Source organism: Lutjanus erythropterus, chromosome 5 (assembly GCF_056507025.1).
Source record: "Lutjanus erythropterus isolate fLutEry1 chromosome 5, fLutEry1.hap2, whole genome shotgun sequence".
Classification (NCBI taxonomy): Eukaryota; Metazoa; Chordata; class Actinopteri; order Lutjaniformes; family Lutjanidae; genus Lutjanus; species Lutjanus erythropterus.
The window spans coordinates 20,304,634-20,542,971 of NC_139321.1; the positions used below are offsets into that span (position 1 = coordinate 20,304,634).

General features: G+C 39.3%; 15 protein-coding genes across 22 annotated transcripts; 5 read left to right on the top strand and 10 right to left on the bottom strand.

Moving 5' to 3' along the window:
• Positions 1-13,099: 13,099 nt before the first annotated feature.
• Positions 13,100-33,986, bottom strand: LOC146326732 (E3 ubiquitin-protein ligase RNF38-like). The gene is made up of 12 exons (XM_084719064.1): positions 32,549-33,986; positions 26,010-26,062; positions 25,657-25,838; positions 23,351-23,789; positions 21,403-21,543; positions 21,095-21,283; positions 19,212-19,373; positions 19,001-19,104; positions 16,922-17,003; positions 16,695-16,816; positions 16,102-16,201; positions 13,100-14,170 (listed from the first exon to the last, which is right to left on the bottom strand). Exons 1-12 carry the CDS (start codon positions 32,838-32,840, stop codon positions 14,108-14,110), a joined length of 1,929 nt encoding a protein of 642 aa, XP_084575190.1. The 5' UTR covers positions 32,841-33,986; the 3' UTR covers positions 13,100-14,107.
• A 761-nt stretch (positions 33,987-34,747) lies between these two features.
• On the bottom strand, positions 34,748-42,981 carry LOC146326733 (zinc finger CCHC domain-containing protein 7-like). 2 transcript variants are annotated; one of them, XM_084719065.1, is made up of 8 exons: positions 42,135-42,981; positions 40,066-40,115; positions 39,599-39,709; positions 38,769-38,942; positions 38,471-38,506; positions 38,070-38,174; positions 37,591-37,708; positions 34,748-35,903 (listed from the first exon to the last, which is right to left on the bottom strand). In XM_084719065.1, exons 1-8 carry the CDS (start codon positions 42,505-42,507, stop codon positions 35,419-35,421), a joined length of 1,452 nt encoding a protein of 483 aa, XP_084575191.1. In that variant the 5' UTR covers positions 42,508-42,981; the 3' UTR covers positions 34,748-35,418. The 2 variants fall into 2 exon arrangements, with proteins under 2 accessions (XP_084575191.1, XP_084575192.1); XM_084719066.1 differs by having other exon boundaries at positions 38,769-38,939; positions 42,135-42,979.
• A 1,899-nt stretch (positions 42,982-44,880) lies between these two features.
• Positions 44,881-48,694, top strand: LOC146326734 (paired box protein Pax-5-like; the record flags this gene model as incomplete). The annotated part of the gene is made up of 5 exons (XM_084719841.1): positions 44,881-45,140; positions 45,776-45,973; positions 46,054-46,094; positions 46,175-46,282; positions 48,298-48,694. Coding segments are annotated over 5 exons (786 nt in total), but the record flags the coding sequence as incomplete, so codon positions are not given.
• A 5,150-nt stretch (positions 48,695-53,844) lies between these two features.
• LOC146326735 (signal-transducing adaptor protein 1-like) lies at positions 53,845-60,060 on the top strand. The gene is made up of 10 exons (XM_084719068.1): positions 53,845-54,200; positions 54,319-54,390; positions 55,145-55,261; positions 55,356-55,412; positions 57,608-57,810; positions 58,033-58,164; positions 58,507-58,576; positions 59,083-59,185; positions 59,272-59,439; positions 59,527-60,060. Exons 1-10 carry the CDS (start codon positions 54,099-54,101, stop codon positions 59,676-59,678), a joined length of 1,176 nt encoding a protein of 391 aa, XP_084575194.1. The 5' UTR covers positions 53,845-54,098; the 3' UTR covers positions 59,679-60,060.
• Positions 60,061-61,244: 1,184 nt separating this feature from the next.
• On the bottom strand, positions 61,245-73,399 carry ankrd13d (ankyrin repeat domain 13 family, member D). Its single transcript, XM_084719069.1, has 16 exons — positions 72,506-73,399; positions 72,248-72,383; positions 70,856-70,980; positions 70,520-70,565; positions 69,276-69,419; positions 68,909-69,098; positions 68,726-68,792; positions 67,897-67,978; positions 67,499-67,560; positions 67,265-67,395; positions 66,994-67,151; positions 66,247-66,360; positions 65,832-66,004; positions 65,402-65,481; positions 64,723-64,956; positions 61,245-62,011 (listed from the first exon to the last, which is right to left on the bottom strand). Exons 1-16 carry the CDS (start codon positions 72,587-72,589, stop codon positions 61,948-61,950), a joined length of 1,890 nt encoding a protein of 629 aa, XP_084575195.1. The 5' UTR covers positions 72,590-73,399; the 3' UTR covers positions 61,245-61,947.
• Positions 73,400-74,329: 930 nt separating this feature from the next.
• On the bottom strand, positions 74,330-92,060 carry kdm2ab (lysine (K)-specific demethylase 2Ab). The gene is made up of 23 exons (XM_084719070.1): positions 91,841-92,060; positions 91,373-91,413; positions 89,076-89,214; positions 88,711-88,789; positions 87,742-87,788; positions 87,051-87,229; positions 86,678-86,784; positions 86,353-86,446; positions 86,012-86,165; positions 85,786-85,901; positions 84,903-85,029; positions 84,537-84,787; positions 84,324-84,401; positions 83,620-83,880; positions 82,268-82,396; positions 82,064-82,150; positions 81,650-81,874; positions 81,391-81,420; positions 79,998-81,031; positions 78,282-78,445; positions 77,428-77,574; positions 76,913-77,128; positions 74,330-75,946 (listed from the first exon to the last, which is right to left on the bottom strand). Exons 2-23 carry the CDS (start codon positions 91,406-91,408, stop codon positions 75,765-75,767), a joined length of 3,882 nt encoding a protein of 1,293 aa, XP_084575196.1. The 5' UTR covers positions 91,409-91,413; positions 91,841-92,060; the 3' UTR covers positions 74,330-75,764.
• A 1,626-nt stretch (positions 92,061-93,686) lies between these two features.
• On the bottom strand, positions 93,687-120,017 carry stx3b (syntaxin 3b). Of its 7 annotated transcripts, XM_084719071.1 has the most exons (12): positions 119,597-120,016; positions 107,319-107,393; positions 107,064-107,163; positions 106,341-106,415; positions 106,086-106,156; positions 105,374-105,482; positions 105,170-105,243; positions 103,183-103,317; positions 102,166-102,276; positions 101,794-101,904; positions 96,160-96,251; positions 93,687-94,351 (listed from the first exon to the last, which is right to left on the bottom strand). In XM_084719071.1, the coding sequence occupies exons 1-11, from the start codon at positions 119,624-119,626 to the stop codon at positions 96,174-96,176; spliced, it is 969 nt and encodes a 322-aa protein (XP_084575197.1). In that variant the 5' UTR covers positions 119,627-120,016; the 3' UTR covers positions 93,687-94,351; positions 96,160-96,173. The 7 variants fall into 7 exon arrangements, with proteins under 7 accessions (XP_084575197.1, XP_084575202.1, XP_084575203.1 ...); XM_084719076.1 differs by lacking the exon at positions 102,166-102,276 and having other exon boundaries at positions 119,597-120,013; XM_084719077.1 differs by lacking the exons at positions 93,687-94,351; positions 96,160-96,251 and adding an exon at positions 98,224-99,977 and having other exon boundaries at positions 119,597-120,017.
• A 2,778-nt stretch (positions 120,018-122,795) lies between these two features.
• ran (RAN, member RAS oncogene family) lies at positions 122,796-127,366 on the bottom strand. The gene is made up of 7 exons (XM_084719078.1): positions 127,273-127,366; positions 126,443-126,505; positions 126,162-126,246; positions 124,784-124,909; positions 123,579-123,766; positions 123,278-123,448; positions 122,796-123,166 (listed from the first exon to the last, which is right to left on the bottom strand). Exons 2-7 carry the CDS (start codon positions 126,485-126,487, stop codon positions 123,122-123,124), a joined length of 660 nt encoding a protein of 219 aa, XP_084575204.1. The 5' UTR covers positions 126,488-126,505; positions 127,273-127,366; the 3' UTR covers positions 122,796-123,121.
• Positions 127,367-128,986: 1,620 nt separating this feature from the next.
• Positions 128,987-133,616, bottom strand: ndufs8b (NADH:ubiquinone oxidoreductase core subunit S8b). The gene is made up of 7 exons (XM_084719081.1): positions 133,497-133,616; positions 132,628-132,676; positions 132,480-132,545; positions 132,302-132,391; positions 130,670-130,842; positions 130,439-130,567; positions 128,987-129,485 (listed from the first exon to the last, which is right to left on the bottom strand). Exons 2-7 carry the CDS (start codon positions 132,674-132,676, stop codon positions 129,354-129,356), a joined length of 639 nt encoding a protein of 212 aa, XP_084575207.1. The 5' UTR covers positions 133,497-133,616; the 3' UTR covers positions 128,987-129,353.
• Positions 133,617-134,177: 561 nt separating this feature from the next.
• tbc1d10c (TBC1 domain family, member 10C) lies at positions 134,178-146,373 on the top strand. Its single transcript, XM_084719082.1, has 11 exons — positions 134,178-134,328; positions 134,737-134,877; positions 138,185-138,284; positions 139,249-139,356; positions 140,080-140,186; positions 140,388-140,502; positions 140,646-140,711; positions 141,976-142,165; positions 142,428-142,588; positions 143,403-143,918; positions 144,411-146,373. The coding sequence occupies exons 2-11, from the start codon at positions 134,741-134,743 to the stop codon at positions 146,361-146,363; spliced, it is 3,453 nt and encodes a 1,150-aa protein (XP_084575208.1). The 5' UTR covers positions 134,178-134,328; positions 134,737-134,740; the 3' UTR covers positions 146,364-146,373.
• Positions 146,374-146,511: 138 nt separating this feature from the next.
• On the bottom strand, positions 146,512-155,679 carry rad9a (RAD9 checkpoint clamp component A). Its single transcript, XM_084719083.1, has 12 exons — positions 155,360-155,679; positions 155,161-155,231; positions 154,957-155,030; positions 154,733-154,781; positions 153,010-153,124; positions 152,772-152,871; positions 152,319-152,422; positions 151,551-151,657; positions 151,306-151,370; positions 151,125-151,220; positions 148,512-148,758; positions 146,512-147,035 (listed from the first exon to the last, which is right to left on the bottom strand). The coding sequence occupies exons 1-12, from the start codon at positions 155,391-155,393 to the stop codon at positions 146,928-146,930; spliced, it is 1,170 nt and encodes a 389-aa protein (XP_084575209.1). The 5' UTR covers positions 155,394-155,679; the 3' UTR covers positions 146,512-146,927.
• Positions 155,093-165,208, top strand: LOC146326743 (uncharacterized). Its single transcript, XM_084719079.1, has 7 exons — positions 155,093-155,238; positions 157,197-158,525; positions 160,035-160,186; positions 162,771-163,212; positions 163,385-163,520; positions 163,649-163,839; positions 164,292-165,208. Exons 2-7 carry the CDS (start codon positions 157,707-157,709, stop codon positions 164,529-164,531), a joined length of 1,980 nt encoding a protein of 659 aa, XP_084575205.1. The 5' UTR covers positions 155,093-155,238; positions 157,197-157,706; the 3' UTR covers positions 164,532-165,208.
• Positions 165,209-171,897: 6,689 nt separating this feature from the next.
• Positions 171,898-180,011, bottom strand: p2rx3a (purinergic receptor P2X, ligand-gated ion channel, 3a). Its single transcript, XM_084718396.1, has 12 exons — positions 179,582-180,011; positions 177,291-177,426; positions 176,921-176,992; positions 176,312-176,381; positions 175,193-175,289; positions 174,987-175,064; positions 174,687-174,828; positions 173,429-173,565; positions 173,232-173,325; positions 172,710-172,775; positions 172,538-172,615; positions 171,898-172,418 (listed from the first exon to the last, which is right to left on the bottom strand). Exons 1-12 carry the CDS (start codon positions 179,713-179,715, stop codon positions 172,290-172,292), a joined length of 1,233 nt encoding a protein of 410 aa, XP_084574522.1. The 5' UTR covers positions 179,716-180,011; the 3' UTR covers positions 171,898-172,289.
• A 4,690-nt stretch (positions 180,012-184,701) lies between these two features.
• Positions 184,702-201,136, bottom strand: ssrp1a (structure specific recognition protein 1a). The gene is made up of 18 exons (XM_084719084.1): positions 201,058-201,136; positions 200,147-200,226; positions 198,351-198,536; positions 194,779-194,884; positions 193,574-193,767; positions 193,384-193,484; positions 193,002-193,131; positions 192,784-192,887; positions 192,340-192,468; positions 192,031-192,252; positions 189,731-189,803; positions 187,842-187,974; positions 187,697-187,742; positions 187,469-187,601; positions 187,123-187,290; positions 185,954-186,051; positions 185,688-185,862; positions 184,702-185,217 (listed from the first exon to the last, which is right to left on the bottom strand). Exons 2-18 carry the CDS (start codon positions 200,198-200,200, stop codon positions 185,152-185,154), a joined length of 2,118 nt encoding a protein of 705 aa, XP_084575210.1. The 5' UTR covers positions 200,201-200,226; positions 201,058-201,136; the 3' UTR covers positions 184,702-185,151.
• A 2,761-nt stretch (positions 201,137-203,897) lies between these two features.
• Positions 203,898-223,382, top strand: clcf1 (cardiotrophin-like cytokine factor 1). Its single transcript, XM_084719085.1, has 3 exons — positions 203,898-204,366; positions 220,223-220,377; positions 221,891-223,382. The coding sequence occupies exons 1-3, from the start codon at positions 204,348-204,350 to the stop codon at positions 223,205-223,207; spliced, it is 1,491 nt and encodes a 496-aa protein (XP_084575211.1). The 5' UTR covers positions 203,898-204,347; the 3' UTR covers positions 223,208-223,382.
• The last annotated feature ends 14,956 nt before the right edge of the window (positions 223,383-238,338 follow it).

Consider the following 238,338-nt stretch of genomic DNA (forward strand, 5'->3'; position numbering starts at 1 on the left):
TGACGGTCCATAAAGAGGTTATCTCTTTGTATGATCTCGTGTTTACGGCGTCAGCTGGCTTTTGCCACTGTTGTGTTGTCATGACAGTGATCTTTGATGAAAATAGGCTGCTCACAGCAACGACCAACAGTTCAGCCCTTAGGATCAGGCAGGCCTGTATAAAGCATGTGTGGGGTTTTTGTATCAGAAAGGCCAAAGTCGACCTGTTCAAATTTTTTTGGTCGAGTTCACATTATTGTTCATCTGAACTTACTGTGCATTAGCGACTGCGCTACAAGCTTGCTAACTGATGGTTGGCAAGCAGTTAGCTTGTTAGCTTGTTGGCTCAGAGAGCTTTTTTCTTCATTAAATGATTCACAAGAAGATGAATCCCAAGAAAGAGACAGTAAAATATTCAATATAGAAAAAAATACAAAAAAGCTTGGTGCTATTGTGACAGATGTTAATATGTTCTCATGTTCCCTACATGTTATGCTAGTTGAGAATTTATATATATTAACCTCTTTATATCAAAGAACATAGTTGAACTGCCAGATAACTTTCACACAAAGAAACTACAGACAAACATGGTACAGTTTAGAAAAGGAAACAGCAGCATCAGACAGAGACGGAGCTCAAACCCTTGAAGAAAACACTAACTGAGGGCAAATTAGTTCTCTTTTAGCCAACAAATCAAGCACAAGTCAGTGAGCAGACAGCAGCGAGACAGCACACTCCCAAAAACTCTTGACTCTGTGCGTGTGTTAATGCTCTGACTGAGAGGTTTGCACCCTGTACAGTGTTATGTCACCATGACTCAGTTCGTGGCTGATCTCAGCACACCTGACTCAGGCTGAAGCGCGGCCTGCAGCCAACCCCACGTCCTGAGATGACACGTCGTCCACAAACACATACAGACACACACGCAGACAAAAACAAACACAAACACGTGCACAGACAGATGCATACAGAGGTGAGTACCAAAAGATAAATGTACTCTCACTCAATGTTCTGGGTGGGAAACACAATCTCACAAAGAAAAGATGCTTTTGACAAGTTGATTTTGTGCAAGAAAGTTGCAACTGCACTTTAGGACTGCAATTATTATTGTGTCTTCAAACAAATCAGCCAGTTATTTTCTTGGTTAATTGTGAAATTGTGATTTGTCTATAAAATGTCAGAAAGTAAAGAGCCCAAGGCAAAGTCACAGATCACAAAACTCTAATATTTACCTTCGTATAAGATCAGAATCAGAGTAAGCTTATTCTGCCAAGTGTGTGTGCACATATAAGGAATTTGAAGGAATACTTACAAGGCCACAACAAGTCAAGTGTTACTACAAAGAGATAAATTTTGAATAAATATAGAGTACATGTATGGAGTGGGTGATTATTTACATGACATGTTTATATACATTGTAAATGTACAGTGTGCAGAATTTATATTGACAGTGACAGAACATGATGTTATGTTCATGTTAAAAACAGTTCATTTTAAACTGTAAAAATATAATTTATAATGTACTTTTTTTTAAAGCTGCTGAATAATTTTGTGAACTGACTAGCTGATTAAATGCTTAAATGTTTAAACGATTAAATGTTTTCTAGAATTTCCATCTGTGAATCTTAAAGCAGGACTGTGTAGCACTATGTAACACTTTCTTCATCTACAAATGAAATGTTGAATTTCTAAACAATAAAATGCACCTTTTCTTAGTTCAACTCACCGGCATTAACATCATGTGGCAAGAATCTATTATTATGTTTACAGCACAAAAAAATAAAGTTAAGTATTAAGTAGTTTGAGCAATACTACATGACATTACTATAAAAATACTCATTCAAAGTTTTATTTGACCTCTGGTATTAAATAGAAAAGGTCAGTTATTCTGATTATTGACATGCATCAGTGATGTTTTCCTCCACAATTTTCTATTCCTGTGCACATTTCTCATAGCTTTCTTTTCTAACCATGTATGGATATGGAGTCAGCATGTTCTCTGCTTTCAGTCTGTTTGTGTGCGACATGACTCTGATCCTCCGGGTAAAGACAGTGTTTGTTTACATTGCAGATATATTCCACTCATGTTACAATAAACAAATAATATGCACTCGGCAATGATCTGCTTAGAACAAATATGACATATTTCTTCATTATCTATTGTATTATTATATTCATTTATTGTGGGGCGTCCTGGTAGCCTGGAGGGATAAGATGCAGATGCTGCAGTGTCCCTGGTTTGAATCCAGCTGGGGAACCATGTTCCATGTGTTCCACTCTCGTTCTAGATATCCTGTCATTTCCATGTGTGTAGCTTTCAGCAAAATGAAAAATGCCCGAAAAACAATAATCGTCGTCCTCTGTGTTACTGACATATTGAGATCTTTTTAAAGACATCAGTCACTCAAAGCCACATGTGGAAACACACCAAACAACTACACTGACAAGTAGCACACACACACTGGAGAGCATTCACATGGACTCAATAGACCATGCAAGAACCAATCGTTTGAAAACATTTGTTCTTAAGCAGTTATATGAGTGATTTAGGAGAACTTCCCACATTCACCAATTTTCACCCGTTTTTCTTACAGGTACAAACACAATTTACGAGTGGTCCAGTCCTGTCGAAGGAGTCACGTCCAGTTTTAGTCTGTTCCTGTTAGTTTTTCACTACTAACTGTACATTTCATCACTTTGACGCAACACTCCTTTCCTAATAATCCTAAATTACAATTCATCATTATGTTGATGTTTTCCTGTTTGACTCTGCATTTTCAATATCGTCATTAACTTAAATTGGTGATTAGCTACTGTCAGGTTCCATCTTCACATGCAGATTTATGAAGTCGCTGTACAGCAGAACATCCTCTGTTGCAACATCATCTGTAACTATTACAGCATGTGTTTTTCATCCATCTTTGTGAATTAGACTTTGCTTTCACCTCCTCCTCCTATGCAGTCATTGATCGGCTTGAACCATCTCTTTCCTCTTTATTTTCATTATTCATCTTTATTTTAGTTACACAGCATTAACAGTAATTGTTTATCTCCCGTTCCCTGGCTTTATCGAGTCCCTTAATCCCCCTGCTGATGCTGTTAAAATTATACAACACATAGTACATATATATTTCCTTTATGGATCTCTGGAAGCAGGATTTCAAACTCCAAATTCGTAAAACTCTTCTTTTTACGCTTTGATGCCATTTTCACAAATTAACACCTCCTTATGAGGCAGGAAGCTTAGCCTTATATGGTATTATTTGGGCCTTAATTATTATAATTTACAAGTCTCATGCATGTGCACTCACATACGGACTGGCAGATCATTGAATCTGAATTCAATCTGATGTAGCATGTTTGCACAAGCTTTTCATGCAAAAAAAAAACAAAGAGAAATTTAAGATAAGAATATGAAAATGTTCCATGAGGCCCAGTGAATATTGTGAAAGGTTTCACCTTCGACCCATCAGAAGTGCTGGTGTTGTTGGGTGTGGTCTGCAGTGTGCTTTGTGGAACCTGTAACTACACCTAACAGTGATGTCGTGGAGTCTTTAGTTCACCAAGGTGAGAACTTAAACCACTGGAGGTCTGCAAAAGATTTTCAGGGAGTGTTAAGTTATTCCTTAAGTATGTTTTTTTAATATTGTCGTAGTATTTGTCTAGCTGGTCAGGTAATTTAAAGGACTTTATGGTCGTGAAGGAGCCATATGGTTGAAATTTACTTTAGACTTTTGTCAGTTTTCTCAGATATCATTGAAACTATTCGCTTTGTTTGGTTATATTTTGTTTAGAGCTTAATTAACTCTCTGTTTAGTTCAAGCCTGATTTTTCACCTCATGGTTTTGCTAGAAATAAGTAAGAAGTATTTGTTGTTAATGGTTCCCAAATCTTTTTTTTAGAGCTTTTTGCTCAAAAATATGCTTATGAAGTTTTCTCAGCCACCTTCAACTCGTTATGTCAAATTTAATTTTAATCTTCCTTGCACTGAAAAGAGAAATTGTTTTTTATCTGCACATTATTTATTTTTTATCTGCTTTTTCTGTTACTTTTTGTGACCCAAGTCTCAGCCTGGAATTGAGGATGTGCATTTTGTATGTTTACTGCATTAGACAATAGAAGTATCAGTAAATCTTGCTCTCTGTTCCATCCAAACAACCAGGGCCTCACAGATCTCTGTTAAGTCATGGTACAAACTACAATACAACCACAGAGGACAATTTATGTGATTCATATTGGTCCATTTGTTACTTTGACCTGTTGGCCACCTCTCCTTGAGACGTAAAATAATACCTTTCTATTGTCATTGTTTCATAAAGTTGTCTTTGAGCTATCATTTAAATAGCAATAAATTGTATTTCTGTGTCCCAGTCTGCCATGATGCCATGGGTCAACATAAACCCCAGAATTAAAAAAAAATAAATAAATAAAAACAGCCAAACCAGCTGGCATCAGATGCACTTTTCAGACTTAAATAATATCAAGTCAGTGGAGAAAACTGATGTAACACCATAACTAAGAAGGCTTTAAAATGAAAACCAAAGGGACAGAGAAGGGAACAACACGATACAGAGATGGCACATATGGTTGATGTCGCTTAAATCAAAATATATAACAGCACTAAAAGTATACTTTATGAGTGTGTGTGTGTGTGTGTGTGTGTGTGTGTGTGTGTGTGTGTGTGTGTGTGTGTGTGTGTGTGTTTGCCTCTGTGTTTGTCTGTTTGTGTGTTCTGTGTGCACATGCATGCACTGATGAGTGCACATGTTCTTATACTTCTGTCAAAAACTATTTATTTTTAGACTTTCTGAGCAAATTGTTCAGAGTGAGGTGTTTTTTTGTTGGTCATCATGAAAAGGAAGTTTATTATGTGTTGGTTGAAAACCTTCAGAGGAAAGATTATTAATGATATAAAGTGGATAATGAGTCTGTAAGAATTAATGAAGCAAGAAGGAATTACGTTTTTATTATTGTGTTGTGCATGTAACTGCAAGATCCCACAAGGATAAGCCAGATCCACAATGCTGTGAATACTTTTCAAATAATACCACAAAGAGTTTTAAAAATAAAGAAAACCTTTAGATTTTAGGATTTTCATGCCTTCAACAAAAAGTCCTAATTCAGTAGAAAAACATGTACTACACAATAGTGATTATTCACTTTCCCACCAGCCCTCAGACAGAGTGAGTGACAGAACATCCTGCAACATGGCTGCCAAGTGTTTTCAGTTTGTTTGTCTGTAAAAAGATCATTCAGATTTCATGTTGAATCTATCTGTACAATCATTTGAACAACAACTCTTTTTCATTTGTTTTTGTTTTAGTGGGTGTCACCGCAGTGACCTCCGTATACTGTGACATCAAGTGCATGTCCTCTCCACTGAAGAAATCAGATTAAACAGATTAAAGCTGTAATATATGTAACATTTCCACACTACAATGTCTAAAAACACTAGATATATGTTATATATTTTGTTGAGTTGTGTATTTACATTATCCCAAATGTTTTCAACAATGTTCAAACCAAAAGAAATCCGTAATTTATACAGGGTAACAGCACGTTTCTGGCTAGCTGTTGTTAGCTAGTTGCTAACACAGAAAACACAGGAAACACAGGATACACTGGATACGTCAGAGTGAGGAAAGAAGTCGATGAACATAACTAAAACTTTGGAGACAAATCAAAACTGAACAACCAGTCTGGTCGTTGATCATCTGTGCCCCAGATTATCTGAGGTTTTGTAAAGTCAGTTCTTACTATATTACTATATAATGACCACAAAGATAGGTGATAAAATAGCAGCATGAGACCGTTGGCTTTGATAATCCATTTTCAAAATACAATGTATCTCAAATTCTATTATTCAGTACTTGAAAAAAACGTAAATACAGCCTTACGTAAAACAACCCACAATGTATCAAATTGGGTTTTATTTCTCTACATTCACTCTGTTTCAGACTGTTATTATACTGTATTTTGTCAAATATAAAAGCCATCTGGCAATAATGACATACTTTATACTTTGACAAGACAACTTCATGAATTTTCCTCTATGCTGGATCACACCAGCTCCCTGAGGAGGGAATTATCCAGCAGACCGGGAAGACGACTGGAGGGTCCTGCTGTCCATGTGCAATGTGTGTGTGTGTGTGTGTGTGTGAGTGTGTGTGTGTATAGTGTGTATATTACATCCGAGAGTGTATATAAACTGTATATCACAAACACATTTGATGCTCTCTGCTTCTAAACTCACCTCTCCTCACAACTAAATGTATCAGATGGAAAGCCTTCGTCTGACGCTGCCTCTTCCACTGACCCCCCCAATATATCACCCAGTCCCTTCCTTATTCTGTCTCTCTCTCACATACACACACACCTCGTGTCTCACGAGTGACACTGATCACCGCTGACAGCTCAGAACATGATGACATGGCCAGCAGCCACCCAGCATGCAGAGGGGAAATCCCTATGAAATAAATATCACACACACACACACACACACACACTTCACTCAGGGAGATGGACAGGGGACAACCTGCCCTGCTGACGGGTTCACATTTAACCCTCACGCCGCTGTCTGTGGAGGGTGAAAGAGAGGGGAGAAAAAAAAATAAACAGTGCATGCAAGTGTGTGTGTGTGTTTGTGTGTATGCACTCGTGTGGGAGAACGTGTGTGTAAGAGTCTGAATGTAAGTGAAGGAGTCAGAGCTCACTGTGCCCTCACTTTCTTTTTATATACAAGCAGGATGGAGAATCCATGTACCCTGTCAGCTCGGGACAGTCTACACAACACACACACACACACACACACACACGCTTGCATTTGCACATTAAAAGTGTGGGCAGCCTGGAGGACAGCAGTGGAGACAGCCGAGGTGTAAAAGCCTCTCCTCTCGGCGGAAAGACAGAATGAAAATGAAGAAAAAGAAAAATCTCTTTAATTAGATATTTTTAAATTGCAGAACAGAGAGTGGTGTCTCATTATGGTTTATCATTTTGTCAAACAATTTTAGAACTGTTTTTTTTTTCTTCAAGCTTTGTTTAATCCTAAAAGATGAAAACAAATGATTTGGGAAAAGCATAGATCAGTTGTACACTTACAATTAGAGTTACTTTTCATTGGGGGGGCACATGAGAAATTGATCAGGCTGTGGACTCAAATGTCATATTAGGTTATTATTAAGACAAAATCTGCAATAATGGAATAACCAGAAGTGTTCTTCATCAGACACATAGGCACATAGATATCTATGAGCTAATAGCTGGCTAACACAATAATGCACTTCTACTGTTTGTCACCTTTTCTGACCTGCCATATGGTGCAACTGTGGCTCATTATTTTTGTTGGCAGGGTCCAGTTTTATGGTATGACATGCATACCTGATCCAGGTTATAATGATAGTAGCAGCATCAGTACAGGAACAATGTAAACAACATGGATGTGTGGCATTAAAGTTCCAGTTTAATATAAAAGATAGTTAATTATCATTACCAGTGAACACAACACTAACCCCTTCTAGAATAAATGATACTGAGGTCTGCTCTGTATGTTTGCTGTTGCTGATGAAGTCCGCTTTGTAACTGTATGCATATACATTCACTCACACACACACACACACACACGTATTCAACTGACTGACTAAGATTACAGCATGAGACTAAATTACAATATAATAGATTTGTGTGTATTTCTCACTTTCTGCCTGATGATTCAAATAACTCACTAGGTTTGTTTCAGGTCACTTAATTCCTATGTTAAATATTTTGGCAGTAAAACCGTTTACTGTCTACAATTAGCACAGATGCTTTGTAACAATGCTGAATCTCATTAACCAATTGTGACCAGACACTGACAGACAACAGTAGTTATGTTTTTTGTTTGTTTTTTTTTTAATAAAAATTATTGCAAGGGACATTTCAGTAATATATATTGTTAAGGGCATGTCCTCACTGCCCCTACACAATATAAAGACAGTGTATTGACTTACATTCGTTTAGTTCAGGGTTGGCTGTGTTTTCACTCTTCCCCTGACCTTAACCTCAATCTAATTCTACTCTTGTATCTCAACCACTAACAGAAATCAGCTCAGTCACTGAGAGAACAGGCTAACATATCCTGTTAAGACGGCCAGGGAATTGCTGCATTGGTTTCCAATTTGCAACAGTGTTTAGCTGTAGTCCCCCTGTTAAATAATCTAACCAATAAATCAATAAATGGCATCGTCCTTTCAAGCTTAGATAAACCAAAAGGGAAAAGCCAAACACAAACATGGCGGAGTTGACAGTCATTCAGGCTTGCTCTGAGGCCACAAGTGATGTCATGGCTCTTATTTAACGCTGTGATCACACTGTGACCTCCAACACTCTGGCGGCCAAAGTTACATCTCCTTCACTTGAAATATAATTAAATGCTAAATGCACAATCACATGCAACCACACATGGATTATGTCTGTGAAAAGAGCAATAAACTAGCAAAGCACATTGTTTACACATTGTTGTGAAGTCACTGTTTTGCAAATCACAAGTTAACCTAAAGTCTTTGCATTCGAGTCTGACAAAAACTGACAAGTCATAAGTTAAGTCCCAATTCATGAACTGAGTTGTTCTTTGTGCAACTTCAGTATGTCAGACAAAGTAGGAAGCATTGTCAGATGTTTATGTGAAGCAGCTGTTGAGCTTTGTGACAAAACGATTATGTTTCTGTGATATTTTTAACTTATTTTATGTGATGCAACAGACTGGGGCACTGTGCTCAATGTCCCCTTGGGGACAATAAAGTTTACTCTAACTTTAACTAACTTTAACTTTGTTTTTGTGTCTCAGTCTGTAATTTGGTTGTCAGATTTGTTTAAATAAAATGGATCTGAGGAATTAAGTGTTGACTTGGAGAGAATGAATAGCGTTAACATTACTGATTCAGGAAATGAAATGAAATTAATTGATTCATGGCACACTTTCTAAATGACATACCTTTCGATCTTTGGTCTTTGGGGAAGATTTCATGTATTTTCAAGTAAAAGGTTAAGTCAAGTTAAAGTCCAAGTCAAGTTGCAAGTCTTGTAAAGTGTAAAGTCATCAAATTTGACTTCACACCTCTGGGAGCAGAGGACAATTTACATAATTCACAACTTCTTTTTACAACATTTCTTCTTCTTCTTTCTCTTTCTTTGACCTGCAAGTGACAGACTTGAATTAAGTTCCTTTTCCTCACAGCCTCTGTAGGACAAGCAGCCTGGAACATGTCACCACTGAGGGCACAGCCTGAGGACAGGACAGCCAGTCACACACATGAGTGACCGGAGTGCAGCTAACCAGCCAAAGAGGAGGACATTCAAGCTCGAATTTTTACAAGTGGGACCCCTCTTGAGCAGTGATACTGTAAGAAAATAATGTTTGTGCAAAGGTTAGTGGTTCCAGTCACACAGATTCTACTCTGCCATCTGGGTGTAAATATGAATATGGTGCTAAGATGAAATGAAAAGTAATGGCAGCTGAATTTCTGTATTTTCCTGTCCATTTTAATGTGTTTCAAATGTTCGAACATAAGCAGTTTAACAACATCCATCACCTGGCATCAAACACTGGGCAACTTCTGGCCTTATACAACACTGGTCATGAAATGGGAGATGGATGATGGGGGAGGAAAAAGTGCACAAAAGACAAATATTGTTTGTTCCCTGAGTTGAGTAACTAGGCAGACAGTTTTAGGCAGAAATCCCCCATCGCTTCCACCTCACTGCTCTGCAGCGGAAGCGGGTTAAAGGAGTGGGTGGTGATCACAGTGGAGGCAAACAGCGAGAAGGGGAGGGTTGGAAGAGAAGATGCATAAGTAAAAAGACAGGAAGAGAGGAGGAACAGAGTGGGGAGACAGTAGAGAGCGGACAGAAAGAGGGAGGATAAAGTAAACAGAGGAGAGTGCATGAGGAGGACAGGAGAAAGAAGAGGAGCGGAGTCACTGAAGGAAAGGACAGAAGTGGTGGTGGAAGACAACAGCAGAAAAGGGAGGTGACGGGGTGGAAGACGGGGGAGTAAGAGACAAATAAAAGAAAAGAGGGGTGAAGAATTAGTAGATGAACAAAAAAAAGGAGAGTAGAAGCAAATAGTTGGACAAGGTGAAGGACTGGAGGACAGTGACTCATCAGCCCAGAGGTTTCTTATTTAATTAAACATGAACTCAAAATAAAAATATCTCCAAAGGAGGCAATTATCTGATTTTGTCTAAGTTTTAGATGCCATGAACCTGCATCACTTCATGTGCTGTGACTATTTTTCATCTTAGAAATCAAAGTGACACCTACACATCAGGATTAAAGACGTGATCGAGCCACTCTTTAAATTGCTGTGAGTCTGCAGAATCTCTTTCAAACTGGTTATCTGTTCTAGACATATTGTCACAGATGTAGCTGTCTGTTCAACCCACACTCCACAGTTTCATCTTAATAGTAGATATGAGTTATGTAAGCACAGAAGAATGAAAGAGACAAAAAAAAAATACCGTACAAGCTGACAAAAGTAGCATGGAAAATGCAAAATTAAACTGGAGGAATTACAGGAGAAATATGTAACACCTTAGCATTCAAAAATTAGTCATAGGCATTATATTAAATAGGCTGAATCCCTATTTGTTATATGATCGATGGTTGAAGCAAAATGTTTACCCTCGCCCCGTCCTCCTCAGACTCAAAGTTCAGGTAGGTTGCCTGCAGGGACACTGAACCTACATGAGCATATCATTATAACTGGAAAATAACAATTGACGACAAGTCCTACAGGGGGACGCTGATCAGTTATATTATAACTATCAGTTGTCTGTCAATATAATGATATATCCTGAAATCAAAAGCCCACTACCCTGAAAATACACACTCTGGAGTCTGAGTTCAGTGACTTCCTGCCTTCCTGCCAGACTCCCTTAACATATTGCTCCATTTAACTGTTATAAACATCTACTCCTTCTCATAAACAGACACTAAGTCATTCAGCATGAATTTTAACTCCAATAAAGATGAGATAAGCAACCAAAATCAGACGTTCCAGACCGGAGTGGAAATTTCAAAGGAGAGCTTGCTGACTGCAGCACTGCTGTCAGAGAAGCCAGTATTTCAACTTAGCGAGATTCCCTTATCTCTGGTGACATATTATGGCCATTTTATGATTTAGTACAGTAAATGACATATTTTTCTTGAAAATCATTGATTCAGTATTTGTCATTTTGATTTGGCCCTTCAAACACAACAGCTGAATCCAAATTTGACACAAGATCTATCTACTAGAGCCATAAAACCATAACCTTTGACAGAAGTCTCCAGGAGCTCTTTCAGGAGTTGTAACAGGAGCCACTGCAAGTTGACCACAAACTCAGTAAGAATGGCTCGGTGTAACAAATATGAAAACTGTCCCTAGGTGCTTTTGCCCTCTCTTTGCCACATTCTTCATAAACAGGCTTTGTGAATAGTCTCCATAAAAAAAAAAAACAATGACATTTGTGTTCTCTGTGCCTCGAGCGGCTCCACGCAAGTTGCTCACAAAAACGTGGCCATTTGTGCTGCAAAGCCTAGAGGTGACGTCTGCCTTTTGGTACTCAACTGTAGATACTGTATTAGTACGTACAGTAACAGTGTCTTTTCTGTACATCAACAGAAGGCACAAGAAAAACAGGCATGTGCTGCCAGGGAAACAGCTGTGTGCAGTCAGGGAAACATGTACATCGACAGTGGGGGAACAGAAGGGGAGGTGGACGGCCTGGCTGCCTGTCTGTGCACCAACTGTACGTAGATATTCATTTAAATTATATTGCAGATTTCAAATAAAGAATAATTTAATTGATACTACATCCTCAGTTCACTGATGTATGCACTGTAATCTTAGCTCATTAGATGCTTTGCTCCAGAACATTAAGTTTGTTCTTTCAGTTTCAGATTCAGATACATTCATATCTGGAGATGTTCTGATAGTCACAGCTGTAAAACCACCAGCCTCATGGCCTAATATTGTGTAGGTCCCTCTCGTGCTGCCAAAACAGCTCTGACCCACTGACGCATGACTCCAGAAGACCTCTGAAGGTGCGCTGTGGTATCTGGGACCAAAACATTAGCAGCAGATCCTGTAATTTTTTTAAGATGTGGCCCAGACAAAGGAAAAAAAAACATGTAAAAGGTTTGACATCATACATTTGGATATATCTGAGGCCGTGGCAAAAATAGAAATGCAGTCATCTACTCACCCTCGTGCCAATTGAAGATTCAAAATTTTAGTCCACAAAAATTTCTGCAGTGGACATGATATATGCAGCATATATAATATTTTTTAACATCTGTGTACTACTAGCCCTGTATGACTGTGGATTGATATCATTGTGTGACATTGGATTGGTGTATAGACTTGCATACGCAGATACCCAATCCAGCATTTTTGGCATTTCCTATACTGGTATTGGTTTCAACCTAACTCTAACCTTGGTTACTGTCCTCATTATGTCCTGGTTTAGCTACTCATTTATGTTGTTTTTTGTGTGTTGTAATGGTTCTGCTATATTGTCTTGGACTGCTGCAGGATAAGGGTTTTTTAGTTGAAGTTCCTATGTGCCCTTGGTATAGAGGTGATAGTGGAGTTCAACAGTACAAAAAAAGGTTTAACAGCAGAGTCTGACAGGAACCCCAAGAGACTGATGTTGGATGTGTTTACAATCTTGCCATGCTGTCAAAAAGTGTGGCCCATTCATTAGCCCAGAGTGACTGAATTTACAGTCATATAAAAGGTTAGAATAACAACTGTCTCACTTGGAAGTCTTACACTACTGATGTGACGACGACCCTGTTACTACCCTGTAAGAAAATACTGGGGGGGGGGGGGGGGGGATCAAAGCACACAACACAAGGTCTCTAACTCAGGCAGATGTGGAGTGATGGGAGTTCAGAAGAGCAGTAACACCACCTGGTGGTATCTTGAAGTCATTACACCTTCTAATGAACAAAATCTAAAGCGATGGAGCCCCCAAAACAGCAGTCAGTGTCATTTCTGATAACCACCACTTCAATTCTAACACAGAGAAATCCAGCCTGATTTATTTCACCAGGTCTTAATTTGCTGTTTAAAATAAAATATATACAAAATGCAACGTTTAAAAAGTTCATATCAAGCCTTTTATTTGGTATACAGATATTCATAGATTTATACAGTATATATATAGATATATGTATATATGTAACACATGTGCCACTGCAAAGTCACAGACAAACTTATTTTTACTAAGAAAAGAAAGGAAAAGAAAAATATATCATGTGCTTAATTTCAAAAGTAGTGCCGTGAAGCGCTTGTAATGAATGATGACCAAAAACCGGAATGATGAGGTAACTGCCAGGCAGGAGAAAACAATCACTTATAATGGTTTTGATAATAACAATAATAATAATAATAATAATAATAATAATAATAATAATAACAATAATAATAATAATCTACTGAAACAGATGGATCACATAGGCAACCGAGAAGTATAGTGGCAACATGGACCCTTAGTGTCAAACTAGAAGAAAAGGATTTAAGTCTATAACATACATACACACAGAGTATGCATACAGACGGACAGTGCATAAACGTACAAACAGGAAGTAAAGTCAGTCACTCATGAGAGCAAAAAAACTCTCCAATGTCGTTAACTCTTGTCTGATACACAACAGAAACTCAGGCATGCTCCAGGACACCTAAAAATCTCCCTCACTCTCACTCACTCGCACACACACACTGAAAACACACAATCATGTACCACAGCCCGGTAACACAGGGCTGACCAAACAACGCTTGCACAGTTGTGGTGCATGTACGTGTACACACAAACACAAACACCACACCACAGCAGAAAAGTGGTCGGGCAGCATGTAATTCACTAAAAGATGAACCGATAGGAGGAAAATCAATAGTGAATCTGATGAAAATCAGGTCAAATGTAAAGGCGAAGGGATAAAGACTGAAAGGATTAGAACGTGCTGCACAAAAAGACAAGAAAGTGGCTGGTGTGAGTGTGTGTGTGTGTGTGTGTGCACGTACATGTGTATCACTATATCAGGAGCAGGTAGTGCTGAACGTGTTTGACAGACAATTCGAGGAGTGTCTGGCTCCCTCTGGTGGTCACTCGGAGTCTCTCTGGACCTCTGAGGCGTCGGCCCGACAAATGGGACACGTCCTGTTGGCCTGAGGACAGATAGAGGAAACAAGAACACTTAGGTTTTTAGAGGCAGTTCATATCTACAATCGCACAAAATTTCTGATCCTAAAACTCACCATGAACTCACCCCTATAAAAGACTGTTGCTATGGATTTCAGATTATGACATTTTCTTTTATTTGCTTTGTATCGATTTGTAATCTCTGTAACCCAATTCACACTGAGGCTCTGGGCGAAGCATCGTGCCTCTGGATCATAAGACTGGGTTATGATTAACACAAGAACTTGGTGTTCAAGGGCCTTTTATAGCCGTTTCGGTGGGAAATGTCATATTGAGGTATGTGTGGCACATCTGATGTTCCTTTCCTGGGGTTTAGTGCGGTTTACAGATTTTACTGACTCTTCTATGTCAAATTTAGGAACATTTAGACAAGTCTGATGCTTTTTTTTCTGTTATCCAACAGATCTCATGAAGAGTGAGATTCTCACTACACATCTATATTTAAGAGGCATCTGTGTTAATTAAAATTTGTATTTGTCTTTAAAACAAAAAAATGTCACTGATTAAGTCTGTAAAACAGCAGGTCATAATCTTTTACCAAAGTGGAAAAGTGCACTCAGTAGAGTGAAGATCTCTGCCAGGCCACAGATGGTGAAGCACTTACGGCAATGCCACCACAATGGCCAGATGCCACCAGTGGATATTTGCAAAGCTTTGGATAAGGTTTTGTTTTAGTTTCTTTAAGATGCATTGGATAGTGTAATGCTATTGTGACCGAGAATCCTGGGTTGGGTTCACTTAACTGTACAAACTAAATAAGGAAACAATAAATGGAACGATAAGTCCAAACATCTCAATTTCACACATTGTTATATTGTTTAGAATAGTGACGGCCCACTGATAGGCCGCGAATGTACTGCTGGTGGGCCGTGAGAGGTCAATAAAAATACCTTTAAATAAAACCTTTGTTAAGGTTCCATTTTATAAGTTTGAAATTGGCATATAATATGTACGAATCATTTTTAAAAAATAATCAGAACTAATAAAACAAAGCCACTGGATGTAAATTGTGTACTATTCTTCATGTATCTGATCCAGTTTAATGGGCGATACTCCGTATCTTATATCTCATAATTGGTACAATTAGTCTTGTGTGTTAATCAGAGTTGTGATTAAAGTCTGGGGTGGGCCACAGAAGATTTTCAGATTTCTAATTGGGCCATGGCATTCTTTAGATTGGGAATGGCTGGTTTAGAACATTTTGTTAGCAACTAAGCAGCTTCTCTACAGTATAATACATTTTGGGGGAAAAAGTCTTGGCGTTGCCTATTTGTAGATCGAGCCCGCATGTCCCAGTGGAATTCGTGGCCATTCAGAAGACTAATCTTTTGAGTAGATTGTTGCCAGAAACTGAATTTAATTCCACCAAGTAACAACTATCATGTTCATTTTTTCATATTTATAACAAACCACATTTCATGAAAATCAGCTCAAGTTACAGCAGGTTTTGTAGTAAAGTTTGCATCTCCCAATACACACTGTATTCATTAACTTGTGAACATAGCGACATTCAGCAGGGATTTTTTCACTTCATGCCTAACTGAAGTGGGTCATAATGTATCAGTTATTAAATTAATCTTCAGATGCTCCCATTTAAGATGAACGAAGTTGGGTTTGTTTATGAATTTTTTAGCTTATCAGTTGTTGATGACTTGCAGTCAGTATAAAACAGAGGAGTCAGTACAGTAAGATTTTCAAAAATTGCGAATCACCACAACCACAAGGGGTTCTCAAGCATACAGTCATAAATGTCCAGAAAACATGTTTGGCAGACGGGCCCTGTTGCTTAATTTTCCCTTGGCTTACACCTTGCAGAGATAACAATGTGTGATAAACCTTAGATGAACTCAAAGGTTGTGTACATGTATTACATGGACACAGCGGCGGTACTACTTACCCTCAGCCACTTGTCAACACACTTCCCATGGAACTCATGGCTGCAGGGCAGGACTCGCAGCAGCTGGCGAGACTCAAAATCACTCATACACACCACACACCTGCAAGACAAACAGGCATTAGTATGTAAAATACAGCAATACAAGAAGTGACACACTTTTTAGATGACACACTGGACATGGAGGCAGATGTAGGCTCACTGATTATCATTTTTGATGACAACATTTGGGGGAAAAAAGTAAGAAAAGTCTATAATTACTGAAACCGTCTTCTTGTATTCAGAGGAATAACATCTCCTCTTACACCATCTGTAGGAAAACCTCAAGTTGCTTCAAGGACCACGAGTTAGACAGTTTTCCCACATTGCCCAACCCCACATTTGATTTTTTTTTTTAACCATATGCTTTGATTTTGTTTTTCTGTCACTTGTAAAACCACAAATATGCTAAAAAAAAACTGCACACAATCTGTAATTAATGGACAATAGTGTCAGAAACATAGTAAATCCATAGTTTTGGTGATCTTGAGGGGCTCGTGAATAATTCACTATATCAACAAACGATGACCTGGCGGCTGCTAAAGGGCGGCACTCACAGTGTTTGTTCAGACTGATGGTTGTTTGGATTGAACCGATAGGAAGGAAGCTGTTCGATGTCTCCCTTCGTCAGTCCTCGCAGTTTGGCCTCTCCCAGACGCTCAGCGAGGTTCAGGAGGGCCTGTGGGGGAAAAAAAAAGAAAAAAAAGAAAAAACATCAGCAACAACAGACAAATCAGACCCTGCATCCAGTCAGAAGAATAGAAGAAAGCAGATAAAGACAAACCTCATAATTTTCCACTTCTCCATCGTCTACATCCAGCTCTAGACTGATCGCAGGACCTGTGGGCTGGACTGGCAGCATTGAACTGCAGAGGGAGAGATTTAACAGAGACAAGTTCAGTTGGTCAAAAAGCAAAATAAGCAACTTCCTCTCAGTACTTTACAAAAAGAAGCTCTGGTAGCATATTCAAGTTGAATAGCTAATGACCGCAAATCAATTCAATATTTTGACATCTGAAATTTTGAAACTAGAAACTACATTTTTTCTGTCTCCTATAATGACTCTGCCCTTTTCTAGTCAGAACTTTTATGCAACAAATCATTTGCTGAATCACTCAATTATCTTTGCTTTGCAGATTTCACTAAAGCCTAAATTATTAAGCCCTCTCAAAAAGCCCTCAACTCAGAGGAGACATTCAATATCTATGTAAAATCTTCATTATTGAGTTTCAATAAAATATAAAATAAAATGATCTGGCTGTACTTTACCCTCAGTTTAGAAATAACATAAAAAAAAAAGATGGCCTTTGTTGGCCTTCTCCAAGTATAACTAAATTAAAGTCCCTGTAAAGGAAAAAGGGAGTTGTATGGTAATATGGTGGCTCAAACATATCTGGACATGTCAAATAAAGCTGCTGGATGAAGTGTCCATGTTTGAGGTCTTTTCAGGTCGTACTGGTGTTTGACACTGAGACAACTGAGAAGGCACAGTCCCAGCGTTTCAGAGCAGAAGAAAATCTTCAATGATTTTGAGACCTAATTTTATATACTTTGAAAATTTGTTTTAATAATTCAAATTTGGCTGGGTGGTTAATAATATGTTTCTGTGGTTTACTGATGCTTTACAGTAGCTTTACATTAGATCTCTGAAAAGATTAAACACATTCATAAAGAGTTGTGGGTTTCTTTTTCTGTTCTGTCTGTTCCCTCCTCAGTAAAATAGACCATATCACTGTGACATTACTATTTTTGAGTAGACAACAGGCAGTTGATTTGAATCATGGAGAATCAGCAAATTTATTTACGTCTGTTGTCATTTTCAACCGTAACTGCCACATTAAAAGATATACACCTATAAATACAATGTCCTGGCCTATCAGACATTCCTGCTCTGTGTATTTTATGTACAGTGTTGCTTTGCAAGCATCTTTGATAAACCAAATCTACCCAACAGCAACATCTCACTGCGGTCAGACTTACTGCTAGTTTTGGGTAAAGAACACAATTTGTCATTTTCTTTAGTCTGTGGCCAAATATTTAATTATGTCTCCAGCCAAATGATAGTGAAACAAAAAAACATGCATCAAAGAGAAATACACCTTGTCTAAGGCAATAAAGAAAGTTAATTTAGCTTTAAAGCAGATGGTAAAATAATGTCTGACTATATTTATACGCTCACATTATTATCAAGCTATGGTCTACATAGCTTTTCCCTGTGGCAGTTTTTTATTTTTTCATCTTGTTTGCATTTCGTCTCTTTCGCTAATCCATGTGTGTAAACATGTTAATGTGTGTATATACATATATACGCAAGTTGGCTTATGTGTGTATGTTTTATACATTTAATTTATTTTTAAATTCCTCAGTGTCTGTCCTCTGGGTTATGTTGCCCATGTCCCATCGAGGTGGGGGTGCAACTTTAAAGACTGGAGGGGCAGACATGAGCCCTTCATTGGGTAGTTGATGAACTAATGTGTAGATATAACAGTACAATGCTTATTTGTGTTGTAGAGGCTCTAACCTCCAGTATTAAAAACTAAAATAGAAGTTGATCACAAGAGAAAAACAATGTAACATTCATTTTAAATGAATGAAATGTATACGTAATTAAAAAGGAGGACACTGAATGTGTTGCTGCCATTAAATTGTATGAATGTGATGCAGGGATTTTCTACCTGTAAATTAGTGTAAACAGACATAGTTATTGGTTCTATTAGTCACCCAACATAATCACTGACACCTTGCAATTGGTTGCATATTTCAAAAATAAATGTAAGGTCATCTACTCTATATTTGGTCAATGATATAGCCCTTCACTTTTTAATTGTCTTGTTATAGAGAGTCAGCGTACTAATCTACTTACAGGAAGTAAGGCAGGAGGCTGGGGTGGTAAGGCGAAGGTGGCAGTGGCTGTTGTGAGCGGTACCGTCGCCCCGGGAGACGCCGAGGAATAAAGTTTGGATAAGACTGGGGAGCAAGCGACAATACACACATGACAAATCATTCATATGGATTTTTATTTTTCAGTGCACTCGGTTAAAAAAAACTTTATTGAATTATTGTTTTTTGCTTACCACTCCGAAGAACTCCTGTGGTAGGGGATCATGGGAGAGGAAGTGGAGCTGTGTGGAGTGTGGTGTGAGGGCAGGGTGGGTGGCGGGTGGATAGTGGAGCCCAGCACCCAAAGACAGGTGTTCTCCGAGCAGCTCCACGTCGTTCTCAATCCTCTGTAATGGCTGGAGAATGAAGAGGAAATGTGTGAAAATCAAAGTCACAATCAAATACTATCATTTTAATAATACTAAATAACATTGTTTCTACTATAAACAGGGTAATTACTCCTGCTGCTCTGATTTTTTTCACTAAATAGGCTGTTTTTTAAATAAAAATTCTACACCTTTTATAGATGCAATTTTTGAACACTAATTAACGTGGTTGTGAAGAAGCGACAGCCTTTTTATAGGAATAGTTACAAGTAAATAAATTGTCTTCCAATTATTTAGAAACAAGACTGATTTAACAAAATTATGCTAGTCATGAATAAATAAGTAACATTAAATTAGGGACACCTAATTTACTCATCTACAGAGGGAGGAATCACAAGTGCCCCACTGTGACAGCGCTCGTATTCGTGGACAGTTGTTCATTCTCATCGCTTCTGGGTAGGAAGTGGTGTTACTCGTCATCAACTACAGCCGGCCAGCTGAATTATTAGAATTACTCCATCTGATGACAACGATAAGTTCTTGCTTCACAGCTTTTGATTTTGAGGGCAAAACATCCACCCAAAAATCTGTGAATGCTTTTATTTGATATTGCTGGCAAAGACCATGGTATAGGCGGGATAATAAAATTGTATGTGTGTGTTAAATGGTTTGAAATCACTTTGCGGAGGTAACCATCCTCCGTTTCCCATCATGCCTCCAAACTGTTTAACGCACACCTACTTGCTGATAATCCCTTATATGTGATCAGAGCAACAGCATTTAAAACAATTCAAATGCTAAATAACAGATAGATGCTTAGGACATATTATAAAGAACTACTGTACATAAAATTATTTATAATAAATGTAGTTATAATTGTATATGTATTTAATAACCATACGCAAGGATCTTTCCAACTTTTGTACTTCATTATTTTTTTCTACTAAGCTATGGCGTTAAAATTAAATTAAATTCTTCTAGCATTAATCTGTATTTAATTCTTACACAGCTGCTATAATTAAAAGTAAATATTAATCAAGATCAAAGCCACACAAAAGCCAAACGTGTGAAGTAATGTACTTCAGCCTAAAGCCTCTGGCAAAGAGCCGTCTTACCGCAGTATTTAATCTGGATCTGCTCTAGCCTTTGTACACTTTGGCACACACTTGAACATTTGGACATTACTGATGCACAAAATTAACATTTTTGCAGAGAGACAATGTTTTCTATCATCATTTAAGCCCAAAAAATAACACAGAGAATTCTTCTACACGTGCAAAACCATCGTTTACCTAGATTTCCTTGGTGGGGTTTATTCACTTTACTGTAACTCTGATGTTTGTTGCACAGGCAAACATCTTAAAAAATATATTTTAGTACATGTCCTGATTTATTACTAAACACTGCACTGTGGCCAAGTGCTTGCAAATACGAAAGGAGACCAGCACAAATCATTTTAACTCAAATGTATGAAATATGCATCATCTCTTTTGCTTTTACATTGTAAAACACCTTTGCTGCATTTTTATACAGCAGGTGGAACATTTAAAGCTCCTCTGAAAGATGCTGACTGTCACACTGGTTCCTCAAGTGAAAACTTGCTTTTAGGGAGTTTTTTAGAGATGCACAGAAAGTTAAACATCATCAATCAAATCCTGTCCATTCAGACTTAAACTTAAATGCTATATTTCATAATATTCACAAAAGCTGCATCAAGTTACAACAAGCATAGCGTATGAATTCATGCTCACCGATCGGGCCTGCTGTGTCGGGTAAGGTCCAAACTGTCCAGGCTGGGGCAGGTGAGGTGGGTGGTGGGAGAGGTGTGTTGGGGGGTGGGGGAGGTGAGGAGGTGGGAGCAGGAAGGCCGGGTCACTGGACAGCAGGGATGGGAACGGGTAGGGCATGGGTAAATGCTGCACAGAACAAGTCTGAAGGACCTAGCAGAGAGACAAAAACAAACGACAAAAATTAAAACTCATCAGTAAGCATAAATTTACAACTGTACCATGTGGAAAAATTTTAACCAAAATTAAATATCTGACTGAAACACACTCACAGGAGGAGGGACACTGCAGACAGGATAGTGCTGTCCACTGAAGACTACCGAGCATGCTGGGATCTGCTGAGGGGCGGAGCGAGGCGGCAGGCCTGGTGGCGCTCCCGGAGGAGATACAGGATACGATACTGGAGCTGAGCCCTAAATATGGAGATCAATATATGGTATTACAAGACTTAGTCCACATTGTCTAGTAAGGAAAAACAAAACACATCATAGCCCCATATATCAAGGCTGGAACCACAGATTTATCACTGGTGTAGAGCACAAGTCGAATTTTCATGATTACAAGACCTCTTTGTGATTTTGTGACGTAACATATGGGTAATGATGTTGAATTATTATTTAAATGGAATTAAAACACCTTAATTTGCTCTTTAACCTGCAAAGGAGGTGGATATTAGTCCTGTGATCGAATTTATAGTTTCTCTACTAATGTAAACTGTTCCCATTAAATCCATTTAGTAGTGTTTTGAATAGAAACAGACTAAAAAACGGGGATGGGAACAGAGAACCAGATGCAAATTCTCTGATCCATCTGAATTGTAAGCCACTGAGTGCATCAATTTCTTTTATTGATGACAACATGTTTTTCTGACAGTTGCACATTGTAAGACAATGATGTCAAACTCATGCTTTTACACTGGGTGGAGGGGGAAGAAACAGTCCAAAGCATCTTTTCATGAAGAAAGATGAGAACAGTGTTAATTGTAATGTCTGTAAAATGATCATTTCAAACAGTGTTGGAAACACCAGTGATATGCTGAAACATCTCTCTACACAACATCAGATTAGATTCCAGAATTGACATGTATTTGACAAAACTGCTTCCAAACTAAGCAACAGGTTTGTTACAGAGCGTAAGTATCTTCTGTTATGATGAAATTAGTGTTATGCAGACCAGCTTGGCAGATTTTTTCTATGAGGGAACTTTAATGAAAACAAAAGCTGTACCAATATTTTGTCATATCATTCATTTTAAGTGATGACAGACTGTTGCTACAGCTAAACAGTGGAGAATTTGCACACCTGAGTCACCTGCATGCCATTTATTTTTCCCTGCTTCCACACTGTGTTCAGACTTAACAGTTCCATTGATGCCGACAACCTTTGTAAGTCTGCTTTTTTCTACACAGATAGTTGATCAATCAATAAGAGAATCCGACTGATAAGCAGAATCAATTATGGCAGTAGTATCAATGCAATCTTACCAATTCCGATTCCTATTTATCTTGGTTTTTTACTGATATCACTTTCTGCTGTTTACTAGTTGATGTTGCTTTTATGCTGATACTGCCTTATTGTTTCCATGTTTTTTTTTTCTGTCATGTGAAGTGTCTGAGTACTGTTTAAAGCGTTACACAAATAAAATGTACTATTATTATTTCTAGGAAAATGTTAAACATACATACACCACCAATTAGCGATAGCCATAAAGAATGTGTTACAAATTGGATTTGATTTAAAAAAAAAAAAAAGAAAAAGAAAATATGAGGAAATGATTCACACAACAATTTCTCTGGGGTAGTTTAAATTTGCCAATAAACTTTTCTTCAGTCTGGTCAAATTAAAAACTCATTTTACAGTCACACAAGTCAGACATGCTAACAGACAGGCCCACATTAAAGCAAATGAATTTTTCTCTTACATGTTCACAATTAGTTTTCTTTGATAAATTACGGGAAATAAAGTTACTGCTTTCGAGATCAAACAGAGCACATTAAAATAAAGTCGCATTCATCATACTCTCTGTAGTTGACATCTCCAACTGCAAATTAATCTCATATACCCAGCTGGGTTTAATTTACACGTTGCATTGTTTTTAGGAGACGTGTCTAAAAGTGTTTTTCTTTTATGTGTCTCGTTCTTGTGCTGCGTGAGAAGGAAATAAGAATTAACAAGAAGAAGGCAACCTCTCCCCAACACACACACACACTAATGAAGTCACCTGTTCATGGAGGTCCAGCACCACACTGCTCTGCTGCTGCGATGGGTGGGGGTGTGGATGTGGGTGCGGGTGCTGTGGATGGGCCGCGGGGTGCAGTAGCCTTGGAGACAGGTTTGGAGACTGGTGGAGGGGCCTCGGGGAAGGGTTTGGGGGATGGTGACCTGGGCGCTCTTCAGGCCCGGGCCCCAGTCCCCGAGGAGGCTGCTGGCTGTAGGGTGCATAGCCCTGAGGGGGAGCCGGGTGACGGTAGTTCTCATCCTGGTGGCCCGGCGATGGGCCGTGGTGGGAGTGCAGGTGGTGGTGGTGGTGATGGTGGGCATTGGGGTGGTGATGGTGGTGGTGGTTGTTGTTGCTGTTGTAGTGGTGGTGGTTGTTGTGGGCGTGGTGGTGGTGGCGGGTCAGGCGGTCTCTCCGACCACGCTGGCGTCTCATTGGAGGGCTGAGGTGGAAAGAAAGGAAAAAATAAAGCATCATGAAAACAATACTAAGGCTGTCACCTACTGCAAGTGAAAGTTACTCCACCAATTTAGCACTGTTGGCACGACGGACAGTTTAAAACAAAAAATATCAAAATCTATGCAGCAGAACCAGCAATATAATTGAATCCACTCTTTTCTTCCTTGTCAAGATTAGGGATGGATTGATCTGATATTCAGCATCAGTCCAATACTAGATTAAGTTAGAGGAACAGTTATCACGGGGAAAACAAGTATTATCTGATACGATCCAGTAGCCTAAACTATCACCTAAATGCTCAACTAAACTCTAACTGACATGCCATAAAGGGGGGATGTGTCATAATAACACAAGTGAGCAGCATGTGTCATGAGAACAGTAACTCGAACATAAATGAAACCTGTCAGCCACGTTGCCATCGTGTCAGCTGTGTGGAGTTATTTTAAGCTCAAGGAAGAAAAAAGCAAAACAGTCAACTGCAATTTAGGCATTTATGCAATTTATTTCATCTTTAGATTTTCCTTTTTTCCCCAGATGAGTGTAAGAAAATGGATTTTACTGATGAAATGGTTCGGACGAATCAAAAATGTTTCTAAAAGTTCTGTTTGTGAAAGAGTTTGAATTATTCAATACTGGTACTTCTTTTTATCTAGTCATATTGAGGGTTTAAGCAAGGTATGTCCGAATGTATTATTAACAGCTCAGTTGTTGAAGACAGAATCAGATTTGCACTGGTATTGGCAGATACAAGTTGCAACAGCGGACATGAAAAAGTGGAACTGGACTATCACTAGTCAAAACCTGGCAACCATATTACCCCCCTCATGCAACAAGAACAACAACTGTTTGGGTGGAGATTCAGGTGTGTTACGATCCTAACAGCTAATGTAGCTTCAAGCCACAATATTGACAGAAGAAAGATGATAATGTATTTTCATTCATCAAAAAAATCAACTAAATTCAAGTAATGAAATTCATCAGCAGCCCTACAAAAGGCAGCCTCAACACAGACCTAGTCATTAGCAAACTCAATCATGCATTGATAATTTTATATATTTCACCATTTTGTTTTTGCGTTAGCTCATCTGGTTTAAAACCATGAATGATGGTGAACTTTTTTTCTTGATTAGTTGTGCAGGTATGCTAGGACTAAAACAATAAACAAACTATTAGCAAACTCACAACGTGGCAAAGTGCAATATCCAAATTGAGCTGCACTTTTTTAATAAACGTAAAATGTGCCACAACATGACGTGTGCAGCACTGTGGTGGTACAGAGATGCTCAGGCCAACAAAACATTTCCCAGGCATTTCACAGACCCCAGTGAAAATTAATCGCAAAAACTACCATTACAATAAAATCATCACACATTGCCATAATGGTGTCTGTCAAAATAATCATTAAAGAACCATAAAATGGCATAAAATAGTGGAAAAAAAATCTTTCTGTCTCACCAGTGGCCAAAACCCCAAAATATTGAATTTATGATAATATGAAAAAGGAGAAAAGCATCAAATCCTCATATCTCACAGACTGGTACCAGAGAGTTTAGCATTTTTGCCGGATAAATGACATAATAAACTGAATATCAAAATAGTGGCAGAATAATTTTGTAATCAGCAACTATTCTCCATCTAATCATTTCAGCTCTATTTCAATTATTTCACGAGGGTCTAATGTTGCAGTAACAATAAATAACAATAATTAATTCTATACATTGTAGTGTGTATACATTTAGGCTGTTGTAATTTGTGACGATAATTATCATTATAGCTAGACATTTTATAGGCTGAACCATTAAAAGATTAAAAATTAAGACAATGGCTTTGTTTATTTGTGTCACACTTACCTGCGTCGGTTACGAAGAGGCGTGTGGCATCTCTCTGGCATGTAGTGGGGGTGTGGTCTGCGACTGGGAGGCAGCTCCCAGGGGCGAATGGGAGAGGAAGGAGTAGAGGGAGGGGCGGAGTTTAGATCCAACATGGACTGCTGGGAAAGACGCTGCCTTTTTGGGCTCGGACTGTCTTCCATCTGCACACAGAGGTAAAAGGAGAAGGGGGAGCCAGGGGCAGTGGGGAGGTTGGTCAGGGGAACAGGGGACAGACAAAAGGGAGGAATGAATAAGAAAACAATGACATACAAATCCTATTCAAACCAGGAGCAGAGCAGAGGCAACAGGCAGTGGTCATGTTTCATACTTACTTTGTCCCGATCCTCGCTGCACACATTATCTGGATGAAAATGAAGCACTCCTCCTGCAGGCCACAGAGGAAAAAAAACATAATCAGATAAGATGGGGCTGAGAAAAACATCAACATCACAAGACACATGGACATACGCTAAGCCAACAGAAACGACACCAACACCACACAGGCAGCTGGTTGCCTTTGATTTTGTTTTCTATTCTAAGACCCCACTGGATGCCAAAAATTCGCCGTTATCTTGATGAAGCCCGGCTGATTTGCTTGAACAGACTTAAAACTACAAAATCCAACAGTGATAAGAAAAAAAAGTGCATTCAAAATCCTGCTTCACAAACAGAGTTACAGTCCTCTGTCCCCAGCGAGGGTTGGTCTTCAGAACAGGCTTTAGAATTTCCTGCTTTAAATAAGCAGACAAGACAAGAGAAGAAGACATCTCTGGAAGACATCACACTGGACTCATCGTCTGTCTGGCTCTCACAGAGAAATCATTCCCTCTGATCTGCCATGAAAAGCTCATGCAGACTCACAGAAACAGACACGCAGACATCCACTTATCAAACATGTACGACACGCCAGAGCATCTTGTTGGCTTTGCACATGTAACGCTGTTTGAATGTGGATAATGACTTTTCTCTCCAACCATCACTATCACCATCACTTTTCTCCAAAAAAACACTGTCTACTATGAAAAGGTGAAGCAATAATTAATCAACAATAGTTTTGAGAGTCAATTCCTTTTTTAATTCTAATTCCAGCTTCTTAAACGTGAACATTTTCTGGTTACTTTACTCCTCTATGACAGTAAACTGAAGATCTTTGGGTTGCGAGCAAAACTGGATAACTGAAGATGTCATGTTGATCAATATTTTTCACCATTTTCCTACGTTTTATAGACTAAACAACTAACTGATCAATCAAGAAAATAATCAACATGAAAATAATCATTAGTTGCCCTGAAAATTAATCATCAATTAACTGATCAATTGATTGAAAGAAAACTAATCTGTTACCGCTTAAGTTACGGCAGCAACTAACAAATATTTTCGTTATTGATTTAATCTATAAAATTGTGAAAAATGCTCATCACAATTTCCCAGAGCACAAAGCAACATCTTCCAGTCGCTTCTTTTGTCCAACCAACAGTGCAAAACCCAAAGACCCTTCATTTACTGTCATAATAAATGACAAAGAAAAGCACATTTAAGAAGCTGGAACCAGCAATGTTTGACATTTTTACTTGAAAACCATCTGAAGTGATTACACAATTAATATAGTTGGCAAATCATTTTCTTTCAATCAAAAAGTTGGCTAATTGTTGCAGCTCTAATTTAAGTCATTTATCAAGTAAATATGCCAACCATTAATTGGTTGAATATCTTTTAGTTTTGGACAAAACAAGTGATTTGAAGTCATCACACCTTGGGTTTTGGGAAATTGTAAAAAAACATTTTTACTGTTTTCAGAAATTGAACTTATCGGTTAATTGAGAAAATGATTGACAAATTCATCAATAATGAAAATAATCATTACTTACAGCCCTAGTAAGATCCCCTAAACTGGAGCAACACTGTGGAGTAGTCCCTATGGAAACTAAACATGACCAGAAAGCCTGGCTTCTAGTCTGTGTGATAGCAAGCATCTGCTCCGTTCCAAGTGTCCTGAGCAAGGCAGTGAACCATTATTAGCTCTGCAACAACAGCTCAGTGCCGTGTTTCCTCGCCATTTTTTAACAAACGATAAAAATCTCTTTCTAAAGATCAATAGACCATCACAAAAAAGAATCCATTATGATATGAATGAGATTTATATGTCCCAAAAAATGAAATGCTAAAAAAAAGAAAACTCACATCACTGAATAAAGCTGTAATACCATAAACATAATCTCAGAAGAACACAATGCTCTCCCAGCTGTTTATCTGACAGTCCACATGTGCAATCTGGATGCAGCATGTGCACACAGACATTTCAGCAGCTTAAGAAGGATGTCCTTGAACTCAGCTGACAAGAGTTTCCTCTAAGCAGTTCCCCCAAAAACCTTTAATCACCAAAAAGAAGGGGGGAAAAACTCTCCTCCCCTCATCTCTTTCTCTCTCTATGCATTCCTCATCCAAACAGCCCCTTCTGTCTCCTCAGAAACAACAGATCTGAAAGCACACCCCCCACCCCTTTCTTGTCTTTGCGACGCCACTCCATACCCATGTGAAGTCGGCCGATAGTGACAGCTCAAAGACACCCTGCTAGTGGCTGTGGTGAACAGAGGGATGGTTGGTTGACTGACTAGCCAACAGTAGGGGCCAACACACTGGCTTACATCTTTATTCATCTACCATTCCTTTTTCTCTAGACCTCATAGGGTCCTGGGCCTCAACCACCCATGCGTTTTAAGGCGGAGAACTAGGTCTGTTAACGCTGATTCACCCCCATCAGGGCCGTAGGAGAGGGGATGGTGAGCCAGACTGGACGGGTCCTGTTGGCGATCAGACAGGACCTTGTTTCCTCCAAGCATGGCTGCTGGGGAAGACTGACACCATTTCTTTCACAACAGACAATCAAGTCAGGCAAGTGGGATAGTAAATTTCAGAGCATCAGCTGTCAGCAAGTAGTAATTTGCTCCTTTTCTCTGACTCTGATACAAATACGTGAACATTATTTAGAAGGGACAAGCCAAAAATAGAGAATCTATTTTACCTGCACAATCTGTAGAGATTTAAATTAATTTATTCAAGGTAATGGTGCTAGCCATGTAGCCACTGCTACAGCTTCTGGGAAAACACAGGATACATTTTATACGCAAGTGAGTGAGGAAAGAAGTCGGTGATAAACAGGACTAAACATAACATGTATTAAAATTCTCGTCTACGAACTTTCTGCCTGAGTCTATGTCAGATTTTCATCAGCAATGGTGATCGTCTAACAAAGAAGACAACTTCTCCCATGATCCCATGCTACTTCATAAAGTCATCATACTATGTCTTTTGTTACTGTTTTAATGTGAGGGACCCAAAGCAGGAGAATTTACATACTGTGCTTTTAAATGTCTTTTTAAGACTTTAAGACAAATGTTATTTTTCCTTAATGATATTAATCACCACAACTGTCACTTAGACTCCTGTATTATTATTGTGGTTCTCTGTTTTATATTTTACACAAGGCTTTTAAATAAAAAGTTAAATGCCATCCTGTCTCTTTTGGCCTTTAAGTAAACATTAGCTTACTAGCTACCTCTTCCAGTTAGGGTTGATGCTACAGTGGTCACCAGGGAACAAAGTTTACAAACATCAACAGCAAAAACCTAACAGACCATAACAGGATAACAAAGTCACTCAAATTAAACTCTTGTTGATTTCACTAAAGATTAAATGTACAGCATTTGACACTTGAAGTGAATTTTACAACATGATCACAGCATTCAATAAATAAATGTTTAAGACCTTCCCAAACAGAATTTAAGGCTATTTAATACTTTTTAAGTCCTTTTATTAGTAAATGTGAATTTAAGACAAGTGTTACTACTATTAAATGAATCACCAACTATTTTCACAATCAATTCCTTGTTTTTGGGTCACTTTTTTTTGGAAAACATTTAAATTTATTTCTGGATATCTTTGGGTTGTGGCCAAAATGAGACGTTTAAGGACATCACTTTGGGTTTCAGGAAACAACAACCACCATTTTTTGACATTTTATTTACTCCTCCTTGATTTTTGGGAAACATCAACCAAACAACTAATGGATTCATAAAGAATATGACTGAAAGATTAATAAATAGTAAAAAAATAAGCCATAGTTACAGTCCTATTTAAGACATTTTAAGACTTTTACAGGACCTGCAGCCACCCCGTATTAATGAGGATCTGTAAAAAGTGTTGCGATTAAATTGCAGTGTTGGCAGGCTGTGGGATGCAACACAAACTATTAAAGCTACACTGGGTGAAAACATGCCTGACTCTGGGGGAGTGAAAACAGAGGAGAAAAAACAGAGGTAAGACAGGGGGACACATTTTAAACACCCCCAAATCCAGCCCTGACACATTTTGCATAAAGAGATGGCAAGAGGTATAATACAGTGACATGTACAAAAACAAACAAGCACAGACAAACAGGATATTTGCTATGCACTTAGATACACAAGCAGATCCCAGTCATCTAGTGAGAGGTATGTGCAGCTGCTATGAAGGAGGAGGCAGATCACACAGCTGGGAGACTCACTGTTTAAGTCATCCACACAAACCCCTCTGTAGTGTCTCAATTTGGGAAGCATGTGTTTTTGTGTGTCCCCTCTGTGAGGGTTATTTTGGGCATTTGGCAACAGTGCTGCTGTTACAACAGAGGAGTCCCATTAAAAAGCCTGCTTTCATTCATTCACTGCACTTTTTTGCCTTCGAGGGAACCCAATCTGGTATTACAGACGGTATTACAGTCACTTTCCAATGGTCAGCAATGGAAAACCTGCAGAACACTAAACAGACTGGTGTCAGTGTTGAAAACAATGAAAGGAGGCTGAGGTGCAGCCTCACTTTCCTCTCTGGCAGTTTCATTTCTTTCTCCCTCTTGTTTCTCACAGTTTTTTGGGGACTTTTTAATCATGTTCTTGGTGAGTTTGGGTTGGGTAAGAAACCATTGCTCTCCTGAGCATGAAAAGCCTAATTTGACATGACAAAGTGAAAAAAGCAACAACGTGCCAACACAACTTTATTCCTCTGTTGCAGAGAGTACCTTGTAACTACGACACCTTATCAATCTTCACTCTACTCTGAACCACTAGATGACAGATCTGTTTGATTATTTCAGGACAATATAGAGCTATGCAGAGGATAAAACGCAAGTTAAACTTTAAGGTTTATGAATGAAAGAGCTGAGGATGAACTACAAGGATGCCTGTAGCACAGCAGTGTGCGATCTGAAACAAAAAGATAAAATCGTTATCATTTCAATCCATTTCAAGACTTGTTTCAAGGCCCCAAGCTGCTCTTTTAATCAGTCTCCTCTCATACATAGTTCTTATAAACACTGAAGAGTATATAGGATGTTTAAACTACACTAGGCAAATGCATCTGTGGTTGATCTGATGATAAATGAAAACGCTCTCTCCTCTACCCATGTAGCCATACTACACTTTGAATCATTTAACAGTTTATCACTTTGAAAACTCATAAACTGCTAAATGAGCTGCAGTGATCAGTCAAGTAATCGATTAAGTTGTCAACTTGCAAATTAATCGCTGTTACTTTGACCATTAATTAATTGCTTTGAGTCATTTTTCATCTTTATTTTTGCTTCTTAAATGTGAATCTTTTCTAGTTTCTTTAGTCCTTCATAACAGTAAACTGAATATCTGTATGTTGTGGACAGAATGACATTTGAGGACACCACCTTGGATTTTGGGAAGCCGTAATCAACATTTTCTGGAATTTTATGGACCAACAACTTATCAATTAATAGAGGAAAATAAGCGACAGAGTAATCTGTATTGAAAATAAGCATTAGTAACAGGCCAACAATTTCCACTGACCAACAATCGATTTGCTTTAGCCAGCATTCACATTATAGTTTAATTGCACATATAAGTCTAATTCTAGGTAATTACTTGCCTAACCGATCACCTACAGTGCTACTTTCTCTCTTTCACTACATCCACAGGAGTACAATAACATGACCTGCAGCTCTTAAGCACCACCACATCTGGATTGTTCAAAGGAAAATTCTGCTGCCCTACGTAAGGCTGCAACTAACGATTATGTTCATTATTAATTAATTGTTGAGGGCATAAAATGTCAAAGAAACTGTATAAACTACTCATCACAATCTCCCAGAGCCCAAAATGACATCTTCCAATTGTTTCATTGGTCCAACAAATAGTCAAAAACCCAAAGCCTCCTTATTTAGAATCATAAATGACAAAGAAAAGCAGGGAGTCCTCACATATAATAAGCAGGGAGCCAGCAAATGACATTTTTGCTTGAAAAATGAGTGAAACAATTGATTTTTTATCAAAAGACTTGGCAACTCATTTTCTTTCAATCAAATAATCAATTAATTGTTGCAGTTCTAATTAGCTAGTTATCTTAAATACTGTTTTACTAATGTCTTGGCTACATTCATAGGAGTAACATGACATGACCTGCAGGCCTTCAGCACCACCTTGCCTGGATTATCCAAAGGAAATGTTTGCATAAATTCCTACTGAGGGCGAGTATAATTTCCACAGTGAGATAAAGACAGGCACTGGCATACAACAAAGTTTAGGCACCTGGCTTGTCCCATTTACCTGAGTAAAAGCTATTCAAACCTCTAAAACCAATACCAGCACTACCACACCTGACATGACATATAGCTGGCCTTTCAAGCAACAGCTGGCAGTGAAAGCACCAAGCCTTTTAGTTAAATGTCTCAAAGCCTGTTAAGCTGCTAGTGGTCTGCTTGCATCCCTCAGGGGGTGTATCCTGTGTATGTATGTGTGTGTGTGTGTGTGTGTGTGTGTGTGTGTAATGATGCATCTAGCCGGGCTGCAGGCCCTGTTTACTGAAGCCTGCTTACCGGCCCCGGGGTGTCTGTGAGCTCCGTGCGAGGAGTGGCGCTGCGCCCCTGCAGACAGGTAGCTCCCCTGAGTGTGCTGCTGCTGGCTCTCCGGGTAGCTGCGACCACCGTGGTGCGGCGCCCAGCCGGGGTTGCTCTGCTGCGGGTAGCTCACCCCTCCTCCTCCGCTGGCGGTCATCAGGCTCCCGTTACCAACCGCGTTACCACCGCTGCCACTGCTGCCAACGTTGCCGTTCATGCCGAAATGATAGAAGCCAGACCTAGACCGCGACCGAGTCCTCGGGGGGTCCATGGCTGGGGAGGAGGATGAGGAGGAGGAGGGCGGTGGTGGTGGATGGACGTGATGAAGGTAGGCTGGAGAGATGGACGTCCAGAAACGGGCAGGAGCCTCCCTCTTCAGACCGTCTCTATATCTCCCGAGTTAACTCTGCTGTCGACCGGCTACTGCGAGTGTTTTCTGAGGCATTTAAAGCTGCTGTTTCAGTATAATGAGAGGAGGAGACACCTGGAAGCAGCGGGTTCAGCCCTCATATGTCGCACAAGCACCATCTGCACCACAGCCACTCTCTACCTAGCTTTCTGTGCAGATCAACTACTATTTATTTTTTATCATTTATAAACGTGCATAAGTATTTAAAAATATATTGTAGCTATATCAGCAAGCGGTCTAACAAACAACGATCAAAATACTGTTTTCTCTGAGTTAGTTATCGGTGGTTTTCGTCGTTACCAGAACAACAGCTTAACAAGTCTCAGCTTCTCTATTGTCTCTTTTCACAGTGGACCAGTCAGGTTTTTCCACAGTAAAATAAAGTGTTTTTAAAGGCAATATCGCACGCACTTGAGTCCTATAACAATCAGAGTGATCCCACTGAGGACGCATATGATAACATGCAACTGTAGCAAATGTCGCTCGCTCTCTGCCACCAAAAGCTTGTCAAGTTAAATACTTAAATCCCTCAACACAAGCAAGATGGCTAGCTGTCGAGCGCTAGCAAACTAAAACCAGCTGCCCTGATAGCCGACTGTGAAACAAAGTTATTAGCATAGGTTCGTGGATAAATTGCAGCTAAATTGCATTTCTCCAAGTAGTAAAGTTACACCCCTCTGCGTTGGCTAACTATAGCCGCTCGTTCATTAGCATAATTTCGATTTTCCAGCTAGCCCAAGGCTAACAGGAAGCGGAGTCTAGAGGGGAAAACAAGTCCAACAGTGCCGACATTACAAGCTAGCTAACGTCGCACTGTATCGAGGTGAGGCTAGTCGTTAAACAGTGCTAATAGCGGATTAGCTCGGACCGCATGAGAAAACAGACAACTACCTTAGCCGTCAAGCGAGGTGGACAGTATTTGTCCAATTTAAATCCCCTCTCGCATTCGCTATCGAGTGTTTTCTCTGGTCAGCGGGGAGTGTAGTGGAGATCAATCAATGGGAGTTTCACATCTCTGCCAAGTCATCGCCAATCGATCACAGAGCAACATGTAGCTCATCACAGGCCGAACCCGCGATGCGCTTTTAAGTAAATCATACAAATCCAGAAGAAAGAAAGCGTTAAAACACGTCACACATCGTTAAAATAACGATTTGTTCAGTTAGCAGCAGTTAAGGTCGATATTGAATAGCCGATTTTTATCGAATTTGATTATTTCTGTCTGGCAAACCCCGGGCAGCTGCTCAGTTCATTAATAATTCAGCAGCTTCATACCAGAAATACTATAAGACAACGCTTTGAAAGCCACTGGCTTCATACAGCTTTTCAGGCAGAAGAGCGGCACGTCTGTTGATGTGTAAAGACTCCTTCGTTATGCTGAATAAACCAAACCCCACATTCCTACATGTTTTCACCTATTAAACGTCATGCACTAATCATCTATCTTCAACACAAAGTACCGTATACCTAAAAAAAAAAACACGTTATTCTTTATTTTAGTGTAAATAATTAGGAAATAAATTGAATTTTTATTTTAAATAATTTAATTTTATGTGGCATGTTTTATAATTTTCACCCATTCAAGGATATATATTGTAAACACTAAAAGGACTGACAAATCAGACAGCCATCATGACCATGGTAATTATATAATGCTTTACAACCCCTTTTTAAAATCTAAATATGTGTGTACCCCCTTTTATTTTATATTCTATTTGTTTTTAATTGTATTCCTCATGCAAGGATTCCCCATGGAGGGGAAAAAATACTCAAGGTCTTCTGGAAATCCATGTTTATTGTCATCTTTACCATATAAATATTACTCTTTACAAAGACCACAAAAAAATTGTGCCTTTGACCTGATTTCAAGTATTGCAATGACAGAAAATGATGTGTTATTGTACAGCTAGTATTACGCTACATTTAGGGAAATAATCTACCCACTACAACATGACACATGAGGCAAAAAGAAGGCAGTGTGTAAAAACATATTTCAAAATACTGTACACTGAAAATTTGGCACAGCCAATATAATTGTAGTAGATGTATTTGCACAATGAGGTTAAAGTACAAAAGTACTTTAATACCAGCTACATTGAAGATGAGCATCCTTCAAGTGTAAGCTACAGTTTTCTGTACTGGCAATAAATAAAGCAATCAATCACAGGTACAAAATTATTTCTATCATTAGTTACATTTGTCACACCTCAAAAATAATGAAAAAAGATCTCTGTACACCTGAATATGTGACAGGTGCATTGGAGGAAGATTCAACTCGAAGACAACTAGAGAAACTCCCGCACACTGTCTCACCTTCTGCTGATATTTTTATTAACTAACATGTCGGTCTAAACCACCTTCATCAGGTATACCTGCATCAGGTATACCTGATGAAGGTCATTTAGACCTCAAAAATAAAAAATAAAAACGCAAACACACTTCATCTTCTTCTGTGGCGTACTCTTTGTTTAGGGGAGAGAAGGTTTTCACTACCGATGTCTATGTCACCATGGGGATATAAATCCCCACGTTTTATCCCTCCTCTTTTCTTCCACCTGTCTGCCTCTTTGCTCTTCCTGCTCCTTCTGCCACCTTCCTCATCTCTCTTCTTCTTCTTCTGTGGAGGAGGTGTGGACTGCCTGTGGCCGTCGAGTGGGGACCTGAAGGGATCGTCATCATCCAAGTTCACCTGGGATCGTCCCAGTAGTCCTCCTTCTCGTCTGGCTTGAGCCTCTCGCCTCAGCCTCTTCACCTCCCGTCTCTCCTTGCGCCTTTCTGGCCATGTCCTCCTCCTGCCAGGCCGAATGTTTGTCTCCTGCTTTGTCCTGCTCCTCCCCTGCACTGGCTGATTCTCCTCACTGCTCTCGCCTGTTGGTTCAGAGGCCTGCTGGTCTGAGAGAGGCAGTGATCCAGCACTCACAAGATCTGAAAACACAGCATTGATAGGGTTTAGCAGTGAGAGCATGTATAGTTGAACCAGAAGTCTAAAGACTCTGTTTTGGACATGAGTGCAAATAAATATTTTTATTTTAAGAATAGGCGAAAAGTAAGTTTTTTTTGGCTTCCAATTTTAAGGTCATGATTTGATTCCATTCATTTTAAAACCTGCAATTTTAAAACTGGATTTACTCTAAGTTGCCAGTTTTTTAGCTACACCTAGTCAAAAAATAATGCATATAAATGTCCTGTAATAAATCCTGCCAATAGGCTTGGGCAGTATCTATTTTTTCATACCCTCATACCCTCCTGACATTTTAGCTAGGTATACAGTATTAGGTGGTATTTGTATAAAACATGTTTAAGAGGGCTCAACTCTTCAGTAATGTAGTACTGTCTTAATGTATGCAGAGCTGATTGTCGTGGCAATACTGTTCCCACAGCTGACAAACACTCACTCACACACACGCACAGTTTGATTCACTGACAAACTTAAACCTAAACTGTACATTTACAGCGCCATCGCTACTCATTTACTGCCAAACCAAAAACTTCACTCCTCACCTTTTTTCCACCACTCAGTGTGCATTCACCATCACTCCACCACCAAACGCCCTCTAGTCTGTCAGTGGCCTTCTCTCAGGCTTGCTAATGCTACACAGTCACTGTGCTATGCTACTCAGGCCCTTATGCTCTGAAAAGTCAGTAATCTGCTGCGTTTGTCTTAGTCATTGTGACAAAGCCTAAAACACATCCAGGGCAGAGGTATTTTTCTTGTTGTTAGGCCTGTAACTTTACCAGACACCATGTTTTTCAGCTCAGGTGTATTGCAACCCAGAGATTGACTCCTGCTGGCATTAGCTGCACACTACAATACAGAATCTATCAGTTACATAGAAAGAGGAGCATCTGTATTTATGATGGTATTGAAAATCATATGGTCAGAATTTCTACCATAATACCTTTATACCAGCCAAACCTACCAACCATCATAATGTTCATAATGTTCACTGTTGAGTCAACAGCTCTCTAAAAATGGATTCAACAAAAAATGAAGTCATTTTAGAGGCTGTAGTTTGTGGTGCTCAGCTGTACTGCGTTTTAATGACAGGTGTTCTATAATTTTGTCCACCCTATTTATATCAATTAGAGCAAATAACAGAAACACTGTGTCTCCGTATGATGCAATACAACAGCACCACAAATTGCAACCTCCAAAATGATCATAAAGTTGAATGAACATGCCTCTAAAACAACTTTATCATTACAACCTCCATGAGGGTTGAATTTCTTGCAGGACTTTTCTATTATATTGCACCGGCTTTGGCTATTTGTATCTAACAAACTGTCAATTGAGATCCGGCTCACAAACAGGAAGGTGTCACCCTTGAGGGTCAAAACACCCTATGAAAGTTGTGTACCAACTGAAGCCAGGTGCTCCCGCTAAAGGCTACAGTTACCTCATTAATAAGAAACTCATGACAGCACCAACTGGTACTATAATCATTTAAAATAGTGAAAGAGGACCTTTGGAAGACTACACGTTTTTCAGTCAAGTTTAAATCCCAAATCCCCCTTTCAAAATCAATTAAGATAAAACACACTTTAGGTTTATACAAAGGTTTACATAATTGTATGTACAATAAACTGTATATACTATAATATGTTATGTCACCTTTGCCTCTTTTCTGTATCCCAGTACGAAGTTGGAGGATGTCCTCCATGGTGTCGTAGTGGCAAACATAGGGCAGTGACGGAGAAGTCCCACTGATCATCCTTCTTTTAGTACACTCCTGATACACAGATAGAGACAGACACAGATGAAGGGAGTCAGAAAATCAGAGAGAAAGGTGAAGGATGGATGCAGGATGTTGGATAATGGTGCTGTTACAAAAACGAAGTGATTAAGGGAGAGCGAAAAGATGGAATAGATGCATTTGAAAACGAAGGACCAAGAGGATCAGAGGGCAGGTACAGTAAAGTCCACTCTGAAAGCAGATACCAAAAGGGAGAAGGAGTGTATATTTTACAGAGGTATACAGAAGGGAGGAGAAAGACAGAGACATGAGACTGTAAAAAACACAGAAGATCAAGCCAAAAAGGAAAGAAGAGATGGTAAAAGAAAGATAAGGATTCTTTTCATTGGCCACTTACATAACCATAATGTCCCCTCTCAGAGCAGTTGTAACAATGGGCGGGGCATTTCTTATGTTTTAGTGTGGGAACTGTCTCTGGCCTGAGTGGAACCTCTAACCGAACCTGGAGAAAACATTTTTACATGTGGAAAAATGACATTAGTTGATTTCTTTGATGTTTTATCGACCCACACCCATGCAATCAAACTTTTAATTTCAACCAGCCCTTTAAAAACATCATTAAGATGGTCCTCCTCTCTGTTTGGATCATTTATAATCTCTAATTTTGAGCAAAATCAATAAAAACACAAATTTGTGGTGTTCATACAGTCTGCCACAAAGACCTTTTAATGTTATGCATCTTGTTTAGTAAAGACGGTAAGATAATAAAACTGCAGTAAAGTGAAAACTTCAACTCACTGTCAGGTGGTATTGTCTCCATGTATCAGGGCAGGCCTGAAGAAAACCCGGTAAACAAAGAATAAAATTACTCTTTCCAGCAATACAGGGAAAAAAAGCGTTGTGTAACTGCATTGAATATGAGGAACTGTTTGTCCAGATCAAACAACACATCATAAGGGGCCCCACACACGCCTGAGGCCAAAGCATATATCAACACACCTGACCAACGCTTTTAAAGTTTCCTTCAACATGGCCACAGACTCTCCAACACAAACACTCAAAGGGGCCAAACCTGTGGGCTAACGGACTAACTCACATCAGAAAGGTGCCCTGCCACACCACAGCGCTGGCAGTGCTGGTTCCACAGTGGGGGCCTTTCACAGGGCCTGGAGCCATGTGAAGGCAGGCCACAGCAGGGGCAGGGGCGGTCCGGACAGTCCCTGTGGATGTGGCCCTGGATCCCACAAAGGACACAGGTGGGACATTTCTGCTGACCCACAGACAAAAAAAAAAGATCTTTTTACAAGCAGGTTAGGATGAGTGTTGAGATTTTTTCAGTCACCCTGGAACTACATCAACACTTATGTCTCCAGTGTAACTTATGGCAGCCAGTAAGGGATAGGAACACTGAAGACTGGGTAAGCTAGTCAGAGCAGAAATCAACATAAAAATAAAGAGAAAATGTATGACATGTCACAGTAATGTTTTGTCATCTACTTTTTATCTTGACTGCATCACTCCTTATGACAGCACAGCAAAATATTAAATTTTTAGACCAAACTATTTTGCATTTTAGAATTTTGCCACAATTGAACAGAAGGGCTTATAAATTTAAAAAATACATTTATTTATTTATTTTGACTGATACTGTAATTACAACATGATTTGTGATATTAGGGGGAACAATAATTTTCCTATCATTAATCTCATTTTCATTGAAAAGCATTAAAATTATATGATTTTTGCAAAGATCTGTACCAAACAAACACATTTTCTCAGGTCTGTAGAATATAATGTGTAGATAAGGACATCTCTGAATTGGTGCTGTACAGGGCCATAATATCTGCTTTATTCCTACTTAATGACACTGTGAAAGAATATTATGTGTATGTAAAAGCAAGGGGCTAGATGAGTGTGTTCCTTTACCTTCTGGTAGTAGCACCTTTTAGCAAGGTGTCCCGTCCTGTTGCAGAGTTTACAGATCGGAGAACGACCAGGCACAAAATATCGGTTGGGAGGAGACTGATCAGCTCCGTACTAGATAACATAGATGACAAAGACATGAGAAACATTATTTGAAAAGCCAGTCTGTTAAGTTTATAATACTTAGGAATACAGGCTTAAACCACAGTCAATCATAATTTAAAAAACTTCTTTCCATCTGCTGCAATAGTTTTCTAAATCTATACTTAAAATTTTATCATTCAGAGCTTATTTTTCCAGTTTAGTAAGTCTCTAAAATAAATATTCGCAACACAGTAAAGAGTTTTCGGTGTTTTATAGTTGAATAAATCTAAATTTATTTAAAAGAGAGGGGGAAAAAATAACTACAACTAAACAAATATTTAAGCGAGCTGTACTGCAATATTCCTGAAATGTGATAAATAACTTACCTTGTCTTTCTTTGATATGGCCCAGGTGTCCTCTGATTTCACATTCTGATCTATAATGCATAGAATAAACAAAGAGAATATTAAGTTTAAGTAAAGTTAAGTAAACGTAGTCCACCTTTAAAGTTAAAATTGTGTGATTCTCAGGCACGATACCTCTTGAAATGCAACACACACAAAATCTTTTACAAATCAAGGATGGATCAGGAGTTCTCCCCAAGCCTGGTAAATTTAGTCTTTCCCAGGTATTCTGTCTCATAAAAACTTCAGCTTTTCGGGGCTTACAAAAGTGATAAAAACACTTGACCTTCCCACAATAACTACCACTGAGGTGAGGTGTAAAGGAAAAACTTTAAACCTCTCTGCTCCAGTGGAGCTGCTAGCTGACAAAATAAGATGGAGTGGTTTTGCAGGGCAGCTCCCTGGTGTGAATATGAGTATCATCATTAATGTGAGGCAAAGCATTTCTGAAAAACGGAGTGCATGCTGAGCCAACTGTCTCTGTGTACCTTTAGAAGACATAAATTGCACTCACACAGATTCAGACATCTCTGTAATTCTCTGTGTCTACACACTAGCACCTCATGTTTCTGTATTTTTCTGTCAATATCCCATGTTGTAACACTGACAGTAGGGCTGCACAATTAATCGCAAAATAATCAACACCGGAATCTTACCAAGTGCAATATACAAATTGCAGAACCAGACTGTAATTTTTTGAAAAGGGAAAATTTGTGAGAAAACAGCGTTATAATGAAGTGCTTGTTCTCCAGATAAAAGAAAACATGTTGGTTTGGTACAGACCTGAACAAATGTATCATCATCACAATCTTAATAGTTCTGTTTTCAGTAAAATCTACAATTGTAATGCAAAAATTATGATTCCTACTAATTGTATCACATATTGTAATCACAATTTCAGTCAAAATAATCACAATATGATAACTGTCTGAGCTGGTAACTCTACTGCACTGTCTATGAGACATTACTGCTCATGGAGTTATTAGTTATGCTAGGGAGAAGTTTTTACTAGGAAAAACACTAATCCAACCAGTTGTCCAGAAAATTTAATTAAAACTTAACTTCAACCAAAAGTCTCTGAATAGCAACATCAGTGTAGCCTGTTTTATTTGTACTTATATTCAAAATCACCTCATACCTGTGAGATTAAGTCAAAGTAGCATGTGCTCATATAAAATAATGTCAGAAAACTATGGCACAAGTCAAAACTGTGGTCTCACCATTTCAACTAAAATTACAAATTAAAGGTGAGGTCAAATTCAGTGAATATCTTCTCGCAGTCATCTAACTGTACATTCTGCATACGCTGAAAAAAAGAAATCTGATGTTTCTACTACAGCCTGACAGATATTGTGTTTTTGTCCAGATGATGTTGATAGTGATATTAGTGTGTTTTAAAAAATTGATATATCAGCCAGTATTCTTGGAGGCAGGATATTTTATGACATCAGGACACTGAGACAGTAAACCATTTAAATGGTTCCCAGGAAAACTGAGTGGCTCCCCCCAAAAAATTGTAATTTCTGTTACATATTGGAGTTTTACACTCATATTTGATTAAACTATAAGGCCCTAACTTATTGTTGCCATCAGTCTGATGCTAACCCATACAGGCACTGGGCCCTGTCAAAAGAAACTTACCAGGAAAACCCTGTAAATTATGCTCAAATTAAACTCAACCTTTACTCATGGGTCACATCAAAACTCTGAGGTGAAGCCACACATTTATGGTGTATTAAATTAACTGGCTGAGTCGAGATACAGGTTACAGACAGGCTGTGGAATTTGATTATTTCACATTTGATTTATGTATAGTTTCTTCCTCTCTTTCTTTCTCATCCTTCAGCACATGCAACTAGACACTCTTGGATGTGTCCCTTGTATTTTACTCAGAATTTGACTTGTTTTTCCTTCATCCTTCAACATTTCTGAATCCTACAATGCTAATTTAACTAATATAAAACTATTTGTTGCACCAGTAGTAGGACAATTAAAATAGGATATCAAAACACAGACATGTTAACCCAAAATGAGATCAAGTATAGTCAAACCTTCATCTCCAGAGTCATCCTCAGAGTTGTTCCAGTAGCTCAGGTTGAGCTGGATGCTCGAGTCCCCCACTTGCTCCTCTCCTCCCAGGATCATCCACTCCTCGATGGGCTGGTCGCTGTCCTCCTCCTGCTCCTCCTTCTCCTCCTCCTCCAAACTGCTGTCCTGCAGCGCCCGCCTGGAGGGGAAAGCTAGGAGGAGAGGAGGAGAGCTCTCCCTGCTGAGCCGTGAAGCTTGTTTACAGGTGTGATGTTTCTGGTGACTGAACTCGAGCTCTCCTTCACCGTCTGAACTACTGTAGCCCTCAATAAAGAAAAGGTTGTCTTTGCCGCCTTCCTTATCCTCAGCATCTTCATTTTCCTTAGTATAGTCCATAGCACAAGCAGAACAGCACCACCTAACGACGGCTCACTGCGCTGCTATCAGACAGCGGCGGCTAATGGCTCATTTATAACTTTTTCTCCTTGATAACTGGCACCTGGTAACAGTAAAAATCCATAATACGGTAATGTTTTTCTGAGACATGTACTTATGAGGCAAGTATGTAAACGCTGAAAATGTATTGACACGTGGGTTAACAGGCTAACCAGCGCTATGCTAACGCTAACTACCGCTAGCTCTGAAGTCTTGGAGGCAGTTTTTAAAGCTAAATTCGCGAACGCAACTTGGTGAAACAATGTCTGTAGAAGCACTTTAACGCTTACCGTTTTTAGTTCACTTTATGCTGGTTACGACTTATTGCAATACTTAATACTATTTCTCCCTTACTACAACTGAAAGGGTTGTTACTTTAAGCTTCCATTCTTGTTTACATGTTTGAAGCGCTTTCCCCGGCGTTTCCGGCAGTTAAAATGTTGGACAACCAAAACTGATTCCAACGTTTAACTAACACGGAGTTTGGCTTTGGTTTTGGCTTTCTGACACCGGAAAGAGCGGCAGTGGATTTAGTAAGGTACAGTTTTTATTGTCGTTTGTTACGAAGTAATATGAAATGATTATAAGAGAAACAAAAACAGAAACAAAATTGTAACAGAAACAAAATAAATTGTAGTGTTTTGCTGTCAACTGCCGGCATTGGCAGCATTTGTTGTTCCCATGGCAACGACTTCTAATAGCAACGCTTCCAATCAGTCTGTGAACAAACTAGTAACTTTAGTTGTAAGATAATATAAATGTAGTGGAGTAAAAAGTGCAATATTTAACTCTGAAATGTATCCCAGGACCATAGAAATAAACGAAAGCATTCAATTAAAGTACATAATTATATTCCCACAATAGAACTACTCATCCAAGCCAATATTCCATCACTGGCCGAATCATAATACCAAAATACGTCATAGATTAGCCAAGGCGGACTACTGCCTCTGTTTTGTTTTGGGTTTTTTTCCATTCGGTGAATTCAAGTCATTACAAATTAGTTTGTTTGTTTGTTTGTTTCATACAGTGGTTTAATTTTAAGGTAGCGTTATTTTTATTAAATCAAGACATGTCTATGTTGTGCTTTTGGGGGTTTCCAAGACTCCATTCCAAAAAGGTTACTCAGTCACAGAGAACACTGGTCTGCCAGAAAAGCTCAGCCTTTACATTATAACATATGTGCGTAATGCACAGCTTACAATAAAATCTGGCATGGGTTTGGGGCAGGAAAATTTTTTTTGTTTTGTTTTGTTTTTGTTTTCTTGGCTCGGGGCAGGAAATAAACCCAGGGAAAATAAAAAAATTAATAAAAGGTTTTCTTGGCTAAAGCAGTGTTTCAGGCCGTAGGTGGAAAATATTTTTGAACATGAAAGCATGTGAACCTGTTGAAGTAGAAACCCAAAATGAAGGTTTTAGCTTGAAAATGAGCGCTCATTTGAATTTGAGACTGAGCTAAGACCATTTATATTTCACACTTTTCTTGTTTTATAAAGTCTTAAAAGCTGAATCTTGGAGACTCCGTCTTAGTCTCCGTCTCCGTCTTGAAGTATACATTATTTACGAGGATTGGTGTTTCTGATGTCCAGTAAGCACTGGGATTTTTCAGGTAATACTGGAGTCATTTCTTCATTTTCTTCAAGACCTGCAGGTTAATTCTACGTTTTAAAAGACAAAATACACTTAAATTTGAATAGAGGTCAGCAAAAAGTAAATGGATTTGTAAGGCGATTTCTCCCCCAGAAATAGTTGGGAGACTTTGAAACATTTCATAATGACTTCCATCTTTTCCATCAACTTTTGCACAATGCAATGTGTGTGTTGATAATTGTTAAACCATCATGTTGGAAAATAAAATGTATAACACTGACTTGTGGTGTTTGGGGTGAGTAGGGAAACTTAGATCCCGGACTTCTGTATCTCTGAAATCCTGCTCTGATCACACGAAATGCGCCTTTACTTCAGACAGTGCCGAGATAACAGAGCGCGTGCTCTACCGCGCGTGCAGTGAGAGGCTCGTGCAGCTGTCCGGCGCTCAGGTGCTGAAGGCAGACTGCTGTCACTACGCACCGCAACTCAAACACACGGGACAAAACTGACCAGTGCTCTCTTAAAAACAATTATTTCTCAGTTTTCTGTTTGAATGACCAGAAAATGTTTGGTCCTCGAAACCAGCTACACTTTGTCTAAAAGTTGATCAGGATTACAGACTTCTTTAGAGTCTGTGATGGACCTACGCTTTGGACAGGTGCCTCTCACCGTTACGCACAGTAAGTAACGATGTTTTTATTTAATCGAAGTTGTGGTCATCAGTACACATTTCGGTAATGTTGACTGCTCGGCTGTCTGTGCAGCAGTAAACCACGTTTGAACGCTATTGTTTCCTTGTCTTTTGATTGGTGTCTCTTTGATCCGCTCGGGTGTGCAGGGCACGGCGGTGTGAACCAGCTCGGCGGGATCTTCATTAACGGCCGCCCGTTACCGCACGTGGTGAGGCAGCGCATAGTGGAGCTCGCGCAGCGGGGCGTGCGTCCCTGTGAGATCTCCCGCCGGCTGCGCGTCAGTCACGGCTGTGTCAGCAAAATACTGGCCAGGTGAAGGGACTCTGTATGGTCATTTATTTAGGCTGTTTATTGGTGTATTAATTCATAGTCAGAGTTATCTGTGATCAAGCTGATTTTGGGTGATTTGTACACATTTTAACCAATATTGTTGCAAGTAATTTCAGCCTTTACGTATAAAACTTTGTGAAACAATGTTTGCACATGAAAATCCCCCACATCTGTGAATGTGAATTTAGTGGAATCAACCAAGAAAAGAAAAAAGACAGAAAATTCAAAACACTTTAGAACTTGAGTCATTTTAAGTTTTAAGTCTTTTGACTTGAATGAACTCATTCAATTAAGTTTCTAAAGAAACGTGATCAGCACATTAGCAGACTTCCCAGCATGCATTGTCTGAGCATTAAAATTAGGCTCAGATTCTCATATTTTATAGTTTGAAGAAAACATATATAATACAATTTAAGATAAGTCATGGTACTTGTGTTTATAATAATGAAAACACTGGAAACTATAGGATGAAGGTTAGTATTTAATTCAGTCCCTAATCCTTAAACTTAAAATTTAATTAATTGTAATAAATGTTCTAAATGTTAATCAGCGTGACCTTCTTCTCTGGTAAAAAAAAAAGTTAACCCCCCTGACAAATATTAACATTGTGAATTCAGGTACAATGAGACAGGAAGCATCAGACCAGGGGTGATTGGAGGCTCTAAGCCCAAAGTGGCCACTCCCAGAGTTGTGCAAATGATTCTGCATCTAAAACACACCAATCCCACCATGTTCGCCTGGGAGATCCGAGACAGGCTGCTGCTGGAACGAGTATGTGACCACGACAGCGTGCCCAGCATCAGCTCCATCAACAGGTAGCCTATAGATGACCTCAGACCAACAACAACACAGATCAATAAAATAAGTGTTGAGTGAGTTACCTCTGTCTTTACAGGATCATCAGAAACAAAGTCCAGTCTGAGTCTTGTGAAGTTGGTAAGTTTTTTTTTTATCCCTTCTAGTTTCTCTTGTCTGTCTCTGTAATGTTTCCGGACACTGACCTCTGCCCCCTGCAGTGTCATCAACATCATCGGTTGTCATGGGAACAGCCTTTTCCCCTGAGTCCACCTATTCCATCAGTGGAATTCTAGGAATCAGGAAATGCAGCAACAAACATAAGGAAGGTAAGCTAATATAGTCTGTGAATGTGATCACTGTATTTGTGTTTATGGGTATATTTATTTCTGCTTGATAGGCCTTTTTAATGGAAGACATTTAACATAGCACAGTAGAAAAAGCACATGTGTAAATAATATAAATTAATAATGAAGTAGCAGAATTAATTTGGCTGACTCTAATTAAATAGATCTTACCATTAACTTAAATACAGCCACAAGTTCTGTCTTAAGTGCCAACTACGGATACTCAACAGTATCTACTTTTATTCGTACTTTGTGGCAGTTGGGACAGAATAAATCAATTACTTTATTATAATGTAATAATAGAGAAGGATACAAGATGCAAATGGATGTTAGTCTAACTGTGACTTTACTGCTACTGTGTTTTTCAAATGTGGAAATGCAAAAAAAAAAAAAAAAAAAAAAAAAGGAAACAAACAGATTTAACTAACTTTTTTTTTTTTTTTTTTAATTCTAAGCTGTCTTTTAGGGATGTTTAATATATATCTGGGCTGATAATTTAGTTTAATTTTTAAAAGTCAGAAAGTCAGTTTTGCTTCAGTCACAGCTATGGGTTATTAAATTATCCATCTTTGCTCACTGGAAGCTCTTCCATTTTTGTTGTGCTCTATTGTGGAACTTCAACTTCACATTTAAAAATCAAGCAGTTGTGTTCTACATACTGACATCTTTAGGTATAATATATTTAACACTTTTCTTGTGTAGATGCACTGCTAACTCATTAGTGAATTAAATTAGTATGTTGGACACAACTGTACAGTTTTCTTGAAATGTGGGAGCCAATGGAAAAGTACTTTAAGCAATGCTGTAAAAAGTACCGAAAAGTCATACTTGAGTAAGAATAAAGATATTACTATAAAGTGAAAGTCACCCATATGAATGGTACTTGTGTAAAAGTCTGAAGTAAATGTACTTCAGTATCAAAAGTACAAATAAAAATAAATTACTTATGTACATACTTACATAGAAGTGTGTAGGAAGACCCGATCCTTCAGTTTATCTCAAACATTCAAAATCAACACATTTGGAGTTACATAGTTTTAATTGGACAGAAAGAGTATAAAAAAATATCATCTGAAATGTAACTAAACTAAAGCTGTCAGACAAATGAAGCGGAGTAAAAAAAAAAAAAACAATATTTGCCTTTGACATGTAGTGGAGTAGAAGTTTAAAGTAGCATAAAACGGAAAAGTTTAAGTAAAGTACAAGGACCCTGAGGTTGTACTTACATACAGTACTAGAGTAATAGAGTAAATGTAATGTAAAAACAGCCAACCTTATTTATTTTATTGTTGTTCCAACTTCCATACAATGTGATAAAAGATAAAGTCCACTCAAGGATGCCTTTTACTCCCCACACTCCAGACTGAGAACAACAGCTTTAACGTCACAGTGACTTCACAGGTTGTCTGTGATATTTGTTCATAGCAACCTACATGCTAGGAAGGGGAGAGTGAGGCAGTATCCAGTTGGTTGCAATGTACAGCTTCACCACTAGATGCCACTAAATCTTGCACACTGGTCTTTTAAAAATAAAAGACTGCACACTGGATTAAACATGTTACGTAGATGGACGTATTTTCAGAGCAGACACACAGATCACAGTGGATTCTCTGTGGACTGGACCACACTGCAGACTGATGAGTGAAGCTGCTGGTGCTGCGTTAATATCACGCCGGCTGAAACAACCTCCGCAGCAGGAGATCCACCTCCCTGCCCCGTGCCTCTGTCCTCTCAGTCAGCAGGTTCTCTGCTCCTCCCTGCCTCCCCCTCACCTCAGCCTCTCATTATAGGCCCGCTTACACCTCCACTCCTCCATCACTGCAGCCATTAGAACAGGAGATTACATAGATGAATATGCACACATAAAGCCGGGAAAGCACACATGCATGTGTTTTGTCACGCTACTAATTAGAACAAGTGACGATTTCAGTAGGGGTATGGAGGTTTAGGAAGAGAAACGAAAGTGAACCTGCGACAGGAGCTGTTTTGTTTTGCAGGAGAGGACGTCTCCTGCTACCACGACCAACCATGTTCCTGTAATGACGCCTGGGGATGGTCTGACCCCTGCCTGACCTCCTTCTCCAGCCTCACCTTTTACCAGGGCCTGCCAGCTAATCATAATCCAGACCCGTTAGGTCAGTCCGTGTCACAATATGATCTCTTACACCTAATATGAGTTCAGCTATAATGTGTTTCTCAAAGGGTTTTCTCTCATCCGTCTTCTTGTTTAGGGCCTCCATGTCGTTACAGTTGAACAGAAGAAAGAACATCATCCCTTCAACGCCAAAAAAAAGAAGATTTCACAAAAGTGGATGGACTGAAAGTGTAATTATTATAGAAATAGAAACCTAAATCGCAATTACAAACATGTTGAAATAAAACTGATTACTTACATATCAACCTCTGTGTTTTATTTACATAATTTGGAGTCAAAGAGCATACACACATGCTGTTGTTTCAGAGCTTCATCAGTTCAACATATTATCCCCCATCCCTGTCACCCCTGTGGCCATTTTCTCCCCAGTCAGTGGCTGAGGAGGAGCATCATTAGGGGCCCCGTGATGGAGAACACTGACTGTTTTCTCTCCTTAGTGTGCGTCTCCATGGCCTCTCCTCTAGCATGAGGGATTAAAGGAGGAGATGGGAGAGGCCAGAGGGACCGGAAGGGTCAAAGAACACCACTGAGAAAGAAATCTGTGGCCAGCAGTGTGGCATTAGTCTATAGAAGGCATGTAGAGAACAGACACAGATGTTAGTATATCTACAAACAAGCATATGCAACCACAAACATGTAAGCACACATATTGTATGCTTACAGCTGTTTTTATGGGAGACTTTTGGGAACGTTCTTTTGTAGATCTGATTCAACTGGTGGCCCGTGTGCCAAATATGGCCCTTTAATGACCTCAGTCCAGCCCTCTGATCATTTATAAATATGAAAATATATATACATTATTGTTATTTTATTTCAATAACTTACTAACATGCAAGTTTATGAGCGTTTTCATTGTTTATTTAAAAACCGTCATTTTATTAGCAGGCTAATGAGCCCATCCATGGGATATATCTGTTGTTAAGCACAGAGACACTGACTAAAGTCCCATTTTAAAAAGTTTTAACTTGACCTGCTTCCAACTGTGATAACTAATACACATTTAAATCCTGTCATGTCCAGCCCTTTGGCACTTTACTTTTTCAAATCAGTACAATTGAATAAGTCTGCTATAGATGTTCAAATTTCTGCAATCTGTGTGCAGACATTTGTAATTTAAAGGTATGAGCAAAATACGTTTCAACAACTTTTCACACAAAGTGCCTTCGACTCTCACTCTAAATCTCTCGCACGGCCCAAATTCACACCTTAATCTCAGAGAGCTTTGCAGTCGGTACAACATACAACACCCCTTTCCCAAAATCTCAATTTGAATAAGAACAAGAGGAAATTCACATTACGCACATGCATCCATGTGTGCTTGCATTCATAGACAGACACACAACCACTTGACCTCTCTGGCTGAAGTATACGGAGTAAGTCACATCAACAGAAAAAGGAACTCTGACAAGTCCAGTGATGCCTGCTGCAAGGCTCTATGACATAGTAGAGGGGCGAGGAAACAAAAAGATAACTCTGCTTAGTCCAGTGATGACTCCCACAAGTGCCTAAAACAAGCAGACAAAAGTTGTGAACGTGGTGTGGCTAAAGTATACGGGGTCAGGGCTAACTGGCGCTACTGAAAGAGGAACTGTGCTGAGAACAGCTCAAGCAGAGCAACAGAGCAGAGTGTCGAAGTGTTTTTGGTCCACAAAACACAGCTGAAGTTTCAAAGGAAAACTAATAATTCAAGTCTAAAGACCCAACATGCTAAGGTGACTAAAAAATGTTATTTACACCATGTTTTTAGCCTGAATCATCACTGTAGATCCTTAGCTTGAGGCCACGTGCACATGCACACTGTCTGAACTGGATGTATGTACTGTGACGGTGTGTCAGGACTTGAATTACACCAAACAAGTAGTATAGTGGTGTTTTACTGTGTTTTTTTTCTTCTTTTTTGTCCATTTTGTTTGTTCACCATTCCCTTCCATTGTTTGAGAGATTTTGCAATGTTGTTTTCCTGTGAAACTCCAGCAGTTTTTTGCGGACTAACAAAATAAATCTGACCCTCATTCGGCATGAGGGTGAGTAGATAATGACTGAATTTTTATTTTTGGGTGAACTATCCTTTTAATTGTGCCAAGAAGAATTTTTTTAGTGTTTACTGCCACACCCTAAATAGACTGGAGCCATCACTAATGGATGGATGCTATTTTGACATGAAATAGTGGTGTTACCAATAATACAAGGTCCCATTCCATTTAGTGTACCAGAGCCTGGTACAAAACCTTCATAAGTATCACTTGTAACACCTGTGTTTACTATGTCATGTCAAAATAGCTGCTGTGAAAATGATCTGTATTATCAGTGCCTCTCCTGCTGAACACCACAGAGAAGCTTGCGTCAGTAGGGGGCAGCAGTTGTCAGTACTTTGCTTGGTTATTAGGCAACTATATCAGCAAGTCTGCAGAGCTTTTCTGCAAGCCGCAACTCGTTAAGACAAGATATTTGACTTTACAAACGACCAAACTGAACTGCGGCTCACCCTCCAGTTGTCTCTAAGTAGTGATTGTCTTCAGGCTTTAGTTTTGTGCAGCCAATTGTCCTGTGGACGTTATGAGACAAGCTGTCACAAGGAGAATAGCGAGAAAGCCAGACCACCCAAAACCAACGTTTTATTTGTGCTCTAGACAACAAAACCACCATGTTGTTTTGTGAGTTCACATGAGCCAATGAACATGTAAACACTGAAAACATTTTAAAATCTCTGGGTTGTGTTGATCAAGTTTTAAATCCATCACGTTCATAGACAAATAAGAAGTTTCTAAAATAGGCAGTGTATTTTTTTTTATTTTATGAGATACTAAAACCAAATGATTTATTCCCAAGGGTGAGAGTGAGACCAATAAGATTAAAGGCAACAAGGCGCTGGGTGTTGACTGCAGGGTATCAGCATTACTGAGCAAAATATTTCATGTGCTGAGTCATTCCTTCACACAGGTATCTGCAGAACACTGTTAAAGGAAAAGGACTCATTAAAATCTAAGAGTTACGTGTAAAAAAAAAAAAAAAAAAAAAAAAAGAGGGCTATTTTGTAAAATACTTAAAATTGACAGGTTAAATATCAGTTAAGGTTGTGTTCACTTGACACAAACACTGACAGATGTTTTTACACTAATAACATGTTTTGATTTTTAAGTTGATTTTATTAAAATGTATAAATCCACTATAACTACGTGCACTTAGCATAAATTCTGATAGTTAAATGTTCACATTTTTTATGTTTATATGACATGTTGCTGATTTCTTGTTCACGTAACATAACAAAAACACATTATTACAATAAGAGCTGCAGTGTTATGCTGAACACAAATGTTTTGCCTTCCAAGCAGACAAAGCAACAATTTATTTTTAGAGTGCAGGTGCAGCATATTAGCAGACTTCCCCAGTCTGCACTGTGTGAGAGATAAAACTCTTCTGAGACCTTTCTTTTCTATATTTTGACAAAAACATATATGATGCAAACTTGCTGTGCGTTTCTAATATATTTTAAGATTAGTCATGGTTGTTTCTTTTTGCAATAATGAGCCACAATTAAAATTAGCATTTAATTCAGTACCTACCCCCGTACGCTTATAATTTAATGAATTCAGCAGGAAATTGCATAACATATATATTATACATAATTATAATATGATAATAAGTAATATAATAAGTAATATATAATATTTGTTTTTGTGCTAGAACAATCTCCAACAGAAGTTAAAGGTAAACTTTACTGTGACATATGAAGTACAGTTATACAGTCAGTCTCTCTATTTGACTCATCTCTCAGAGGCGGTTGGCAGCTGCTGTTCAGGACCGTGGGACGAACTCCACTTCTAGGCCAACACCTTGGTCAGGTATACTGACTATAAAATTGACCTTAGCATACATATTTTTGATGGTGGGGAAAACTGGGGCACCCAGAGGAAACCCACACAAGCGCGGGGAGAACATGCAAACTGCACACAGAAAGGCTGTGTCAGAACACCTGCAGCTGCAGCTGTAAGTTCCTTGTGTGGAATGAAGAAGTGACTTTTCAAACTGAGAAAATGTAAAAAAAAAAAAAAAAAAAGAATACATTTGTTTGTCAGTGTAATTTGGGTAAACTTAAGCTCACTGTTATTTTTATCTCCGCCAGGGTATGATGTGATTGCTTCCATGTGTGCAAGTGCGTGTGTGATCAACAGACCTGTGTTTTGTCCGGAGCTACTCTGGACCAGTCAGCTTAATTTTTTGTGCATGTTCACGACTGTTTGCTGCAGGACCTCTGTAATTCTTTTTTTTTTTTTTGAAAAACCTTGGAAACCACCTTTTTTTGGCTCCCTGGTCATCCCATTCTTGTGAACCCGATACCTTAAGAATGTCACGAAAGAATTTCTACAAACTTGACCCGAATGTCTGATTATAAACTGATTAAACAAACTGATTATATTTTTGTTGTTAAAGGTCAAAGGTCACTGTGAAGTCACTAAACACATTTTTGCCTAGAACTCAAGAATTCATACACTAATGACAGAATTTCACAGAAACATCTAATAGGATAAAATGATGAGCTGATGACATTTTATATCCAAAAAGTCAAAGGTCAACTTCACTGTGACATCATAATATTCAGCTCTTTATCAAACCTGTGTACTCCTCTAGTCTCTAAGTAAAGACAGCTTGTTTCTCACTCGAAATTATTCACTGGAATCCAACATGTATAGTACAGTGTATGCATTTTGCAAAAATACGCTTTTATTTACCTTTTATTAAATTCCTTCAAAGTTACAGGTCAATATAGTGTGACTTCTCGCTCTTCTTAACCGGCCACTAGGGGCCGTAAGTGATCAACAGCTGCTTCAGTGTGAAAGCAGCTCGGGAAAAACACGTGGGGGTGATGTTAATGTTAATGTTAATGTTAATGTTAATGTTAATGTTAATGTTAATGTCGGCAGAACTTTGCAAATCTCTGCTGGTTGCATCTGGTAGTCATGGTGGCATTGCAGCAGGTTAGAGTTATGTCACATTGTTTAATTAGCAAAAAGGTTAACAAAATACATGGTTTAATAAAGAGTTAGCCAAGTTAAACTGTAAGTGTAGTTTAAATTTTAAGAGTTTAAAGTTTTGGTGCAACAGAATTAAATCTAATCTAGGTTGAGACTAAAAACTAAAATTGGGTTCTTAATTTGAAGCTTGTTGACAATTTTGCTACAACATAATTTCAATTTAACCATGTTTCAATTGGGTTTAAAGGTTAATCCTGACAGAGAGAGAGAGAGAGAGAGAGAGAGAGAGAGAGAGTGTGTATGCATGCAGAGTGTCCAGGTCCAGGTCCAAAGAACAAACGTTTTCATTTGGGATGCTTTACACTTCCTTCTTTATAAATCACTGCAGTGTTTCCTCATTCTCAGTGTCCAAACAGCACTGAGACTGAAGGAAGAGACAGCGGAGCAGCTTATCGGTGCAGGTTTATAGACCAATAATCATATCAAATATACTCTCGAGTCAAGGACAATTTATCACTGCTTTGAGAGCTGCGTGACAAAAACAAGGACCTTTCTCAGGACCCAACTGAACTGTTTATTCAGTGTTAGTGAGTTCACTGCTGGACAAACAGAAGTGAACTGAGCCAAACGAGGCCAGAAGAGGCACGCAGACTTGACCGAGTGCTGAACGATGTCTCTGCACCCCAGAGTCATCCACAAGAGGAGGGCGACGATCACAGCCCTGCCTCTCTACTACTCTGGATACCTGCTGAAGAAACAAAGAAAAGAGAAGGTGAGTGCAAAGATGGAAAACATACAGACATGTCTAGATTTAAAAAAAAAAAAAAGAAAGAGAGAATTAAATGGGTAATGAATGGTGAAATTTGACATTTCATGATCATGGTTTTCAGGAATTTAAGAAGTACTATGGAGAGCTGCGAGGGGCCACACTCTTTCTGTACAAGGATGACACACAGGATACAGTAAGAAAATGGTTTTCTTTGGTTTACGTTTTACTAATAACAGCAAAATTGAGATTTATGAAATAACATTTTTATCAATTAATAAATAGTGAATTTAAGGTAAAATAAGAAAAGGTGACCTTAATAACAGAAATATAATTGTTTTTCTTATCTTATAATTCACCCTTATTTTCAGTGGTGGAAGAGTACTGATTCCAGACTGTGAAAATACTCCACTATAAGCAAAATCCTGCATTCAAAATATTACTTAAGTATCAGCTAAATTAACTGTTAAAAGTAAAAGTACTCATTCTGTAGTAAAATGACCCTGACCGTGTTTTACAAGCATATATGATGTATTTAGATTAATATTACTGCTGCATTCAAGGGTGTGGGTTTTGTTTCAACATTGTTACGCACCAATTTGTGCATTTTCTGTACCAGTTTATAGTGTAAATGACTTTATGTATGTTAAGGAAAACACAAAAATCAGATATCAGGTGACAAGTCAAAATGCAGTAATATGATGCACTAAGGCTCTCAGTCAAGTGGTTTGTTAAAATAAAAGTCCCCTGTTACTTTCATGTCTATCAGTAAAAATCAAATTTTAAAATAACCTTATTTGGAGATAGAGGGTTTTCATTGGGCAGGAAGAGTATGAAAAAAAATTAATGTAGCGATGTAGCAGAGTATAAAAATATAGTTGTGTAAAAAGGAATGTGTCTGATAATATGTGGTTATGCTCATATCTTTGTTTGTTTGTTTCCTTCATCAGTACATAGAGAAGCTGGACCTGGTGGAGCTGAAGTCAATGGAGTTAGAGTCTCCATATCAGAAGAAGGCACCAACTATCTTCACCCTCACACTGCCTACAGAGGAGATGCAGCTGAAGGTGAGTCTCAGTGAAACCCGACACATTTAGTCACTTTTCTGTTTCTTTTTCTAATGTGTATTGTTTTATGCCTGCTGTTTGTGTAACTGTGCAGATGGACAATCCTGACACAGGAGAGGAGTGGAGGGGTTACATCCTGACTGTGATCAAGGTAAGCAAACACACACACACACACACACACACACACACACACACACACACACACACACACACACACACACACACACACACACACACATCAACAAACATAGTTTAGTTAGTTAATTACAATATTCTCATGTTATTTAGTATCGCACAATGTCACAGCTCATTGACTATGGTTTTAATTTAATGAAAATCACCTGTGATTTGTGACTGAGATGTTTGCGATCAGATAGGCCTACTATGAATTTCCCAAGAAATTTAGCATCTTCCGGATTCACCTCACCCCTTTCAGCTCCGTGCTCCAATTACAGCTGAACAAGCTACGACACAGACTCAATTTTTGTCTCTCCTCCCTGCCAACTCCTCAAAACACATCCTCAGGCTGCCTAACTGATTATTGGTCTGCCCTGGTCCCTAAATCAAACACACCTAGTTTTAGTTAGACAACCTATAATTTTTTGAGAGTAGTTAAAACGTACTTTAACTGTTTTCACTGTGGCAGTTTTAATGTAGTTTCCTAACACTGCTTATCACTTTGTATTTTTTGCTCTCTGTTAGAAAATAATTCTGTGTGATGCCAAGCATAACAAACAAAAGGAAGCAAGTATTTCCTGGTTAATAATTACACAAAACTTTGGCTCATGATGCTTCTTTAAAGCCAAACTCTCCTTAAGACTGATAGTGAAATGTTAATGACAGACAGGTTATAAACAATGAACGGTGAAGTAGAGATATCTGCAAACTGAAAATGACAATCCAGATCATCTGTTCTGTATATGACAGAAAGATTGTGTCATTAAATATTTGGGAGTTTACTTTCAGCATGTGGATGTACAGATGTTTAGTTTCTTGGGATTGTGTCTCTACATTTTTTAGGAAAGCAAACAAGCAGGACATATACAAATATATAAATGCATACAAAGTACTAACATACACATATTGAAAGATGTCATTGGTGACTTTGTATACCAAGCACAAGTTTGAATATGTTATCAGGTCATCCCAACTTAAAAGCAGAGACAGCAGAGCAGTTTGTTTGCACAGTGATTTGAGTGTTTTCACTGTATTATGTTTGGCCTGTTGCCAGCTAGTTAAACAGTAATTCAGATGACAGAAAACCATACAATGTGCAAACATCTTGGCAGATTATTAGTTAACTAACATAAAACTGAAAACTAAAACTAGGTGTGAAAACACATTTTAGTTTGCTGGAAAAAAACAGACTTAAAGAGAAAAAAAAGAAAAACTATTGAAACAATATCGTGAACTAATTAAAATAAAAACAACACAGTCTACAACATACACTCTTATAAATAAGGGTTCCAAAAGGGTTCTTCCTGAAGGACTGAGGTTCTACCCAGAATCATTTGCTACTGAAGAACCCTTTTTTGAGGAAAATGTTTGTCGAAGGTTCTAAGGCTGAGGTTTCCATGAAGAACACTTTTCATCCAAAGAAACCTTTTTGAAAAAGAGCCAGGAGAACATCTTCTGTTTTCTAATTAAAATACTGAGAATATAAAAAAAGTTCTCAGTAAAACTCCATAGGTGGGTTCTTGTTAGCACCTTTAGAAGGTGGAAATGTTCTGGATAGAACCCCCAGAGAAGGTTACAGGTGGAACCATTAGATGTTCTCTGTAGAACCTCTCATAGGAGAGTTGGGCGAAACATTTCACACACGGTTCTAGGTATAACCCTTTATGCTGGGTTCTATGTAGAACTCCCTGTCAGAGTTCTAAGTGAGATCTTTATAAAAGGTTCTATAAGGCACCAAGAAAGTTTCTACCACACCAGAAAAGCTGAGGAACCCTTTATGTTGAAGTTTACTGTGACTGAGAGACTGAGTAACTGAGATTGTGAGTCAAATATCTTCACAAAATGTTGTTTGTAATGTAACACTTATTCGAAACTTTACTCCTGACAAATACTGCACATATTATAATTTTAAAAAAACTAAAGCCATACTGAAATTAATAAAACCTAAACTGAATTACAAACAAAACTGTAACAATTCTAATAACTAATAATAATAATAATCTGATTTCTTCTGAACAGGATATTTGCAAGACTGAACTTGACCCTTTCACCTTTTTTTTTTTCTCTTTGTCTTTCTCTCTTTACGTTTTACACATTGTGTAAAATTGCTGGTATTAGTAACAGCAGTGATTTGGAAAAGCGTTGATGTTGAGCTCTGTTTCCGGGCAGAAAGAGATTCCCAGTAAGCTGCAGCTGCTGCCCGGCCAGATCCTGCAGCTGGAGGAGGTTCTGGCTCAGGAGAAGAGGAGAAACCCGCCCACGCCGCGCCCGCCCCTCCCACCCCGACCACCCTTCCTCTCATCCTCACCCTCAGCCTCACCTTCCCCTCCACCACCCAAAGACAAGACTGACAGCACCCCCGATCTTCCTGCGTGAGTTAGACTTTCTGTCCTTTTCAGGTTCTTCCTCCTTGTTCCCTCCCCTCTCTGCACGTCCTGCTGTTCCTGTCTTTCTAACAACAGTATCATTTTTAGGTTACTGTAATCAAGACCTTCCTGTTATCTAAACCGATGAACATGATGTGACAAAACTGCACCTTTATTAATCTCACAGGTAATAAGGAAGAGTTTATTTTTCCTCCCTGGTTCCTGCAGGTGTTTCTTCAATGTGATTCGGCAGGAGGCCGAGCGAATGTTGGAGGCAAACCCCGAGTATGGAAGCATGATCCTCCGTCCATCCACCCTGGCCAACAGCTACGCCCTGACCCTCAGACAACTGATGCCCAGGTCTGGACCTTCGATATGTCCCACTACCACAGAATAATGCTTTCCAAGTCAGAGCAGTTGCAAATACGTTCTTTTTCTTTCTCACAAGAGGCTTTGGTTTTATAGCTTTTCTCTTAAATCAGTGATAGATTGCGCTCTCGTGAGTCACCTGACACTTGCATGTGCAGGAAGTGTTCACCAGTAAATAATAATAATGTAATTATCATGGTTATCAGTAACCACTGATAAAAGGCTGATAAAGTGGTGAGCACATGGATAGATAGGGGTTGTTTCGTGCTCATTTCAATTTGTTTACATCTTTAATAAAGTGTAATAATCCTCCTGTTCCTCCTTGTGTTACAGTGGACATGTCATGAAGAACTACAGAGTGACGTCCACAAACTCAGGGTTCGTCATTGAACTGGACACAGCAGTAAGTCCCGCTGAAAGAAAATCTAAATGTTGTTTTGTCCTTCAAAGTCTGCTACTAAAACTTCTCTTCATTTGTGTAAAATACAGTACAGAAAATACAGTAAAGGTTGAAATACATAATTTAATGTCCTGCAAAGAAGAGCATCGATTAGATCACTTTAATCTTTGAAAAATTGTGTTTGAATCTTTCACCCTGCACGAGTGACTTAATAAAACCTGTATAATTGTGCAAATTTCACTTATTTTTATCTAGTTTGGATACCTGGATCACCAACCACTGTAAACCCTGCTTAAGACTGTCAAAACGACAGGAAAACTTCATGTTCACTTGACACAAAGACTCATCTCATCAGACTTTATGTTACAAGTTTTGAGTTCACTTTTACTTCAACCCAGAACAGAATGCAATGATTTGCAAAGCATTTTAGACTTGTATTCAACCAAAACAAGATATTAAAAAAAAAATCTTGTATTTCTGTTTCTCTTCGTGTGTCCTCTTCTCTGCAGGTGTCCGTCTCCTCCTTGAACGATGTACTTAAATACTTCATTGAGAAGACAGAGTATCGTCTTCATCCCTACGTGCCCTCTCAGCCCTACGACACTCGTATCAGTGAGTTTAACACTGCTCTCACAAACAGTCTCTGGCTCAGCAGCAAGTACACAACTCCTTACAGTGTTTGTGTGTGTGTTCAACAGCTGTGTCGCCTCCTCCCAAGTACATCAGCATCATCTCCTCTGCACAGAAAACAATGAGTCTACCCAGGGCACAAGTGGCTCCCATGCAGCTTTCAGAGACTCAGACCAAGCCAGCGGACAGTGATTATGTGGTTCCAGATGCTGATGAGGATCACAAAGTAAAGCGAGGTGGGGATAAGAAAGTCAGATTCGATTTGCACATCACAGATAGTTTCGTCTAAATGAGTGACATCTGAACGTTTTTGTCTAAACTAGCTGATTTAGACGGAGAGCTTCGGCAAGTTTTAAAATTACGGAGGGACTGCATCTACGCTGCAGCTGACGAGGAGGTCTCCACCTATGAGAATCACAGCAGTAAATCCGACTTGAGCCCAGCCCAGTGGAGCGCAGAGAGTGTAGATATCTGAGATGTGTACTGTTGTTGCTTGGTAACAACCTCAGAAGTGTGATAATATAATGTTTAACGTTTTTAACCTCGGTTGAGAGTTTACTTGCTCCTTTTGGTTTTGAAAATATTTGGAAAATGCACTGGACAAAATCAACAATGTGTGGCTGCTTTAACCCTTGGTGGGAAAACAAATCAAAACACACGCAAAGAAAAAAATAAATAAATGTGAATTAGCAGGATTAAAGTATAAAATCATGCAAGTAGGTAGTGCAGTTTCTGAGCTTAACACTAACATCAATATGCTAAGATGCTAATGCTAACAGGCTGATATTTGCCATGTTCACATTCTTAGTTTAGCACAGGGGTCTGCAACCTTTAATCTCAAAAGATTTAAAACACAACAATGAAATTTTTTTCAAGTATTTTCTCATTTTGGATTTGGCACCATAGCTATTAGCTAGCTCCAGCAAAATCCTAGAGGAAAAAGCGCCGAACCATAGAGATAGGCCATGATGCACATTTTAGTTGATGATAAATGTTTACAAATCGAGGATGCAACAATAACTTTAGGCCTACAACAATGATGAATGACAATTCTGATGTTTAAAAGAAAATTAACTGTTTCCTTAAAATTTTTTGTCAGAGCCACAGGGAACTACTGTAGAGGAGCAAAAGAGCCACATGTAGCTCCGGTGCTGCAGGTTGCAAACCCCTTGTTTAGCATGTTAGCATACTGGTATCTGCTAATTTGCACTGAACACAGGTACAGCAGAGACTGATGGGAGTGTTGTTACTTAATTCATCCTTTGAGGAACATTTATCTGTGTGCCGAATGCCTTGGCAATCTATCCGAGAGTTGTTGAAATATTGTGATATTAAAAAAATACAAACCAAAAAAAAAAAAAAAACAACCTAATGGTGACACAAGAAGAAGAGTCAAAGGACAACCAAAGTCAATGGGATGAACTGTCTGGGCATCATCTGTACTAAGTGTTATGAGTAAAGTTTGAGATATTTGACTGAATAAGTGACAACTTTGACCTGTTAAAAGTCAGAATATTTGTTGGAAATTTAATAAAAATTCACCCTCTGATGTGAGGACATTGCCAACCTAAAAGTCAAGATGCTAGCCAATGTTAACACTCCAGCTTTTTTTTATTTAAACCAAAATAAATAAACTTATTATACAAAAAATGACCTAAACATGTGAGGAACTTTGTGAAATCTACCAGCTCTGGCCCTCAGGCCATTTTAGGGTTTTTAAAATCGCAATAGTACATTAACACAGAATATTATGGTTTATGATAATCTTATTGATTAAATAGAGTTTACAACCCACTGCATTAAAGTGTCTGTTTAATCACGTACAAAGGTAAAGAAGCTTTTGTGTCTAAAATGATGAGAGAGAAATGCTGGCGAGTTCTTCGATTCAACTTCATGACCCAGATTTTAATTTGATTTCAACTGGAGCTGCAGCTAACATCTATTTTCTCATTGATCAATTGTACTATGGACTGTGAAGGAGTGGAAAAACTCCACCAGTTTCCCAGAGACCTTCAAATAGTTTATTTTTTTATCTTTAGAGTAAAGATAAATTGTAGCTCTAGTTTCACCTGTACATGTACATACTAATGTTATTTTGTCACACAGTTTTAAAGGTTATCACACTTTGTTTTTGCTCTGTTGTGGTTTTAAAAGTGTTAAAAGTGAACTTAACATTAAAATTTCTTGAGCCAATTATTGTACAGACAAGAACTGTCCATTTTTGATATGAAAAAATGATCAAACAGTGAATAAAAAATGAAAAATGTAACCATAAGCCTGGATGATCATTATTCTTTATTTTTCACACATAGGAGTAAGCCAACATAAATGTTTCAAATGTTATAATCATATTTTTTTATAAGTTATTCCATTAAGATTGTATTTTCATATTTGTCATCATTATTATCATGTTATAGGTTTAAAGTTTAAGGATCATTCATCACTCGATAAAAGACAGCAAGACTGTGAAAAATATTCAATAAAAAAAGAAAAACAAAGACTCTCCCTTTTGTCTCCTCGTCCTTCACTGTAGTGTGTTTCAGAGTACCTGTTTCCACCTCCCGCCTCTTTCACTCACACTTCTCACATTCTGGTCCTTTACACTCTGTTGTAGCAGCCTTCGTGTGAGAAAGACAAATAAAATATCTGTAATAACTTAACATCTTAGGATTTAAAAAATAAAAGAGAATAAATTAAGAGGATTGTTCCCCAATGAAGACCGTCGCTCCATTGCTGTTGTGACATTACTTCTCGGTGAGTGACAGCTGCAGGATCCTCTCCAGCTCCTCCTCTTCCTCCTTCTGCTGCCTACAACACAAATAAGAAAGAAAGCACTCTGAACGACGACAAGAAAGACAGGAATATACAACTCTTTCCACAATTTCTTCACCTCCACATGTTCCATTTCCTACAAAGAACTGCAGATAATGTTTATTCTAAATTTAGCAACTCACTTTCCTGATCAGGCAAAGTAATAAAAAAGAATTAAACATCATCATTTATTCAGAGCTGATGATGGAAGCAGGTAAGGAGTGAGCCATCTTGCTTCCTTTTCTTGACTGTTGAGAGTTGCACATGCATAGTATCGATCAGGGCAAGAGAGCATTTCAATTATCCTGGAAGAGTTTAGTTGGATGGTGACAGAGGATGTGTGTGAAGCTCTAACTATGCATTGTGCAGTTTGTTTCAGGTCTGAGAGTAAGGCGAATAAAACTGTTGTTTTTCAAAGGCACAGCAAGTTTCAGAGAAATGTCTCTGGAGCGCCACAACAAGAGGCGACAACATCATGTTTGCATAGCAGCTGAGAGCTCATATGAAACGTAAACAGTCAGTCAAGTCACGATCACAAAATTGATCACCACCACGGATCATGTTTCAAAAAACACTAGGTACTAGTTCCACAAGTCTGTTACTTGATGACTGCTAATAAATAAAACAATTTTAATAGGGGCTATTAAAAATTGGCCTCAGGAAACTTTCTGACTGGAAAAACAAAAAAAAAACTAACACTGAACCCTGAATGAGGTTTTGAATAAGTGGTCTTTGTTTTAGTAAGATGGGCTTCAGTAAACACACACATAACAACAGGTGTGACACAAATACTGGATTCCAGTTGGTTTTGTTTTATTTTCTTCCCCAAGGAAAGGAAAGTAAATGTGGGGGAGACTTCACTTTAAATATTTAATATCTCACTATTACAGTTTTCAACGCTGGTCCCAGATTACAGCAGCCTACAGCAAAACTGTCCCTGAAACCTCAATGGCAGCAGTACAGGGTTTTAAAGATCCTCTCCAGACATATATTAAGACATATGCACAGACAGACTGCCTGGACCATTAATGTGTGTCTGATATTTTTAAGTAGAATTTCCACATTAAAATCCTTGAAATGGCATCTACTCCTGTTATCTCAAAAGAAAAAAAAAATCCAGCATCTGTGAATATTTAACTTCTGCTCATTTCTGAAGTTTTCCTCCTGGCCAACAGGTGTTTCCTCATTCTGTTTGTGTGCACTGCCAGCTTCAAGTTTCTACATCACACTTGTAGAGGATGCAAAATGAACCAGGATAGACTTCCAAACTAGTCGCGATGTCAAATATCATACTTAAAGGCCCGCCCCTTAAAATCAGATGTTCAGTGAGTGCAGAGAAAGTCTCTTTTCAGCAGGTGAGTGTAAACAGCTTTCTAGTGTCAAAGTCTGCACATGCATCATCATCATCATCCTGACAGTGAAGCTCAAACATCCACCGGTAGGAAAAGAACAATGTTTTGATTGAAGAGAGACTTTAAATATTATATTTAAAGTTTTGAAAACTTCACAAGTGAATCGGACTATTTTCCTCAAGCAGCAGATAATTAGTCCACCAAGGTTCTGTTCACTACATGACCATCAAACATCACAAACTCCAGAACAACTCACACTACACAGCCTTGTCTTTATTGTACCGTCTCTGTTTTAATGCACACAACTAACATCACAGAACAGATGACAACTAAGAGATTCTTTCCTTAGATTCTGTTTTTTGGAGATTTTGATGCCCCGCTGTGTGGCAGACGTCGTTTGTCACCCTACTGTGCAAAACGAGTTTGAGAAGGAAGAGCAGACTGTAGTGCTCCCTGTGTGTGTGCACACTCAGTTTGAAATAACAAAAACATAAAGGAGAGAAATAGAGGGAGAGTTTGAACAACATATGGGAAGAAGCGAGCAGCCTACGTTTTATAAAGCCCACACAATGTGGTCCACTCAGAACTGCTTTCTAATACATTCCATAAGAAAATGTCTTTATTCTAATTTTTCCATCTGTAATGTCAGGCAGCACAGCAGTGCAGTGGTGCTGATGTGTGGGTTTCCTCCCACAGTCCAAAAACATGCAAGTCAGGAGAGGAGGCAAATACAAACTGTCCACATGTGAGACCAAGGCTCAAATCTAAACCGGCCCCTACACTGGAGTCACACTCGCAGCTGTGGAAGGTCAAAGGTACAAGATTCAAAAAAGGGGGAGGGTGTAAATACACCAGCAAGCTTTGATAAGACCCCACATTTCTCTTGCAGAAACAGGAACATTTATCATGATAGGTTTTGTTATTTAATAAAGCTTAAAATGATGATCTTATGAAAGGAAAATTAATCAAATGAACAAAAACTCACTGTCTAGGCAAATGTGCAAACGGAGTGAGAGTGTTTAGAATTGAGCCCATCAGTGTGAATAATCATCTGTCCACACCCTCTGACAGATGAGCCTTCTGGGGTGAGAGTGCACCTTGAACCCAATGCATGCTGGGAATTACTCAAACTGATGAATCAATTATCAAAATATTTGGCGAATTAACTTATTAATTAATCATTGCAGCTCTAAATAGCTCAAAGTCTGAATCAAACCACCTCTGCACTGCCCAAACAAGCTTTTGATGAGCAGCGGCAGCAGCAGTCCAGTTGATTCCAAACATGATGCCTTAGTCTCAGATGAGCTAATGCATGCCAGACTCTTTAACCCCCTCTTTGTTTTCCTCCTGCCTCACCTGTCCATCTCCTCCTGCTCCCGGCACGACAGCTCCATGGCGATACGCAGCTGCTCATCGAAACTCGACGCCACACCAAAGTGTCCCGACAACCGCGGATCGGTCACCGTGCTGTAGGAGAGCGGGGAGTTGGTGCTGGGGTCCAACGGGGAGATGGAGGAGGGCTGGCTGGGGTCGGCCGTGTCTTCCCCCTCTCTGTTGGCCAGTGAGATGGACAGAGACTCCTGGATCGCCCTGAGAACAGACAGAAACGAGGAAATTAAGACTTAAACGGAACATTATCACTGCCGGGCTTCATTACAGGATAGCTGGGAGTTGCTGCTCCCATGAGAATGTGGAGAGAAAAAGATAATCACTGAACTCTATTTAGAGATGTTTAATTAAATCATTTCAGAAGCCACAGGTTTCCTTGAATAAGAAAGAATAATGAAGACGCATGAGTTAAATCCACTGCAAATGCTCCTATTTAGAATAAACTCTGAGACCTCTCATTTTTTAATATTTTCTACTCAAAGCCATGCAAAGATAAACTAAGCCTCCTGGATGACAGCCTGAAGCTCTGCTAAATTTAGGATTTGATTCATTCTTATTTTTGTTTTTCTCTGTTCTAAAAGCACAGAACTTAGAAACGTAAAAGAAACTAAATGAAAATGAATTAAAAGTCTGAAGTTCAGCTCACCTCTCCAGCTGAGAGTCCTCCTCGTACAGTGGACTCTGGGGCACCGGGCGGCTGTTGGTCAGAGCCTCCCAGATGGTCACCTAAAAAGAAAATATCACACAAGTCACAACTGGCTTTAGATGTAAGGGAATAGAGATGTTACAAGAAAAAACAGAGGTCATTTTTAGATGACTGACTATGGCACAAATCTTAAAAATGTTTAGGGATAAAAAAAAACAAGAAAAGCACAAACCAAAAATAGCATTTTCCGTCAGGGACAAGCATAACAGTACAGTACAGCAGAGTTTGTTCTGGGTCACTGCAATGTCTCAGTGTCCGAAAGCAGGAGTGAAATTCATCAGTTTTACTGGTTTAGTCAGAAACTCAAGAGGGGTTACACTGTCGAAAATGAAAAGAAACGTCAAACATGGAAAAGTCACGCGACTCTGACCTGGTCACTCTCTGTGCCGGCGTCCAGCAGACTCTGCTGGATGGCGAACTGCAGCAGGTTGTCGTCCTCGTCCCTCATTGGCTCGCTGCGGCCAGGACCGAGGGTGGTGTAGTCTGCCGGGGGCTCAAACACTGAGGGGTCCACCTCACAGTGGAAGGGAGGGACAGACTGACCTGGAGGAAGATGAGTTACAACATTTCTGTACCTGCAAGTCAAATGTAGACGGTAAAGCCTGTGTTCTGTTTTAGAAACTATATCTGCCTTACATTTACCTTTATTCTCAAACCAGAAAACTGACAGACACAACCATATTATAATTACAATATTCTATGTTACACTATGACAGATCACTTACTCATTTCTACTACTACTGAAAAAGTGGGAGTTTCAAAAGTATCTGTGAGTCAATAGTCACCAGCTTCCTCGGAGCTCTCTGGTTTGTGAACCGTCACAGAGCTAACCGGCTCGTCGCAGCCACACAGGTTACTGAACGTCACTCTGGCATTCAACACGTGAAACAGGGGAATCTCTGGAAGACAGAAATTTTTAACAGTTAAATGGCTAATACCTCTTGTAGCACCAGTGTGCGATGGGAATATAAACACATACAGTAAGCACCATAATGCCAAAATTCTGCAAGATCACAGGAGCCCCTGCCCCTCCCTCTCCAACTATTGATACATCTCAATACAGCCAGCGTAACTTAGGCAGTAGCCCCTATTAAGATTACCAACAAGTGCTAGCTAATAATCAATGCAATCATATTTAATTGTGTACACTGAATGCTGAAGATCATAGTCTCTGTGAGTTAATAATTTTGTAGAAATCTGTTAAGTATGAAACATCTGCATGAGTGTATTGGAACTGAATATATAGATATATAAAAGTACGTAAAAATGTGCTACTATATCCAACTTTTTTTATAAATAATTATGAGAGAGGTTCCCTTTTTTTTCATTTGAGCTTCTGTCCCCCAAGATGTCTGTCCCTGTGTTTGATGGCACACACAAAAAGTACTCCAGAAAAAAGCTTTTAGTTCTCATTACAGATCAGCTACAGACCAACACGCGTGCAGCAGACTGAGAATCAACATGCGGGCTTCAACTCAGGTGTTGGTCATTTCTTATAGATAAGACCGACAAAGGACACCTCTCATACCCACCTATCTTGACTGGGAAGCCTGGCGGCAGGCGCAGGGTGATGAAGTCACGCAGCTTGGCAAAGTGGGCATTGGAGATGGCCATGAGGTCAATGATGGGTGTCACCTGCTCGGCCAGAGACAGAGGGTGACTCTCACTCAACCACAGGGTCGCTTTAAACCTGGAGGGGACGCAGAAAAGAGAGAGGGGAAACAACATGCATAAATCCTGGTCTATAAAGAAAGCTTTAATTGATGAATATTAATATTGTGTGTTTCCATGGCTGCATCGTACTTCTGGACTTTGCTGGTCAGCTCGACGGGACGTCCGATGTCCCGTCCATTCAGGTTGAACTCTGGGTTGAAGTACTCGTCGGCTGTGATGGCTGTGGGGTTGTGAGGACTGGCACACTGGGACACATTACTCTGACAGAGACAGAGACGGAGACAGAGGCAGCTTTAAGTGACGGCGTTCATTAGAAGAAGCTGCAGGTGGCGTAGGTGGATGTGATTCTGTGGAGACTCTTACCCCATTGTGAGCTGTGTGCTGCTCAGCAATCCCCAGGAAGGACTGCAGAGGAGTCTTTGAGCCTGAGTGGGAATAATGAAGGATCATCATCATCATCATTATCTATCTCCTCTGCAAATTCATTTTATTTTTTTGCACTATTAGGAAGGCGAGAGATACATCTGGAGCAAAAATAATATTATTAACACAATGAGGGGAACAAATCATTGTACTATGAGTCATAATGAACTACTTTTTAGTTTATATCTCATTTTTCACAGTTTAATCCTAAATTTAAGGATGATCAGTCAAATTCCTTTGCAGGTATTTTGTAGCCCAATAACACTGTGTTTTGCCATCTTTTAAGTTATAAGTGCAGAACAAGGACTCACTGTATGTGTGCATGTGTGTGCACTCACCTTTGCTCCTCGACTTGTCCTGGTCTGATAGATGCTCTGTCCTTGACCGAGTAACCAGCTCCACATTAGTGGCACTGTAAACCTGAACACAAAGATGAACAAAGAAAAAAAAACACTCTTGAGCACATGGTTTTGTTTTTTTCCACTTTCTTTAAGTCCAGCTCCTCTCAACACATTTGTTTGGGTGAATACGTTCTGTAAACAATGACCTGTTACTGCTGTACGTTGCACAGAGAAGCGAAAAGAAAGCCAGAGGGATGTGGGTTCCAAAATTCTTCAATTCAGATGGATTCTGATTGGCTGTCAGTGTTTCTATCCTTCATCTAATCAATCTAAAACTGATTCCAACTGTCTTTTGCCACTGTCGTTCAAGTTGAGATGTGGACTCCACCATCAACAAGATTTAGAACAATCTTTAAAAACATATTTTTAGTTATTTTTATAGTTCTCTTTCTTGGTGTGGACGGGCCCTGAAGAGTCACTTCTGACCTCTCTTTGACAGAGCAAACAACATACTGTGATTGTGTTTGGTCTGCGAGTTCTCATACTATTTCTTTGTCTGTGTCTTTCTTGTAAAAAATCATTTTCAATCCCAAAAGGACAATCCTGAATGAACTGAATGTTTGCGTTCAAAAAACACCATAAAAATGACTCATTCTCTTTGAATAAAATAAAATACTTTTCTACTTTTAATAGCAGATAATTGAATCAAACTGGATCACAGAAAACTGAACTAAACTAACCTCCAAATGCTCTGAACAGTGTGTTACAGCCAGCTTTGCTACTTCTGAAAAACCATCTGAGCTAGGTTTACTCAGCGGTCACTTACCTTGGCTTCGTACCCGCTGACCACCTCACTCTTCTCAGAGCGCCAGCCCCAGATTCCCGACTTGTTCCTGAAGAAGCAAAGAGATTAAGTAATGTAGCTTCATAGAGCACAGTGAGGCAGACATCTGCACGTGGCTTACAAACAAAAACAAATCAAACACAATCTTGATGACTTGCTTGTTACCGTTCAAAGGCAATGTTGCGTGTGTTGAGGTGAGTGGAGACGATGGGCGACGTGAGTCTCTGGGCTGTGTTCTCCTGCGACGGCTGCATGGCTGCCAGGAGGGAGGGCGCATCACGGGGAGACAACACGAGTGGCTCCGTGTACACCACCTGCTTCTCATGGTCCACCTCCATCACCACGGCCCCATCGTCTACGAGGAGGACCACACAAGCGAGGAAAAAAACTAAACTAGGTTCCAGCCACAATACACACAGAAGGTTTTGGTATTAGAATGACTCAAAGAATTACGTTTTTGCCACTTTTAAGTCTCTAGCAATGTTTCTGGGTGGATCCACGTCATGCGATTCTGTTCTAGGAGTATACACACCTCCGCCCTTGAAAATATAGCTGCGTCGCCCTTTCAGCCAGGTCATGTGTTCAAAGCCCAGGAGGGTGGTGTCTACACGGAGGCACGAGCCGCTCTTCCACACTCGGTAAACATCACTGGGACAAACCTTCGACACCAACGGCACTGAGAAGATGATAGGAGAAGCACTTTAGAAACAACAGATGAAGAGGTGAAGATAAGGAAGTAACCAAACTAAGAACGGGTGAAGGAACAGAGAAAAGAACAAGGGAAGGTTAAGTGTTTTTCTGAAAAATTCCTGTATATTGCTTGTTACATAGCACTGTCTGCAACTAATGATTATTTTCATTATAGATTATTTCACTGACCACGAGCTTAAGAAAAACAAAGAAAAAACAAATGACCAATCCCGTGTTAAAAAATGTTAATCTTTAAAATTGCTCTTTGTATCCTGACTGTCTGTACTGACTGACAGCTAAGGGAGCAAAAGTATTCCATTTACAATGTGACAAGACAGATAAGTGAAAGAAAACTGTATCCAAACATTTAATGACGTAATGTACTACAGAAATTATCAGTAGCTTTACTGATTTATTTGTGGCACTCGAAGCAATTAAGCATATTTGATCAAGTTTGATGTACTTGTGTGATTCTTTAAAAGTGTTTTTTTCCCTGTAGTTGAATGCACTTATGGATAAAAGCCTGAGCTTAATGAATGTAATGTGATGTAATGAGTCAACAGGAAATTATTAAATTACAGAACTACTGGGACTTGTATATAGTGAAATTGTAGACATTAAAGTCCTATAACAATGGCAGAACATTACAAATGTCTTGCTCTAATTCATTAGATACTGCACAGAATACACATTAAAAAGCATTAACGTATTGACATTATATACATTAGAATCTTTATTGTAAATACTGTTTGATGATGATACAAAAACTCAAAGCTGTAAAATGTAATTAACTATTTACGTGCACATGTTCAGCAGATTAAAGAAGAAGAAACTACATTACATGAGTGGGTAGTCCTATCAGATAAAGTTCAGATAACACTTGAAGCTGGTTACTGGTAATTTGTAATGGGTTACATAGTTAAATGAACTTGTCTGTTTCAAACTAGCAGGAGTAAACCACACAGTCAATGGAGGAAATGTCTTTCGAAGCTGTCTGCTGAGCGACAGCTGTCCCCGGGGGAGCTGTCCGACTACTGTAGTGCTGAAACTCACCTCTGTGAAAATGTATTCATGAAACACACTCACCCCAACTGGTGAACTCCCACTTCATCTCCACATAGAAGTCCCGCGCCTGGAACACACAAAGGAAACAGACAAAAATCTTCCAATGAAAATGCTCCCTGTTTTCTTAAATTTGCATCTGGATTCAATCAAGCTTGACACTTGTGAACATGTCAAGATTATAGTGATCATAATGAAGAAAATGCAGCCTAAAAGTTTGTTCTCTCTCAACAAAACCTTACATTTAGAAGCTTTGAGGTGTGGCAGAGGATCAGGTGTGTTGCTGTAGGTGACAGGTAGAGTTCAACACCTGGAGGCCTAAAGTTTTAAATCAGACTGCTGGGTGTGAAGCAGCTTTACCTGTCTTAGTTTGCTGAGCAGCTCTGGGATGCCAGCCAGTCTCTCAGTGGCACGCTTGAAGTCTCTGTACTGAAGGACCAACTGAACCAGCTCAGGGTCCCCGGTGCTCACCGCTTCCTGCAAGACTGAGACATACATCCATATTTAAAAGGATAGTTCCAACTATTTAAAAAGGGGGTTGTAGGAGATACTTATCAATAGTCAGTGTATTACCTGAAGTAGATGGTGGTTGACCAGGATGGGAAATTAACGTTTTAAAATCTGGACAATAGTAATCCATTATTTTCTCCAGCCACCCTCATATTTTAGCAGCATTTGTCTGGGGGCTGGTGCTAATTTCCTACCCTGTCAGCAGCAAAACATGTTTTGGCCACCTAAACAAATTGATATGAGTTTTAAGTTCCTGCTAAATTTAGAACAGTTTCACCGCCTGCTTTGCTGTAGACAGCCGTTTTCGATGGGAAACCACAGTTACATTAGACAAATATCACTCTCTCCAGTCCAAAACAACCCGACTCCACTGACAAAATCAGTAATTTTACCTCACAGAATACTCAAGATACTCAGAATACTCAGGTCTGCTGCTGCCTCGATCTGTTAGATTGTTTGTGTTATTGTGTGACTTCTGCGTTTTAAAAAGTTAGTTTCGATTCACCAACGTCACAAAACAACTAGGACAGCACGATATGGTTAAAAAAAAGTCATATCGCGAATATTTTTTCTGAAATTGCAATTGCAATATAATTAGTGAGAATAATAACTTTTACATCACAGATTTCATGTATTAAAAAGGCGATGATGTGACATTTGTTGGGTTTTGTACCAAAGAACTAGATTTTTAAGCCAGGGCATCTCTGCAGAACTACACTACTTCATTATAATATTTTCCCACACATTTTTAATTTTCTGGGATTTGGTTGTGTTTCTGCGATTTGGATATTGCACTTGGCCATAATGCAGTTTTGAAAATATTGTGATTAACTGTGCAGCCCTAACAATAACACAACAAACAAAACAATCAAGGCAGCGTTAGACCAGCAACTCCCATGACAAAATTACTACTTTTGCAAAAGTAGCAAACTGACTGGTTTAGAGAGAGCAAAATTTGGCTTATGTAACAGTGGTTTCCCATCAAAAAAGACTATGTGACAGCAAGGTAAAGAGGTGAAAATATACCTTAAATAAATACCTTTTTGCTAACCCTGTCCACAGGAGTACATTGCTTGGCTTCCATGGTGGTACTCCTCTCCAGTTCTCCAAACTGGGGGCAATATACAAACTATCAATGAGAAACTCATGCAACCCCACTTCAAAGCCTCTGAACTATCCCTTTAATGACAGCTGGTGAATATTATCCCCTTGTGAAACTAGGAGCCACAGCAGATCACTCACTGGTCCAGCCCTGTGCGTTGCAGTGTGTGGGGTCTGAGGAGTGCCTGAGCAGCACCCGGGTGGACTCCAGGTGGCCCAGACACACAGCCAGCTCCAGCGGGGTGCGCCCCCTCGGATCCAGGCGCTCCACATCCTGCTGCAGGAGCAAACACAGGAACAACATCAGCGCAATGCAGTGCGCCATAACAAACGCATCTGTAAAACACCCATCAGCATCATCATCCTCCATCCAGCTGCAAAATAAACCTTCTGACTCACCTCTTTCTTCTGCAGCTCTCGATCAAGCTCCAGATACTGATTGTTCCACACCAGAAAATGCAGAGGAAACGCTTCTTGAGCCATGGTGGTCGTCAGAAAAACAATAGTAAAGCTTTGTTTGCAATATGATTTCTGCAGCCAACAGATTGCAGTGACACCACAGCAGACGGCTGATCGGCACAGCTGGTTAGCTAGCTAGCTTAGTTAACAGCACAAAATGGGTAAACGCTGACAGAAAGAAGTGTTTCACCGAAAGAAAAAAAAAAAGACTGTCAGTTTTCAAATATATCTAAGATGTTAACGTTAGGCAGCTATAATACTGTTCGTACCTATTTAAATTAGTGGGCTGAGTTAGCTCGGCTAACTCAGCCCACTAATTTGATGTAGTTAACGTTAACTAACGGCTAGCTGAGCTAACGTTAGCTAACTGGCTAATAACAACATTGTTTCCTGCTCCTCTCGGCACCTGCTTTCCATTATTCAGCAAGACTGCAAGACAACTAATTCAGCCGGAGAAAAATACGCCTCCCAAATCCGTTCATTTTTTCATGATGGATGTGTTCTCAAGGAAAAGAAATATGCGGGTGAAATCGCCGGCTGATAAAGTTAGCTAGCGTTAGCTAACGTTACCCCGCTGCTGCTGCTGCTGCTGCTGCTGCTGCACCCATCCCCTGTTTGTATCGCAGGTTGTTACGGTCGGTCTGTCAAAATAAACCAAGATACGGCCTTTCTTCCACTTTCACATCCAGGTCAGTCGAGCCGGAGGCGATGTCGGTGACAGCTGGAGCCGATAGCATTCATTCCTATCCGGCCACCGATCATTAAAACAGACCACATCTGACAGAGTCTCTTATGTTCCTGTGCAAAACGCAGCTTTGTTACAGTGAAGTATATGAATATTTAATTATTTAGGCGTTGCTTTATTTCCAGGTTATGGAAAGAAGCTGGGTGGAGCCAGGGAGGAGTTGATATTTGATCTGCTCCAATAGTGCCAATTAACTGTAGTGTTAACTTGAAGGTCTAGCAATACTAGTTTACATAACTGTACTTTAACATTTAGTTAAAGGGTGAGTTCACCCCAAAATACATTTTCCCCACTTACCTGTAGTGCTGTCTATCCATCTAAACAGTGTTGGTGTGAGTTGGAGAGTTTTGGAGATATCAGCTGTCCTCAGGAGTGTTTCTTTCCAGAAATCATGACCCGGTTACTCAAGATAATCCACAGACCTTGTTATGAGCAGATTTCATGCAGTAACTATGTTCTTTCTACCGAACTGCACCAGCTACCCAAATCGCTGTGCAGAGGGAAGTGTGCATCTACTCATGGACGAGAGGCTTCACTGTATTCATGAACTTCTCAGACAGTACAATTTCTCAATTTGGTTAGTCGATCTTACAGCTTCAGGGTGTGCAGGCGCTTTTAAGCTGTAAATGTTGAAAAACATGTATGCTGTATCAGTTGATTCCCTTAAACCACTGAAATATTTAACTTTCTTGCAGTTATAACTTAATACAGTATTACCAATTACATGTGAACAAAAGTTTATATGCAATATGTGAATAAATAAAGTTACTAACTTTACAAAATTTACTCTCATCTGCAAAGTTTCTGTGTATGACATTAACAGAAAATAACTCGGCACCACATTGAACAATGAATGCTATTAATGTTTACATTCAACAACATGATGTCTCTAAAGTTTGGTATCTCACACCAAAACAATCTAGATGGATAAATAGCACAACAAACCAGAGGAAAAATAGATATTTTTCATTTTGGGGTGAACTGTCCCTTTAACTTACAGTAAGAATATGACAGTTACCCATTGTTTATCATTTTTTATTTTTCTTGAAAAATAACACAAATAACATAAAGTGAAAAAGGCTTCTGAAAATAATTACAATGCTACAGGATTCCCATTTTGATACTCAAAAAAGAGGAAAACACATTTACACAAAAGTATATATTTATATACTTATATTCATTTGAAGGGATATGGCCAAGGAGAGCAGTCTGGGAGGAGACCGTTGATACAGAACCACTACACTTGTAAGGGAACAAAGAAATGAGCAACACACCCCGCCCAAACAAAAAAAAAAAAAAATCATACATCTCTACATTGAATCTGACATGGTCATGAAATTCAGTGAAAAGTAGATACTCACATTTTTTCATCCATGAAAAGAAAAAAAGTGTATCAAAGAGGGGTGGGGGAGCAGGTTCATCTAGAATATTAACACTTTTGCTCTAAATGTCGTCTCTGTACAAAAACAAAGCAAGAGGAGTTTGGAAATAATAGCACCTGAAGTCTAACTGTTGTTTTTAAGATGCACCATTTTATCAGACACCTAATCCTTGGCTTACCCCATACACTTTATGCAACCTGCCCTCTGCTGGGGTGAGGTCTTGTTGCCATGTCGATTGCCTTCTCACACTGTCTTTTTACCCTTTTACGCCACATCCACTCAATGTCCAGTGGTATAAATATCAAGTATACCACCGGACTACTGCTGCACCCAAGCACCTCGTTAAGGTGCACTGGTTAACACAGGCTGCTCCTGTCGGCCACTTTATTAGCCATGGTATGAAAGTCCTGTCACATTTCGTTGTCTAAAAAAACAAAAATCTCAAAGCATAGATGCTGTGCATAAAGCCATCAAACAACTTAACGTTTGCTCTCTTGAATCTGACAAAAAAATATCTACTTGGAAGCTCAAATCAAATGAGTTAAAATTAGTCAGATGATAAATAAGACTTTATCAGCCAAACAGAACAATGTAGTTCTAGCCCGAGGATGAAACTCAAGTCCCTCCTTCTCAAGACAGGAGGGGAGTCAAGACAGGAGTCTGTCCAAAGAAGAGCCGAGCACTTGGTTATCCAAAGGATGTGTGGGATACAGCTAATTAATTGCCCATGTTCTCCCACTCCTGGCAATAAAAATAAAAGACATTTTGCTATTTTCCACACAACATCATTTCCCAAATGAACAACAAAAAAAGCTCCTGAGTATCTTTTTAGGTACACTGGAAACAAAATAACGTTGAAAAGAATCATCGTTCCAGCTGTGACAACCCCTTCCATCAACACCAGTGAAGTGAGTTAAGCACTCCCAGTTAAGACCCCACCCCTCCTTGTACAGGTGCACATGAACTTCCCTGCCTGTCCTGTGTCCTTTGTCTCACACAGATTCACATCAGGATCAGCTCTCTTTGCCTTTGCACCTCAAATCACCTCCACAGTCAGAGGAGGCAGGTGCTTTTAGGATATCCTCTGGATCAGTTTTTCATCTGATAGGCAGTAGAGCGTGTTGACCGACAGCTCGGAGATGAACGCCTCGCAGGCCTTGCGGGAGACGCCTTTACAACCTCGCAAGTCGAGCAGTGAGATGCAAGAGAGACGGCGGAGATACTTTAGACATGTGTCTGTCAGTTTACTGCAGCCTGGGAAGCACACAGATACACAGACATGTCAATATTAGTGACAGGGCTCCTACACATTTTCCAGACTCAGATTTCAATACTACTTGGTAGATTTTTCAGACCATATTTGACATCTTAGTACAAACAGCTTGATGTTTATTATGTAACTAAATGGATAAAATCTAATAATTAACATGCCTGTTATATTCTGATTATGAAGGCTACTGTGTTAGCAAATAATTGCCAGAATATTGGAGTTACATACTGTAGCTCAAACAAATCAGTTACTAATTCGTAAAAAGTTGGATGACGATCCACAGTCAAAAATCTCTGCCCAAACAGGAAGTAAACTAACCAGTAATACCTATACTAGTAATCATTTCTCTTAACAAATCAAATAAATAATATTATATTATTGTGCCCATTCCATATTTTTAGTCTCTTTTATACATAAAAATGAAAAATCAGTTGATCAGTTTCTGTGTAGTCTTGTTTGTTCACTGCAGCCATAAAGATATGGTTTCCATACTCAGAAAAGATAGTCAATTAACTTGTCTGATAACTGCATCACTGTACAACTCATAATGTTCAGACAAGCTTTATATTTGGTTATTTATGATGTTATGTATATATGCAAGTCAAAGGTATGGTCGCATTTTCTCACACATCGGTAAACATTTTGGCTGCACTGTCTGCTCTTAACGGCTTGAAAAACACTTAGCTTATACAGTCAATTTATTGTTAAAAAATTGTTTAAAATTATGTTTTAGAAAAAGGAATTGGTGCAATAGTCTTAAAAAAATTTTTTCATACCATTTTTTGTTTTTACATACTTATCAAGACTTGGAAATTACTAAACTCAAATTCCATACGTTTGCATGCTGTGAAGAACCCTGTAGTGTAACTTAACTAATGCAACATGTGTGTGCATGTTCCTAAAAACTAGTTTTGCATCTCCCATTTCAGCGATTCCCATCAATGTCTCACCTCCAAGGTTGAGCTCTGTGAGCGTGTTTCGGGTGGACGAACCCACTGCAGTCAGCAGGTTGATGGAGTGGTCGGTGAGGTTGTTGCAGTGGGAGAGGTCCAGTTTTGTTAAATGGGGCATGTGGCGGATCACCAGGCGCACAGTGGAGTCGCTGATGTCCAGGCCTGCTAGTCGCAAACACTGCATGTTTCGCAACTGACTGCGATTGTCACAGCCTGGAACAGAGATTTGGGAAGAAGAGGAAAAAATTGTTTTTATAAAGTTTAATGAGGAAGAAGGGCAAGAAGGAAGTGAGAAGAAAGGCAAGGGGTATATAGTAGGTAAAAAATAACAAGACAAAAGAATACTGAATGAATGCCGCTTAGTTAAATGTAGTAGCTCTTTTTATCATTTTCATCAGTAAATATTTGTAAAATCCAACAGACAGGCATAAAGGATGACTCATAGAATTGATTTATATCAAAAAACTATATCTCTCAAGTGATCTGTGGCCTCTGAGGCTACTGCTCCTCACCTGGAGGGGTGACTAGATCCCTGATCTGAGAGTCTTTGACACCATCTGCATACCGCAGGTCCAGAGAACGGAGGAGAGGGCAAACAGAGGAGCAGAGAGCTGAAATAGATGACCATGAACAACCTGACACCATCAGGTCCTTTAAACCTGCAAAATCAAGAGAAAATCAATCAATTCAGCTTTCCCTTGTTTTGTGTCATACATATGTAATGATGAGGTCCCGTTCCATGCACAGGCAGCTGGTAGGACAGCTGCATGGCCTACAGTTAGCAGCAGCTGATGGTTACTTTAGCAACAAGTAAAGCTCTCTGTATATCAGAAAAACTCCATAAATATCCAAATTGAGGCAGAGCAGCTGCAGCACATCAGTGACTGAGGTTCTAAACTCCTGTTTTTGAACAGTAATCACTGAGGCCCGGAGCAGTGTCTGTTGTTTTTTCAACTTAATTCTTGTCACATTTGTAGTCTGATACAAAGTAAACTCAAGACACTGTATGCCCCATATTGCTATTTTCCAGGCTATTTTAACTGTCACATGCTGTCCAACACGCCAGCAAGAGGATGCGGTAGTGAACTAGGTGCTGCCCCTTGGCTTCCAGAAGTTGGCCAGAAAAAAGGAGGCTTTAAGGGACACAACTAATACAGAACTTCAAATTCCTGGGATTCATAAAACTAGAAAATGTCCAATTAAGTAACATTATGAAACAATTATATGAAGCTACATGACATATAAATTAATCTGTTTTTCTTTTTTTTTTAACTAAATTTATTTATATAATTCTTAGGGTTCATAACGTCATATTTATTGAAGAAATTCAAAACTGTATGAAACAAAGTGTGTGTCTTTCACATACCAGGCAGGCGGCCAACAAGCCAGTTCAGCTGCTTTTTAGAGATGTTGGTCCAAGAGAGATCGAGCGTGACCGGCTGTCTCTTTATGATGCCTGTTAGCGCCTGAGGAGTAACAGTGCGTTTGATGCTCAGGTCAATCCGAGCCCAAAGCCGCTTGTCTAAGCACCTGCAAACAAGCACACACTCATCAGGAACATGTTGATCTCTGACACTACACGTTACTTTGGATAAACATTATTGAGTTTGAAATAAAAAGATATAAAATGGGCCTTTACAGCATTCTATCCACTTTACATCCAGTATCAAATACACTTATCAAATCCAAATCCTTTTGAATCCCTCTTAAATCTCATTAGGGTTACCTTTCATCATCTGCTAGAAATTAAAGGACAAGTAACTACAACTCAAAGATGTTTAAACACCTTTTGTTGAATGAGAATGCAGAAACCACAAAGATTTTAATGTCCACAATCAGTAGCTGGAAGAAGAGATTAAAAACAGTACCTTAATATACCTAACTAGCCACTTACTTACTTACTCTGTTTCGTCTTTTGAACTACACAAACACACTGTCCTCTCATGTAGAGAGGTGTTAGAGAATGACATGTTTTTCTACTAACAATCTTTGATTGAACAAAGACAGCAGCGGAAGAGAGCACATTAACCAGAGAACAGACCAAACTTTTCATTTTCAGCTGTTAAGTCCAGTTCAGACCAAAGAGTCATGATGAGACAAAATCATTATAGAGCCTTGCAGGGGAAAGATGCAGAAGTGTGAACTGGCCCGTCTCGGCTCGACTCAGTCAGATGATGGCATCGCCTGTAACTCAGCTTGTCAAGTCACCAGTGGCTGGTTTTAGAACATAAGGCACTTCACGGGTTTCATCAGCTCATAGTGAAGTCAGCCGGTCAAGTCAGTTACACACTGTCAGTAATGGCAGAGCTTTGGACAGCAGAAAGAGAGGATTGCCTCATAAATTTGTTTGAGGAACTGCTGCATTTGTATGACACAAGGTCACATTTAGACAGAATCAGACTGTGGGGTGTGCTACGGTGTTCAGTTGTGCTGAGTAAAAACAACTACTGTGAAACAATCAGAAAATTATGTTTTATTTCTCTGATTCAACAGGTTCTTACTATCAGTGCTCCCTCACCTTATTCAGTCCCTACCTCGAGCTCCCACAGCTGCATGCTCTCTTACTTCTCTGCTCAATCACACTTCCTACACACACACCTTTTATGTTTATGCCAATAAATTAACACAATAAATGATACCATGGCAAGTAACTCACTATCATTGGCTTCATTCATATTACTTTATGCTGCTAATTTAATCCAGCTCCAAAAAAGCCTGAACAGCTGCAGTGAGAGCTGAAGTACAGATTGTTGAGATGGAAAAGATACACTGTCTCATTTAGTCACAATGGTGTAAACTGACAGTTTTTCAGGACATTACAGACCGGCACATTGCGAGTCGTTGCAAGTTCCAGCTCATCTTGTCGTGAATCTTTGGTCAGAACTGGGCTTTATGGTATTAATTTAATTTAATTAGCTACAGGTGACCTGATCTCCCATCAGGGGTGTTTAACAGGCAAAAGTGAGTATAAATGAGAAGTCTGTAACTTAAATATTGCTCTTTAGTAACAGAAAGAGAGATAAAAGGTAAAGGATGAGAGATTTATTCTTACAATTATATTAACTAAAAGGTCTTGTCTTACCATTTGTACCAGTTCTTGCAGACAGCCATGCAGACACAGAGATCTGCTCGACTTAAGTAGCGGAAGACAGATACCCACACCTCCCTCTCACAGCCCGGCCCACTCCCACCGTTCTCCCTGTCACCCTCGCTGCCTCCCTCCTGTAGGGCAGATAGAGGGATGCGGTGATGAGGAAGCTCGGAAGATGAAGAACAGGAGGCGCCATTGCTCAGTTTAGCTGGCCTGCTCGGCTTTGTTCTTTTAGAGGCCTCCAGCCTGTCAGGGTGGGAGATACGATTGTCTATGTGTCCACTGCGAGTGTGTGGTGGTGTGTGCCTATTGGAGTGCTGATCAGGACAGGGGCCACGATTTCTAATGGGGGGTCTGGCAAGGGCTCTGTTCTGGTTGTGTATTGTGGAAGAGGCAGTTTGAGGGGCCACAGCCTCTAATTTGGGGACTATTGCTGAAGGGTCCCGCTTGGCTCTAGTTGGCTTTTGGAGTGTCACTTTAAGATTTGAGCCATCTTTGCACCCTGTTTGACTGTCCTGCTCCATTTCCTCCTCATCATCATCCTCCTCTGCACCATTTTGGTTGGCCACCTCACTCCCATCCTCTTCTCTTTCTTTGGCTGCCCGTCCTCCTCGCCTTGACTGCGGCTGGTTCTCTTTGTCCAATCCCCTCCCACTGTTCTGCACCCTCTCCTCCTCTTCCTCCTCCTCATCGCTGCTGCTGCTGTTGGTGCTGCTGCTGCTGGTGTCCTCACTCTCCTCCAACTCTCCATGGCTTCTCCCGCTTCTGATTCCTCTTCCGGCTCCTCCTCCCCGCAGCCTCACCCCTCTTCCCCTGCCTCTGCGGGGCTCTCCCTTGGGCACCAGACTGAGGGAAGACTGCTGCTGCTGGAAGGACCCCATCCCACCTGAAGAGCTGTGATAAGGGGAGCCACTCGCCCAGGTGGAGCCCCGGCCTCTGCCCTGAGATAGTCTGCTGGTTGGAGAGCGCAGCCGGGACAGCAACCTGGAGCCTAGCAGCCTGGGAGAACGATCCAGAGACTGTTTCTGTCAGGAGGGAAAGGGCAAAAGTATTTATGTCTTGCACATTTTTTAACGCAATTGTCAAATTTGAGTTGCACGTCCTAGAAATTTCTTAAGCAAGAGGGACATGAAGAAGCAACTGAAATACTACACGTTATGTATGATCAAAGTAATAGTTAAAGTGCTGTAAGTGATATTGAAATAATTGTCATACAGTATCAGTGAGAGATATAGCTTTTATTGTAAATCCTATGACAATGTATTCATTGTTTGTATGGACAATGATAAAATTCAATAAAATAGAATACAATAATACCACATATCCATCGCAATGTTATTCAAATGTTTTATAGAATCATTGTAGAAATTAGTGAATTGCTTACCGTTAAGATTTTGCTGCGCTCCAGTTTTATCTGCAATGACGAAAAAGAGGACTGAGATAAGAGTCAATGAAAGAAAACACACAAGTTTGTGTATACAATTTTAGGTCTGACGAAGTGCCAAGATCATATCTGTAGCATTTGTCAGACCAGTTGAGTGCAAGTTTCATCAAGACAATGCTTAGATTTTTGAGATCTACTTCATCATAACACTGGAAAATTCCTAAAACGCATCTAACTCCAGTTAAGATCTCCACCTTACCCTCTTCTTAAGCCTGAGCTCCAGTGCACTTGCTCTTTTGCGGTTCTGTTGATGCTGCAGTAACAGTTTCTGAGAAGGTGGTGGTGCTGTGGGCCGTGGTGCAGGTCTAGTTCGTCTCCCTCGTCTCATCCCGTCACCCACACCAATTCCTTCCCGGTATGCAAGTTTGGATGGTGGCAAAGAGGTTGAGCCCTCTGACTCTTCACTTTCATCGTCACTGGAAGACTGGCGTAGGAAGAACGGGAAGAGGTGGTAGGTGGAGTTGAAGATGAAAGTATGTCTTTGTTAATTTCAGTATCAACATCAACCATATGGCAACTGACGGAAGTTACTGAGGAAGGAAAAATTGCTAAGAAAATGTTCTAAAGATTGAATGAACTGAGAACACAGAGAGAAGAAGTGTGTGTTTGGTACCTCTGATGCCGAATCTTTGCCTTGGTAACATTTGGGACATTCCCAGCAGCTGGGCAAATCCTTATTGATCTTCCCCTCACCAGGTTCCTGAAAAAGACAACAATTTCAACACAACACATCCAGTTTCGTAAAGAGCAAAACAAACCATTCAATCATTAGGTAATGTATCAGTATATAGCCATCACTATATCTGAGGGAGATTACCTTAATGCATTGACGATGGGCAATCTGCGAGCAGACGGAGCACTCCATGAGTGAGTGAGTGCTTGGATTTGATTCCTCTGATTCTCCTTCACCACATATGGCACAACGCGCTGTATTCGGCAAAGCAGGCTGGAGGAATAAATAAATGATTTAGAGTTCTGGAGTTGTTAAAGAGCATAAACAACGCTACGTTTGACATCAATAATAATACAATTTTGAATTACCAGCCCAAAACCTTCTCCTAGTATACACCATGCATGCATGAACCACAGGTTGCATTAATCACTTTTTTGTAATTGAAAATGTCAGATGGCCTTTAGTTTTTTCATTGTTAAAAAAAAATCAAAGGCTAAAACACTGAGGGTTATCTAACATAACGTTAGTAATCAGTAAGTAATTCACACACAACACAGTCAAACAGAGTGCATGGCAGAGGTAGCTAAACGTATCAAAACAATTCCCCTCAGTAGAGAGGTGGCTACCTAGGATTTTACTGATATCAACATCAATACTAATGCTGCTTACCAATACCCATCAATACTTTTACTGATACTACTGCCATAATTTGGTGCAAAAAATAAAGACATGGTATGAAAAGATTCAACAGTTATCTTGCTACTTTTGTTTTTTTTTTGCAGAAGTAACACATTAAATTATTTCCTAGGTGACTGCATTTAGCTGCATTTTCACCAAATTTAGCTAAGTGGGCCCACGCTTTAACATTTTGCCCTTCGAAAGTTTATGTGAAGTTCCACCAAATACTTATGAGAGTATGAGCTTATAAATATTTTGGCACTGACCAGTCAGAAACCAGTACTGGTTTAGTACCGGATCTCGATACCCATTCCTACTCCTCTGAGCATTTGGGCATCATCACTGACCTCAACACTGTACTCAAAATGTCTTACAAGCCCGGGTGCTGACAGCATGTTGAAGAGCTACAGACTAGGGACTTTGGAGCATTACATCCTGGTGAAATGAGGCACCACGGCCATGGTGTTTTAGTGTCCTTTGCAGTCATCTAATTTGTGTGATGCCGACATGCAATGTGACCCCACGGTGGATTTCTCTGTTCATCTTTTCTCTCCATGTCCTTATATAAGTTTATTCTGCATATTAAATGCTATTGTGATTGAGGTGTTTTTAAGGACTAAATGCTATTAAATATGTTATGCCTCATTATCATGAAGAAATAAAATTAGAGTAATTGGTTTATTAGGATGAATTTCTTCTGAATGTCTCTGTCAGAATGACAGACAACCAAAAACACCAACGCAACGTCTGACATGAACAGATGGGCGCCATTATTTGGTTCCGCAGACACAAAGACACTGAGGAATATGACACCTTACCGCTAGACACTGTCTCATGATGCAGCTCTTCTTCATGCGTCCAGGCCCACCAAACTTCCTCATGTCATGGCAGTACTGACAGCTGCCGCACTCCTTCCTGCAGCAGGCGGCACAGCGCTTGCACCTCACCCGTCTTCGCCTCAGGGCAGAGATGGAGGAGCGTTTGGTGGGCCTCTGACCGTGAGACTTGTGAAGGGTGGGGCCCAAGCGAGGACGGTAAAGGACAGGGGGAGGGGGAGTTGGGGGCTGGTACCATGATGGCTATAAGAGGGACATGAGCAGGAAAGCCAAAAAATGTAGATTAGAATTGTGTTCTGCAAATACACAACAATTTGGGGGCTTGTTTGATGAGCTGGAATGAATGGCTTAATAACTGGTAATAGTTTATACTAATAATATAAACTGTCACTGTCAGTAGGTAATTACATATATATATATATACACATATATATATATATATATATACACATATATATATATACATATTTATATATATATATATATATATATATATATATATATTCAAAGTAATTATACAGCAGCTGAGTAATACACATTTTATCTTAGCTACTGACAGTGACAGTTTATTTTCATATTACTTATAAAATTAAACAGTAAGAAAAAGGTCCACATTATTGTAGCAGTAATTTTCAATATCTACAAACAGATGGCTTAAAGTGTAGAAAAATTTGTCGTCTTCTCACCCTTTCGGGCCACCTGACAATGGGCTCTCCAGTGTAGGACAACTTGGGGTTATCATTGGCATGCTTCTTTAGAAGAGTCTGCACAAGTGAGGAAGAGAAAAAGGAAATGATTCCTACCGTGACGCAGCACTATGAAAGCTGTCAAATCTGTTTGTGTAATTTATGTGAGTTCAGTGTGAGATTAACTGCACAAGGAAATGAGGTAACACCCACCCTCATGTCTTCAAGCAGGGCTGTGGGGTTCCTGATGCCTGCAGGGACGCACTTTTTGTGGGCTGGCAACTCTTCCAGCTTCCCTAAGAGGTTACACAGTCCCTCCAGCTCAAAGGTGGTCAGCACATGCTGAGGAGTGGTACTTTCTGTGACTTCTACCTTTATCGTCTCATTTTCAGCTTCACTGTCGACTCCATTGGCGGTACCATTCCCAGTGTGACCGTTTGTTTCAAGGTCAGCCTGCGTCAGCCCTAAAAAGAGAGAGGACATTAAATTAATGTCTGCGATGGATTAATTGGTGTGTCTGTTAGGACAACAGAAAAAAAATTAGGACCACTATGCTTTCTTGGGTTTAACTGTCCTCACCTATGCCAAGGGAGTATTTTTGAAACTCAGGAGTGAGGTGGGAGATATTGGTCAGACAGTAGAGGTATCTCTCCAGGACATACCAGCACATCTCATAGTAGAATGGATAGCGGAACTTTGCTGGCACCTACAGGACAAGGACAGGAACAAGTTAAGAAAAATATGGCTTAATATTTGGGACCCTGTTTGGTCAAACACCACTATGACAATTTAATGTATACTAGGTCTTTATATTAAGTTTTTTTGCTTACATAAATGTATATTTTCTGCTTCTTAGGATGTGGATTGGGAAATGCGATTTGGCTGCAGCTGGCACAGCTGATACATCCTAATACCTCATTTAATATTGAATTCACTCTATCCCAGTATGACTCTATTTTTGGACAACTTCAGAAAGACAGCTTCAGAAAGACTGTTGTGTTTGCCGGAGAGATGTCTCAAAATTGTGTGACTTCATAAATCTGATTCAAGTGTCCAGTTGCTAAATCAAAGAAGTGGGAGGCTAACATAACATGTTATGATTACTCAGATTTTATCTTTCAGCCTTATGTATGGATGCACTGATCCAATACTCCAGATCATTATTCACAGCAATACGGACTGTTATTCAGCTGCGCAGACTTTAGGTATCACAACTAGTCATATTAGAAAAAAAAGAGTATATCCCTCCTCCATGGATATTAAAAAGTCTTAAAATTAAAGTCAAGTTGCTGTGAAATGACTCTCTCACCAGTTTTTCCAGAGTGAGTAATTCCACAGAATAAGACTCTGAATCATGCCTTGCATAATCAAGCAATGAAACAATCATCAATGCATGTCAAGAGGGCAGCTATATATACACACAACAAGAAAGAGTCCATAATGACCATGAGGCTCTGCTTACCCGCGTGCGATCCTCAATGCTGTAGATGTTGAGCTGCATGGGGATGTTAAAGCTGTGGAGGAAGTTCCCTCCAAACACCAATGTGTCCTCGGGGGTGTACACAGCATGGATCCACCCTACAACATACAGGACACACAATGCTGGAGGCATGTCGTGGTAGAGACAGTGTTTAAAGCTGTGCATGCAACATGTCTGTATGAGTCACTGCTGTATTACAGTGACAAACCTGATGGGATTATGAAAGTGTTGCCCTGCTTGAGTTCTATCCTCTGACAGTCATGACACTTGTCACCCAAGAAGATGTCTCCCTGTTTTCCTGATAGAACCCAGTTCTCATACATCTCCAGGTTCTGTGGTGTGGGTGGAATCAGCCAGAACACCTGCAGGGGTGAGAGTTAAAAGGTCAAGTATATAAATACATAAAGGAATGCCCATGGCACTACTTTTTTTCTGACAGCATGACTGAAAAAATTGCTGCAACTCATTGCAACAAAAAAAGTTTCCACTGGGTCACTACAGGCAGCCAAACCATAACCAGTTCTTGTGTGGCGTTACACCCAGACTGACCTTTCCTCCTCGCAGGATGTGGTACCAAACTGAAGTGCCTCCAAAGTCAATGTGGAAATCTGTGAAACAGCCCTGCACACTCATGAGACAGTACCTGAAGGAAGCAGGGGAATAACACAAAAGACAATATGGATTTTAGATAAAAACTGAATAAAAGTTTGAAATGAAAAGGAGGGAAAAAAAAACAGTATCATTAGCCTAAGCAGTTGAAGATGGAGATGGAGGCATCAACAGGAATCAAGATTATCACTGGTGTAAGAGATATTATCAGTTATTGTATTTTCACTATCACACAGCAAATGTTATATATTTCTGGTTTACTCACTTCTGTACTTTGGGATAATGCATGTCTATGATTGCATTCGTGGAGTCTCTCTGTCTCTCCTTGAGATGGCGCGGCCACATGTTGTCCACCCAGTCAATAAGATCCACCTGGAGAAATAGAAAAAAAAAAGATATAAAATATACATTCCATTTGTCTGCACCAAACACAAGACTGTTCTGGTGCTATTACATTGCTGCTAGACTGTTAATACAGGTATATGCCATTGCGTTGATTTAGAATTTGAATGTCAGTGTCACGATCAAAGCTTTGAAAATATTTATTACAGCCCGACACAACTGACACACACAATGTTGAGCCATCACAGTCGCAGTCGTCGTAAAACCCTGAGGTGTAAAATAGGATAAATTCTCACCGAAGCCGGTCGTTTGACCAGATTCTCCAACCTAGTGTGGCTGAACTCCAGACTGATGACATTGTAGAGTTTTTCTCTTTCTGATGGCGGCGTCTCATAGTACCGTCGCCACTGAGCCATCGACATCTCAATTCCTTTCTGAGTGTTCACGTCCATCACGTCTACGATGCGTCGACTACCTGCAAGACAATTAATAGAGGGTTCAAATCAAAAAGTGAGGCCACAGTAATTCAATCCAAATTCATAAAATACGCTAAATCTTTGTGTACAACCTTTTACTTCTGGTTAAAATGCTTTGCAACTATAGGTCAAGCTGGACTTTTGAGTCTAATACTCATATTCATATTTGGAATTTTAATAGAGCTGATAACATTATATGAGTGATAACAACTGAACACCGAACATAAACAGTCTTGACTTAACTTGTCAGTGCTCTCTTGTGGACAAACTCCATACGTAATGTCAACACTGTTTCTAAATGACCTCAGACCTTGTTAAGCATATCCCCTCTGCAGTTTCTTGTTATCTTATTGGCTGGCATATTTACTGATACCGATATATCTGCAATTAGGTTATATCATCTGGGCTGATTTATTGGTCTAGCTCTACCAATGTTAAATGTATGTTACATTTTGTGTCCAAAACAGGAAAAAAAAAATTTACTCTGAAAGAGCATAAAACAGGAACTTACCAACAAACAACTTAACATCACTGACACTGAAATCAGGATCTGGCATTCTGCAAGAGAAAGGCAAATCCTTGTCATTATTTTGTCACAGTGTTTTTTTTTTTCTCCAGACAAACAGTCAAACAGGTTCACTGGCATGGGCTTTAAACTGATTTCAAAAACTAAGCTAGAATACAATCCATCTGCACTAGAGTTGTCACAGTACTAGAACCTTTAACTTCACTACATCAGTAGTAATAAAAAAGCGATACTTAATGCTTCATTTACGACCATGGCAAAAAAATAAAAAATAAAAGGTCCTAGGCACATAAAATAGAAGTTTTTGACTATGACTGCTCCAGTCATCATGAGAAATCTGGTTATTTGGATCCCTGTATACATGCCTCTGACCATATCCATGTTTCTGGTCATTTGTGTGTGGTTGTATCTTGATCGGTCACCATAGCAACCACTCAGCACTGTACCAACAGAATGTTCAGTAACCTGGATAAGGTGTTTCGATGAGGCAGTATCCTGGTTATTATCAGAGGTATCAAAATATCCAGGTTTATCACAACCTGGATAAGGCCTTATCCAGTTTACATGAGCAAAACCATGTGAACCAGGATACTTCATAAAGCCGATCATATCCAGGATACTCGTGTACATGTAAACTGTACATGTTAATGCTCACTATTTTTTAAATGTAACGACCTGTACACAGTGCTGGTACAGAAAGAGTCACTGAACACTGAACACATTTCAGACAGGGCAATAAAGACCGAACTGAACTGAGGTCTTAAATGAGCACTTAGAATTTTTGAATAGGTTCAGTACATTTGATGCTATGATAAACAGATATTGTATCATTTTAAACATGAAAAAAATTGAAGTATTGATACTTTTGACAATCTTAATCTCCACATGAACACAAACTAAAAATAATAAAGAATGTGTTAAAGAAAAAAAAAGTACACTGCACAGTACACTTACTGTATTCCAAGGCCTTCCCCTGTCTCAAAGACAATGGGATCCCTGAGTCCTTCTCTCTGAATGTATTCAAATGTGAAATCTAGACAGGAGACACACAGACACAGTGATACAGTTAAACCATCATTAAAAAAAAACACACTTTCAACAACAAAACTTACATTAACCACAAAGGACTGGCAGAAACTGTTCTCCAATCAACACAATGTTAAAAAATAATATTAGCGAACACAGCACAGAGAACAAACAGCTTGTTTTAACTACTTGTACATGGCATCAGATATATTCATGTAATGTTTCACTGAAATTATATTCCAAAAAATCCCTTTTCCCAGTTTACTTCCAGTTTACTTGTGGAAAGATCTTACCTTTACCCTCCATGTGTTTGATCAAGTCACAGTTAAACCGGGAAGCCTGTAACTTTTCATCCAGGTCAAACGTTCGTTTCCCTTCAATTTCATCATCTGAGATTCCATCGTCCTGGTAGCGGCGCCGCGTACCCGTACGCTGAGGACAAAAGAAGGTTTTTGTTAGGCTCTATGGAAGACATGAAAAATAGGATTTGTAGTGAGAAACAGAAAGAGGGCAGGAGGCAAGGGCTGGAATAACTGGCAGTGAGAAATATGGTAAGATATTTCAGTGCATGACAAAAACTGGGTTACAGCAGCCTATCAGATAGACAGCAGTGCTGGTCAAGATCACAGAAAGTAACATAATATAAAGGACTTAATGGATATGTTGCAAAGAAAAAGGTAAATTCTAAAAAGTGTGCTCTAACTCAGAATCTAGAGGACTACTAGTATCTAGTGCTAGTATCAATAATTTTTCACCAAACTACCCTTGGCAGGAAAACTCAGCTCCTGAGTGATTGATACAAAACCAAGCTCATTTGAATCTCGTATAAATGCAACATTTGTGAGTGTCTTTTTAAAATGTTTCTTCCTAATTGCTAAGACATGAGGTTACACCCATGGGATCTGTCCCTTATATCACAGTGGTAAAAAGGGACAAAATCTGCTATGACAAACCTAATGCTTTCACCCAAGACAAGGATAAAATCACAATAAATCAATCCAAGTTGATCAGTCAGGCAGCGAGTTACCAAATCAGTTCATGTGGGAACCAAACAATACGGCATTACAATAGCTGGGGTTAATCTTCCACACACTGCCCCCCCCCCCCCCCCCTTTACTCCCCTCCTGCCATTCATCCTATGCAGAACTGCTTGGCTAGACAGATGGATCAAGCACAACACCCCCGCTCTCAGATCTCCCCACCCCCAACCCTTTACCACAAATGTGGTATTATCTACTCTGATGCTCCTCACTCTCATAACCAAGGGCTGCACAACACAAATTTATTTGCAACTGAAAACAATTCAGTTTTATGAAAGCAACACCCACTGATGTCATAAAGTAATAAAAATGACAAAGGGGATCAAGTAGCTACAATTAAGAAATAATTTATTGGGTGCTTTTATTAAATTTTGGTGTAGAACTGCAAAGGTTAAATTAATAACCAACTATTTTCAGATTTGATATATTGGTTTGACCAATTTCTTAGGAGCAAATAAGTAAAAAAAATCACAGATTCCAGCTTCTTAAATTGTAATACTTTCTGGTTTCTTTAGTCCTCTATGACAGTAAACTGAATTACCTTTGGGGTGTGGGCAAAACAATAAAGGATGTCATTTTAGGATTTGGGAAACACTGACTGGTATTCTCACAATTTTGTGACATTTTATAGACCAATCAAGAAAACAATGAATAGATTAATTAACAATGAAAATAATCATTAGTTGCAGCCAGCCCTGTCTTGTTGTGTTTAACAAATAGGCCTAGACATGTTCTTAAAAAAATCTTATCAACAATTGCAGAAATGAGCCGTATTAAATATATTTTTAGGTATTAAAGTTGCAATACTTAATCAAATAATCAATTACTAAATCAAACAAAACAACTATTTTGATAATCAATTATTTGGTCTAAGCAATTTTTTTAAAGAAAAAAAGTCAAAATTCTGATTCCAAATTTTAAACTTCTTTTACCCCTCTATAACAATAATTTTATTATCTTTGGTTTGTGGACAAAACGGGACATTTGAGGATGTCATCTTGGGCTTAGGAAAACAGTGATAAATATTTTTCAACATTTTCTGACATTTTATTTGCAAACAGCTATTAATCGAGGAAATAATTGGCCAATTAATTGACTATTAAAATAATCATTAGTTGCAGGTCTATGAGGTATCAACATTATTAATACCCCTAGTATCTCCCAGAGTACATACTGAGAAGCATAAAAGTATTGTGTTAATTAGGTTACAACATGGGGATCAAATTGTTAAGAGGTGAAGCAAGGTCACAGCACAAATGTAGCAGGTTAGACAGTGAACTTGACTCTTTCTTGAACCTTTAGACAAGTTCATTACCCTCATTAAGGTGCCAAGCAAAACAGAGAGGAGAGGACCACTGCCATGACACAATGTGCCAAGAGAAAGTGGCCCAATACGATCAAATACATAGATTTAACACACACTGTTTCATGTGTATTAAAGGGGCTAACATTACACACACAAGTTGGACTTAAAAACATTTCACAGCTGTATTGTAAACATAAAACAAGTGTTCCGGAGCCCTAGCTAACAGTTTTGTTAAGTTACTCACCAGCCGTTTGCTGTACCGTGTATGAGAATCCTCCATAATCTCTAGAAGGAAAACAAAGTTTAAGTTATACTTATCAAACAGCGTATCGGTGTTGAAATGTTTCAATAGGTTTTTATATTCTACCGGACAGATACACACACCTCTCTCTGAGTAGAACCTAGCTAGCCCTGTTCACGTTAGCCAACAGTGTTGCTTTAGCAGCCAGCTAACGTTAGCAACACAAAACACTTACGTTGAACTTGCGTCACTGTACGAAGACAAGTGCCGACCAGAGCAACTGCATTTTAATAGGAATATTCTGAACCAATGTGTCTATTTACTGACGTTGTTTAACTGGCATTAACGGCTATCGGGCACTAGCTCAGTTGACAATCTCTTTCATGAGTCGTCGGCTAACGTTGACGCTAGCTAGCTAGCTGACATTAACGTTAGCCTGTATACGGCAGTTGTAAGCTTCTTTATCATTACCTCTGCGTTTTAACTCCTTTTAGCCGTAGTGGTCAAAGTAATGCTTCCCACCTAGAGCGTCTGAGGCCTCTCTGTAAAGTTCCTCCCCATGTTATGTGATAACAGCTGTGTTATATTGTTATGTTTATTATTGTGCGATAAAGTTAGGACGCTTCGAGCTCGGAGCCGCCATTTTCAGCTGGTCAGAAAACACACACACACACATACACACACAGACCTGGAAAAAAAAAAAAAAAAAAAGCTTATGACCCACCCACTATTTACTCCACTGCTCAAATATATTAGCATCGAGTCACTCTCATTGGATACAACATGTGTTATTTAAACCAGATTAGAATATGTTAATAAATAGGTGTGCTTGGTTTGTTTTCACCGGTTTGACGGTGGAGGGGCGGGTTTCTTTGCATCGGTGCAAGATATGTTCAAATCAGTTCAAAGTGGTAACCCCGCTCTATAAGCATATTATACAACAAGGTCCTGCAAAGTTCTGCTGTAGTACATTAGTATTAGCAACAAAATGTAGTACTTAAAGCATCAGAAGTACTTATTATGCCTAACTGTCATTAGTTGTTAGTGTTGCATTAGTGTGTAAGCAGTAGTTTAATGTTGAAATAAATTAGCATAAAATGGAAAAAAGTACATGGAATCAAGTACTTTAGTTGAACCTCAAATGTACTTAAGAACAGTATTTGAGTAAATGAACTTCTTTCCACCACAGTCTCACACATAATTACATTTAAGGACCAACATGCCAGCACACTGGCTAATAATTATTATTCCATAATATAGAATCTACAATGCCGGTGTTATTATTGTTAACTAAAATTAGGTGTGACAAAGTACATTTAAGTCAACTCAAATAAGATAAATAAATAAATAGATAAAATAATAATAATAATAATAATAATAATAATAATAATAAAATTCATACCAATCAGAAACTAAACAATAATAACTAAACTGAAACAAGTAAACTCTGGAAACTAAAATGAATTGGAAACAGCTTAAAAACGAAATAAAGATAAATACAAATACAAAACTATAATAATTGAATATATATAATAATTTTTCTTATAATTTCTATACTCGTATTATTATTCCTATATTGCTACTTTAACTGTTGCATTATCCGTATCAGTGATAGATATAGTACAATAGCGCAGATCTACACAAGTCACATGCATATGTAATTCTAACACGTTATTGTAGATATTGTTTCACATTGTCTTAATATTCTTAAAAGTAATTTTTACAGTTTGATTATTTGACTCATTTATTTATTTGTCTAATACAACAAATTAAACATGTCAGGAATATGTGGTATTGGATATACATTTTACATAAACACAGTGGTGTCACTTGATGTAGATTTTCTAACTTAATTTATTTATAAATATCTATTATTCTATGAACACGCATCCTACCTATTTTGTCGTACTCGTGCTGCTTTAATGTTAAATTTCTTATCGAGGGACCCTTTTATCTCATCAGCGCTCCCCAACCTTGATTATCCTCCACACACGAAGCAGTAAAACAAACGCATCCCTATGCAGACCCCGCCCCCGCACGGTGCCGATGGGCGGAGTCTGCCTCTGGTGGGGAAGGAGCATCGAGATGGGGGGGATGAAATGAGGTCACGGAAGCCGTTCGAGCACGGATGTCACGTCGCGCACCGTCCATACATTCATTGTCGTTTTTCACGCAGAGTAACAAAACGGGGACAAATAACACGAGCGACGCTCTGAAAATAAAAAGGTGCTGCGCGATAGAAACAGCCTGTCAGAATGAAACCCTGCATGAACACAGGCGATCAGCTGAGCCGCGTAATAAAACCACCAACACTTGGTACAACGCACAGAAATCTTTTTTATTACATAACAGGCTTTACTGGGTTGACACACAGCCAGTGAGCGAGTGACAGCCGCTGTTACAGAAAAGACCATCAGTACAAGCATTTCAGCATCACACACAACAACATCACACACAGTTTATTAAAATTATAACAACAAACAAGTCAGAAAATACTACTTATTGACTGGATATTTTTCACCAGAGCATAATAACGTGTATGTTCATTAATGGACTTGGACGGCACAAAAATCATCTCCATGCAGTTTTAATAAGTTTAAATGAATCCTTAGACATATTTTGCTGATAATTGTAATTTCTCTTTGTATGATTATCCCCTCTATGCACCACCAGGAGGCAGCAGACTACAGTCATTCAAAACGGCTTAAAGTCGCGCGTTGGGCCATCTGTTTGTGAACAAGCAGACTGAGAAAAATCTACACATTTATAACACGTTTTCAAACACTTCATACAGCAAGAAATTAATTTAAACTCAAATGATTAATAGAAGGGTAAGTGCACAGGACTGATGCGGTTCAATTTATATATTTTTATATATTTTGTTAGATTTTTCAAACAGATTCAAATATAATGGTCAGGGTAAATATAGGGGAGCACCTCAGGAAATCTTTTTTCTTGAAACCCTCCTTCCACCTCTAAACACTACAGAAACACAAAAAAAAGAAAAAAGAAAATTAAGGAATCACATTAATTGACCATGTAGTGCAAAAGAACAACATTTTCAGGCTGGGTTGCACCAACAAGGATTCTTTTTTCTTTTTAAAATAATTAAATCATGTTTCAACTTTAAATTGTGCTGCACTAAACTTTTAAACTTGCTTTAAGTTAAGAAATATTCCATTTTAAACCCCTCTTTAAACCTCAGTTTAGTTCTCACAGCTCTCTAGATTTAATTTTATTTACCTCGGACCACCTTTAAACTCCAATTGAAAATGTTGATTTTTCTGTCTTCTGTTATTCTGTTATTGCTCCTTTTACTTAACCTTAACTTGGCTGACAAGTTTTTATTCTCAAAGAAGAAGAAATTATAGCCTCTATGAGCCATCATGAGTAGGCTAACTAGGCCAGTGCTTCCCAAACTTTTTTTTCTGAGGACCTGCTTTTTAAAAATTACAAACCACTGTGACCCAGTTCACGACAGGTCTTATTAATTGTTAATTAATAAATGTTTCTGACCATTGTTACAGCCATCTCCACATCACCATATATTATTTTGATGCATTCATATACTCATTAAATACTTTATAATTAAAAAAAATAAATGCATTTAGGCTGAATTAACAGGCCATCTGAATCTTTCCTCTCCTCAAGAAAACAAACCTTAAAAAAAGTTGAAATAACTCAAAATGTCAAGGCAGAGAGAGGCAAAGATTCGAGTTTACCTAATAAAGAAATCTAAATTATCTCAACAAAACCTTAAAACCTTAAATTTTGAAGAATCTCTTTTATCTTTTAGGGGACCCAAATAAAATCTCCTGTGACCACCTGTGGGTCATGACCCAGTGTTTGGGAATGACTGAACTGGGCTAATTGACTGTTTTGCTAGTTACTAAACAATGTAACATGTTTTTGTTGTTTCTTTTTTTTTCTTTTAGCTAACTAGAAAACAATGTAACAGTTTAACTTTTGCTAGCCAAAAAACAATATAACATTTTATTAACTTTTTAGCTACACAACAATGTAGCAACTTGTTCACTTTTTAGCCAGCTAATAAACAATATAACAACGTAACATTTTGTAAAGGAAGACACAAAAGCCAAGATTAAATGGTTTCCCTCCCTCTTTTATATTTACTGGGTCCCACCTGCACTTAAATTTATTTATTCTAAGCAAGCATCTTCATACGGATTAAACTCGACATAAGTTTGGTTCATGTCCACAAACATGGATTTACAAACCAAGGTAAGTTGTTATGGTGCAACGGAGTGCTGCTTAATTTTAAATCTGGATTTTCACATTTTAAAGCTACTTTTGCTAAACTCTCATTAGAGCTAATCTTAAAATTAAAGTTACTACAAGGAACTTTCATATTATATTGACTTTGAGGCACCTGTGGACAAAAGTGATAGTGTTTCTTCTGCCGTAAGCACAAATTATAACATCAATAATAAAATTATCTAAATAAAAATCTGCTCCTTCTTCCCTTTAACTGGCTACTGTACTACTCACTGTAACTTTATCTGGAAAAATGTAACACACAAGTTTGTTTCATCTGATTTTGAGGAGAATCCAACCCAGTGGCAGACATGAGGAATGACTTTATCAAAATACCTGATCTTCTTGTCTTGTCTTGTTTGCTTATGTAGGTTATATAAAGAAAATCAGCAATAAACTGAGATGATTTCATGACCAGTGGAAAAACTTTTGGGAGTAGCTTTAATCTTTGTTGGTGAAACCCAGTTATAGTGTAAAAGGCAGATGCAGGTGTTTTTGTTTGCTTTTTTTTTTACCTGTGTAAAACCTTTTATGAGAAGAAGCTGTAGAGATAGGAGAACCCAACGATTCCAATGATGGCACAGCACAACGTAATCATCATCTTTTTCTGTGGATTTAGTCAAAAATAGACAGTAGTCAACAACAGTGGTCAGTGTAATGAGACACAGACAAACACAGAACAATTATTCACATTTATGGACACGTTGGTTTGAGGAAATGACCGAGCAAAAGGAGAACAAAGGATCACAGAGGATAGTGTGTGTGTTTGTGTGTATAAAGCGAGAAGAAAGGTGAGAAAACATAAACACTCTTACCTCCTCTTTGGCACCAACCTTTAAAAGCTGTACTTTACAACATAGTGGTTAACATGGTGTATCAACAATCTGCTGACAACAGCTACGACCTCCCATAAAAAAAACAGCCACACAGCTCATCAGTCATCAAAAAGTGTTAAAATTCAGTTAAAGATTTACAAAGCGCAGCAGACAGGCACGAGATCACAAAGGAAACACTGCGAACAAGTCATTAAAAAACATAAAATCTTTAATTTCCATTAAAATCATTAAACAGTGTACAACAGCTTCAGTTTTTCTCCTTGTTCAGTCATTACAGCCCACGCTGATGGCTAAAGTGGTGTGAATTAAAAGGCCTGAATAGAAGCATCAGGGTTGAACATGAGAGGACAGAAGCCAAACGAGCAGACTGCCCGGTCAAAGGACCAAGCAGGGGAGGGGAGGAGGGGGCTCTCACTTTCAAGTGCTCCCCGCACAACCAGAATTAAAGGCACCATTCAGCCTCTGGTCTGACTGAAACAAAGGCTCCTCTCAGAGACAGCGACCTTCATAACGCGCATTAAACTTTTCAAATGCAATACAAAACCCCCCCAGATGTGGTCGACACCTGCTGAATAAAATGGAACATCTTGGACCTTGAAGGCACAGCTGGAAACACCTGCTTTAACTGATTTATTAAAGCCATTTGGTGACAGCATGTGGTTTCAGTTCAGTTCGACGCCTTCCCTCTACCAAGAAGAAAAGGCCTGATGAAATGATGATGACCAAACAGAGTGAAAGTCAACTGCCAATTTATTAGGTACACCAAGCTAAAACTAATGCAGCCTCGTTCAACAACCCTGCAATAAACCCTACCATCATTTGGTTTGTTTTTTTGACATATATTTCTATAATACAACATATCAGTGTTTGTCAGGGACAGATGAAGTCAATTAAGTTCATATACTGATTTTCATCATTGTGTTTCTGACAATATGGACTAAAAATTGGAAAAATAAAAGCAACTCTTTTAGATATGTGCTGATTCCACTTCATTCTTTTGGAGATTTCTTCTAATATTATGTTTATATAAATGAAGACAGACTAATTATTAGACACACCTCTTAAGCATAATGTGTGACTGCAACTGAAGAATATTTTCACTTTTTTTATGGAAAAACAAAAAGTTTACTCTCAAATATGGTCAAGAAATGCGGAAAATGCTCACATTTGAGAAGCTGGAGCCATCAAACGATTTGCAGATTTATTCGAAGAATTACGCAAATTAATCAATAATAAATATCGACGACAATAGGGCTGCAAATAACTTTAGTCTAGACAATATCAAAAAATTGTGGAAAATGTTCGTCTCAGTTTCCCAGAGCCTAAAGTAATGTTTTCAAATTACTAAGCTGGAGGCAGCAAATGTTTGAAATTTTTGCTTTAAAAATGACTGAAACAATTCAAATTATTTGCTAACTAATTTCTGTTAAATTGACCAATTCAAAAGCATCACAAAATGCAGCCTCCAAGTTTTTCAGAAAGTTTAACCAACATATCTCTGAAGCTGCTTAAACATAAAGTGAACTTTATAACCTTCAAGAACACAGAATTTATTACAGGGCTGCTGTATTAGAGCACATTAATTTCAGATGTCTGTACCCAATACACTGGTAACTGAGTTGTACAGCTAGTTAATTATTATGAGATCTAAAACAAGCCAGGAAATGCATCTCATATGAATAAAGAGCCACCAGTCTGCGAGGCTTCACTGCATGTTAGAGCGTCCATCTACACCTCATCTCATTTGTGCAACTTTATTAGCAACACGTCATCAAAAAGTATAATAAATACAAAGACTATCCTGGTACATATGGTGAAAAAAGCTAGTGTTACTAACAGTCTCTTTTTACACCTTTTAGCATTAAAATATTTTGTTTTTACAGCATTTTAACAAGAGAAACAATCATGTCTCTGCATGTAAAAGGTCAAGATGGCTAAAACTGTGACAGGTTAGCAAAGATGCAAAACAGATGTTCAGGCATTTCGCCCAGATGTTTCATTGTTTAGCTAAAACTTGTCTCGCCCGTCTCGGTCTTGCTTGTTTGCTTATCTTAGCTCCACCTGTCAGTGAGACGTGTTTCTATAAGCACCATCCTTCACATTTAAAAAGCAGGTCCACTGAAGAATCATAAGTGAGCACACCGATCCTCTTCAAGTTAAGGAACTGACTGCTAACTTGACAACACTCAAAATAATAATTCAGTTATTTACATGATCATTTGAGCTTCATTACAGAAATAAGACGTTTTGAAATGTGGAAGTGCTGGAACTCCCCCCCCCCAAAAAAAACAACAAAATGCCAATAACAGTGAACATACAGTAGCTAGCTTTTCAATCACAAAATGTATCAAGGCTCATAAAGGCAAACAAAAAAGATGCGGGAGGTGATGTGCTCTGACAGGGCTTCACAAGGGTCAGATCAGTGACTTATATAAAGATGGACATCAAGACGACTCCCAAAAAAGTCAAGGGATATTCTTGCTTCATTTTTGTACAGTGGAGACATCGTCGTCCATCTTTATTTACAGTCAATGGGTCAGACTTTTTGGACATTAGACTTCAGACAACAAACATTTCCTGACAGATTCTTTGGCACCGAGTGTTGAACAATGAAATGTTTAGTGACACCAGAGTGACGTCGTGATCAGTTATTTTTCAATTCCCTTTTCCCACCTCCGCAGAAATACAACAGGTATTGTACCTCGTGTCGGCGTCAGTCTCATTTCCTCATTTGCAGCAGAACATCCTCAAACTGAGGGAGTCAAACTGACCCTAACACGTCAGGAAGGACAGTTCTAACAGGACAAAAAGTTTTTATGATCATCACAGGTCTCGTAGGTCTTCTTTTTCTTAAGAGATTACATACAACTAGACCTTCAGGTTTCTTTTTTGTGGGTTATAATATCCACATAGAGTGATTATCAGTCCATTCCTTTGGTGGGACAGCTGATGGAGGACAGAATAGAGTGGATGATGGCAGTCCTGCTATAGTGTTTGGGTGAGGATGACGATGAGGATGATGAGAGCAAGCACAGCACAGAGTACACCAATAATGATCATCTTCTACAGAGAGGGAGACACAGAGAGAAAAGGAGAGAGTAGTGTTAATGATGGGGAACACGAGCACCGAAATGAGCCCACAAACCAAACACCAGCTGAAGCTAATTGACTTCTAGCACTGCTTTGTTTGTTCAGCAGTAACCAGAGGCGAGTGCTACAGAATAGGAGAAATAAAACACACACCCAAGAACTTCAAATACAGACAAACACACCTCAAGTAAGCCCTCTGGATAGACAGAAAGAAGGTGCAAACCCTTTTCCAAAGCATGCTTCATATACCCACACCCACTGTGGCACTACAGTGGTTATTTACTCACCCTGAGCTCTCCTCTTATTCAAATAGCTCATCAGCTTTGCTTCAATCCCACTGACAACCCGATTATCAGAGCTAGTATTGCCAGCAAGACCAGCACAATCACCACTATTATCACCACTTTCTGTTGGGAACATACAAGTACATACAGTACCATCAGGACCAGTCTCGGTGGGAAAACAACAATAAGTACAGCATATCTTTAATCTATACGTGCAACAATTATGATATCTCCTTCCTTACTAGTTATGTATAAAGGAAAATGTACTGTATATGGCAACAATGGCTGTATCATATATCCTGAAAACTATCTGTAGCTTGGTAACCACACAAACTCAGTACATCGACCTTGCTACAGTCTGATAAACCAGTTTTGTTGTAGCACAAGTGTAAACTCTGGCTGGCTTGCAGCAACAAGGATTCGTTTTTTAAGTCAAGTTAACTATTATTTATGTTGCACCAAACTATAAGAATTCAACCTCAAAAGAACCCCGAAATAACTTTTTAGCTCACAGGCAAATGGCGCAACATTTTGCTAACTTTATAAGTAGCTAGCAAATAATGTAAAGGCTTTTTTTATGTTTTAGCTAGCTGGAAAACAATTTAAAATTTTGTCAACATTTTAGCTAGCTAGCAAACAATGTAAGGTTTTGTTTGATGTTTTAGCTAGGTATAGTTACTAGGTCTCAAAAACACTCAAAAATGTATTTTAGTCAAGCATCACCATGCTGATTAAAATCCATTTACACCATTCATCAACATTTCACATGAATGACACTGGATTTACAACATGCAGACTGTGCTACAGAGCTCTGCTTAATTTAAAATCTGGATTCACTTATTTTAAACCTAGTTTTACTAAAGTCTGATAAGAGCTACGTATAGATTAAATTAAATCTTCGTTGAAGCAACCCAGTCTTTATGTTAACCTGTTAATACAAATGTTATTTTCACACAAACAGCCTGAAGCTCATGAGCAACATCTTCAAACAGACAAAATCGAAGAATAATGCAGCCGTCATGAGTCAACTGTAAACACAGACAAAGTAAAGGTTAAAGCTGGAGAGAAAGGAGAGAAAAGAGTGTGGGAGCTGTCTGTGTGTGTGTGTGTGTGTGTGTAAGTAGGTGTGTGTGTGTGTGTGTGTGTAAGTAGGTGTGGGGTAGTGGTCTTGGTTCTGGGTCTTGGAGCCGGGGGGGTCAGTGGTTTTCAAAGCACAGGGGTCCACAGGCCACATGGTGGTGGAGGCTCAGGAACAGAGCAGCAGGTAGGAAGGACGGGGGTCATCACAGGGCAGGATCAAGGTGAGGGTCAGGGTCTTGATGGCGGGGATGGACTTCACGTTGTCAGGCAGGTTTCCCAAAAGCGTCTTGGTGTTAAAGAGGAATTTTAGTTCTTTCCACTTTCCATAAAGTAACTGGGAGTTTACCCCCCACCAAAAAAGGCGTGCTGTTTTAGGAACTGGTGACACTATGAAATTTGATCCAGTTGTTCAGATACTAAAACACTGCAGAGCAGAACATAATTTGCAACATATCATAATAACAAACATTTTGTTTTTCGTTGTGATAATTGAAAGGTAAAGCACTACAATTACAGCGTTTTTGTTGCAAAGTTATTTACCAGGAATGTGTTCTTGCATGTATTTTATTGGAAAACAAATACGAATTACCGAATTACATCACATTGTGTTGCTGCAAAACTTAAGCCACACGGATTGTACTGCTTAATCATATTCTACTACAAGGCCAGATTTTGATCTCTCCATCTTTGTCCCGTGGCATCAAATTTTGTCCATTTCATTTTCCCTGTCTGTCGCTTGGTTGTATTTCCTGTTAAAGACAACAACAAAAATCAATCAAGTCACTGCTATTCTACTCTAAATGATTATTTCCGTTGCTTTTGGGAAACCGCACCGCTCTTCCTGACTTTGGTCACTCACACGTCGAGCCTCTTGCTGAAACTTTGCCGCTTTTTTAGTGTCTGCTACAGCCCGCTCCACAAAGCCCACCGACTGGTCCATGTTGCTCTCAATCCTGTCAATCATTCCACCCTAACACGGGGTGCGATGTCAGAGGTGACGAAAAGTAACAAAAGAAAGTAAATGAAAAAGAGAGAGAGCGAAACAAAAAGCAAAGCACACAGGATGCAACGATCGATAATGTGTCTGTAGTGCAAGGGGGGTTGTGATGCGTATGCACACTGTGTGGTCAAAATGTGTCAAACAGTGAAAAATGTGTCTAGAAAATAAGCAGAAAAAAAACAGGAAGAAGTCATGAGCAGACTGGTGCAGCAGTTGGCTAAATTACATTACCTTACGTGCTTTGGTCTGGTACCTTACAGCCTTTTTGGTCTGTTCCTTAGCCACTGAAACGTGGTCCACTGACTTGGATACATTCTGCTCAATGTTGTCTACTATGTCACCCTGAAAAACAAACACAACAAACAGTGAGATCCAGAGCAACGCTTAACGATCAGAAGGAAAAAATCATTTGGGATATTAGTTTTTATTAATTTTCAATATCATTACCAATACTTTTTTCTATTTTAGTTACTTATTTTACTAAAGTTTTCTTAGTTTTATTGTTTATCCTGTTAGGCACTGGTTTTGCATATATTCATACACTTTGAATTTATTACTATTGTTTTAGTTAAGGTCTTCAGACAGCTTCAATAATGACTTCATGAGGAGTTTTGTTTTTAATTTCATGTGAGAAGCATTCATATCCATGTTAATCCTGAATTTCCTTTGGAATAAACCTCTTCAAACTAAGACCTGGAAATAAAAATGGTCAAGAAAAAAAAAAATCACACAACACAAACAGAAGGAGTGTGCCCCTTACCTCAAACAAGACTTTTCCTCAGTAAGCATGGTGCAAGCATCAGGAAATATGTGGTTATTAGACTTAAGTGTGCATATACAAACAGTGACTGTTCAACAATGTGTGTTTTGTGTTCATTCTAGTGTGGAGTCTGATGTCTATGATGACGCCTTATTCATACATCTTACTAAATGCATTCATGTTGGTTCCATCAATGTTGGGTGATGAGATGGAGGTGGTGGTGGTGGCAGAAGAGAATAAAGAGAGGTATAAGAAATGCATGGAGCTGGAAAAGAGGAAACAGAGACAGACGTAGATTGATAGTCAGACCACAGTGGAGACAGGAAGAGAAATAAACAGTAGAAAAAGAGTTGAATATTGTCGGAAGGAACACAAAGCTATGAAGAAAGGTTAAGAATGCAAAGAGTGAATAAATGAATTAGATAAATGAAGAGTTCCTGAAGTAACTGGTGGGTGGATGAAATGACTGGCAGGTGGATGCACTGTACCTGGCTCTCCACCAGCATGGCGATGTCTACAAACATATCGTGCAGCTCCTTGATGCTACTTTCCAGACGGACAATGTCTTTGTGTCTGGATTCAATCTCACTCAGGGCTTGTTTAGAGATGCCAGAATCCACAATCTGTGCAGGGAAGAGGTTTGCTGTTACTACTACTACTATTTTACCTTTATTTCTTCTGATCTGTGTGGCAGAGATGGCCCATGATATGAATTTGTTTCTATCAGAAAGTGCATCTAGCTAAATCACGAGGAACTGAAAATGAACGTGTCTCATTGTGATACAGAGAAATGCATAAAATCCTCCCGCAGAAAAGTGTTACCAGTGCTTCAACAAGAAATGAGAGCTCATTTTATAAAACCTGGCAACCAATGCTCACTGACTAAGAAATATTTTAGATATAAAGAGGGGTGGCTGTGGCTCAGTATCTAGAATCTGATAATTGCAGGGTTGTGAGGTTTGATTCATGGCTCCTCTTATCAAAAGTGTCTTTAAGCAAACCATTCAGCTCCAGTTGTTCCCGATGGTCAGGCCAGTGAGCTGCAAGGTAGCTTAATATGTGAGCATGTGTGCGACTGGGTGTATGAGAGACTAGAATAACAGCACTACACTGATGCAGCCCATGGGTCCTGTGGGTGCAGGCTCCCAACCTTACCAATGGGATCCTACTTCAGAAAAATAAACCTAATAAAATGTTTAAGTGGCTACGTTTACATGCACACTAGTTTTCCAGTACTAAATATTGCAATGCTGACCTTTTCAGACAGGCGTTTAAATGAGTGAAAGAGGGAGACTGTGTTTGCACAGTCAAATAAGTCCTCTACCAGTGGAAACCTTTGACTACTATACTATTTTTAACTGAAAGAAGCATCCATAATCAGAGTTTGCACAGCTGCACGTTAATGGAAATATTAAAGAAATATTTATTATTAGCCATGTAAACAGCTGACTGGGAATATGGTCTTTTTCAGAATACTGATTAATGCTGCGTCACTGCGCTACTGTTTGCCTTCATGTCTTGTTTAACTTTAAACGTGTGCTTCGACAGTTTTGATTCTGGTGCCATCATGAAAAAAAGTCAATAAATTATCATTAAAAAGAAGAAATCACAGGGATATAGACTAAGATTTTTAAGCACTGGCAACACAGGCCACCAAGCTCCATAATTTGTTGGCCAAAGTACATTTCTGGTGGCCCAAATGTAAAGTTATGTAAAAACAATATGGTCAGGCAATTTAACACAACTTAACACAGCCTTCTTTAACTGTGACACTTGTGTTTTCCACTTTTCCCAGGAATTGTGATGTGGTGTTTCCTGAAGGCATCGTTTCCCATGAAAAACAAGCTAGACATCTTGGCTAGTTGAGGAAACTGGTGGCACACATTACAGTATATCAAGTCCTTAGATGTGTTATATTCCAGCTACTTAAACTTCTGCTTCCATTTACTCTTAAATTCTGCCATTTCTGTTTTGTTTTTCATAGTCATAGTTGTGTTTAAGGATTGTGTTAGCAGTTTGAGTAGGCTTAGGAAACCCCAGCTTCAGTAGCAGTTCACCGTTTTCATAAAATGTTATCTAATCGGTTGCAACACATTGGTGCTCCAGTATAACAGAATATAGCACTCTCTTTTATGATGTGTCATTCTTGTCATTGAGCATTTAATGTGTTCATGATCTTCACCTGTCCTCAGTCTGCATTTCTTTCTTTTAAGAATTGCTTGTTGGCTGTTGGACATCGTGTCAAATGACATGTTAGGCACAAGACAGCAGACTGACTTTGAGGCCAGATCACGAGCATAGCTAATCTTTAACCAGTTGATGCGAGGCATTTTTAGTTTTACTGAGCAACTGACAAATTGGCTTTCTCTCAGTTCAACCACATGATGATCAGTGTCAAGGCGAGGTGAATGTTAGGGTGCAGTTAAAAATAGCAGAAATGCATCCACACGCGCGCACACACACACACACACTTACCCCTGCAGTAAACACAGCAGCATTGCCACTCTCCAACATCTCCTCCAGTTCGTCATCTGTTGTTGCTTTTCCAGCTGGAAAGGAAAGGAGAGAAAAAGGAGAGGAAAGGAGAGGAACGGAAAGGAAAGGAAAGATTTAATGACAAAAAAGACCATGGGACTCTCACATAACTTTATGGCCGTTACTCATGTGGCAGTCACTCACTGATCTCTAGCTGTCTCTGAATACGTCCTTTACTCCTCTCCCTGAAGTCCACCTGGGCTTCATTATACTTTGTCATTACCTCCACAAATTTCCTGGAGAGCACTGCATGCTGGGAGACAACAAGAAAAAATTAATTAGCACAGGAATACACTTAATGGATATACTGTAAATTTGTCAGGCAGAAACATCAGAACTGAGAAACATCTAAAAAATGTAAAACTTACATTTTCATGTCAAAGAGAAACTAAATGTATAATGTTAATATTTTTGATAATTAGAAGAAGAGGATGAAGATGGAAGATGACGAATGGGAGATGAAGAGGGAGAATAAAAAAGGAAGAACAGAAGAAGAACAATGGTAAAAGAAGAACAGTAGAAGAATAGAAGAAGAAGAATAGAAGAAGAACAATGTAAGAAGTAGAATGGAAGAAAAGTAAGGATGAAATAATAATAAGAAGAATGGTTGAGAATAAAAAGAATGGTAAAGAAGAAGTATTCCTGTATTCCTACAGTGCTTTGGCAATAATGTATCTAAATTTGATCATGCCTGTTGAGTTTAATAAAAAAAAAAAAAGATCTTAAACTCCCAGGACAGTAATAAATAAGGCCTAACACAAAATATCAACAGTGTTTAAATTCTGCATAATAAAGGTTTCCTAAGAAACCAGCGTTTACTCGAGGCCACCTGAAACTTAAGATGGACATCATTTACCTGTGATTTACGTATCCGCATGTCAGCCGACACCCTCTCCTGCTCCTCTGACTCCAGATTCCTCTCGATGGCTGTAGAACAATTCAAACAGCTGATTTATGATTCAGCTTAAAATCAACTACACTTCATCTCACTGTAGTTTTCTTCAGGAACATTTCAGATAAAACATCCTCATCCTGTGTGTGTGTGTGTGTGTGTGTGTGTGTGTGTGTGTGTGTGTGTGTGTGTGTGTGTGTTAGTGGTAGGCAGACTCACTCTTGAGTTTGTTTCTTGCATTGTTGGCCATCTTCTTTATGTCATTGGTGATTGCCTCCAAGTCATCCTGTGTTTCTATGAAGAAAGAGACATGCAGCAATATAGTTATGAATGCTAGCGAGGGGATTTCTTTCTGTTCTCCTGCACAGACACAAGTTGAGTCTAGGCTTTCCAGTGCACATCAGGAAAAAAACAGGACTACTGGCAATGGAAAAGTGGTCAATAGCCAACTTTATGGGGTTTAGCCATGTTGAGGAGGAGAAGGGGGTCGCCACTGGTTGGCGAGACATCACCGCAACCCACTTGGGGGTTCAGGGTCAGGTGAGCTTTGGCCCAACTCTCAGATGCAATAAGGCACAGCTTGGTGCATTATAACAAGTAATGGAAATGCAAATCAACGCGACATGGTATAAACTCGGCATGGCTAAAAGTGACAATGGGAAAGCCCTATTCTTCTAAGAACAAATAAAGTGATATCGTGTTGACTTTTAAATAATGCTCGGCAAAGATCTGCTGTTTTTCAAAATGCTATCACTTGATTCTTTGACATTTTCAAAACAGTGAAGCTGCAAAAGTTTCATTTAAGTCCCTTTGGGAGAAAAAATGTTTCTTGTTAGGGAGAAACATCACTAGAGGACAGAATTAGGTAAGAAAAAAAATCCTTAATATGACCGTTTGTGAGTAGGGTCAGGGAACAGGAGGAAAAGTGGTCAGGTATCTTACTTTGATCTGATGTGGGAGCAGACAGGATGACCGAGTAAAGCTTTTTGACTTCAGCCACATTCTCATCAATTTTATCAATGCTGTTCCTGATGTCTTCAATCTGAAACAAACACACACACACACACACACAGTGAATCTCAAATATATGCAAATGACAAAAAAATAAGACAATCACAAATATTCTCCACAAGTATTTATGAGGCTGCACCCGGGTGAAGTAAAAGACGCAAAGCGTCCACAAATTACTTCACAGACCTGACAGAAGAACTCATCCATGAAGGCTGCGTTGTCCACAGCGATCTCCACCTCGTCGTCATCTTGATCACATGTCTAACAGGATGAAAATAAAGACTGTATCAGAGTAGAGCTGGCGGTTCCAGCTGGACAGTGAGAACGTGCGAGGGGTATTACATGTTTTTCTAAAGCGTGTCATCAGCACCTCGGGATTAAGGATTCGTCCAGATCTTCATTATGTTCACCAGGGGTAACACCATTTATAATTCATCTGCTATTTTATACAACTCATCTTAAATCCGATGTATATACAGCGTTTCTATTTCACATTGTGTTCATATATCTTGTCTAAAGGCCTTTTTAGGTTTTGTGTAAAGCACTTAAATCGACTGGTTGTGGAAAGGTGTTATACAACTTTGAGGGAAAAAAAGCAGACATTAATCCAACATCTTTAATATATTCACCCAGATAAATATGCAGAACAAAAGTTAGGAATTAGAGATACATCATGTTAAACTACCCTGAGGCCAAAACATGGCTCCAAACTAAACCGTTAAAAACTCATTCACATCCATGACTGTGAACGACAGCATGTGTGCCTGATGGTTTTTGTGCCTTTTGATACATTGTGATCACTCTATTTCCTTTACCAGGCTAGACATCAAAAGTTCAGTGCATTATTTTGAGAAATACAATCATTGCTTTTAACAACAACTTTATTTATCAAAATAAGCCAAACTTCTCAAAGGCATTAGGACTATTTCCTGGACTCTTGCCATTACAGTGAGGTTACGAGGCAGCGCAGAGACTCCAGGAAGTTCCTGGTCCCAGCTGAGAAGTAGTCCAACACACAACGACCACAAAACCCCCAACCTGATTTCTTTGCTCTTTGGTTTTTTAACAAACAAAATGTAACATGTTAATAAGTGAGCTTTAAAGGTGCTGGTGGATTTTGTTACTGGTGGACAGAACCAGGCTGGCTGTTTCTCTGTTTTTGGTCTTTATTCTAAGCTAAGCTAAAAGGCTCCTGGCTGTAGCTTCATATTTAGCACACAGACATGAGAGGGGTGTCAATCTTCTCATATCACTCTTAACAAGAAAATAACTGTATTTCTAAAAATTACCTATTCCTTTAAATCTGTCTCAACTAGGAAAGCAATGATACCAAAAATTCAAAGTACGACGAGAGTCTTTGATACAAAATTCAGTGGATTAAAAAACAAAACGCTAACTTGAAAAAATGAAGGGCTTCTGCTTTCCTTATTTAATAAGATAAAATGAGAGGAACAAGACATGACCTTCACATGTGCAAAAATTACCCAAATAATGTGGAATAAATTCTCTTTGGCAATGAGGGGTTGAATTACGCGTGTACAACTGAAAAACAAAAATAATGCAGCAGTCAGTCACAGATCTTACAAGAACTTTGCCTACATAAAAAAGTTTAAAAAAAAAATGTGCAAAATTATGTTTGTATTATGATCCAATCAATGCCAACTTTCAATACCTTACAGTTTTTGATGCTCTATGCTGAACAGATAGACCTCCATTTTGGTCAGCACTAACATAAAGTATTGAAATTTGATATCCAGCTATATTCTAAAGTCTTAAGGGTCAAATCAAAAATCAAAAATACATATTTTCCTTTGGCATGCAGTGTTAAATATCCATCTAGGCAGTTTTAGTGTGCGTTGCAGAGTTTTGGAGCCATAGAGGTGTCTGCAATATCTTGAATATAATGGGACTAAATACTAAACTCGGCTTGTGTTGCTCAAAGCGCAAATAAATACATGAAAAACTCAATAGCAGTGTCTCCTGTCTCATGTAGGAACCATTTTCTTTCCAACAAACTACACCCACCAACTGTTTGACAGCGCAAGTTAGCTCAGTTTTGCAAATATTCCAGCTTAGTTGAGGAGGGCAGCATTCATTTTTACAGCCTGCGCAACCCAGACCACAAGCCTCTTGCCCATGAGTAGATGCACACATCCTTCTATGCAACAATACACATGGTAGGTGTAGTCCAGTAGAAAAAAATTCAGTTCCTATATAAAGCTGCTCACAACAAGGTCTGTGGATTATATTGACAAACCAGGTCATGTTGTCTGGAAAGAGACACCGGTGTTGAGTTTTTCATGTATTTTTTGCCATCTAGTTCCATTATATTCCAGGTAAGATAGACATCTCTATGGCTAATATTTCAAAAACTCAGCAACTCCCATCAAAACAATCTAGAAGGATAAAAAGCATCACAGGACAGAATGAACTGCCCCTTTAATATATCAAAAAATATTTTTAATGATCATCATATAATATAGTCTGAGTGTTTACAAGGCAATAGCAATATAGAGTATTTGACTGACTCTGTGCTCTAATTTCATTTCCAAAAATACTGAGTGATTCTCTATAAATGTATTTCTGGTCAGGGTGGAAAATCCACAGAGCGGCATTTAGACCATCAGCAACCACTTACTAATGAAATTGCTTCCAGAAATATTGGTCTGACCCTAATCAGCCTCCACCCAATAAATTCTATCACTCTGCTGAAGTCATAAATGTGTCACAAGGGACAGTCAGTAAACACAGGGTAGTGCCGCAGGTCGGCCACGGAGACCTCAACGCTGCTGCTGAGTATTTACACGATAAGGGACTACAGGGCCGGGCTCCAGGAACTCAACCTGTTTTCAACTGACTGGAAGAAACCACGGCCTCAGATACAGTGTAAACAGGCATCACAGGGCTATGCAGTGACGGAGTTAGGTGGAGGAGAGAGCACTTTGTATGCTCCCTTTTAATGACTTTTGCATTTTACAGACAAATATGTTTCCACTGAACACCTGAAGAGTGTTGAAGGTCCAGTAAACTCTCAACATGTAGGAGTCTGCGCGTCTGTTTAGCAACAGGTGACCAAGAGTCTAAAGTCTGGACACTTGACTTTCCTGGAGAATGTCAGCCGGGATCAAAGTCAAGGCGTGGAAAAAGTTAGCCAACACACCTGTCGACTTCCCTGCTCTCTCATATCACCTGACTCAGCCTCAATCTGTGAACTAGTCTCCTAATCTCAATAAATATCATTATTACACTTCATTTATGCTGCACTAGAGTAACTCAATATATAGATATAATTAATCATTAACTTCCAACTGAATGTACATTGTTCAATGGTTTCTTATTAGTTTACATAATTTACAATACAGTGATTTAAAAATAAACTAGGAGCTAGGGCTGCAAAAGTTACAGGTTGTAGGTTTCAACAAGACAAATTTAAGACTTTTTAGGACCATTATAAACATATTTATTTATCAGGGAAAATGCAAGAAACACTAGCAAGTTAGAATAATAAGATACAGATGTGTTTCATGTAGGGTTTCTAGCAAGGCTAATTTGTAATCCCTGTATCTGTAATGCAAATTATGACCTATTTCACATCCAAAAAAGCATGTTAATTAATCTTGTAATGAAATTTGATAATTCAAATCACATAATTTATTTTTTTTATTTATTTTTTTTCCACATTTCAAGGTTGACCATGAAGCTAACTCGGTGGGCTCCAATAAATTCTGACTGGGCTCCATAATTTGCATTAGAGGTTACTGGTTTCATGTTAGTTTTGTTTTTAAGTTGCTTTCTCGCCACACATTTAAAAGGGAGACTGAAGCTAAAAGGGATAGTTCACCCAAAAATGAAAATTTAGTCAGTATCTGCTCGCCCTCATGCTGACTGAAGGTTGGGTTTAGTGTTTTAGTCTACAAAAGACTGCTGGAGTTTCACAGGGAAACAGTGTCACAGAATCTCCCAAATGATGAATGTGAACAGAAACAGAAAAAAAAAAAACTAAGAAAAAAAGGAAAACAAAATGCCTCCATACTGTTCGTCTGGTTTAATCCAAGTCTCTTAAAGCCCCACCATGCAAGTTGACTTGAAAGATGTTATTTACACCAAGTTCTTAGCCTAAATCTTCACTGTGGATCTTTAGTTTGGAGCCATGATCACATCTGTGTGCACACTGTCTGAACTGGGTGTGTGTGGTGGGACAGTGTGCACACACAAGTGAACGGCATGTCAGGGCTTAAGGAGACTGTCTTTTTTCTATTTGAAAACTGGTACCCATTCACTTATATTGTTTAGGAGATTCTGCAATGCTGTTTTCCTGTGAAACTCCAGCAGTGTTTGATGGACAGTATGAGGGTGAGTAGCTAATGACTGAATTTTCTTTTTGGGTGACATTTTATTAAGGCCTAAAATTCAGATTATTGTATTTTAGATGTTTTAAGGACCTCCGGAAACCCTGAATTAGTCGATTAATCTAGCATTCGGTTATATTGATTATTGGCATTAGTCATTTTCAAGCAAAACTGCAATTTACAACAACATTTGATGGCTCCACCCTCTCAAATGTGAGCATCTTCTGATTTTCTATGACATATTTGCTTGGTAAACTGACTTTGTTTGCTTCTTTCATGAATTTTAAACAGTTGGTCAGATAAAAACAACCCATCTTACACACCATCTTCATCCATGGAAATTATGCTAGGTGTTTTTATAATTTCAAGACATTTCATTTCTGTATCATTGGCAGTTGCAGCCTTACTGGAAACACTGAAATGTTTGACACGTTAGACAACTTTAAAAGGTAGTCCAACGTGTTGATACACGCTTTTAATATTGCATGTTTAAAGCAACACAACACTAACATTTGATAGCTGAAAAAAAGTGATCCAAGTGCTCATTCAAGGCCTCAGCTCAGTTCTGTCTTTATTGTCCCGCCTGCCTGAAATTTGGTTTACAGCAAAACCAGACAGAGCGCAGTGACTTCTTCTGCACCAGCACTGTGTGCACGTTGGTAATAATAACAAAAAAAAGAAAATAAACATTGTATTTTGTGTGCTTTGGACTTTTTTGTTCTTTTTGGTGGAGTATCAATAGAGATATAGAGTATCATCCTTTTATACGAATATTTTATCAAAGTTTAAAACTCTGGAATTGTGACAACACTGGAAAATTTACTGCAACAGCACATCATTGCTTCTGTTTAAATGCTGAGTTTTAGTCGGCCTTTAACCTTCTCACTCTCATATGAAATTTGAATTGCAAATGTAGCTGGGAATATTTGGTTCAGGCTGCTGTAACTAACAACAGTTGTGAACACAGAGTTCCCTGGACACACACACGCTGACACACTGCTTGTTTTTGGATCTCTCAGTGAGTTGCTCATTGAACGTACAGCTGTAGCTCTCTTGCCCACACATTATGCTCCCTCACACACACACACACACACACACACACACACACACACACACAGCATTTCTGCAGCAGTGAGATAAGAACAAGCACACACACTTCCTTCCACTGTCTGTCATTCAGCAAAAATAAGAGGAAAAGTACTGATGTGTGTGCGACAAATGCTGTAACAAACCAAACAGACAAAGACCATACAGACATTTCTACGTAACAACAGTTTGATACTGACACGGTCAGTCAGGGGGAGTAACTTCATCTAAAGTATGCAGGAAACTTTCACAATATTCCTCCTTAAACTCACTTGCTCATCTTATGACTCAACTTGCAGATACCTTTACTGTTCCAAAACACATGAGGGCAAACTTAACATGAACACACATCCATTTCCTTTACCATTTTGGATCAAAATGTTTTTCAGCACACATGAAAGTTTTCCTGTTTTTGGCCTCTACATGGTTGGAAATTGTTTAGTGCAAAGTGCATCCATTCATGATTAGCAGTGTGGTTGTACTGCGTGTACTGCAGAGTTACGTTTAGTTTGATTATTAAATTAATCAGCAACTTTCTTTAGTTATCTTTGGCAGTAAACTGAATATCTTTTGAGCTGTGGACAAAACAAGACATTTGAGGACGTCACCTTTGGCTTTGGGAAACATTTTCACCATTTTCTGACATTTTATGGACCACGTAACTAATCGATTAATCAAGAAAATAACTGACAGATTAATTGATCATGAAAATAATGGTTAGTCACAGCTCTGGTGTATTGTAAAAATAAATTCAAGTAAATACACATTTTACAGCATTTTCTGCTTATCTAATGCTATGGGAAAATAACATCCATCCTCTGATTATTAGTTTTTGAAAAAAAAATAAATGCCAAAATGTTGACTGACTTAGTGAACCGCGAAGCAGCAAATTATATTTTCTCTCTTTTTTTGACCAAAATCAACAAAATGCTATAATCTCATGCTTAGTTCTATGATGTAATCATCCAAACCTTAAAAAACACACACTGGATAACGTTGGAACAACTGGACATCAATATTATAACTAAAGACACACACTGCGATGACATGTTAGCTTGCATGTCGGCTTGTTCCTTTTATTCAAATCACTTAATTGCTCTTGTTCGGCCCACAAAGCACCATATGTCATGTTGCATAATTCCCCTCAACAAGGCAATGACTAGACAGGTTTTACACTGAAGCAGACAGAGTGGACGCAACAAACAGACTAGCTCTCTTAAAGGGATAGTTCTTTTTTTTTTTTTAAAGTGGGGTTATATGAGGCACTTATCCTACTAAGAAAACCAAGATCGGTTTAAGTGTACACTATATTTAGAATATTTTCCCATATTATCTTGCTGTCAGACTAGGGCTGAACGATTCTGATCGATACTGTGATTGCAATGGGTTTCGCAATACTAGAGGGAATGATGATCCACACATTATTATTCTCATTTCCATTGACAAAACATATTAGAATGATTGCTGTGTGATTTTTGTATGGATCTGCACCAACAAAGATGGAGAAAATAAACCTTATAAACAGCCTGTTATAACCCTAGGTGCTAACACCGACACCACCAACAGCCAATCATTTACAGACGTGCCATTGGCTTGCCCCACTGACACGTGTGAAACAGTGTGGAGTAAGACGTGAGACATAAGTGACAAAACAAGTATAGCTAAAACAGGCCAGGTCAGCTCGCCAGTTTAGCAGTTTTTAAGATTTTTTTTAAATCGGACAGCTATCAGAGGGTGAGGGGCTCAGACATTAGGAGGGAACTCAGAGTAGAATAGCTCCTCCCATTGAATTAAAAGGAGCCAGCAGAGGTGAAGGGGTTGGAAAGTGCTGCTGAGGAGGGGGACATCGTGCTCGGCCAGCTGCCACCATGACCTGACTGGATGGATAGACAACTATCAGAAGAGCGTTGTGTATAAACTGGAGAAATACCTTCTCAAGTAAGACCAGTAACAAAACAAACATATTTTATCACCTTTAATTGTTCAGGCCTGGGTCAGACAGCCTTTTCTGGCAGGAGACCACTGTCACATATGACAAATACTGCTCTCTCTTGCTCAACCAGACTCCTTTGGTCAATCAGTCATTTTACCGTGCAAAACACAGGAGTTGTTTTTCTCCTACTTCCTCAATCTGTTAGCTTGTTTTGTTATTGTGGGACCTCTGTGTTTTAAATGGTTAGTTTGATATCACCAAAGTCACGTGATAACAAACAAACTGCAATCGAGGCAATGATCGACCAGCAATTCCTGTGTCCTGCAAGGTAAATTTACTGACTGGTTGCTTTGGAGAGAGCAATATTTGGTTTAAATAATGTCTGTTTCCCATCAAACAGGGCTTTCTGTATTATAAATATAACGTAAAAACAATACAAACAAGACAACCACACTACTGCATGCTTGCCTTGCTAAACTGAGTTTTTTTTTTCTTTTTTAGGTGGCTAGAATATGTTTTGCTGCTGACCCTGTCCACAGCAATACATTTCTTAGCTTCCTGCAACACTACTCCGGGTGTGTTGACCATCTACTACAGTGGCGGTGTAAATAAATATCAATACACTTGAGTATAATGATAATATGTTTTGTGATACTGTATTGTGACATTGTGATACATGCAAAGATCTGCGGCAGTGGTTAATTTTGTGTTGCATTTAAACTCACGACTGCTAGATAGCAGTGTTATTATCTATCTTCATTGTTCTGATTGCATAAAAAAAGTAAAATTTGTAACATATATATACATTTATAAATATATACACACATACTGATTTATTACCTTGCTTACAGTAGTATCGAATGTATAGCAGGATACTGAATCACAACCACTGACTATGGATAATTACCTCATACAAGCCCAGTCCAAATAACCCAAATTTACCCTTTAACGCACAGTTTCAATGGAGCTGGAGTTATAAGACTGTGTTGTACAGGTCTTACTGGAAAAAACAGATCAAATGTTCAGCAAAGTAAAAGTGTGATCAAACCTGTGGCTATAATAACAAAGCACTTAATGACACATGCACTGGTACAAACACTGAAGTCATCCTAACTGCCTCTAAACTACTCTGGCAAAATATGTTGAGCATATATTCATACAAACACAATAACCAGCTGTGGCCTTCAAGACTCATTATCACGGACTGAACTATGTAAACACAATCCAGCAGGTCTGACTCCAATCATAGCCAAGTTAAATGTCCAACCCTCCCCCTCGCTGTCTTTCCCGTGACTCTGTCATCTTTAGGAAACTGGGAGCTGATTGACTGTCAGAGTTTCTCTCTGAGGATCATAAATGACGAAACACTACCATACAATTATATGCTTTACTTGAAGGTTGAGAAAGAAGACACCTGAGAGGGTTAGCAAAGGCTTAACTGAGCTGTAAACATGGTCATATAGAGTAAAAATTCTGTGTTGTAATATTTGTACAGCTGCAGCAATTCATAAATCAGTCAGTCAACAGCTATTTCAGCCAGTTTCAGGCAGTCGTTTGTGAGGATTTGCTGCTTTTATTACAGGGGTGGGAGATCAGGCCAAAAACAATCGAATCACAATCGATTTACAATCATAATGAATCACAATCCTGATCGCCAATCTAAAGTGCAATTTTTGTTCTCAATTTTGAAATGCCCTGTAGACTACAGACAGACGTGAAATAGCCTGTGAGCCAAAACAATCATAAAACAAGAATTTTCAATCAGCATAGCCATCTCCTACATCACCCTATCCGTCTATTTGTTCATGAAGCAAGGATCAGCTAGTAAATGAAGTTTATGTGAAGTTTGGAAACAGAAATAAGAGGAGATTAAATACCTCAATATATCCAGAATCAGCTGAAAACTTGACAGCCCTAGATCATGATCTCAGTCTAAAACTGTCAGATTGCCCACTCCTCGTATTTGCATGTCATAATTTCAATACACTGACTATTTCTAGAGAGTTTGTTGGACAAAACAAGCAACCTGAGGACATCATCTTGGGCTTTAGGGAATTGTGATTTCAGGCAGATTCATCAATAACTAAAAATAACTGTTAGTTGCAGCCCTGTGCACTAGATTTTTCCACTGGATGATTTAGAAAATGAGCCACTAGCAGCAGGACAGGGACCTGAGGGTCAGATTTACAGCAGCGTGGTGACAGAAGCCAAAATGCTCCCATCAGGACTTGTGTTAATGCAACGCTAAAATCTGACAAGGGATTTACAAACTCCATGTGCCGCAGAAGAAGCCATGTCAGTTCTGTTAGGTTTTTTTTTTCTCATTCATTGGGCTGATATCTGAGTCAGGTGGGGAGGCAAAGTAACAGTGGCAGCCTGCCATGCCTGTGTTACAGTGAAGGGAAACACAGAAGTGAAGATATGAGTTTGACTGAAAGCACTTTTGAAAATATCACAAAGAAAAGGGAGTAGAAAGCCTGAATTACACAAAACTGCTGTCATGTTAATGTCTTAGCAATGAATTATGGCAGACATGGCTACAGTATAGGTGTCACAATTTCAAATTGTTAATTAATCCAAGTGGATTTTCAATTTCAATAATCGAAATCAAGGGAAGAATCTGCGATTTTCACAGTATTTGTTTCCTCTCCCCCTGCTTGACCAAAGGAAAAAAAACACTTCAAAGACACTTACCAGCCATTATCATATATCTTTGTCTTTAAAAAAGGATAACAGTATAAACCTGTAATAATGACAAACTTTTTTTCTATAGCACTTTTCTTAACAATGTTACTTATGTCAATTAATCAGTTAGATGGCAATTATGAAAGTAATCACCAACTATTCTGACAATTGATTAATCATTCTGAGTCAATTTTAAAGGGAAAAAACAACCAAATTCACTGATTTTGGCTTCTCAAATGTGAGTGTGACAAAGTAAAACAATTTTAGACTTCACCTCTGGCTTTTGGAAATGATGATCAACATTTTTCACCATTTTATGACATTTTATGAACCAAACAACAATTCCATTAATTGAGAAAATGACTGACAGATGAATCCATGATGCAAATAATCAATTAGTTGCAACCCTACTGAGAAAGCAGCATGCAGTCCAAGCTATCACGTGTCCATTTCTCCAGGTTAAACTACAAGGCAGCATTTCGTGTTGCTTCTCTTTCCTGAAGTCTTCAGTAGCCTGTATCAGGTGACCATGCCGGTGCTGGCATGTGTACACATTCATATGAATCTATGCCGTCACACACGGACACACACAGGAACCAATATACAGCCTAGATTACTGCCCGTAAGTTAAACATTAGAGAGGAAACTCAATGAGGAACAACAAAGGCGGTGGGTGAGCGTGGATAAAGAGGAAAGATAGAGAAAGACAAGTAAAGATCAATAATTGTAGTGGGATGGAGGCAAACAGGACAATATATAACATATACAGCATACTGTCAAATCCCTAACACATGGCTGACCCATTTCACTTACTATCTGTACTTCCCTGCCCTGAAAAAGGAGCCAGCTGTGTAAGATACAGACGCCTGAGGGGGATACCGCAGTTCAACAACTTTAAACACAGCAAATATTTGGCTAGCAGTTTCAGGTAGCTATGGCAACACATCCCGACTTGAGTTACAATTGGATTAAGGCTTCGCCTCCACCAGCAGCTAGTGTATTCACTGCCATTAGCACAATTTTGAATAGGAAAAAGATTAATGCAAAGGATGTTTCTGTTGCTAATGACTTCTCTGTTGCTGCTGGATAAGACCTGTAATCTTACTGTGACAGATAAATTCAAAGGTATGAAGGATTTTGGTTCAGTCCATTTCCGCTGGAGATACTGTAGTTATTCTTAGGACTAGATAATACTCCATGTTCCTTGTGTGAGTCCATGATAACTTTGGGAGATTTTAAAAACATGCTTAGAAGTTTTAATGTTATTACATGTACATGTTTTAACTAGGAATTGTATTAATCAAGTGTAGATTTCTTATTGGCTGTTGATTTTATTATTTCTCTGTCTTTTCTTGTTTTGTCTCTATTGTATTTCTGCTTTGCTGCCTAATGTAATCTTGACATCACTGAAAATGAGGGCCACCCCTCAATGTATTCCCGAGAAACAAACAAAGGTTGAATTAATGAATGAATTAATGTATTTTACAACTCTACAGCTGCAATGAGTTGTTGATTAATCAATAAGTCAATCAAGAGAAATTTAGCAGCCAACTATTTTTGATGATCAATTAATAATTTCAGTCATTACACAAAAAAAAAAAAAACCTTTGGCCTCTGAGGAATTGTGAGTAACGTTTTTTCACTTTTTTTTTTTTTTTTACATTTTATAAACAAATTAATAATGAAAGCAATCATTAGTTGTAGTCTTATATCTTATATCATTATATATCATATATATCATCATATATAATAAGGCATCTCTTCACAGTGTTTTTTTTTGGTCTGAGAAACAATCCAAAACCCAAAGATTTCCAATAAACAGTAAATTTAAAACAAAATTACACAGCATATCCTCACATTTAGGAGCTCAGATCAGCTTAAATGACTCCACTGATGTCATATTCACCTGAGTATGCCCATAAATAGATAAATAGAATAGATTAGATTTATCAGTACTCTCCTACAACTTATTATAGGAATCAAGAGCACCAACCTAAATATACACATTTAAAAATGACATCTAGTGATACTCCTAACAATTACACTATTAATTCCCCCACAGCATACCTCTGGCACTCTCTCACACCATACAGCATAGCTGCATGTAAAGCAACTGAAAATGATGTCTGACTGACTCTTCATCCCCACTTAAAATCACTTTCCAACCTGCAGCGTTACTCCATCCATCATATCAGTTATGCCATCACATGGTACAGGCAAGAAGCTTAGATAAAGGTGGAAATGTCAAATATTTCTTTACTTATCTTGACCTCTCTTTTTTCCCCCCCATAAGAAACATTTTTCCCCCCATAAGAAACATTTTTCAGGTGGCCTTCACAGTGTACAGACAGACAATACTGGAGAAAAACAGACACAGAAAGGAAATTTAACGTTTCCTGGACGCTACTTACCGCTTTAAGCTGCTCCAATCGGTCCTTCATCTTTTACACGGTTAATTTCACACCTTTACACCGCAGAGATAATCACAATATTGTGTAAAATGGCTCAAAAACTAGTCCCAATCTCTGAATTCCTCAGCCAGCTGGCAAGCTAGCTGTCCGGCACAAACCCACCGCCAGTAAGAAAAAGAAATAAACTCTCCAGAAGTCTTGACAGAGGTGTCTGAGAAAACGAGTTTTTCTGAAAAGAGGAGTCTTTCCGTCGTTTTTCCATACAATATGGCTGCTGGGTTTAAAACCAGTGTTTTTTCTTTGCTAAATCTCCTCGCTCAGGGGATTAAAACAACAGTTGTGTAGAGCCGTATAATCTGTCTCTCCGCTGGCCACCAGTAATCATTCTAAAACGCACTTTTCTGGCTCACGCATGCGCAGACGAGTCGCTGATCACTGAGAAGAAGCCACGCCCTGAGCCACCTGCAGCAGTGATGCATTCAGGCGTAGTAGGAATAACATATTTACTTCATGACCCTCATGCCCTCCTTTTTTGAGTTGTTTGAATTAGCTCTCTTGCTATCACGAACAATAGTTAATGCAACACGTTTTTAGAATATTACAGAAAATATACTTGATGAAACCTTTTGAAATCAAATTAATTGATCTTTTCTAACATCTGTCATTTATCTTTTTTTTTTAGAAAGCATATTTAAAGTTTTCTGTTTCGTTTAATATTATTTAATTTTAATCTTTTGTAGAATATTCATTTCTTTCTCTACATTGGTTTATTTTGTTTTCATCCCTTTTTCAATATATATGTTTTATTTTGTTTTGTTCTTATTATCGGCTCTCTGTATATGATGTATACTTTATGTACCAAATGTATTATGTTTATTTTGTTGTTGTTAAATGAAGTTTAAAAAAAAAATCTTTAACTATTTATCTGCTTTCAAGGAACAGTTCACCCCTAAATCAAAACGACATATTTTACTTCTTATCTGTTGTGCTATTTATCCATCTAGATTGTTTGAATGTTGAGTTTTTGCTGCCTTTGCCTTTTCCTGAATATAATGAAAATAGATGGCACTTGGCTTGTGGTGCAACTCACACCAAAAACAATTTAGATGGATAAATAGCACTACAGATAGTATAAAATAGGGCTATGTATTTTGGACTTTGGGGTGAATTGTCCCTTTAAGGTACCAGACTGTTGAACAAAATGATAAAGGCAGATTGACAACAATCTCACCACAAGGTCTACTTTAGTTGCTCTGGAGTTTTAGGGTATTATATCATACCATCTTACTCAGAAATCAGAAGACGATCAAGGCTGATGATGAAAGCAGAGCTTGTGGCCAGTCAGTTTATTTTTATGATTGTGTAATTAACACAAAATTATCTGCAACTGAGCTATGAAGAAAATATTTTCTCTACCACACAAACCACAAAACAGAACATGTTAAATATCTGCGCACTGCCCATTGATCTCTTGAGGTCTTCCTTTTACTGAGCTAACTCGTGATCAAATTTGTGGAGAAGTCAAAGAGTACTCCTGTCTGGCCTTTTGCAAGGTAAAATAAGAGCAATAGATTACCTCAAATTCAAATCTTACTGCCCCATTACAACCAATAACAGGATGTGTTGCCATGGCAAACGCAAAATAATTCAAAATAAAACTGTTTTTTGTTTTTGTTTTGTTTTTGTTAAAGAGGTGCCCATCATACATTTTGTCACTTGTGTTTTCTTACTTAACTGATTAATTTTGTCTGTAGGATGGTAAATGCAATAACTACAATTGCCAATTCGTATTAATTATCGAGAAACTAATTTGCATAGTGTTCGGGAAGGAATGTCATATTTCGGCTTTTGTAATGTAACTTGAATGCAACACATAGGTTTATCATATTAGCAGTGATGTGGTGACAGGCAGTACACCAGGCTAGGCCGTGTTTTTGACTTTTTAACGCAGTGTCGTAAAGCTGCCATGATCTAAATAGATTTTAATCCGCAATTCAAATAAACAACATTAATCAGAGGATGGTGTCATTGCTTGAAACTCAGCCAATCAGAGGAGGGTAACAACCTGTTTTCATTAAGTTAAGGAAACTAAGCAAAAGAAACAACTCTTTTTTTTCCATGCATGAAAAACTTTAAGTAGCCATACGAAAGCTGTGTACATCATACTTTTTTTTATTTGAGCCTTAGACATCCTGTTAAATAACTGAATATTATAATGAGATGCCACGGTGAACTGCTGTCATTTCTGATTTAAAGAGAATCCGTGGAATATGTTGTGGAATCTCGAGGACGTATGACGTAGTTGCATTCTAAACCTGATCCGTGTAGTAACCGCCGGTAGAGGGTCCACGTCACAATGAACGTGCAGCGTAAAACTATTACGTAATCCTGTTGGGAATGTTCACTGGACTCTGAATGAAAGGACATGACTGACACCTGGTGGCCATCTCTGTGGAGAACATGCTCCAATAATAGTCCCCTCTATGATTGCAAACCGCTTTGGAAACCATATCGATCTGTTAAAACTTTTTTTTTTTTACTTATTCATTTATTTAATGAAGTTCCCTACAGACACAAACAAGTGCTCTTATACCAAATAAGATAATTTGTCCCAAACGTTTTTCTGCTTGTTACTTTGTGATAATGAGTGGATTGTTAATTTTATTTTGTAGTAGGTACTACGTGAACAGGGCCACAAGTTCAGTCAGTAGTGCCAGACCTACAGCAAACACTAAAGCTACAGTGATTAATCAATTTATTCACTGTCAACCATTGTATTAATCTCAAACTATTTTGATGATCAATTCAGTTTTCATTAACATCCATTGTATATTAGCTCATTTCTCCAGTCAGTACCCGAGTTGTTGACCTCTTAAACCTTTACCTTCAATATTTTAAATAATTGTCTTCTTAAATGTGAACATTTTATAGTATTTTTAGTCCTGTCATCTACAGTATAAACAGCTTCTGTAGACAGAGTACCTCTAAATTACATAACTGCATTCTACACACCATTTCAATTCACCTAGGTTTGAAACATAAAAGGTCTTTGCAGCCATTTTGACATGAAACTGTAGCATAAACAGGTGTTACAGATGACACTAATTAAGGCTCAGTTCCATTCAGGTCTTCAACTAGAAGTGTCCCGAAGACTTGGGGATGCTGCTATCCAGGAAAATTTAAGAGAAGGACAGACATGTTATATTGAGAATGTTTTTATTCAAAGTTTACTCCCCTTAGTGCTTCCAGTACACCGTACAACAGCATTATGTGAGCTGGATAAGTGCGGTGAAGGGTGCTCGACGATGAAGAGTAGCACGTTGCCATGCCGACGACAACACTAGGGTGGGTGTGTTTTAAACAGTGAAATTAGAACCACAACTTTTCCACCAAGTTTTTTTAGTTTTAAAACAAACAAAAAAATTCAAAAATAAAAAATCTGAAAGGGGATTTTACAGTAAAGGGGGCAAAACTCCAACAACTTCCTGTCCACAGTTGGGGGAGGGGTTTCGGGAAACAAACAGGTTAGAGGTCATCTTCTTCATCTGGGAGCGCTGTTTCTGATGCAACCTGAAGAGTGGAAGAGTAAATTTGTTTACTTTGCTCAGGTAAGGAACAGTTGGATTGACATATTACACGCAGTCATCTTAACATACGTTGCACCAGTATGGTCACACTCACCTGAAGCTCACGCTCATACTTCGCGGCAAGGCTTGGGTCCATTTGGACTTCTGGGGGAGCGAGGGCAGGCATTGCCACAAACTCCAGGTTGGGATCACCGATCAACTTCCTTGCTAGCCACAGGAAAGGTTTCTCAAAGTTGTAGTTACTCTTGGCAGAAATATCATAGTACTGTGGACAGAGCAGAGTATGCAGTTAGAAGTGACAGTGCAGAGCAAACAAAGATGAAAAAGAAAAAAAAAAATGCTTTCTCTAACTCATGCATGTAGACTGATGTGTGCATTCAACAAGTGTTTATTACCTGCAGGTTCTTCTTGCGGTGAAAGACGATGCTCTTGGCTTTGACTTTCCGGTCTTTGATGTCCACCTTGTTGCCACAGAGAACGATGGGAACGTTCTCGCAGACACGGACCAGGTCACGATGCCAGTTGGGTACGTTCTTATAGGTGACTCGAGAGGTGACGTCAAACATGATGATAGCACACTGAGCTGTGGAGGTAGCAGGTAAATTTTCAGCTCAATACTGCTTTTTCTTTCCTTTTCAGAAGTATTCAAGTATAGGGTCCTCATTACAGAAATAAAATCCTAATCCTACTTGTTTGAGGGGGGGGGGGATCCCAGTCCCAGGGGAAAAATGGAGTGAAACAAAGTAGAATGCATGTGATTCATGTGGGGGAAATAAACATGAGTTTGCTGATTATATCCTGCTAACCTTTATTTCTCTAAAATTCAACTTCCTAAATCCTTTTCCTGAGGTTCCATCCCCAGTTATTAATGACTGATTAAAATTATGGGGTGGGGTCACAATTGTTTTTCCAGCTTCTGAAAGGAAGGTATGCCAGAAAAAGTTTGGGAACCACCAACTTAGGAAATCCTAACTAGAGCCATAAACTTCTTCAATCGGTACTCATCTTGTTACGCCTCTTTCTGTGTTTACAAGGTGCACAAGACTGCCTGTATCCATGACAACAGCTGTCTCACTTCACATGCCACTAGTTAGCTTGTGAATGGGCAAGAATAGATGACTGTTCAATTTCAGCTTTGAGTCAGGAGTTTATAGTGTTTTGGAGAAAAAAAAAAAAAAGCTTTTTGGGGAGCTTTCTTGCCAATTATCAACCCATGATAAAGATTTGAACAGATGGAACAAGTCCGGAGTGTGATCTGACACGTCTATCATAATATTTCAGTGTTCATGTTGTTGCCCATTTTCACTGTCATTTCCGTACAGAATTGACAACAGTGGGACTGCCATTTTTGACAGTTATTTTGAATTCAGGACAGGGTCTATGTCATCCCATCTTAGGATAGAAATTAAGCTATTACAGAGGTGTACAAAGTGAAGAATTTCATAAGACAGGATATTTTCCCAAATGCAGTTAAGAAACAGGTTTATGTGATGCCTAAAATCCTAAATGTCATTCTAAATTGAAATAAGATAGGAATGCAGACTTCTGAAGTTTCTGTAATGAGGCCACAGAACAGCATGCTGAGGATTGTGAAGAAAACCTTGAATATAATAGCCGTCTCTCAGTCCTCCAAACTTCTCCTGACCAGCCGTGTCCCACACATTGAATCTAATAGCGCCTCTGTTGGTGTGGAATTGCAGCGGGTGCACCTCTACTCCCAGGGTGGCTAGAATTACAATCAAAGACAAGAGGTGTAAGAGCAAGAAAGATGGAAAATAGGGATGCATAATCTAGTTAAAACAACTGTGATCATTTCAGAAGATAGCGCAATATAATTTACAATTAGTGGGAATGATCCTTTTTATATCACATTTTTCATTCTCGTTTGAAAAAATACTACCATTAAGGGACATTTGTGGGAAGTCTGTACACATTTTCTTACATCAAGGGGGAATAAGAAGTGTTAAATGGATATAGGAGGGGTTGAGGGTTAATTGCTTAATTAGCACTTATATAGTAAATCTGCACAAACTGGCTTAGATTGCGTTTTCCAAAAAAGTGCTGTGATAAGAGCCATCCACACCAAGAATTAGAAAAAAAAAAAAAAGTTCAATTTCCTTTCCAATTCAAGTGGATAGCTGAGTCTGAACTACAGCTTTACAGCTGTGGCATGGATCCACCATCAACTATTGTGGTGTGGACGGCCCTATACAAATTAAGTGAAATGCAAAAATCTTATCTTACTAGAAGAGCACAGACAGACGATCACATTTTGAATAATTTCATCCCTAAGAATAGTGGATCAAAAAATAATTTTAATGTGAAAAATCTTGACAGAGCTTAGATTTATGTTTGTTGTTACAAAGAAGCATGCTAAACAGAATACTACAATTAAATAGTCATGTAATATGACATTTCTGTATGACAATTGTCACTTATTTGCCGACATGTTGACCACTGCTGAGATACCAGGATGCAGAGGGCTTAACAGGGGCCCACAACTTACATTGTAGCAAAAGGCCAGTTGGCAAGTTAACCTAGTGACTTCCCAACTAGGGTTCAATGACCAACAGGGGTTCTTGAGTGGGTTGTACAGGGTCAGAGAAAAATCAGGAATTAAAGTTCACATGTTTTGGAAGTTGGAACAACAAAGGAAGAAGATAGTTGACTTCTTTGATTGCAATTTATAATGATCCAAGTTTGATTACTGATTGACTGAAAACCTGTATTACCTTCCAAAACTTAAGAAAGCTACTCTGGACACACCTCACGACAAAATCCTCTCAAATTGAGGTACCATGGTTTACTTTGCATCTATTGTGAAGGGCCCTGAAATGAAAAATTTGGGAGGCCCTATCTTAACCATAATAAAACTACTGACTAAGCATCAGAGTTGAGATTTTGAGTTTTTGAACCGCTCTGTAGTTCATATTTCAAACACATTCCTGCCATTCAATCTATAGCCTGAAAATACTCACCAACATACTTCTTCTCAAACTCTCCTGTAATGTGCCTTTTGACAAAAGTCGTTTTTCCGGTGCCTCCATCTCCTACCAAGACCAGCTATGAGAGAGAGAGAGAGAGAGAGAGAGAGAGAGAGAGAGAGAGAGAGAGAGAGAGAGAGAGAGAGCAGTTAGTTTAGACTGGTTGGTACTGGTTCATCAAACTGTGCTAACGTTAGCCTGGAAGCCTGTATATCATAAAGACCATTCAGACCGATATAGCACACAAGTGATATAACAAACAAAAAAACTGTTACCTTAAAGACCACCACCGGAGTAGTCTGTGCCATTGAGTCTGCCATGGTCGCGATTTATCTGAGCTGAAAAGAACAAGGCGGGATGGTTAGCACGTTCTCCGTCTTCCTCCTGTCCGCTAAGTTAGACAGGCATCATTAACGTCCCGCTAACGTTCGCGCTGTTAGCAACTGCCTGATTTAACGGTTTGTTCCAGTTAGTTTGACGCTTATTGTCGCCATTATGTCAACGCCTAAATGTGTTCAAATCATGCTGTACTTGATACAAATACGTGTAACGTTGCTCGTGCTCGCCTCTGTACCCGCATTTGGACGCAATGCTACGCTAGCTAGCTAACAAGCTACTAACGTTAGAGTGCGCCACACGCCACTCGACCGCACTTTTTCTTGTTCGACTGGAACAATCGACTGTAGAGCATCCAATGTGTTCCATGTTGCAGTTGATGTTAAACTTAAGCAAAAAACAACTGTCAGACATTAAGCCAACTTAAGAAATTCACGACTGCTTTGTCAACAACAGTCGACACAATCAAAGAGAAATAGCGCATCTCAAGAACAAAGCAGTAAAATTAAGAAGAGCTGTGCTAACCTGTTAGCTAGCACGGCATGGAAGCCATTCTTTCCATAAGCTAACGGCTAAGTTAGCTTGGAGTTAGCACAAGAAAAAAAATCAATGGCCTAACCTAGTTGCTCAACCCTCACATGGTTAGATGTGTAAAGCCACAGTAATCCCGTGTTTATCTAGAAGGTTCCCGTTGTTTAACACACTTTCCCCCACAACTCAAACTTAAATATAGAACCGGTCACAATGAGAGAAGAATGTAGAGACTCACCGGTGTCACCACTGAGAGAGAAAAGAGGTAAATGGCAGCGTTCGCGGGAGATTCAGCGTGGACATATGAGTCAGTTTCCGCCCTTGTCACGTGACCACCGCAGCGGCAAAACAGTCAATGGTGAAAACGCATTTGATTTTAGAGCATGCACCATGAAGCAGACCATGATTCAGCAGGTCTGCTAATCTTAAACAGGCACGTCTATCTAGAAAATGTTACAAATGTAGCCCCCAGTATTAAAGTTAATAGATTATCATGGCTCACTAAAGTGTTTTAAACATCTTCAATGACAAACTAAAAGCAAATGCAATTCCTGATCCTTACCATGTAACAAAGAAGACTCATTTGCTCAATTTTTTTCTTGATAATGAGGGTGGAAATAATACATGATTTCTTTTCGAACTGATACCAGCTACTACCAGGTCCAGGACCACTGATATCAATACTGATATTGATACTTTGTATTGTTAAAAGCAGCAAATATGTCAGAATTTGCTACTGTTCTTCTTCTATATATATTTCCATGGAATAACTTCTCAAACATGAGGCATTTTTACAACTCTGTGTTAATGTATGTATGTATGCATGTATAAAGGGATTGGTCACCCCAAAATGAAAATTCAGTCATTATCTACTCACCCTCATGGTGATTGAAGGTCGGGTTTCATTTTTTACTCCACAAAACCCTGCTGGAGTTTTACAGGAAAACAGCACTGCAGAATCTCCCAAACAATGTAAGTGAACAGTGAACAGTTTTCAAACAGAAAAAAAAAACACAAAATGCCTCCATACTGCTTGTCTGGTGTAATCCAAGTCTCCTAAAGCTCCAACATGCCACTCACTTCCACGAGCAAACCGTCACACCACATATACCCAGTTCAGATAGTGTTCATGCTCACATGGCTCCAAGTTAAGACTCTACAGTGAAGATTTAGGCTAAAAAGCATTGTGTAAATTACATTTTTCAAGTTAACTTGGCATATTAGGGCTTTAGGAGACTTGGGTTACACCAGACAAGCAGTATAAAAGTATTTTGTGTTTTTTTTTTTTTCCTGGATGTTTTTTTTTAACTGGTCAACTTTCACTTACATTATTTGGGAAATTCTGCAACAATGTTTTCCTGTAAAACTCCAGCAGTGGTTTGTGGACTAAAAAACTCAACCCAACCTTTAATCAGCGTGAGGATGAGTTGATGATGACTGAATTTTCATTTTTGGATGAACTATCTCTTTAATCACAACATAGTTTTTAATGGTAAAGAAATGTTCATTACTAAATGTGAATGACCACTGTCTACATGCAAATAGCAGCAGAGATGCAAATTTTGCAAGCAAAAGAATGAAGAACATGAAGAAAGTTCATGTGCCCAGGCTGTCATCAAACATGTGATGGATCCATTTGTTAGTTTTGATACTACTGATGATGATGATGGTGTTAATATGAGATTAAGATTAAGATTCTGTAGTGGTATATTTTGAGGATCGATCTGCTCACCCCTACTCAATAAATCACTTAACTGTTTGATCAACGTATCAGAAAATAGTTCTAGAGCCCAATATTCAAACCTTTTTTTGGCATTTTGCTTGATAAATAACTTAAATAATTAATTGAATAGTCAAATTATTGGTAATTACTATTCCCAACTGGGGTCAATTAATCAGTTATTGTTTCAGAATCAGCTTTAATGCAACAGGCAAATGAACTGTTAAAGTTTTAAAGCTTGATTTATTTTACAGTCTTAAATAGCTTCAGTACATTACATACATATACTCTTTCAGACTATTACATCAGATAAAATGTGCAAAGTGCAGCAGAAAATAGTCTATTACAGACTGTGCATAGGTTACATGGGTTACAGGCTGTCAGTATCATAAAAGTGCAATGTCATCCATCATTATGACACAAGACATATGATTTGTGCGTGTTTATATTTTCTCTCAGCTCTGAGAGTCTGAGGCAGCAAGGCTTCACTGCTCACATGTGACTCATGGGAATATCTGTAAAACTACAAATAATTTCTTTAATGCGTAGAAAGATGATAAGATATCTCATTTTATGACACATCTTTGCGGGAAGTGAGTCTATCTGTACAGGTAATCTGCCTGTATGTTGGCTGCTATCTCAGGCTCCCAGCTGTCTCCGTTGTTGAGCAGCTTCTCCTTGTTGTACAGCAGCTCCTCGTGGGTCTCTGTGGAGAACTCAAAGTTTGGACCCTGAGGGACGCACAGAGGAAAAAATAGACATTAAACACCTGGAGGTAGAAATCCACATAGGTGATATACAGTTGTACATTTAAATTTTGATGATGGATTACGGGCATACGGTCCGATTCAAAATCATTAAATAGATAATATTCCTGTTTGTGAGAGGTAGGAACTGACAATCTGCATGATCAACATATTATGTTTTTTCATAGGTTTATTTTAAATGTTAACATGTCATGTCTTTTGTTTTAGTGAGAGACACTAAAAACACAATTATGAACTCTAAGTATTGTCTGTAAGTACAATGATTTAAGATTGTATCTTGTAATTTTATGTTCTTGTTTGAGTTAAGGCTTCAATATGCTTCAAACAAACTAGGTTGTGCTATATGATCATTTTAAAAAGCAAAAGTGTTCTAAACAGCCACAGAGATAGGCATTCATTGTGTTGCTTTTAGGGGTGAAAGTTGTACACAGAAAGTGACAAAAGTGGTTGTGTTAAGAATGAAAAAAGAGAGCATTAAAGTTTAAACTTTGCTGACTTTCACACCTCCACACACCAGACCAATCGCTATGTGAAGTGGGCACAAATTGTCTGATCGTCTGTTTTTAAAATGTACAAATTTTTGCCGTCAAAAAGAACGATTCAGATGCTGCTGAATGATCCTACAAGCACTTTTTTCAGCTTACTGAGACGTAGAGTGTTTTTTACTTATCTGTTGGCATGCAGAGTAAATAAAGGGCTCAGCTTGAGTGTGTAAATATTGCCCTCTAGGCATATAAATATGAAACTGATAAGATCTTAAATGCAACAAAGAAAAGATTCCTTGGCACAAAACATAAAAAAATAATTATTAAATACATATTTCAAAAAGAAAGGTGACGGAAGTTCAGTTTTAGTCTGCCAGCAGCCACCCTGTTTCAGCTTTACAGATTCAGTATACAGGATAAGTGTATTCTTACTTGAACAATGGCATCAACAGGACAGGCCTCCTGGCAGAAGCCACAGTAGATGCATTTGGTCATATCAATGTCATAGCGTGTAGTCCTCCTGCTGCCATCAGCTCGAGTCTCAGCTTCAATGGTGATGGCCTGGGGTCAACACAGGCAGGAGAGGAAAGAGACAGAATGAAAGTCAGACAAGACACTCTAGAGTAATAGTATAGCAGGAAGTGAATGTGTGTTTGTGTTCACCTGAGCAGGGCAGATGGCTTCACATAGTTTACAGGCAATGCAGCGCTCCTCTCCATTCGGATAACGGCGGAGGGCGTGTTCTCCACGGAAGCGAGGTGAAAGAGGGCCCTTCTCAAACGGGTAGTTGATGGTGGCAGGCTCACGGAAAAGGTAACTCATGGTCATCCCCAAACCTGCATGACGGTGTTCCCAAAGGATCAAAGAGGGTGATGATTCATCATCATTCTGTATTTTAAAGAAATTTCATAAAAGTACCAAAACCCTGAATGCATTAATTTGTCTCTTGATACACTGACTTCCCAACTCAGTCTGTGACCAACCCAAGCTCATTCATTAGTACTGAGGACTAAAATCTTTAAAACAGCTCATAAATATATATATTTATTTTTGAAAAAGGGAGAGTGATTGAATAGCTGAGCACTGAAGCATTTAGCAAATGTCACTCAATTTGGGCTAAACAGTGTATTTGTTACGAACTTGTAAATAGTGGAAACAGAGAAATTTCTGTATCATGTTTAATTTTTTACGGATTGTGGAGTGATTTTACTGATGACAGTTGAGGTAATTATTCTATTGTCTTGTTGTTAATGTGCTGATACTGAGTCACTTGGACTTCTGCATCTTTACTTCCTTTACATCAAAGACAACAACGGAAATAATGTCTTAGATGTAACTGTTTCATCCTTGATACTCTGTAGTTGTATGCTTTGATGTCCTCCCTCTCATAAACTAAACCAGAGGTTCCCAAACTTTTCAGTGCCAAAGACCCCCAAATAACATTAGTTTATGTCCAGGAGCCTCCTTTATTCAGGCATCTTTAACTTTAATTTAATTTATTTAGCACTTTCCTTCATCTTCCCTCCAATTTGCTGAGACGCCACTGGTGCCCCCTGGTGGCCCTCGCCCCCTACATGAAAATCATGTAACTAGACCTAAAAAAGACTGTTTTCAGCTACACATTAATACACAATTGCTGTGTTGTTGTGTAATTATGACAAAAGATTGGTCTATGGGGAAATGGCTGAAACAGTGGCTGTGTTCACTGTAATGAAGGAACATGTTACACCTTGCAACAGTGTCACTCATTTATGTATTTTTATTTTTTTTTTAAGATCTATGACACAGAGCAATAAGCTATATCAAGGCTCGACTACACAGGGATTACCTTGAAGTATTTGTTGGGTAAATTAATTGTTGGTTTTTGACTTTTAAGGATATTTGTCCACATTAAGAAAAATATAGAACCATGATTTTCAAAGCGAGGGCTGCTAGGAGGCACTAGGGGTGCCTTAATACATTAGAGGAAAGATGAAGGAAATTTTAAAAAATAATTCAAATCAATTTTTAGAATTATTATGCATATTATTATAAAACACCAATTATAATGTGTGTACATGTTATTTAAAATGTAACTATTATTGCATTAGTAAAAGTAAAGGAATACAGTAATAGAATTGTCAGTGGGTTTTTAAGGACACCTTATGAAAGCGGGACCTGACCATAAGCTAATGCTATTTGGGGGAGGCTTGGCGTGGAAAAGTTTGGGAACCCATGATATAGAATATCACTAGGCTTTTAACCCTATACATGACATAAGATGTATGTATGTATATAAATCATAGTATGTGTGACCTCTAAAGAGCTCTGTCCAAAGAAGGGTTGTGGCAGCCCGGTCAGTGATGGACCTCATGTCTGTGGGCAGCTCCTGAGCATTTACATACTCTAAAAAGGAGAATAAGGGGAGAGAAGTAATTTCAAACATGTGCTGTCTTCACTAGGTCAATAGGTCTTGGGTTGTGGCAGTACTTACTATAGCCGTCTCTCTGCAAACTGAGACTGAATGGGCGCAGGACACCAGGACCATAACCAAATGTGCCTGTAGATAAACAAGTGTGTTGTGACAATGCCTGATTTTGTACGTATTTATATTATTTAAGTGACATCTGCGTCAGTAGTACCTGGCTTTGTGTAGCTGTGGAGAACACGCAGACTCAGTGCAGCAGACATCTGAGCAAAGAGGACAGTGGAAAGCATGTTGACATAGATGAGACTCGTTTGAGGAACTAACGTGTACACAGTACATACAGGAAACCTCGTGTGTTGCAACCCAGAAACAAAGCTCTTCACTGAAAACAATAGAGGACTGAGTGGTGGATAGACTGCCAACACAGACGTCCTGTAATCTCGCGCCCCAAATCCCTGCCATTACGTCAGCAGGTTGATACGTTCACTGCATGCCGGCAGAATGGGAAGAATCGAAACAAGTCCTGTGTGTTTGTCGAATCCTGTTAGGCGTTTATGACACGTTCAACCAAATCTAAACAAACTGTAGCATATAACTTTCTTTGCCTGTAAAATATATAAAGAACATATATGCTACCTATATGCTGTCTATGATAACGCCGCTGCTGAAATTTTGCGACCGGTTTATTGGCAAGTGGACAATCCTTTCCGCTAAAATGGCTACTTAATACGAAATTCTCTTCTGTCCGATAGATCCTGAACGCCTCATTAAAAATTAAATAACCGTTAGCAAAAATTGAAACGTAATGGTTACATGAGCACGCAATTTTCTTAAAAAAAACGTTTATTTGGTAATTTCCTTTAATTTGACCAAATGACACATGTACGTATAATCAAATTGTGAGTCCAAACTTTATAACATACTATATCCACACAACGTTACTGTCATAGTAGCTACTTAATTAAGGGCAATTTATCAAAATACGAAAAACAGCTTTATGCATTCAACGTGGCCTCTACCCTCGAAGCCCAAACTCATCACAGTAAGTTGTTCCCATTTATAAACACACTCTGCTAGACTTACCTCTATCACAATTTCTGATGAGCAACAGGCGACCACAACACGCTGACAACTCTGTCACCGAACTGCGCAATTGTATTTATGTTGCATTCAAGTACTCCACGTTCATTTCTAGTTCTCAGTTTAAATTACCTCCAGGCACCTATAGCTGGTTGTCGTTTTTCCTACAGCAAGCAAAAGCATCATACATTCTGTTCACTAAAGAGGAAGCAAGAGAAGCACATTTACATTTTACATTTTACATATATCACTCGTATGCGGGCCAAAAGTGCTTCACATAGTAGAACTGAAATAACACAAACAAAAATAAAAACAAAAAAAAGCATGAATAAAATATGTTGCAAGAATTAAAATTACTACAACAAGCAATAAAGTGTCAAAAAGTCAATACATGAAAGTCAATATAATAAAATAAAATAAACACCTGGGATTAAACATGGTGTAACCAGTGAGGGTAGGTTAAAAACTAAGCCTATAACATTACTCCAGATTAAAAGCCAGATTTTACAGATAGGTCTGTAATTTTCTTAAAAAATACCAAGAGAGCTTACAAGTCTGTTATGTTGATGAACCATATTTGAGCAACTGAGAATCACTTCCATGGCAGCTAAAAAGGAATATTACATTCCATAAACTGTCAATTTTGCTGCTATAAGGGAGGACAATTAAAATAGATATGATTCATTTATAGTACTGACAGAGGGAGGCAGAGGGAGAGAGAGAGCAAACAAGCAAAGAGAGAGAGAGAGGAAGTTTGTCTTCCTCTCACTACTGGAGGATCTCACATTTGAGCTCTTCAATAACCGAGCGATGAAACATGACGGAAATGTGAAAGGTAATTAATTTAAAAGCACATTTTAAGAGATTTAACAACTGTCTTCTTGTTGTGGTTGTGTTTGTGGTTGGTGGGAGGGCAGAAAGTTGATGTAAACTACTTTACATTAAAACTGAGCCAGTAGATGTCATATCCTTGGCTTGAATCGAACACGGGTGGTAAAGCATACCACTTTTAAAATGTTACAAAGTCCAGCAGGCATGTCATTTGCACACTAATAGTACTAACATTTACAACCTGAACATACTCCATTCAGAGGAGCATTTTTGGATGGGGTCAAGGTATTGAACATTGATGTAGGAGGTATTGTAAAGTCACAAGTCTCTGATGCATCATCTTTATATAATCATGATGACTGAGTACACACACAGTCACATGAATATTGAGGAGCCTCCTGTTCTCTTCCAGTAAGATGTTGAGTGCGTCGAGTCCAGCCCAGAAGACCCTCTGTGAAGAGGACAGCTCTGGATCTGATGCAGGCTCAGAGTTTGGTCTGGAACCTGAAACAGACCGGTTTGGCTTCATTGTGACCAATGGATCCACAGCTGGGTGAGCAGTTCCACATTTGTGCTGGTGCACTGTTACTATACTGTCACTGAACCTGACACTGTCATCAAAACCAGGTATACTTCTTCTCTGTTGTCTGAACACTTTCATTTAAATAGGTCAAATGTAGAGAGACAAAATTATGGCTGAGATAGTTACAAGACCCAGGTTTCTGTTTGCTTTATGCAGACAAATACAGAAAAACTACAAATCAAATGCAGTATAGGAAATGCACCATAAGGTCTTAAAGGGACAAATCCAAAACCAAAAACACATATTTTCCCTCTGGCCTGTAGTGCTATATATCTATCTATACTGTTTTGGTGTGAGTTGCAGAGTCTTGAAGATATCAGCTTAAGACTATTCTCAAATGCAACAGGACCAAATGGCAAAAAAGTCCTGTGTTGCTCCAAGCACATAAAAATATCCATTTGGAAAATTCAAATTAAGTGTATTTTTTCAAAACTAACAACCCAGTTGCTCAAAATAAGCCACAGACCATGTTGTGATTAGTTTCATGTAGGAACTATTGTGTTTCTGCAGTAGAGTCTACCAGCACTACTTGAAAATATACGAGAGTTACTTTATTTCTAACAGAAAGAAAATAGTTCCTACATGAAACTAGACACAACAAGGATGTGGATTATCTTGAGTAACCAGGTCATGATTTTTGGAAAGGCACATTGGTTTTGAAATTTTATTTCAAATGTGTTAATGATTGAATTGAAACATAGCTGATAGGTATGGTTTTCATTTTTATTTTTATCACAAATATTTATATTTCAGTCAACAAGAGCTGCAGTGGTGTGAGATTTTCATGGTATGATAACTGTCAGACAATATCACAGAGTAAGGTATTACACAATTATTATTATTGCTTTTAAAATAATATTTTATTGGAAGGAATATTCAGTGCACAAAGATGTACAAATACAACATAAATGGAAAGGATTGTCTATCCATATTTAGATATTTTTCCCCCTTAGCACCTCCGACCCAACCATCACTTATTGCAGATACAAAAAAGTTTCAAATAAATTAGACAAACATTGACAATACTGACAATTATAAGATAAATCCAAAAGTATGAAGTCTAATTAAAATAGGCTGGAGAGCCTCACAACTCCAAACTAGGGATGCACAGATACCACTTTTTTTCCCCCGTACATAAATTTGCCATTACCAAGTACTGATATGAGTACTTAATAATGCCATTACAGTTCTTACAATGACTTTAAAAACATGTTTTATTTTCATCTGTTGTTCCTCACTTCGCAACAAATCGTTGTTGCTGTTTCCTGTGGCTAGCATTAGTAAACTCTTTGAACTCTGTGTGGTTCCTTAGATGTTTTAATCAAATTGTTTGTGATGAAGGCGCTATTTTTCATAAAGTGGTACAGGTGTGGTGAAATTAGTTTTATGCACAAGTACATGACACAGATACTGGTGTTGGTATCGGTGCATCCCTACTCCAAACAAGATGCATTCTGTCATCACATAATTATTAATATTATTATTGTTGTTGTTAGCTACAGTGACACGTAAATGAATAAAAATACGAGGGTTTTTTCCTTCTCTTTTTTTTTGGTTGAACAAATGCTTCATTAAAATTTCACAAAATATTATGTCCTGACAGACATGACACGTGACATAAACTTAGTTTCTTTTAATGACACAACTACACCAGAATACAATGCCAAAAATAAGCTAATGTACTGTACATGGCATGAGGACTGGCAGGTATCATACCACAGTGTGAAACCAGTATGCTGCTGCAACACCAAAATAAACTGATGTATTCATGATCCCACTACACTTTCATCAAAAGATTTAACAATTAATACTATGTGCTACTGCATTAATAATATGGGCCCTTAGTTCTATATCTTTGTTTATGGCTTGGATCAGTTTTCCTTCTCCTGTTGTTTCATTTGAAGGATTTTAAAGGTGAAAAAATCCTGATTTCAAAAGGGGAAAAAAAGTACTGAAAAGGCTACATTATTTTGTGTAAATACAATATCTGGTGACCCCTGATTTTTTTCTTAGTTGGGAACGACTGTTCTTTGTAGGGCTGTCACTTCTGCTTGTGTTTTTTAACCTTAAAACACTTTTAGATTCAATATTTTCCAGTTGTTTCTTTCATATGATTCAAAACAAACTGTTACTGTGAATGCTGAAAGTTTCCAAGGGGGTGTACAGCGTACCCTAAAGTCATTTTCTTCCAAAGCAGACATATTTCTAAAAAGACCAAGTATCTGAAAACCAGTAATTTAATCCAACACTTTTATGAGAAAGAACAGCGCCTCCAAGACACAGAGCCAACTGGCCAAATAGCACAGTACTGCCATTAGAAAAATGCAGTCAAAAGACAATTAGTAAACCGGTCTTAATGAGAAAGCTGCAGCTTCCAAACCATTTATTTGAGAATAAAAAGGCACAGTCTAAATGTGAAGCGTGGGCCAAAAGAACAAAAGAACAAAATGTTTCTGCTAGAGTGAAAGAAAGCGTTGTTTACACAGCAAGTAAAGTTTGAACTTTACAGTTGCAATGGGAGAGCTTTAACAAGGAGACAGCCACATGAAAGGTCAATAAACCAGTGCATAAAACCTGTTGGAAGAAATGTCTATATGTGGTAATTTTTATAGGGTCATTTACAGTAAAACACTAATACTCTGTTTTGCAGAGACATGCCATACGTGGTGTGGAAAGGGATTCATTCGAAGCAGGACGGCGACCTTCTGGGGTCGCTGTGTTAATGTGGATTTACAGTTATGTCGAGATGCGTATAATCCAGGCCAGAATGAGAGCAAACTAGAATTAAGATCATGTACATGAAAATTCTGGAGCAGTTTTACTTTCAGATATTACCAGCAGGGTTGATCAGAATCAGCTGACTAAATATTTACATTATATTTAATCACCAATCGAACAAAAAATCCTAGAGGTGGACAAGATGTGGCCGTCTGAATTGAGGATAGGACCAGAACAAACTGCTACCTGTCATCTTCACACTTTCCCCATTGATAACATCCTGACCTGTTGCTATGGAGACTTAAAACTGCTACCGTGTGGTTTTCCTGTTTCCTGTCTTGATTTTCAGAGCGCTGTCTTTGTATCATGACAACACACAAAACAGTCTGCAGGAACTTTGCAAGCTGACATAAAGGGTCCTCAGTTAAATGGCAGTTTTTAGACCCTCACTACTGTATGGTTACTGAATGAGACACGTTAGGCTCTCATTCGTGTTTTGAAAATAGTTGTTTCACATTTATATACTTACCTGGTGCTTTGCATGCTGTTTTGTTGTCAGGAGTGTGGGCCCACCCCCTGAGTTGGTCAGGCAGAGGGAGGCCAAATGGATAAGCATCATCGTCCAATGGGATCGCATCTTGCTGAAGAAGACCAGTAAGGTGTGTCCCATCTTAGATACTTAACATCATTAAACTAGAGTAGATAAACTCTCAAACTGAACAAAGGATGAGAGGCATTCTGACATGTCACAGTAGGAAAAGCACGGTAAATAAAATGAATGATGGCTGAATTCCATTTAGCTGCCTCGGTGTTAGGGTCCTGGCAGAAGAATGCGAACCTGAAGAATGTGCAATGTGCTGCTGTGGGAATAAAGCTTTGACTGAGGGGGAAAAATGCATTCGGTATTGTTTAGTATGAGCATTTTTTTAATTTTCTTAAATAATCATGATTCCAATTATCGATTGTTTATATTACCAATGAGCAATTAAAGAAAGTGCTCACAATTTGCAACCCTAGCAGAGGTGATTTTGATAATTGTTTAACATATGTTTAATTTAATGAATTGCTCGCCTTGTATTGATTATGTGGGGTTCTATTTATTTATTGATGCTGCCTTTCTCTTGCCATGTAAATGTGTCCCTACATCTACAAATAGAACCTGCAATATTTGCGAATGTATTATTTTTTTGAGAATGCAGATTAGTCTTAGAGGCTTTAAGCATTCATTTTATAATTTACCCATTTAATGTGAGATTTTCAGGATACAGTTCTGATTGTTATTAGACAGAGTGCTTTATTTTTCTACCTCTGTTTTGGATATTGTAATGTGTCAGATTATTAAGTGTTATCTATGTCAAATGGGATCGGTTGCAGACTAATAACTACTCCCTATTTAAGATGTTTTTTTGTCATCGCAAAAACACTTTGTCAGATGAGGGGTTAGGACTGAAATGTTGCACCTAAATTAATGTGCTACTGCAAGTTAAAAAGTGTGCAGGAATTAACTCGCAACAGTATTAGTCACACCTGTGCTTTTCCTTCTACGACACGTCAAAATGTCTTCTGTGAAAAAGGCCTGTTAACATTCATACTGATACTTTCTGTTACTGACGTCCTCTTCAGGTCAAAGTACAGTGTCAGAAAGGCATCCCAGCGTCACTCAGGGCGAAGTGCTGGCCTCTGCTGTGTGGAGCCACTGACAAGATGAAACAAAACGAAAACCTTTACCAGGTAAGAAAAACTAAACACTCTCACTGATTAATTGATTAGTAAATGCACTGGCACAATTTGACAACAAATTCTGGTTCCTAAACTCGTAAGGATTTCTAGCTATTCTCTGTAAATAAAGTATCTTTCACAGTTTGGGCTTTGTGAACTATTCTCTGGCTTGTTGATGGTGAAATGAGTAGTTGTTTAATTAGTCGCTCAATAGAAAATTAATTGAGAACAAAGACTGGAAAATCTTTGGGTTTTTGAACTGTGTGAACACGATTCTTAGTCTTATTATATTACATTTTCTATCAACTAATCAATAAATCTATTATTACAGACTTGAAGCATTGAGTGCACTTAGGTTCATCACAGTGCAATACAGGACTGCAACTAACTATCATTTTCTCAATTAATCATTTAGTTATTTCGTTCAAAAATGTCCATAAAGTATGAAAACCAGACAATATTCATATTTGAGCAGCTGAAATCAGAGGATTTGGATTTTTTTTTCTTAAAAAATGACTGAACACAATTGATCAATTATCAAAATGGTTTGGAATTAATTTAATAGTTGACAACTAATTGATCAACTGACTCACTTTTTTCAGCTCTAGTGCAATACATGAACTATTTTACTGCCTCATGCGGTAGATAAAAAGATTTTTTTTAACGTCACGTAGCGAATTGTTTGTAGGTGGTTGACTTTGTGGTGGTTGACCAGGTGTTTTGTCTCTGTGTCAGTCTCTGGATGCACAGCATGCTCTGCAGAGCTGGGTGGATGTGATCGAGAGAGACCTGGACCGACAGTTCCCTTTCCATGAAATGTTCCTTTCAAAGGATGGACACGGGTAGAAACCATTTCTACTTCTCTTTGTCTAGCTACACAACAATCCTACAGTTTCTTCAGGGTCTCTCAGCAGCATCTTTACATTAACGCTTTCTTTATTTAACTGTTTAAAAGTTAATTTTATCTGAGCACAATGAGGAGGGTTAAACTTGTGATTTGTGACTGATGACTGTGGTGTGTGTGTGTGCGTGTGTGTGTGTAGGCAGCGTGGTTTGTTCCGGGTCCTGAAAGCGTACACTCAGTACCAACCAGAAGAGGGTTACTGCCAGGCGCAGGGGCCTGTGGCTGCAGTGCTGCTGATGAACATGCCTGCTGAGGTAGCAATCAATAACAATGTTTACCCTTCTGCTCAATAAAAAAAACAAACACGCTTCGGTGGATAACACAATAAGCTATTGTGGCATTTGATGTTGACTTACTATCATTTTATCTGCCATCTAAAATCATGTGACTTTGGCAGGAGGCCTTCTGGTGTCTGGTGCAGATCAGTGAGCAGTACCTGCCCGGATATTACAGCCCTCTGCTGGTGAGGACCAACATAATTTACCTGATACTGCACTTATTTCTACTAGTTTACCCTGTTAATTCTGCTATGAATTAAGCACAATTCAGCAAACATCTACAGATTCATTAAAGGGAAAATTCACCACTTCTCGTGTGGATGTCCAATTAGTGTTGATGGTAAATGTTGTCATGTGAAGTAATAAATTCCTCAGTATGTGCTATATTGACTGAGAAAGCTGAGCTCTCCTGCTGCAAAATCTTTTGTTCTTTCTGCATCCAGTGATGTCACAGTGATGTCACAGTGATGTTGTTGGTTTTAAAGAAGAACTACAGGGTATTTCAGCTTGGATTTCTAGTCTCCCCTTCTGGGTAGCCAGGAGATGTGTTAGATGAGTATTTATGTCACCAAACACTATCAGGTAGTATGACGATACCCAACAACATGGGTTAGGGCATCAGAAGGTCACGTGCAATGCATCCTGGTACTTGTAGGCAGGGATGGCCCAGCACTGTGAGCAGGAGAACTCAGCTTTCTCGGCACCCTGTGGCTCCACTGCCTGTCTCCCGGGGATTAAAAGTCTGCACTGTGTGGATCTCAGTAATTTTTTATTTAACGGTATAATTTCTTAGAGGTTTGTTGTAAATTTAATTAGTTGTTCATCACAGGTAAAACTGAGACAATGTTCAATTAGAACACTTTAGTCAGAGTCCAGCAGGTCAGCAGAAGATTTCAAAAATTGTTTAGTTTTTTAAATAGTTTTTCAAGGAAACTTCCTATTATTGGCAAATTAGGGATGCACCAACAAACGTCAGTAGCAGCCAATATTTGCCTTGTTGACTGCACTCAGCCTATTGACAAGTAAAATGACATTCACCAGTGGTAGTGGTGGATGGATGTCTACTATGTCACAACAATTTTGCTCTATCTAAATGTTATGTTACTTATTTGCAGTAAGACTAAGACAACAGTAGCAATCACACCCACCCACTGTTTCAGAGAAAAAGCCACTGGTTGCACACAACTTTGGTATGACTTAAGAGAGCAGTGGATTCCATGTTTTTATAATTAAGATTTTTTTTTCCCTGGCAAAAAAAGGGGAGTAAGTAACATCAACAAAAAACAAAACAAAACAAACAACCACAAAATATAACATTGCCACTGGCATGGTTTATCGGCAAAACTGTGCTTTGCAATCGGTGCATCCCTGGAAATGTCAGACCCATAAAATAAATAATTTCTTGGATCTCTGATATCCTCAACTGACTAAACATGTGTGCTCCTGCAGGAGGGAGTCCTGTTTGACGCAGCCATGCTGACCTGGGTTTTGAAAAGGACGTGTCCAGCTGCACACAAACACCTACAGCACCACGGAGTGGAGCCCCTCATGTTCGCCACAGACTGGCTGATGTGTCTCTTCACACGTCACCTGCCCTTCAACACACTGCTGCGAGTCTGGGACCTGTTTTTCTGCTATGGTACGTCCTCCATATCGGCTGCTGTGGGTCATACAAAGTAAATTATCTGCTAAAAGGGAATAGCATATGTAATTTCTTAGATAAATTAATCTGAAGCTTATATCATGTTATATTGTATATTTTGGTATAATATTTAAGGTAAAAACATTCCTTTTTCACTTGGTTATAGTGACTTTGGGTACGTTGTCTGTGGTAAAAAAAAAATCTTTATCTGTTATACTATGATTTATGTCCACTTTTGCCCCCCCTCTCTTTGGAACAGGGGTGCGGGTGTTGCTCCAGGTGGCGGCGGTGCTGGTGCGTCGGGTACTGGGCCGGGCTGAGCAGAGGAAGCAGTGTCCTGGTCAGATGGAGACTCTGGAGAGGCTGAGGGGCATCAGGGAACAGATCCAAGATGAAGACGACGACGCCTTCGTAGCAGAGGTAAACATGAAACAGATGGCAGTTGTTGAGGAGAGCACTCATGGTGAAAAAAATCTGTTTACTGGCTACCAGTTACCTCAAGGCAGCTGAATTTAATTTATTTTTAAACATGACCACATGAACAGTAATTTAACAAAACAAATCTAACTTACTCAAGATTGACTTACTGGTGTTTTCTGGAGCTTTAAACCATACCACACAGTCCTTAACAGATGCCATGGAGATTGAGCTGATGACATGTGAGCTCAGCAGATGTTATGATTTTATCCACAGAACTATTAGGACAAAAAAAAAAACAAAAAAAAAAAACTACTGCCAAGCCACCTCAGGAGGAGTTTGGCATTTGAAGCTGCCAAAACTACAGCAGGCTCCTGTATTAACTTTTTTTTTTAACCTGCCAAAATCTATTGTTTAAATATGAATCCAAAACAAACGGCACAATTTGGATTCTTTACTGAACCAAATGATCTTGAACACAAGAGTGGAAAAACATATTAAATGTGATGCTTGAGGATGACAATTATGTTCCTTACTATGACTCTATTGGTTTTACCTTTAATGAGTCACCCATCTGAATCTATATAAACATCCAGATGAGTTCACAAGCTTAGATTTGCCTATCATGTAACATATTTTGTCATAATTATGCTATCTACAGGCTAAACTGCTTATTTATTACTAATTAAATGATTTACTCTTTGGTACTGCATGAAGTATGATGTAAAACTGTACAACTGTAATACTGTTAATTGTCTACATTTGGAAAATTACAGTAAAAACAAAAGTGAGACTAAAGTTTTTCTTCCTCTCTCAGGTGTGTTCGGTTCCGCTGTCAGCCAAAGATCTGGAGAAGCAGACGGAGAAGGAGTTAGAAAAGTGGAGGAAAGAAAGACCCTCATCCACTTTCGACCCCAGAGGGCGCTGTCTGGGATACAGGATGGCATGGGCGAAGGCTCGGAAGAACGAGGAAGAACGTGACAGGATGGAGAGAGAGAAAGGCAACCTGTCCGTCCCTCTCGCTCGCTCAGCATCCACTCTGTCGCTGTCTCCGTCCATCCTGCACAAGAGGTGGAGGAAAGGGGGAAAGGCTAACACCGGCGAATGTGAGGGCAGTGGCAGCAGCAGAGTTGTTCGGCATCTCTCAATGGGAGCGAAGGAGGACTTGAGGAGCTGGACTGAGTTAAACTTTAAGAAGGTGCAGGGCGTCCAGGAGGAGGAGGATGTATTTTCAGAGGAGCATAAAAAACAGAGTGAGACGAAGCTATCAGGTCAAAGTGATGAGAAGGAATCTAAAAAGATGGAGGACATCCAAAATACACCAACGGAGCAGGTACAAGTAACAGTCACAGTAGGAGACATTGTCCAAGACACACCAACGGAGCAGGTAGAAGAAACAGTCACAGTAGGAGACGACATCCAAAAGACACCAATGGAGCAGGTAGAAGAAACAGTCACAGTAGGAGACGACATTGTCCAAAAGACACCAACGGAGCAGGTAGAAGAAACAGTCACAGTAGGAGACGACATCCAAAAGACACCAATGGAGCAGGTAGAAGAAACAGTCACAGTAGGAGACGACATTGTCCAAAATACACCAACGGAGCAGGTACAAGTAACAGTCACAGTAGGAGACATTGTCCAAAACACACCAATGGAGCAGGTAGAAGAAACAATCACAGTAGAAGACGACATCCAAAAGACACCAACGGAGCAGGTAGAAGAAACAGTCACAGTAGGAGACAACATCCAAAAGATATCAACAGAGCAAGTAGAAGAAACAGTCACAGTAGGAGACATTGTCCAAAACACACCAACAGAGCAGGTAGAAGAAATGGCCGTAAAAGAACAGACTGAACAAGAGGAAGCAGATGTTCGTGAAGAGGAGGAGCTCAAAGAGACAGAAGAAAGAAAAATGCCTCCGGAACAGACAGAAGAAACAAATGTGGAGACAGAACCAACCAAAGATCAGTCTGTGGAAGATATTCCTCAACCAGTAGAAGAGTTGGACTCTGACAGCCAGGACCAGGACATCAAGGTCAAAGACACAAATACTGTGACAGAAAAACAAGAGGCAGAAAGTGAATATACAGCAGCTGTGGAGGAAAATCAGAATGACACACAGAAAGATGCTGTTGCAGATACAAACACAGAGGTGGAGACAGAGGAAACTGTAGACCAAAGTGAGGAACGGATGATTCAGGCCGACATTAAACCAGCTGAGAGCGCAGAAACTGAAAACGCGCAGGTGGACACAGTCACAGTCTCGGAGACAGCAACTGAGACAAGTCCAGACTCAGAGACAGACAGTGAAGTCAAATCTCCTGCTGTCAAAGAACCCGCAGGAGAGACAGAGACACAAGAGCAACAGCAGGGAGATATAGATGAAGGAAAATACTACAGAACTGAGTCATTAGCAGAAACGGACGTGAAAGCGGAGTCCCACACTCAAACGGAGACAGAAACTGATGCACTGGCACAGACTCAAGAAGAGGTAGAGAAAAATGCAGCCACACAGGATGATTTCAAGGCTGAAATAGTACAAACAGAATTAAAGCCAGAAGCAGAGACGTTAATACCATGTTCACCCGAATGCATCCAATCAAAGGAGGGCACTGATGCAAAGACTGAAGCAGAAATACCAGTTTCAGACAAGCCAACTGAAGCATTCACTCGGTGTTCAGAGACAGAATGTGATGCAGTAGCATCTGAAGCTACAGAGGAAAAGAAAGAAAGATTTCCGACTGCACAATCAGAAGGTGAAAATGATCAAACACAAGTGGAGGAAACACCAACAGAACCTATTGACACCTTGGCTCCTCCACAGAAGGATGAAGAAGTGAATCTCACCGCAGAGCCTGAAGGAAGTTTAGTAGAAATGAGCACCGCTGAGGAACCTGCACCTGAAGAACCAAAGATCCAGCCAACGACGGCTGCTGTGGAGAAAGACAGCACGGAAAATGTTCCAGAAAATGTTCAAGACAACGCTGTAGGTGAGGACAACGTCTTCATTCCTCCTGAACCAACAGACTCAAATGCTGACATTAACCCACAAGTCCAAGACAAAGAGTCCCTCCTTGAACTTGAGCTGACTAACAGCGGCGTGATGCAAGCCTCAGGGCGCCGCAGCAGCCGGTCTTCAGGAGATTTCTGCATCCGCAAGCCATCCAGCTCACGGGGGCCCAGGTTAGGGCGTCGGCTCTCTGAGGATCTCTTCACCGTGCCACAGAAAACCAATCAGTCACAACCAGTTCCGACTCAACCAGAAGTTAATCACCCAGAATCACAGTCTAATCCCGAAGCTGTAAACCAGACCCAAACTCCTCCTGAAGTCACCTCATCAGTGCCAGAAGAAGCGACTGAGAGGACAGAGGTACAACAGGAACCCCCTAAACGTTTTGGTCTCTTCCGGAGACTGAGAGGAGAGCATCCCAAAAAAGCCAAAATGAAAGTCCCCAAAATCCTGATACAGGACTTCAGTGACGGTTCAGGGATGGTGGAACCCGTCGAGGGAGAGGGGGAGGGGGAGGGGGAGGAGAAACTGAGCTCCAGGGAGAGGAGGAGGAGGCGACGGGAGCGAGAGAGACGGGAGAAAGAGGAGGAGAGGCTGAGAAAGAAGAGAGAGAAGGAGCTGGAGAAGGAGAGGAGGAAACCACAGACGAGGGGGAAAAGTTTCCAGGTGCAGCGAGAGAAAGGGAGCAGCGATGAGCCTCCACATGCAAAGACTGGATCACAGACGCTTAGATATTCTGCTTCTTATGATGAATCTTACTTTTGACAAAATAAATCTTTGTTGTTGGATCAGGAGGAATAAGGAGGCGTTTTTTTTAGAGTGCCTCAGACCTTAGTTGTTGGACAGAGATCCTAAATCTGTTTTATACTTGAACCTTTTGACGTGTAAATAAAGAATAAATAATGTTTACATACTTCTGAAAAATACATTTCTTTTATTTAGAAGAGCTTTTTGTTGCACCTTGATCACAAACTGAACTCCAAACGAAAAATAAACAGGAAGTGCTTCATGTCCTGTTTCACATAATCCCAGTTTTTCAACTCCACCATTTACATTATAGTCCAGTACAAATCTGGAATACACCTGCAGTGGCCATCCTGTTCTGTACTGTAACAGTCTTTGCATATATTTGCCCACGTACAAAAAAGAAAAATCCCAGTACAACACTTGTACAGGCCCGTAAAGATTGAAAATAAGGGTTCAGGGTGTCCATCTCTTGTGGTGCAGGTGGCATGTGTGTAAAAATAATACAACAAACACACACAAATATAGTTTAAGGCTAGTCCATCTTTTCTCTCCATTCATCAAGTCCACTGTGACTCTGCTTCATTACACGTCTTCCTCGCTGTCACTGGCCAACACATCCTGACTCTTCATAGGTTGAGTCGACATCTGAGAAGGCGGAGGAAGCACCGATCCAAAGAACAGGGAACAGAACTGTGAGAGGAAAACAAAAATAGAGATTATTATTAGAATATGTTTTATTTTAAATGTAAAACAAGTCATTTCTGCAATTAATACACAGCCAATTGTTACCCAAAGCCATGTCCTGATGTGATTTGCCAGTACAGAGAGATCCTCAACTTGTCCATGACAGGGGTTTGTCTAATTAGAGCATTTAGGAGATACTAGGGAAGGGCCATATCAAACTGGGTGGTACTTTTTGTAACAATTTTACTGACACCAGTACAGATAATTTGAGGGTCAGGTCACCTGCCTTCTCTCCAGTATAATGGGCTTCAAGTTATCAGTTTGTGTCTGCACCAAAATAGACAGATGGTTCATCCAATCACCTGCCGAGTGTCTGTCCTTTTCCAACAGTCTCCAAAGACGACTTGAATTTTATTAATGTATTTTTATGGTGCTTTGAGAACCACAAACCGAAAGCCATTTAGGAGTATTATATTGTAGAGAAGGAAAAACATCTCTATAGCTGATATCTCCAAAACTCTGCAACTCACAACAAACCAATCTAGATTGATAGATAGCTCTGCAGTCCAGGAGAAAAATATGTATTTTTGATTCTGGAGGGAACTCTCTTTAAATAGGTAATAAATAATAATTGTCATTTTTTCAAAATAATTGTTACTTTAAAAAAATCATTGGAAAATCACAACGCATACTATCATATTATTACAAAAGCAAATATAAAAGAGGTCTAGTATTCTGAAGACCTACTACATATAATTATCTTGTTTGTGTTCAGCTTCATTGTAACTTTCAAGATGTGTTGTTTTTAAGCGCTTGAAGGCTTTACAGTTTGCTGCCACAAACAGTGCACCTTGCTGTATTTTTATCTACAGGTGAAAAGTGGCACCACACCACATTACATTTCCTTTCTGCCACGCTCAAAGGTTTGATGGGCGAGTGTGACATTTACGTGGCTGCATAACATATATATATAACATAATTCATAATTGTATTATCAAGATTTTTTTTTGAGGCGTCAAAACCAAATGAGTAGCTTGTGAGTACTGAAGCATCATTTGCTCCAGTCACAGATCTGTATACCTTGTTACCTTGTCTGAGATTCATTGAGTACTTTGTGGACTCCTGCGTCAATATGATGAGGAAATTTTTTACATATTCATGCAAAACATGTTTCATGTACATAAAATAACAGTAAGTATTATCTGACATTTAATGGGATATAACTAAAGAAAGTGTGTGTGTGTGTGTGTGGGGGGGGGGGGGGTTGTGGAGTTTCTCACATGATTGAACAAAACAGGATGTAACTGGCTGAAACAAGGGAACAACAGGTGGTATGTTACAGTCTGCAATATGTCCTTAAAAAGGAGATTTACATTTCTGTAGAGATTTCCCGAGTAAAACAAGATTAAATGAATTAACACATTTATCTGACTTAACACATTTTTAATTACTGCATTTATTCATGGGAAAACTGAACCATACCTTCTTATTGGGTGGTCCGGCTGAATCATCTGTTTCATCTTCCTCCTCCCCTTCCTCCTCCTCGCTGTGCTGTCTCGTCCGGTGATCGGCTGCAGCGGGCTGTTTTGAACATGTGGAATCAGCTAATGGGGGTGTGGGCGGACCCGTGTCTGAGGGACCTGGTTTGATACTGGTATCCATGGCGATGAGGTAGGAGTCTATGTCGTCATTCATGAAGTCATCATCAGGGGGCGGAGGTGTGTGCGCTCTGAGGACGGTTTGGAAGACGAATATGACATGAATGAGAAAAGAAAGTTGACAGTAACAGCACACAAGCATCCAAGGTGTTGCCCCTGATGGGTAATTAAAAATGAAGCCTACTGGTAGTTCTACACAACCAGCGTATAACTACTAAATGTACTAAATGAAAAGGTTTCACTGTCCATCCAAAGAGCTTTTGTAGTCTTGATATCGGGCAGAAAATCTTTTGCATTTATCATGCAGAGAAGTGGCACCAACTAGTGGGTGAAGACTTTTTCTGAAGTTTAATTTACTTTCTAATGATGTCCATCTCACCCAGAATGGTGTGACTGGCAAGATCATTTCACATTTGTTCAGGGATGATCCTGATGAAGGCCACAAGGGAAATGCATCCATCTACCAGTAGAGTTCTTCTTCATACTACAAGTGTTGCTAAAGTCTCCATGCACCTAGGATGACCAGGTGTCCCACTTTATGTGGAACTGTCCAGCTCTAGACCAGCAAATTACATAATCACAATATCAGATTTTCAATACAAGAGTATCGAGGCCAAAATAATTCATTGTAATTATACTATTGTGATATCCATATGAAATCTAAAAAGAAAATAATGCTGCCAATAAAATTAATTTTTCATTTTATTAACTGTGTGCTTTGTCTCCTTTTTGGAAAAGGACATACACTCAAAATACGAGTGTAGGGAGGAGAGAGAGACTGTAACCATAACTGTGCAAAATGTGCAACTACACCTCACGGATGGTGAAATGGTGTGTGAGGGGTGCTGGAGGACAGAGACAAAGCGAGAATGGAAAAAAACAAACACTATGTTTAAGAGATGCTGAAATATTAAAACAGTATTCTAATGAGTATTACCAACATGATATCAATATTTTTAATTATTTTGCAAATATCATGGTTATAGTCAACAAAAGTCTACCACAACACCTTTAGTCCCACATAGAAAGACAACGTCCCATATTTTGATTGGCTTTAGTTTTCAAAAGTCAAACCACTGCAGGAAAGATTCTTTTCTAAAATCTGGCTTTTATCCAATGTCTGTGAAGAAAGCAAGGAAGGCTGTCATCACGGGGGCGGCGTTTGATGTCAATCAAACTGCACACATAGGGGTTGGGTTCAGGTTAACCCGTCCCCATCTTTGCTGCCTACGCTGCATACAACAGAGAAAGTTACAAGGAACTGCAAAGTCAGAAACTATGCAGATTTAAGTGAACAAAAGTTCATAACACTAACACGTTTTGTTCAGCAAGATAATCTTCACAAACAAACATCACTTCTACGAGTTTTGAAGCGCAAATGAAATCACCAAAAGTAAGAAGCTAATGTTAGGCTATAAATGAACTACACCACAGTCACATGACTCAGTGTCATCCCACCCACTAAGTTACTAATGTCCCTCTGTGATCTCATTTTGCCACTTGTGAGCAACCGCCTTTTTTAAGACACGTAAAAGCTTCAAAATTCATGAGTGGAGCATTTACTGATGTATTTTATGTGCTAGAACGAAACGTGAATCCCTCTTTAGATTGCATTCACAACGAACATTATTTTAGGCAAATAACCAAAAAAACAAACAAACATTCAAATCACACATTGACTTTGAAATGAGGGAGCTGGAAGTGCTAACATGCTAACTCCATTCCAGGGGTCATTCCTGCAAAACTCTACCAGTAAAGGGGCAGAATAGAAGTAGAATAGAATAGAAGTGTTTGTTAGGTTAGATCAACATTATATCAACATTTTAGACTCAGCATTGGTAACATGTCCCACATTGTCCAACACAAACATACTCTTATGTCCCATGTGTCATTTTATGGGTCCTGGTCACCCTATCCATCATGTCGCATCTCTGCAGGGTAACTGCTGAGGATTTCCTTAGAAAATTTCATTAGAACTGAAGAAACCATTTGGATAAAAGGCAAATCAGTTTCAGCCCCTGGCCTTTTACAACACTGACTGATAGAGACTGACAGACGATTAGTCCCTAAGTAGATCTAAAGAAAATTAGCTGATAAATATGTTTCAAACAAAACTGTCAAGCATTGGCTGGTTCCAGCTGCTTAAATGTAAGGTTTTACTTATTTTCTTTGTTATTAACGATAGTAAACGGGTTTCTTTGGGTTCTGGTTGGACAAAAGAAGCAGTCTGAAGATGTCAGGCTCTTGGGAATTTTTTCTGGGAATTTTTACAAATTTTTGATAATTTATAAACTAAATGATTAATCAAGTAATTGTTAAAATAATATGCAGATTAATCAGTAATGAAAATAATAGTTGGTTGCAGCACTACTGACTCCACCCAATAACAGTATTTTCCACACATCATTTTACACATTCAGTTCTGTTTCGACGTTACCGTCTTGTGTTTTTTCGGTGACTGGGGTCATCAGAAAGTGTGGCCAGCACAAAGTTCCCCTCCAGGACGCTGTCTGTTACTGAAAGCACTACAGGGCTGAAACACAAACACAAAATGCAAATATTAGTACACTGCAATGACACAAGTGGTCAAATTAAAATCTGTATGTGAGGATGTTTACCTGCCCGGCTCATCAAAGTACATGGAAATAGGGAGACCAGTAGACTCTGCAAACACTAACAAACCCTGGATGAAACAAAAAGTCACTTAGCAAACCTCCTTAATGAATACATCAATGCATGAAATCTCAAATTTTAAAAAGAACTCAACCAAGCATATTTTAACTGCAAATTGCTCTCATTATCTTCTCCCTCTTGACTTCCTATTCTTTCATTCTGTCGTCCCTCCCTGTGTCCTTGGTCTTACCCGCAACTCCTTCAGACAAAAGGTGACGCTGTTCTGAGTTCGGACGGCGAAATGGTCAAACTCGTCTGAGGCTAGACACAGTTCTGTCAGCATGGCCTTGGACTGGTCTGAGAGGGAAACAGGCAGCGAGAGAAACAGAAAGCAAAGTAAGAGTGAATGAAATCTGGGACAAGTTTTATATAATAACAAAATTTATACTTTTTTTTTGCTGTCAACTTACAATGTTTAAAAAATAAATGTATAAGGCAATGACAGCCATGACTAGACAGTGCAATTCTTCTTTTCTGCCACACAGGGGCACCACTGGGTTTCTTTCCTTTGTTGGCATTATTTCTGCATGTCATTAACAGCCAGATTAAAACAATGTTTCCTGTTTTTGTATGATAAATCTCCTTTGGACACACAATGACTCATTATGGCTGTGTGGATCAGTAAATATGATTAACTACACCAAGCTGTCTTTATTTTCCTGCTTATTTTTTTCTTTTATCATGGAAAGTTATTGCTGCACTGACACATTCATACATTTGAAACTTCTATATATTTGTCAAAAAAATTGTGACCCTCATTAAAAATAAATTCTGTCACACTAAAATGTTGATCATCTTGATTTTAAATTAATTAAATGTTTGATGTGAGATTAGTAATATTTGTATAGATAAACAAGGAGTGACAGCTTTGTAAAAGACGGTTCACAAGTGTTACAAATAAGTGTGTTTGGAGCTGCTGGTTGCAAAAAAAACAAAAAAAACAAAACTACCAACTCACCCTCTTCCTCCACATGGTTCCTGACCCACATCCGCTCATCACTCACTGACACAGTCACTTCTTCCAGAGAAGGAGGGAAGTGCACGACCGTGTCGACCAGCAGCCTGAGAGCAATGGCAAACAGAAAGTGAGCTGTGAGTGAGGAGGGACTGAATGAAGTAAAGCAAAAACAGAAACAGGCTACTTGTGGGGTTTTGGCCAGTGTTACAGTAGGTGATACTGGCCTCGGTACAGGTTCCTCTCTGACAGTTTCATATTTCACTCTATTAAGAAGCTGAATTTATAAATTTAATCAACAGTAGCCTAAAAATATCTGTATCAGCCTTAAAAAATCTGTTTCTTTAAACATCAATTACAAGGCAAGAGGAAAACCAGATACAAATGCAGAAAAACAAATTAAGTCTGCAAGATAACTTATTCAGATAACAAAAAATGTAGAAATATTTTACATACCTGGGTTGGGATCTGAACATGTTGGCATAGCTGTCTTTATCAAACACTGCCTGTAAGCTTTCGCTGTCCTGGAAAGACAGGTTATGTGTCTTCAGGAGGCCTGCAGAAAAAATACACAAGCACGTACACTAAAATGCAATGAATGCACATGTGTGACAATTAATCAAATATGTGTCAGTGTACATATGATGTAATCCTTCTGAAATCATCCATGTAAAACACCGTGAAGCACTGATACCGTGTTTGCAGTGCAGGGTGAAGGTGAGACGGTTCTTCTGCTCGTCCAGCTCGATGTGACACTTTTCCACTGTCTTCTCCAGAGACGCCAGAGATCTAAATACAGCCTGCACACTCTGACTCGCACATGGAGGGACATAAGGATTAAAAATAAATATGCACAAAAGGACAGGACATGACTATGTCCATATGCACTGAAATGTGTTCATTAATCCAATTAAGCTAATATTCTATACTGAAGATGCTATGAAGACATTTTAGTCACATTCAGTGGCATCTTACTTTAATCACTAAAACTATGAGTTTCCGCTTGCACAACACTTTTTAAGCGCGACAATTCAACTGCTTAGTGACATGTCATCTACCCTTTGAAGTTACTGCTAGGTACAACTGTTATAATATGATAGCACAGAGGGTTTGCAAAATGTGCACAAAGATAACATCAAGGCCTAACCACAGAAGCAACATGACAGGAAACATAGTTTTTGAAGTTATATACAGACAAGAAAGTCTAATGTTCATTTATGACAGATAAAAGGCAGATATTAATAGATATTAATAGAATTAAGTGATTTCCAACCGTGGGTTTTATGGAGAAGGTGATCCACCAATTTGCATGTATCCTAAACCTGCTACGACGACTTCAAACTGGTTATGAAACCGTCTCAGTTTAATACTGAGGCCTCTATTTGACCTGCATGTGCAAACAAGATCATCTGCAAGAATATATAGTTATCCTTAATGGCTCCCATCGACTCTGTAACTGTAACTGTGTTAACGTTTTCCCACACACAGTTACAGTGAGCAAAATGTTAACAGTTAAAATAAGCAGGATGATATTTTTAGTTAGAAAAATGTATTTTTGACATTATATTTTATGGTTATAGCAGAGGTTGTTCACACAGGCCTAAAAAAATCAACACTATGTGAAAGTTCCTTGCAGTAGCTTCTTTTAAATAAAGGAGCTACATCCAAATTTCTGGATGAGAAATTTCTTCAGTTTATGTGTGTAACAATTGTGTGTGCTTTACCTTTTAACTTTGTTGACTCATTAGTAATTTATGCTTGTATTTCTTGTTGAACCTCACGAGTAATTAGTATTATTTTCCTGTTCTAGACCACACATGCAATCTTGCATTGTGACAGACAGATGGATGGAAATAACTGTACCTACATAGCTGATGCTTTAACTATTTGGTTAAGTTCTATAAACCTAAAGTCAGTCTCTGTGTCCTGACCTAACCCCAACCACAGAGCCCTCAGTACAGTTTATGGTCATGTGATACAAGTCATCATTATGGCTTCAGGGGGGAGAACCTCAAAGATCTACTTGACTATCCACCTTAAGGACAGGTGGTGTTGATGAGGGAGCACTTGAACACATCTGGTAGGCCATGCAAAGGAAAGTTAAGAAGGACTGAAAATTACAGTCTATGCAAATATACTGCAAGGTACAGTTTGTCCATGGTGCATGTTGTCATAGAGATGTCTGTCTCCTCTTGAATATACTATATAGCACTTGGCTTGTGGTGCTTAAAGTGCCCCCCAGGTTTCCAGGTTTCTTTTTTTACTAGAAAGGTCTGTGGATAATCTTGAGTAAATGGGTCCTGATGTCTGGAAAGAGACAGAGCTGTTCTGTTTTTTGTTTTTTTTACCATTAATATGAGGCATACATTAAACACAGCATTAGAAGAATCATAGCTTAGTTCTTTCGTTCAACACACCTTTATTGCCATCTTGCAGCGAAAAGTGTGTCCACTGGGAACAGTGTACCTGCACAAGAAATGAGAGCGGAAGTTTGTTTTAAAGCTCCTAGAAATGACACACAAATGTGATGATCAGCGAGTCTCTCTCTCTCTCTCTCTCTCTCTCTCTCTCTCTCTCTCAGACACATACAAAGTCACACACACATCACAGTGCCGTTTATACACACGCAGACAGTCTGCACCTGCTGAAGAAGAGTGGTGCGAACAGGAAGCATGCATATGCCGACCGAGAGGAGTTCACAGACCGCAGGGCCAGCTACAAGAGGAAAAAAAACCAAATCAGTACTATTCTTTGTCGCAAAGTGTGCACCAACAGGAAGCACAAGACTACATGCATGGCAGGAGGAAGTGTTCATGTATATGACAGTGTTGTCAGAGCAGCTCACCCCATCATCCTGAGGCTCCACATAGAGCTCATCACCGATCCTGGACAGTGAATGGATGGCTTTGGCCAGCACTGGACGGTACACACACACACACACACACACACACATACACAACATGATTACGATTAACAGCTCATTATTATTATGTGCTGATGTTGTAGTTTAAGGAAGGGCTGAAGAGGCAGGAAGTGTTTGCTACCTTTCACGTTTCCTCCCGTCACGACGCAGTCCATTTCTGCTAATTAACTAGACACTACTTTTTTCCGTTAAGTTAGCAAACTTGGCTAGAAGTTAGTCGGAGCTAGCGGCGTAACATCACCAAGAAGTAAGCAAGGGGGGGTTTAGTACATTTTAGATCGAGCATAAATCCTGCTGGTGCTGAAAACATAATCCGTTTAGTTATAGCTTTATTTTTTGGTTTTATTTTCCACAGTGGCTCGTCTAAGCTGCGACTCGCACCGATCTTTGCGTTGTTTACGCCGCCATTACCCGCTTCCGTACTGTTGACCAATCAGAAGAGCTCAGAGGAAAGGACGTAGTTTCGACTGAACGCATGCGCAATGGGCTTCTAAATTGACAACCGCATGTTTATCAAAACAATAAAGTGGTCAGGTATTCAGAGTTGGCTTCGTTTTAAATATGATTAATATTCAGACACATACATAAATACTCAAATAAATGCAGAAATATATAATTAAATAAATGAATAAATAAATGTAGAAATACAGGAATAAATAAATGCATGTAAAAAACATAGGAAGAAATAAATAGATGTAAAATATAACATTAGACAAAAATAAATACGTTAATGTAGAAATAAATAAGTAAATACATAAATGGTTTCATTTCAGTTTCATTACCAAAATAAATTTATCATTTATTTATTTATTATTTATTTCTGCATTCTCAGTTTTGATTTTTACTTTCTCATGCGAATGCCATTTTTGTCTTTCATCATAAATGCATTAAGTTTGAAAATATGTAAATGTCTGAGATTGTTTTGAAGGATAAAGAAATTGAGTTATTGTTCATTAGTCTATGAAACTGCTTAGTAAATTACATTTATGTGTCAGTTGTAGTTAAGCGAACAGGTTACTTTGCAGATTAAAATTTTAAATAGTAAACATATGATCACCAGAAAAAGACGATACATTTTTATACATCAAACTATTCAATATCACATAAATTGCAATTCATTCACCTGCAACATTAAATATAGAGTATATTACATAATAATATTGTAATAAAGAATATTAGTAACCTCATGTTCTTTTTTTTTTGATGATACATTGATGTAAATGATTTTTTTTCCCACGAATAGCTATTATTATTAGCAGTAGTAGTAGTAGTAGTTGTATTTGTATTGTTGTTGTTGTTGTCATTATTATCGTTTTTATATGATTATGTAATTTAATCATTTGAGACTTCACTGATTTAAGTACACTTAGATTTTCTTTTTGAATCTTTTTTGAAATTCCACTGTTTGCATAACAGACATTGTACTGAACTTAAATAAAGAATTATTTCATAAATATAGCAGGACATCTAAAAAAAAACCTAGTTAGTGGCTAAAATAATCTAATATTATTAAAAACAAATACTTTTAATACTCTTCAGGCTCTACTACAGAGTTGTGTCAGGGGATTTTGGTAAACTCCATATTTTGTTCCTACAACAACAGGAAACACGTTTCTAATTCACAAAAAAAGACAATAAAGGTCACAGAGTTCCTATAAAATGGGGTTATTCCAGAGATCACTACTTGTATCTTCATATTTCTTTCATTCTGGAGACATATAAATAGGAGCTGCTCACTAAAAATGGCCCTGTAATTACCACTCAACGGTCATGGTGGTAAGAAAGAGGGTGTGTGTGCACATGTGTGAGCGAGTAGGGAGCCAGGCCGGGAGAGAAAAGGGAAGGAAGGGAGGGCATGTAGAAAGATGGGCAGAGACAGAGAGAGAGAAAGAGAGGGAGAGTCACTGTCAATGCACAATTATCTCACCTCACTGGTCTTTCTTGTTGGTCTGCTTCAGTGTGTAAGATGTGAGGAACGCTGCTGTGCACAGTCTCTCCTCCCTCCAACGGTGATATAAATGTCTGTTGGTGAAAAGAACTGAAACAACCTGCGAGTACTGAAACCATAGACGTTTGGTGAATGAGAGAGACTTTGAAAGGACATAAGAGGACAAAACTGAAACTTTTGACGATTATGGAGGAGTGGAGGCAGTATGGCACCAAAACATCTATAAGAAGAACAGCCTACACATGGAAAAAGAAGAGTTTCTATCCTAACTGAAGAATTAACCCTAAGAGATGGACCTGTCTTGATATCTGCCATGAGATATGGTTGAGAGGATAATGGAAAAAGACTGGAATGTTATAGGTATCTTAAAAGTTGGACAAAGGGGTGATCTTTTTTAAAGCAACACATTACCTAAGACTGTGTACAATCCCTCTGTGTTTTGCGGACTTTATCAGTGTTTACATGCACTTGTTGTTGCCATGCCTTTCTGTGACTTCTGGATTTGATACCCTGTTCCTAGATGTCTCAGTCACACAATCCCACAGACACTCAGGTCTTGCTGCAGTCCATGCTGCAGAGACTGAAGCTCCAGCCGGGAAGGGAGGGCCTGCAGACACCTGTACCCACCACAGGTGCTCCCACATGGGGACAAGATGGAGACAGAGGAGCCTCCAACCTCCAGAAAGTGAACAACAGTCCTGTAAATGGCTTTGGTACTAATGGTGTCTCATCAAAAGAGTTTGGGATCCCTGTTGCGGACAGTAACTTAAGCCTCAAAGGTGGAGGAATACAACAAGTGGACGGGGGTCTTGTTTCCTTCCCCACCCAGAAAGATAACTCTGATGGTGACATGGGTGAGAACAGAGAGCCTGGGCTCACCCCAACTGGAACAGGGCAGCTGTTTCCTGCTGTATCACTTAAGGATGCTGATATCACTTCCTCTGAGATTACAGACAGGGACAAAATGAGTTCTGTAACGACAGATAATAAAAATACAGTAACAAGCTTGGGACAGAACCAGAGCCAGAACCAGGGTTTTATACCTAAAGTCTATGCGTGGTCCTTGAACCCCACAGATGCAAATCTTGACACAGGAAGTCAAGAGGGTAAAGTGTTGCATGTGGGGAATGGAGGGTTTGGAGCGTTAGCACAAAGTAAAGACATGCAGATTGTCCCTGCAAACAGCAGCATGAGGAGAAAACAGAGATCATCTGAGAATAAGACGAGGAGATGGACTCAGAAGTTCAAGGAGAGATGGAGGGACAAGTCGGGGAGCTTTGGAAAAAAAGAAAAAGAAGAAGAACAGAGAGAGGACCAGAAGAGTGGGCAAGGAACTGAAGTGAGTAGCACGTTTTCTCCTCGTTTACACCTGGTATTTAAATGCAAATTAAAATGAAACATTTTCATGTTATTGTTGTGGTACTTGAGCTCTGACCTTGTGACCACTCTTATTTTATTTCTTGTCTCAGACAAACAGGACTTGGATTTTATTTCAAGGCCAGTAAAGACCATGACCGCAGGGATATGGCTGAATCGCCTGTATATTTTCTGATTTATTGATTAACACCATTACTGGAGATGTAACAATTTATAAAAAATTACAATATCGCAATTAAAAAAAAATGTCTTGGTACTGTGGGACTACTTCGGACTGTGATGAGCAAAGACACTTGACCTTTTGATGTCATTTTTTTGAGGGCATTAAGGCCAAATGTCAGAAGAGCAAGACCACCAAATTAAACAAGCATCTACAAAAGAATGAATTTCACTTAAGGCTTTAGAATAATTTTATTTGAAATGGATGGATGAAATCTGAAAAAGGCCTCAGTAGGTAACTAAATTAAAACAGTTTATTTCACTAAATAATTGGTTATTATTTATAAATAATCTGTATTATACAAACCCCTGAGTCAGAGGTTCATTCATGCTTTGGCAGTGGACTGATCTGATGATGGTGATGGCCAGTCAGGAGGACTAACATTAGGTTACAAACATTATGCTTTAATACTCATTAGTCTCGTGACACTTCTTGGGACACTGGGCCAGCTAAGTCAACAAAGCATTATCCAGCAATGTGTAACATTATATCTTGAGTTTCTTGCCTTATTCGTTTGTTAATTTATCAAACTGTAGTCTTAAACAATCTTGTTTTCCTGCAGCTCATAGCAGACTCAAAGCCGAACAGTCCTGGTTATTTAGACAATGTTTCACTTGATGTTGAGCGATAAGAATTCAGAATCTCATAAAAAAAAGTTTCTAAAAAACAAGGGAGAAAGGAAAGAGGCAAAATCAGCTGGGGCAGTGAGGGCTGGGCATCAGGGTCACTGTGGCCTCAGGGCAGATAATTCTTTGAGGGCACAAGCCCAAAATGAGGGGATATAGCAGCCATGGTATTCATCGCCTCCATGAAATTCCTGCCCTGGTGACGACATCTACTATAACACTGCATGGTTATTTTATATTTTTTCCTTGTTAAAAGTTTCTTTGGGGAAGTTTTTCCTTACCCTTTCAAGGGTTTAATGGACAGAGGGTTGTTACATCCCCCATCATTACTGTGAATGGATTTAAAACATTTTATTTCAAATGCAACCAATGTATGTAGCTAAGGTATATATGATTACATTATATCAACGTTAGCTAACATCAGCTCCGACATAAACGCTACACTTTCAGTACCACACCCACACCTGGCTGAGAGAGGTAGAGATTTGACAGCGCTTGGTCTTAACACAGTCTCACCCTGCCTTGGTCTTGGTCTTTTCTCGGTCATGATACTCTCTGATCTTGGTTAAGATGGTCTTGACTATAACACTACTTCATGTGAAAATGCAATTTGTTTACCTCACAGATTTCACCTCAAAACCAGCTGTTAACAGCAGAAACCCTCATCAACACACCACACAAGGAGGAAGACAGGACCCTCTCTTCATCAGGCAGCGGTGATCCCAGTAAAACCCCCCTGACGCAAACAGAGGACAGCACTAATGAAGCTTTTACAAGGTAATCAACCAACAGACTGTCAGAAAAATGTAAATACACTGAAAACAAATACTGAAGTCAGCCTGACAGAAGTTTAAAGTTCTCACAGTCAGGTTTTGTTGCTCAGCCTCAAAGCAACACGGGTGAGATATGTAAGGTATTTATGAAACGTCTCCAACCACAGCTGTGGTATTATTTTGGGCTGATGTTGCACGCTGGTCTGATGTGCCAAACACGCCCCTGTCACTGACAACGTCTGTCAACAGCTGTCTTCAGACACACTTTCACATTACAAAAGTCTCATGACATTTTAAAAACATTCTTGAAAATGTGAAAATTCTGTATTAAGTAAGTAAATGACCAACAGCTAAATGTACTTAAAGTTAAAAAAAGGCAAATGGGGTAATTCTTTACTCAAAGGGGTGTCCATAGTACTGACATAACACTGTCTTTATGAATGTTTTTGACTGCTATCATTAAGTGTCATTTGGTCAGTTATGTCGTTCTTAAAATATTTTTTGACACTGTATGTGAGTTATTCATGACACTGTTATAAAAACATTAGACAGTGTAATAACACTTAGTCCAAAATGTATCACTGTAGACTGTAGACCAAAACACCATAACCTGTCATAAACATGCCATAGCAGGCCTAATTATCAAACTTAAAGACACTGTTTAGCTTTTCACTGTTTTAACATAACATTATACTGTCATGTGTGGTTGACTTTGACACTGGCCGTCACAAGACCGTCATAAGTGTGTAATGAATAGTGTATTTGATCGCAACTGCAGTGATACATTTTGGACTTGTCATTAAGATGTCATCAAGTGTTATTACACTGTCAAATGCTTTTATAATGGTGCCATGAGTAATTCTGAAACAATGACAACTTTGTCTTAAAACATAGCTGACTAAATGACACTTAATGACAGCAGTCATAAACATTCATAAAGACTCCCTCATGGCAGGTGATATTTCATGGATACGACAGTGTCATGTCATGTGTCTCATGGACACCCCTTCATATAAAGTATTACCTGCAAAAATACCTGTTGTGCATGCAGAATGGCCCTGGTTGCTGTTATATAATTACAATATTATCACTGATGCTGTAATGTATTTAAATGTTGATTTATATTGTGTTGAGTGGTTTCATTTACAGTGGCAATTCATCATATTCTCATTATGGATTCATACTGCTTTATTATACAGGTATAATAAATGTAGTGGAGTAAAAGTACAACGCTACTAAGTTAGCATAAAATGGAACCTCAAAGCTGTACTTTTATATAGTATTTGAGTAAATGTACTTATAGTAGAAAGAGGCACACACTCATATACACACACAGCCTGAGAGGATCACTCAGAAATGTTAAACTTCTCCACCCTCCGAAGCACTCAGCCTACCGCTCATTTGCTCCTACTGAAGACTTCAATCAGTAAAAACAAGTCACAAAGATACAATTTCATTTTTTTTTAAAAAAAGGGCTCTGTCATTTCCTTGGGCACCATAGTTTTTCTTAGCCTAGAAGCCTAGTACACTGGCAAGAAAATGAGAATATGCTTCTACATCACTAGTGAGTGTGCATTACAGTACCCACACTACCATACCATTTAGTATGTCAGAGAAAGATGAGTATGCAAGCCAGCATATTTTTTCTGGCTACTCTGACCCACAATCCTCCTGCGCAGTGGAAGATATGTCGTATCGACTGTTTGGCAAGAGTGCACAACAGATGACAGCTCGTTGGCTGTGTTCCAGATCACATATATATTTTTTAACTTCGTATTTTTTGCTATGAACGGCAACAGCAAGAGCTTGTTCAAGGCGCACTGTTATGATGAACTAGTAAATCCCAATTGTACTGCATGCAGCAGTGCGTACTTTGTAAGGAGTACATACTAAAAGTAAAACGAAAAAGTATGCCATTTGGAATGAGTAAGTGTCTGTTTATGAGTCATAAGAAATAATTAGTAATCTATTAGCAGGAGTAGGTGTTTATAACGGTTAAACTGAGCAAGACATTAATGCAGTCACAGGCAGAAAGACAGGCAGTCACTGAACTCAAACTCCAGCATGTGTATTTTCAGAGCAGTGAGCTTTTGTTTTCAGGATAACGGGCTTCACTTTACATCGACCAGCAACTGACAGTTACAAACAGCTGATCAATTTACAGTGTAGGACTCATCGTTACTTGTTAGTGTCAAAGTATAATGTTGCACTCGTCTTGCACTTGTGTAGTTTGTGTTTCTTCAGCCTGCAGGCGAACGGCAAGAGCTTTGAGTCTGGAGGGGAGGGAGCGCGGGGAAACAACTCACATCAACCATAGATCATTAATAAATAGTGTTTTAATCCATTTAATACACAATCTACACTCTCCGAATCACTACTTGGACTGCAGTGCTAATTTTTGAATGCTAGGGTCTTATATATTGTTCTTTAAACTCATCTGGATCAAGGCTCTTAGCATAGAGGCTGTTATATCTTGCACAGATTAGGAAGACCTCTGAGATAAAATTGTGGTTTTAAGTGATCTAAATAAAATTGAGCACACATGCACATACTGCATTGAGGTTAGAGAATCTCTTCTGTTGTTGCAGGTCTGCTGGTGACTTTGAGTTTGGCCTGGGCTCATTTAGCTTACTGGATGAGATCGTCACAGGTCAAGAGTGGGCCAAGTTCCTCACCCCCAACCAATCAGCCGCCCCAGCCAATCAAAAAGCATCAGAGGAACCCAAAATCCCACCAAATCCTTATGATAGCAGTCAGTCATCTCTGATTGGGACCCACCAAGGAGGTGTGACCAACCAGTGGAGCTTCAGGGGCCCTGAGGCATCAGCAGGTCCGAAAATCAGCATGGCACAAATATCACCTGAGGCCTTCCTGCCTGTCAGCATGGATGTTACAGAAGGAAAACAACAGCAGGATGTTCACAAAGGGACTGATCAATCAGAACCAATGGAGCATGGACATACCCAATCAGATATGCAGTCTGAAGACAGTGGACAGGGACAACAACCCAGACCACCATCCTTTGTTCAGGTGAGATATCAATTGTAATACATAACCCACTTATTCACGACTGTATTTTAACCGAAATTCTTCACTCCGTATTTACAAAATGAATTATTTTACTGTATCGTCCACATGAAAACCTTCCCGACTTTACTTTCCCCTGTGAGTCAGTCACCCTGTTATCTGTTTGTTTTTGCAGCCTGCAGATATTCTGACGAACTCACTGCTGAAGAGCAAACTCAGCCTCAACAGAAAGAGACAGCATCAGTCAGCAGAGAGGAGAGACGACAGGCCTCAAACAGACAAAATAAGTGATGCAAAAGAGGCAGGCAGAGGTCAGAATGACTTAATATTCTGCATTATCAGATATTTCAAGTATCTGAGTGACCAGAGATCAGTAGCTGTTTGTTGTAGCTGAAATATTATCTTTAGAAACTCACTTTTCTTTTCTCTTATCTGACAGAGGGGTCCATATCATCACCGAGCCCAGCAAGCAGCCACATGATGGAGGAGACAGGAGAGTCCCAACATGACAACGCCATCACTTTATACAGCCTAAACTCTCCTATTTCTCCATCTTTTCTTCCCAGGGGTGTCCTCAAACACTCCATATCCCAGGATTCAGAGTCCTCAATGGAAGTAGTGACAAAGAGGGTAAGTTAAAAAAAACCCCAGCTGTGTTTAACACTGCCTCCTTGTGGTATAAAATATAAAAATGTCCACTGAACAGTATCTGTCTCCCAAATCCATGCTACAAGCCATTTGTAAGCAGATTTGAGTATGTACTGTGTAAATAAGCTATACATATATAGTCACATATCATCTTATTGTAAAGTGGTACAGGAACTTACATGAACCTTCATGAATGCTGAATTTAAATGTAATTAAATGCCAAATTATATTGTTATAATTTTTTAATTGAAACTGTTAGTAAATTGTTCAGAAATAACAGATTTGTAAAATTAAGTTTTACCAAAATATTGTGTGATGAATAGGCCAAATATAAAATTTTATTGAGTAAAAATAAAGTTTTATTAACCGCTTGTTTCTTTTCCCTTTTCTGTTCATCCTTCCTTCTTTATTCCACTTATCTTCGTCCGGATCAGAGGCGAGTTGAGGAGAACCGGCGGGTTCGTTTTTCAGAGGAGGTGGTGACCATAGCGCCTCAAGAGCTGGATATGGATGCTTCAGACTCAGAGGAGTCAGGAGGGGAAGAGGACTCTGTGATAGAGGAGTGTGAGGTGGAGCAGGCAGCGATAGAGGAGGTGGCGCCAGCACGCCGGTCTGCTCTCCCTGCATGGATACGGGCTCTGAAGAGGAAGAACACGGGCAGGAAGCACAGATAGTGAAACTGCAAAGAAAAAACCTGAGCACTTAATCACACAGACTCGTCTTTCTTAAAATGAATGAAAAAGAAATCAAATCTGGTGAGACAGTTTGTCTCAAAAGCAGTTTCATCTAGTTTGAAAGTGTTTTTGAAAACTCTGAAACATGTTAATTGCATCATAACTTCATCATTTTGGGACTTTTCTTACACTTGTCTTATGAAAGATAATTTTAAAAGACAACTGAATGCCACGTTAAGATGAGTATGTTCTGCAGTGCCTGACTGGATTTCTTCTGGATACTTAAAAGGACAGTTCAGGTTTATTTAACTGGGGTTGTATGATGTATTTATCCATAGTCAGTGAATTACCTACAATAGATGGTGGGAAGCTAAATAATGTTCGGCTGTGGACAGGGTCAGCAACAAAACATATTTTATCCACCTAAAAAAATCAATACCAGTTTAAGTGCACACTATATTTTGACAATTTTCACTACTTTACCTTTCCATCAGACAGCTTTTTCTGATGAGAAACTGCTTTTACGCAACCTAAACATTGCTCTCTCCAAACCAACCAAACTCCATTAGCGAAATAATTCATTTTACCTTGCAGGACACAGGAGTTGCTGGTCTACAGCTGCCTCAGTCGGTTAGTTTGTTTTTGTTATTGTGTGACTTATAAGGTCACTTCAGATTGACTGACACAACATCACAAACTAACTAATTGATCGAGGCAGCGTCAGACCAGCAACTCCTGTGCTCTGTGAGCCTTTTTCTTAAAGGAGTCTGGTGGCTTTGGAGAGAAAGAAACAAAGAAACAAAGAAGTTTCATGATGGTTTTCCTGATGGAACAGACCGTCCAAAGGCAACGTAAAGTAAGTATATAATATGTAAGGGATAAGTACAGTACAGTGAGAAGTTCATTACTGTGAAATAAACCCCAACAGGGTGATGCAGGATTATTTCACAATGAAATCCTGCAGTGCACATTATCCCACTTATTACACAGTTACTAAAAAAAAAAGTAAATAATTTGACACAAAATATTGATTTAAAATTATTTTGTTGATTTAAAAACAATTTATTGTTCCTCCACAGTTCAGAACTGTGTCCATAGCAACAGTCTGTTATACAGATGTAACACACCTTAGAATGCTGTAATTGACCAATCAGAGTCGAGTATTTAACAAAGCAGTGTAATATTCTAAATATAATGTACATTTTAAAGGTATTATCTGCAACATTTTCTTTTAAAAAAACAATCTATGCATTCATATAAACATAATCCCTTTCAGTCATCACTTATGACACTGTATTTCCTTATTTTTTTCTCATTGTTTTGCTGCGCTCAGCACGTTTCACCCACCAGAAATGTTGTTATTTGATGTACTGATGCATTAAGGAACAGCTCGGAAAAATCCTACTAACTCTACCTTTAACTGATATGGATTGTATTTGGGGTGGGTCTCTTTTTCGTGGATAAAATACCCTTTGTTAGTGACCTGGGGGCGTGCCGATTACCGTCTACTGTAGATAATACACTGACTGGATAAGAACGCCATACATCCCACTTTAAAAATCTGCACTGTCCCTTTAAAGAGCATTTCAGGTCTTTGCAACTACACCCATTTACTGCCACTTACTGCCAACAATGCTTTGCTGAACAGCTCGTCAGCAGCAGTTGTTGAAAGGAAAAGAGATCAAACTGTCTTATCATACTCCTCCAGCCGACGCAGGGTTTCAAACCCTCAACCAGGACTATTTTAATTTAAGAGATTTGTCTTTGTCCATGTTCTCCTTTCTGTCTTTCTGTTGAGACTGGCTTATACAATATACTGCCAGTGTGGCAGCAGCTGGATAACTGTTTAGTTGGTTTAGTTTCAATTATACTTCCACCAGCTTTTACATCTTGTATCAGACATATTGTGTTGCCTTCCTCCTCTTCCTCCTCCTCCTACAGTCCCACCGTGTACAGCAGCCGACTACTCTCTGGTCTGCTGTCTGTGTCATTCTGTCTCTTGGTAATGGCTCCCTATCCGGCCATCCTGGAAATTAACCCCAGAGGAGGAAAGAGATATGAGTTTAGAGCTGAAGCAGTGGCGGCTGCAGACCGTCAGTGGTTTCTGATAGTCTCCAGCTCTCTGTTCAGCTCTGGAAAGGTTAAAACCATATTTTGAAGCCATATGTTGGATGGACAGAAATGCCCGAGCACTGCGCTTTTACTCTGAAAGTCTGAAGTCTTACTAGTATCATCATCAGGGCTCCCATCTGTCACACCCTATTGGACATCCTATTATTGGCCTCAGCTCAGTTTTTCCAGACTGGGTCCACAGCTACAGTGATGCTTTCATGTGGGTGTAGCAACATAAGAGACTGTAACGCTACAAGACAAACATTAAAGGAATAGTTTGATATTTTATGAAATATGCTGAGAAGATTGGTACCACTCTCATGTAATCTTCATTGTGTCGTTTTTACTCTTTGGCACTTTTAGATGTGCCGGCATGTGAATTTAGTTACCTTTGGACAGAACCAGGTTAGCCATTTCCCCTCTTCCCAGCCTTGATGCTAAGCTAAGCTAACCAGCTGCAATTGGTTCTGTAGATTCAAATTTACAGCACAGATATGTGAGTGGTATCATTCTTCTTTTCTATCTTGAGGTTAACATCATACCATCTTGTTTTCCAGGACAAACATGCTGGAAAATATGTGTTACTGTCAAGACATTTTGTGTACATTGTCCCCTCTACATGTAAAACCAGGTAATATATTTTAACTGGAAGACTACACTCAGTTAAGTTACAGATGGTGAAGCACCTACTGCAATGCTACCACAACTGTCAGACGCAACCAGCGGAGATTTGCAAAGTTTTGAATAAAGTTTTTTGTTTAGTATATTATAGTGGAAGTTTTCTTATCCAGATGTATGCAAAAAATTTTAATAAAGTGTTTTTGTATAGTACAGTCTTTTTTCTTTAAGATGCATGAGACAGTGTAATGGTAACCCGAGCATCCTGGGTTCACCTAACTGTATAAACTTTATTAGGAAACAATAAACAGGACGATTAGTCCAAACTTAAACATCGTTATTTATTTAAAACATTTTGTTATTATTTAGAACATCTCAAGTGAGGGAGAAACTCACAAAAGCTGAACTTTTATTCCTGCAAGTGGCCTTTATCACATTAAATTTTTCGTGTTAATAAAAAAAAACAAATTTCATGAAAATCTGTTAAGAATTAAGTGAGTTACAGTTGATTTTCTAGTGAAGTCTGTTTCTCTCATTTGTTTACTGGCGGTCCTCGAAAGCTTCAATATGGCGGTCACATAGCGGGAAGTGGCGAAGTTGACACAACAGGGATTTATTCATTTCATATTGTGCCTAACTTTAGTAGATAATAATACAGTCCTGCACTGGGCCAAGTAATGCACCAAAAATTTGTGTAATGGGTAAAAAATATATTTATATAAATTCAAGGGTAGGAGCAGGGGTAAAACTGAACTAATTCCCTGGAGGAATCAGAAACGAAAATGATTGTGCAGTATTTTAATTTACTGTGAAAGCCTATGACACAACCTTTGACCCAAAATCCTGCCAAATAATGAGACGTCACTATCTGTTCTGATAGTGACATAGGCCAGCTGGTGGCTAAAACTGATGACATAACGACAAAAATAGCCAGTGGAGGATAGCACTAGCCAATACATTGTCATAGGCCAAGTTGAATGTTTGGGGAAAAATTAGTGTGATCAGAGACTGTGAGAATAACATTGTCAGTGGCTAGGCTGCCTGAAAGATGTGCAAAAAAGTATTAGCTCTTGATAGCCACGAGCTAATGAAGTGACATCACTGCCAAGGATTAACAGTGACAGTGTCTGACAAGCGTCTGACAAGTGAGTACTGTGTATGTGTTCGATCACAGGTTGGGTGGAAGGACTTTTATTAATGATTCTGGGCAGGTCTGGATTTAACTTGGAGATAATTGTGGTTCTGGTTCTGAGACTTGTGGGCGTCGGTTTGCAAAGCTGGACCCGTGCAGGACACTGAAAAATAACATGTTGGATTTGGATTTAATCTGCAGACGCATTGGTTCAAAGTGGGAGGAAACTTTTCTATGGATGTCAATTTCTGAGCCACAGCAAAGGCCAAAATTTGACCTGCAACAGACTTGTTAAACCTTGTTTTTAGCCTAGCAGTTGTTCATAATTTGTGGCCCCTGTCAGCCAATTAAGAGAAGTGAGAAGTCAGCAGTTGGTTTTTAATGTTTCACAATTGCACACACATCTTGTTTTGCTTGGCCTACAAATACTTTACTACTTGGAGAAACCATTTGTTCATTCTGTCCACAGACAAGTGACCTGAGGTCTCATGCAGAGAGATAGAGTACTTTATGGCACTGTGTATCATATTCTGTCATTTCCATTACATGCATTATATCGATCTGTGAGATTAAATTAGTACATCAAACTTTGTGGCTAACTGCTGTCAGTTCCTCTGTGGCCTCCCTTCACAGCTATCTTCTCTCGTAAATCACTGTCAGAGCCATTAAGAGGCTCTTTACCTCATCTATTAGTGCACTGGTCACACGTTTAAGTAGCCAGGGGGGCAGCAGAGAGAGGGGGGTGGGGGTGGGTGGGGGGTACTAATATGTACAGTATGTGAGTGACCGCGAGGAAGAAACAGATAATTACATAAATGTCTGAGATGAAAAAAAAAAATGGAAGTGAAGCAGACAAGTAAACAGATAATTTTGGATTCATTTTGGATTTCCCGGACTAAAAAAAAGGACTTACATTAGTCCATTAGTCTGTACAGTAGCATTACTGTGCGTCATCGCCCAGAAGTAGACTAATAATGGTCCATTTGTAAACCTCAAACCACACACACATTTACCCCACTGCTGCCCCTCTCATAACACACACACACACCATTATTATCCCCGTCTTTACACCATTAGGAGACTCTCTGATGCTTTTATTTTTGTCAGGATGGAGAAGAAAAGCAGTTGGGAGAGTGTGTGAACATGATAATAAAGAGAAATACTCCAAAATGTTACGCAAATAAGTTTATTCTCAGCACTGGTTTATTTCATATTGAACACGTTTTTAAAATTCTGGCTCGTTCAAGCAAAGCTAACTGGGAATGAGAAGGGGATTTATTCAGCTGTAATATTGGCATAGCTGACAAAACGGGGGGTCGCAGTTTATCGGAGTTAAGACGCTATAAAAAGACTTGTAAAATGAAACTGCTTACAATAAAATAACATTTTTACTAATGGATGTTTCCCTCTGAGTTTAATGGCTGTAGCTTTAACAAAGCTTTATCTTAATGGTGAGGGGTTGAATCTTTTTTAGGGGAAACTAAGCTTGAATATTCTTAACCAGGAGGCTCCAGTGTGCCAGTTATTGTTACGAGCGGCAAGGCAACAGTTCTTTTCCTCCTTTATCCAATCTCGTAAACAGAATACTGACAACCGGAAAAGGCATAATGAATCTTACCATATTCACACAGCGGCCATTTTCCTCTGATGTCACATTTACACACGTCCAGCTGTGTTCCAGCTTGCAGGTCTTATAAATGTCAAGAATCTGACAAATCTATAGAATTTATTTGTTCCTGACTGGTCAGCAACTGAAAACACAATGGATAGTGAAAATCTGTCGGGCCGTATTTCGAGCTAAAACAACATAATTGATAACCCATTAGCTACCAGAATGTTAGCATTCAACCACTTCCAAGCCAACAGTATCATTTGATAGTGTTACACTATATGATAGGAAAGCCATGAATTAATTCTGAAATATCAACGCACGTCTTGGGCACGTTTATTTAAGCTAAGCAGCTGGATGCATGCGTGCATAAATCATCCACACACATATTATTTTCTCCAATTTAGAGTTCTGCACCCAAGAAAAAAAGCAAAAACACAAAATCCTCTGACTGAAAATTTTTTTTGGAGCCATGTCGTATTTCCCATCGACGATTTGTAAAACAAGTTACAGAGGAGGAGGCCCATCACATTAGTCCTCAACGCCTCCTAAACAAATAGCATGCTATGTAAAATTATGAGGTAATCTTTCACAGGAAGAAATTTTAGAGGACTTGAAAAACACTGTGGCACACTGAGGCCTGACTGAGGGGACAGTTTTTTATTCTTCAGACACTAATGTTTCGATGCATACTGTGACTTCAAGTCTGAGGACTTCAAGTCTGAGGACTTCAAACTGTGAAGAATAAGAAACTTTTTTGCCTCAGTACCTGTGCTCCAGTGTTTTACATATAAGTCCTCAAATTTTTTTTTCTTGTGAAAGAGAACCTCACCCCAGCACCAAACAGGCCGCATTCCTTGTGAGGTGGATGAAGCCCGTTTAACCTCCTTCATCTAAAATTTTGAGACACATAACCACTTTTTTCTCTTTTGCAGCCATCACATTCTAAAAGTCTTTAACCTACACTTTAAATACTCAAGACCAACATGATTTAAAGGGAAGAAGATACTTTTGAACAGCTTTTCTATTGCTAGTTTGCTTTTATGTTATTTCAAAGCTGTTTTCAATCTATGAAATAAAGTAAGGTTTTCATAATGTCCGAATAAAAATATTTAATCTCAAAATGTTAATAAATTGTCCTACTGCTATTGTTAATATTGTGTGTTAATTGGTTATAATGTCATTGTTCATATTTAAATGAAATCATATTCAATCAAATTATAGTAATTATAACCCCACATCTTGATGTTACATTTTTGCTTATCATACTTAACACTTTTGTTCTGTGTTTGTATGAACACTACACTGAACCAGAACACGTCTGAGGTCGGGTGAACAGACAGCAAGACAGTTAGCTAACGTCAAACTGCAAGCTTGATTATATCAAGTGTGTTTTACTTCCAGGCTTAGTGTTACATAAACATGCATTGTTATTTCAGAATTAATGCACTCCTTTCTTGTTGTATTGTGTGACATTTTCAAATGTTAGCCAGAGTGGTTGAATGCTAACTTTAGCTGTTGTCTCACAATAGCTAATGGGTTATCAAATGTGTTATTTTACCTTGAAATATGGCCCAGTGTCGCTCATCAGTCAGGTAGCTGAGAAATTCTGACAATTTGCAGATTCTCCACGTTAATACCATTGACATATATGGAGATGGACACCACAACAGCTACCCAGATGTGAAGCCAAAGCATCTTGATCGCCCCCTGGTGGCTGGCTGCAGTACACACCATAAACCCACCACCCTCCATTTTAATAGATAGGACACGGGGCAAACTAAAACATCAAACAATCCGTCAAACAAATCTCCACCAAAGATGGTTTCTGTCAATTTAAGGAGATGTTATCATGCTGAATTTTGTGTTCATTTTTCTGATCAGTTTGATTTTATTTTTTTGATGCTATAAAAAGCAACTGATCTCTGCTTGCCATTGAGTCAGCTGGCCGTGTGGGTGGGAACTAAAAAGCACGGCTGCAACCCTGATCATTACTGCACAGACTCCAAATGACATCACCAGCGCATGATGGCAGCGCTCATATACAAGATATTTTAGCTTCAGTTTTGAATAGTGGAAGAAAGTGGTGTTGCAGCGTGCATCTTTTGTTTTTGTCAATGCTTTTAAGGACTTGCAACCTGGAATACAGCAGTACAACATTTGAGCTCCCCCAACCCGAGTGTGATGTCAGAGGAAAATAGCCGCAGTGTGAATATGGTGAATAAGGGAGAGAGAAAGAGAAGGAAGAGGAATGTCCAGGTCTTCAGATTGTTGTTGTTGTCATCAGTCAGATAGGTTGGTCAGAGGTGGAGAGGGAAATGGCTCCAGAGTCATACGAACTCTTGATTCCTGGTTTGAGTGACAGCTGGCTGCCTGGGCTCTGAGCGAGGGATGCTTCTATCTGAGCCTCTGACACCTGATTGGACAAAAACAATGAAAATCCATGATGAAGCTCTTGCAGACTCAATATCATGGTCAGAGTTACTGTGTCAGTTTCTATAAGTGCATGCAGCTGTATTTAAACAAATGCACTACCTCTTCAAACTTCTTGGCTTTATACTGCTCTGCCCCTTTCAAGAAGTTCAGTAAGATAACATCACAGAGAACTGTACCCTGCCGACACAGACGAAAAAGTGTTATGAAAGCTGACAGCAACAAGAAAAATATATTTTTTAAAATAGTCTTTAGTCAGATCTGAAATTCCTACCAGTCCGACAGAGGTGAAGGCAGCTACCAAGTTGATCAGTGTTGGGACTGTGTCAAACTTTCCTGCCTGGAAGAGACAGACGGGAAGAGATGGAGTGAGTTTAATTGACACAAACAGCCCCAAAAAGAAGAGCCCTCTCACCATATTTACATTTAACTTAAATAATAATTATATTTAACTTTTTAAAACAGTCTTCTGCACAACGTGTTCTTTGAAAAGCACATTTTTAAAGAAATGATTGCAATATACTAAACGTTCACAGTCATGATTCAGATTTTAAACAAATATTTTAAAGTATTATTTGTGAAATAGTGTGGCACAGACGAGCTGTTTCAATCTGTTTCCAATGTTTGTGCTACACAACGCTAATCAGCTGCTGCCTTCAACTTCATAATTATGTCAAAATGTCAAACTATTCCTTTAAGGAAGCTAATTCTCTGTAGGACAGAGTTTTAAAAAGGTTTAAGATTTAAAAAACACAACACACACATTTCTTGGTCACCACAGTTTCACAGAACTCACCTTGCCGGTGACCATAACATCAAAGCGGATTGCATATGCTTTGTGAAGTGTCCGAAATTCAGTCCCATTCTCTGTCTTGAAATATTTGGCAAATCTGCATTCAGAGAGAGGAAAAAAAGTGACCGAAGACTGAGAAGGGATAAAAAAAAAGACCAGAGTTTTGAGTAGACATTGAAAGGAAAAATCTGCCCCACTACCTGAAGTTGTAGCCTTTGGAGACAGCATTCTTGGCAAACGGTGCATCAAGTCGCGTGAACGAGTACCTGGGTACACAATATTCAATGTTCAGGTCCAGGTTACACTTCCACTCAATGTTTATTCCTATTTCTCCACCCTAAAAGAGAAAGATGAAGAACAGACAGACCTTGAGGCTCTACACCAGGAAGGAGGTAAACTTGTCCTGTTTTTTAATTGCTAATCAGGGGATGGTCACAACAGAAAGTGGTATAGTGAAAACAATCTGTATAATTTTGCATTTGCTTCTAGAAGCTTGGTGATGTAGTGTAGTTGGCAAGCTAAGTGCTAACCTACTCCCTGGCCAGGCTAGCACCATCCGGTCAGTCTACTGTGCGCCATTATACACCATTTTGTTGACTAAAAATGCAGTGGTGGACAAAGTACTCAACCCCAGTACTTGAGTCAAAGTATAGATACTCCTTGTCAAATATTACCCAACTTTCAAGTGAAAGTTGCTCAGTCAAAATTTTACTTGAGTTAAAGTACTAGAGTACTTGCTTTTAAAAATACTTAAGTATTCAAAAGTACATGTTTTTAAAAATACTTAAGTATTCAAAAGTACAAATTACAAAGTACATTTTCTCATATCAATACATGCTGCACTGACCTGCTTGTAGAACCACTCTGCTACACAAAGTCTATAGAAACACCTATAAAAACTTCAGCATAGAAATGCAATCAAAAACAAAAAGGACAGTTATTGTCATTTTCTGATGTAAGTGTATTAAAATCACATCATAAAATTAGATTGAAGCCAACTGTAAGGAGTTCTCCAAGTCTGTTAAATAACTGAGATTTCTTTCTGGCTTCAGAGGCAGTATTTTCATGAATTATGCTGTATTTTTCACCCCGATAAAAACAATCCATCTTTAAAAGCTACCTTTTGCCAAGTTGCATTTTAGAATAGAAAAAAAACAGCAACAGCTGACTTCAAAGCTGTGGTTAGTCATAAGTCATAAATTTACATAAAAACAAACACTCAAGTAAAGAACAGATACTCAAAAAATGTACTCAAGTAAATGTACTTAATTACTGTCCACTACTGCTAAAATGTTACTGAAGAGGGAAAATAAAGCTCTTGAAGCTAACAACCTTACTAACTCAGTTAGCAAACACATTAGTTAGTGTGTTCACATCACACTAGCTAATGTTGCATTAACCAGCCTTAAAGATGAAGAGTGAATGAGGAGAAAAAGGAGGACGGAGGACAGATCACACCTTGTCTGCCAGGCCAGCCACGGTCTGCCCAGTGTGGTTCAGCACATCCCCCACACGAAAGATGGGGCAGGAGGGGCTTTCCTCCGGGTGATAGGTACATTTCTTGATCTGTTCGGCCGTCATTGTGGCGGGAAAGTTCCCTCTGAGAGAGAGAATGAGTTCACGTTTATGATTAGAAAATAACTTGAGTAGGTTATGTGTGACGATGACATATTTTCCTCAAGATACCATGTTTTCAGATGCTTAAATTAGAGAATATGTGTGTGTGTGTGTGCACGCCTGTGTGCGTGAGGGACATACCTGGTGACATCAAAGCGTGGAAAACGAATACTGTTTTTGATGAAGATGGTGAAGTTGTTCACATCCAGCATCGGTTTGCTGAGGATGGAAATGGAGGTTTTCAATGTGGGATAAGGTGGACAAGCATATCTGTGTGTGTGTGTGTGTGTGTGTGTGTGTGTGTGTGTGTGTGTGTGTGTGTGTGTGTGTGTGTGTGTCACTCTTACATTTTGACACTGTCATTCTCGGTTGGACACCATCCCTCAACCTCACATTTACCCTTGGTGGTATTAGAGGTGTTAAGGCAAACACCTGTTATTACACCTGGTGTGAAAAACAGAAAGAAAGAAGAAATATGTTATTGAATTAAAGACATCTTTGGTGTGTTTCATTTAGTTTCTGTAAATTTTGAATGAAACTGATGATGATGCAAAAGGCTTCTGCAGTATGTCACGCTACTCTGAATTTCTATTACTCTCCTCTTTTATCACAGTCAGTTTTGTGGTTTGTGGTGATTTAGAGACTCAGTTTGTTTATGGCCTGTCATGCTGTAACATTGCTCTGTGTACAATGATGCAGATATAAAAACAAGAGCTGAAACTTACTCCTTTCGCCCTCTCTCATCGGTCAGCTGACAGCGGATGTGGTCCCAAGGATATTTTATAATAAGTGCAACAGCTTTTGAAAATATACTTATGATTCCCTTTAGTTCCTCACTGAAATGTTCCCTGTGCATTTTGTAATTTTGTATCTGTTTTATCCTGTACCTGTAATGCACAAAGGCAAAAAACAAACAAACAAACAAATGCTTGACTGGAAGAATTTCCGTCAACTAGGGAGACTCTGATTAATTATTCGAATCATGGACTATCGGAGCGCAGCCCTGCATATAACCCCGCTTCAGATAATCTGAACTACTTTACTTCTGCTGACTCAGCAGGCCTTGAATCTGAATCTTCAAATATAAAAAGAGACATCTAATGCATACAAAAGCAAATGTGGTTATTTCTAAGCCAATCTTGCTTTAACCACAAAACTGAAAATTTTCATGGAGACACTATGGCAGAAACAAAAGTGCAGGCGAGCAATCAAGTCCAATCAAGTCCATCCCTTGAAGGATCTTAGTGACACAAAAAACTCCCACCAGGGACAATGGAGACTTTGTGGAACGAGGTGAGCGATGCATCAGCTGATGTTAAACTGATGATGCACTCAGCCCCTGCAGTCTCTTTGTGTTTGGAGGAGAATAACGATGAACATATCTGAAAACAGTTAGTTTGTTCATGTTCAGGTAACACTGTCACATCTACAGTAAAGATGCGAGAAGAAGAAGACGTTAGACTCACCATTTGAAAGGATGGAGCCAAAATGCTCATGGCAGTCCTCATCTTTGTTACAGCTAAACCTGTCAACAGACTGAAACGTGCACACACACACACACACACACACACACACACACACACACACAAACTTAAAATCTGACATCAGACACAAACTGTTTTTGTTGCACAGCCCTCCTTGAAATGGTCAAGATGACATTAAGTTTTATTACACTGTCAAATGCTTTTATAACGATACCATGAATAATTTTATGGCCTTCAACTAAAGTGGTGCCATATGGACTTATCATAAACACGCTGAGGACCGAATACAGTACCGAGGTAATTTAGGTTAGAGAGTGACCTGATGGACAGACAGTGATTAGCTGGTTTATTTGCTGCTAAAGCAGGCTAACTGTTATCTGCTGTTATCTGTAACTGGTGTTAGCTTATCATAAGAGTTACCAAAATTATTTTATTGCATTTATTGCTACTCTGAAGGTCTCTTCCTCTTCAGAGTCCATCAGGAAACCTCCAGAGTCAGTCTGCATGATCAGAATGCAGTGGTCTGTTATTTATGGCAGCGGCCCGTTATTCAGAAATATCAGACCATAGAGGCTTTCAGTGTTTCCTCACCTCTGCACATTTTCCTTGGAACTGATTTTCAGTGATGATGAGTTTGGTCATGATGCAGAACACACCAGCACCCTGAAACAAAGCACAGCATTTCAAAATCAGGTCAAAATTGAATTGTCATATCATCATATCATAAAAATGCTAAAAAGAAACACATTTCTGGATTATATAATGTCAACTCAGATACTGACTATCAGATGGTTCACATGCACCACAAACCACCACCAAACATTTCATTCCACCTCAAAAAGGTTTCATGTGTAGTGCCTCAGACAAAGTTGAATCATTTCACAATGTAAGAAGTTTTTTGGAAAGCAGCAATTGGACCAAAGCTCACAGGTGTTAACCGTGTGTTATCAGGACCACACACCTGTTGGGGGAAGACGTAGTCGGCCACATCCATCACATGGCCTTGATGGTAACCGAAGCCTTTTACTTTGGTCATCACAGAGGACTCGATGCCGGTGTCAGTCTCCTGATAAGCTTTCTCGTGGATGAAAACCCAGCTGCACGACAAAAGATTTAACAGCAGGTCAAGAGTTAAGGTACAGAAGTGGAAAAAAAATGAAGTGTATTGTTTCTGGACAAAATTAACCGGGAGACTAAAACTGCTCAAATGCATTTTAAACAATTCTTTCTTGAAAGATTATGATAATTGGAATGATCATTTCTCAACATTATGATAAAAGTTTGTCTGACGAGTTTGTTTACGTTCTAAACTAGAAAGATGGATGCAATCCAACCATCTCAAAAGTAGCACATGTAAGCATTTTGGCTCATATGATGCTGAAGGGAAAAGGAAAAGAGCCACACTGTGTCTAACTAAAGTAATTATGGATCAGTACAAATACTCCTTGTTGTAAAAGTAACAAGTAGACACACAAAGAAAAAATGTATCACATATAGAAATAAAAAACTTTGATGCATCAAGATTAATCAATAATTGTTTCATAATTGCATCTTAGATCTCTGAGACAGAATCAGATGAGTCTACATTTGTTTAAGAGCTATACTTACTCATTCCTCTTAAAGATCAAACTCACCAAATGTTCATAAGAGTGTAAATTATCTCTAGTTAGCTTTAGTAAAGGGGATGTTGGACATGTGAGTCGCTGTTTTCACTCTCACTTCACTTTTCTTTGGTCTAAAAGTGGTGAAACAGGTGCATACTAAAGGTATCTACAGCCATCTGGAAATTGTTTTCATAGGAACTGTTTGTCCTGAAAGTAGTTCCAGGGTTAACTGTTTTACACTGTGTTCGGTTGATTATCCAGAACAACAGGGACAATGTCTCTGTAAATTAAAGCAGCTTTCAAAATATAATTTTTCAAAGCTTGGCACGGCTGCAAAAATCTATGGGGAGGAAATCACAAGACAATTATTATTATTTTGTAAATTGTGTGTTTAACAAAAGATTTTTTGTAACAAGAGAAATCTCAGCGAATCAAGCCTGTGATGGACATTTAAAAATATAATACTGAATATTGTGATTGTGATTATTACAATAGTATTGATACTGTACTGAATGTTACAATATCTACCGTGGTATTACACGGTTAATTATTTTTTATTTATTTTATGAAAAGACTTCTACTGACTGCTGCATTGTTTTTGTTGTTTTGGAAATTATACATGCATAAATCAAACATCCATTGCCAAAGACAATTCATGGCAACCTTTTGCACATGCTTTGGTCGTGCTACTCTTATGTTTGTTTTTTTTATTATTAAATAGGAAAAGCATATATGTTTATTTGAACAAAAATGCTGTACACATCAGATTTTAAAAAAAGCTTCAATAGAAAAGTCAGTTGTAGCTTCTATGGTGCACTGCAGGCTGCAGATTTAAAACACCACAGAACCAGCAGTATTTTAGAAAAAGGTTGTTATTTATATGCATTTATTTATTTAGTATTATTATTGTTAATAATGGTTTATTTCTGTAATAAAATATTGTCCTCTGAGGAGAAAAATCCTCACCTTTATTCAGCTCAGTCTATATAATGATGAAACGTGCGCGATATTCATGTTTTTGTATTAATGCAGCAGGATGATTTACATCAGTAAGGATGTTTTAGACCACAGCAGACAGAAAACTGCACACCGACACACACCTAAGAGATGAAGAGGAGGGACAGAGTCTGGACTCTTCATCATGACTTACAATAATGCTGCGCAGTGACAAACGTTTTGTGGCGGAGACGAGCGTCTGTCAGTTTGGACTTTACAGAGACAGATATTTTAATTTGTAGTGTTTAAACCACTGAACTGTACAGTAACATCAGGATCATGATCAAGTGTTTAAATAAATAAAGTGTCTTGGAGTAAAAAAAAATAAACAAAACAGAAGTATACAATAACATTATGACTCAGGATCATAAAAAGCTGTTATATCAAGTCGACACATCTGTCCATATTAACACCCTCTCCCTGTCTCTCTGCTGTGGTTCATCCTTGTCTTTACTTTTACCGGGTTTCAGGTGCAGCTGCAGGTCGATCAGCACTCACTCATCTCCCTTTTCATATACTTATATATTTTTTTGCGTTATTAATACATTAACTTTGACAGCCCTACTTTATACCATTGTTATTTCTCTAGTTAATTAGAAATCTCAATCACCCACAAGACATGCAACATAAAATTCAAACACAAATCACTTACCCGACAAAATATGCAATGATGAGCAGCTGTACGATCCGGTTGATGATGCCCACAGACCAGCTCTTGACCACCACAGACTTGGTGGTCTCATAGGTGAAGAAATCAGTGATGCAGCCCCACAAAAAGGAGCTCATGGCTGCTTGTTAGTTCAAGTCGGAGAGCGACGACGGGTTGGGTCCTCCTGAGTCTGAAAGTGCAGCTCCTGTCCAGCCTCAACAGGTTTCCCCTCAGAGGAGTGTGATGGTAAACCTGTTTTGAGTGTGAAGAAGCTCAGTCTTGACTCTAGTGAGAGAAATGTGGTGTTAATCTTCTCCACACTGGTCTGTCACTCGCATCTGCTTCATTAGATCTTTGATGGTCAAACCTCACTGCCACTCTCCTCCACCTCACTGTCTTTGTTTCACTGGTCTGAAACACAAACTCGACCTCCCCTTCCTTTACTCAAATGAGCGAGAGGAAAATGTGAAAGTGTCCCTCTGTCCCGCCCTCTTTCTCCTGCCTTCTTCACCACAAATCCCCATCTCCCATGCCTCTCTCCTCTAACCATCTCTGGCATGTTCCAGCTGAGGACTTCTGAAAACACACAATTATTCAGAGACAATAATCAATATCCCACATACCCATTTTCATTCGCGCCGCACATGTGGAGACATCCTCTCAGTGGGTTCTTGGAGGCTTTGGTTAGGTTATGGTTAGTTTATTGGTTTATTTCACAGTGAAACTCTTTAACAGGCCTTACTATAAATGGATCAGAGTTAGTAAAAGAGTTAGTTTTCATCTGGTGGATGGAGCTCACACATGTCCTAAAGAAACTGTTATTCAAACAAGATACACATATTAGTTTCTGCTATGTGAGATTAAGCCGTTTTATGGTTCATGATGTTTTCCTAACTGCTTCATTATCAGTTATAATCATTTTGAAAATCTGCCTTTGCTTTTAATGTATTCCTCACAAGCTGAAATGGTATTTTTCATCGCGCAATTTTATCTTGAAGGTAATTTTTAAAGCAAAGTCTTGATTCTTTCATCTGCTCCATCAATCCAAAAATGGCTGTTCTTTTATTTACTTTTACAATCAGCTATGATCATATATCTGAAAACATGCATAAAGAGTTCATATTAGAGCCTGACTGATAAATCAGCCAATAATTGACGTGAAATACAAAATACAGAATTTTATTGTAAAATGTAGAAATGCATTGGGTACTGGGTACACTGACAGGTTTTTATTCAAGTGGTTGTTATCAAAACATTTGTATATTTGTATTTATGTAAAAATGTTGATATGTTGGAATTGATCGTCAGTATCGATCTTGAAAATTCTGTATTGTTCAGACTTTTTCAGATCAAGTTTCACAAACTTTGCACCAGAACCCAGAATGTTTTTTTGTTTTTTTTTTACTAAGGCAGAGTAAAAATAGTTAGCATATCCCAAAAAAATGAAAATGTAGCGCATGTCAAGTTTTGTGACATGAGTTAAACAAGTGAAAATAAGAGAAATGTGAGTATTTTGTCCTCCTTGACCTGGCAACTTGAGATCTGCTACCTTTTCAATTTTGGGGAAGATGCTCACTGGAGTTTGAGTTCAGCACTTCACTGAGAACTCACTGTTCAAGGGCAACCTCATTTCCTAAATATGCAGAATAATCTTTTTGTTCATGATATACAAATTATACTACAATGTGTTTTTGTGTCCCAGACTTGTTGCTGCGCCAGTACATTTCCTAAAACTTTAGCTTTACCTGACTTGTTATAAGGGTTATTGCTAACAAATAACTGTTCTAGCTAATCTAGGTCTCTCTACATGGACAGCAACAAACAGTTACAATCTAATACCATATTACAGATTAAATGTGAGCAAAAAATTGATATGCAATTACAGGAATTAATAATAAGTGTCTTACCGTCAACCAAACGTGAACTTTCATCTGTTATGTTTCTGTGTGACGTCAACAGACCACAAATTTGTAAGTCTTGCACAAAAATTTTGTAGGCTTTCTGAGTTGTTGTTCCAACTTCAGGGGGTGTGCACGTCACCTTTTCCAGTCAGAATCTCATTTTTCCAATTATTCCCAATACCACGTAAACGCAGAAAATGTTTCTGCCCATTGCTGACTGTGTTTTCATACTTACTCTGGCTCAATAATAATAATACTAAATAACTAATCAAGGCTGTGGCAGACCAGAAAAGGTAAAATCACTGATTTGGTTAGTATGGAGAGAGCCATGTTTGGCTTCTATAGCAGCTTCTTGTCAGAAAAGGCTGTCTAAGGGCAAAGAATAAAGGTGAAAATGTTCTACAGTGTACACTTGAACTGATACTGACTGTTTTTAGGTGTACCTTTTTTACTGACCTTGTCCAAGCAGTACTTTCTTTTAGCTTTCATGCTGGTGCTCCTCTCTGCTTGTCCAAACTGGAGGCGCACTGACCACCATCTACTTTAGGTAATACACCGATAACTAAGAGCTATCCCTTAAATAAATGTGTCTGAAGACTACAGACTACAACCAATAAACATGAGTGTTTTCCATTTTTAGCAGTTCAAACAGGAAGAGGCCTACAGTATCAGGACAAAGTTCATCTGAGATCCATTTATGGTTTCTTGAAAGTAGCTGTTAAAACTTTGTCATAACTTAAAATGTAATGACTCAGACAAATCAAAATGTTCAATATGTCTCCATTAGACGTCATTTTGTTCATTTCTGTACATCAACAGTATAGAAAAAATAAATTTGATTCGATACTTACAGGCCCTATAAGAGGCATGAGTTGAAATGCACTGTAATAACTCAAACAGTGGCATTATTGACAACTGTGCAATAATTGCGACATATGATCCATCCAGTTCTCAATACACTCATGTGACCTGACAGCATTACTGCCTCTCACATCAGGGAGATAATGTAATGAAGCAATGACAGAGTGTGTGTGTGTTTGTGTAGATGTATGTGCCTAGAGACTATGTCATTTCTTAAGTGGGTCCATTATGTTTGCGGTCAATTAATGGTAACCTAATACAAGACAAGATACACATAAACACACGTACGCTTTGGTCGTACAAACTAGTCCACAAGCTTTCAGCCTGCATGTAACTCTACCGTTCATCACAAAGACACATATAAGCATTCCTGTAATGGTCAATAATACTGTGAAACCTACACAGCCGCAAATACGAGACACTATTTGTCAGATCGAAGACACGGACGGACATCGAGAGGGAGCGGAGGGCTGTCAGATGGATTTCTTCATGAAAGAGGAAACCATTGCGAAAGTGATCGTCACACAACAGGAAGGACTCTGTGTAAACACATTCACACTCAATCTGTCTTTGACTGCTACATTTAGGACATGCCAGCGCTCCCAAGATCACGTGAACACAACTTTGCACATAAACACACCACATGACAGGCTCCATCTGTCGGTTAGAGACAGCGGTGACGGTCGTTTCCTAATGGAAATATCTCTATTACTGGATGGATTGCTGTGAAACATCATACAGATGTTCATGTTCCCCAGTAGATGGATCTGACTGGGTATGCTCCATTTCAGTTCACCAGTGCACCACTAAACACATGAACAGTGAGGGCTGAATGAAGCAGAGCGCTGCTGTGCCTCATGCGTAAATGCCCACAACCCATCCCACGGCTGTAACTGCAGTCTACACATCACTAATAGTTTCACCTATTAAAACTGCATATGTAAAATTGGCAGTAAACAGAAACAGACTGCAACAACAGAATCCATAGCCATATTGGCCACTAACATGGCTGCAGGGTCTCGTTTTCTCAAAACGCTTTTCGATGCATCTTAGCCTTTCGTCAACACACAAACAGCGTTTAGACCACTAAAAACTGAGCATTTTGACTCAGTTTTCTTTTGTTGTGTTTACAGGGAAACCGGCGTATGGGGCTTGTTGCGTCAGAGTTTGTGAGGTTGTCTCCTGTCTTTGACGTCAGTATACGCTGTCATCTCCATGGTTACCCTGTTTGTTTCCAAAAGGGGCTATTTTGTGCGACGGGGAATAGCCTCAGCTTACACAGAGTTGGCTATAAGCATCAGTGGCCAGTGGCATTATCTGTTAGGACACTGTGAACAGTTGTCATGTTTTCCTGCCTCATTGTTACAATATGCTACGTTTTTTAAGCTTCTTATTTAAAATGTTTTTAAAAATACCTATGTACATGTGGACAAGGCTTAAGACTTAGAAAAGGAAGTGCAGTGGGAATCACAGAGATCTTTAAGGACAAATCAATTCAGGTGGTTCAGCGGAGCAGGAATTAATGTCAAAAATGTCAACATGATGGGTTATTCTCAGAACACTCCTTCAGTCTCTCTATAGCAGGAGGACTATCTTGCAACAACCGAAAACGTCCAAGTGGAAGTGAACCACACATCCGGTGGCATTTGGCTCTTAAAAACCATCCTGTCTGACCCCAGTATAGCAGCCCTTTCACAAACCACGTAAAGGCCTCGGCCTCCCGTCTGAAACCACTGTCTCTCAAACGTTCATCAGTGATGTCATCTAGCTCACCCTGATAACACACTCTCCCAAACCGCCCGGCCTGGTTAAATGGGTCTGATGTGCAAAATGAGTGCAGATAGGAATCCTCTGGGATTTCTGAGAGTAAGAATACAGTAAAAGCTTTTGGTCTTACTCTTTTCACTGGTTTTCACAGTCACTAAAGTAATATAGTAAAGTATGGCCAGGATTTTAGGTCTGCATGTGGCTTTTATTCTTGGTCTGATTAGAAAAATGGCTGAAACACAGGAATATGATGAACTGTGACGTTACAAGTTCACTCCTGACTATATGTATATATATATATATATATATATATATATATATATATATATATATATATATATATATATATATGTATATGTATATGTATATATATATATATATATATATATATATATATATATATATATATATATATATATATATATATATACACACACACACACACACACACATACATATGGCATTTGGTGTATGTATATATATATATATATATAAAAATGAATGAGAGTCAGTATCACCCAGCCTTGTTTCTATTAAAACCCTGCAGCATGAAACAAGAGTTGTGTACAAAAAAAAAATCCACTGGAGTGAAAATTTATTAAAAATGGTTCATTTATTTATTCAAGCCTGAAAACATGACATGACAATACACAAAACACATAATTGCAGTTTTTAAATGCTTTACACAGGAGGAACAAAATATTGTATCAACTAATAATAAACTCCTACACTCCTCATCGCTAGAAAACTACAACAACCAAAGACCCATGAGTGAGACGAAGAAAACCATTCACAAATTCTTTGTAGAAATCTGGCACACCAGCGTACCACAATTTCACTGAGCTGTCAGTAGGAAAACACACTCAACTCTTGCGTAAGCTTTCAGTCTGTCACAAGATGTGTTTGTACTCTTAAAACAATACGTGAAGAAGAAAAGAAAAACACAGCTCAAGTCTGTTATTTGTCTGTCAGTTCATCCCACTGAATGGGAGTATAAATGTTTGGTCCTTGGTTTGTGAGTATGATGGGTGAAAGTGTGTTTGTTTAGTCAGACATTTCCTCTGAGCTGGCAGGTGTGGACACAGCCTCTTCCTCCTCGTCTTCTGATTCCTGGTTAAAACATTAAGGAATGGGGTTAAATACAGCAAGCAGTGTGTGTGTGTGTGTGTGTGTGTGTGTGTGTTATTACATTTTCTCCTCCTCCTCAGTATCGGCCTAAAAGATTTCAGTATTGGTCCGTTTACAGCTGAATCACAGTGATATCAGTGAATTCTGCTTCACGATATTGTGCAGATATCTCTCGTACATTTTATTTCTTTCCCTCACACTCTTACCTGTGACATCTCTTTATTTTCAGTGTTCTGTGTTCGCCTCTCCCCTGCAGCTCTCCCTTCATCAGATCTGCATACTAGCAAGTAATATTTCAACGGTCCCTAAATCAACTTGTAAAGCAAACTTAGAAGTAGTGGAAAACAACGTTGCACTCTAACGTGTCTACAATTACAAAATATGTACTTTACCTGATGGATTTGATAATGATTTCGCTGTCTGATAATCACATTAATCATTACTGGCTTTACCTTCTTCCTCTTGGACTTGCTCTTGTGGTCAGAGTCTGATGAACTCTCCTCGCTGGTTTCAATGAACTCTCGACTCTTGAAGCTGTCGTTGCCTCCCCGCTCCTTGTCCTTATCTCCCCCTCCAGACTTCCTCTTCTTCTCCTTGTCCTTTTTACCTGCAGATTTTTTGCTCTCCCTTACAGAAGAAAGGTGAGAACAAAAAAGTCATATATATATTCAAGACTGGTTGTAGAAAGGAAAAAGAAATTCTGTGTTTCTAGACTTACTTCTTGGAAACGGAGGTTGATCCTCCACCGCTCTCCTTGTATTCTTTCTTTAATTTGTCGTACTGCCTCTTGGCCTCTCCTGCCTTTCCTTCCCACTCCTGAAGGAAACAGAAAAGCAGGAATGTGTGAATCAGAGGAATGAAGAAAAAAAAATCATGAGACAATTTCAACTGCACACGTCATTGGTTTGTTGAAATATTGCTCTTCATATCACTCAACACAAACACCGACTGTCTGGACCATGTGCAGTTATCAGCACTTTACTCAGAGTTGCATTTACAGAACACTGGAAAGATGTATATTCTAATTGTGCCTTTGTGTGTCTATATTCCACATTTATTCACCATCACACTACTCGTATGTACGACCTCTATAATTCTGTACATGTGCAATATCCAGAAGTGCAATATTACATCAAATACTTATATCTTTATCTTATTCTTGATTTTTAATTGTCGTTTGATGCATGACTGCACCAATAATGTTGCTACTCAATTTTGTTTTACTGTACTTTACTCCCTGTATGACAGCAACTCTACAATGAATGCAGAGAAAGTTATTTTGGGAGCAAACCTCAGCTCTGATCTGCATTTGACCTTTAAAACACAATTACACAAGTACAAGGTTCCTACAGTTTCCATTAAATTCCATCCAAAAATCCATATTTTTCCGGATTTCTCAGTAGATTTTTCAGACATCTGGCTTTATTTATCAATTAGAAATGCTTTTTTTTTTTTTTTTTTATTTCAGACTGCCAACCACCCATCAGAAAACTCACATTCAACCACTGTGGCTGTTGCATCCTATGCTGAAAGTTGGACAATGTTCCACTGTCAAAAATCTCTGCCCAATAGAGCTTTCAGTGATATCTAGCTCGCTCTGGCCTGTTCTCTCTCACTGAGCTCAACATTTTGGCTCCTGGAAATTACTCAAATCAAATTCCATACTTTTCCCATTCTGTGTAGGAATCCTGCAACTAAAAAAATAAACTGAAAGGATCATGTCTACAGCTTGCTTATTTTGCTTTTACATCACTGTACGCTCACAGCTAAACTCTGAAGACAATTATAAAATGCAAACTAAAACTATTAAGTTAAATATCTAGTGTTGTGACAACAGAGGAGGAAAACTGAATCAAACTCTCTCTCCTCCTCATTCTCCTGTCTCACCTCCTTCTCTTCTTTGCCCAGTTGTCTCCACATCTCTCCGGCCTTCTTGGATATCTCTGTGATGGAGATGCCCGGGTTCTCTGACTTGATTCGCTCGCGGCTGTTGTTGAGCCACAGCATGTAGGCGCTCATAGGCCTCTTGGGGCCACCTTTATCTTTCTGCTTCTTCTACTCCAATTGAAGAAAAACAAGGACGTTTACAGGTAAACGTGTGCAATTATATAGACTTCTATAGACTGTGCACATTTTAAAAACTGGTGGGGAGAAAAAGAAAAATTGCTGCTTGAATCTACTTCATTAGAAACTTAATATTCACTCTCTCTTTTTCTTCTAACTGCTCTCTCACCTCTTTGCGTGGTTTCCTTTCTTTTTTCTCCTTTACCACTTTGGCTTTTTTGGGCTTCTTCTTCTTTGCACTCTCATCCTCGCTATCGTCTGCATCTTCACTGCTGTCGCTTGCTGAGGCATTGCTGTCGTACCTGATTGATGTCAGAGGAAAAACAGAGTGGGAAACTTACATCAGCTGAGTGAAAGGAGGCAGGGTTAAAGAAGTTTAAAGAAAAAAGTCACTCACTCTTCTGCAATGTCATCATCTTCTTCTCCGGGGTTGAACGACTCATCTGAAGTGTGAAACGGGACAGAAAAGCTTCCAGTCAAACCTGCTGATATTCTGTACATGCATGGCCTTCTTCTGTCGTCACACTAAGACTGTTACTCACCGCTCTCGCCCCCTGATTCGTCGCTGTCAATGCCCTCCTCTCTGATCTTGCCCTCGGCCTTCATCCTCTCCAGGTAGGCATCATGCTGGTCATCGTCTGAGTCGCTGTACTCGTCAATGTTACCCTTCATGCCCTGAAAGGAAAGCGCACAGTCAACAACAACCCCAAAACGACACAACCCACAACGGGAGACTCTTTTAAGATGAACAGTCAGACAAAGCTCATCCTGATTTCAAGGCTGCAATTAACCATTACCTTCACAATCAATTAATTATTTAGCCCAAGTTGCTTCACCTTTATCCAGTTCAGTGTAGCATTACGCACACGCGTACACACGTACGCACGCACACACACAGAAAACCGTAAAAGACTTTCCCACACAGAATTTACTTGGGTCCAAGTATATTAACAGGCATCCAAGCCTGTTTATTCAATTAATAAAACAAAATATTATTATTATTATTATTAAAAAATGTACAGAACAGAGAAACAGAAAGAGGCGGGGCAAGTCGGTGTGTGTGCGCAGTAGGAGACATGTAGGTGTTTAGAGAACTGAAGGGAAGAGCGAGGTGAGCAGATTAAAGTAGTTTGTGGGTAGAACCTAATACTGTCCTATCACAGCTTATCATTCTGCATCATGTCAGCGTATATGCTGTCCAATAAGCATGTGTCCGAAAACAGTTTCTGTAAACGGAACATAATGCAGATGTTTTTATTTGTTAGCTTTATAGGCAGCCTTTTAGTTATATTTGACCCCTTTTCTTAAATCAGGTTTAAAATAGCCATACATTTTGCACTATTTGTGTTTTTTATTATAGTTATTTATAATTATTAAAGACACCAACACATGTTTTCTCTTTCAGTGCCCTGATATCATTTTGGACAGTCACGTAACATATCTTTTAAACATACTAGATCACTGCTTTATATTCTATATAACGAATGTCGGTCAAGATATCAATATCGGAATTTTTTACTCCCCAATATTGGTATTGGCCCCGAAACTCCAGTACTGCACAGGCTCTATTTATAAGCTAAGACTAAAACACGGTGGAGAATTAAGCAGAATTGAAATGGCCAGTTACACTGTCATTTTGTGAGAAACACTGTATTGTAATGTTATCAATAAAACCAAGCCGTTTCCTTCCTCTTCCATGTGGTCTTTCCCATCTTCATGCATCAATATCTGTGTCTGCCAGGGGACAGACAGACAAGTCAGGGAGGCTCTTATTAAAACAACAACAGGAAATGGAGAGCAGGCCCATTCATTTTCATTGACCCACTCTGCTGACCCTGTCACCATGGCAACAGATGGGCTTGTCACAGTAAAACTCAGCTGGTGCATCGACTGTGTTGTCAGTCAGACCGGATACTTGTACGTGTCAACAGATGGCAGTAAGGGTAATGGGATCAGTACTGCCTGCGTGAGGCAGCGGTCATGATGACAGCTGAGTCGAGAGTTAAAGCACACCAGAAGCCCCCGGGCCACACATTAGTCAGCACGATGCAAACACAGACACACACTCAGTTATCATCACACACTCCTTCAACCTTCATGTCCCCATGATTAGTCACAAATCACTCAGGATATATCAGTTTCCACACCAACTGAATTGGTAACTTCCAACCAAAATCAAGAATGAGGGACACAATCATCCGTAACCCACACGCGGCAGCACGCCATGCAAGCAGAAATCACTCCACACCAATAAAATCAAGCATCTAATCCACACATGTGACGCCCGTGACCATACCCACCTTCTTCTACAGGGGTACAAAGACAGACACAGAGGAGAAGGGCAACAAGCATCAATATCTAGGAAAGAAGTCTGACAAAACTGAAATCTTTGCTCACAAACTGGGAGATGTTTAAATGACAAACCAGTTACCTCTTTGAAGCCTCTGTTCTTGATGTTGAGCTTCTTGGCGTTGACGAAGTCAAACAGTTTGCCGTACTCTTCTCTGAAGAAAAAGAGACACGGGTAGACAAGTTCAGGGCTGGGTGATCATGTATGACGAGAAGTTGTCGCATTTATCTCAACAACAAAGGATGAAACTAAGTTGTTTTTTAAATACTGTATATAATATTTCTGTTCTCATGGCTGCCTACTTTGTAAAAGTTTGTACAGCACCCATTCTTGAGATTAAATCATGTCCTACTGATACCAACACTCTCATTCCATTTTTTTTGTGAAAATGTATACTTTAAGGATTTATATATATGAAAGAGATGCAATTTTTGAAAAGTTTTGGTCTGCTTTAATTCTAATTTCTAAATTTGCTCTGTGCCAGAAAACACCGCTTATGAAACAAGATATAGATATAAAAATGTGCTATTATAATCATTTTGGTTTTAAAATGGCTGTTTGTTTGTTGTTTATGAAAATGTTGGCCCCTTAAAGGTGTGTCCCAGATTTCAACCAGCTCTGTCAGATTAAATCGGGCATAAAAAGGTTTAGCTATACCCTGAGCTCCACTGTCTCACCTCCTGGTTTAAAAAAGACAAGAGTCCTTCTCAAGCACTGATAAGATTATTATTTTTCAACAAATTAATTTAATAATGTTGCTATCAGGTGTGTCTTGACCATTACATGTGAAATCCACAGCCCTTCTAAATCAAACTAGAATAAAAATGTGTATTTTGATTAGCATTAAGAAAACACTTTCTGTTCTGACACAATGTAGTTAAGTATGAGAAACTAAACTGCATGAAAATATGTGAATATCCAGGCAGGAATCTCATCTGCAGAGTTTTTTTTCATTCAATCTATTCAATAGCAAGCGTACTACGTACATTTAACCAATATGCAACCAGTATCTACTGCAATTAAAAGCTGTATACTGTGCCAGCCTTTAATACTTGCCAAGCTCCTAACACACGTATACCACTTTCAGGTGACTGTTGTGTACAGTTAGTTTGCTCTACAATTTTGGCGCTGCTGACTGCTGTACACACTTTGCCTGTGAACCAATCAAAGCAACTCTACAAAAATAAGTTGCAATTTAAGCATTTTTTCCACTGTTTGGATGTTTAACAAGCCTAACGTTAGTGTAGTGTCAATAGCAAAATCTGACTATCCAGATGTGACTGTGTTGAGAGTACGAAAGAGTGCAGCACAGATGTTTTTGTGTTATCGTTTTGGCCAGCAAGACTGTTCATAGCAAAGTGATTTCTGTTGCTTTTGGCAGTTGAACCAAAAACATATTTTAGACACATGGTGTATGTACAGCATTTTTGATTCAAAGATGCATACATAATATCAAAAAGAACATATTGTATTGTTATATGCAAACTGGTATCCTGGTTAGAATTATTTCTAAAGTATCCCAGAAAAAAATCATATTGTGGTTTTAGAAACCCAAAGACGCCTTCATCCATATTTTGAGATACTCTGATACTGTACCCTGTCAACACCTTATCCAGGTTTCTGCTGTCCGCCATGTGCGCAGCTGTGTCCTCGGCTCAAGTCGCAAAGCACATAGTGCGTACAACAGGAAATGAAAATAAAAGTCTGACAACACTGACGCGGTTGATGACTTTTAGTGCTTCTTGTTGTCCTTAAGTTCAGTTACGGTGGCAATATCTTTTTCGTTTGAGAAATACTATCATGACTTTAGAAAATATTTGGCAAATACATCATATTTTGTCAAGCAAAATCCCCTTTGATACAACAGCAAACAGGCCTTCACCAGAGGCTGGGTGTGACTTTAATATAGAAAATTTGTGAGAGGAGAAGCTCGGTCAGAGCCACCTGCTTAAGAGACCCCTCCTGGCTCTAATTGTTTTTGGTTTTTTTTGTTTGATCTCGGTGGATTCTTGCAATGCCATTAGGAGCACGAGGCAGACCCAGAGGAACGGCTGTCAGGAAGATACAGTGACAGTTTCAAAATGTCAAAAAGTTATTTTGATAAAAGTTACCTACTGAGCCTTTAAATGCATCTTTTGTCACACAGATTATTGTTTGTTTTCAAAGATTTTTTTCTTTTGTTTTATTTATTTAAAGTCCTTTTTTGTTGATATCTTCAATCAATTTAATGTGGGGGAAAAAGGAGATAAAGATATGCCTACACCAATGTAAATGAGCAGAAACCTGGACAACATAGTCTATATGGGAGTAGAATAACGAGATTCTTCTCAGATCCATGTAAACACTGTATCCTGATCATGTAAAAGTTTCTGTATCCTCACCTCTCAATGCTGCTGAAGGTGTACTGATTTCCCTGCTTGGTCTCGATCTCGAAGTCAAAGGACCGGGTCGTGGTTGTGCCTCGGGCGAAGTTGACACAGGAGATCTCCTCAAAGCGCAGGTGCACGGGTGGCTTGTGGACATAGATGAAGCCCCTCTCCAGGGGGTAGAGGAGGCCTGAGGATGCCTTGTAGGAGCAAGTGATGCACTGAGCTCCAGAGTGACTGTGAAGGAATGACGTACGTTTAACAGGATTTACTGAAATATAGAAGAAAATGTGTGTTGAATGCATCGATTTTTTAGGTTCCTACCCTTGGAAGTTTCCAGGCACAGTGATCTTGCGGTTGACCAGAGCCTTCATCACCCTGCTGACCATCTCATACAGAGACCCAGACATGTTTTTACTGAGTTTGCCCTCAAAACGGCGCTCCACGTCTTCCCTGTTAGACACAAACAAGAAAGGATACGGTTATTATCTTGAAAATAAACACTGTAAGCGATTTTTGGTTTTTGTAAGTAAGTATCAAACAAAAGAAGAAGTCACTGGAGCCAGTGTGACCACACTGAAATAACTCCACCAGATATTTGCTTCCCCCTGGTGGATACACGCTTTACAACATCAAAAAGTGTGTAATGAATACACACAGCTTGTGTTATCATAAAGCTGTGTCAAGTTGTGTTACCATGACAGGAGCCTTGCATTTGGCTGCACACAGCCTTTAAAATGTTGGTGTCCTTAACTGTCCCATACTCACTCGCTCATGTTGAGGGTGAGACTGATATCCTCTTCCTTGGAGAAGAGCAGAATGAGGAAGTGATAACGTGTCTGACCCTGCTTGATGGGAGGATCCAGACTGATCTATTGTGACGACACAACAGAGAAAGACAGAGTGTGAGAAGAAATAAGAGAAACAACATGGGGAAAATACTTGTTGGGCTGCAAAAAAGTCAAACTCAAAAGAAGTCCACTTACCACAAAGAACATCTGCCTCTGATCCTTGTGCGGCAGCAGGAATAGACGGAGGACGGTCGTGTATGGAATCTTGTAGTCAAAGGTCTTACCGTGGAGGTGAAGGAAAGTCGGGTAGATACGGATGTCGTATCTGAGTGAAGGGAAAAGAGAAATCGGAGAACAGTTTAGCCAATTCTTAATGAAGGTGAATGGTGTACTGTAGTTGAGGGAGTTGAGCACTAGCCCTGTCATGTTTGGACATCTATCTACCAGTGTGGCTTCCAATGCCACCACTACTTTCATTAATTTATGTGTTATGTAGATTTCAGGGTTAGTTTTCAATTGATGGATAACAATAATGAAATAATCTGTGATGTCTTTGTTTGAAGTGTTGATTCTGTACCTTCCTCTGGGTGTGAGACACTGCAGCTCTTTGAAGATACACACAGCATCTCCTGTGGCCTGGATCACATCAGCCTTAGACAACACACTCTGGGCAAACGCCTGCAGGAGACGGCACACATTTAGCACCATTATAAATGCAGATTTAAAACAAAAAACAGCTGGTAGAAAATGATGTGGCTCATCCTCACCTCAACAGGATCTTGTCGTTCGTCAGACTGGCTGGGCGGGACGTAGAATCGGACCTCCATGAGGGAGACCTCAGTGTCATCATTCTGATGAAACTCTAGAGTGACTTCGTTCTTCCCCGTGGCACACTGGGACACATTGGACAGCGGGATCTCGAACGCTGTATTGTCGTTTACATCAAATGATAACAGTGGCCCTGTGATGTGAGAGAGGTTTGAGAAACAAGAAAATCTAATGTCAGCAGCAGCTCATAAAAACAATAATCCTCTTTTTCACTGAGGCATCAACATTATTAAATGTCTAGGTCGTTAGGGAGTGAAATTAAGATGAGGCAGGCATTAAGACTTTCTGAATTCTGGAAATAAAAGTTATAAAAAGAGATCAGTGAGTGAGATCTTTACAGATCATTTGGGTTCATAAAAATACACGCGGAATCATTGAGAATAAACGGATCTTCACGTCATAGTTAGTAATTTTCAGAACAGAAAATACACTAGAGCTGAAACAAATTAACATAAATTCTTTCTGATATAAGACAGTAAATGGAATACCTTTGTATTGGTAGCTTTTTCTGATATTTCAAAGATAAAACATTTAATCAACAATATAAACTGCGGCTTAATCGATAATGGGGCTGCAACTAACGATTATTTTTGTTGTCGATTAATCTGCTGATTGTTTTCACAATTAACTGATTAATCATTTAGTCATTAAAATGTTGAAAATCGTGAAGAACGCTCTTCACAATTTCCCAGAGACCAGTGATGTTTTCATATTTCTTCTTTTGTCCAACCAAAAGTCAAAAACCTAAAGGCTCTTCATTTATCGTCATAAATGACAAAGAAAAGCTGCAAATTTTATTTTAGGTAGTGTGTGACATTTCTGCTTGAAAAATGACTGAAATGATTACCCAATTATCAAAATAGTTGGCAATTAATTTATTTTGATTGACTAATCAATTAATCATGTGGTTCCTGAACTTTATGTCAAGGACCCAGACAAGTTAAGTTCCTTGTTCTTCCAACCTCCAAAATAAAAATAAAAAAACACAACAAACCCGACAACCCACTCAAGGGCCCCTGTTGTTCCCTGGAACCCAGTTTGAAAACCACTGGTTTAATCGATTAATCACTGCAGCTCTGATCAATAGTGATCTTGCAGTGGCAGTACTGGTGAGGACGTTGGTTGTTGAGCGTGTATTTATTACCTGAGAACTTGGCTGTTCCCCAGTTCCATCCCTTCACACACATGTCCTTCTCTGCCAGCTCCACCTTGTAGTTTGCCTTGAAAAACTCAGAGATCTTCTCAAAGTCCTGATGGACAAAAGAGGAAGAGGGGGGGACAAAGATGCGGTGAGACACAAGGTAAAGCAGAAAACAAAGATGACAAGAGAGGAGGTGATGGAAAGAAGAAGGGAGTAAATAAAACATGAAAGAGAAGGCGGCTTCATGTTAGCAAGGCAGTAACACACTGGCACTGCATGGGTCAACGCTTGGAAAAACACCCTCCGAAAGAGGTGAGGGGATGGAGGGCTAATTAATCACAACGCAATTATAACCGCGCCTGCCGCTGAGGCCTCTTGGGAACACGGGAGGTGAACGTAATCCATCTGCCCTCTCTGTCCTCCTCCCCTCCACACCGCTGCTGACAATCAGCCTGTTTATTTATCCTGCAGGCCTGCTTACAACTGGACAGGACACACACTCACGCAAACACACACACACACAGCGACAAACACATGGTCAATCACACACATACACACTCGCAGGCACTGTCCTCGTAGTACGCACACATGTGGAAATGATTGTGTGTGCAGAATGAGAATGAGACTCTGTGGGAAACAGAGTTTACGCACCTGGATATCTGCCTGTCCATAAGGTTATTACAGCCAATTAGAGCCCAGAGAGTCCGGTTGTGTGTCAGTACGTGTGTGTTTCATCAGATTCATCAGTGTGTTTGTTAGCCTGGATTAAGGAGTTGTTTAGATAGGAGAACATGTGTGAGCAGATGTGTGAATGCATGAAAATCAAGAGTTTGTGCAGAAGTGGCCTGTTTGTGTTGATGTATGAATGTGAGAGAGAGAGAGAGGTAGAGAGAGAGTGTGTGTGTGTGTGTGTGTGTGTGTGTGTGTGTGTGTGTATGTGCATGTGTGCGTTCACTCCCTTTGTCCTCATCAGGCCTGCTGCTGGTGAGTGTTTCTCTACTCCTCGTTACAGTTTTGGCAGATTTGTTGTTGCTCAGCTCATTTAATCATAATAAACACAGACCCCCCACAGACACACACAAAGAGTCTTAATCAACATAACCACCCGTCTGTCTTTTATTACAACATTTTTCAACCATGTTGTCGCAGCAACCTTCAACCTCTCATTTGTTTAAACTGTGAACAGAGAAACTGGTGTGAAAGTGTGAAAAACTGGACAGCGTGTTCCTGTTTCCACATCTTTGTGTCTGTAGAGCTGGAACTTCCTGTTGGCTCCCAGCACTAGGGTTGTCAAAAGTTTTAATAATTTAATATGTTTTTAATTGCACAGGTTTAAAATGATACTAATGATCAAAGTGCTCATTTGAGACCTTATTTTAAGTCTTTCTTGTGCAACCTGAAATTCGGCTTGCAGCAAAACCAGATACTGTTCAGTGACTTTTTTGCCTGCATCAGCACAGTGTGCAGGTTATTCATTTAAAAAAAGGGGGGGAAAAATCCCACTGTCTGCCTAGGACTTATTTCTTTTTGCTGTGGTATCAAAGGAGGAATCAAGTATCTTTTTGTATCTTTTGTACAGAGTCAAGAAAATTTTATTCATCGTTTCCTTTTTTAATGATTGTGTTTGTAGAACTACAGCGTGGCCACTACACCAAAAACCAAACAAATACCAACATAAACACAATACTAGGATCTGCAGATATGCTAGCAAATATTGCTGATATGATACCCAAATTTCAGCGCTGATACAAAACTGTTTTTCCACTTTACTTGTAGGGTCCGACTGATACATCTGTTGACAGATATTATTGGCCGAATATCGGCCTATCACAATTACATGGCTGTCAGCAAATATGTATATGTTGTATTTCTTAGCTTTATATTCAGCCTTCTGTGTATCAGAATCTTTTACTTACTAATATTGATATCCTTAAAATTCAGTATTGGTAAGGCTCTCTAAATTTATAAATAAAGTTTTTGTACAAACACCTCTTATTCAATTAAAACTGAAGCTGGAATGATAAACATAAAACCAAACAGTTCTTCTTTTTGTCAAATGAAACTTACTAAAAACCAGGAAAGTCATGCTTTTAACTGTAAAATAGTCAACTGTGAATCATTTAAGAAAATTATGAAATGTGACAAGATTTGAAGGTAACTCTCAATACCTGACAGTATTCTTGATACATTTAATCTGATAATCAAAACAATCTGAGGTTTGTTATAAACCCCAAGACATGACCACTAAATCTTTGTTGTTTGTTAGTTATTCCATTGAAAAGAAGAAGAAGAAGAGAGCCAATCTGAGTGACAGGTCAATTAAAATATTAATGATTAACAAATATTTCTGATTAAGTGATTCATTGTTTGGTCTGTGTAACTTCAGGAAATAGTAAAAAATGGCCATCACAAACTGGTCTGTGCCAACAACATTTTGAGGTTCAATACTCAGTCCTATGATCAAAATACAACCGTATCAGGCAGCTGCATACATTCAAACCCACTCTCTCAGTGTAAACGATAATCTCGGGTCAGTTACAAATTAAACATGTAAGCAACATGAATAGAAGCGGCACAGAGACCACTACAAACACTACTCCACCAGAAGACAGTAACGTGAGCTACACAACAGCCTCTCTGGCAGAGAGCCAATGCCTTGCTCAGGGACACTTTGAGAGGACAGATGCATCAAAGCTTCTGTACAGCTCGCCAGCGGCTAAACCTCCAGCCAAGTCCCGATTACTGACACTGGCGGTGGGATAATAAACAATGACATCACGACCCGCACTCTGGGACAAGAGGATCCATCTTCTAAAAAATACACTGATTAACCCCGGGAGACACCACAGCTCGCAGCCACAGACTGCAGGTTATACCCGCTCCTCCATCTCCGTGTTTTACTTGCGTGCTGACATTCCCCATACACTCCAAACAGTGGGGGAAAAAAAAAAAAATATGGTGATAAAAAACAAACATGACCACATTTTTTTTTCTTGTCTGTCTGCTGAGCCAAATTGTTTGATATAAACACTGACTCACATGAGCCGATGATTACACTGTTTATGGAACACACATGCTAGCGTTGGTTTCCCTCATTAATCCCATTAGGAACTTTGGAGAGAAGAGCCGACTCATTCACATACTTTTGAAAACGAGAGACAAATTCAAGTGGTGGCCTTTTTCACAAGATGGTAGCGTTTTTCTGTAGAAATGTCTGACAAGAAAAGTTGTTTATTGGCGGTCCCCTTGCTTTTGTTACGTCTCCTGTCATAAACCCAGCACTGAGCAAACCAGCAGTGTGTGTCGGTCTGTAATATTCCACTGCTGCCTTGTTCTCCTCTGAGTAAGGTAACAATTATTTCCCAGAAACAGAAAAATGCAACTGGGGAGAAAGATTTAGTCTGCTGAAATACCACAGCAGGAAAAATACAGAGACCATCAGACAGAAGCTTGACAGTCCAATCAGTCTTCTAAAACTTAAAAACTAAAACTACTGCTACAATGTGCAAAGAAATAAATATATTTCCATGTAGCGTGCAGGAATGTCACACGCATTTAAACCAAAACACACTCACTGTGTCCCTGAAGCCGTCATATTTGTAGATGAGTCCCGTGCTGGTGCCCAGCTTGATGCCGTGACCTAAACACACTCGTCTCCACTGGGCCAGGTTAAGCTCACTGGCCGGGATGCTGTCCACCTTACCCGTCTTGCTGCTCTTATAAACCACATTTTGTTTGCTGAAACGCAGCCGTCCGTCATTCTGCAGTAACAAAGGAAAGAGACAGAGACAGATAAAGGACTTGTGTTAAAATAATAGTACAAATCTCAAAGAGTTTGTGTATAGTATATCTGAAAAGAACTCACTAATTGATTAGTCAACTGATAAAAATTTACTGATTAATCGTTCATGCAGTTTTCTTTGAAACAGAAATGCCAAAATGTCACTAGTTGCTATAATTTCTCAAATGTGAACATTTTCAGATTTTCCCAATTGTCTATGGTAATAAATATATTTTTGAGTTTTGGACTGCTGGTCAGACAAAAACAGACGGTCTGAAGTTGTCAGCTGAGCTTTGGGAAAATGTGATTGCCGTTTTTCACCTTTTCTAAAATATTATAAATCAAAAGACTACTTAAGATTAATAATTAAAATAACTGATAGTTTCTGCCCTGAATCACAGGTACAACTTCTTAATGATGATTTTGCAAGAAAATAATGATGGATCTTTTTCCTCACCCAACTTACAATACAAAACCAATTTTGCGCTCAAGCTGATGAACATAAATTAACTTTTATATTAAGTATAGAGTTGTCTATGGAACCACAAAGCAATGAATTCAAATGCCTTGTTTTACATCAATGATGTAATGCAGGTATGCATGGAAATATTTTTGAACAGCAGCAAAAATCTCAGAAAATAAAAAGCAGTTCTTTTCGTTTCAGACTTATACTGTCGTTATATGGTCTTTTTTTTTTAATTTAACCACATAGTGTTTTTGTTTTGTTATTTAGGGATGTAAAAACAATATTGGGGCTGATAAATTGTTGACCAATAATATTTATATTAATTTATCATTCCAATAATGAAATTATACCCACTAAATTTTTTGCTATAATGATTATGTAATTTGACAGACCAAAGTATTTATTTGCATTATCAGGCAAAATGCTCTATAAAAGCCAGAGCATGTTTGTGAAGTTTTTTATGTACTTACTATTAAAAAAACATGGAAAGGTCAGAGCTGTTCTTTGTTTTTGTTTTTAAAGTGATGTCAGATTTGGTTACATCAGAGTGGAGATGACACTGTATGAAATTATTGTGACCAAAATTATCATGGTTATCAGTGTTACTGGGGTATGTTAAAATGTGCTGACAATGTTCAAAAAGTTTTACATTGAAAACTTGTCCATAGTTTTGAAAAGGCATCATATCCTTTGTTATGTAAATGTTTTCACTGATGCAAAACAAACCCATGGGGCTGCTGCACCTGCATCTGACAGCCTGTTGCTAACTATAGTTAATGCTGGACAATACTTACTGCGGTTTATCACAAAACCAGTAATCGATTCATCCTGAGGTCAGAGCTATGGAATATTCCATCTTTGCTCACTACATCTTGGACTTTCTGGTCCCTCAGGTGTGCATAAACTACAGGCTAAATGAACTTCTTTTTGAAATACAAAAATGTGAAATCATCAGTAATGTAATTATAGTTAGTAGGTAATTATCAGTTGTCTATATCAGCTCAAAAGAATCCATATCGTGCATTCTGATTCGTGTGTACTGATATTGTTCAGAGCTGTTTTCCAGTCAGGTTCCTCTCTAGACATCAGTGTAAAGCGCAGAGGTGGTTGATGACGATACTGACCCAGGAGCCTTTGACCTCCTGGTAAATCTCGTTGAACTCCAGTGTGTCTCCCATCTCAGCTACAGGCGATGACTGACGCTCTGCAGACAGAAGAAAATGTATTACATAGAGTAACAGTTAACTATTACACGTTTATTATTGAGTTTTACATTGTAGTTTCAGTTTGGGGCATGAAGTTTCCATATATCCCTGGAAATGTTGATGAAAACATGGTGGTCAGACACGCAGTGACTAATGTAAAGGCAAACACTGAGTCAGACTGAGGAGAGAGAAACCTTCCATCTTGAGATAGTGTAAACTCTAAAAGCAGTGGGTTGTATTTATTTATTCATTTATTTTTTGCCAGCTTTGTTTGTCTTCGTCATGTTCACTTACACGTTAACCTAGCCACCACGCTCACAGTTCAAAGCACCGAGCAGAGCTAACTTAGCTAACAGTTTACGCTACTATTTGCTGTAAAATCCATACAGCGAACATCCCAACCGTCACTCTATTATGACATAAAACGGTTAATAACGGTTAACGTTAGGTTCCACCATTTTTTAAACACAAACGATAACTTACATCAATGTTGCGCCACTAACAAAAGCTAAGCTAACTACAACTGTAACAGGTACGCTTCTTTTAAGACACGCTGTTGCACTCAGCCTGCCTGTGTCATCTTATTGACAGAGTAAAAGACGAGACGCGCTACAGCACCGCTCCACAGAGACACAGCGTACATAAAATCGAGCGCTCCAGCAGAGCTAGGCCGGTGTAAAGAAATGAAGTGATGTTCAGAGTTAATTTAGCAAATGAATTAGCTCCAAATAAAGCACGTGGGCGATTTGCATACCCTTGTTACTTCAGTATATCTACAAATTAGTTTCTAAACAAGCGATAAAATACAGTTTGAAAACTTCACGTCTTACTGTCAATGTGATGAGCAGCTTCGCCTGTTTCCCGCGTGTAGCATCGGGAGCTAGCCCTACGTCACAGGAAGAAGCCAGGAGATCTCTATTTACTTCCGGTTTGGATAATACTTTTTATTTTATTCATTACAGCTTTAAATGAAAAACATAAAGTACACAACCCGCAGTGTCTTTGATGCAGATGTGTGTGCAGGGTTTAAATTCTCGAGTTACTCATGTTACCTGCCGTTTGAAGAAGTTGTTGAAGAGTCAGCGCCGCACGGCAGACTGCAGTGACCACACATCACCACTGGGTGGCAGACAACACAACTAATGAAATTTGGCTGCTTATGTTCCCATTCTATTCTATTCTATTCTATTCTATTCTATTCTATTCTATTCTATTCTGTTCTGTTCTGTTCTAACGTAAAACTGAACAAACTGCGTCTCTGTTAACAGTGAAAGGTGGATATAACACGATTTAAGCATACTAACTCACAGTGTAAATAGTTATTTAGATTTCTCATCATACAAAGCAGGCGTAATGTGACTGTGGGACTGAATCAAATGAAACTCAAAGGATAGGCCAGTGGTATTCAAACTTGGGTCTGGAGACGAACAGAGGTCTTCGACTGGATTTTAGGGGGTCCCCAGCAAAAGGAGGGTAATCATATATTAACTTTTATCACATTTCTGGGAAGTTGGAACAACAACAGAAGAAATTCATAGTGATCCTGGTTTGTTCATTGATCCACTATGACTTTATAATCTTCAAATGAAAAAAATAAATAAATTAAAATACGAATTCCTTAAGACAAAATCCTCTCAAATTTGGGGCCCATGGCCCAATGCGCATCTATTGTTTTGGCTCCATGACATGAAAAATTTGGCCTAGCTGGTTATTATGAAGGCAACTAATGACCATAATAACCTTGGGGCACAAATGTTTCTCCACACTGTGTGTGCTGTGTGCACGATTCTTGTACTTGCTCCTAGATTTGCTATAGTAGTAATTCGATTAGACAAACGTATTTAATAAAATAAATCAAATAAAACCCCCTAACTGAAATAAGGAACAGAGCCTCTTCAGAAAAACATGTCAAATAAGGCCCTTACCATGTCGGATGATATTACTCCTAAACAAATTTTCAATTAAATAAGAATAAACCAGTTGACATGCAGGGACCCTGGAACCTCTTGGAGCCCCTTAAGTTTCTGGGTCTGCAGGGGAGTTTCAGTCTGCACTAAAGACTGCAAGTGATTATTGAAGAATTTAATAAGCGGCACCTTAGAGGGATTTATTATTATTATTGTTATTGTTATTTATGTTGGATTCAAGACATGGTGAGTATCAGAATCTCTCCCCTCGTGCACGCGTATGTTGAGTGACAGCTGGAGGTGAGAGAAGAAAATCTCCTTAATCACACTGTCAATAAAAACTAAAACCAGAGGTATGAAGAGAGAAGAAAGAAACGGCGAGGAGCAGGCAAACACTTGTCTTCATACTCAGAAAAAAAAAACAGACTGAATATTTCTGTATAGAGACTCAGTGTATGCTGTGTGATCCGTTGATAACTTGTGTCGCAACTTTATCGAAGTTTGTAGACCCTTTTCATGGCAGCCATTTTTTTGGAAGAGTAGAGTAAACACAGGTGTTACCAATGATAGTCTATTAATAAACGTTTAGTTCTATTCGGGTCAAACAGAGTCAGGGTGCTGCTATTGTGCATTTTGGCTCACTGGAAAGGCTCTGCTACACGAAATGGAACGAGACCCTAATTTGTATTATAAACATCTGTTCACCCCTATTTAATATCAATATGGTCTATCTCAGGCCTCTGACGTTATACACCCTAAAACAGCCTATTCCTGTTGACAACTACTCAGTTTAACTCGCTTTTTAAATTGCCTTTTTGACTTTATGTGACACTGTTAAGGCCCTAAAGCTGCTGTGAATAGTTTGTAGAGATTAAAATTTAATTTATTGTATTTACAAGGACAACACAAATTAATCAGCATTTCTTTATTTCAACTGAAGGCCTTGATGATGATGTGAAGCTCATCACATACGATCAGTTCTGGAAGAAATATTCAAGAAATTACACACACACACACACACACACACACACACACACAAAACAAAACAATACCAACACACATTTACCCAAATGCTGTAGCCTAGATTTGAGGTACTTGTACGTTATGCTCTTACTCTAGAGTAAAATTGTTGTGTTGTTTTCTGTACAAAAAATACCGAAAGTCGCTTGAGTAAAAGTAAAGACATCGTGTTAAAATATAAGCTACTTTAGTTAAAGTGAGAGTAGAGTTTAGGCCTATACACCCATGATATTTGAAAGTTTTAATTTATATGTCTAGCCTATAAATTATTATTATTATTATTTTTCGTTCGTTTGCGTAAAACGGCGAGGGAAAATATTTCTCTTAGTTGTCAGCTGAATTATTTTTAAGGCAGGCACAGGAATTATGAAGTAAGCCTATTAATGAAAAATAAATATAAAAAAGAAAAAAGAAAAGTAAGGTAACAGTTGTTTTTCAGAGAGTTGGACAGATAAAGAATAATTCCTGCAATTCCTGTCGTTTTTCTGGCTGATTAGAGAGTCCTCCTGGCCTGCAGCGAGCTGCTCCAGTCGGACTTGCACCTTATTAAAGTGGAGCAGATTAAAGATCAAACGGCTGCAGTCAGATTGAGCTCCAGAGGATGATGATGCCGAGGGGAGAGAGACAGAAATGAGTTGTGACAAGTCCCGTGGTTCAGCGGCTCTGTCAGGTTGAGCTGTGATGCGTCAACCCGGTGAATCAGCACCGAGGAGGAGGAGGAGGAGGAGGAGAAGGAGAGACGGCAGGGATGGGAGGAAGAAGAAGAAGAAGGAGGGGAGGAAAAAGAGAGAAGGGTAGTATAGAAAAGGAGGAGGAGGAGGAGGTACAAAAAGGCTCCGCCGTCAGTCAGTCTGTCACACAGACAGACCACACACGCCAAACCAGCGGAGCGTCAATACTCCATCCTGACTGACTCTCAAACGTGATAGATCTTTAATATTATCAGTATTATAGGACTGAATCGGCGTCGCCTGCATTTTGTTTTGTTTTTTTAACTTTATCATCTCCAGAGTTGTCCGAGAGATTTAATTGCGCCTTCACGTGATGAAAAGGTTGCGATTTTTTTAAGAGAGCGAACTAATCCAGAGGAGGACAGAAGAAGAAACATCATAACCGGTTTATTTCAGCTCTGAAATTTGCCAGTGGATGAACTTGTGACAGCGCACTGAACGGAATAAAAGGATCCGGAAAAAATGAAAAGGTGTTACGGAGGTAAGAAGCCTGCATTAATCTAACACTTTTAATAGAAGTTTTTTAAAAAAAATATGAAAAACACTTATTTTTATATAATCAAGCAAGGCAACAGCCTTAATATCCTTTTCTGTTAATTAGATTGTTATTGAGTGGCAATTTTCCTGCAGTTGGTCGATTGTTGTAAATCCGATTAATATTGTAACTTGTGAAAATGTTAAAAGAAGCAAGTTTTGTGTGTTTGGCCACTTTCTAAATATTGTTTTATCTTATGGTTTAATTGCGCATAGATTTTGCACCTAAAACTAAAGAATCTAATTACAAAAATGCACTTATATTGATTTTAAATTGTTTTCATAACGCTGGAAAGAAATACACATAAACTTTTTAAAAATGCTTTTTTGTACATTAATGTTTTTCATATTTTTTAAACATCCCAAATTAATAGAAACGTGGAAACAAACAATGACTGTCCAATTTACTGATGAAGAAAGTGCAAAGTTTTAGTTGGCAGTCTGGAAAGCCCAGAGGTAATCCAGAGTCTTCATCAGGGCATCAGGCATGCTGGACATTCATTGTTTGTTTTATTTTCATCTGCTGTTCCTTTTTTGAAGAGCACCAGATTTTTCATCTTTTTACATTTCCGTAATTTCTTCACATTAGAAAATTTGTGATGATGTGGAGAAACAGATGCTCATCAGCAAACCTCAAAGTTTACCAAAAAAAAACCCAACAAAAACATAACAGACACAGAAAAAGACTTGTCCAACACAGAGGCAAAACTTTATTTCTTTTACAGATTTTAAAATGTATTTTTCAGTATTTCCAAGAAATGTGAAGCCAAATGTGAGAGGAATGTGAGAAGAAAAAGAAGAAACAGGGAGTGAAAAGACTGGAAGAAAATGTCTGTGTGTGTATAAAGGAGAGAAAGAGAGAGAAGGGGGGGTGGCTTTTATTCACACTAAAAAATGACAGGGGTTTAAGGGGTCAGAGGCAGCTAAAGCCCCTGTCTAGTTAGCTGTCACCGATATGAGAAAGTACATGATTCACGTTAGTCAGGGTGTGAGAGGACACAAACACACACACACACACACACACACACTCACACACTCACACACACTCACATTCTCTCACACACGCACACTCTCACACACACGCACACACACACACACACACACACACTTTTCCCCCTGGGACGACTGGAGCGGCTGCTGCTCCGTGTCTCTGAGAGGAAGGAAAAGGAGGTGAAAGAAAGAGGGAAAGACAGGACTGAGGGATGATGAAATGATGAACTAAAGATCACCAAGTTCCTCTCTGTCTCTCTCTCTCTCCTCCTCCTTCTCCTGCCATCCTCCCTCGCTCTCCTCCTCCTCCTCCTCGCATAAGGAGACTTGCCATTAGGAAAAGGTTGGCAATTGCCTTAGGCCGCAAGCTGCCAAGGGCCCCATAAAATGCCTCATAAACTTATGGTTAAGAAAGTTTTTCTCTACCTTCTGCTAATTAATTAATATAAACGTCCATGCCCCAAAAATGTCATCATGCTCAGGGCCTCCTCAATACATTGAAGTATTCAATGATTTTACTGTGCATCTGTAGAGATGATTCAGGAAGACAGTTAGGGTTGGGTATTTTTGTTTATTTTTAAAACCATACTTTTAAAATGGTACCGGTGCTTGAACTGTGCCTGAACCAATACTTTTTTAACAGAAAAAAGAAGCACAAAATGACGTTGAAAGTTTAAAATATTGCTTCTGTCTTTGCTAAGGCAAATTTCGCTGTGAAATTTGACTGTTAACAGTTTAAAGTTTACTTAAATATATAAATAAATGCAAAATACTTACATTTACACAACAAATTTAGATTTTGAGTTGGTATTCACACACATACACACTCCAGCTTTAAACTTGAGCAATTATTTTGCAGAAGTTACATTTTTTAAACTGAGGAAAGGCTGTTGTCTCTTCAAATGGCAAGTACCTATGACATGTCATGTTTTATATCTATGCTTCCATTCGCTGGGGTCAGGGACGCCCACACTGCCGGCTGTGTGTGCTCGGCATGAGGTCACAGACCAGCACGCCGCATCCCTGTGTTCGCAACTTTATCCCCCGTGCGTCACCAGATGCTTCCCCCTTTTAAAAGTTTGAAATAGTTTTAGAACATTTATTTTTCATTCATTGTTTAGTTGAAATCCTTTCAGGTGAAATACAGACATACTTTAAACTGTTTAGCTCAGCATTTTAACCATGTTTAAAATAGCAACTAGCTAACAGAAGACTGCCTGCAGCTCCCAGAGACATTAAGAGAGAGTGTTAACTGGGCATGTTTAGTGATGCATCAGTAATGTGCTCAGGCGTGTGGCACTGAAATGAGGCAGTATAATTTAAGTTGTGATTCGGTCTGGTAGGTACTGGTTGTATAGGAACCAGTGCCATGCTGGCACTATATTTTGGTACCCAGCTCTAAAGACGGCAGCCAACTCATGTAAACAAATGGCTTGGCGTGGTATACAGACTCTGGAAAAATTAAGCGAAGCCACCTCAGCGGTGCTGCGAAAGGGAGCAAGCAGGAAGACACTAAAAGACAATATCCGCCCCAGCCATAGCCTGTTCACCCTGCTGCCGTCTGGCAAGAGATACAGAAGTATCTGCCAAAAGACTACAGAAGTATCTTTTTTTCTGAGGATTGTAGACTCTTCAATCCATCCTCCACAATCCACCTGAAATAAAAGTTTATTTTAATGAATCATTATTTATTAAAGGATTGAAAAAGGGCTAGAACTAAGAATGTGGAGGGCCTCATGTCTGTTTGATTTTGGCCTCAAAATGACTAAATCTGCCGTCCCATCTAGGTGGTCACATCGTGTCCAACCATCAGCAAATTTGGTGTAACTTTAGAAGGACAATAAATAGAGAGCTGAGTGCAGAACAAATTGCTGCTCCCTCTGATACTCAAATTAATAAACACAAAGCTCAGCTGGTGGAAGAACATGCTGTCTCTGACACACACACTCACACACACACGCACAGGTAAACACACACACACACACAAAGACACATGCTCACATACACAGATGCACAGAGACATGTTTTTTCTTCCTTTTGCGCACACATACCTCTTCTCTCTCTCTGTCGTTTCTAACACACACAGATGCAGACACACACAGATGAGGCCTGTTATTGCTGGGAGGGTTGAATTAGTGTCGGTGTGTTTCAGATAAAAGCGTTAGTGTGTGTTGGACACCGACCGGCCGACAGGAGGAAACAAAGGAGGAGTGAAAAGAGAGGAAAATGTGAACCTTTCACATCTTTTGATTCGCTCAGCACTATCCCCGATTCTTCACGGTATATATATGGATGTCAGGAGGATGTGTGCAGGGGAGGAGGCTGTGTGTGTGTGTGTGTGTGTGTGTGTGTGTTGGGGGTGAGAGGAGGTAGAGACAGATAAAAGTAAATAGAGAGGGAGGAGGAGGAGAGGAACTGGCGGTAGAGGGGTTAATGCAGTGCAGATTCCCGATTGACAGAAGTTAGCAGCACCCAGAGGGGAAGAGGGAGAGGAGAGGAGAAGGGGGGAATGATATAAAATGAGTCGGTCACGCTTTGAACAGTTACACATGCTGTTTACATTTTTCCCAAATTAACATGGCCCCTCGCTTCAGAAAAGTCTCCCTCACCGGCTCCCTCTCCCTCTCTCTGTCTCCCCACCACCAACTCCTTTTCCTCTCCCTCCTTCCTTTCAAATCCTCTCTTCCTCCTCCTCCTCCTCCTCCTCCACCTCCTCCTCCCCTCTGTCTCTATCCTTCAAGAACCCAAAATATCTTTCCTCAGTCACAGCTCCAGCTTCACAGCCATGACAGTAGTCATACCGCAATATGAACATACTCTTAGATACTACTGTTTAATATCCTCAGAGATGGACGCAGAAGTAGAAATACTATAAAAATGCTCTGTTACAAGTAAAAGTAAATTAGAAATGTTATTTAAATAAAAGTACACAAGTATTATCAGCAAAATGCACTTAAAAGTATCAAAAGTAAAAGTACTCATGATGCAGATTGGCTCCTTTCACAGTATATTATAGAATATTATATTATTCTGTTATTATCACAAACAAATTAATGTCAGAGCATTTTAATGTTGTAATTTGTCAATGTGGAGACATTTTTCTTTTTAATTTTAAGTGTAAAATGAACCTAGTCGTGGTGCAAAATACAGGAGGTCACAGAGGGTTCGAGATACCTTGATTGATGTGTGAGAGCGTCACTGGAAATATCTTTTATCAAAATTGTCAATAAAACACCTTTTAAAAGTGCACTATGTTAAATATTCATTATTCAAATTACAAAACATTAATTCCCAGTTATGAATATAGAAAAATATTGTGGTGTTTCCTCTCAGATTGCCTTTAAATACCCAGTTATTTTTGGTACAGCCTTCTTCCATGGATGTCGATGCTGCAAATGATTGCCACCAGGTATGTGGTACAAAAAACCCTACAACATTTACCTCTGAAATTTGCAGCACAAGTACAAAATGGCATGGAAATGCTCAACTGAAGTACAACAATGTCAAAATTGTGCTTAAGTACAGTCCTTGAGTAAATGTACTTGCTTTTAAAGCATTTTAATGTGGTAACAGCTCAGGACGGAGCTAATCTTTTTACGTCTTTATATGCTTTTGAGTATGGCCGTATAACAGTGCATGTTATATTTGAAATGTTCATTTTAGATGCTGCAAAGCAACTAATTATAGCTGTCAAATAAATGTAATGGAGTAAAAGCATAATATTTACCTCTAAAATGTAGTACAAAGTGGCATATAATGAAATACTCAACTAGACTAATAGGGAGATAACTTTATTCATTCAATCACAATAACAAATAAGAAACGTTCCACAAGTTAGACAGCTCACAGCAGACAACAAATGAAAGACATACCTCGACGGTGAAGGGGTGTAAGTGTAGGCAGTGCGGTTGCATAAAGTGAGTAGACCTTCCAACAATGTCTTGGGTGGAGAACGGGCCCTTGCACATGATTCAGATTGCCACCGCAGACATATGCCTGTATTCAAAGAAGAACTCACAATAAATTATGAATGCTGCCGTTTGCTACAGATGTCCTCAAAATGCAAACCTATTTCCATCATGGTTTTCTTTCTTTCTTTCTTTTTTTTTTTTTTATAAAATAGTCACTAGTAATCTATATCAAAATTATCTGCATAAATTATAAAAACTATAAATAAACTTAAAATCTGTTAAATGAATGATTTCCTATTTTCTTTTCTTTATTCTCGCTCAGACCATCATAATAGGCCCCATTGTAATTACCTTACACCACTGCCACAGTGATACTAACACTAACACACAAACTAACCATACTGAAAGAAGACGTTCAAGAGCCCAGCTTACCACTAAATTAAAAACAATATATTAATACAAGTCATAAACAAAATTCTGACCATAAAGGATGGACCTAAAAAAAGACCAGTAAAAAAAGGCAATACAAAAGAACTAAAGCCTCTAATTAAACAATTTACAAGGACAACTGGATTAGATGTAAAACAACATCTTTAAGGCTGCACTTAACAAATATTTTAATTAGCAATTAATTTGCTGATTACTTTGTTAATTGAGCAACCAACTCTTGAGTCAAGAGCAGGGATTCAAACTCAGTTTCATCGTCGGCCACATCTGCATTATAAATGTAAGTTTATATTGATGGATGAACCTGTTATCATATTAAGCGACATAGCCGCCTCTGCATTCAAATATTATTGGCTTTAGCAATAACTCAATAATTAATAACTAGCTCTGAAAGCAGAAGTCACAAGAAAATAATGGTAAGCAGTAGTAGTATAGTGTAAGCAACAAAGTCAAAATAACAGTAAGGGTTGTTTTAGATTTGATGATCGACAACCAAGGTTTCAAATCCAAAATGTATATTTGCCTTCAGTGTGTGGGTAATAAAATCAGGATGCATCCTGGGACATGTCATTTATGGACACTGTACTTCTGTAACACAGCATTGAATTTCCATTGTGGAAAGTAAATGATTTGCGAGCTTTCGCAGGTCACATAAAATGAGGTGCTGGGCCGGATTCAGCCTATGGGCCTTGAGTTTGATACATATGGTCAATAGAATAAAATCTCCAATTTCAGTTTCCTAAAACCCGAGATGATCTTCAAATCAATCAAATCAGTTGTTTTGTCAACCAAAAGTCCAAAACTTCAAATATATTCCTCTTCAGATAAGACAGAAGCTGTGGCTACTCTTCAGATTTAAGAAGCTGGAACTAGAGAATATTTTCTATTTTTGCTAATGTCTTAAATAATGAAGTAAAGTGAAGTTTTACTATTAACTGACTGATTGTTTCAGATGCTCAAAAGTACGACCTCAGAAGTCTGTATTTAAGTTATAATCAAGTCCTACTTTCTTTTCATTCAGTGACTTTGAAATTCAGCAGTGTTTTCTTATCTGATTCTTTTTTTAGTTTTCTTTTTAAGGGAAAACGGAGGTGGAGATGGGGAGTAGCTGAGTGAGGGTAGCAGGGGAGGAAGGGGGGTGTTAAGAGGTAAATTAAAAACTGAAGGTCTGAAAAAGATGAAGGAGGGAAAAAGAGACGTCGATGTAGGGAACGAGTGGAGCCAATTAGTGAAAGGAAGAGAGGGGAGCGGTAATTAGGGAGAGAAAGGAAGGAGACTTTAAAATGGTTTAAAGTTTGATGTTTCAGGAAGATTTAGAGAGCGAGGGGGGGACAGATGAAGCAACAAAGAAATTGAAACCAAACATGGCGATAAAGCACAGAGCGACTGGAATCTACAGATTAAAAAAAAAAAAAGACATGGTTAGATTGGCTTATAAGGTGAAGAGACAGAGACAGAGGACGACAAGTTTATGACTAGAGGGAAATAGTCGCACAGAGAGTTTCTGGGCATAAACAGAAATTTTATTGGATTTTTTTTTTAGTGTGTGTGTGTGTGTGTGTGTGTGTGTGTGTGTGTGTGTGTGTGTGCGCGCGCATGTGTTTTCTTTCGCCTTTGTTTTTGGGTCATTGATGTTGTTTGGCAGCCCCAGTGTGTGTCCAGTGCCAAGAGGATCAATGTGAAATTCAGTATGAACAAACTCCAGAGGCTGGAAATCTCATGGGAGAAGTGATGTGAAAAGCGTGTGTGTTTGTGCGTGTGTGTGTGTGTGCTTAAGTACACAATGGTTTGTTTATGTGTATCTATTCAGTTTAAAGTCTGTGCATACATGGATTTACGCTCCAGTGCAGAATCTGGATTCGTATGTGTGCATATTTGTGTGTGTGTTTGTGTGTGTTGAGTTAGTGCAGGAATGCGCATTTGATTGAGTGCAGATTGCACATAAATCTGGATTTTTACTGTACACAGACACATAATAGCGACCCTGACCCCAGACTGTCAAACCCCCCACCTCATCCTCACTCACCAACGCGTGCCTCCGTCCAAGTCCACTGTGGCTCTATCCTTCACGTCACTCTTTTGGTGTGTGCATGTTTTATTTTTTGCCCCGGGCATCCTGCACAGGTGTGTTTATATTTACGGTAAGAGTCATGACAGAAGGGAAGAATTGCCACCAGGTACAGCACAGCAGAATAATTTAAAAACTATGCGAGATACAAACAGCTCCTCGGAGTTTGGCTCCGATGGGTCTTTTCTGTCAGCAAAGCCACAATGAGCCTGCAGCTCTGTCTCTGACACGTTAGCAGGATGACAACAAATATGCAACACGAGGCACAGGATGAAAGTACATTGTGAGAGAGAAACGTGACACGTGCAGTTAAAAAATGGTCACAGATAGCAGATTTACAAGTAATCCAGTGTAATGATAAATCTCATTATAGATCAAGGGCCACATACGGCCCAGTTTGATCTCAAGGCCAGACTGGTAAAACCATTGCATAAACAACAACAACTTCCTCCATTTTTACTGCAAAGCAATACAAGTCTATTAATCAAACGTTCACAATTAACAAACCATGCATTTACAAAGAGGATGATAAACAGCCTGATATGTCTTAGGAAAATACGTGCCATTGTCCCAGTTTTCCCTCATTCAATAAGTCCACTGTCATTTCATGCATGCATTACAATATACGAGTCACAGCTGAACACAAAATGATGCACAAAACATTTTTGGATTTTGGAACTGCACAACAATATTTTACTTTTTTATTAGTTAAACAATTTGAGATCTAGAAATTATTTAAATTTTCGAAACTTCTAATATTTGGTAGTAATACTTCATCACCACACAAGCTCAACTAAAGTGAAAGTTAATGAGGAAGAAGGCCTGCAAACCATTTACAAATAAAAAAAAAAAAATCTGGCAGATATAAGTCTGATACACATTATTTTTTCATTGATGCTTCTGACTGACAGTATTTTGCAGAATGTTTAATATCTACAGATATGACCACAATAAGTTTTTTATACTTTGCAATGCTGTCTAATGGGCATTTGACGTTGCAGTGAGCTACGACATGTCGATTTCTGTGATACTGAATGATGAACTTATTTCAAGAATGTGAAGAATCAGTCTTGATCTTGGCAACATGTCTGATCAAATACTGTAAACTTCAGCTTTTTCTGAAGCTGAAAAGAAAAAAAAGAAACAAATCTTCCGTCTTCTGTCTTTTTCAAATGACCACTGATGTTTAATGCATTAACAACAGCAGGCATTCAATGAAAAGGTTTCTCCAAGTCTTCAGTCTAAATCCCTTGCTGTTCTGCACCTCAATTCAAATCTACCTGCTCGTTGTTGAATTATGATTTTAAAAGTAATGAAGTAATGCATACTTAAAAGACCCACAAAATGACTCAATTAAAGTCATTTAAGTAGTTGTAGTCAGTTATTTCCTCTCCTGGCTGTAACGGGCAGTGATGGAGACCTTTTTTTTGCCATTTTCAAATGTTCAGTGAAACTTCTGTAGTTCTGTTCTGCTGTTAGATATTGCTGATTTTCTCCAACTTATAATTGTAACTACTGTGGGCAGCTGGGAACAGTTGTAACGACTCTGGAGATCGACTGTCTTCTAGAGCATAACATCAATCTCTCATCCAGGGACCACTGGATGAAACATGGATGGATACATCAGTCACCTCTATCCATCATGTTACCTGATTTTGTCCTCCAGTGTTGCAGTCTTCTCCACGGTGGTTAATTAACACTAAAATGTAACGGAGTGGGACGTAGCCTGCTGCGTGTTGTTTTTCTTGTGGAAAAACACACCATGAATGTTTCAAGCTTTTTAACAAAAATCCAACTGCATGAATTGATTAACGCTAAATCCTGTCAAAGTTTTACGATGTGTGCTCACCAAAAATATGCCATGACAATATACTGCAGTCATCCTAATCAAAGCTGCAGAGGGAATGATAAACATCTAATTAGGACTGAATTCATAACATCTTCTACATACTGATGTTTCCTCTCGGTTTAAGACCTCTTTCAAGTGGTTAGAGCGATGGAGGGCAACCTCTCTTGGCACTGGAGCTAGTTTTTCCTGGACCAGACTGGAGAGATTAACTTGCACATGGTTTTCCCACAATACCAAATTCTGTTTAAGTGCTTGTTGAAAACCTCAAATAGTGGTGCATGTTGGGAAAGATGAAATACTAGTACAACACCCACAAACGCTGGGTCACCGGTTTACCAAAATACTGTCTGGAGTGTAAGATGTCAAGTGTGCTACAAGGCTCCTCATGCCCCTGAACAACACAAGCCTGCGCCCAAAAATTCAACCCTGAACCCTGAACCCTGAACACAACCCCGTATCCTAAAACTCAACCCTGAACCCTGACGTTTAACTCTGACCTGCCTGGAGCTCAGAAGCTCTGGCGCCTGATCCTCATGTTCAGCTCTGTACGCTCTTAGAAATAAGGGTTCCAACAGGGTTCTTTCTCAAGGGCTGAGGTTCTACCCAGTACTATCCGCTTATCAAGAACCTTTTTTTGAAGAAAGGGTTTGTCACGGGTTATTTGCAAGACTATGGGTTCCATTAAGAACCCATTCTTCTAGGACTGCTACAAGTTTTTAATCAAGGGGTTCTTTGTACCATTATATAAAATGGTTCTCTGTAGAACCTCCTTGGTGAGTTCTTGGTAAAACCCATGGAATACAGAAGAGTTCTCGGTTGAACCCTCTCAGTACGTTCTAGGTAAGAGCCTTGGAATATAAAAGGGTTCTAGGTAGACGTCCTTGGCTGGGTTTCTAGGTAAAACACTTGGAATATAAAAGGGTTATTCATAGAACCTTGTTGGTGGGTTCTAGGTAAAACCCTTGGAATATAGACCGGTTCTCAGTGGAACCCCCTGGGAGGGTTCTAGGTAGGAGCCTCGGCATATAAAAGGGTTCTAGGTAGAATCCTTTGGCTGGGTTTCAAGGTAAAACCTTTGGAATGTATAAAGGTTCTCGATAGATCCTCCCTGGGTAGGTTCTAGGTAAAGCCCTTGAATTATAAAAAAGTTCTCAAGAGAACTTCCTGGGTGGCTGGATAGAACCTTTCATAGGGGCTTCTGGGTGGAACCTTTCTCAGATGTATAAGCCTTTATGTGGAGTTCTAGGTAGAACTCACTGCGAGAGATCCAAGTGGAACTCTTATAAAAGCTTATACCGGGAACTAAAAAGGGTTCCCCTCTGGGGACATGCTGAAGAACCTTTGTAGCTCTAATTAGCACCTTTATTTCTCAGAGTGTGTTGCAGATGGCTGCCAGACTCCGGACTGGCAGATCTTTACACCAGCGAACAAACCGTAGATAAAAATCTGATCTGTTGTGAATAATGGAGCTCCCCTGTGTGTGTGCGTGTGTAACCCCAACAGAGAGTCACACACACACACACACACACACACGAGTGCACAGAGGCAGGTCATGGTCGGCCATTGTAGGGAACCCCTGTGTTGCTGTAATGCAATCCTCGCACGGAGAATGTTCTGGTTTCAACCCTGCCCCGCGGCGTGTGCTTCCACTGCCAGGTACACAGTCTCGAGCCTGCAGGGCTCCCCTTGAAGTAGGCCTGTACGCCGACTACAGTGCAGTTACTCAATTTAATATTATATAACAACAACAGGGCTCTGAGTTTGAGTTATCGCCGTCTAGTCGTACAAAAGAGAGGTTGTTTTAAAGCCACAACGCAGGATGCTTTTAGACATGTCAGCGCTCAATCAAAACAACAAGAGACCTTCACGTCTGGCAATCATCTCAGAGCATGTGGCTGCAGACAAAAGGAAACAGTTTGGAACAGTTTGGGCTGATTTTTGCCAATTTTCTTTCTCCTTCTTTTCAGTACCTGTTTATTCCTTCCGAATGTGACCCTTTTTGCACTCTGTGTGTCCTTCTCCTGCTGGGCTGTTTACTCAGCGATGTCGTGCTGATTTGGGGCTGTTTTGATGCTAATGGAGGATGTTCGGGGGGAGGAGACCGTGGCCTGATGAGCTCCAAATGTTCAGCCATTGCTGAAAGATACTTATTACTTCTGACAGGTGATGAGGCTTTTGTGGTTGAGCAGATCGGCTGAGGGGGGCTGTCCCAGTTGACTGATTTCAAGGTGTGTGTGGGAGCATCTGGGAGTTGGCCCGGCCCAACCACAGTGTTTTAGAAAATAGTCTGGGAGGAGGCTTTGATGTAGCCGACAGCTCAGGGTCAACAGGTAGTGGAGGAGTTACCAGCTGAGAAGGAGGCTGTTTGAGGGTTGTTTGTTCATGTTTTGTACTTGTCATTCTGACTGACAAGCATTTCTAATCCTGTTTAAATTAAAACTGCCACTTTCCCAATCTGTCACTCAGTCTGTCATTAAAACTCAAGTCCTTTGATGAAGACATTTTTTTTTCGGCGAACTTGAGCTTGTTAGGCTGGTTTGGAAGCAGATGAGGTATACTGTAAAAATATATGTCATCACAGTCGCTGGTGTCATCATTGCAATTTGTAACAATCAAGACAGATTAACAAGAGATTAACCTTATACTTGTCAGTGTTTCTGAATACTTCACATGCTTTAGGCACACTGTGAACCCAAATATATCAGAACTGCTCAAAAAAATAAATAAATAAATAAATAAAATTAAAAAAAATTCTTGAAATAATAAACTCAAAAGTTGGAGGTTATCAGAGTTTAAGTATTTGGAGTTAGTGTCACGTGCACTTTTTGATTCCAGTTAAATCAACATCGTTGATTGAGCCAACTTGATCATTTTGAGTGCATGTAACCCCCTCATTGCAACAAGTTAAGAGAAATTAATAATAGTGTATAGTATGTTAGTATATAGTATTCATATATTATAGTAAGTATGTTAGCCAATTTTTTCATGTTCAGTGTTTTTTGGATGTGTTGATGGACCTTATTTCCCCTCATTAAATCATTAGTTTAATGAAGACAAGTTAGAAGAACCTCTAAACAACTTTGAAGTTTTTACTATCACACATTCTTGTTTTCTTTCCGCTTTACATTTTGTTGGTGATTTTAACATTTCTGCGAGGGATTATGTCCAGTGAGTGTGTCATTATTATGAAATAAACCCCCACAGGGTGATGCAGGACTCGATTCTCCCTCTTGAATCACAGTGAAGGGCTTTATTTCACAATAATGACCCACTAGGGGTGTCATAGTATATTGACAATAACCATGATATTTAATACTTAAAAAAATGATATCATACTAATATATATGATGTAAATAAATATATTCTATGCTCTTAATTCCCGTCTGTCTCTTTTGTTTATCTGATCATCTGGTCGCCTTTTCACCGTCCATTAAGTAGAATTGCACTTATTGCAAACGCCTGCACTCATATTTTGAATTTATTTGTCAAAAAAGAGACAAAGCACACAATAAACAAAGTTTAAGATTAATTTTAACTGATAGCATATGTTGTTTATGTTGTTTTCATCTTGTTATATTTGTCATGCTCAGGCGTAATGAGTACAGTAATTACGCAAAATTAAAATAATTAATAATTCCCCTGAAATGCATTAAAACTAAGGCAACAAGCCTGTTTTCAAAATGTCATGAGTAGAAAGTCCTGATTTTTCTGTTAAAATGTAGGGAGTAAAAGTAAAACGTTGTCAGGATAATAAATACTCAGGTAAAGTACAGATACCTGAAAAAAAAGTAGCTCATAGCAAGTATCTTTTGAAAGTTTTGTATAAAATTTTCCATAAAATTGATGTTTAGCAGCATGTTCAAAACATATGATAGCCAACATGGTAGGTCTGTTTTTATGATTAAGAATCTACAGATCAACAGATTTTCTAAGAGAATTCCCTCCATATCCATGAATTGGTGGATGTTCTACCTATTACACATCCTTGTTTAACGTAACACACAGTACACAACATCATTACGTTTCTACCCAACCCTGTTTGGGAGTGCGTACCAATAATGTAAACAGCTGAGTCAGAGGAAAAAGGTGTCGACTGTTTGAGGTCAGAACTTGTTTTCTTAGAACCGCTGAAACCTGATGAAGGTAAATGTTTTGAAAGTAGTGAAACCATTCACTTGAAAATCTATTTTGCATACTGTGGGGCCCGTTGTGATGGAAAGATTAAAGAGAAAGAAAAAAAAGGGCATCAGAGAGAAAGAAGGAGAGCTAATCGGGGTTAATTGGCTGCTGTTATTTTGACCCGAGGCAGAAAAGAGATAAGCAGGTCAAGAGGAAGAAAGGTACGATGGGAAAGAAAGGAGAGTCTGAGTGCAGTGTGACGTGTTTGAGAGGGGAAAGGATTTAAATTGGTGAGGCGACGGGAGGCCCGAGGTGAGTCATAGAGAGCTGACGGGGTCACACACACACTGAGCAACACATATTTCACACCTGTTGAAAGGCAGCATGTTTTACCGACAATTACAAGCATGAATCACTGCCTACCACCCGGGTGTCAGGAGAAAAAGAGGATGGATTTCATTTCACTGTTGGGGGGGGGGGGCAGTAAACAGAAATATTTCTCAAGAGCAATTCCTGAACGGGACGCCAAAAGTGCTGCCCAAAGTACTGCTGTATTAAAGTACACAGAGGACTGCATAATTGATCAGGATTATAGCAGCATGTTCAAATGTTTCAAATAATTTTATAACATGGCTTTGACAAATACTTGATTCTGATTGGTCAATTACAGCATTTTAAGGTCTTTTATTTCTGTATAGCGGACCGTTGCCATGTGTAAGAGACTGTTGCCATGGAAGCAGTTCTGATCACAGACTACGGAGGAGCAATACAACATTTTTTTAAATTCATAAAATCACTTTTAAATTAATGTTTTGTATCAAAATATTATTTTTTTTGTTAAGCAACTATACAGGCCTAATAAGCAGGATCATGTACAGTGAGCAGGTCATTGAAATACACCTGTTCAGGATGATTCAAAACCCCTCCGCTACACACTGGGCTCCTGTATCATCCTGTCAGAGTTTTCGCGATAATGACCTGCTCACTGTACATTATCCCTCACATATTAATAGTAATAATAAAAGTCTCAACTTGTTTGAAGCAAACCAGCCAACATGTGAAAGTATAGGTGAATAGGAGCAAGTGAATTCTTGTCATTTACAAACGGTATTGCATAGATGTATCAATTGAGTTCGTACTTGTGTATCAATTAATTGTGTAGCCCTAGTTGGACCACTGTGTAGCCTATGAGGAAGGGGGATCTTTCTAAACTTAAAAATGTTTTCTTGTTTTTTGGTTTATAATTGGCTCAAGTGCTTCCAGAGTATATTATATTACTTAAAATTATATAATTATGTTTACAATGATGTGTTGAGGGGGACAACTGTCTGTCTGCTTTTTCCAGAAAGGGGGTTTCTAGACCTCACAGTCCTCCCCTGTAATTTATGCCCTTGGACAGAGAGCAGAGACGACGAAAGAAGTGCGTGTCATGCTTGAGTGAAAGGGCCGAGGAAGTGCTGAAAGAGAGAGTTTGAAAGTGACAGCGAGGATGAGATGAAGAGAAGTGGACGTACATGAAGTTCCTTAATGTTGAAAACCACCTTTCAGCTCCAATTTTCTCTGTTTGAAACCAGAAACAGGGGCATTAAAATGTTTCCAGTGTTACAACCCCCTCTCTCTCTTTTCTCATACACACACACACACTTAACAGCACACACACATACATAAAATCATTGTATACACTCACAGCGATGTGAATTTAATCCACATATATAATTACGGCTACAAACATTCTCACAAACACTCACACAGTAACATTAAACTCCCACACAAACACTCACAAACCTAAACAAGAAGTCTACACAGCAAACATACAACTGATACAAACACATTAATGTTTGTGATTGTAAAGAAAGCCACATGTCTTTGTTTTTGGGATATCATTCAGGAATGAACATGTGTGTGTGTGTATGTGTGTGTGAACATAGGAGCCATTTGTCTGCCTGTCTGAAGCTATTAAGAGAGGTTTTATTTGAAGCCAGAGTAAACCTCCGACAGCCAGAAACCTCTAAAATTAGATTGGAAACGGAAAAAGCTTTATTGGCAGTGTCAGATGACTCTGACCTGGCAATATGTAAACAGACGAGGCCATCGCCATAGAGACAAAGAAATAAACCAGAATATTGTAAAAAATTCCTATAAACAGTGTGATGGTGCAGCGACTGGAGGTGATTTTTTGTCTGTTGAGCTCTCAAATCATCAAATTCATTAAAAACTGAGCACCCAAGTTAAATAATCACAAAATGTCTGAGAAAATAATGTGTGAGATATATTTCACCTCACTGTTATGATTACAAATACCTCTGCAGTGTGTGTTAATTATCACTTGGACACCTGCAATATGAATGTCATTAAAGATACATCTCTCACACCGTCTGTCCGAGTTTTAATCTGTCTTTTATTTTCTAATTTCTCACAGTGCATCAACACCAGCTCATCTTGCTATTGGCTGCTGCCATGGCAACCGCCCTGGACTCTTCACACAACCTGGCCAGTGAGAGGAGTTCGATAGAAAGCACGTACGAGCTGACCAAATACCTGGAGTATCAGCTCAAGGAAATCAAAGACATATATGTGAGTCATTTTTTGTCAAATGAGTTCTTATTGATTGATCAAAATCAACAACCAATCAGTTTTGTGTAAGTTTGAATGTATATATATATAAACAGGAACTCATATATAATTTATTTTCTTATAATAATGTATTAATGACAATTTGATTACAATCTAATAATGTGAAAGGGGTCAGTTTTCATGATGAACCTACAGAGAATTATTGTCTGAATCTGCAGCTCCACTCAGTTTCACAGAGCTTTATAGTGAGTTTCAGCTCATTGTTTAGCTATCTGGCCTGTAACTTTACTTTTGGTCAGTGTGATTTCATGGAATGATGTATAAATAGCAAAATTATTTTGAGTTTCATCTTTATGTGTTTTAAATTGTTCTCTTGTCACTTAATGCCATTTAGTTTGGCATATTTTTTGAGGATGTGGTAACAATTGTCAGGTGACCTTCATCATGGTTAATGTCGGGAAATGCATGCAATTTGGTTTGGTTCCGGCAACAAATCTACTTGGTTAGGTTTAGGAAAGTTACTTACTTAAGTTAACTTCCATATGTGCATTAAAATAAGTCAATGCTGACTTTTTGTTCAATGCTGACCTTTTGTTCTATGTGGAACACAAACTGCAGTCTCCTGGGTCAACCTCACCTGACATTTTTTCTATCTTCGCATATAATTTGCATATAATTTGACACGCCATCTCTGCACATTATAAGTCAGGACAGACTAAATGACACGAAAGGCATGAAAAGAGTGACTTCAGACATTGGCGTATTAGTCATATGCTATTTGGTGAGAACTTGCCGTTTTGGTTCACTCTCATCACTCAGTGTCATTTTCTGCCACAGTAGGCAGCTGTTTTCTGTGGAAAAAAACTCTAAAAACCCCACAGTACATCAGCTGCTCAGTGCCAAAAGGGAGGCAGACAGTCTAGAGCTGGTGGAGACCAAAAACAGAGTTTAAAGAAAATTAATATTTTAGTTACTTTTGTCTGGTGGCCAGAAATGTGACTCTAAATGCATGATAACGTTGCTCTATAACTGTTTGCTAAAAAGGTCAACATTTAAACTTAAAAGGTGATATGGATGATATTTCAGTGTTGAATATTTAAAGAATAAGTTGTATGTTGTTGTATGTCTGGATGTCTGAGAGTCAGGAAGAGTCACAACAGATCTGACTAATTTGGAAACAAAGCCAAAGTGCAAAGTGGTTGTTGTAAACCTCCATCACAGTTTAGAGCTCGACTTTATGGTTCAACTTTGCTGTACATACAATTTTCATGTGTATTGAGGAATTATTACGGACACGACAGGAGCTCATTTTCACTTTAACCTCCACATAAAGTGATTTAGATAAGCTGGCTTAACCACTGGCTTGTTTACAACCTGTCTGATCATCTGTTTATGTCTCTTGGCCTGGGGAACTTTACTGTAGCAGTGAAGGTGTGCTGTTTTATGATGAAAATAAGTAATAAATCAGAATCCATCAAACCTTCTCATTCTTTCCCTCTCACATCTCTTCCAGCTGACCTATCTCGGTCCTCCATTCAACGAGAAAGACTTCTCCCCTCCACGGCCCAACAGTACGGCTCTGTCCCTGCCCAGCGCCGCCACCCGCCTCGAGCTGTGGCACGGCCTGGAGAACCAAGCTCGGCTAGCCCAGAACCAGAAGGCCTACTCTGTCCTGCTGGCAGCCGTCAGGGAGCTGGCCCGCTCCACCCTCTGCCCCTCCCTCAAGACCTCCCTGCTGCACTTCTGCACAGGCCTGGACGGGCTGCTGGGCTCCATATCCGCGCTGATGACGACCCTTGGCTACGCACTTCCTCCTTCTGCAGACATGGGCAGTAACGCTGGAGAGGTGCAGTACCCTCAGAGGGGAACAGGGCGCGATAGACCGGCTCCACTGATGAGTCAGAACCTCTACAGGTCCAGAGCTGGGACGAGGGCGGAGTCTGGTCAGCGTAACAACCAAAGAAGAAGTGGAGTGAGGGTGGTGAGAGGAGAGAGGGATGACGGTGTGGAGCTGGTGCAAAAAAGGAGAGGGAAAGAAGGGAGGAGAGCAGAGGCAACTGGAGGAAGAAGTGGTGGATCAAGGGAGAAGGGAAGGGGAGAAAGAGGGAGGAGAGGGAGGAGGGAAGAGCCAGAGAGCGGGAAATGGACCACCAGCGAAGACGAGAGAGTAGAGCTGGAGGAAGAGGAGAAGCTTGAGCGAGAGGGAGGAGCAGAGGGATGGGGGAGGAGGAGAAGGTTGTTGAGCATCAGTGAGGATGGAGAGGAGAAGGAGAGGCAGGCTGAACCCAGGATAGGAGCGTCGTACCCAGGTACACAAGGCTCCACCTCCCTCCAAACCAACAACAACAATCAGTACAGCTACAACCTGAACTCACACCACCCAGACACACTCAGAGAAGAAGATGGCTTTATTGTAGAGAGAAGGAGAAAGTTTATGGAGGAGGAAAAGCAAACAGACACCTCCTCTTCCACCACTTTCCACCATCAACGTCGGCCTCCTCGCTCCCTCCTCTCCCCCACCCTCCAGCCTCCTCTGTCCACCCTCTCCCTCCTCTACCAGTTTGGAACGGGTGAGGAGCACACCCTCCTCTCCCAGCCCGTCCCTCTGTCTTTACAAAGGGGCACCTCCCTCCTTTCACCTCCTCTGACTCCACTCCTGTCCTCCACTTCCTCTTCCTCCCCCTCTTCGTCTTCCCTGCTGTCGGTGAGGCCGACCATGAATGACTTTGCCAGGAAGGTGGAGGGCTTTTGGATATTGCGAGAGCTGCAGAGCTGGCTGTGGCGTTCTGCAAAGGACTTTAACCGCCTCAAGAAGAGACTCCGAGGCTGAGACACTGAACAGACAGCACACACACAAGTGCAGCATATCGGAAATCTATTTTTTGCACAAAGTCCGAGCGGAAACAAACTGAGAGCTTTAACAGACAAAAGCGCATAAACACATTCATGCTTAAAGGGATAGTTCAGATTATTTAATGTGAGATTTTATGAGGTATTATTATTATCATTGTCAGTGTATTACCTGTAGTAGATGGATAGGTAGATTTTTTTTTTTAAAGTGGGCCTTTCTTCAGGTGGTTAAAGGGTGTTTTACTGCTGACCCTGTCCACAACAGTACTTTGCTTCTCCAAACTGGGGGCATGATAAATGCCATTTACTATAGGTAGTACACTGACTATCAATACCTCATACAACCCCACTTTAAATAATCTGAACTATCCCTGTAAAACATTCATTCATACCATACTGGAATAAGTGAATGAAGGACTATTTGGCAGGTCACCAGAAGTGCTAATGGAATATAACACACACAAAGCCAACACATTACCAGCACTGTCACCCGCCTAATGCACATAGCAGCTCATTCAGCGAGACACACTGAGACTGGGCTGAGTTACCGGACTTCACGGCTCATAGATCCACAGAAATACCACTGTAGGTGGTTACACACACAAACCGCACACACACATGGGGGTACACTGAGTGACAGCCAGAGAGACAGACAGTGCGGCCATTGAGAGTGAAAGCTGATTCAGTGACCTCAGATGCGTGAATCAGCAAACATTCATTTTCTCTAAAGGAAGGAGGGAAAATTTCTGAATGGGTAAAAGACAAAAGGAGATGAGGAAATGGCCAGAGGGATGAAGAGGATGAGAGGAAGAGGAGGACGGGAGGAGGCGTGAGTCAGGAGATGAGCACTGGAAATAACGGGCAAAGGGGTATTGCTGAGTAATCAGAAGTCGGTTGTTCAGTTACAGTAACTCTACAACAGCGCTACACATACTGTCTAGACAGAGAGGTGGTCAAACATACACACACTTATTGTGGTATTTGGTGCCTTAACATCATTCACTTCTATGCCGCTTTTGATTCAGTGCTCATTCGTTTTTACCACTTTTCCATAGCAATACATATTTAACACAATCTTATTTAGAATAGACATTTTCCCTGAAAAACAATAGTCGTGTGCTCTCTGTATAAAGAAATACTTAAATATTTTGGGAAACGTGTATTTGCTTTTTTTTTATGAGGGCGAAATGAGAACATCAACACCACTCTCATGTTTGTACTCTGAATATGAAGATGGAGCCAGCCAGATGGTTAGCTTAGCTTAGCATGAAGAAGGAAAACAGTGGGAAACACCAAGCCCTGCTCTGTCAAAATGTAACAAAATCAACCCAAATCCACTAATTAATATATAATCCATTTATTTAATGCAGATAAAAACTATGCATGGAATGTTGTGTCGTGGTTGTCACTCTGAGGCTGCTAGGCAACCAGCAGAGATTCTGGAACTCACTGTTGGCCAAAGCTGGAAATACGCTGTACAATTTGTGCCCATTTTGGACCCGACTGTTAAGCTGCAAGTTACTCATTTTAGAGTTGGACCGACTTTGAACTTTGTTGGGTGTCGTTTGACATTTTCGAAAGCTGTTACCGGGCTCTCCTACAGTTGAAGCAGAGCCATAGGTCGATTCCCTGAGGTCATTGCCTTTTTCCTCACTTTACCTATGCAAACAGGCAAACAGAGCATGTGAAATTACCATGGAAACGTGGAAAAATATGGACAGTGAAATACAAATAGCTTGCCTCCAATCTGCTCTGCAAAATGGACAAGCCACACTGTCCATGTCTTCCTTGACACCCGTGAGTTCATACTGTCTGTTTGTACTCTCAGGTATCTGCTTTATTTTACCGATTCATGTTCGCTCTCAGCTGCTGAGGAGTCACGTTAAGGTACTGCTGATGAAAACCTTGATTTCCTGATTTTGCTTTTTCATAAGAAAGCTTTTAAAAACAAAATGTGAAGAATTTACAGGAGATGAAAAAAGTATTAAAGCGCCGTTTTACATCTGTTCAATTCAAGACGAGTGCCTCTTCAGTGATGCAAATCCATGCTGTACTGTGCTGATGCGTCGAGTCAAAGAGTGTCAAATTAAATCAGCACGTGTATGAACAAGGGGTCAGAATGTGTTGATTGGCAACAACACAAATACGATGCTGGCCCTGAACACAGTGAGCTCCACTAGCTCTCCACTGTCGTTTCACTCGTCCCCCACAGTGTCGTTTCACTCTGTGTTCTGGTCAGTGAGATCTTCTTCTTGTGTCGCCAACAATGCACTGAGCTCAGCCCTGGTTTCAGTTCATTTAGGTTAACGGACAGCTGCAGAGAGAAACTCAGTCAAAATACTTACGGGATGAGGGATATCATTCATTGTCCATCACGGTCTGCTGCACGCCGCTCTCTCTTGAAGTTTGGCAACAAATCAGATATCACAAAGAATGACAGTATCTAGGGCAGGACTTTCTTTGCTTCATCCAGCTTTAGTCTTTATGCTAAGCTAACTTAATCATCTTCTCTTCTAGCTCCCATCTCATATTTAACAGGCAGATATGAGAGGACAAGGCGCTCATATAACTCAAATAAGCATTTATCCCAAACCCCCCCCCCCCCAAACTATTCCCTTAAGTAACTTCACACATTTCTTTGTGCCTTTTAAAACATGAAAACAGAGACTTTGCAACTTACAGATTTTAAAATAAACCTATTGTTATGTCTTTGCAATGTGCCTTGGATGATGTAGCTAAAGGTTATGGATCATATCTCTATAATATTTATTGAACAAGATGTTTATTTATTTTTCTCCAGTGTGAAAATACTGTATTGTAACTCAAGAGAGAATAAATACTAGCTTTTGTACAGAGCGTGGTGTTATTGGTCACTGGGGAGCCTGCAGGGAGGGGAGACAAAAAAGAAATGCATATGGGATTTTTGTTTGCAATGGTTTCAGTTTTATAGGGATGGTTTCGGGTGATTGGCACAAGGGGAGAGGAGTTTGGGGTCGGGGCGTTTTCAAGAAAACAAAGGCCGGCTCACATTCACGACAGAAAATAGAGCAAGCGAGGCGGGGTATGAGAGAGTTTTTATTTGTCTGTCCTGGTGAAAATTTACGATCTCTCTTTTTCCCTTTCATCTCTCTCTTCCCACCTCCCACTGTATCATCCCTCCTCCCACTTTGCTTTCTTTTCTCATCACACTATCTCACGAAGCTCCTCTTCCCCCCAAAACATCCCTCTGACCTGTGACAGAGAGGGATTTACATGAGCACAAACAGGCACAGGTACAAACACACCCCTCATAATCCCACTAACTGCCTCATGTCTCTCTTGTTGTGTCTGTGTTTCAATGCCGCCGCTCTCCCTGTCTCTGTCACCGCCTCTGCCTCTTATCGTCTTTTTGCATGTCCCTAGTCTTCTACGCCCACTCTTTTATCGCTTCCTCACCTGTTATCTTCTGTCTTTCTTTCTTGTTTGGCTTTATTGCTCTCGACTACGCTTTTTTCCCACGTGCTCTGCAGCTCTCTGGCTCCCTCTCCTCGCCCCAGGCCAGATATTAAAGGATCAATGAGTATCTCCCTTCCATCACCTCCAAGGTACACACCTGCACACACCTGCCCAGAGACACACACACTGTCACAAACACACAGATGAGGAGCATGTGCTGCTAACAAACAAGTACACACATGAACCCTAAAGTTTCCATGAAGTCAAAATCGATGTTTAAATGTTTTTATCCCATTTGTATTGCCCTGTACATCACCTATATGCCAGTATCTTGCTCTACAATGACCAAAAAGTTGTTTTGTAGATATTCACAGGTATTTTAATGGTATTTCAGAGTTTTTCTCCTTACTTAGTACTTCTCCTCGAAACGCACAACAGCCTGGAGGAAGAATTCATCTGTTTACATGAGCAGACTGCATCATGTTTTATGACTGAATCATATTTTATGCAAAACATTATTTCTGGTTTCCCTGCTGTTGTTCTTCAACTACACAGCTACAGTTCTCAGTGATTTAGCTTACTAGATGCTAAAGTAGATAACGATAACTTTTACTAACTGCTGTTAGCGGGCAACAGAACTGAGTTCAGCAGCCTCCCAGTGAACACAGCTGGTCACCAGGATGAACACAGCCTCCAAGACCGACAGGGAATACAATAACAAGGTTGTCTACGCAGTTTCCTGATGGACAGAAAGCTTTAGCATACTTGTTGCTAAAGTAGGTAACTGTTAGCTGCAGTTAGCCGAATTGGGGACAGCAGCCTCCCAGTGAGCACAGTCCGTCTGCAGGACAAAGCCTCAGAGACCACCACAGAATACAGTACCAAGGTCGTTTACAGAGTTTCACGATGGAAAGATAGCTTTATTGGTTGCTAAAGTAAGTGACCTCTGGGGTCTAACTATGAATCTTCACCGTCTGATATTTCAGCAGCAACTTTCTTGGCATATGAAATTCTCTTTTAACTTGAAAAAAAAAAGTCTAATTCATTGTATAATTCAAATGGGATCAAAGAAATAATCTGTCTCTTGTCATAAACCACTGTTCATATTTTTTCCAAAGTAATGTCCCATGGTGGTCCACCATAAAGGGTGTGGCTTTGCCTCTCTATAAGCGCTCTATAAGCTAACCCTAGAAAGCTTTAAAAAGCAGCATTAGCTGTACAGGAAGTGCCCTATATGGCAGGTCGACTGTGTCAACCCTGACACATCATCACACACACTCATGACTCTCACTTAGCGGAGGAAAGGGTTAACACTGACAGAGACATTACACATATGTATACACACACACACTCGCATATACACACACAGAAGACGCTGTGTGTTTTTTACATTCAGTAAGCAATGACTGAGAGGCCGCAAGTAGTCAACAAAGGCAGCTTTGTATGCTCTGTGTGTGTGAGGGTGTGTGTGTGCGTTTATCTGTGTGCGTGTGTATTGTTTGCCGTGTGTGGGCTTGCAAGCGCAGCACGTGTGTGAATCATTATCTCTATGTGTCAGAATTTTGTTGGAATGAGGCTTGTCATGCATAGCGATCTAACAGCCATCACTCACCGTTGTCTTTCTCTTTCTCTTTCCGTCTGTCTCTCTGTCAGCGGAGCAGAGACAAATTGCTGTAACTAATACGTAACAGGATCGCTCAGCCTTGTGTGTGTGAGTCAGCTGGCGACTCCTTCGATACGAACAGATACAGTGACTGACAAGCAATCACCGTTATTGGCTTCCGCTGCTTAGACAGGCCTGTCTGTCTGAGTGGCAGGCTGTGATCTAAGACTTACGACCTACAGAGGAGTTGATGTGCCGGCCATGATGTGCTGAACAACTTTTATTTGCTCTTGGAGAGCTCCTCATCGGTTTCTGGCTCCTTCCTGATAGTCTTAAAGAAAAACACCAAGATTTTGAGACATTCCAATGTGCCTCCCTATGGAGGTCAAGTGCTGTGGTGCCTCATTTTATCACTTGTACATAAATCATGTTGAATGATAACAGGCTACTGGCATCCTCTCAAAATTCTTTAAAAAAGTGAACTTTTTGGACACTGCACCGATATAACATTGTACTCACAATGGACACTGAAAAAAACCCCATCCAAATCGATGCAGCAGAACCACAGACATTTTTTATTCCACGCATTCCTCTTCCTAGTCAAAACCTGGCACCTACATTACCCACAATGCAACTCATCCACTGACAGTTTGGTTAGAAATCAAGGACACCTCTTGAGGTAATTTATGAGATTTTACACAGGTCCCTCTGAGGCCACAAAAGGCTTTATACAAATGTTTTTACATATAGAGTAGAACATCCCAGGACCCGTGAATAGACTTTCATGTGTAAAATTGTTGGAGTTCCCCCTTCAGGGCCATTTATTCTGTCTAAATCTTGTGTAGTAATAGTAAAAGTCCAGATCACTTACTACACTGTTAGGGGCCTGGAAGTCGAAGCACTTCTGAGATTTAGTTTGTCAAAAAATAAGCAACTATGTGATAAAGTATTAGCCTGACAAAATGCTCGGTCCAATCTTTGTGGTAAGAAACACTTAATCATAAGCTAATTCTTATACATGTAGATAAATTAAAATATTCAGCAGTCTACTGAATCAGTTTTGGGTGACTTCAGCAACTGTGGTGCAGGTGCAGTGTTATTTTACACTTGTACAACTGGCCCACCTTAAATGACTGGGAGAACATATATTAACTTTTATTTTTAATTATTAAAATCAACATTTTAATACACCTTTAAGACAAAAAAAGTTTCCATTTTAAAAAAAGATAAAATTTATTCAGCTATTATGACGTGACATCTGGACCAATCACAACAGGCCATCACACTCAGGCACGCACGACACACTATGGCAGTTGTTCAGCAAAAAATGATGACTGAGGAAAGCTTATCATTGCCTTATTTTATACCTGCAAATGCATTTCTCATTGAAACTGGAACTTCTAGATTCAGATTACCTTCACAGCATAGACAGTAAGTTTATGAATGAAAATCAAGTGCAAACGCATGAAAAGGAAATAAAATGTGAATTGATGTATTGATCTACTTGATCCATAGCAAATATATTGATACAGAGATATCCTGTGCCACTTGAAATAAATACAAACTGTTGCGACAAAATAATAAGCTATCTCGGCACTGAAACTGTTTTTAAAAAAGATTTTAAAAGTGTCATAATCAACTGGAAGTGTTAGTCGCCCCCCACAGCATGATACCAGTCATTTTTAGCAGTTGGAAACAGTTTTAACTTTAAAAGGCCCACCCAAAGTTACTGTGGCCCACCCAAAATTGAAACCCTGGCACCAAGCCTGCTGTGGCACAATGATTTTATTCCAGTTGCAATAACGAAACATTTTGGTTTAGCTCTGATTCACCTCACAGTAGTTGTAGCCATCCTCCACACCTAAGGGACCGACACAAAACATAGTTTCTCAGACACAAAGTTGAAATAATTAAGACTGATGTCCATAATGCAAACCTACACTATTATTTATCTGAGACTCATGTTTTTGTTGAGGCACACTGAAGATTGAAGAGTTGAAAATCTCCCACTGTGGAAACAGGAGGCTGTGCATGATGGATTAATATTTGTTTGTTAATTATTTCAACTAAATATCAGAGGAAGTCATTATTTTGCAGGTCACAATTAAGTCTAAAGTGTTTGTGCTCAAGTGTCCAAGTCAAGACAGTCCTCACTGATATGGCTGCCACCTTCATTGTGGAAAAATAAGACACCTTCACAGTGGCACCATGACTAGGGGATCATCTGTCTCTGGGGTATTCTGGGGTATCATGATTTGAGCGATTCCACGCTGAATCTTCTGTGCTTGCACTGCTCGGATGCAGTAGTCCCCTGCTGAATGTTGCTTCAGGTTGGACGGTCCACTCTATGCAAACTGCACAGTTTGACTCCCACTGACAGGACTGATCCACTCAAGACTTATCTGATCGATCTGTATTTGGACAGTCTCTGTCTTTGTACTGGCATACTTGAGCTAGGGGTATTCTCTGATATTTTTAAATATGGGACTTCTGTAACCAGGGCAACAATGACCTTCTTCTGATTTAGCCTATTACTTCTCTGCGATGTGAAACTTTTGATGTTGTTATTTCTTATTAATCCAAGCATGTGACAATGGTTTGTATCCACTAGAGTGGGGTGCACACAAAAATACAGGACAAATCATGTCCCTTATTGATTCAGTAAGGGACAGTACATTGTTTTCTTCAATATGGGCCACTCCTATAATCTTATAGGACAAATACTGAAGTTGTCAGATCTTGCATCTCCATTTGTAGTTTTTGACCCACATGTTTTGCATAGCCTACTGCAAAAACCACAGTGTAGTTTTTGTACAGAATTATCTTTGGCATAATTTCCCCCTGCCTGAGCTCGTCAAAACAACATTAGTTTTTCACGGTCCTCTCCTGCAACTTGATTGGATGCTGTCATTGCTGCTGTCATCGGTTCAAACAAAGTGAATCGGGGGAATTAAGTGTCGACTTGCAGAGAATGAATAGCGCTAATGTTAGCTGATTCAGGAAATGAAGTAAAACGATCAGTTGCACATTTTCTTTTGACATGTTTTCTAATCTTTGAGCTTTGGGGAGAGTATCAAGTATTTTAAGTTAAAGTTCAAAAGAAGCGTTCTAATAATTTTGCTGATTCATTCTGCATGCTTGAATGCAAAGGTAAGTAAAACACCTACTAACACCTAAAACTCTCGCAGTTGCTCAGCGCTCATGCAACAAAGGGAATGTGTTGATTGGCAACACATAAGATATGGATATAGATATTATATTAGTCAGAATGTTGCAAAATCAGATTATATCACAAAGGTTAGAAAATTACCTTGGTCTTGCACCAGAGTACAGATTCTCCTCCAAAACTGTAAATGCATTCCTGAGGTAATCATATTAGTCAATAGGCTACAGAAAAGAGGAACAATTGTCTATTAAAGGTCATCGTTCTTATTCCATGACAGAATTCAACATGATTTTTGTGTCACATGATGATTTTGATATGTGTGATCTCATCGTTGAAGCTGACCAATATTCAAACCTGCGTATGCCTTTAAGATACACAGATGCGCTCGTCGAGCCATTCTCGGACCTCCTCTTCCTCCTTGTCTGTCCTTTCTCTCCCATTTGCTCTTAATCCATTTTTTTTGTCACACTGTCTCCCAATCTTTTTTCCATATGTGTCTCTGCCTTCTCTCACCGTGTCCATCTGTATGCCATCCTCTCTAACTGCCATTTCGTGTCATTTTGTGTCATTTTTTGCTTCATTTTCTCCCCATGTGTCCCCTTTTCTTTGCTACAATCAAACCCTTTCACACTCTCCTCAAATTCCCTCGGCCACCCCCGCGCTCTCTCCCTCTTTTTCCATCTGTCTATCTCTTTCGCTCTTCTTCTTGTCTGCGTTCTCCTCTTCCCTCTCCCTCCCTCTCTGTTCTGCTCACCTGCAGCACATAAAAATTCCTCTTTTCTTTCTCCAGAGGATTGTTCGGTCGCTTAGGGATTTACTGCATTCCTCTATGTTTTCTCTCCCTCTTTCTCTCCATATCTGTCTTCCCTTGTTTCTCTCCATTTTGGCAAGACTACACAGCGTTTGATTCAGCCTATCTTCTCCTTTGTCTTTTTAACACATTTATATCCCTCTTTAAGCCCCGCTATGTTTTTTTTCTCCATCCCTCCCCGTCGTTAGAATAACATGCACTAATCCTATACCTGTTGTTTCCATGACCCCACCTTAATTTTTTTTAGCACCCACTATACCTGCCCCACCTGGCCTCTCCCTCCTGCTGGGTTTCTGCCATGAGCTGGAACATCCCGCCTCCACTCACTTAGCTGGAGGGCGCAGGGTTGGGCTGCAGCTTCTCACTGCTGTTTTTGGGTTGGTGGAGGTGGAGGGGCGCTCCTCAGGGCCCGGGGCCTGGGATGAGGTTTGATTTATGAGTTAATCAATTGGTCGTCCGTGTGAGTGAGCAAAACCACAGAGGTGTGTGAGCTCTTTCATGTCACTGTCTGTGCTTGTTGACTTAGTCCCTTAGGAAAACACCGGGAGCTGTCATTCCCCATGTTGTTCAGCTCCTCGACATGTTTTCAAAAGCAATTAGGGAGAAAATGGGGCTGACTGGGTGTTCATTCATCTGATGGTTGAATGGCGTGTGTGTGTGTGTGTGTGTGTGTGTGCGCGTGTGTGTGTGTGTGTGTGTGTGTGTGTGTGTGTGTGTGTGTGTGTGCGTGCGTGTGTGTGTGTGTGTGTGTGTATGTTAAAGGTCTTAAAGAAGTCTTACCTGACACGTGTGTATAAGGTAACTAAACTCACAAGCCTTGATTTCTGTCAACTTATCAAAATATTATGTATAATGTAACAGCAAACAATTTTACAACATTATTCTCTCTTTGTAAGACTAAGGGTTCCAATAATAACCTTTTTCATTGTAAGAACCCTGTTTGGAAGAAAGAGTTCCCCCTGGGTGGGTTCTACGTAAAGACCCTGGAATATAACGGGTTCTTGTTGGGTGCGTTCTAGAGAAAACCCTTGAAATATAAAAAGCTTCTTGGTAGTTATGTTCTAGATAAAACCTTTGAAATATAAAAAGGTATTCCAGATAAAAGTCGTGGAATATAAAAGGGTTCTTGGTAGGTGCATTCTAGATCAAACCCTTGCAATATGAAAGAGTTCTCAGTAGAACCCCCTTGATGGATTCTAGATAAAACCTTTGGATTACCATTACACCATAGAGGGGGCTCTCTGTAGAACCTCTCATAGGGGGTTCTGGATGAAACCTTTCTAGGTACAACCCTAGAGCCAAAAAGGGTTCGCCTGTGGGAACAAGCTGAAGAACCCTTTATGGTTCTAGTTAGCACCTTTATTTCTGTGAGTGTACACACTGAGCAGAATGAGAACAACATGGACATCCCTCTGCAGTTATCTGTCTCACCACCTGTTGAAACTCAGCCCAGTATCCACTGACGTGTCGTCACACTTCCTCAGAAAAATACCTTTGGCACTTCCTCTCGATAGATGATGAGTGATGATGTAAGGGAGTGGTAACTTCTCTTCACCACTCCTTTACATCCTCTCTGCCACTTCATGCCATGCTAGTACCTCGTGTACAAGTTGTTTGTGTCAGCCTGCATGCTGGGAGCTGCATGAGGCTGAAAACAATAATTTGATTCTCTTCGACTGGAGAATCAAATCAGTTGCCTAAAGGTGTTGATTCTGAGTGGGATCAGCAGTAGTGGTGACCCGTTTTACATTACATGGAGTTATTTGATTCAAATAATGGCCAAAATATTTTGTAAACAATAGTATAGTTTGAGGTGTTGAAATAAACAGATGAGGGGGAGGTGAGGAAGGCCATAAGGAGACAAAGTGAAGTGTTGTAATGGACAAAAATAACAAAGATTGCCTTAAAAACTCTTTAACTTGACAAGAGAAGGTGTCAAATCGTTGTTTTTTTAGTATGAAAGATTTGAAACTCTTAAAAGACTTGGTGGACTGAAATTCTACCTACTTGTCAACCATTTGGTCCATGATGGAAAAAATGTACATTATCCTTAAATGAACTAAACTGTCCACAGTGCACCAAGGGCACCTGGTAACCTAAATTTGTGCTAATTGAAGTTACACGGCAGTGCCAAGCAAATGAATTCTGCTGTTTGACCATGAAATGCTGTTTGTAGCTGTATCAGTACCTTCAGGGAATGTCAATCAAGTTAATTTATATACAGCAGCAAAACAAGCACATAAGCCCACAGCAGCGAAGGGATCAATCTTCTGTGCAACGACAAGGCTAATGCTAACACTGCTCACATGGCAGTCTAAAGTTTCACAAAAAGCAACATGAAAAAACTATTAACTTACCAGCATCCAACCTACTACTCTCATTATTTTGTTGGCTAAAAAAGACACAGTTTCTTTTGACTGTCTCTAAATATTACAAATTTGTCCAACATTGCCACAGCCCGTGGGAATAGCCACATGAGCAGCATACTAGCGCCAAGTTCAATAGGCAAGCCTACAAAATAAACACTAAAACAACATAAAACGCCACAAAACTTACAGCTTTCAAGTTTGAAGTCTGGTCATGGACATCCAGTGATGCTATCAATCCATCAATGAGCCTGAATCAGCAGTCCAGTAGAGAAAAATCTACACACATATTATCTTCGAAAACAAACTTTACATCCCGTCAGCTGTTCTGCCCTCTGAGGCTGGGGGCTGATGTAACATTAGTAATTTGTGCTGGCACTGGTGAATGTTCAGCAAATAGCCTATCAATCAACAATGAAATGCATCAGGTGTGTGTACATCCCACCATTGAAAATAATGGCTTAGAGGGACCAACCAATCGACCAACAGCCCAGGAGCTGTTAGCCATCATTGTCATTTAGGTCATTTTCGTCAATGACTGTAGCTGTGGTTGTTATGGTTACCAATGGTTTAATATAAGTTGTAAACTGATTAAAAGAGCTGTTAAACTGTTAACCAAAACTATGTCTGAGGATGATTTGAACAGACACAAGGCAGCCAAACAAATATTTTAATCCTGTGATGTCTGATGTTTGCAGATTACAGTCACGGAGAGTTACACTGAGTACAGTTTGATCAAATTATACCAGTTCAGACTGACCTGAGAACAGGCTTAAAGCTTAAGTCCCCACATATTATAAGTCAAACTGTGTCAACTGTTCATTATGTTTTTAGTGGAACGGTTGAGATTCTGAGCAATCTTGAAAATCAGCCATCAGAGACACGCTGTTTGTTTCTTCATGCAGTTTTGTATATTAGCTTGAGCTTTGTTTCCCTCCTCATCTGTCTCTGTCTTTCTGCTTGTCTGTCTTGCCAGAATTTGCATTTAATTTGTGTTTGTATGTGCATGCGGTGAGAGAGTGATGAAAAGAGCCACTTTTAAGCAGAGAGAAAGCAGAGCCAGATGACAGACAGATGATGGAGGAGACGTTTGATGGCATCTAATAAGTCTGATAACTGACAAGCATCCTGGCAAAAGCATAGACACTCAAATTCAAAACAGAGGGGGAAACAGCGGGGGCAGGTAGGGGGATACTGAGCAGGGTGAGGTACACACACGCATCCAAATTCGGGGTATATCTGAGCACCTTTGTTCCCCGAGCCAAGCTATCCTGAGGTGATTCCAGCACTCGTAGCCAGGAACTTCCCTCCGTGTATTTGTTTGGCTCATTTTATGACAATCATATTCCTCCCCATCGCTCGTAAAATTTCACTTATGATTAATGGCTGCAGTTGTGTGTGAGCAAAGATATATTTTTTTCTCTTTTCTTTTCCCTGAGGCCTTGGGTGGGAGTCAATGAGGCATTTTACGTGCTGCTGTGTCGCGGTCTACGTTACATGTTTGACGTGTCACGGTTTGTTAGAGACTAAAACGCCTGTTTTGGCCCAGCTGTCCACCCACACTAGGAGGACTTACAGTGCTCTGTCTCTCACTCTTTCACTCACACACACACACACACACACACATACACACACACACACACACCTCTATCCCACTCTGCGACCTGAAAATGGGAGAATGGTGCGAAAGGTAAATAGAAAGCTTTTAAACTGTCTGCGAGACACACAAAGACAGGAGATTATGGAAGAACTACAGACTCCCTCACGCACACACCCCCACACTCTTACACACACAGTTGCACACTTGTTTTTATCACCTAGGACAAAATCTTTTAAAAAATTAGCTGATTTACAGATTTCCCCCACTGTTTTTGTGGATGTTTGTGTTTTTCTTATGTTTATGTCCCATGAATTTTCTGAACTTCAGTGTACTGACTTGCATATGTTGTCAACTAGAGAGGCCTATTCATCTACTGAGGGGGGAGATTTCTGTGCACTTCCCTAAAATTTGAGTTTCAAACGTACCCTGGGCAAGCTTGCAAGAAAGTAATACAGACAAAGAGACCTGACACCCTCAGCTTTAGCTGTGTCAGCCATGGCCAGTTATAAGTTAACAAGCTAATAAAGAACATAAATATAGGATGCAAACTAAACTTACTATTCTAATATGTATGCCTCATCTGAGTCTGGGTCTCACTGAGGCCCAAATATGTATATGGCTGAATCTCTTTCTTTTAAGACTAACACCAGCCAGCTGATGCACACTGCTCTTCCACCGGTCAACCTCCAAGCACAAACAATCGAGGACCAGATCCACAATTTCTCAACAAGGAAGAAAGAGTATAATGTGCTTCCAGACCCTATTCAGTGCTTTAAAAAACCTCATGTGGGAAAATCAAACAAAATAAACAAAATATTAATCATAGCAGAGTTTTTATTTTTACATGTCTGGATCAAACAGCAGTACTTGGATGGGTTGTAGGACTCCCCCAGCAAAAGGAGTAACAGAATATTTTATCATATTTTTGGAAGCTGGAACAACAAGCTAAGAATTAGGGTTGGCAGCTTTGATTAATTGTCATTTGTAGTGACTGTAGTTTGATCACAGAGTGACTGTGAAGACTTTATTATCTTTAAGAGATAAAGAGATATCTTTAAGAAAAAAGTAAATGTGAGTATAATGTATGAGTGAATGTGAGTATTTAATGTGGGTGAAAAAAAAAGTTTGCTTTAATCTAATCTTTAATCTAAGCTTAACAGAGCTTTTTCTTTTGTTTCATAGACCTCTACTGAACTGAAAAACACATCAGTGAGACATGTTGTAACACATGTTAGTTCATAATGATAATCATGGGCACTGCAGTTTATTTTGAATTGAACCCACAAACACTATCCTGCTCCTGCTCTCATTAGAGCACCACATTTGTATTAATTCATGGTTGAAAACAGTCCCCAATAAATACACTATTCACTCCTGTTTGGGCAAAATTGGTTAAAAGTCCTGTGATGAACAGGCAGCCTGTCTGGGTGGAACTCCCGCCCAGGGTCCAGCCGCCTGCAACCCTTCAAAGGATAAACGTATGGATGGCTAAAAACTACAGTTCCCCATTTTTAAATGAATTCAAGCCTTTTTAAAGAATGAAAGTATATAATGAAGACTCGTTTTAAAAGATCAAAGGCTTAGTTCATCATTTCAGAGTTAGACTTATTAATCAGGCACATTATTTGGCACGTTAAGATAATCGGCAGCAGCAGATGCCTGCAGGCAGCAGCCTTGTTAGTGTGGCTGCTGTGGAACCATGTCAGTGCGCTGCCTTGTGAGTTTTGGCAAGGTGATGAAAAAGTTAGTTCGGAGCCCCATACTATAACTCTCATAAATCCTGCTGTAAACATTTGCCTAAATTTCCTCGATCAGTCATCTTTTATAAATGTTAACACATTTCTCCTGTCACAAATGACAGCAAATCTGATTTAACACTGTTACTGGCTATTGTTTTTTATATATTAAATTGTAATAAGCTTGAACTAATGGAATTATCCATGACACCCCATGCACTGTTTTATGCACACCTGCACAGACACAACACACATTTCCTCAGACCCACACTTGTTCACAGCTTCCTCTTTTTCTCTCACAAACAGTCTCTCAAAAACTGGACCACGCACTTTTCCTCTCCCACAGTGCATCATTTCTGAAGCATAGAAAAGGCAGAACCAAATATTTTCCCGT

Excerpts from the sequence above, each read along its gene's own strand:
- LOC146326732 (XM_084719064.1), bottom strand. The coding sequence starts at position 32,840 with ATGGACCCCCCGAGGACTCGGTCGCGGTCTAGGTCTGGCTTCTATCAT. Across the intron at positions 25,839-26,009 it reads GCAGCGAGGATCGGGACAAA|ATGGAAGACAGTCCGAGCCC; the intron begins GTAAGTATGAAA and ends CTCTGTGTGCAG. Across the intron at positions 17,004-19,000 it reads AGCCTCCTGCCTTACTTCCT|TTCAATGCTGCCAGTCCAGC; the intron begins GTAAGTAGATTA and ends CTCCCTCTGCAG.
- LOC146326733 (XM_084719065.1), bottom strand. The coding sequence starts at position 42,507 with ATGGACTATACTAAGGAAAATGAAGATGCTGAGGATAAGGAAGGCGGC. Across the intron at positions 39,710-40,065 it reads CCATATCAAAGAAAGACAAG|TACGGAGCTGATCAGTCTCC; the intron begins GTAAGTTATTTA and ends TATGTTATCTAG. Across the intron at positions 35,904-37,590 it reads GATACAGAAAAGAGGCAAAG|ATCTTGTGAGTGCTGGATCA; the intron begins GTGACATAACAT and ends CTGTGTTTTCAG.
- LOC146326735 (XM_084719068.1), top strand. The coding sequence starts at position 54,099 with ATGTCTCTGCACCCCAGAGTCATCCACAAGAGGAGGGCGACGATCACA. Across the intron at positions 55,413-57,607 it reads ACATCCTGACTGTGATCAAG|AAAGAGATTCCCAGTAAGCT; the intron begins GTAAGCAAACAC and ends GTTTCCGGGCAG. Across the intron at positions 58,165-58,506 it reads CTCAGACAACTGATGCCCAG|TGGACATGTCATGAAGAACT; the intron begins GTCTGGACCTTC and ends CTTGTGTTACAG.
- ankrd13d (XM_084719069.1), bottom strand. The coding sequence starts at position 72,589 with ATGGCTCAAGAAGCGTTTCCTCTGCATTTTCTGGTGTGGAACAATCAG. Across the intron at positions 70,566-70,855 it reads TGCTCAGCAAACTAAGACAG|GCGCGGGACTTCTATGTGGA; the intron begins GTAAAGCTGCTT and ends TGTGTGTTCCAG. Across the intron at positions 66,361-66,993 it reads AGGCTTCCCAGTCAAGATAG|AGATTCCCCTGTTTCACGTG; the intron begins GTGGGTATGAGA and ends TCTGTCTTCCAG.
- kdm2ab (XM_084719070.1), bottom strand. The coding sequence starts at position 91,408 with ATGGAGGATTCTCATACACGGTACAGCAAACGGCTG. Across the intron at positions 88,790-89,075 it reads CAAACACATGGAGGGTAAAG|ATTTCACATTTGAATACATT; the intron begins GTAAGATCTTTC and ends TCTCCTGTCTAG. Across the intron at positions 81,032-81,390 it reads AGCGCAGCAAAATCTTAACG|AAACAGTCTCTGGATCGTTC; the intron begins GTAAGCAATTCA and ends CCCTCCTGACAG.
- stx3b (XM_084719077.1), bottom strand. The coding sequence starts at position 119,626 with ATGAAGGACCGATTGGAGCAGCTTAAAGCG. Across the intron at positions 107,164-107,318 it reads TGGATGAGTTCTTCTGTCAG|ATTGAAGACATCAGGAACAG; the intron begins GTCTGTGAAGTA and ends TGTTTGTTTCAG. Across the intron at positions 103,318-105,169 it reads CTGCTGTGTTTACTGCAGGG|ATTGTGGATTCTGGCATCTC; the intron begins GTAAGTGTGTGT and ends TTCCCTGCACAG.
- ran (XM_084719078.1), bottom strand. The coding sequence starts at position 126,487 with ATGGCAGACTCAATGGCACAGACTACTCCGGTGGTGGTCTTTAAG. Across the intron at positions 126,247-126,442 it reads CTCCGGTGGTGGTCTTTAAG|CTGGTCTTGGTAGGAGATGG; the intron begins GTAACAGTTTTT and ends TCTCTCTCATAG. Across the intron at positions 124,910-126,161 it reads GTTTGAGAAGAAGTATGTTG|CCACCCTGGGAGTAGAGGTG; the intron begins GTGAGTATTTTC and ends TTGTAATTCTAG.
- ndufs8b (XM_084719081.1), bottom strand. The coding sequence starts at position 132,676 with ATGTCTGCTGCACTGAGTCTGCGTGTTCTCCACAGCTACACAAAGCCA. Across the intron at positions 132,392-132,479 it reads TTTGCAGAGAGACGGCTATA|AGTATGTAAATGCTCAGGAG; the intron begins GTAAGTACTGCC and ends TCTCCTTTTTAG. Across the intron at positions 129,486-130,438 it reads CTGTTGATGCCATTGTTCAA|GGTCCAAACTTTGAGTTCTC; the intron begins GTAAGAATACAC and ends TGCGTCCCTCAG.
- tbc1d10c (XM_084719082.1), top strand. The coding sequence starts at position 134,741 with ATGTTGAGTGCGTCGAGTCCAGCCCAGAAGACCCTCTGTGAAGAGGAC. Across the intron at positions 142,166-142,427 it reads GGACCTGTTTTTCTGCTATG|GGGTGCGGGTGTTGCTCCAG; the intron begins GTACGTCCTCCA and ends TCTTTGGAACAG. Across the intron at positions 142,589-143,402 it reads ACGACGCCTTCGTAGCAGAG|GTGTGTTCGGTTCCGCTGTC; the intron begins GTAAACATGAAA and ends TTCCTCTCTCAG.
- rad9a (XM_084719083.1), bottom strand. The coding sequence starts at position 155,393 with ATGGACTGCGTCGTGACGGGAGGAAACGTGAAAG. Across the intron at positions 155,031-155,160 it reads TGGAGCCTCAGGATGATGGG|CTGGCCCTGCGGTCTGTGAA; the intron begins GTGAGCTGCTCT and ends TTCCTCTTGTAG. Across the intron at positions 151,371-151,550 it reads TTTGTCTGAAGGAGTTGCGG|GGTTTGTTAGTGTTTGCAGA; the intron begins GTAAGACCAAGG and ends TGTTTCATCCAG.
- LOC146326743 (XM_084719079.1), top strand. The coding sequence starts at position 157,707 with ATGTCTCAGTCACACAATCCCACAGACACTCAGGTCTTGCTGCAGTCC. Across the intron at positions 158,526-160,034 it reads AGAGTGGGCAAGGAACTGAA|ATTTCACCTCAAAACCAGCT; the intron begins GTGAGTAGCACG and ends TTTACCTCACAG. Across the intron at positions 160,187-162,770 it reads ACTAATGAAGCTTTTACAAG|GTCTGCTGGTGACTTTGAGT; the intron begins GTAATCAACCAA and ends CTGTTGTTGCAG.
- p2rx3a (XM_084718396.1), bottom strand. The coding sequence starts at position 179,715 with ATGAGCTCCTTTTTGTGGGGCTGCATCACTGATTTCTTCACCTATGAG. Across the intron at positions 172,616-172,709 it reads CCTTCACCTCTGTCGGACTG|GGTACAGTTCTCTGTGATGT; the intron begins GTAGGAATTTCA and ends CTGTGTCGGCAG. Across the intron at positions 172,419-172,537 it reads AAGCCAAGAAGTTTGAAGAG|GTGTCAGAGGCTCAGATAGA; the intron begins GTAGTGCATTTG and ends TTGTCCAATCAG.
- ssrp1a (XM_084719084.1), bottom strand. The coding sequence starts at position 200,200 with ATGGGAGACACACTGGAGTTCAACGAGATTTACCAGGAGGTCAAAGGC. Across the intron at positions 185,863-185,953 it reads TCAACCTCCGTTTCCAAGAA|GGAGAGCAAAAAATCTGCAG; the intron begins GTAAGTCTAGAA and ends TTCTTCTGTAAG. Across the intron at positions 185,218-185,687 it reads GCAAGTCCAAGAGGAAGAAG|GAATCAGAAGACGAGGAGGA; the intron begins GTAAAGCCAGTA and ends TGTTTTAACCAG.
- clcf1 (XM_084719085.1), top strand. Across the intron at positions 220,378-221,890 it reads AGGAAATCAAAGACATATAT|CTGACCTATCTCGGTCCTCC; the intron begins GTGAGTCATTTT and ends CATCTCTTCCAG.